At 40.2% G+C, this 288,358-nt stretch overlaps 3 protein-coding genes across 4 annotated transcripts; 2 read left to right on the top strand and 1 right to left on the bottom strand.

Moving 5' to 3' along the window:
- Positions 1-56,717: 56,717 nt before the first annotated feature.
- Positions 56,718-84,410, top strand: LOC126273112 (uncharacterized). Its single transcript, XM_049976562.1, has 3 exons — positions 56,718-57,028; positions 76,904-76,998; positions 77,097-84,410. Exon 3 carries the CDS (start codon positions 77,112-77,114, stop codon positions 78,507-78,509), a length of 1,398 nt encoding a protein of 465 aa, XP_049832519.1. The 5' UTR covers positions 56,718-57,028; positions 76,904-76,998; positions 77,097-77,111; the 3' UTR covers positions 78,510-84,410.
- A 28,058-nt stretch (positions 84,411-112,468) lies between these two features.
- Positions 112,469-172,986, bottom strand: LOC126273111 (NSFL1 cofactor p47). Of its 2 annotated transcripts, none has more exons than XM_049976560.1 (8): positions 172,799-172,986; positions 163,780-163,925; positions 163,437-163,598; positions 162,154-162,257; positions 145,438-145,585; positions 136,036-136,173; positions 115,404-115,628; positions 112,469-113,390 (listed from the first exon to the last, which is right to left on the bottom strand). In XM_049976560.1, exons 1-8 carry the CDS (start codon positions 172,898-172,900, stop codon positions 113,258-113,260), a joined length of 1,158 nt encoding a protein of 385 aa, XP_049832517.1. In that variant the 5' UTR covers positions 172,901-172,986; the 3' UTR covers positions 112,469-113,257. The 2 variants fall into 2 exon arrangements, with proteins under 2 accessions (XP_049832517.1, XP_049832518.1); XM_049976561.1 differs by having other exon boundaries at positions 115,404-115,607; positions 172,799-172,905.
- Positions 172,987-173,281: 295 nt separating this feature from the next.
- LOC126273110 (spliceosome-associated protein CWC27 homolog) lies at positions 173,282-287,999 on the top strand. The gene is made up of 9 exons (XM_049976559.1): positions 173,282-173,374; positions 216,398-216,607; positions 216,699-216,899; positions 238,627-238,766; positions 255,520-255,807; positions 256,174-256,329; positions 278,347-278,522; positions 285,300-285,447; positions 285,543-287,999. The coding sequence occupies exons 1-9, from the start codon at positions 173,333-173,335 to the stop codon at positions 285,703-285,705; spliced, it is 1,524 nt and encodes a 507-aa protein (XP_049832516.1). The 5' UTR covers positions 173,282-173,332; the 3' UTR covers positions 285,706-287,999.
- Positions 288,000-288,358: the final 359 nt, after the last annotated feature.

Genomic DNA, 288,358 nt, shown 5'->3' with positions numbered 1-288,358 from the left:
TCTCTTTAGAGGATTTGTTGCATCTTCTAAGTGTCCTGCCAATGAAACACAACCTTTGGTTCGCCTTCCCCACAATATTATCTATGTGGTCTTTCCAACTGAAGTTGTTCGTAATTTTAACACCCAGGTACTTAGTTGAATAGACAGCCTTGAGAATTGTACTATTTATCAAGTAAACGATTGCCAACGGATTTCTTTTGGAACTCACGTGGATCACCTCACACTTTTCGTTATTCAGCGTCAACTGCCACCTGACACACCATGCAGCAATCTTTTCTAAATCGCTTTGCAACTAGTACTGGTCTTCAGATGACCTTACTAGACGGTAAATTACAGCATCATCTGCGAACAACCTAAGAGAGCTGCTCAGATTGTCACCCAGGTCATTTATATAGATCAGGAACAGCAGAGGTCCCAGGACGCTTCCCTGGGGAATACCTGATATCACTTCAGTTTTACTCGATGATTTGCCGTCTATTACTACGAACTGGACCTTCCTGACAGGAAATCACGAATCCAGTCGCACAACTGAGACGATACCCCATAGGCCCGCAGCTTGATTATAAGTCGCTTGTGAGGAACGTTGTCAAAAACTTTCCGGAAATCTAGAAATACGGAATCAACTTGAGATCCCCTGTCTATAACGGCCATTACTTCGTGCGAATAAACAGCTAGCTGCGTTGCACAAGAATGATGTTTTCTGAAACCATGCTGATTACGTATCAACAGATCGTTCATTTCGAGGTGATTCATAATGTTTGAATACAGTATATGCTCCAAAACCCTACTGCAAACCGACATCAATGATATAGGTCTGTAGTTCGATGGATTACTCCTACTACCCTTCTTAAAAAATGGTGCGACCTGTGCAACTTTCCAATCTGTAGGAACAGATCTATCGGTGAGCGAGTGGTTGTATGTGATTGCTAAGTAGGGAGCTATTGTATAAGCGTAATCAGAAAGGAATCTAGTCGGTATACAATCTGGATCTGAAGACTTGCCCGTATCAAGCGATTTGAGTTACTTCGCAACCCCTAAGGTATCTACTTCTAAGAAACTCATGCTAGCAGCTGTTCGTGTTTCAAATTCTGGAATAGTTCATTCGTCTTCCCTGGTGAAGTAATTTCGGAAAACTGCTTTCAATAACTCCGCCTTAGCACCACAGACGTCAGTGTACCAACGGCACTTCATAGCGAAGGTACTGACTGTGTCTTACCGTTTGTGTACTTTACACACGACCAGAATTTCTTCGGATTTTCTACCAAATTTCGAGACAATGTTTTGTTGTGGAACCTATTAAAGGCATCTCGCATTGAAGTCCGTGCTAAATTTCGCGCGTCTATAAATTTTAGCCAATCTTCGGGCCGTGAAATGGCTGAACACAGTGATTACATGTTATGGCTACGTAATGCAAAGCTTGCAAAATGACGAATTATGTGCTGTCATACCGCACTGTTTGCACTCCTTGATGACAACTTGGCTTCCTTGTGCAATATATTACGACAGAGCTCTGCCTTCTGTAACACAGCATTCCTTGTCTACCCCGGATACTGGCTGTGACACACGGTATGAACTGGCATGAATCGGACCTGATTCTCTGCCATCCACGTCAAGCAATAACTTCAAAAATTTGTATGCCAACCGCAGAATGGAATTTGGCGTGCAATCGTTATTTGAGCGAAACAGCTTTCTTGGAGAGTAGTAAATTCAAGGACTTTCTCATAAAATTTTTACATCCAAAGTATCTTTACTTTGTCCACAAATTGATGTTGCCCTCTGGTTATTCATCACTGGACCTCAAACTGTCACCCAGCGTGAAAGAGGAACCTAGGTGCACTCTTCAAGGACTCTTCTACCTGAATAGCTGCTTCCTTAGTGTAGATCACCCCTGATACATGAAGGGGGAGCTTACATTTCTCCATCTCATCCTGCAAGTCTAGAGGTCTGCCGCGAAGACCGTCACAGAACAGACAGGGCCCCTGGTTGAGACGCTCCACTCAGCTCCAAACCAAAGGACGTCGATCAGTTCTGGGTAGGTTGCTGGAAACTGTGAGCTCTGCTTGCTGCTGGCAAGTTAGGGCAGCATTATTCACCACTTCCGCCAGCAGCCCTTGTAAACTGAGGGTTGCCTCAGAGCCCGAGTAACAGGAACCACTCATTGAAGAGGACTGCACTACACCAGCGATATCTGCAGACAGAGCCACCTCCAGATCTAGCAAGAGCCTTCCCCCCCCCCCCCCCCCCCCACACACACACACGACATACCGAGTGCACATTGAAGTGCTTTCCTGCCCTCGACATTGTTTACCTAATGGGCACAAAACATGCCTAACATTGGAGCTCCAAATAATTAATAAACCCCTCCCTCCCATGAGCCAGCTCAAATTCTGTTGAAGGAGCGGCCACTTACTTACTCGCAGGATAAATGGACAAACGACCAACAACATCTTCAGCTGACCGCAGAATATGGCCAGTTTCTCTTGTGTCTGCACTCAGCATGCACACTCCCTAACCCTCCTCCTAATCAAATCTAATGAAAACAATAGTTACAGAAAGAGAAAAATTGTCAGTATTATCGTCATAGAGACTCTTGGTCATTCTGTTTAGACTTGTGAAGCCACATGATCTCGATCATTGGCTTTGATCTAGGTCATTGCCATTTGAAGATGTCAAGGTACACCCCCTTCTTGATGATGCAATGTATTATTTTAGTGAATGTCAAAGATATTTACGCAATATAGCACACAGATTTACGTAAGCATATACACAGACACACACACTCACACACACAGACACACACACACACACACACACACACACACACACACACACACACACACACACACAAAGTGGTTCAAATGGCTCTGGGCACTATGGGACTTAACATCTGAGGTCATCAGTCCCCTAGAACTTAGAACTACTTAAACCTAACTAACCTAAGGACATCACACATACCCATGCCCGAGGCAGGATTCGAACGTGCGACCGTATCAGTCGTGTGGTCCCAGACTGAAGCCACATGGCCACCGCGGCCGGCCACACACACACACACACAAACACACACACACACACACACACACCACAAGGTTACACATTGTAGCCCAGCAGTAAATTTCATTACTTTCATGCTTTACTCAATTTCATACTTAAACAATGTACTGTTTTAGCAGTAAATTTCATTTCTCTCTCTCTCTCTCTCTTTCTCTCTCTGTTTCCATACTCCACTAATTTTATGTCAAACACTTTGGTATCTCATTATCAGTATAGTACAGAGGTAATGGGAAATAAATGAGAACTAAAACAAAGGAGCCGGCCGGAGTTGCAGTGCGGTTCTAGGCGCTACAGTCTAGAACCGCGTGGCCGCTACGGTCGCAGGTTCGAATCCTGCCTTGGACATGGATGTGTGTGATGTCCTTAGGTTAGTTAGGTTTAAGTATTTCTAAGTTCTAGGGGACTGGTGACCACAGCAGTTAGGTCCCATAGTGCTCAGGGCCATGTGAACCATTTTTTAAAACAAAGGAAACAGTCCAGATAAAACATTTATTATAAAAAATATTACATTCAAAAGAAAGCTAGAAGCACCTGTGTCTTTAGTGTAATAATCAACCACTTTGTTACATTGAATCACTCTCACTTGTGTGTACTAAATATATTCATACTAATCATACGCTTCAAAAGCAAAATATCGTTCAGTGTACTCCCTCTGAAGTACATTTTCACATTCACTTCTGACAAAACGTTTGGATTAGAACCAAATCCAATGACTTTGTGTGTTAGACCTAAACACATCTGTGAACTAAACACAGATCTGCGACAATCTTCCTTTAGAGAGCGACCATTAATATATTTCATATTTCTATTGACATTTCTATATCCACAGTTCTCTACTACGTACAAACACTAGATTGTATCATTATTTTCGAACTCAGCTCTCTCTCTATAACACTAGATCGTATCATTATTTTCTAACTCAGCTCTCTCCGTATCAACATGTTCCGGCAAGGAGAGATAGTCAGTGAGTCAATAGTTCCGCAATCTCCAAGCGCGTTTTATATCACTGACTCAACAAAAATTCATGTGCGATTTTCTCAGAACAAGTTGGGCTTGCAAAAATGCATAATTAACAATCTGAGACTTGCTTATTCTGACATGCAAGTCATATTACACCAAATGCAATGGTCTCCTTTGCTTGTTATTGAGCAGTTACATATTTTCTGTTACACTTTCAATAACAACGTTCATCATAAACTTCAAACACACACACACACACACACACACACACACACACAGTCCAGCGATTGGCTAGTGTTGCAGCGGCTGTTCTACTCGCTCAAACGGAAATAAAAAAATATGAGATTGAAATCATACAAACCTATCAAGGTAGCACTCTATTTATCAGATCTAAGGGCAAGAAAGATGCAAAGGAAATACAGACACACTTCACTCAGCTAATTGGTCCTAAGAGGGTAAAGGTCAGAATATCGAAAATGCAGACAGACAACAGCCAACCAGATTGTTACAATGAAACCGAATCGCTTCAGTCTATTAAATATATTCATACTTTCCACACACTTCAAAAACAACAAAATGTTCAGAACCTGTAAATAATTCTTCCATTGCCAGAACACATTTCCAGTTGCGAACATCGTCATAATCATCCTCTTCTTCCTTTTCTTCTTCTTATTCTTCATCACTGTAATCATCATCATCATCCTCATCTTAATTATCCTTATCTTGTTCTTCTTCACCTTCTGATTTCATAAACACATTTACTTGAACGTCTTCGTCTTGGTCTGACTTCTTTTTTCGAAATTTTAGTGCTGATCAGTGAGGAGCAGATCTATTGGAAGCTGATGTACATGCTTCTCGAAGTGCATCTTCTTCTCCTCTGACATAACCCAGCGAGAGTTTGTGTATCCATATTAGACACAGCTGATTACAGTCTGAAATTGAGGATGAACAGATTCTCCTTTGGTGGCGGTAAGATACTATGTAAATATTGTACTGAACATATTGATTCACAGTGACGTTGCGGATGACTGAAAATTAATTCATGTTAAAATATTCACTCAATTACTTTATATGAAATATTATTACTAGCAGAATCAGTTTTAATTTTTCAACAGACTCTATTTAACATCCTGAGTTTCCCTCTGTGAAGAACCAGCGATTACTTCTTTTGCTGTTCCACTATAGGTACCTTACGGCGTTGTGTCGGTGTTTTCCTTCTTTTTGTAATTTACCATGTTGCCTACAAGGAAAATCGGTTAGTTATGCTACAACAATTCGCAACGAACTGTAACAAAAGACCTACACATCATCATTTTATACCCAGCGAAATATGAGGTGGCACACTCAAACCCTCCATCAACTCTTAGCAAATGAAATCGGCACTCAGTTTACCAGAACACGGTTTTCCAGTCATCTAGGGTTCAACCGATATGGTCACGAGCCCAAGAGAGGCGCTGCAGGCGATCTCGACCTGTTAGCTAAGGCACTCGCGTCGGTGATCTACTGCCATAGCCCATTAACGCCAAATTTCTCCGCACTGTCCTAAGTGATACAATCGTCGTACGTTCCACATGGATCGCTGCGGTTATTTCACCCAGTGTAGCCAGTGTTGATTGTCTGTTAGCACTCTACCAAACGCCGCTGCTCTCAGTCGTTAAGTGAAGGCCGTCGGCCATTGCGTTGTCGGTGATGAGCGGTGACACCTGATTTTGGTATTCTAGGCACACTCTTGACATTGAGGATCGCGGAATATTGAAATTTTCTAACGATTTCCTAAATGGAACCAGCATTCTATGTTCAGAGTCTGTTAATTCCCGTCGTGCGGCCATAAACACGTCGCAAACTTTTCAGGTGAATTATATAAATACACATGACAGCTCCGCCAATGCACTGCCCTTTTATACGTTGTGTATGGGACACTACCGCAATCTGTGTAGGTGCATATCGCTATCCCATGACTTCTGTCACTTCCTTTAAGTAAAATATGGAGTCCTGTTATGTGTATCATAAAGGAGCAACAGTCTTCGACTTGGCTGGCATATTTTGCCAACTTTCATGACCAGGGAGCGGTACCTTCACCTGTGTTAGGGAGAATCATCGACGATTTCTGACACATGTGCTGTTGGCCTACTGCAGTGTATAAAAGAATGATGGTTCACAGAATGAATGAGTTCCGGCGAAATTAGCAGTATTCTCACCTGAAGATGGCATCCAGATGGACTGCTGAAATATTATACCTAGATGACTGTACTATTCAGCTGCAGAACCAACAAGTCTATCAGTCACTTGCGTTATACATGATGAATTCGTCACACGATAATATACACCATTACACAAAACCCATAATTATTACATATTGAGGCCCCTGTAGCAAACGAAAATATCTGTAACAGGCTTCTGAAGATGAGTTTCTAATAACCCAAAACCAATAATGGTTTGATTTCAATAAACTTTCTTAAACCTTCTCTGTGTCCTAGCTCAGTGGTCAGCATGTGTGGCTGCTATGCCAAGGACCCATGTTCGATTTCTGATACTGCCAGGGAGTTTTCTTTGGTGGGTGCACTCAGCCTCGTGAGGCCAATTGAGGAGAAATAGGGGCTCCAAGGTCACGAAAGCTAGCAATGGCCAGGACAGCAGTTTGCAACCCCACTCCCCTCCATACCACATCTGATGATGTCACTGACGGAGGATGGCATGTCAGCCAGTCTCACCTGATAGACCAATCAGGGCCAGAGCATGGTGCTTTGTTTTTCTTAAACCACACTTTTGGCTCACTGTTGTTTTAAATTACAAATCTTATAACAATACTTCTTAAATTTCACGAGACTCTACAGCTCCTCAACTGATTAGTGGAAAAGGCATGTTGGGAAATTGTCCAGGACATGAAATAACCTTCTCAGTGCGTAGTTCTTGGAGGTTTGAAGTCTCTGTATGTCTTAACAGCATTTATCCATATGACGTTGGCGTAGTCCATTATAAGTCTGATGAATGTTCTACAGCTGGTGAGGCTACAGTTGACAGAGTCCAGACTCTTGCCGAAAAATGATACAACAGAACAAGAAGACAAGCAGTCGAATACACTGATATGAAGAGATTTCAAAAGTAGTCCTTAATGCACTTGTAGTACTGGTAGTAAAAATAACAAGTGGGATGCTCATATGACTCTGTTTTAGTGAATGTAAGATGTTCGCCAGGACAAAAACATTAGAAGCACCATAGTCATTAAGCAAAAAATACAGTAACCTCAAACGTTTCGCTATTCATACAACTATCTATAATGAAGTGCTGTCTGACAAAAGCCTGTACAAATATTTAGTCAAAGCTTGATAAGATTTAAAACAGATGCACAGATGGAATGCTTGCTTTAAAGTTTTAGAAACATAAAATTATTCACTTAAGAAAACTACAATATCAGTGTGTAACAAGCAGAGTCACTCAATAATACCAATATGTAACACTTTTTGTGGCTATGATGTGAAATGATCATATAGGCTCAAATGCACATAAAGTAGGTGGCAGACTTCATTTCACTGAAAAGATACTGGGAAAATTTAGTCAGTCAATAAAGGCAACTGCTTGCAAAACTCTGTGACATGTTACAGAGTTTTGTTCAAGTCTGCAGGAGTCATACCAATTAGGTCTAACAGAGGATACTGAATGGATACAAAAGAGAGCAGCAGGAGTAGTGACTTTTTTTGGATCCTGCCATGGAAATGCTGAAAACCTGAAGCGATGGAATACGTGAAGGTAGACACCATTGGCTTGCATAAGTTTACTAAAAGTGTAAAGGAGCAATATTAAGTGAGTAATCTAGGATTATTTATTTATTTATCTGAAGACAATTTTCTTAGTAAAGGTGTAGTCAGGACATATGCAATTTCAATTATGTTTCTAAATATGACCTAACACAGACATCTTAATTCACACAAAATTTAATTTAATCGTCCATAGATGGATTTCCAGCACCAATACAAGATTTCCTTGAGAAAAGCTGGTTAAGATAAAAATGTGGTTAATCACATTTTAATGTATACACAAATTCACACACTCATCTTCGTATTTTCAGCTGTACACTTTCACCATTTCACTTCTGCAAAGTACACCATGCACTCACTAATCTTCACCACCTCTCACCCTGACAGCCTCACTTTATTGCACTATATCAGATCCAGACACCTGGAACAAACAAAAAAAGAGCAAACAGCAGCAGGGTCATTCTTATATAATGAAAGAGTACATATACTGTATATTTATGGTTCCTGCTGGTTTATGAATACACAAGTGACTTCATAATTTTGTTGTTTGAAGGAAACCCTCTCTACTGTTCAGATTCTAGGTGTTCTTTTAAGCTATATGAAGAGTCTAAATAACCTCTTCATTTATTTCTGAGTACAAATGTCTTTTCAGTGCACTTTATTATGAAAGGTTACTTTCTGCATAAAATGTGCCCAACAGTTATGGAATATTCGTCAGTTAATTTGAGTTGCTTTTTATGTAGATAATAACCATCACTGTTTCTCATATTGTAATAGTATATGTCTTTATTTAACTGACCAGTACTACTTGCTTTGAAGTGCATAATTATTGAAAATATATGTAGCGAAGTGATAGTTGTGATATCAATTTCTCTGGATTTAATTCTGCATGATTGTCTTGGAGTCAAACATGTGGTACATTTAACAGCCTTCCTCTGAAGCTTCAGTAACCTATGTATATGCATATGAGCTACATTTGCCCAAATTATAATGCAAAATGATAAGTGAAGAGCAGACAAGTCCATAATGCATTTTAACAGTGTATCAGTATTTATTGGTCTAAACATCATCCTCATTAAGAATATGCTAGTCCTTGTTTTTTAGCATACTTTGCTGTTATTAGATTAGATTAGATTAATACTTGTTCCATAGATCATGAATACGACACTTCGTAATGATGTGGAACGTGTCAGGTTAATAAAAGATGTCTGTACAAGAAATTACATTACACAAAATATTGCATGACACTAATGATTAAGTTTTTTTTTTACTTAGTTTATATCTAAAAATTCAGCCAATGAGTAGAAGGAGTTGTCATCTAGAAATTCTTTTAATTTATTTTTAAATGTTAGTTGGCTATCTGTCAGGCTTTTGATGCTGTTTGGTAGGTGCCCAAAGACTTTTGTGGCAGCATAATTTACCCCTTTCTGTGCCAAAGTCAGATTTAACCCTGCATAGTGAAGATCATCCTTTCTCCTGGTGTTATAGGTATGCACACTGCTATTACTTTTGAATTGGGTTGGATTATTATCAACAAATTTCATAAGGGAATATATATACTGTGAGGTTACTGTGAGGATCCCTAGATCCTTAAATAGATGTCTGCAGGATGACCGTGGGTGGGCTCCAGCAATTATTCTGATTACACGTTTTTGTGCAATGAATACTTTTCTACTCAACGATGAATTACCCCAGAATATGATGCCATACGAAAGCAATGAATGAAAGTAGGCATAGTAAGCTAATTTACTGAGATTCTTATCACCAAAATTTGCAATAACCCTAATAGCATACGTAGCTGAGCTCAGACGTTTCAGCAGACCATCAATGTGTTGCTTCCAGTTTAACCTCTCATCAATGGACACACCTAAAAATTTTGAAAATTCTACCTTAGCTACAGACTTCTGTTCAAATTCTATATTTATTACTGGAGTTGTGCCATTTACTGTATGGAACTGTATATACTGTGTTTTATCAAAATTTAAAGAGAGTCCGTTTGCTGAGAACCACTTAATAATTTTGTGAAAAACATCATTTACAATTACATCACTTAGTTCTTGGTTTTTGGATGTTATTACTATACTTGTATCATCAGCAAAAAGAACTAACTTTGCATCTTCATTAATATGGAATGGTAAGTCATTAATGTATATCAAGAACAGTAAAGGACCTAAGACCGAACCCTGTGGGAGTCCGTACTTTATAGCATCCCTTTTTGACGAATCAGCTGTTGTATTAACATTACATAAACCACTTATTTCAACTTTCTGCATTTTTCCAGTTAAGTATGAATTAAACCATTTGTGCACTGCCCCCCTCAAACCATAATGATTTAGCTTATCTAAAAGAATTCCATGATTTACACAATCAAAGGCCTTTGAGAGATCACAAAAAATACCAATTGGTGATGTCCGGTTATTCAGAGCATTTAATATTTGATCAGTGAAAGCATATATAGCATTTTCTGTTGAAAAGCCTTTCTGAAAACCAAACTGACATTTTGTTAGTACTTTATTTTTACAAATATGGGAGGCTACTCTTGAATACATTACTTTCTCAAAAATTTTTGATAGAGCTGTCAGAAGAGAGATTGGGCGGTAGTTGTTGACATCCGACGTATCCCCCTGTTTATGCAATGGTTTTACAATGGCATATTTCAGTCTATCAGGGAAAACACCCTGCTCCAAAGAGCTATTACATACGTGGCTGAGAATCCTACTTATCTGTGGGGAACAAGCTTTAAGTACTTTGCTGGAAATGCCATCAATTCCGTAAGAGCTTTTACTTTTCAGTGAGTTTATTATTTTACTGATTTCAGAGGGAGAGGTTGGTGGAATTACAGTTGTTTCAAACTGCGCAGGTATGGCCTCTTCTATTAATAGCCTTGCCTCTTCTAGTGAAGATCTAGATCCTATTTTCTCCACAACATTTAAAAAATGATTATTCAAAATATTTTCAATTTCTGATTGTTTGTTAGTGCACTTGTCATTCAGTTTTATTGCACTAAAGTCTTCCTGTGCTCTTGGTTGCCCTGTTTCCCTTTCAATAATATTCCAAATTGCTTTAATTTTATTACCAGAGTTACTGATCTCAGACATGATACACATGCTTCTGGACTTTTTAATAACTTTTCTTAGTACCGCACAATAGTTTTTATAATATTGAACAATTTCGGGGTCAGTACTCCCTCTTGCTGTTAGATACAGTTCTCTTTTACGGTTGCAAGATATTCTTATTCCTTTAGTTAGCCAAGGTTTTTTATATGTTTTCTTGGAATTATGTTTAACTATTTTCTTGGGAAAACAATTTTCAAATACCCTTAAAAATGTATTGTGAAATAAGTTATATTTCAAGTTTGCATCGGGTTCCTTATACACTTCATCCCAGTCTAGCTGCTGTAGGCTTTCCCTAAAGTTTGCAATATTTATATTGTTAATTGAACGCACTGCTTTGAAAGTCTGATTTATTATACTGCATGGAGCTATGTCATGTACTGTAACAAGCTGTGCACTATGATCTGAAAGACCATTCTCAACAGGATAAGCATTTATGTCCTTAAACTTATCTTGGTCTATAAAAAAGTTATCTATCAATGTACTGCTGTTCTTTGTTATCCGAGTAGGAAAATCAATGACGGAGCTCAAATTGAAAGAACTGAGTAATACTAAAAGGTCATTCTTCCCATTACACTCTTTCAGGGAATCAACATTGAAATCCCCACAAATGATAATTTGCTTCCCCCTGTCTGACAGATAGCACAACAAAGCATCCAAGTTTTCTAGAAATAGCTGGAAATTCCCTGAGGGGACCTATACACTGTTACAATTATGAAAGTGCCATCATTTAGTTTAAGTTCAGTGGCACATGCTTCCATATGTTGCTCTACACAAAATTTTTTAGTTTCTAAATTTTTTGCACTGTGGAAGCTTTTGACATATATGGCAACTCCTCCTCTCATCATATTATCTCTCCTTACATGTGCAGCTAATTTGTACCCATTGATGCTAACCTTTTGCATATCAGTGACAATGTGATGCTCAGACAGGCATAGTATATCTATTACATTCTTGGTTTCTATATCTTCTAAACAAAGCAGAAGCTCATCAATTTTATTCTTCAATCCCCCAATATTTTGATGAAATATACTAACAGTATTTTTCACTTTACTTTTGTGAGTATATTGAACTTTTTTAACATCTTTAGTACTTTTATTCTTCAATCTCCCAATATTTTGATGAAATATACTAACATTATTTTTCACTTTACTTTTGTGAGTATCTTGAACTTTTTTAACATCTTTAGTACTTGCCTGGCTGAGTTTCCCACTGGACACTGATCTTACACTAAAAAAGAGTTTCCACCATGAGATGTAGTTCCTCCCCCCTTTAAATTTCCTGCTATCAGCCCAGCCAGTTTACCCTTCCCTTTCCTGTTGAGGTGTAGGCCATGTCTAGTATAGTCCCACCTACAGAGTGAATCAACAGGAACCACACCAATGTGTGACCCTGCACCAGATCCAAGTAGCCGTTCCAACTCCAAATTAACTCTCCTGACAGAAGAGGTCAAATGAGGTCGGTCGTGGCGCTCCAGAACCGACACAAACCCAACACCGGTATGATTCGATGCCGATGCAATCTTTGCCAGGTCACACTTTATGCTGTACCCCGGATCTCTGTCAATACTGTTGCTCGGCCCACCCACAATAACCACGGTGTCTTCCTTAGTAAAACCTTTACATAGTGAACCTAAATCCTCTGTAACCTGCCCAAGTTCAGCACTAGGTTTGAAAAAACTTGTGACCTGGTAATCCAACCCTAATTCATCCTGCAGAAGTTGGCCCACACCCCTAGCATGCGAACTACCTAGCAACAAGACTTTCTTTCTCTTTGCAGACTTCCCTACATTCTTAATCAATTTGCTGCTGAAAGCTTGTTGAGCCCTGTCTACATCTACTTCTGTGAGAGGCTCATCAGTTTCTGACTGAGGCAACAGGTCAAACCTATTTTGTACATTAATAACAAAGCTGTCAGAAGAATTTCTTGGCCTGTTCCTCATGCCTACTGCCACTTCCCACCCCTGTTTACCCTTCTCCCCCCTTAACCTGCCCAGTTCTCGCCTAGCCTCATCTAACTCAGCCTGAAGGGCAGCAATTTTCCCCTCCTGTTCCACAATCTTCCTATCTCTACTGCATAGCCTACAGAACCACTGATGAGTCTCGCTCATTTTCCCAAATCCCACACCACTACAGTCGCCCCAATGAAAAAAGTTACTACATCCATCACACCAGACCCCGGAGCTAACGATCCTACGGCACGTCAGGCACTTTACACTCATGGTACAAATCGATTTTAGTGACAGAAAGACAATTAAGTTACCGGAAAACAATGAAAATACGTGTAAGAAAAATTAGGCCTACTCGCGACTATGTAAACAGTGGTTCAGAAGTTTTTTACTGGAAATTACTTAAGAGATGACGATACTCTACAGATATAAAGGGGCAGCAAACGTATTTAGCACACTAAACTATCAGTAAATGCACTTAAGATTGCGGTATGAAGTTTAATCTGAAAACTCAAAAGTTCGGCCTGGCCGCGATATATAAACAAAACGAACTTTACGTGATTACTGTGAAAATACGCGAGTAAGACAAAAACCTTTAATGGTACGCTTGCAGAGCACTATAATTAACGTAATAAATTAGTTTAAAGTGTTAAAAAACAGTTTATTACTACTTAAATTACTTATCTTGTACAAGAGCTGTGACTCAGACGTCCGTGTAGCAGGCGCAGGGCTACCAACCTCTTCCTATGTCTAGTGTTTATCAACATGACATACAAGAATTTGTGATCCCCTACTTCCTTGAAAACCAGATCACCTAGTTTAAGTCAGATTTTTTTAGCCTTCGTAGTTTTATTTGCTTGCAGTTATATATATATAATTTTATTTGTGTTTACAAACCAGTTATTTTAAATAAAATATTTGTAAGCCTCTATTAAATTTGCAGTGGCTCTTGATTTCAGTTCTTCTATTGATTCACTTATTATTATGAGTGAAATGTCATCTGTGCACATTACTATATTGTCGCCTACTATTGATAGCAAATCGTTTACAAACAGAACGAAAAGAAGGGGTCCAAGAACTGATCCCTGACGTACACCAAATTTTACTAGTAACTAGTTGGAAATTTGAGGGTGTATTTGTAGTTGCATCACTTGCTTTATCCTTTACTTGTACAGTCATCTCTCTGTTTTCCATAAAGCATTTTATGACATCATCCATTGTACCTAAACGTTGACACCATAACAATTTAGTTTGTGTATTAGTCTATTGTGACAAACACAGTCAGGTACCTGAGTACATTATTCTTCTCTACCAGATGTAAAATACTTTCTTTCAAGAGAGTTTCCACAATTTCAGTTATGACAGATGTGATAGCAATCGGTATATAGTGTACAGGATTTTTCTTATTATCGCTCTTATAAATGAGCACAGTCTTAATCTTTTCCATGTACTCAAAAAATTACCCATTTCCTTAGTTGAGTTTATCAACTCAATTACACACTCATTAACCACCAAGCATGGTACTTTACTATACAAGTAGTTATTCCATCTAGATCTTCTGTGTATTTGTGTCTTACAGTATGTATCATTTTTATAATCTCTGGTTCATTTTCTGGCAGCAAAATAATTTCTGTGACTTGGAGATGTAACTCAGATTTCTCGATTTTAGGAGCTACTAGCGTCCGTTTTGTTGGGCTGTGGTGGTCTAGTGTATAGGGTACTGGATTGTGGCCTTAAGGCACTAGATGCTAGGGCAAGAGGACCCATGTTCAATCCCAGATTCATTCCATTTCCTTCAGAATGGCCACAGGTCAACTCAGTTGACTGTCGAAATATGTACTGGTGATCTTTCCCAGGGGTAAAAGTCGTTGGGATGATGGGCCCACCACCTCCACCTCCTAGTGTTATGATGAAGCAAGGTTGCACTCTGCCTGCATCCATGACAGTAGTGTGGTCTTGAGCTTGTACCATAGCCTTTGCCTTTACCTTTTTGATAAATTTTGTAAGTTTTACCACTACTTAAACATAGTGTTGATTATAAATATTGCTGACAGCATTTGAATCTCTAAATTACTTTATAGCTTTTTTCCAGACATGTATCACTGCTATCTTTCTTGTCAGAGGGTTTTCTATACCCATTTATGTGGAACCATGCTGTCTTAGAAATGTGTTTTGGAAGCTGAAATATCAGTTTGGCAAAAACTGTAATCAGTCTCCTCTTATTAAACCACTGTAGGCTTCCGTCTTGTCTACATAAATGTCAGTTTTCCCATAGTTTTCTCTATCAGGCTATTTTCAATTCATTTTAGTCCATACCTTGATTTTCTAATGTCTGTTGCGACACAATAATATGTATGCTCACAGAACAGCTGGGTGAACTTATTTGTCAATCATGAGAACTGCTACAATTAAGATGAACACCTCTGCATACTCTCATAACACTATGATCTTCAGTTTCCTCTGCCATTGTGGACAATGATGCATCTGTTATTTCTTGATCAATCAGGTATTTCATGTCTCAAAATACTGCATGGTGCTCTCATATACATCTTCCACCTGCTTCATGATTTTCTGTCCTTTACTTTGTTTGGTGCTTTGCACAACTTAGTTCAGAGCAAATTCAATTTCTCTTGATGTTTTCCACAATATCGCCCTTTGACAATAAAATATATTAAGTGAGCATCAGTATATTTAATGCTTCGCAGTGTTCTTAAATATATTGAGCAAACTGTCAGTACTGAACTCAGAGGTCAATATTATTGAATAATACTCAATATTACATTATAATTATTATGTGTGTGAGGGTTCCTTTAATATTTCCCATATTTAGATTTCTAGATACAATAGACAAGCAAAATTTATGTAGTTGTCTAATGTTGAGCAGACATACTCCTACCTCTCTCGTACATTATTTGATGAGTGTATTTCCCTCCAATCTTCTCCCTTTAGTAAATATATAGCCTACTTAGATTTTCTGGCTTCAGCTGTCTAAATACTATCAGTATTTTTCTGGCTGCAAACAGTGATTCCTGTTATCTCACCTGCTTGCCTGCAATGACATGAGACTGCACTATTTGTTACTTACACTGTTTACATACTCTGAGGAATATAGTAATTACATGATACATCAATGCTTCTGAGGTCTGACAACAAATTTCTGGGCTATGTGCACTTAAACTGAGATTGCAAGCACTGATCAGATCAGAGAAACCTCTTATATGACAAATATCTTTCAATGTATCGGTATTTAGTATTTATTCCCTACTATAACTGTTACTATAACTGTTTAAGGCAATTCATTTAGGTCCTTATCTAGGAACACCCCTAGTTACTTTAGAAAACTGTCTATTTATGAGCTAAGCGATAGTTAGATACCTAACATAAAGCAATATCAAATCATTGTTAAATCCTCCAGGCAGATGCCTCCAGGCAGATGAAGTGGTTTCTCGGTGCTGCACATTTTCACAATTTTGAATAAGGTAAACTGATGCTGCACCGTTCACTTTCAGCATGCAGGTGTAGAAGTAGTTAAAAAATAAACCAGTGAAAAAAATCCATGCAATTTGCTCGTTTATTTATCTGTAAAAGCCGACTTGGGAATTCCCCTTTGCATTGATTTCAAATTTTGTTCATATTTTACTGTAAGTATCGCTTTTGCATGATCTTTCATTGATTCTATCAGCAGTCGTTTGTACTGTGATATATTATGAAATTTTGAGCATTTGTGAGAACCACAATAAACTCGTTTATAATCGTCAATTGCAGGCTTAAAGCTACTTGTGCTCTTTTAAAACAGTAGGCCTATCCTCTTTAAAAATTCTCTAATTTCATTGTATAATTACGTGAGAAACAGCTTATTTTTAGATTTTTTTTGGACATATAAAAACTATATTTTTGTAAATGTTTGTAATTTTCGTAAGTTATGAGAGTTACCATTCTAGTAATCATTTTTTTTCTTATTTCCATTATCATTTCCATTTTGACCATTATTTCCACTTTTTATGGAGAATGCTATCCTCATGTATCAACTCAAGCGAGTTTACAACTGCCAAAAACCTTTCCAGATCATCCTCTGTAGTGTTGACCAACTGTTCACGTACTGGAATTGACAATTTTGGCTTTAGTATGTGCAATACCTCTCTTGTTATCTGGTTTTGATGATGTAACTTTTAATATATTTACACATACTGCCTTGCTTGGGATTATACATCGTCGGATTATACACTTTCCGACATAGCCTTTCCTGGGTGCAAGTACTCCTGTGCAAAGCTAGGAATACTTTATAAATTCGTCAAACATCTTACAGCTATCAGCTGTTTCCATAGACCATAAGGCTGCTTCACCAGTAATATTCGACGTGACAAATTGTATTTTTTGTCGCTCTGTCTACACTTTCGACAGAACGTGTGTAAAATTTTTTATAAATATCACGGAATGTACTACTTTCTTTTCCATACAAAAGATCTGAAACTGGCTAACTGAAAATAGTAAAATAGCGCACACTGCTCCCCTTACCTCTGATACAGTTTGCAGTAAACCCAGAACTATTCGTGTGTGGCTTTAATCTTGTGATTTACACTCGTAATACACAGCATATGCGAGCGAGGTTATATTCCAGCAACAAGTTGTACATAACATGAAAGGAAACACCATCTTGCATTAATACACACATAAATACAATAAAATTACAAAAAACACAATAAAATTACAATAATCTATACTATGATTGTATTATTCAATAGACCCCATGCTGGGCGCCAAATGTACCACTACTTTCGTTCTGCGTAATTGCTGTGCTGTATAATTAATTTAGTTATTTCGTATGTGTCAGTGCAGATTGCTACGTGTGGTTTGAAATCGGTGGTCAGACCTCGGTCGCAGCCTACAGCAATGATAATATAACGTAGCGGTTTAAACTCTGAGTATTGTTTTTGGAACACAACATTTATTCCGAGGGCGAGTAAATGAATCTTAAATACACGTAGCGTGGCGTAATCTCAATACGCAAGCAAAAAGTTGTTTGTTATTAATGGAATTGTTACGCTCTCTTTCAACAACTGACAATGTAACATAACATGGAACTAACCCACGATTATATAGACCATGAACTGGTTTCTTTTCCCAGCAAATTAAACTAATGTTACACAGAAAGAAAGAGTGGTACAAACACTTACATAGTATTGAAATAATTGATAATGATTTCTGTAATTTTATTTCTTTAATAATTGGGTTATCTTCTAATCCTTTGCATTAACTGGAAGTATTTTAAACCATGTTTTAGACGATGTTAAATCTCTGAATAAGTTTAGTAATCAAAAATATTAACTAACTTTAATACTGAAAACTGGCTGTAAAAATTCGTAAAAGCGCTTAGGACTATTTTCCTTTGCGAGTGAAGCTTTCAAACACTGAAATACTCTTTAGAATACGTAATGGAAGACGCAGCGCCACCGAATTATTCGAATCATGGTGGGCAATCAACAGCAGTATTATTATCTTTAAACAAATTTCACGTGGAGGGAGAAGTATTTTTGAAAGGAGACATAAGATACTTTCAATTAACAATATACTTAACTTTAAAGCTTATACAATTGTACAGACAGCGAGTTATACATACATCGACCCACAGACGAGAGAGAACAAACAGACGAAAAACAGAGGACAAACAGGGGCGAGCAACAACAATCTTCTGTGTATATGTTACTGTAAATGTAAGATGATTAGTAAATCCTAGAATTAACTGGTGAAACCTCAGATGGTGTGGTAAAAGTCCGAGATTTCGAACTTTTACCACGACATGTTGGTAAATCTTAGGATGTACCCATACCAACTGATAAAACCGTATTCATTTTAAAAAAAAAGACGCTTAGCAATTTATTGAAATAGTTTGTATTTATTGTTAATTTATGTATTTTAAACATTCTTGCATTCCAATGTCATTATAATGAGCAATAATCCATATTAGTGAAAAATGTTTCCTTGTGAGTCTTAATTTTTGTTACAACAAGGCCGACAATTGTGGCATTTCGAATTACACAATATGGAAAAAATTTAAACAAGCATTTCTTAGCTGAACTCTTTTTTAAGCAATTGCACCTTTTGAGCCCTTGTCCTTCAACAAAAGATTGTTGGGCAACCGCTTCCTAAATACTAATTTCTTCTCTTGCTACTTCTTTGACATTGATAAAATTTTTCTTGCACAATGTAAATTGGTTCCTAGTGTACAATCACTTCAGTTTACCAGCTTTGGTACCAAATTGATAAAATTCGTCACCCTGAATATTTATCATTACTGCTATTATACATTTTGCATCAATTTTTGCCCTGTCTACAACTGGTACTTTAATTCTCACATTCTGCCCAACTGAAGTTTTTTGTAATTTTGTTATATGAGGCTGCTTTCATTTTCTTTGTCTGCAATTGAAGACCTTCTTTGGCAGCTTCCCGGATCTGTTTCACTTCATTAACACTGTTGGAAGTTGTCAAAGTCTCGTCACAGCCATCAGCTGGTACCATTGTCTCGCTGTTACCTGCCATTAAATCTTGTGTCTCTGGTGCTTCTTCAGCTGCTACAGTGGCACTTTCTACCTCCGTTCCTTATGTCCCAGTACTTGATTCACTGGCATCAATTCCTTGTCCGTCAATTTCAACTTCCTTTGAGTCAGTGGAAGTGGCTTTTAACATTGTTTGCGAGTCTTCTTCGGTGTTTATATTTTTTATTAAATCACTTGGAACAACTGAGGTTGCAATGCCCATTTTCATTGGAATCCCAAACATGGCTGTCATGATACCTTCATGAGAAACCCAACTTTTCATTGCTTGCTCAAATGCTAGTCCTTCAGACCATTCTGAAGTTTCATTTGTTTGCATCGAAGTTGGCAACATATTTTTGATATCTTGATTTGCTCTTTCGACTCATCCCTGAGAGTGACTGTGCTTCAGCTTCCCGTGGACTATCTTTATATCACTCCACAACCCACATAAACTTTAAATGACTTAGTTACAAGGCAACCTCCCACCATCAGAATGAAGAATACTTGGGGCACCAAAGGTGGTAAAATAGCCAAAAGATGATATGTTACTTCATCAGCCCTTTCCTAAGTTGGTGTGGAGAAGATGAAATTTGTCTTATGATCTTGGTATACAAGTATGAACTTCGACTTGCTGTCTGGGTTTGCCTGCTTGTCGATGGAGTCAGTTTGGCATCGTGAGCTCATTTCACTGTGTATGATAGGTTTCACTACAACACCCCTCTTCATTTTTTTTTGCTTATCCTGACATGGTTCACATAATCTCAGATAAGTAACGATTGATTCAAAAGTCACGTTCTTGTACTTACGATTAAATTCCACGATCATCCGTGTTCGGCCGCCACGGCCTATAGCAGTGTGGGTCTCATGTAGTACGTTAAACAGTTAATCAAAATGTACGTAATAACGACGAATTTCTTCTTTTCCAACAGACACTGGTACTATGAGTTCCTCTTCAACTCCAATGCTGAGAAAGTCACGTCGCTTCAAACGCCTGTAGTGTTCAAAATGTTCAAATGTGTGTGAAATCTTATGGGACTTAACTGCTAAGGTCATCAGTCCCTAAGCGTACACACTGCCTAAGCTAAATTATCCTAAGGACAAACACACAAACCGATGCCCGAGGGAGGACTCGAACCTCCGCCGGGACCAGCTGGCCTGTAGTGAACAGACTTTTTATTGGAAACAATTTTTGCATTTTTCACTTTACTTAACAGAATATTATATTGCTCACAAGTTACATAAAAATTGTTGTCCTTCTTCTTATTTACTGATATACTTAAAAATTCGTAAAATTTGTTACACATAACATCACACATTCTCATGCAAAGCTGCAGAAGAAACACCACTAAAACGAGTCACAAAGATGACTGTACGCACGATGCTCGACACTGAAATTACGCAGTGGTGAGCGGACTGAGAACTCATAATTGCCAACAAAGAAACTTATCTGAACACAAAATTGGCAACAATGAAACTTGTCTGTACCTGCACGACAGAGGCGGGAGTCTTCGATCCATCTTTCACCAGTTTTCATTGGTAAAGCCTAAGATTTACCAATGTATCTTGGTATATGTTCGAAATCTGTGCATATAATGAGAAATTTCGGACTTTTACCACACCGCGACGGAAGATCTTAGGTTTCACCGGTTAATTCTGGAATTTACCAATTATCTTACTCTTACAGTAACATATGTATTACACTTGCTTTCATGGAATGTATTGAAATATCATATTCCTTATCTCTGCGGCAAATATTTAATTATTTGTACAAAATATTACCAGACTCGACAAAATGACACAATATTACAGGCACTATTTTCTCGGTTTACATGATATTCATATCAGTTGAATAAATATTACCAAATAGCAATAAAAGTTTGACAAACAACATTTAAAAACAAATTAAACGAATTTCTAAAAGACAACTTCTTCTACTCAATAGATGAAATTTTAGATATAAATCAATAATCTTGGAACTAAAAAGAGAAATGGAAAGCACTTGAATTACGGCATGTAAAGGAACGCATTGTTAAGCTGACATTACGAAGAATCATGTTCATCAGCTGTGGAACAAGTATTAAGCTAATTTAGAGAAGTCAAACGCAATAAAAAGTTTCAATAAAGCTCACAGTTTGCACCATTGTCGCCAGAACTGATAATAATGATCCCCTGGTTCTGAGTTGAGTGGAAGGACTGAACCAAAGACTTCAAAGATCTGAGGTGAACTAGGCAGCGACTTCCTGGACTTGCTGTCCAGGTAGCTGACAGTTTGTGAGGTGCATACAATTTTTATGTGAAATTTAAAATTTCCCCCACGATTAAATGTTCGTAGAGGTTTCGGGATTGCAGCCGGTCGTGGTAAACTTCATTCCACTATATTTCAAGTGGACACCTGTCAGTCATCTTCAGGTGAGCCATCGAAGACTGACGAAGACGTTCTCTGCTCCGCCTTACCTAGCGCGCTCATAGTATTGCCACGTATGCGTCAGAGTCAAGGTGACAGAAGGACCACACCACCCAGCGGGAGCACCCTCGCTGGTGGAACTTGTGACGACTGCGATTTTACCCTGTCACTAAGTATCGCCAAAATACCCGAAAAGTACCGTGTTAACTAATGCAGTCAAAATCATGTCGCATCTAAATAGCCGTTTCTCCAAATTTACTTCCCAACACAATATCTGACCGTGTATTTATCCCAGTTTAGCATAGAATAGCCATATTAAAGAAGATTTAATGACATTGAAAATAAAACAAAAACAATTTGCTTCTAACATCAATAAACAAAAGAATACCAAAGTTGAGTGATGAACCCACAATTTTACACGACTCTCATTCAAAGTAATCACAACCCGTGTGGTTTGACAGCTACCCACCTTTGAATTACCCACTATCACTATAGAATGTTGGCACCAATAGCAAGCGACCTTCACTGTCATTGGTCGACGGTTTAAGAAATCAATGGCGGGCGCCCTTGTCCAAGTAACAAAACATTACTACACTCCTGGAAATGGAAAAAAGAACACATTGACACGGGTGTGTCAGACCCACCATACTTGCTCTGGACACTGCGAGAGGGCTGTACAAGCAATGATCACACGCACGGCACAGCGGACACACCAGGAACCGCCGTGTTGGCCGTCGAATGGCGCTAGCTGCGCAGCATTTGTGCACCGCCGCCGTCAGTGTCAGCCAGTTTGCCGTGGTATACGGAGCTCCATCGCAGTCTTTAACACTTGTAGCATGCCGCGACAGCGTGGACGTGAACCGTATGTGCAGTTGACGGACTTTGAGCGAGGGCGTATAGTAGGCATGTGTGAGGTCTCCACAGTACATCGATGTTGTCGCCAGGGGTCGGCGGAAGGTGCACGTGCCCGTCGACCTGGGACCGGACCGCAGCGACGCACGGATGCACGCCAAGACCGTAGGATCCTACGCAGTGCCGTAGGGGACCGCACCGCCACTTCCCAGCAAATTAGGGACACTGTTGCTCCTGGGGTACCGGCGAGGACCATTCGCAACCGTGTCCATGAAGCAGTGCTACGGTCCCGCACACCGTTAGACCGTCTTCCGCTCACGCCCTAACACTGTGCAGCCCGCCTCCAGTGGTGTAGCGACAGGGGTGAATGGAGGAACGATTGGAGACGTGTCGTCTTCAGCGATGAGAGTCGCTTCTGCCTTGGTGCCAATGATGGTCGTATGCGTGTTTGGCGCCGTGCAGGTGAGCGCCACAATCAGGACTGCATACAACCGAGGCACACAGGGCCAACACCCGGCATCATGGTGTGGGGAGCGATCTCCTACACTGGCCGTACACCTCTGGTGATCGTCGAGGGGACACTGAATAGTGCACGGTACATCCAAACCGTCATTGAACCCATCGTTCTACCATTCCTAGACCGGCAAGGGAACTTGCTGTTCCAACAGGACAATGCACGTTCGCATGACTCCCGTGCCAACCAAGTGCTCTAGAAGGTGTAAGTCAACTACCCTGGCCAGCAAGATCTCCAGATCTGTCCCCCCATTGAGCATGTTTGGGACTGGATGAAGCGTCGTCTTACGTGGTCTGCACGTCCAGCACGAACGCTGGTCCAACTGAGGCGCCAGGTGGAAATGGCATGGCAAGCCGTTCCACAGGACTACATCCAGCATCTCTATGATCGTCTCCATTGGAGAATAGCAGCCTGCATTGCTGCGAAAGGTGGATATACACTGTACTAGTGCCGACATTGTGCATGCTCTGTTGCCTGTGTCTATGTGCCTGTGGTTCTGTCAGTGTGGTCATGTGATGTATCTGACCCCAGGAATGTGTCAATAAAGTTTCCCCTTCCTGGGACAATGAATTCACGGTGTTCTTATTTCAATTTCCAGGAGTGTAGTTCGGAACCCCACTCATGACGGAAATGTGTTAGGTCTAATGGCAACAAATAAAACTGACCTCTTTGAGGATATCTACATCGAAACTGGTATCAGTGACTATGACATGGTTGTGGCAACAATGATTATCAAAGTACAAGGGACAACTAAAACAAGTAGAAAGAGATACGTGTTCAATAATCCAGATAAAGAAGCAGTTGTGTTGGATATCAATGAGGAACTTTCAACTTTCAGTACTGGATAGCAGCAAGCAGATGAAATATGGGTTAAGTTTAAAACAGTAGTTTGTAACGTCTCTGTTCCCTTCTATCGACAATGTTAGAAATATATGACCGTGTAAGCATGTGCCTAAACAATTGGAATAAAATTTTGAAAAGGCTATCGTTCCGAAGATTAAATATAAAGTCGATAAATGAGGGGGAGGTTAACAACAAGATGCCTTCTAGGACAACTTATTCCGCCTACTTAATTACTGCAAAATTTCGTATGGTTGTTCGAAAGGTTTGTGCTACCCTTCACGTATTGTGCCAACGAGAAGGGGAACCACGTGGATCTGAACAGAATAATAAGAGTTACTGAAATAATTATAGCTAAAAGATATACGGTTGCCAGCCCAATTGGGCAAAGTTTCTGTTCGGTAGGTGAATTAATGACCCGAACAGTCAATGTCAAGAATTACTAGAACACGCACGGCAACAGATTGCTGCACACACGTTAGCAAAAACAATTGAAACATTTACGTAATAAATCGAGAAAGAAAATAGTTTGCACTCGAAATATCATTAACTAATAGAGCTGAAATTTTGAAAACATACAAGATAACACTTAGATTAATGGTTACTTACTGTTGTAAGTGACAATGGCGCTACATCACAATAACATCTGCTATCTTCATATGAATTTTGGAAAATGGCAAAAAATAATTATTAGGAACTCTATTGACATCTGAGCAGGGAAGTAGAAACTGATAATTACTGTATCAAAAGGTAATTATTATACTTTAGCACGACTTCAAGTCAAATTGTGAACCAGAACTTTACTAAAAACAAATTACAATATTCACTGATATTTGCACTCACTCATTAATTCTAGTTAATGCTTTTCTTCATAGTGCCAGGAATCATTTTAATTTGATTAGTTGATTTACAATTTGCAACAATTAGATCGCCTCAGATTAAAGTCCAAATTTTAAGTTAGTGAGACTGAAATTACTAAATGCTTTAAGTTCAAGTCTTTAATCTTACTGAATCATTTAGTTCATAAGCAAAATTAAATTTACATAAATATAAAAGCAGGTATATATACAATAATAAGTGGTCAAAGAGCACATCGGAATGAAAGTGTTACAAGTTGACCATGCATTGACAGATATGTGCCTAGTGGAACAGTTCATAAACTGAGTACCCTCGTGGCAAAGAAACTTCCAAAGAAACAGAGTTTACTGTGTAATAGGTGTAAAACAAAGCGTGGGGCTATAGATAGAGAGATGCTGAAGAAACGCATTTAGCTGTCAAGAGAACGATGTTTGAAGCCTTCAAGCAGAATACAGTCAAATGATCTTTCACAAAACCCAAAGAAACTCTGGTCATATTTAAAGGCTCTCAGTGGCACCAGAGTTAGCATCGAATCACTTGTGAACGAGACAGAAACTGAAATTGAGCGTAGCAGAGCAGGAGATGAAATGCTTAACTCCATTTCCAGATGTTCCTTTACAAAAAGAAACACCGAAAATTCCTCCAATTTAATCCTCGAACCACTGAAAAGATGTCTGAAATAAGTATTAGTGTCAGTGTGCAACATAGAAAATTATTACAGGATAATATTTATTGTAGTAAAATACGCAGACGTGGAGCCAGTGGATGAAAGGAGGCTGCAGAATTGTGTCTTAGCGATGACTTACAGCACAGCTGTCACTACGAGCCAGGGTGAGAATGGCCTTCCGCGTCATGTTGTACGAACGTATATTCATACCCCCTACAAATCTATATTATCTAACTGGTTTCAAACTTGGTATACTACTTTTTGTTATTCAGTAAAAAATCTCATCAAAATTTCAGCTTTTTATGTCTTATAGATTCAGAGGTTGAAAAAATTACTTAGAAGTCATAAAACCGACACCCAGTCTGAAAAACTTCGTTACGAATAATAACAGTTGGTCTTTTGTTATCATTTGAATTCATTACCAGAATTTTCAGGACATAAAATAAGTTAATGGATTTTTTCTTTTCAAAAACTTTAATTACTTTGCATTTCGGAGTATAAAATTCACGTAAAATTAATATTTGGTTATTATGTTGTTGTGTGAATAAAAGGTAATGAATGAGAGTGTGTATGTGGGACACACGTTAAAATTCAATATTATTTTCTGTAAGACTTGTAGAAATTGGACTGTGGGAAAGATGTATTGTACCCACGTTGCTGGTGACATATGTCAAGGTGTGCTTGCTTTTGTAAAAGAGCAGCCAAAATATCGGCTGGAACTGTAAACAGTTTCTAAATTAATTTCAAAGTTATTTTTCATTTCGATATTTTTATTAAACATTACATTAACATTTCCGTTTTGGAATGACGTAAATAACTTTCTGAAGACTGCCTTAGGCAAGTTTTGCCGTGGAAATGATCTAGAAGCGTCATTCTGATCGGTCTGTCAGACTGGTCAGCCAATCAGAATTAAGAGGTTCCTGCATACTGAAAGTAGTGGGGCAAAGCGGTCACCACTCAACATTCCATTGTTGCTAAATTTATTCAATATGGCGGCGATGACATCATCCAAGATGGCGGCATGTAGGCTTGGCAACAGCATATGACGTCATCCAAGATGGCGGATTTTGGCTGGATGTTTGAATTTTGGTGGGAAGATAGGGCAATGGGGCTACCTCCACTAACCTACCGCTCTAGAAAAAGTTGGTGGGAAATTCAAATTCCAACAGGATAATGTGTCACACCACGAAAATGGCGGGAAAATAGACCAATTTGGCTACATCTCCCAACCCCCTAAAAACGGCGGCAAGTTCAAATTGCAGCACGATAGTGTTAGGAAAATCGGATTTGTCTTTATAATTATTTAAACAATATCATGCAGGTGTGTTCATCACGAGGTCCGGACTCCAACTGGCTTAGTTCATATTCTAGTCAGCAGAGGGTGCCACCCTTATGTCAGATCATCACGCAACTACCGTTATTCATCTGGATTCCAACTGACCTGGTTCATATCGCTGAGACCAGAGAATGCCACCTCCACATCAGTACATGACGCATGTACAGTTATTCAAGATAGCTGCATCCGATATATCCACCATTAGCTCCAGAGCTCAAGTGGCTTAATGACACAAGATCGTCTGCTCTCTCTCATGTGCACATGTTATAACCGGACACTTGCCGTGCCACCGGCCTGTGGGTGCCCAACCGCTTACATCACACACTCTCGGCTGCCACATCCATACACGCGCTGGACTTAGTCTTCTGTAAATATGCTAAAACCCACATGCTGCATCTAACTTATCAATTACCTAAGTGCTTAATTGCACTTCAATTTTAATCATATTAAATAATTCAATTCACAATTTCATATACATATGAAAAGGTGTTCACTATACTTTCAACTACCTTGTTTCAACTACTTTTCAAAGACCAAAGCGCCACCTCTTCCTAGGAATTGTCGCCGAGTTTGAATTCTGGCAGTAAAGAAAGGTTACTTGCTCTTTCGCTACCAATCTAAGAAAATTGCGGGAAAGAAAGGACACTTGTACTAACCTCATCCACCTCACCACCACTTTCACCTAGGATACGGCGCCAAGTGTGAAATCTGCCAGTAAACGAAGCACACTTGCTTTTTCACTACCAACACAGGAAAATTGCTGCAAAAGAAACTCACCACCAGCACTAACCTAAGTCGCCAGACCGCCACCTCTTCCTAGGGGCGGGTGGTAAAAGGACTCAGCCTGCACTAGGCTGATGGAGAAAGGAAGGAGTTTACTTTATTTATTTGAGAGCAATTTATTTAGGGATGGAGTATATGTATCGCAGAACATACGCTCTGGCATGCCCCACAGCATATAGGCATGCAAATTACTCATGTACAAAGCTCTACACACTCCTGATAATTGTAAACCGTCAAAAATAAAACATTGCACAACCTATAGACATGTAAAGCACTCATAAAAAATGCAGAGCATTCACGTCCAGATAGCCAAACAACTCCTAAATTGTCAAAATAATAATCCATGTAAAAGACTCTGCTTGCTAATCGTCAACTGTCAAAATCATACATCAGTCTTTATTTAAACAATTAGAGGCAGCACCGTCACCAAGTGTATTCGTCACTGAGTCCAGTGCCCAAATGACTTAGTTCATATCGATGCCACTAGCGGACGCTGTAGTGACGTCATATAGATAAGAAAAGGGGTTCGCTATGCTTTCAACCACCTAGTTTCAACAACTTTTCAGGTACCAGACCGCCAACTCTTCCTAGGAACCGGCGACGAGTTTGAATTCTGGCACTAAAGAAGGGTCACTTGCGCTTTTGCTACCAACCTAGCAAAATTGTTGCAAATGAAGCTCACCACCACTAACCTATGCCTTCAGGACGCAACCTCTTCCTAGGGGCTGCTGGTAAAAGGACTGAGCCCGCACTATGCTGATGGAGAGAGGAAAGAATGTACGTTATTTATTTTGGAGCATTTTATTTAGGGATGGAGTATATGTTTTACAGAACACACAGACTGACATGCCCCACTGCATACAGACCTTGAAAGATCCTTCTGTTTAGTTATGCATTATGCATCGTTACCTTTTTGTACCTCTCTTCCTCTGTTTTCTTCTATCTATGCTAGAGTGTGCCACATGTGTGTGCGGCCAAGTCGCCTCATTGACACGTGCTTACCCGCTTGATACATTGCTCAGAAGGATTGAATTTAAGTGGACGGCCCAACGTTTAGTTAAATGATCTGATGATTATTATGTTAATACTGTGCAACAGATAACGCGGGGAATGCTCAAACAACCAAGTGGGCAAAGTCAGTAAAGGCCACACTCTGCATGACCTATAAGGACACCACTTTGTTGGTAACATTGCTCTCTACACAGTACTGGGGTTTGTAATGATCATTAAATTCATGACATTGCTCTCAACACAGGACTGGGGTTTGTAATGACCACTAAATCCATGACATCAAGTTTATAGGACATTTACTGTCTACATTCCCAGAAACTTTACCAACTTAATATGACATTTATTATCTATATTCCCCAAAACTTTACAAATTTAATAATTGCAGCAAACAAAGTCAAGTCAAATAACTTCTAATTTTGTCTCGCACTAAAGGTGCTCACACTAACAGGTATCTCGTTTCTACTTTAGCCCGGGGAAAGAGGATGGGACTATGTTGCTGCCCTTATGGTCTGTCTGCTGGGACAGTGATCGAAATTCGCACCCAACGTTACTACTTGGACCGAATAACAAAAATTCTCTTTGGCGGAAAAATGAGGGAACAAAGCAGACAGAAACATCTCCCATATTCACAAAAAAAGACAAATTCTTAAAAAATAAAACATCCTGTGAAATATGGCACACGCAAATAATCAATTAACAGCACACGTAAGAATCCTCACGTTAACTAATTTCGAAGAACGAACTGGTAGCTCGCTAGTAGTGCAATTCAACACCACGTGGGTGGTTGATACCAACAGCTAATTTCTTTGTACTCACCCCTCTGTTCGTTCTTGCTTTCCATCCTATACAATCATTCACAAGTTCAACCTATTCTGTATCAAAGTAGTTAGGACGCGTTGCTTGCAAATGGGGGTTAAAAAGAAATTGTGAACAAAATTTATGAGATGGTTTAGTAAAATTTTACGTCACACTCTTAGAACCTTAAGTATGTCCCGCACATATCTCCTACCAGGTTTCACACGGAATCGTCATCCAGATTACTCACCAGCCGTTAGACCACGTGTTAACTAGGCGGGGTGAGGCCCCAGGTTACTTTAATATTGCAATAACGCTGCTTCTACGAGTGAAACTATACAATTGTTTAGAGCTATTGCTGCTCTCGTGTGCTGAAGGCACCAAGTCATTGCAGCACTATAAATGAATAACGCGAGCCCCCATACTCGCCTCTGAAAAAGAAACCCTAACTGAAAACTTTAATTGTAAATGCAAAATTTCTAAAAAAATGAATGAATGGCCGTAACGACACGCTAACTATTTCAATCCTGAAAAAGAGTAACAGTGTAAAACATAATACCTCATCCCACGATGAAATTGGCGGCAAAGACTGAGATCGCCCACGATTCCATCCGCTCAGTTCGGCCGCTACCCCAAGAGTGACTATCATGACGCCTCTCAACGGCCGTTCCCCTACATGGAAGGGAGGGGGACCTGTTACCAACCCCGGACTTCCCCCGAGCAAACAGGTGCATCATCTCTGTCTTTACTCCAGGCTTAGGTTGGCACTAACCGACCTACAGGGTGACCACATCTCTGCCTTGGCACTACCAGCAGACGGACTCTTAATACAAACCCCAAACTTAACAACCCAAGGCAACGTATGGGGGAGATAGGGAAAGAAAGTGTATTTGTGTAATTATGAATTGAATTAAATAAACAGGTAGTCCACTTCTTCACTCGAGATATCACACTATTTAAACTAAAAAAATGTTGAAAGTACTTTTAACCACTAGAGTTATTGGTTAAACCTATATTTGGAACAAAAACATTTGCTTATATTCATCTACTAACAACAGAGTCACATCAAAAAATTTACAAAAAAAAAAATCATCCAGACTCCAATGTCAGTTGCATCTGTCTTGTAGCAATTATAAAAACAATGTACATAAGAACAGTTAACTCGTTGCATTGAGTTTACTTAAACAGTAGAAATAAGTCCTGTGGTACAATAAAATATCACCAAAGATGAACATAACTACTGTGGACAATATCTCCGTGTTGGTTACTATAATTCGTCCAATACAACCTAACTACTACCTAATATTATCAAGAATTTTTTTAAAATTATTTATCTTTCATAATCACTAGCACTGTTAAGTCTTGTACAACAGATATCAGCAATTAAAAAAAACACATAACATAATGTTCAAGTAAAAATAATCACAAATGACCTGATTAATCGTTCACAAATGTTCACAAGGGACCACTTTGCACTACTGTACGCGCAACATAACATCATCATGCCACAAAATACAACATTGCTATGCCATACTCATAACTTTACGACCGATCATTCTACTTCATTCTTTCCTTCAGTTTCAGCCACACTATAACTGGTCACAAGAAAACTCTCGTATCCATTCAGTGTTACTTGCACAGTGCAAATTGACTCCTCATGACATCTGACGAAAATAAATCTTAAGGCAATCACTCTTTTAGTTACAACACATCTAATGACAATTACTTCTTTCAAAAAATAGACAAAACACATCATCTGGCTGGCACCTGACACCACTCGTCCTTCCTTGCTCCAACATGTGCGCATCTTACAACAGTTACGAACAGAGAGAATTGGTACAACATCTAGGCAACAGTTCCTTATTTTTCTCTTTTTTTTCTTTTCTCACAAGATTCTCTGGTTAGTTTACGAATGAAGAGGCCTGGCTTACACAGTCATTCTAATACTTTTGAGCATTTTGCATCAGGTCGTACATATATCCCTAATATATTCTCTTAAGAGTGTATAATATATTCTACATTAAGTGACTGCCATAATTGTTCCAGGTGAACATTTAAAAGCAACTACTTTCAATATGGTTAGTAAAAATTGAAACTTAGACTAATTACAAATCATAAATTCAGCGACTCCATGTCTGCTTTTACATTATGGAGTCATATTTACAACTGTCACACTAAAACTAACAGGCCATTCCACCTAAAACATTTAAACAGCCTCCAGATCCTGACAATCATACATAGGAGGTACATGACCCTTTTTGGTGTATTTTCTATCTAATTTCCTATCGATTAAGAACAAATGGGATACACCTACAACAAATTACAAGAGCATATTTACTTTTAATTTCATTAACACATTATTCTTATAGTTGCAGAGAGATGATGCACAACACGTTGGAAAAGGAAAAACCATGTTGTTGACATTCTCCCACGGGCTATATCATGCATTAGGTTCAGGTAAAGGGAAAATTTGAAGTTGGTTCTTTATCGAAAACAAACCCCCTTTAACTAACCGTCAACACCTCTCTTCTTTACAGTCTATTAGACATTCTCACTCGACCTGAACTAATCGCTCCATACTGGGTTATAAGTTCCACTAAGGACTCCCCTTAATGACACATCAAATTGCACACAATCAGACTAATCTGTAAAATTTAATCTTGACAATGATTAACTTCATTAGAACAATTCATTACCATAATTTTACAACTTTACTCACACACTGAGACTACTTCCTGTGAATATTCTTCTCGGTATACTGATTACCAGTCAGATCCTTTACATAACTTTATCTTCTGGTCACTTCACTAGCAGTTATTATCCTGTCACCTCAGAGCTATCTTCAACTTGCCATCGCCTCCACCACCTGTTAATAAAAATCTAAGAGAACCTGACAACAAAGAGTGCACACATAAATTTGCACACCACACACAAATAAAGAAGACATTAGCATATCTGACATAAATCTCACTTACAGGGCATTAGAAATTAATTTTATACGTTACCAGTTCAGGTTACCTGATCACTTTGGCATGACGCTAGGATCTTACCATTACTTTTATGGTGTTTTATCATCCGTTCAGTGTTACTTCTCTCTTTTCATGAGTGCACACATAAATTCGCACACCACACGCAAATAAAGAACACATTAGCATATCTGACATAAATCTCACTTACAGGGCATTAGAAATTAATTTTATACGTTACCAGTTCAGCTTACCTGATCACTTTGGCATGACGCTAGGATCTTACCATTACTTTTACGGTGTTTTATCGTCCGTTCAGTGTTACTTCTCTCTTGTGATTCCTCTCTTGTCCAAGTCTTTACAGCACCTGACACACACTCTTACTTTCTCTGGAGTATATTACCAAGCATACTCTATCCCTGGCTCTCCCTAACAATCTCATCTCTTCTCCACTAATTGCTCTGGAATCCTTGACCCATTAATGCGCGTCCTATCGGAGCAATCTACCTCTCTGCTTGCTCAGCAGTAACCAAGGGCAAAAAATAAATAAATAAATAAATAAAATAAAAAATAAAAATAAAATAAAAAATAAAAATAAAATAAAAAATAAAAATGAAATAAAAACCATTTGCCGCACACTTTCGGCGCTACTAACACAAATCCTCGCCAATAGAGTCTCCTTTATTCACATATTCCAGATATCCTCAAAGTGTGTCCATCTTCCATATCAACAGTACTCAAAATTTAACCACAAACTCTCAATTTCTCTTTCTACACCCACTGAACACTCAAAATTAACCGTTCGATGACCCTTCACATCAACCAAGTGACTAGAAATTGCCCAATAAAGAAATATGTTCTTTTATTCTCGGAATATCTTTGTGTTAGAAATATGATGCAGACATCGTGATTTTCGCCCACGAATGGTTTCGATTTCGACGGCGTTCTCGTGAGCCACTCTCCTCACACGGAAAGGCACCACATACATATTAAAAACTTGCTGGCAAGAAACCTGCGTTTCTTAGATAAACGATGACTTTTAATTAACACTTTGCCTCCAGTTTTCACTATTAGACGGCGTATCTTTCCCTTTTGTCTCTTATGTCGACTTAGAGCCAATTTCTGCATCGCTCTAATTGCTAAGTTGACAATTTCACTATGTCTTTGCTTCCCTCTCGGAGGAAAATCCACCACCTCTCTAATTCTGTCTGGTGGTGTTCGATTCTGCAGCACCATGGTGGGACATAGGCCAGTACTTCCATGTGGCAACTCGTTAATGACGTTCTGGAAGTCACCCAAAAACGCACCCCATGTTCTGTGATGTCGATTGCAGTAAATTCGACAGAGTTTACCCAGTTCCTTAATAACCCTCTCGGTTGGGTCCTATTAAGTCTCCTCTTTAGTGTGGAATGCCATAGTTTTGACCTGTATTGTGGTCCATTATCCGCAATTACTTTCTCTATGTGTCCCACTTCTTTCAGGAATTGTTTAACAAAAGCGGCGGCTACTGTCCTCGCCGTAGCACAAAGGCCACGTACTTGGACACTAGTCCTACCGCCACAAATATGTATTGATATCAGTTTATTGTTCACGGCAAAGGCCCGAACAGATCCGTGGCCGCAAATCCCCTTAACCTGACCGGTATAATCGGAAAGAATGGGGCCTTAAAAACGAGACGGTAGAGGACTTCGCTTTGTGACACACTGCACACGCACATAGTACCTTTTCTACTCTCCGCTCCATACTAATAAAGTATACCGACTCCCCCGATTTCCTACTGCACCTTCGAGTCCCGAAGAGACCACAGCTCAGGTGGTAGTACCAAATAGATTTGTCTACGATTTCATCAGGTATACATAGCAACCAGTTTCCTTCGTACGGACATTTTCTATAGAACAGGATACCATCCTTCATCATATAGAATTTTTGGAGCCTCCTCTCCCCTTGGTCATTTATCCTTTCTTTAATTATTCGCCAATTGGGATCTTTGTCCTGTTCGCCTCCTATCTTAATCAGGGCATTCCCTATTAACGTTTCGAAGGCCACGCCGCGCATTTACAGCAGTTCATAAATATTGTCATTGGATTCAGCAACACCACTCTATGTGACACCAACGGGCCTCTGGATAGTGCGTCTGCCACCACATTTTGTGGTCCAGGCACATAGATAATCTGAAATTTAAATTCCTGAAGGAACATGGCCCACCTCATTAATCTCTTGTGGGTCAACTTAGCTGGCATAAGAAATTGCAACGCCTTGTGGTCCGTATATATTTTTGTGACAGATAGTACCGGAATTTATCGAAGCCCGATTCGATTGTCAATGCTTCTACTTCAGTGACAGCATAATTTTGTTCGGCTTTATTAAGCACCCTACTTGCGAAGGCGATCGGTCGAAATATTATTTCACCATTTTCTTCCCATTCTTGGAACAACGCCACTACCAGACCGCTCCATGAAGTGTCTGAAGACATGCAAATTGGCTTACTAAGAAGGGGGTGCACAAGTAGTCCCAGTCCCACAAACTCTTCTTTCCGGCCAGGGTACACAACTGTGGGATGGCAATCTCCTTAATCTTAATGAACTTCTTGTAAAAGTTAATCAGCCCCAAATAGGCTCGCAGCCGTCTCTTCATCTTTGGCACAAGATATTCTCTAATTGCACTTAATTTCTCAGGATCAGGGTGTATAACTTCCGGTGTCATTATATGCCCAAGAAATTTTACTTTTCCCCTGCCGAGTTCGGACTTTTGGAGATTGATTGTAACACCGTGTCTACGAAACTCTCATAGTACCTGATCCAGGACTTTGTTATTATCTTGCCACGTCCTTTCGGCAATGACTCGGGAATGACAGTGCTTAATGCCCGAATAAAAGGGGCTGAAGACACATTAAGGCCCACACCAAAGGAATGCCGTATATTTTCGGCAAGATTCATCGATCTCCACCTGCCAGTAGCTGGCCCTCATATCGAGTGAACCGAGAACAGTCACTCCATGGAACTTTTGCAGTAGTTCATCAAGTGTCTCGGGCCGATCACTTTCCGTGTCGATAATAGTATTCAGTTGCCTCGAATCGACGACAAGTCTCACTGATCCGTTTTTCTTGGGAACACATATCATGTGGGTTATTATAAGAACTTACACCACGTTCAATTACTCCTTGTTCTAACATGGAATCGATCTCTGCAGATACTTTCTCTCGATTGGCAAGTGGTACTATCCATGGTCGTACGAAAAACGGTTTCTGTGGTTTTATCTGGAACTTGTAAGTGAAGTCTTTTGATAGTGCCAGTATGCCCTGAAAACACTCTCCTGTTACTCTGCAAAATCGCCTTCAACTCTTCACGTACACTACATGCTTCGATAGGTTCTATTTTCTTTTCGATAACTTCGTCACTGACTGTTTTCACTCGCCGCCAACTCGCACTGTAATTCAACCTGCCTCTGACAGCCATTTTCTCGTTTATATTCAGATTCCACAGATAATTTAAAGGAGGCCACCACGCCTTGCTTAACATTCCGATTCGTCAAAGCTCAAATGTACTTCCTCCTCATCAATTACTACTGTAGCGAAACCATTGCGTATATTTAGTGTATCTCGATACTTCCTCAAGAAATCCAAGCCTAAAATGGCTTCGACTGTCAATTTTGACACAATCAAGAAAGCTATGCTCATCATCTGCCCTTGACATTTGAAATCGATATGGCTCTGACGCCTGACCTCAACACACTTTTCTTGCACTGCTCCGCGGACTATAGTTCTCCGTAATGGCAAAGTCAGCCATCTGATCTCTCCCCCACAACAACTGTAAACGTCCTCCCTCAAAACTGACACTTAACTGCCTGAGTCCAAGACACACGGGATGATAATGTTATTTACAAGTACACTTACAATAGGTAATTTAAACACTTCCATTTCTTCGTTCTCTTCCAATAATACCTCTCCCATTTCGCCAAAATCTACATATAAAACTATGCTACCATTTACAGGATCACTACACTCAGGATTCGGACATGTCAGTCATCTTGCTTCTCGTGGAGCATCGTTACTCTGCGCATTATGACATGGGTCAGCTGATCGTACTTCTACACCAGCCGGCGGTGAGAGATGATTATATCTCGCTCCGTTCCTACAGGAATTCCTCCTGTACTGATAGTGTCCACGATTACCTCGCGTTGCAAAGCCTCTACTACGCCCGTTTTTAAGTTGTAAGACATTTCCAGGGGCAGACGTGGACTCTGACCACAATCTATTGGTTATGACCTGTAGATTAAAACTGAAGAAACTGCAAAAATGTGGGAAATTAAGGAGATGGGACCTGGATAAACTGAAAGAACCAGAGGTTGTACAGAGTTTCAGGGAGAGCATAAGGGAACAATTGACAGGAATAGGGGAAAGAAATACAGTAGAAGAAGAATGGGTAGCTCTGAGGGATGTAGTAGTGAAGGCAGCAGAGGATAAAGTAGGTACAAAGACGAGGGCTGCTAGAAATCCTTGGGTAACAGAAGAAATATTGAGTTTAATTGATAAAAGGAGAAAATATAAAAATGCAGTAAATGATGCAGGCAAGAAGGAATACAAACGTCTCAAAAATGAGATCGACAGGAAGTGCAAAATGGCTAAGCAGGGATGGCTAGAGAACAAATGTAAGGATGTAGAAGCTTATCTCACTAGGGGTAAGATAGATACTGCCTACAGGAAAATTAAAGAGACCTTTGGAGAGAAGAGAACCAAGTGTATGAATATCAAGAGCTCAGATGGCAGCCCAGTTCTAAGCAAAGAAGGGAAGGCAGAAAGGTGGAAGGAGTATATAGAAGGTTTATACAAGGGCGATGTACTTGAGGACAATATTATGGAAATGGAAGAGGATGTAGGTGAAGACGAAATAGGAGATACGATACTGCGTGAAGAGTTTGACAGAGCACTGAAAGACCTGAGTCGAAACAAGGCCCCCGGAGTAGACAACATTCCATTAGAACTACTGACATCCTTGGGAGAGCCAGTCATGACAAAACTCTACCAGCTGGTGAGCAAGATGTACGAGACAGGCGAAATACCCTCAGACTTCAAGAAGAATATAATAATTCCAATCCCAAAGAAAGCAGGTGCTGACAGATGTGAAAATTACCGAACTATCAGTTTAATAAGCCACGGCTGCAAAATACTAACGCGAATTCTTTACAGACGAATGGAAAAACTGGTTGATGCAGACCTCGGGGAGGATCAGTTTGGATTCCGTCGAAATGTTGGAACACGTGAGGCAATACTGACCTTACGACTTATCTTAGAAGAAAGATTAAGAAAAGGCAAACCTACGTTTCTAGCATTTGTAGACTTAGAGAAAGCTTTTGACAATGTTGACTGGAATACTCTTTTTCAAATTCTAAAGGTGGCAGGGGTAAAATACAGGGAGCGAAAGGCTATTTATAATTTGTACAGAAACCAGATGGCAGTCATAAGAGTCGAGGGGCATGAAAGGGAAGCAGTGGTTGGGAAAGGAGTGAGACAGGGTTGTAGCCTCTCCCCGATGTTATTCAATCTGTATATTGAGCAAGCAGTAAAGGAAACAAAAGAAAAATTTGGAGTAGGTATTAAAATTCAGGGAGACGAAGTAAAAACTTTGAGGTTCGCCGATGACATTGTAATTCTGTCAGAGACGGCAAAGGACTTGGAAGAGCAGTTGAACGGAATGGACAGTGTCTTGAAAGGAGGATATAAGATGAACATCAACAAAAGCAAAACGAGGATAATGGAATGTAGTCTAATTAAGTCGGGTGATGCTGAGGGAATTAGATTAGGAAATGAGACACTTAAAGTAGTAAAAGAGTTTTGCTATTTGGGGAGTAAAATAACTGATGATGGTCGAAGTAGAGAGGATATAAAATGTAGACTGGCAATGGCAAGGAAAGCGTTTCTGAAGAAGAGAAATTTGTTAACATCGAATATAGATTTATGTATCAGGAAGTCGTTTCTGAAAGTATTTGTTTGGAGTGTAGCCATGTATGGAAGTGAAACATGGACGATAACTAGTTTGGACAAGAAGAGAATAGAAGCTTTCGAAATGTGGTGCTACAGAAGAATACTGAAGATAAGGTGGATAGATCACGTAACTAATGAGGAGGTATTGAATAGGATTGGGGAGAAGAGAAGTTTGTGGCACAACTTGACTAGAAGAAGGGATCGGTTGGTAGGACATGTTTTGAGGCATCAAGGGATCACAAATTTAGCATTGGAGGGCAGCGTGGAGGGTAAAAATCGTAGAGGGAGACCGAGAGATGAGTACACTAAGCAGATTCAGAAGGATGTAGGTTGCAGTAGGTACTGGGAGATGAAGCAGCTTGCACAGGATAGAGTAGCATGGAGAGCTGCATCAAACCAGTCTCAGGACTGAAGACAACAACAACAACATCCTAACCAATTCTGCATCTGAAGCTGGCGCACCCAAATACTGATTATCCTTAATCATCTCGCGAAAGTAACGAACTTGATTCTTTTCCGGACTGTTTTGACAGTTTTCTTTCATCAGAATAATTAATTTTATCCGATCTTGGATACCTTTCGACCAAAACTCGTTCAGTAAAGCCCATGTGAAATCTTTGTACGTGACACAGTCGCGGTTTGCAATCTGCATCCGCGCACTCGCCTCATCTCTCAAGTGGTTATACACAAAGTGTATTGATTGTAACATTGTAATATTTTCAACGTGTCTCCCCACGAAGCTGGCAATGTATTTTCAAATTGGCGTAACCGGACACAGGAGTACTGGTGGTTATTGGAGTCAGGAAAGACCGAGTAATTTAAGACAGGCACGAAATGCCGCCTACAATCTTCCTCGTTCATGTCTATCGATTCGGCACGTACTTCTAGGGCTGAGGCCACAGGAAATCTAGTAATTATAATCGCTCTTCCAAGTCCCTAATTTCTTCTGATTTAGTAGGCGTCTTTTATTGGCGGTGCTTACTGCACTGTCGTTCCGCAAAGTGGCCGCACTGTTCCTTTGCACCTTATCCTGTTTCATTAGTTCGGCTAAACTATCCCGATTTCTACGATTAATGTCTCCCTGAGTCTGCTCAAATCGGAGTAGTGATTGGACCTCTTGGCTGTCACTAATCGCTATTGGCTGTGTTCCATCGGATTCTGTGTCTACTCGCAATGTGATTTCCTCAACAGCTCTGGCTAAGTCATCAACCCTAACTACGACTTTGTCAGTCTGATTCTCTTGTTGCGCCACCTGCTGACAGACTTTTTCCAGTAGCTCCGTCTGTTCACTACAGATTTCGTTTACTACGTACTTTATTTCATTTCTATCACTGACTCCATTCTCCTTATTCGAGAGGTCATGTTCAAGTGCAGCTACTCGAACCTCCATGAGTTCACTAAAGCCGGGTTCACACACGCAACAAAAGTATCGCCACTGCTAATGGGGAACTGCAGTTGCTTTGTAGTTGCATGTGTGAATTTTAGTTTTCGGTGGCGCCATTTAAGAAGTGCAACTTTTGTCGCGCCACAAAAAGTTGAACTTCGTTCTACTTTGTTGCGCCATTTTGCCTTCTCCACAATCGAATAACGTCATTCGATTGCTACCTCGCGGCTGGATTCAAACCTTTCTAGTGCGTATTCGTTCGCAGATAGTGCTTTTGTTTGTGCGTTTGCTATTAATAGTCGAAATAAAAAAAAGTACTGAAATCACTTAAGAGTGGTGCGTCTACAGACCAGCCTTGCTTGGTTTGAAGCTGCAGACTGGTTCTTAAAACATGTAGTCGAGACAAGAGAGACAAGAAACACTTTGGTAAGTAATATTTTACATTTATTATGTTTCCAAAACATCTTATTTAGTAATGTGTACAGCCGTTTAATCAGACAGATAGGTGACGCCATTTTGCAAACTGCGCAATTACGAAGAATTTGTGGCGTCCTGTGTGAACGGTGGCTCACAGCGCCACTCCAGAATGACTTGGCTTGTGGGCGATACTTTCGTTGTGTGTGTGAACCCGGCTTAGGGTCAGATACAGTTTTCTGAATTTCGCGCACCTCACTTTGCGTAGCGTCAGTTGTCACAAGACTTTCCGCGATTATGGCAACAATCCGGCAGCCAACTCCTGCGAATCGTGCACCGACTGCTTTCTCTTGATCCTCGAACTGCTTGTGAATCAATTGTTCTTGCTCATCCAAGTAGTTCTTAATTTTGGCCTGCACTGCATTAAACGCGGTACTTTGCTTATCAAAACGAGTATTAAACGCGGTATTTTGCTAATAAAAACGAGTTTTAAACGCGGTATTTTGCTCATCAAAACGTTTATTAAGTTTATCATTCCCTTCAGTTAGTTTATTCAGAGCTGAACTAAGCCAATCTGGAGTTTTACTGTTCTGTGGTAGTGGACGTGAGGGCTGCAGTCGCGCAGTGGTCATTCACTTCCGCTTGCCTTTGTGCCGTTCCACACAACGGAACGTCTGCCCCGGCTGTGGGGGCGCGTTCATTGACCGGTGGTGTGGGCGCGCTACCTTCCGCCGATCCCTCGTGAACATGACCCTCAGAAGACAATTCAAGGTCACGAACGCTTCCTGCCTGCCCCGACATTTCGCTTATTTCAACCGAATTCTCTTCCGCCGTATTTGTACAGTTTTTTGCTCGCGACCTAGTTATTATGCTAATTCCACTCAAAGAACTTTAGACCCCTGTTAACTCACTCCGCAAAATACAATGTACTCAACTATTGCTATCAAATTATTTCCTACCAAAATTAATACCACGTTATTAACCGAATACAAAAAATAAAAGGCTATCCCCAAAATGTTTCACAAAAACACAACTCTGGACATGGATAGACAACAACAACGCCGAAGATCATGGACACAAATAAATGCGCAAATAAATCCATGAACAGAGCAAAAATTAGTAGAGTAATGTTTCTGTCAGCTTCTCTAAAAGATGCCTAGAATTCGTTAAATAATCCTGGCGCAGGGTTCGCCAGATGAAAGGTTCCTTCTGATTAGTTAAGCGTCGTTACCTTTTTGTATCTCTCTTAACCTGTTTCCTTCTATCTATGCTAGAGCGTTTGTGTGAGCAGGTCGCCTCATTGACACGTGCTTACCCGCTTGACACACTGCTCGGAAGGATTGAATTATAAGGGCCCCTCCCAATGTTTAGTTAAATGAACTGATGATTATTATGTTAATATTGCGCAACAGATAACGCGGGGGAGGGCTCAAACAACCATGTGGGCAAGTCAGTAAAGGCCTCGCTCTATCATGACCTATAAGGACACCACTTTGTTGGTAACAACGCTCTCACACAGGACTGGGGTTTGTAATGATCATTAAATTCATGACATTGCTCTCAACACAGGACTGGGGTTTGTAATGACCACTAAATCCATGACATCAAGTTTATAGGACATTTACTGTCTACATTCCCAGAAACTTTACCAACTTAATATGACATTTATTATGTATATTTCCCAAAACTTTACAAATTTAATAATTGCAGCAAACAAAGTCGAGTCAAATAACTTGTAATTTTGTCTCGCACTGAAGGTGCTTACACTAACAGGCATCTCGTTTCTACTTTAGCCCGGGGAAAGAGGATGGGACTACGTTGCTGCCCTTATGGTCCGTCTGCTGGGACAGTGACCGAAATTCGCACCCAAGGTTACTACTAGAACCGAATAACCAAAATTCTCTTTGTTGAAAAACGGGGGAACAAAGCAGACATAAAAATCTCCCATATTCACAAAAGAAAGCAAATTCTTAAAAATAAAACATCCTGTGAAATATGGCATACGGAAATAATCAATTAACAGCACACGTAAGCATCCTCACATTCATTAATTTCCAAGAACGAACTGGTATCTCGCTGGTAGTGCAATTCAGCACCACATGGGTGACCGATGCAAACAGCTAATTTCTTTGTACTCACCCCTCTGTTCGTTCTTGCATTCCGTACTATACAATCATTCACAAGCTCAACCTATTCTTTATCAAAGTAGTTGGCTCTGAGCACTATGGGACTTAATAGCTGTGGTCATCAGTCTCCTAGAACTTAGAACTACTTAAACCTAACTAACCTAAGGACATCACACATATCCATGCTCGAGGCAGGATTCGATCCTGCGACCGTAGCAGTCGCACGGTTCCGGACTGCGCGCCTAGAACCGCGAGACCACCGCGGCAGGCTCAATGTAGTTAGGACGTGCTGCTTGCAAATGGGCGTTAAAACCGTGAACAAAATTAATGAGATAGCCTAGTATAATTTTACGTCACACTCTTAGAACCTTAAGTATGTCCCGCACATATCTCCTACCAGGTTTCACACGGAATCGTCATCCAGATTACTCATCAGCCGTTACAACCACGTTTTAACAAGGTGGGGTGAGACCCCAGGATACTTCAACATTGCAAAAAACGCTGCTTCTAAAAGTGAAACTATACGATTTTTTAGAGCTATTGCTGCTCTCGTGTGCTGAAGGCACCAAGTCATTGCAGCACTATAAATGGATAACGCGAGCCCCCATGCTCGCCTCTGGAAAAGAAACCCTAACTGAAAAATTTAATGGTAAAGGCAAAATTTCTCAAAAAATGAATGAATGGCCGTAACGACACGCTAACTATTTCAATCTTGAAAAAGAGGGGATTAGTAGCAGTGCAAAACATAATACCTCATCCCAGGGTGAAATTGGCGGCAAAGACGGAGATCGCCCACGATTCCATCCGCTCAGTTCTGCCGCTACCCCAAGAGTGACTATCATGGCGGCTCTCAACGGCCGTTCCCTTACATGGAGGGGAGGGGGACCTGTTACCAACCCCTGACTACCCCCTGGCAAAGAGGTGCATCATCTCTCTGTCTTTACTCCAGACTTAGGTTGGCACTAACCGACCTACAGGGCACTACCAGCAGACGAACTCATAATACAAACCCCAAACTTAATCAACCCAAGGCAATGTAGTGGCATTGGGGAAAGGAAGTGTATTTGTGTAATTATGAATTGAATTAAATAAACTGGTAGTCCACTTCTTCACTCGAGATATCACACTATTTAAACTTAAAAAAATGTTGAAAATAAATTCAATATAATGCAACAAAAAAATAGTTGTAATAAGATGGAACAAACTGTTCCCTCTGAACCTGCAAACCACTCCTACATAACTCGTTTATAAGGCTCCACACACACGCTTACTAATTCTAAACCGTCAAAAACAACGCACTGCACAGCCTACAGACATGCAGACCACTTCTAAATAATGCAATACATTTATGTCGAGACAGCCAAACAGCTTATAAATTGTCTAAATAATAATCCATCTAAAAGACTCTCCTTGCTAACCGTCAACTGTCGAAATCATACAGCAGTCTTTATTTAAACAATTAGGGGCAACACCACGACCAAGTGTATTCGCCACTGAGTCCATAGCCCAACTGACTTAGTTCATATCGATGCCACTAGAGGACGCTGTAGTGACGCAAGCACTGTAATCTAAGATGGCGCCACCTAGTGGGTTCACCACGAGCTCCAGACCCCAAATGGCTTAATACATTTAGTGGCCGTCAGAGAACGCCACCGTGACACCAGCTGATGACGCAAGAACAGTTATCCATGATGGCGGCAAACAGCGTGTTCTCCACGAGGCTAGTCCTCAGTACCACTAGCAGAGGGCGCTGTCATCCGTTTCCTGATTTAAACCAAGATGGTGAGGGAACACGACTCAACCTGCTCTGTGCTGCTCGGGAGAGCAACGAATGACTGCACTCTATTTATTTTCAAACATTTTATTTCGTCTTGGGTTATATATACCACACTACCACAAAACGCCCACCCAGATGTGCCTGGGGCTATGTTGCACAGCCCACAGACGAGCAAACAACTCCTAATTTCAGTACACAACAGCAAACTACTCCTAAATAATGCAGTACACATATCTCCAAACACACTCAATACCTGTAAACTGTCCAAATAACGCAAATAACAACGCTCGCAAAATAATGCAACAGATGCGCGTAAGTACTCTCCACCACACCCTGTCCCCCGTGAAACCACATGCCCGTTAGCTGTCAAACCGCGCACAGGTCCCTGCTCGGCTTCCGCAAACATGAGGTGGCGACAGCTGCATTCATACGTCATGCCCGTGAAATTCCTATCTAAAAACGTGTTCACATAGACGCCTACGATGACGCGTGCGAAGCTGGTTCGCGCGCGCCCAACTCTCGCAAAGTGAGGCAGCCGCAGCACAGGTCCCGCGGCGTCATCGAACACCGGTGAAAGTTGCATACCTCTATACGGTCACCGTTATACATATGTCATAGAATTCCAAAGCGCGTTCACACCAGTCACATATTCGAGGCATCTCCAGACCCAACTTGTCTTTACGATTGAAGGCAGAATAGCACAGAACGTGTTGACACACGTGTTCAACCGCACGTACCTGCCACAGCGTGACCGACGCAACACCGCCAAGTGCACGCGCATAATTACAAACTCACCTACCAACGTTCCCAGTCTTATTCTTGCGTCACATCGATTTGTAAAAAAATAAGAGCCAAGTCGACCTCTCGGGAATTGTATAGTGTACCAGAAATAGTTAACGGTCGCTTTCTTGATGCCTCAGCTTGTATGCACGGAAATTCTTACCCTAACAAAACCTGTTTACGAAAATAACGCCGAATTCAGTCTCCCTAGCGCTTCTAACGTCTTACCCTTCCCTATTTCAACATACGCAAACGTTCCCTCCGCTATGTAGAGACTCCTATATCACAGCACAAACGATGTCGATGAATCGAGCACTCTGATTGTCTCGTACCGAATTTACACGCCGATATCGAAGCACCACCTACATACTCTTTTTCCGACTTCCAGCGGTTATTTTACACAGATCGCTAAATTGCATTGACAGTTAAACCCGCAAAATTGTCTCCACTTTATCAAATACATACCAGACTGAGAAGAATAATCGAAGCCCCGAATATATTTACCAATGTAACTTCAATTAAATGTCACCATTCCTGCTACAGTCTGACACTAATCATTGTACGCGTAATCTCCCTTCTTGACGACTGTGCATCGGTATCTTTGGCGCTTATAATTTGCCACCTAGAAATTCTCTCTCATTCCCTACTCTTTATCCTTGTGCTCAATCTAACGTCCCTCACGACAGGACACACAGTCATCCTCTCTAGTCATGCGATATTAATTTTACAATGCAATAAATACACATTTTAAACAAGGTAAGCCACACTAACCTTACAAAACAATATATACACATTTTACAGAAACAGTGTAGTTATCTTTTCTACCTGTATAGCACCCGAAAAAAATTATATATTTCGTGAATACGTGTTTGCCTACGATACGAAATAATACTGACCCAAAATCAACGATTCGTGTACATGTGTCTTACGTTCTTCTTGCGAGTCCTACCACCATGTCATAGATGTAATCGACCAGATGCTAAAGCAAAAAGCTCTATCCCAGCAGCTACTACATGTTACTCTCACAAGCGCTCGTCGTTCTAAGGTGTGCACTAGTATCCATGTTAAAAGTTATATACTTGCTTTGTAAATCTAGGTACGAGATTACCTCTGAATGAGGTTGTGTTTTCCAAGCAAATACCGAGACTGTAATCGAAGGAATGTGTATTATCAGACCAACACGTAGCCCACGATGCAACCTTGTAATAAAATCGGTTAATTTTGAAAGTCATTTGGCTAAGGAACGCGGTATGTGACCTGTATTTGCATCTCCCTCACGCCGTTAGATATTTATCCAGTATGTGTAACGTATTCTATCTCAATAAAATGTCAGAAATTATATATCCATTGATTGAGAACGATCACAGCCACAAGTTAATCATATCTCGAAATGAGTCACCTTTCTCAAATCTATCTGCTACAGTAAAAATCCAACATGGTCTTAGTTAGCCCATACACATCTTGCAACTGCTTCCATTTCTGCAGCTTTGCATGTGATGCATGTGATCATTCCATTGTAAGTTGGAACTGAGCAGAAGTCGGACAGAGCCATATCCACCACCTTCTGCAACCCGTCTAGAAACAAAGCGAACTGAGTTAGTGCGACAGGACCGTGTTTTCGCCATTCGGCGGAAATGCGCGCATAGTGGCACATTAACAGGTTACATGCAAGTATGAAATAACTAAGTTGGAGTCCAGACCTCATGGTGAACACACCCACATGATATTTTTAAAATAATAATAAAGACAAGTCCGGTTTTCCCGCCATTATCGTGCTGGAATTTGAACTTGCCGCGTTTTTCTATGGGTTGGGGGTTAGGTTAGTGGAGGTAGCCCAATTGGTCTATTTTCCCGCCATTTTCGTGGTGTGATGCATTATCCTGCTGGAATTTGAATTTCCCGCCAATTTTTTTTCTGGAGGGCTATGTTAGTGGAGGTAACCCAGTTGTCCATATCTTCCTGTCAGAATTCGAACTTCCCACCAAAATTCGCCATCTTGGATGACGTCATGCGCCATTGCCAAGTCTACATGCCGCCATCTTGGATGATGTCATCGTCGCGATCTTGAATAAATTTGGCAACAATGGAATGTGGGGTTGTGACCGCTTTGTCCCACTACTACTGAAAGGAGATACGCAGAGAGTGGGGTAGCATCGTGGGAATCGCTCGCTAGCCATCGGACGTGAGAGTTATGTTACATGTCACGGTGAAAATTATGTGTAAAATGAAAAATGTTGAGTTTGTTGCGTCATAGCGTGGGAGATTTCAGTTATGAACAATTTGAGTAAAGTTTAAGGTGTTTAAGTCTATTGGTTGAAGATTTATGATCGTGTGAGATTTCGGCCTCTACTGAAAATTCCGCGTGGCTTATTTCGCATTTCATTATGGAATATTTCACGAGCATTTCTTTTATAAAAGCCCAATGATAAGACCGAATGTGAAACTCACTTATAATAGTGGATCAGTGATATATCACTAAATATGGACTTGGTAGCCATTTCCCTGTGTTTTCTAAGCAATAAACATACTTGTCTTTAAATTTTCGGGCGCTTTTTTCAGTCAAAAATACACCATATTACCGCTAGAAATCTTGGTAAATATGAACTTGCAGGAACTGGTTTTCACTACTACAGTTACGCTGCCTCAGCAGGGTAGATATTAGGTGGCATTTTTCTTCAGCACTGCTTTTCCGCTGCCTGGTGAGTATCTACAGGGTGCATTCCGAAAGTAATGCAATTATTTTTTTTAAAGTAATTTATTGAACAGATTTGCACAAACACTTAAAATTCTTCAAAGTACTGTCCTTGGGCCTCTACACATTTTTTCCAGCGACTCTGCCATGACCGGTACGCGCCCTGGAAGACGTCTTCTGGGACCTCTCGCAAGGTCTTCGTCACGGCGGATTGGATCTCGCCTATGGACGAAAAACGGGTTCCTTTCAGGGCTGACTTAATCCTAGGAAACAAAAAGAAGTCAGCTGGGGCGAGGTCAGGACTATAGGGGGGGGGGGGCAGCGTTGGCACCTGGTGTTTGGCCAGGAACTCGCGGACTCGTAGCGCGTTGTGGCAAGGCGCGTTGTCGTGATGGAGTTGCCAGGTAGCGGAGATGTCCTTTCTCGTCCTGACGACCCTTTTGCGGAGTCTTTCCAGCACATCCACGTAGTAGGCAGCGTTAACTGTCTGTCCTTGAGGAACAAACTCTTTATGGACCACTCCTTTGCTGTCGAAAAAGACAATGAGCATTGTTTTCACTTTTGATTTGCTCATTCTTGCCTTTTTGGGCTTGGGGGACTGATCAGTGTGCCACTCAGAGCTTTGGCGTTTTGTTTCTGGGTCGTATTCAAAAACCCAGGTTTCATCACCAGTGATGACGTTGTCCAAATAATCAGGTTCAATTTCAACACGTTGCAAAAGTTCACTTGAAATTTCCGCTCGGTTGGTCTTTTCGTCGTCTGACAACACCTTGGGCACGAGCTTGGCGCACACTTTCCTCATCGCTAAATCTTCAGTAACAATGCGAAAAACAATAGTAGACGACAAGTTCAGTTCATTGGCAACCATCCTGATACTCAATCGACGGTCAGAGTCCAACAGTTGTCGCACACGAGCCACTTTGTTGTCGGTTTTGCTGGTTGACGGCCGCCCAGAGCGTTGTTCGTCGTGAACCTCTTCCCGGCCTTCCTTAAAGGCCTTTAACCACCTTGAAACTTGTGAGTAGGACAGAGCAGAGTCCCCGTAACCTCACGAATCATTTTGTTAGTCTCCTCAAAAGATTTGTTCAGTTTAGCACAAAACTTAATCGTGTAACGTTGCTCGATCCCTTTTTTCCGTGACACGGTCGGCGCGCAGAGGTTTACAATAACAGACGTCCTGCCACTTCCACAGCTCGGAGAGCACTAAAACCGGTTTCGCGGCAAAGCTTAGCGTCCCCCCCACCTACTCCATGTGGCCCGCTCCCACTCCGACTACTAGGAGCGGCGCGGGAAATTCAATTGCATTACTTTCGGAACGTACCCTGTACGATTGCAGAGTGAAGGGACGTCGAGCGGAAGCCGTACTGAGGTAGGTGGACACGAGACGTACGAGGAACGAACCGACCCCGCCTTGCCGCAAGTGGTGTTCAGAAACAGTGAAATCGTTAAACCTGAACAAAGCTCCAGGGCCCGATAGTATCCCTATCAGACAGTATACTGAATTTGCTGCTGTATTAACCGCTTTTCTAACTATAATCTACTCTTGATCTACATCTATACCGATACTATGCAATCTACCTTACAGCGCGTGGCGGCGGGTACCCCATACGACTACTAGTCATTTCCTTTCCTGTTCCACTCGCAAACAGAACGAGGGAAAAACGACTGTCTGTATGCCTCCGTATGAGCCCTGATTTCTTGTATCTTATCTTCGTGGTCCTGACGTGCAGTATATGTTGGATGCAACAGGATCATTCTGCAGTCAGCTTCAAATGCCGGTTCTCTACATTTTCTCAATAGTGTTTCTCGAAAAGGAGTCGCCTTCCCTCCAGAGATTTCTATTTGAGTTCCCGAAGCATCTCTGTAACACTTACGTGTTGTTCGAACCTACCGGTGACAAATCTAGCGGCCCATCTCTGAATTGCTTCGATGTATTCTTTCAATCTAACCCAGTAAGGATCCCAGACTCTCTATCAGTCCTCAAGAATAGGTCGCACCAGCGAACTATAAGTGGTCTGCTAGACAGGTGTACCACACTCTCCTAAAATTCTCACAATAAACCGAATTCGACCATTCGCCTTCCCTATCACAGTTCTTACTTGCTCGTTCAACCTCATATCCCTTTTCTACGTTACACCCAGATATTTAAACTACTTGACTGTGTCAAGCAGGACCCTAGTAACACTGTATCTGGACATTACAGGTTTGATCTTCCTACTCATCCGCATTAACTTACATTTTCCACGTTTAGGGCTAGCTACCATTCATCACACCAATTAGAAATTTTGTCTAAGTCGTTTTGTATCTTCCTATCTTCGACACCTTACTCTACATCACAGTGTCATCAGCAAACAACTGCAGACTGTTGCCGGCCGAAGTGGCCGTGCGGTTCTAGGCGCTGCAGTGTGTAACCGCGAGACCGCTACGGTTGCAGGTTCGAATCCTGTCTCGGGCATGTATGTGTGTGATGTTCTTAGGTTAGTTAGGTTTAACTTGTTCTAAGTTCTAGGGGACTAATGACCTCAGAAGTTGAGTCCCTAGTACCCAGCCTGTCTGCCAAATCATTTATGTATTAAAGATTAGTAACGGTTCTGTCACACTTCCTTGGGGCACTCTTGACGATACCTTTGTCTGTGATGAACACTTGCTGTAGAGGACAACATACTGGCTTCTATTACATAACAAGTCTTCAAGCCACTCACATATCTGTGAACCTATTCCATATCCTTGTACCTTCTTTCACAACCCACGCTGGGGCACTAAGTCAAACACGTTCCGGAAATCTAGAATTATGTTGCCCTTCGTCCACAGCTCACAATACATGATGTCAGAAAAGAGCAAGCTGAGTCTTGCACGAGCGATGTCTTATAAACCCATGCTGACTCGTGGACATAAGTTCTTGGTCTCAGGAAAATTTATTATATTCGAACTGAGAATATTTTCAAGGATTCTGCAGCAAACCGATGTTAGGGATATTGGTCTCTAATTTTGCAGGTCCATTCTTTAACTTTTCTTATTTACAGGAGCACTTTTTTGCAGTCGCTTGGGACTTTGCGCTAGACTAGAGATTCATGATAAATGCAAGCTTACTAAGGGGCAAATGCCATAGAGTACTCTCTGGAAAACAGAATTTGCATTCCATCCGGACTTGGTGATTTATTTGCTTTCAAACTTTTCAGCTGTTTCTGTATGCCAGGAATGTTTATGATTATGTATTCCATACAGGAGTCTGTTCAATGGTCAAATGACGGTATGTTTCTACGATTCTGCTGCATGAATAATTTCTCGAATGTGAAATTTAAAACTTCAGCTTTCGTTTTGCTATCTTCAACTACCACAACAGACAGGTCAACAGTGGCTGAATGGGAGTTTTAGACCCGCTTGCCGATTTTATATAGTACCAGAATTTTCTCTGGTTCTCTGCCAGGTCTTTTGGTAAGGTACAACAGTGATAGTAATTGTATACATCAGTCACAGATCTTTTCACAGACGCACGGATTTCTACTAACCTTTGCTTGTTGTCCTTCGCGTGTTCTTTTTTGAACCGAGAGTGCAACAGCCTCTGCTTCCTCAGCACTTTCCACATCTCGTTATTAAGCCATGGTGGATCTTTTCCGTCCTTAATCCACTTCGTGAGCACATAATTCCCCAGGCTACGATGTACAGTCTGCTTAACTTTGCCCATAATTCCTCAATGTTCATCTTACTGGAATTAAGTGACGTCAGATCACTGTGTAAGGGAGACACTAACAATTATTTATCTGCTCTTCCTAGCAGAAACACTCTCCTATCCATCTTGGCTGATTTATAGACTTTCTTAACCATAGTTGCTATAATGACGTCATGATCACTAATCACTGTATCTATACTGACGTTGTTGATAAGGTCATGCCAGTTTTCAGCTACAAGGTCTAAGATATTTTCATTGTTTGAGGGCAGCTGAACTAACTGCTCAAGACAGTTTTCAGGAAATGTGTGCAACGGTATTTCACATGACTGTCTGTCTATACCCCCTGCAGTGAATCCATAGACGTCCCAGGTTACACTCATCTCCAACTAAAGTCCTTCTCATGTTGGAAGGTGCTCCCAATTTTCAGCCGTTCTGTGCGTCCCCCTCCACTAGCCACTGGTAGCCAATAATATCCATTCGCTTTCTGAGCGGGTAGCAGGTGTAACAACTAGACAGCGAGAACCTCGCTCCCACATGCTGCACTGTTGCCGTACTTCGCGACAGCCGCATTATTCATTCAGGTGACAGGGTTTCTTTGTGTTCTTTTTTTCCTTGTAGCTGCATAGGTGTGACTGTGTTTCTGCAAATGTTTAGGTGCGATTAAAAAAAGGAGCCAGGTGACGGCAATAAAGGTGAAATGCTTCACAAACAGGAGGGAGATTATTTATAACTTTTTCAAACGTGAATATGAAAGCTGGTGTCCTGATGTTGATATTTGAAGACACAAGAAGGGACTCCAGAACGATGTTGTGTCGGCAAGAGAACGGTAAAGAGAATTGTAAACGAAAGTGTCAGAGCTGCAGAAACCGTAGAAAAAGTTGGTTTCGTGTCGCTGGGAAAGTATCGAAATCGCAAGGGTCCTGTAACACAAATGGATGGTTCTAAGAACAACGTTTTAAAGTGCTCCATGTGAATGATGAATGCCCACCATCACAATAACGTGTTACAGTTATGCACGAGAAAAATAGCTTCAATGATAAGCACTTCGTCAATGTAAAGAATTTAAAAAGACGTTGGTTCCTGATATGTTACGAAGAGAGCTTTTAGTTCAAAGAAGAGACATAGGTGCAGCACGAACTACATCCCATATAAAGATTCACAATACAAGAGAAGGAATTAGTTCGACAGAACCTTGATGAAACATGGGTCAATTACAATCATTCCAAGAAGGTCTGCTGGCAAATGAGCGATGGTACTAGCGGTTTTAAAGTTTTCATAGGAATAAGTTCTCGTATAATTACTCTGCACGCTCACTCTTCATCTGGTTTTGTTTCTGAGAGTGAACTTATACGTATTTGCAGTTAAGAAAAACAGCAGCGACTACCATTCGGGAATGAATGCTGTCAGTTTCATTACGTGATCACAATTCTTGTCACACCTTGCTTCGAAGTCGGCCTTTGCCAGTTAGAATTCAACTGTTACAGAGAAATCACCAAGTATAAACACCAGAAAAGCGGATATTTTTACCTGGCTTAAAAATAAAAATATTCAGCACAGTACAAACCAGACTCGTGTAGATCTCCTGCAGCTCGTTGATTTATACAAGTCATGTGACAGAACGTACAAACTTGACTTCCTTGCACGTGTATGAGTTCACACTGTTTTACGTTTACCCACGTGTCACTGTCACGTAGCCCTATGGAATTAATTTGGGCAAAGGATAGCCTATGTGGGAGAAAAAAAAACATTCATGATAACGTTCACTGAATCGCTTGTGCATGAGGTAATAGACAACATCCTACCTGGAGTGTGGGCACAGTCTGTGCGGCATGCTAAAAGATTCAGAAAGAATATTTTGACAGGGAAGTGGTGATGGGTATAAGCCTTATCGTCGTAAATTTACAATCAGGTTGTTCGGAAACAGATTCAAATAGAAGTGACAGTGGTATTGCGATGTAGACTTTGAAACAAAGTAATAATATTTCTTAGTTTTAAAGACTCGTGGTTTTTTTAAAAAAAAATGTGTTTGTCAACATATCAGTTGCATACATTATAATGAGAACTTCCTAGCCTTTTTGATTAGGACTTTGTATCCTTTGAATTATGCAAGCTTCTCCCACCATGTTGGATGCTCTAATAACACGCAAGGATGCTGCTGAATGAATTCGTCAAAAGTCCGATATTTCCACATGTAAACCCCTACCATTTTCAAGGCACGAATTGGATAAGGCCCTAAAATGACAGTAACTGTTACTTGTCGAGATATCGGTCGTTTTCGATGTTATCAGTCATCATTTCCTGGAGCTATTCGCAGATAATGGTTAATTGTTAGCTTGTTCAATGGATTATAAATGCAGTCTCTCGCTGTAATGTCGAACGAGTTAATTTACACTCATAATGCCCGTTCACCACGAAAAGTATGTCAACTTACTGATCATTTTTACGATAATTTTTTCATTAGTTTTTTCTACCACTAATTCTATTTTTTAACCCCGGTGGTGACACTTAACTACAGTCAAACACATCAACACACACACTTTATACACATTTCTAAAAATTCTATTAAGTAGAAGCAGTTGTCAAGCAAATATAATGATTCCGGTTTGTGCTTGAAGTTAATTTTGTTGTGTATTAAATTTTTACTTATAATACAGTTCAAATCGCAATAAATGATAATTATTGCAAGCAATTTCAATGATCTTGTCGTTGGACAATTGTCATGTTGAGAAAAATTTTACTTCATGTCTTCACAAAGCTGTGTCAGCTGTTCTCGCCTCCCGTGTCACACGAAGTAAATTTATGGCGGTGGGCTCAACGTCTGCAGGACATGAATTAATGTTTCTCTCGTGACGACTGATCAAAATTGGTTTCAACATTTACTATTTTCCCTCATAGGTTTGAACGTGTAATATGATATACCGTAGGCATGTGAGCCTGATTGTTGTTCGCAGTAACGCAGTTCGGCAATGTGGACTTTGTTTGCGTGCTCTCTGCTGCTGAGCATGTGCAGTTCTCATACGCCTCCATGCGCGAAAGCGCCCTCTTAGATGACGTGAGCTATAGTAATGCATTATCCCGGTATTTACGCGCTACTGACCATAGACATTCTTTGAATGACTCTACAACTGTCATAGCAGAATCGAGTCGCTGGCAGAAACAATTAGTATGGTTTCACCTAGACCTGCTATATGTGACCAGACAAATTCACTACCACACTGAGCTTCGACCTCCATAGAGACAATACTTTGGTCAAGTGCAATGAACACTCCCCCTCCTGTGACCTCTAATGTGTCTTTCCGATATACATTCCATGACTCGCTAAGTATCTCAGAGCTTTCCACTTTGGGTTTGAGCCAGCTCTCAGTCTCGGGAATAATCTGACTGTGATAACTTTCCTGGAGGACAGTAAATACAGGAACTCTGTTATGGTTACTTTGACAACTTAGTGATAAAATTTTGACAGTCAAAATTTCTTTACTCTGAATGTAGTCTGACTTCCCCTGCTGTGTTCATCAGAGTACCACAAGCTACCATCTAGCCTAAAAAATCCTAATGTGCAATCCACAAGTACTCTGCAACCCGAGTATCTGCTATCTTTGTGTAGTGCACACCTGACTGTCAAAAGGAGTCCAACAAATCCCCACCTGATAACACAGGTCTAGAAATGTGCAGCCAAGACCATCACAGTTCGACAAATTCTTTGGCTGAGAGCCTCCACTCAGCTCCATACCAAAGGATCCAAATCAGGTCTCGGAACAATGCTGTAAATTGTAAGCTCTGCTTGCACTACATGTGTGAGGCCAGCAGCCTTCACCACTTCCTCTAGCTACCTCTATTAACTCAGGATGGGTTCATAAGCCAAGCGACATGTGTCAAAGGTGCCAATGTGAGCCATAACTTGCATGTGTCTGCACACTCAATAGCAGCAGGCAAGGCCGCCTCCACATCTTCGACAAGGCTCCGTGATGGACATACTGAGTGCACAGGGGCTTTAGTTCCAGTCCTGAACGCTATCAGCCTAAGGGACTCCATAATGCACCTAATGTTGGAGCTCTTGTTAACTGGTAAACACCTCCTCTCATGTGCCTGCTTATACCATGCTGAAAGAGCGGCCACCTGTCCACTCACAGGATGAATGGGCGATGCCAGCTAACCAGTCTCCATATTAGCCCTAGTACCTAACTGGTACAACGAGAGGTACTCTCAGCCATGCACTTCACTGTGGTTTCCAGAATGTAGATATAGATACACTACCCTCCCTGAAACTTTACTTGTAAAGTCACTTCATTGAAAAACATTTCTGAACTATTTTCGACTAGCCACTTTCTGTGTACATACACTCCCATTCCTTACACTAAGCTGTACATAAATGAGTTAATTTTTTATGGTTCTCTAGATTGCAAATACCTATTTCATTCTCCCTGTAGCCTTGCTCCTGCATAATAAAAAATACATGGTGTCTCAGAGGTCAATAAAATTTCTACCTCATTTAATTTACTTGACATAAGCTGCACGTTTTGGTACAAACATTTTGTGGTGGAATAATCTGCAGCAAAATGTTTATTTTCCCCACCTGTAAGTACAAAACTTACTGATTCCTGTTGTGTGTGGGCCATGGACTTCTTCCGCTTCTTCTCTACTGCTGCCAATGATGATGACGGCTCTGCTATTGCTGACTGTCGTGCAGATAGTCAAGGCTCTGTTGCTGCAACGGCCGTTTGCAGTGTCGATTCATCTACTAGTGGTGACAACACTTTACTAACAGTGGTGGAGCTCTGCTGCTGGCAGATGCATTGTTGCTAAAAGTTCTGTCTCTGTAGTAGATTCTCTTGCTTGTGAAGGTAAGTCCTCCGCTGTTTCAGATATATGCTGCGTTGCTATTACAGTTGATTCTTTTATTTTCGCACCTCTGGCACTGTCCATACTACTAGTAATATATCTTTGTACAGTATGGACTTCTCTCTTATAATTTCTATGTGGTCCATGCTTTGTGAAATAAGCCCTCACAATAATTTGTTGCTTCAACAAACGTGGCATGCTGGTGTCTCCCGCAAATCTTCTTACGCGTTCTTTTTCTTGCTACTATTTTTTGATTCCGACAGATTCTGATCTGTTTCCCAACAGATAGCGTCTGTGAGAGATGCTAGCAATAGCACTTGCTTGCACTGCAACCTCCAACGTATCGCACGTGTAGGGGCCAAGAAGAAAAGATTAAACTCTTTATAGTGCACACAGTGCAGACTAGGCATTTAAACCGTTATGCTTACCGTGCATAACATACAAATGGAACTGAAAGAAAACACATTGTCGTACAAAGACGTATCATCTGCCATGCACTCACAGTGGTTTATAGATGTGTGGATATAGATGGAAACGTAATATAAAATCGCATAACAGAATATTTAAGGCTAAGTTCCGCAATTGTAATCGAACAATGGAAGAACTATTTCCTACGATAATAGGAGAAATTTAGGTCGCTCGGAGAAATATGTTTTTTATGTTGGCACTATAGTGTGCCTGAGAACTTGTGAAGTGCGCATAGATGTTGCGACTTGCGAGTGTGAGTCTATGACAATTCGGTGTTTGTTCCTTGGCTGTGAGAGTGGGGATGAGATGGTGTGTGTGTTTTGTTGTACGGATAATCTACAGCGATGTGCGTAAACAAATATCACTGAAACGATGTATTTCATCGGTAAAGATTTTACTGCACTGAGAATATATAATATTGGTGTCGACAGACCGGGAATAAGTGTTGAAGTATTCCCAAGTGGTTTGCGGCACTTTTGAGAACGCTCAGATTGGTTGCGCCCTTTTCAAATGTGAGTAATAGCGTGAAGTTTTTCGTGACTTGTTCTCTGATATAGCCCTCCAATTTATAAAATAATGATTAAATAGGTGTGCATAACCTGACAGTTCTCATATTGTTAATTAGCTATGTACTTCATAACGTACTGGGTTCCGTTTTTTGTTCGTAATATAAAAATGAATACTTTCATATGCAGCAAGTTTTGTAGCCTACGGAGATCAAAGATGTGTCAGTCGTTTAGTGTTTTGATATTTCTGATATGAGTCTCACTCCAGCTCGTGTATGTTCACATGCAGATGCGCTCGCACATTTCAGAAATCTATTTTACAGCCAAAAAAGACCTCGATAGGTTTTCAGAATGATGTCTCATTTGAATTTTGCTTTGCCTTTAAACTGCCATGACATACTATCACTTGACCTTTCAGTGCCATTTAGTTAAATATTTTATCCGCAATTTAAGAGTTGTCTGGCCAAATAAAGTAGGCTTTCATTCATAGAAAGTTGGTAGATTGTTACTATTACCATGCCCTGCGAAACCTGCTTTGTTTTGAGTTGGAGAACGTGGTGATAACCATTTTAGAGACAAGGCATATGACTGTCTTGATATCCTCCTCAGTCTACAATGTTGTTAGTACTACTGTTAGTAGCTATTCTAAAAATACATGCTATAGAGTAAGTACGAGGAGACAATATGGTCATGTATTTAGATCACAATAAATGAAAAGCACCAGTTTGCTTTTGTTCTACAATATTACTTTTATTGTTAACCAGTTTTTGGCTTACAAGACCATCTTCAGAGTTCATGCTAATGCCACTCTTTAACTCTGAAATGTGAGTGGGTTTGTATTGACAGATAAGGAAAAACAGAAACTAATATATTAATGTTCTGTTGTCCAGTTTAAACTACTAAACAATCATCTTGTTAAGCAATTAAAATGTGTTATCAAAATTGAATCTTGCAATCAAGTCAGATAAAACTGTCATTAAATGTTAAGACTGTGTACTTCATAAGTTAGTCCCTGTCAACCATTAGGAAACTAGTTTGCATAAGTACCTATTCTTCTCCCCCCTCAGCGCACTATTACAGTTGTAAGATACAACAGCATAATCAAAAATATCCAGCAGTCTCATTGTAACATCTGTTATGAAGAAACAAGTATGACATCAGTATTTTGTATTTCCAGACAGGTGAGACAGTTAGAAGTGTAATTTTTGACTCGTGTTTCTCATCTTCCGTGGAAGTGACTTATTGAAACATTTTCTTTTTCCACAAACCCCTACTTTAAGACTCATTTCTTCGTGAATTAGTAAAATTCCATATTAGGGTCTTTCTCATTTTTGCTTCAACCCAAAGATTCTGCAGAGTTTCCAAGATTTTCACAGTTTCCCCATCACTAAAATTCCTGTCTCCTCTGCTGCTGGTGCTATGGTGATTCTGCATATTATGACCCTTAGTCTCATTTGGCCATAAGACTAATTGCAGTTGACATACTTTAGGTTGTATCTTCCTTACTGCCAGTGTATGCATAATTCCTGTCATCTCCAGGTATTTATAGTCTTGCACATGTGAAATGATACACTAGCTGATAGTCAGTAGTTCTCCTAATGATATTGGTATTGACAGCTGCTGAAATTAGAAACAGAACAGTCTAATTGATCCAACTTGAGAAATAAGATGATTTTCTCTACTCATCATTAGTTATCCAGTGTTAATTTTAGACAAAGCTATGTCGCAAGCTTGGTATATATTTTATTTCACTGGTAATATCCTGTTTTAATGTATTACTGCTCCATCATTTGTTAACATTGGGTACCACTGTTATTGGATTCTTTGTAGTAGTACTCAGTAATCCCTGTTGCCCACTATAGCCATCCTATGTCAAGTATGCTGTCAGAGGGGCAAAGGGCGTGGCAGAAGGAAACCAAACAGCACTCTGACAGGCATTTCCTAGATACCAACATCTCTTTTTTTTTTTTTTTTTTACCTACACAAGGGATACACTAACACCGTTAAATTTTACTTACCTTCCTTAACTGGAGTTTTCAAGGCACTGTTCTAATTTTTATTCATAATTTTTATCCCACTGATCAATTTGAGTTAGAATTGGAACATTGCTCAGTTCGCCAGGAGTCCAATAGAACAGCATTTCTCAGGGCTGCATGCTGAGTGTTAAACTTGTCCCTGTCAGCATGAGTAGGCTTCTGATCTCCATCAGAACACTTGTCGAGCCTGTGCTGTATGTCGATGACTTTTGCATTTGGTACAGCTCTCAGTATGTAGCCTTCACGTACCACCTCAAAGATGCCACCTGAAGAGCCTCTGTTTGGTTCCCTTCCCCTTGATTTCCAGTTTTCTCACACGAAAATGTAAGTCATGCATTTCTGTCTATCACAGTTCAACCTAAACCAGAATATTACTTGGGTACTCATCATTTGGACAGAGTTATGCACTCTCGATTATTGGGACTCCTCTTTGATAAACCACTGACATGGTCATATTTTTCTACTAAAGATTGGCCGAATGTGACAGCCGTTTTTTTTTAAAACATACTTTTAAAAAATGTCTGAGAAGCACCTTCAGCTTTGAAACTGTTGGACTTAGTACATCCTCATGGAGTAAGACTGGCCATTGCTACTTGCTAGATAGTCTGCATGCTAGAGCTCGGATCTTTTGGGTACACTTGGAGGTGCCTTGGTAGCAGAGCCTGTGGGCAAATCAAACAATTCCTGAGGTATCCCTAGATCCTTCGAACAAAATACTGCTTACCGTTGTTGGAAAAAAACACAGATCATACCCATTTACATGAAGGGTAGTAGAAATGATCCACAAACTAATCGTCCAGTATCCTTGATGACAGTTTGTTGTAGAACCTTAGAATATATCATGAGCTGAAACATAATGAGGTATTTCGAATGGAGCAACCTCCTTCATACCAACCAGAATGGTTTCTGAAAACATCGATTATGTGAAACTCGCACTTTCTTCACATGACATACTGGAAGCTTCAGATCGAGGCAGTCAGGTATATACAGTATATCTTAATTTCCCTCAGGTGTGATTACGCCTTGAGATCTTCTACTGGGACCTCCACCTAACACTCTTAGAATGTGCTACCCATGTATTCGCATACACTCCTTGGTTTGTATCTAGCCTGTGCATTAGGATTGATCTGTTTCAAGAACCTGAAGTTTGTTGCATCCATGATCTCTGGCCTCTGTTTAACAGGAGTGTCAGGATGCTACATTCACTTACACTGTTGGCTCTAAAATCATGGATAGGCATAATATAGGATGTGCTTTAACATCTCCCACCAATCAGAGGCAACATTCATTGCTGCCAACATGTAGTCCTTTAACAGCAGAATTTATAGTCTTTAACAGAGCCCAAAATTTTATTACACAGACCTCCTTCGAAGACATTTTAATTTGTAATGACACAATTAATAGTCTCCAGGCTGTTATTAATTAGTTTTTCTCTTAGTCAACCTGGAATATCTGCTACTCATAATGATATTACCTACTGACTGTTTAGCTACAGAACAGATTATTTACCTAATGTTCACATTGATGATTCCAGGTGCAGGTTTATGAGTACATAAGACTTGTACTCACTTGGAGATGGAACAACATCTGTTGGGCTTCAAGCCCCTATAATAAACTCCGCGCTATCAGTAAGACTACAATTGCATGGTACTCCTCCTCCTGTTCCTTCTGGAAGGGATCCACCATCCTATATCACCTCTGCATCAGTCATACCAGATTAATCCATAGTTTTGTTAGTGATGGGAAAACTGAATGAAAATAATCACCTTAGTTGGCTGTATTCTTAGATACGGGGATTGTTATTCTTTCTTTCATCCATCCATTCATTCAATTTTTTTATAGTGAAACCAGTTTGTGGGAGCAACCAAATGAAAACAATCAACACATCCTGTTGTAGTTTTACATATTGACTGAATTATTCATTCTTTCTGTTAGAGTTGAATCAGTCTGTAGATTTTTCAGTCACCTTTACCATGTATTCGCTCTTTCAACTTCAGTCACTCTTTAATGTGATTGGATGGTTAAAATATCTACTCACTACTCACGATACATAGGCAACCTTGTGACCTAGTCCAATACACCATATTTGTCCCTCTTGGAGGCCCACAGCTCTTGTATGGGTATGTGTGTGGCATGCATGGAGCTCTGAGCTATTGCCACATTTATTCTCTTCAGGGCTGCATTCCCTTCCCTGTATCTGCTCCTCCCTATCCTAACTCCTGCCCCCCCCCCCCCCCCCCCGCCTTTTTACCACGGTGTTTCCCTTGGCGATGATCTGGCTGTTCCTTTGGTTCAGCTGTTCTCTTTCCCTCTTCTGTCTCGTGGTTTGCATTCTCCCTTTTTTTCAGCATTTCTGGTCCCTCTGGTTTGACCTCCCTTTCTAAATTGTTTCCAAAGTGTGAGCCATTTGGGGAAGAACTCCCTCCCTAGCATCTCCAGCATGGGTTCCTCCTCCGACCCCCTCCTTCCCCTCTTCCTTCCCTGCTGTAAACCCCCCTGTTCCCCCCCCCCCCCCCCATCCCCCACAGTAGCCAATCAGTGTGGTGGGGCTGTTATGTACCCATCTGGTTTAGCCCCTGACAACACAGGCATGACACTTCTGGCACCTGAGCTGTCGCCGTCTCGTGTGAACCTGGGTGTGGTTGGAAATCTGTTAGGGCATCAGAACACCCTGCAACTACCACTATGCCAAGCGGCCCTTGCTGCGCCTTGGTAATACCATAGGGAGGGCTCCCGATTGGAATGGACAGGACCAGGTGCTCTGCACATAGTGTGCTAAGCTCAATGCTTCTGGCTGCTCTTCTGTGGCCATCTCTCTTTAAAAAGGAACGGTTCTGTCTGCTCCTACTCTTGCTTCCTTGGTCTTCTCCCCCAAACCACTCTGTTTTTGAACACACAGAAGATAGATTTGGTGGAGTAGACTCACTCAGGGCTATGCGGTCTGATTCCCTATTGATTAAAACCTACTCTGCCAGTCAGTTGGCCTCTCTTTTTTCTTGTGAGTGCTTAGGAGGCATCATGGTGGGCATCATTCCTCACTAGGACATTATCTTCCATAGGGGTCTCCTTCAATCTGATGAGGAGCTAAGGACTAATCTGGCATAGTGTGACTTTTATTTCACCCGGTGAGTCCAAAGAAGTCCTAAGGACAATTGTGTGGATACCAGTGCTTTCATTCTGGCTTTTGAGGGGGTACTGTCCCAGAAAAAGTCAAGGTTATGGTTTACTGTAGCAGCATGAAGCCCTATATCCCACCTCCCCTGTGCTGTTTCTAGTGTCTCCGTTTTGGTCACATCTCTTCACAATGTGATGCATATCCTACTTGCAGTGACTGTGGCCACCTTCTCCATGGTGCAGTCCTTGCACCTTGCTGACCAATTGCGTGAATTGTTCCAGCTCTCACTCTCCTCACTCACCAGAATTCCCCAGTCTGTAAAAAGGAAATCTTGACCCTCCATCCTACTTTGAGGCATGACAGAATTAGACCACCTCCACCCAGTACCTCTATTGTCAACCTTTGCTTATATTGTGCCCTTTCCTCCTTCTCTTCCCCCTCCTACTCCTCTTTCTTACTCCTCCTTACCTACATCCAGTCCCCCTTTCCGTCTCATGGGCGCTTCCCATTTCCTCCCTCATGGAACTGCTCCTTCTCCTTGACCAGAGAAGATGCCCTCTTCTCTGGCACCCACTGAGGATAAGGCTCGCCCAAGAAACCTCCCTCCGCATTGTCTCCAGGACAAGAAGCCTGTTATTTTGAGTTGGACACGGGGCCCACACTCTGTGGGTCTCAAGGCTGCTTGTCCTCTCTTGGATCGGGATATTCCTGTGATGTACCCCCTTCCCGATCACATCTCCTCTCATCCATCGAAGGAGAAGGTTCCCCCCCCCCCTTCCAACATTCAGGGGGTATTGCTGCCCCCCTCCCTCAAATGAGATAGTTCTTCCCCTCTCCCCCTCCCACTCCCCTGACTGGCCAGCCTCCTGCTCTTCTTGCCCTGCTTAAATTCCCTCCATTCTTCCTTCTCCTTGGACATTTTAATGCTCACTGCCTCCTCAACATAGGAGCTCCCACACACTTTCATTGCAGCGCACATAACTTCATCAGCCATTGATCCCTCCATTTGTGGCTCTGGATTCCTCTCTTCTGTTCAGTGAGAAGTTCATAACAATTTGTGCGACACCGATCAAATCATAATTTTTATTCAGCATCACACATCTGGACACCTTTCCAGGTGGGTCTTTACCAAGGTGGATTTTCCTTGGCTGCTATCCTAAGCACTCCACCACACAATGGTACTGATGAGTCTGTACAGAGTTTGATAGATGCTGCCATCCATTTGGCAACTGCTACAGTGATTCCCTCTTCCTAGGGATCTCCCCCATGGAAGACTGTCTCTTGGAGGAACCCCGAAATTGCTGCAGCTATCGTGCCCTCCAGCACTTTAAGTGGCATTCGTGTCTTGACCATCTCCTGGCCTTCAAAAGGCTTGATCCCTGGGCGTGTTATCTAATTAAATGCCAGAAACAGATTTCTTGGGAACCATATATCACTGCCGTAGGACCAAATACTCCCTTCTCGAAGATGTGGGCAAAGATGGAGCACAGACTTAAATGAGTGTTTTGCTCAGCATTTTGCCCAGGCCTTGGTGTCTGTCCACTATCCACCTGTGTTCTCTCTTCTTAGAGACATTCTGGAATGACCCTTTTATCTTTCCCTGCCGCCTGGAGTCTTATAACACTCCACTTAGCAAGTGGGAATTCACTAGTGACCTTACCCTCTGCCTTGACGTGGCTCCTGAGCCAGACTAGGTGCATATCGAAATACTTTAATACTTATTGGTGGGGCCAGGCAATGACATAGGCTTGTCCTTTCCAACTCTCTCTGCAGTGAAAGGGAATTACTTTCCCATTGGCGAGACAGTGTTGTTCCAGTTTTAAAATTGGATGAACCGCCTCTTCAGGTGGACTGTTATCGCCTGAACTTTTTAGCCAGTGCCCTCTGTAACTTACTTGAACGTATGGTGCATCGTAGGCTGTATTGCTCCCTTAAATCCTGGGACCTTTTGGCTTCAATGCAAGGTTCTTTTTGCTGAAGGCACTATACTGGAGAAATTTAATCTACTGGAGTCTGCTATTAGAACGGCTTTTGCCCGTCGCTAACACCTTGTTACAGTCTTCTTTGATTTGCATAAACCTTATGATACTACGTGGTGCCACCACATCCTGCCACGTCACATGAGGGGGGCCAGTTTGGCCCACTCCTTATTTTTATCCAGAACTTTCTTTCATGTCACACTATCCAGGTATAGGTTGGTGTCTCCCGTATAGCACCTCACATATGTAGAAGGATGGAGTACTGCGAGGCTCTCTTTTGGATGTCCCTCTCTTGTTAGTGGTCTGGTAGTGGCTGTGAGACCTACAGCATACCCTTTTGTATGTTGATGAAGTCTGCATTTATTTCTGTTTATCTGCAATGGGCATTGCTGAATGCGGGCTGCAGGGAGCACTACAGAGTGCAGTCTGGGCTATCACTCTTGGCTTCCAATTTTCAGATACCAAGACCTGCATTACATTTATGTTGTTGCTGTACTGTATATCCCCATCCGGATCTGTACCTTGAGGGCCAGCTCCTCAATGTGGTGGACTCTTCATCAATTTTTGCAACTGGTCTTTGATGCTCAGCTGATGTGGCTCCTCCATCTTCATCAACTAAAGCAGGCATGTTGGTAGCGTGTCAATGATCCCTGATACCTCAGCAGTACCAACTGGGTCACAGACCACCCCACTCTGCAATGGCTCTACAAAGAATTGGTCTAATCCAGTCTAAATTATGGGAGTCTCACGTATGGCTCAGTGGCACCTTCGACATTACAGATGCTGGATCCTATATACATCACTGTGGGGTATGGCTGGCATCAGGCACATTTCACACTAGCCCTGTAATCAGCCTCCCAGTGGAGGCACGGGTCCAACCGTTGCACATTCTGTGTCAACAACAGTTGATCACTTATGCATTAATCATCTGCTGCTCCCAATGGCACCCAAAATACTCTCTCATCTTTCCAGCTACAGAGATCCACCTCTCACAATGGTGACCCAGGTGTGGTGTTATGATTGCTATCTGCAACCGGTCCTTTTCTTCAGAACTTCAGCTTCCCCCTCTACCACTTCTTCTTTGGGCCTACTCACATGCACCTCCATGGTGCATCCCTCGTCCACAGCACTGTCTAGACCAATATTAAAAAAAGGTGGTAGGAGTAATCCACTAATTTACAGGCCCAAATCGTTAACGTCGATATGCAGCGGGATTTTAGAACATACATTGTGTTCGAACATTATGAATGACCTTGAAGAAAAAGGTCTATTGACACTGGGGTTAGAAAACATGGTTCCTGTGAAACACAACTAGCTCTTTATTCACATGAAGTGCTGAGTGCTATTGACAAGGGATTTCAGATCAATTCCGTATTTCTAGATTTCCAGAAGGCTTTTGACACTGTACCACTGAAGCGGCTCGTAGTGAAATTGCTTGATTATGGAATATTGTCTCAGTTATGTGACTGGATTTGTGATTTCCTGTCAGAGAGGGCACAGTTCATAGTAATTGACGGAAAGACATCGAGTAAAACAGATGTGATTTCTGGCATTCCCCAAGGTAGTGTTGTAGGCCCTTTGCTGTTCCTTGTCTATAGAAATGATTGGGGAAACAATTGAAGCAGCCATCTTCAGTTGTTTGCAGATGATGCTGTCGTTTATCGACTAATAAAGTCATCAGAAGATCAAAACAATTTAGAAGAAATATCGGAATGGAGCGAGAAGTGGCAGTTGATCCTAAATAATGAAAAGTGTAAGGTCATCCACACGAGTGCTAAAAGGAACTCTTTAAACTTCGGTTACACGATAAATCAGTCTAATCTAAAAGCCGTAAATTCAACTAAATACCTAGGTATTACAATTATGAACAACTTAAATTGGAAGGAACACACAGAAAATGTTGTGGGGAAGGCATTTTATTGGCAGGACACTTAGAAAATGTAACAGACCTACTAGAGAGACTGCCTACACTAAACTTGTCTGTCCTCTTTTGGAATACTTGTGCATGGTGTGGAATCCTTGCGAGATAGGGCTGACGGAGTACATCATGAAAGTTCAAAGAAAGGCAGCATGTTTTGTATCACGAAATATAGGAGAGTGTGTCACAGAATTGATACTGGATTTGGGCTGGAAATCATTAAAAGAAAGGCATTTTTCGTTGCGACGGAATCTTGTCACGAAATTCCAATCAACAACTTTCTCCTCCGATTGCAAAAATATTTTGGTGACACCGACCTACATAGGGAGGAACGATCACCACGATAAAATAAGGGAAATCAGAGCTCGTACGGAAAGATATAGGTGTTCATTCTTTCCGCACGCTGTACAAGATTGGAATAATAGAGAATTATGAAGGTGGTCCGATGAACCTTCTGCCAGGCACTTGAATGTGATTTGCAGAGTATCCGTGTAGATGTAGACCTATTAAAAGACCCAAAAGACTTGGCTCCGCCAGTGGCCCTCCACTGCCAGTTCTCCATTCTTGGTGTGTTTCGGCATTGGGAAGTAGTCTGTAATGATGTGTTGAGGGTTGTCGGTCATATTGGCTTTGCTTGCGTCCATGTGGGATGTAGTGAATTCCATTCCATGCTGGATGGCTACAGAGTTTTCAGTGCGGACTTGATCTCTAGCTTTCGTGCTCTTGAACATATCCGTACATACAGTGGTGAGTCCTTCCTTATTTGCAGCGCCTCCTTGAGCAGTTTACAAGCTCTTGACCAGTGTTACTTTTGCAATCCCTTGGTCCTGACTGTCCAGGATCCCCATTTTGCTCTTGAACAGTTTGGATGCTAAGTGGTCTTTGCCTGGACCTCGGGTCACATTGAGATCCTGGGAAATGAATTCTCTGACAGATTGACCAAAATTACTACTAGCAATCCGCCTTTTGAGATTGATATTCTGACACTAGACCTTCAATTGGTATTGTGTATCAGTTTCAAAGGATTTGAAATACAGAATGGCATAGTCTGACTTTGCCGAACAAACTAAGGATGATAAAGGAGATCAAAAATTTGTGGAGGCCCACCGTGCAGGCCTCTTGCAAGGACTCCATCATCCTTTACCAGCTCTGCATCAGCCTTACTTGGCTGACTCGTTATCATCTACATCGTGACGATCCACCCCATTGTTATTGTGCAGCCATCTGATGGTTGAGTCTTAATGTCCCTGACTTGCTACTGATGATGTTAGCATACAATTTCTCAGAGGCTGTCCTGGTTTTAAGGTTTATTTGTAAAGATGGTTTTTATCACACTCTCCAAAGGAGGGCAATTTAGCCTTTTTGATCCATTACGGGTTGGTGGGACGCCCTGTTGCTTCCTCTGCCGTGATTGGGCAGCGGCCAGCTGGGCTTGGAGATCTGCTCCAACCCTCATTGTACCCATTCTTTTGCTCTTCTTCACCCTTCTTGAGTGTTTGACCCTATTTGGTGTTCTACCTGTATTTTCTTGTGCTTCTCTCAACCTGCCCATGTTGCTAGTCGTTTCTGTGTATTGTTGGGCGAGGAGCCTCTGATAAGTGGTGGGGGCAGCAGGAGCATGTCCCTCATTGCAGTGTATGCCTTCAAGGACCTCCACCAGCTGCTGCTCCTTGCATAGTGCACCCCATCTGCCTTTCTTCCTCGCCCCTCTTTTCTCTTTCCTTGGTACTTTATCTAGGCATTACTGACCTTTGATAGACTTTGAGGTGTTCTTTCCTTGGGTTTCACTCACAACTATTTTCTTTGGTGCACATTTTTGTTGCCTTGCCTGTTACAGGTAGGAGGGATTGATGACCTCATAGTTTGGTCCCTTTAATACTTAAACCAATGAACCAACCATTATATTTATGTTCTCCTGCCACCCCTTGGTGAGTAATGCTCTATCTATCCATTTTCCAATTACATTATATTTTCAAAAATGGATTGTTTTCTTTGATATAAACAACTTTTTAGTGATTTAGTTGGCTGAGCTATACATTCATTCTTCTGAGTGAAACCAGTCTGCAATATTTTGCTTAGTTGAACTGAGGAATTCGTATACAACTGGAGCACCCCATATCTCCAGAGGGTTAATTTAATTATGTACTGAACCTAGACTAAATTTTCTTTTCATCATTTAAAACTTACTCATATATTGCTGTGGATTAAGTTGTTACAGATGCAATTAACATGTAACTAATTAAGCTGGTGTATTGTTGGGGATAGAAAGTTGAGCATAAAGGTGAAGGAGAAAGGAACATTGCAAAATTTTAAGCACTGTTTGAATTCTGTTTTACTGAGAAGGTCTGATGATGTCCATCAATTAAAAATCATTTTAATCTAGCCCGTAAACACTAATTGAGACATTTATTTGTACAGAAAGTAATTTATTGAGGAGAAATTGTTACTTGCTATTTGCATAAACAATAAACATAATAGAGATAAATCGTGTGCACACAAATCTGGTTACATTTTACAGCCTTTAAAAAGTAGCAGGTATAAAATTTCATGGGCATGAAGAAATAGTATTCACATTCCTATATAGATACTTCAGTTTCACATTCAAGCCTGTCTCTGGTCATCACTGTAAACTGTCTGATACAATGGTTGCAGCCTTCGGGACTGATTGGCGCCACATGCTACATCACCTGTGTTGCCATCCAGCGCAGCAGGAGCAGCGGGTGTTTCCTACCTCTTGTTTGCTTGCTTCCTGGTTGACAAGAAGACAGCAAGGCTGTCTTGTAAAGTCAGTTGAAGTAAATCAGCAAATTTATTTGCTAAGCAAAATTGTCATGTTCTGCATTTATATCCGTCATTCAGTAGACAAGTTTTTCAGACAGTTGTTAGCTAGGATATTGGCAAGTCAGGGCCCCGTTCATATTGGATCAGCCCACGTTTGCAGAGGCCAAGGCGCAGAACAGGGCAAAGAATAATCTGTGAGTAGGACCAAACGGACGTAGCACTTCAGCTCATGCTAGTATGACAAAGAAAACACACACAAAAACCAAAACGCAAACACTAGTTAGTTGAAAATGAGACAACTAATGAAGAAACACCAACACAACAGCCAACTGAAAAGATACAGCAATATCTAACAGTTATAGATACTGACCAAAATGGAGAGCAACAACCATATGTTACAGACACCATTAAAGAGGACAATCAACACACATTTGACATAGTTATTCAAGGTAATGAAGAACAGGGCTACACTATCCAAATGAAACTGAAGAAAAAAAACCATTTAACAGACATTGAGTCTGACAACAAAGAGACAATTACAAAAAAATATACTGATTGTGAGCATGCAGTTTGCATTTCAAATCTAGAAAAAAGTTAAACAACAAACACATTGTACACTAAATTAATATAAGTAAATCTGGCACAAGAAATAAAGGACATAAAATTCAGTCGAAGTTGTAGTGTAATTCTCATGAGTAAAAACACAAATATTGAGGAACTAATTGTCAAAAAACTAAAGGCAAATTGCTGACCAGAAATGAAAGTTGAAGCATTGAGACCTTATTACAATCCTAGACAACAACAGCAAAAAAATTTTGGGAATTTTGTTCCAAGTTTGAATGTAGTCATAACAGAGGTTGATTTTAATGTTACGTTGAAGCTCTGACGAAACTATACTTAGTTTTGTCAGGGTAGTTAGAATGAAATCCAAAGAAACAGGAAAGGAAATTGCAAAATGTGTGCGATTAGGTGTGATCAACATACTGTAGATTATCTTATAAAACATCAGTTGAAGATGTTTTGCAAGGCACATACACTAGAAACTTCAAAGCTTCCTCCTCCACAACCAGTACAGTGTGTAAAATGTTATAGCTTCGAACATTCTACTAACAACTGCACAAAGCCACCAAAATGCGGGAAATGTGCAGGTCAACATTTTACAAGTAGCTGCACAGCTAAAAACATAAAACGAAAATGTCAGACATGTGGAAGAGACCACCTAGCTAGTAACCAATGTTAGATGTCTCAAGAGACCAAAAGAGGCCGCATCGATTGACACAACTGCCAAAGTACACTGCAACAATACACCAGTTACAAAGGAAGCTGACATTGACGAAAAATATTTTCAAGTAGATAATCTGCTTAGAGGAGTTACTACAGCTCCGATCAGTATACTACCTGAAAGGAAGAATAAAATAGAAACAGCCATTGGAGATGTAGCAAAGAAATTCTTCAATAAGAAAATTGCTATCACACAGAGTGTGAACTCCTTGCATATCCAAATAAACAATATTCAGGACCGATTACATACAATACAAGAACCACTACAGTTGGCACCAAAGCAATGGCCACAATTGAAAAAGAATAGTCCACAGAGAAATATACAAGTAAAAGAAACATCTTATCCAAAAGTTGACAGTACTTAAAACAAATACCTTAAAGAATAGAAATCAGCTCTAATTTTGCAGATAGCATATAAAAATGGATCCTCGAGAAAATAATGTAATTTCTAGAGAAACTGATATTGACTTTGTCAATGCAAATGGTATACAATCGAAAATTAATTTAATACAACATCTAATAGTCATAAAACGTTAGTGTGATTGGTATTGCAGAGACAAAGGCATCTGAGTATCCAATAATATCAAGGATTTTACCATGCCATAGATATGATACTAATACCAGTGGAAGGAATGTTAGTGGAGGTGTAGCAGTATTACATAACAAAAACTTTCCAGCGCAGTTAGGATTGATTTGCCAGAAAATTTGCAAAATGTACAAGCTGTGATGTTAAAGATACAAACAAGAACTAAGAAATTTACCTTTTTAACAATAATATATATCCCCCCCAAAGGACAGATTACCAATAGAAATTTTTGAATATATGAAGAGTCTGGGCCCTTTCATTATTATGGGTGATCTAAATGCAAGATCTAATGCTTTTGGAAATTCCGGAACAAATACAAATGGCAGAATAGTAGAGTCTATCCTTACAAAATTTAATATTCAACAAGTTGACAACGAAGAGCCTACTTTTATAAACCACAGAGGTACATCAATACCTGATCATACTTTATACAGTAACAATATACATTGATATTTTACTGCTCACTGGATAGGCAAAAGTATTGCTAGTGATCATCTACCACTGTTAGTAAGAACTACAGTGTACCATTCTATCAAAAGCCAACAAAGTACAAAAGTAATATATGATTTAAAAAACATGGATCAAGAAAAATATCAAACATTGCTTGATGCAAAGATACCAGAAGTGACTGATATAACAAGAACTGAAGAATTAAACCAATATAACGATGCCACTGTAGCAGCTCTAAAACAAGAGGAATATGAAAGTGCTCCAGTAAAAAGAATAAAAGAAATTCTAGAAAGGATACCTGAAAATATTTTGGCAAATATAAAACAAAAACGTAGGATATATAGACAGTTAAAAAGATCTCGGTTTGAGGAATTGAGAGTAGAATGGAACAGGTTGAATATGCTTGTTAAAAGACAATTAGCAGATTTTCGCTCACAAACATGTGTATTGTTAGATCACAAACACTCAAACAAGTTCTGGAAGACTTTTAAACATATTGTAGGAGATAAAATAAACATTGATCTTCCACTACAATATAATAGGAATATAACAGATATTTTTTTTAAAAAAGCATAAATTTTTAGAGAAGTTTTAATAGAAACTCATAAAATACTAAAGGGGCCACTTTTTAATAACTCTCACAAACTTAAAGTTGAAGAAGAAATGTCAATGATTTTAACATCACCAGAGGTTTTAAATAAAGAACAATTAGCACTGATTCAAGAAATTACTGAAGAGGAAATAGATAAAGCAATAAATAATGGCAGAAACACTTCACCTGGAATGGATGGAATTAGTGCACTACATCTTAGAGTAGCACCAAGGTAGAAAATAATTAGAACATTACACTGCCTGTACAACAATGTTTTAAAATTAAAACAAATGCCGAAAAAATGGGAAACTGTGAAAGTAACTATGATACCAAAACCATTAAATAATCCAACATCCTATCGCCATGTAACACTATTATTAACTATTGGGAAATCTTTTGAGTCCATATTAAACAGACAATTACATAATTTGCAGAAGACCAAAGACATATACCTGACATACAAGCAGGTTTTAGACAACAACATTGAACTATAGATCCGATTATTAGAATATGTACTAGCATTACCAAGGCCTTAAATATGACAGTTTGTGCATCAGCCCTATATTTGGATATAGAAAGAGCTTTTGATAGGGTATGGCGACCAGGATTATATTACAAGCTTATAAACTTGGGTATCCCAATTCAATTTATCTTACTTCTTAGTTCTATCATTGACAATAGACCTACATATGTATCAGTCAATAACAAACTCTCTAGTCCATTCATTCCAGAACCCGGGGTGCCACGTGGTACTATTCTTTCACCTTTGCTATATAGCTTATATACAGCTGATATTCTACAGCCTACCCATTAGAATGAAGGCTTAGCACTTTATGCAGATGATACAGTTTTTTGTTGTCATGAGAGAACATTCGAAGAATTGAATAATACAAACACACAATACCTCATAAAATTAGAAAAATGGATCAGCACCTGGCAAGGCAAGGAGAAGAATTGGTCTCCTAAAGTTAATTAGAGGACATATAAGAGGAGTGCCCAATAGTACCTTAATTTGCACTTGTAAAACGTTTATAAGACCAGTCCTGGAATATGGGGCACCAGTATGGATTGCAAGTAAACAGCAAACAGAAAGTTTTAAGCACAGAAAGAAGAATCAAGTCTCTATATTACAGATCAAGACATATATAATTTAGTAAATATATTACTGCCCGCCCGGTTGGCCGTGTGGTCTAATGCACGGCTTTCCAGGCGGCAAGGAGCGCCTGGTCCCCGGCACAAGTCCGCCCGGCAGATTTGTGTCGAGGTCTGGTGAACCGGCCAGCCTGTTGATGGTTTTTAGGTGGTTTTCCATCTGCCTCGGCGAATGCAGGCTGGTTCCCCTTATTCCGCCTCAGTTACACTATGTCGGCGATTGCTGCGCAACCAAGTTCTCCACGTACGTGTACACTACCATTACTCTACCATGCAAACATAGGGGTTACACTCATCTGGTGTGAGACATTCCCTGGGGGGCCAACCGGGGGCCGAACCGCACAATAACCCTGGGTTCGGTGTGGGGCGGCGGAGGGGTGAAGTGGACTGCGGTAGTCGTTGTGGGGTTGTGGACCACTGCGGCTGCGGCAGGGTCGGAGCCTCTCCATCGTTACTAGGTCCCCAGTTAAAATACAAATACAAATATATTACCGCAGCAGTGTCGACTTACTGAGCTTGTTATAGGAATGAGTAGACTTCACTCTGGTATGTTAACAACTAAAACGTTAAAAGAAGAATTTATGAATTTTAATTTTCCACGCTACCAGTATAAATTTCCATCACACGCTGTAGCATAATGTGTTAGGAAGGACTAATGAAGAATTTGGTAGTCCAATTCCACTTGGACCTTCTAATAATATTAACCATTTAGTTAATGATAGCTGAAGTGTAATGTCAGTTCTATAATAAAAAGTAAATAAATTGAGATACTTGAGAATAAATGTGATATAAAATAAAACATTATATAAGGTATATTATCCCAGGTGGGGTTTTCAAGGAGTTTTCCCTACCCATAAGGCGAATGCTGGGATATAACATCATTTCCCCCAGGAACAAGAAGAAAAAGAGGAAGAAGCAGATTAAGTAGGAAAAAGGAAGAAAGTAATAATGAATAGGAATAGAAGACATATAATGAATTATTGAAGAATTATTGTTACTGAATTGGATAATCAATATTTCAAGTAAAACAGGAAACATCTTTTTTTTTCAAATAATATAAATAAATGGAGTCCCAACAGTATTAAAGCACCTATGGCTGAAAAGAGCTAAGCTCTAGATACAACCCAACCTTGTAAGAGGGGATGAAAGATGAAAAAAACAAAAATGTTTTATGCATCTCATTCTGCATTGCAGGCACACAAATTTCCAGGGGAGGAGTGGCTGGAGGGGGGATTACAAATCATAACCTTCCATTCATATGACGTGGCTGTCAGCATATCTGTTGGTAGTCACTGCTTGTATAGTATCCAGTAATGGTCTACTGAGTCTCTTCATGTGAAACACACACAATTATGTTTCCCCAGCAAACTATTATTTTTAGAAATATAAATTTTATTCTCCTCTCATTGAAATAAGATATATTATTTGTTTCGAAAAGATGTTGGCAACACTAGTGATTTTTCATGTATAATTGAAAAGGCTGAAACAGTATGTAAATTAAATTACTCAAACCCAGAGAATGAGTGAAAACATTTGTATTACAGATGTTAACTGTCAGAGTTTGTCAGTTGTCTCAAGTTAAGTGAAAGCTCTCAAACCTGGAGATTGAGTGAAAATATCCATACATCTGGTGTGGCCACAGGAACTAATTTCATTTGACTGGCCGATTGGTTGCTGAAACCAATTTATGGCCCATCACTTAAGTTTCATCTTATATAATGAGCTACCCCCTTTTTGGTTGTGGAGCCTTACAGACAGTTGCTAACATTCTAGTGGAATGCCTTTAACTTCTGGTTCACCATGACAAGTGTGCTCTTCCATATCCTTTGCCTCTTACATAGCAGACAATGTGTGGACTGTTAGACTGGTTCTTATTTCTTCCAAGGAAGTGGTTGAAAGAGGTTTCTGTTCTCAGGCTTGACATTTCAAAAAGCTTTTGGGATGGGGCTGGGGTGGTTAGCATTTGGGTGTCTCCTGTCACATGCTGAGCCTGTTTGTCCCAATTTACTCAAACTTAATTGCTTTTTAAATAAAATTTGTCCTTTTTCTTGCACACCCTGTTTACTTTTTTGGGAGTAGCACTTCAGTAAAGGCAAAGACCTTAAGGGGATTCCTTGTCTTTGATAGTAGCTGCTGATGAAAGAACAGTTTTCTATGCATCCTCCGAGAGAGTGGGTTCTGTTCCCATCTTTGACTCTGTGACTGTAATGGGGATTTGGGGGATGAGGTGACCCTTGTGTGAGGGCTGCCCCCCATCATGTGCCAGACTCTGGGGGCACTTGACTGTGTCCACCCACCTACTGCTGTGATTATTTCTCTCACTTTATTTTACTGCTGTTGGTCCAAATGATTTTCATAATGTTTTTAGTCTCTTCTGGTTAGAAGGCATTATTTATCCCACTACTGTATTAGCCACACTCAGATGTGGGAAGAGGTTCCTCTCACCTTAGTTTAACCCAACCCACTTACTTTTACCTCTCTTTAAATTATTTTACATTTCTGGTATCAGTACTGCTTTCAATGCATTGATCTTACCACTACTACATACTATTGCAATTAAGTCAAATTTCTGGTGGTCACTAACTCCAGAGGATTATGTCTTAGATCAGGAGTCTCCAAACTACGGCTCGCGGGCCGAAACCGGCCCGCGTTAGCTGGCCGGTCATCCCCGGTATCCGGCCCGCCAAATATTTGAGGTGGTACTTATACTGGCAACAATTGTGTTTTTGAGGTCTTTTGAACCAATACACTGCGGCATTGTCGGAGCTCTATCTTTACAAAGCAGAAGGTCATGGTTCAACTTATGGCTATCCACAATAAACAGACAGACCATGTGATATTGGGAAAAAAAAGAATGGATAACAGACTAGTTTGGCGAAAACATTTGAAGAAAAAAAATTCTTTGCATTTTATTCTACTCACAAGTCCAGTGCAAGTCTTTCAAATGGATGCCACTTAGCGACTAGCCCTAGCAATATCAGTCATTATGGAAGATGCTTCTTAAGCGAGGTTTCAGTTTCTTTTGATTACGTTGTAAAATACATACAGAATGTGCAGTGACATACTTTTTTGTCGGTGAAATTCGCCAGAATAAAATACGCCAGAATTTCGGTCAGGTATGTCCACCAATCAAAAGTATGTAATTAAATAAAAATCGTAATTCGTTTCAGTGCTAGGTATTCCAACAACCTTAGATTTTTGCGATTTCATCTTTCTTTTAGCCTTACATTACGGTGATAGGGTGCTTTAATCCCACTAGGTAGATCTTGGCCCTTATGACTTCGTGGAGGAATCCATATGGCCCGCAGACTAAAAAGTTTGGAGACCCCTGTCTTAGATGAAGGATTGACGATCTCACTGTTTAGTGCCTTGACCCATACTTCCTTCCAACCAATAAATATTGAAGAGCTTTTTGTAGGTGATTGTCTGCAGCTGTTCAATTATTTGGAAAAAAAGCATAATTTTTGCCATCAGCTGTACAATGTTATGCTTATTCTCCACAAGTTTCAGTTGTTATGATCATTTTCAAGGAATCAACAATACATTTGTCACATACGAGCCAAACAAATGTCGAACATATATAGCCTAATTGTCATAATAGTATGCCTTAACACACTCCATACAAACACGCTGTGCCTTGGTACAATGACAGTAGTGCACATTTGACTATTTTGAAAGTTATATGTATTTTACATTTGTATGGCACATATGCGATGGAAATGTATGATTCATCCATTAATGTGCAAGGTTTTTCTGCTGGGAAGGTTATTGTAACAATCGAAACCAGTAGAGAATAAATATAAAATTGCTTTTTTCCAAAATATAGAAGACTATAAAAGTGTCAGTTAAAGAGGATGTAGCTTATAATAGGTGCAAATTTATGTATGTAGCTCATGCTGGGCACTGATTACATACTTTGTAAAATAAAAATCTAAAACACTGAACAATCCTCCTTATTTTCTTAATTTAATATGTTGTACTTTACTTTCAGGGCACTCAGCTTTTAAGTAACTATTTTACCAACAACGCAAGGCTGTGTTGCTGATTTTGTAGTATGGAGCTGCAGAAACTGTGCATAATTGTGATGTAAGGCAAATTACTACTAATTGTGTCTTCAGTATGTTCTTTTTTAATTCTGGCAGGCCTTATTGATTCAGAATTTGGCTGTATCCTTTCTATTTTAGAGCTATGAAAATAGTATGAGACATAATACCATCGCGTCATGCACAGAGAATCCAGAGGAGCCCTCCATTCTCACAACAGTAAACATCAAGATGAAGAAATACTATCAGTTAGTTTTGGTGATTGTGTCTGTGGTAAGTTTTATAACACTTCTCTTCTACCGCCACGAGTACAACAGGCTACGTTATGTTATGGAAGTGCTGAGCTTTTTTGGAAAACCAGGACAAGTGGCTGAGTGCCTTCCTCCTAACATCTCTCAAAATTTAAAGAAATCTGTCAGTTTCATTGATCCACTGCCATCTTGGCAACGACTGACGGACACACATTTTGTTTACTCAGCCTTCTGGGAAAAGAATGATATCCATAGTCATGTGAAAGTTTTCTCTGTTGAAGCAGGGAAAACTATTCCACAGTACAGTTGTGAAGTTTGGTTTGAAGACAATAACACCCCAGTAACTGGAAGATTCAGTTACACAATAATTCAGTCAAAAGAGAGTGCACTTACCCACGAACAAACTGTGATTGCAGATAATGTTATAGCTTATAACTTGTACTGCAAACCAAAGCAAATTCCTGGTATTCCGTTTGGGGTTACATTTTTCAAGACTGATAGTTTGTTGCCGTCCCATGTTTTCATTCCTGTTGGTTATCCTGTTGACAGACCAATATTAGAAAATAGCACAGCAGTTTGCATTGTACCCGGATTTAAACCAGTACTGCAAAAATCTGCAATCATTGAATTTCTTAGCTACCATCATCTTATTGGAGTAAATGAATTTATAGTATATGACAAAGGCTTACCAAACCGAATTGCTCATGTGCTGCTGGATCCAGCAATTAAAGAAAATTTTGGTATTGCATTGTCTTTGCTTCCCTGGAATTTCCCATTTCCACATTTGGAAGCAGAGCCAGTTATGAGACTTGTTGTCGAGAGGGACTGCATACAAAGAACTGCTGGAAAAGTTCGGAATGTGGCTGTTTTAGGTTGGGGTGAGTATGTAGTGCCTAGGTATCACCACACTCTTGCAGGTATGTTAGATGATTTTGACACAAAGAAAAAAACAACCACCAGTTTTGAAATACCAACAATAGTTTTTTGTACTGATCTCTTAGAACATGACACAGACGAATCTTTACCATTGGTTCTTAGAAAGACGAGGTATTACAAAGGAGACGACATGGACCCCCCTCTGCATCTGTATCGTCCTCAGACGGCAGTGTCCAGGTTTACCGTACCCAGTACACAACGTGTTTCACAAGGAATAGCTGCTGTACATCGCTACATAGAATGCATGCTTGGTACTGGTGAACAGCCAGTTGAAACTCTTCCGTATGAGAGAGCTATTCTTAGATTTGCAGGGGATTTGAAACGATCTAAATTGTTAAGAGCCTGGTCTTCAGGTAGACTATTCTAATTTTTAATTTTGTTTGTATGTGCTCATTCACATGACTGACAGGGGTGGTGTTCACATTCCAGCTGGGCTTTAGAAACATGCCTTCAGGTAATGTGCTTCCAATAAAGACTTATGATTTTATTAATTGGGAAAATAAAGCACTTGATGTGGTAAGAGATATAAAACTATATCTTACGCTATAACTTAGTCTGCTGTTGGAGTAATTTTAAACAGTAGCAGGCGCAAGATAGAATTGCAGATAGCTGTGTTTTGTGACTCTTAATTTTGTGCAGTGATGCTTTTGTATTATTTTATTGTAATAAAATTATGATTGTTAATTGGAAACTGTGTTGTACATAGAACTTTGGAAATGTATATTTTGAATATTTGTAATAGAGGGCTATTGGACCAGCCCCTCAGCTAGCTTGAATCATGTAGTTTTCTAACTTCCCTTTATTGTAGACTTTTTTATACCTTTTTATCTAGTCGAAGTAATTCTGAAATTTTTGATCTCTCTGAGCTTCTCTGATAAATCAGGTTGTGTAGTAGTACAGTATTGTAGCTCACAAATAAGATGTTACAGTTGTTCATATAAAATTTCGCATAAATTGTTAAAATACCAAGTATGACATACAGAGCCTGAGTTACAGTATGGTGGCATAGTTTTCTTTGTCGATCTGTTGTGGCATAATCACATTTAACAATATTGGTTTGTAACGTAAACGTACTTGCACAATTGAGACTACTTGTAGCACACAGCTATGTAAGATTTATATGCTGTCACTGCAGCAGCTTAAACTGAGCATTCATTATGTATGTACATTTGTATAAAATACTGTACAATAAATATTTGTGAAGAGATGTTTGATTCTTATAATCTACAAGGCCTGGATAGCTGCCAAAAGAAGGAAAGAAGGTTACTGGCATGTGCATTGTAAAAAGATGCATGTGAAGTAAAGAAAATATGTATTTTTGTTTTCTTTTAGTTGCTGCAACACGACTGAAGGTTACAGTTTTCTAACTTTGTGCTGTACTGTGAGTAAATGGTGATACCTTCGCAGTGATTAGAGCAGTGGGACAGTGATTGGGTCCAATTACTCAAGGATGAACTAAGTGATCATAGGGGCTTCCAGTTAGTTTTGTATTAGCAAATATTTATCTGATATATGTATATATAAAACTGCTGAGTTATTACAGGGTTGGTGGGCATTTTGTGCACAGTAGTGACAAAGTTTGATGAGCTTGCATGTGGAGAACACAGGCTTAGATTATCATCTCTGCAAATGAGATGGTTGCAAATTTTATGTAAATAGTTAATAACAGTGCCATGAATTCTTTCTTTGTGGTGGTAAGAATTTTCCTGGTTTCTGAGCTCTTAATTTTGAAGAGTATATGGAGTCATTAACATTTGTTAACCATTCTGGCCTCTGTATGTGAACCTCAGTGATGGTACTTGACAGATGATCTTCCTTTGCTATCCTGTCCTTCACTTTCTGTAGTATTATACCTAATTTTAAGACACATTCATAGTAATATCCCTCCCGTTTTAAGGTAACAACATCCAGATGATCCGTTCACAGAATGACAAGTTTAATTTTTCTTTCACTTCTTTTTGATCTTGTGTTTGTTGGAGAAAATGTCAGTCCCCGTGATTCTTTTTTCCTACTCATTTCTCATACACAGCTAAAATGATTATATTCACAAGTTGCACTGCCTCCTGCTTTGCTATTGCCTTACTAACGCTGCCCACATGTTTCCACTCAGCTTGCAGTGCAGAACAAACCTGTCATATTTGCAAGCACTGTGCTTTACACAAAGGCAAATTTCACACGGTTTGAGATATTTATTAGCCAGTTGTTAACAAATCAAAATGTGGACAGTGATATTTCATATAATTTCAAACGAAATTTCATTTAACGAGAATGCATTTCTCATATTATGTGCTGTATTATTTCGACAAAGGCTGCAGTAGATGTATTAAGAGACGAATTATTGCGCCCATCTATCATTAGGAGGAATTTGTATGTTTTCTGTTCTTTGAACAGATAAGATTCCGCGAGCTGACAGTAAATTCTTCCAACCAGCGTATCTTCTCATTTACATGTAACACTCGATGATACCTTTGTCTGTAATACCATAGAAAACTGAAGTTAGGATATTATTTCATTTTAGTAGTTAATTGGACCTAATCAGGCATTTGCTGAAAATCCTTCCCAATATGTTCATCATCTGGATAGGTAATATACAAGGAATACTTCTCCAAAATAAATGCTACGAATTATTTAAACCCCGGCATTCTAAGACAACTAATATTTAAAGAAGTTAATGTCCAAAATATGTGGTACTTCATTGTGTACATATTTCATGTAGTTCCATTAAATTTGATCTGTTTTTGTTTTTTTAGTCAATACTCTTATTTTTAAGAGAAGCTTATAAGTTTATACTGTCATAACCTTGTGGTTGACACACACAACTTTAGTAGGCCTCATATGAAAGATCTCCTTCGGGCCTCATAATTCTGGTGGGGAAAAAATCACGTGTAGAAAAAATCTTTGTGTAAATCAGAAACCAGTAACTGCTACCACAAATAATATTCTCTGAGACTATACCTTCATTCTACTTAGTTGCAGGCTCCTTGATAGTCTTTCCTGGGCCAACTGGTCCTCCTGTCTCTGCTCAGCTATGTTCTAGATAAGAGATCTCATCTCTATATTCCAAATCTTCTCCAAGTTCAAATTTCTCACAAGTAAACCTCATTTTGATGGGTTAGAGATCCTGCCAATGAAACTTCATGTAGGGTTCGTTGCCACACACTCAAACTAAATGAAGACCTCATAGTTATCTCTATGGAGCTTTTGAAGTTTTAATCCGTTCAGTTTCTTTGACTTCATGAGGATCAGAATCCACTAGGACACTCGTTGCCCTAAGTTGTCCCATATTCAGAGTATCTACCTGGCTGGATGCTCAGACACTGGGTTATTTGCCAAAAGCCAGTATTTAAGATGCTGACAAGCTATTTTAATAATGTAATTTTTATTTGTTGCAGTGTTTGAAAGTTTATTCATATATATCGTAGGTAAAAGGACAAACACTTTCTTGATGTTCTGCAAATATTATTTATTTAATTATGAGCCACAGCATATTATAGAATGTTTGTTCACTGTATTAAAAGGAAATTTCTCTTGACAGTAACAACAATCCTCCATTTTGTCTCTGTTTTTACAGTTTTCCATTTTCATGTAATATAGCAGGTGCCCTATTCATAAGAGGCCCTGGGAAAAGTGTTATAAAATCTTAATAGAAAAAGGAAAAACCAAGAAATGAAGGTACAGTACAAGAGGTGCTACAAGTTATCTCCCTCCCCCCTCCTCCCCCAACTGTATACACAGTTCAGCACAGTACTGCATGTTCTTGTATGTTGCTACGAGAGTTCTGAGCGTGACTACTTCAATTTCACGGTGTCTGTTCTCACAAGACTCACTGATGGTGCATGATTTGTTCATGTACACATTAACTTTAAGGCTATACAACAGAAAAAAAGTTGGAGGGGGTGGTAAAGTCAGGTGATCTTGGGGATCGTAATCCTTCAGAAATCATGTCAGTGAGAAATGATTCCACCACAGCCTTACTTGTTTTTACATGTGACATATTGCCCCATCTTACTGGTACCAACCAAATGTCAGTTCCTTATCGTGCAACTGTTTCACAATTTCATGAAACAGTACATGGTACATTTCACTGGTGACAGTGGCATGAAAAAATAATTGGCCCAAGATAACACAGCTGTGATACTGCACACCCACCTTCTGTGAATGAAGGGGTTCCTAATAACTGTATGCTGGTTGTCACTACTCCATAAATATGTTTTTTGAGTGTTCATGTATCGTGACAAGTGTACCACGCTTCATCACTGTATCGTGTGTACTGCAGTATTCCTGGCCTTTCAGCATTAAATCACTGAGACTAATTACAGTGTGTTAGGCTTCTATTGTGGTCAGTCTGTATCAGTTTGTGGACAACTGTGAACTTGTTGGGATACAGGCCTGCTTTCTTAGCAGCTTAGTGACATGCACTAAGTGGTATTTCAGATTCCTGCGATAAAGACAAAGAGAATTTGTTGGACAACACCAACAGTTATGTCTTTGTGTCACCCACACTTTTCTCTGATAACTGCTGGCACCACCTCACCTCCCCCAGCCTGCAGTACAGATCTATCCTTTCTTTCAGGAGTGCTAGTTCTGCAAGGTTCGCAGGAGAGCTTCTGTAAAGTTTGGAAGGTAGGAGACGAGATACTGGCAGAAGTAAAGCTGTGAGGACCGGGCGTGAGTTGTGCTTCGGTAGCTCAGATGGTAGAGCACTTGCCCGCAAAAGGCAAAGGTCCCGAGTTCGAGTCTCGGTCGGGCACACAGTTTTAATCTGCCAGGAAGTTTCAGATCGAACAATGTTTCCTTTTTATCCAGCTTCATCACCAAGCCTTTGATACACTGTTTAGATGGTTTATGTGGACCACGGAAACATTCTAAACATAGTTGCTGACTTGTCTTAAAGAAACCACTTACCCAATACTACTTCACAAGTAACATGTACTCTTCCACAGAATATTGGTATCGTCAGAATCTACAGTCAGAAGAAGCAAGTCACACCGATCACCATGAACAGGAAGCCAAGGTAAACTGAAACATGAGATCCACACACTGCTCGCGCAACCTTGTTGTTGCCACATTTCACAGATACTGCTGTGTCAACAAATTAGGTGTAAAATCCTCTGTGAAATCCAATATTCTGGCAACAACAGTCACAAACATTCAACTTGAACTGTGTACACATGTGCATGTAGGTCACTTCCAGGACCTCTTGTAATGTACCTTCTCTTCTCATTCATAAAGGTATGTTGTGTGCAAGTTTGGTTACATACACTCTTTCATCAAGCTTTTTAACACTTTCCCTATTGCCCCTTAAGAGTGGGACCCCTGTATATGCAGATATATTTGTATTTTCAGAATGATCAGTTAGTGTTCAAATTTTGTAAACTGAAAAGCTACATAGCTACCCATTCTTAAAAGAGCAGAGAATGTGGGAAATATTGCAGAGCTAGGAAAAGCTGCCATTTTAAGGATGCCATTGTGTTGCTCACACTTCCTTTCCATAACCATTATGATTAAAATGTAGACCTGTTCATAAATATGTACCTCTGATTCTGCCATATGTGGTTAGTGATGACTGTGTGTATCTCATTTTCATGGCTGTAACTATTGCATTGTTTTCTCACTCTTGAAAGCAAAAATAGTTCAGAGTTTACCATATATACTCTTTACCTTACGGAACAGGTTGATTCTTTGGAAAATCATGAAATACATTAGTTGAGAGCTAATGGTCCATATTTTCTGCTGAGATGGGTGAGAGTGGCATCTGACAGTGTTAGGATCATGTACAAAAAAGGAATTGCTGCACAATAAGTGTTGTTTTTCAGCAGCACTGTAAGACAGGTGAGGAGCATGCACTGACAAATGCCAATTTTAGTGAACGACTGAAACAATAAAAATATGCTTGAAAAGTAGTAAAGTTGTTCATTAAAGTCTGAAATGTTCAGATAATTTGATACTGTGAAGGGCCACTCTCTATGGATCTGTTTCAGGTTTTCACAGAACAAATATAGTTGCAGTTTATTTGTGCTACTATTCTGTACGATACGTGATTTTTGAGGAGAAAAAGTGTATGTTGAGTATTGGTGACAGTGAAGATGGGGGGGGGGGGGGGGGGGGGGAAGGAAGATGTGCAGAATTGAGTGGAAGAACTGTAACTTATTGATTGGGGGTTTATTATGTATGGGGAGTAGAAAGGATATGCAGAAGCAAGGCAAATAACACTGCTACACATGTTGGAAAGAACTGCACCTTGCCAGCATAGCAGTTGTGTGGGCTTGTTATTGAAAGGAAAGGATACGATAATATTGAAATTGAGTCGATCTCCCTTTATACTCAGAGTTGTCATTATCAGCCTTCTATGTTCACTGTGAATTTTGGATTTTTGGGTATTAAGTAAATAGAACTGCTCATAAGTGCCTATGTAGTTGCTGATGGAAATCTTTTCATATTGATCTACAGTGGGACTATTGTTTTAGTTTGGTGAAGATTAAGTAACAAATTTAGTATAAAATAGTGTCAAATATTAACATTCTTTTGCTGTGGGATGGTACTAATGTACTGAAGCTGTCATCGTAAATGTCATTTTAATGAAGCAAAACTATAATTATAGCCAATGAGAAATGTACTAGCAGAAAACTGCTCCCGTCCCAGTTCAGAGACCTTCTAGATGTTGGGCAACCATAATCATATGAATGCCTTATTTTCTATAAATATAATATTACTGACAGAGAATTTTTGGACAATCAACATGTTTACTGTGTAGAATTTGGCTAACCAGGCCTTGAATCATGACTGCACGGCTCTATGCACATTTGTAGCTGAAGTGAGAAGTATAAAGTTGCAGTAGAACCTTTCTACAATTTTTGATACTGAAATGCTTTGTTAGTAATTGTCTTGTATATGCATAAAGACAGAAAAAACTCATTCTTGTCATATTTTTTGCATTTTATGTATTTTGTTGTTGTGTAATGTACAGTTTTGCTATTAAAGTTATTAAAAAACTTCACATATTCAAAACATTGTTATATCCTATTTTTATTATAGAGCAGTTATATCTTATAATTTTATAAAATGAACAGTATTATGAAAAGGGTAGACAGTCGCTATAAATATGATGCTTTGAGTTGCAGACAGGCACAGTGAAAAGACTGTTACATACTGAGCTTTCAGCCAAACCCTTCTTCAGGAAATAAAACATTCACACAGGCAAGTACATATCACACATACATGGCCGCTCTCTCTGGCTGCTGTGGCATGGAATAAGTTTGTGTGTTTCTTTTTTTTTTTTTTTTTTTTTTTTGAAAAATCAAGTAAAGGTTCATTACAACTGTAGTATAGAGCTGCTTGTCTTTCTGAGTAGTAATTGTTATTCACTTTAATATATTTTTTGCATTATGAAGATATATTAAAGTGTACGGTAAAAATTGCCCATTGCAGATTACTTAATATTTCGACATGTATTTGGGTTAACCACGGTGCAATTCTCAGCTACTCTTCCATAAATATTTTCTATGAATTCGTTGTTCATTGTTTGCCTCACCTTTGTTAAACAAAACAAGTCCAAATAAACTACACGTTTCCAATACAACACAGACAGTGAAAACATAGAGGAGATAGAATTGACTGAGACATTTCTAAGTGGAAGAAATTTAGGGAATTCATAACAGAAGGAAGCCAGAGCAACTTGTTTGCATAGCATAGGTAAGAAATAATTCTTCTGTGTTTTAATTTTAAAAAGTTATTCCAGGCAAGCACACATGACACTCAAGAATAAACAGAACAGATGAAAAGTCAGTGTCATGCAATTCTCCATCATTATTATGTAAATTAATCTTTGCAAACTTATTTCTATCTCATGTTGATAACCTTTCACACTTAAGTAGAACACAATAACTGATGTTTATTTTGTATGATTTTAAAACTGATATTTAGCCACCAGATAATATAGTGGAAAACTATATAGTAGTGTGACAATTGAGTGTCCATTCAGTGAAAGACTGAATCAGTCAGTAAGAACTACATATTCTACATGTCCCCAGCTCTTCACATACAAAAGAAAGAAGTAATCTTACAATAATTATGATTTTTTTTGCCTTCTCTCGTGCATTTGTTGACTGAACTGACCATGTATATTGCTGGTTCTGTGTGTCCAATGGGCACAAAATTCCAGTGGGCAACCATGTCACTATCACCAACTGAGCAGGTAAACTGACCTTCTGGGTGCATGCAGGTAATTTATTCGTTTCTCCTGTGACTCCGAAGCAGTGTTAGGTATGCTACCCATACCCCCCCAGTAACTATGCTGCCTCTGGAGATTGCACCACAAATAATGCTGCTGACTCGCACATTACTTTGGGTGCAGACTACATACAGAAAGGGGTTCCAAATCATCAGCACAAATGATGATGATACTTGCCAAAATAATGTACCCTTTGGACACAAAAACAGGTAGTGCACTAGTGGACTGTTCTATCTTACAGGTATTATTCACTTTCATTATGGACTAGGAAGTAATTTGCTATTTTGGAACTGTAAAATTCATCGTTGATAAGCATGGCAGACTCAAGGTCTATTCACAGGATCAGGGAAAGTGTGTGTGTGTGTGTGGGGGGGGGGGGGGGGGGGTCGAAAAGCTAATTGATCTAAGTGCCAGAATCAATGTTTTCCAAAGAGTAAAAAGACTATGTAGCAGTATGAATTTGTTTAAATTCTGTATGTATCCTTTCGTTAACTGTTGACAATGATGGACATTTTCAAATACTTGGTAACAGATTACAGAACCAGTTGCAATTAACATCATGGTTTAAGGTATCTACACATGTATTAATTAATTGAAAACAAATTATAGCACCAGTTGCAACACACTGGACAAAAAGTTTTTGGATTAAGTAACAATTTTGGCATCTCCAGATCAGTCTGATTTTTACAATTTGTTAAGGTCAAGAAAGATCTATGTCCATGTTGATTTGTCAAATGTAATTAAAGTCCAGTACTTCAATAATTTATTAGGCATTTAGAATGCTGTTATAATTTTTCCCCCATACTCAAAAATTCATGGCTTGCACAAGAGTCCTTTTTGTGTTGCACTCATGGAAGCTACAGAAGGAAAGCACAAAAATTCTGCTTATTTCTTGTGTCAGATTAAATAGCTGTTCCACTGAATGAGATCACTGTAGTTTTTCTTGTAATAAATGACTTCTGGATTTTATTTTGATCTGTAGCCATGAAGCCTTAGGGTATTATCAAAATAAAAGAAACTGCTGCCCACCAGGGGGCTCGAGGTTCTTTCGTGAGTTCGTGCACGGGGCCCCAAGCTATTGCAGCTCATTCTTCGCTCCCTAGCTGCTTTTCCTTCTCCCTGCCCCCCCCCCCCTTTCCCTACCCCCAATCCATCCCCATTTCCTGTATTGGTTGCAATTTTTTTCCTTTTTCCGGTTATTTCACCCTTTTGGTGTTTCGGTCCCCACTTGAGGTTTGACCTCCACTTCAAAATTTCCTGTTTTTGGTGTGAGCCATATAGGAAAGAACTCTCTCCTCTCCCTTCCCCACTGTAGCCCAATTCCACCCTGCTAGATCACCAGCATGTGTAGCCAGTCTGTGTGGTGGGGCTGTTACGTACTCGTATGGCTGAGCCCCCTGACAACACATGGACCACGGTACTGATACCTGAGCTGTTCCCTCCTCGTATATGCCAAGGAGTGGTTGCTTGTCTTCTTGGAGCATTTGAATTGCCGGCAACGGCCACCGTGCCACACGGCCCATGGGGAGAGCCCCTGATCAGAGTGGGTGATATCAGGGCGGATGCTTGACACATGAAGCATATCAAGCTACAAAAATCTGCCATTCTCACAAGACTGTCTCTTAGAATGGTGAAGGATCCTTAAATGCTGTCTCTTATGACCCGGCAGCTTTCCATTCCCTGGCTACCCCATGGGAGGAGGGCCAGGTTCACCGTCTTGGTCTGAAACCTTTTCCCCATTACATCGTCTGTACTAGGATGGATGGGGACACATTTACCACCACAAAGCCATTGTTTTTCATGTAAACTATAGAGGACAATTGTGGTGAACTGGAGCCTATTAGTAAGATGCAGTCAGGCTCCCTGTTGATCAAAGCTTCTTCTGCCACCCAGTCCACAGCTCTTCGTGCCTGTGGTCATCCAGGGAGTCATTTTTCATAGGGACCTCACCCTGCAAACTGATGAGGAACTCTGGGCTAATCTGGAGCGGCGTGGCATTTATTTTGTTCGACATGTGCAGAAGGGTCGCAAAGACAACCACACCAATACTGGCGCCTTCATACTGGCTTTCGAGGGGGACACCCCCTCAGAGAAGGTCAAGGTTATGTGCTACAGATGTGATGTGAAGCCGTACATCCCTCCACCTATGTGGTGCTTGCGTTTTCGGCATATGTCTTCCCGCTCTATGGAGGACCCTTTGTGTGGCGACGGTGGCCACCCGATCCATGAGGGAATCCCTTGTGTTCCGCCGCCAGTGTGTGCGAATTGTGCTGACCGCCACTCCCCTTGCTCACTGAATTTGCCCAGCTTACAAAAGAGAAAAGAAGGTACAAGAATATAAGTCCCTGGATCACCTGTCTTACACTGAGGCTCACCAAAAGTATGAGACTCCATCTGGTGTCATTATCTTCAACTTTTACCTCTGTTACTTCCTTTCCTCCTCCTCCTCCTCATCCTTACCCGAGCCCCACCCCACTACCCCCTCCACCTCCCGTCAGGGAGTCGCCTCCCACCTTGGGTGAAGAAGTGCCCCCTTTTTCGGCATCTGCCGGTGATCAGGCTCCCTCTTGGGAACCCTCTGCTTGGCCTCTCTCAGGCCAGAAGACTGTTACCACCACTGGGCCATGAGGTGCTCCATCTGTGGGCCCCTAGGTCACCCGCTCTCTTTCGGTTCCCGATCTTGCAGACGCCTGTACTCCCCGTGTCCTGTCCTCCACGTAAGAAAGAGAAGAAGAAGAAACATAAATCCCAAGAGAAGGTGTCTCCGGTGCCCCCACAGGTGCCATCTCCCCCTAGCAACCTTAGCCTGACATCTTATCTATGGATGTCACTCCATCCTTGTTGGTGACAACTACTTTCCAAGTGACCTGACCTCCTCCTCGGCTCCTTCATGCTTACCTTGGACTCATGCCACACGATCATCCAATGGAACTGCAACGGCTACTATCATCACCTACCGGAAATTCAACGTCTTGTCTGCTCTTATTCTGCATTCTGTCTTGTTCTCTAAGAAACTCATTTCCGTGACGACCACTCTCCCACTTTACGTGGTTATCGGACGTTCTGTCGGAACTGTGGTGGCCCTGGTATATCATCTGGTGGGGCCTGCACTTTGGTTCGTTCCGATGCCCTCAGTGACTTGATCCCCCTATGTATCACCTTGGAAGTGAGAGTGAATACAGTGCAAACGACTCCGGCAATCACCATTTGCAATGTCTACCTCCCTCCAGGTAGGCCACTTGCTTATGTTACATTATCTACCTTACTTCGGCAACTCCTGCCCCCGTTTCTCCTCCTTGGAGACTTCAATGCCCATCATCCACTGTGGGGGAGTGTTACATCAACGGCCCAAGGTATCCTAATAGACCAACTTATCACGGACTTCGATTTGTATCCTCAATGATGGTTTCCCTATCCACTTCAGTGCCGCTCATGGCACCTCTGCTATCAGTTTCGCGATCTCCTCCCTTGCCCTTGTGGCTTCCCTACATTGCTCATCCCATGATGACCTTTGTGGCAGTGACCACTTCCCAGTGACATCATCATTCCCCTGCTGCTGCTAGGCAGACAGGCCCACACGTTCGGCATTACACAGGGCCAATTGGCCTTTACACATGTCTGCTACTGTCTGCTTTGACACCTCCCTCTCGAATTCCATTGATGTAGTCATGCAAGGCATCTCTGTCACTCTTCCTCATGCTGCTGGCACTGCTGTCCCCCTACCCACAGCGCCCCATCATCGGCCGGTACCAGGTGGATCAAGGACATCACAGTCACTGTCCAGGAGCGCCGATGGGCACTGCAGATCCATTGGTCTTCACAGAACACCTTGTGACACATTTTGTGATGGCATCGTTGTCCGCTCCCTATCCTCATGCCTTTCTTCAGCAGATACGCAGAGTTGAACACAGGGATAGACTCCATTCACTATCAGATGATTAAACACTTGGACATTCCCCAGAGACAACAGCTCCTCTTCAATCACATCTGGCTCACAGGTGCTTTTCCATCCCAATGTCTCTCGACAGCTACTGCCCCATTAGCCTTACAAATGCGCTTAGTAAACTGCTTGAAAGGATGGTCAACTCCAGATAATGTTGGGTACTCGATTTGTATCCACGAGTTTTTATTGTATCGTCTCTTCCGGGTTCGATTGACACTTCACTCAGCACCGTCAGATTCAGGAGAACGGTATCTCACAGGGTTCTGTGCTAAGTGGCATGCTCTTCCTCATTGCCACAAATGGGCTTGTGACCTCTGTTAGGCCTCTTGATTACCCCGGCATTGTACGTTGTCAGATTTTTGCACCTGGTGCAGCTCCCACTCGATGGCGTCTGCTGAGTGCCAGCTCCAAGGCACCATCCGACAGGCCTCTACGTTGGCCGCGGCCCGTGGCTTCTAGTTTTCCTCCTCCAAAACGTGGGTTATGCATTTTTGGCGTCGACCAACAGTATACCCTAATCCAGAAATTTATTTAGGCGACCAGCTCCTTGATGTGTTAACATAGTCCCGTTTCTTGGGCCTTATTTTTGATAACAAGCTGACACAGCTGCCCCACATTCGTCACCTAAAGACTACATGGATGCGGAAGCTTAATGCTCTCCACCTCCTGGCCTACACATCTTGGGGTGCAGCCCGTTCCACTCTTCTCCATCTTTACTGTGCTCTGGTTTTGTCCAGACTCAATTATGGCAGTCAGGTTTATGGCTCAGCAGCTCCTTCCACTTTGAAACTCCTCGACCCTGTCCATCATTGTCGGGTGCATTTGGCTATTGATGCCTTTCACACTAGTCCTGTTGATAATCTCCTCACAGAAGCAGGGATTTCCCACTCTATGCATCCGATGGAGCCAACTCCTTGTTTCTTACACAGTCGCCATTCGTCAATTCCCTGACCATCCTGTATACCTTGTGTTCTTCGCCAATGAGGTATGTCTCCCTCCTAACACCTGCCCACGGGTGGGACTGCCGGTTGGCATGCGTCTCACTATGACTGCGCCCTGTGTCTTTCTTCCCATACCCACCCTTGGATGGTGCCTAGACCACGTATTAGGACCATTCTCTTCCTGGGTTCTAAGGTCTCTGTTGCTCCGAAGGTTTACCAGTGTTTTGTATGTGCAATACTTGCAGAGTTCCAGGGTGCCACCATCCTTTACACTGATGGTTCTAAGACTACTGATAAGGTGGGATACACTTTCATATCTCTTGCCAGCCTAGAGCAGCATTTGTTGCCGGGATCATCTAGTGTATTTACAGCAGAGCTTCTATCAATTTACAGGGCCCTCCTTTTTGTTTCTCAAGCCTCTCCTCCATAGTGTTTTAATTTGTTCAGACTCCATGAGCAGCCTACAGGCTATCGATCGATGCTACTCTCATCACCCCTTGATCTCTGCCATCCATGAGCTTCTCTGGGTCCTGAGTCGTGTGGGAACCCCAGGGAGTGAATTGGCTGACCGTTTGGCTAGGGAAGCAGATTCGTACCCCCCTTTTCCTTTCACAATTCCAGCTGGGGATATGCGGATCTATGTCAAATCTCTTTGGCCAACAGTGGAATGCCATCTGGAGTGCTACTGCTCATAGTATTAAACTCCGCACAATCAAGGAGTCTACTGCAGTTTGGGGCACTTCTTTCCGCCCCTCTCGGAAGGAGTCCACTGTTTTATGTTGGCCTTACCTGGCTCACACATTGTAGTTGTGGCACCAGACTGATGATATCTCACATATTGGTGGCCTGTCCCCCTTCTTTTGACCCTTCGTGCTAAGTATAGTCTTCCTGCTTCCTTAAATTTAATATTAGCAGATGATCCATGGATGGTAGACATGGTCCTTGGTTTCCTCCGTCTTGGAGCAGGGCCGGGTTGGTTGTGATTGGGACTCCTTTTGCAGTCTTCACGGTCTGTGACTCCATGACCACCCGCATTTTAGATTTGGTCTCGCCTTTTATGCTTATACTGTGTATGTTTAATGTTCATTCTTTTATAATTTGACTCCTCTGACTGAATCCATTCACTTTTAGCAACTCTCTTTCTTATGTAACCCTCTTTGGAATCACAGGACCGAATGACCTCGCCATTTGGTCCCATATTCTCTCAATTAACCAGTCAATCAAACTGTTGCCAAGTCTAAACCTTGTAGTGCTGACATGGCCTAACAGTAGCAATGACATTTTTGAAGTCTTCCACTGCTGAAAGTTTTCAGTGTCATTATTGAGAATTCTCAGTGAGAGCAAAATCATGATCTGAAACTGAGAAACTGTTGTGTGTTCAAACATAAGAAACTTCCATTCTCTGTTGTCAAAGGTAGGTACTACTGATGACAAGACTAACATATAAAAATAAGACTGTCATGCCTTTCAGCTGACATGCTTAGTTTTCCTCCATACACAGAAATTATGTTTGTAAGTGGTGAGGACGAATGGAAAAACTAGTAGAAGCAGACCTCAGGGAAGATCAGTTTGGATTCCGTAGACATACTGGAACACATGAGGCAATACTGACCTTACGACTTATCTTAGAAGAAAGATTAAGAAAAGGCAAACCTACGTTTCTAGCATTTGTAGAGTTAGAGAAAGCTTTTGACAATGTTGACTGGAATACTCTCTTTCAAATTCTAAAGGTGGCCGGGGTAAAATACACTAAGTGAAAGGCTATTTACAATTTGTACAGAAACCAGATGGCAGTTATAACAGTCGAGGGACATGAAAGGGAAGCAGTGGTTGGGAAGGGAGTAAGACAGGGTTGTAGTCTCTCCCCGATGTTATTCAATCTGTATATTGAGCTAGCAGTAAAGGAAACAAACGAAAAGTTCGGAGTAAGTATTAAAATCCATGGAGAAGACATAAAAAATTTGAGGTTTGCCGATGACATTGTAATCTGTCAGAGACAGCAAAGGGCTGGGAAGAGCAGTTGAACAGAATGGATAGTGTCTTGAAAGGAGGATATAAGATGAACATCAACAAAAGCAAAACGAGGATAATGGAATGTAGTCGAATTAAGTCGGGGGATGCTGAGGGAATTAGATTAGGAAATGAGACACTTAAAGTAGTAAAGGAGTTTTGCTATTTGGGGAGCAAAATAACTGATGATGGTCAAAGTAGAGAGGATATAAAAGGTAGACTGGCAATGGCAAGGAAAGCGTTTCTGAAGAAAAGAAATTTGTTAACATCGAGCATAGATTTAAGTGTCATGAAGTCATTTCTGAAAGTATTTGTATGGAGTGTAGCCATTTATGGAAGTGAAACATGGACAATAAATAGTTTCGACAAGAAGAGAATAGAAGCTTTCGAAATGTGGTGCTACAGAAGGATGCTGAAGATTAGATGGGTGGATCACATAACTAATGAGGAAATATTGAATAGGATTGGGGAGAAGAGAAGTAGGGATCAGTTGGTAGGGCATGTTCTGAGGCATCAAGGGATAACCAATTTAGTATTGGAGGGCAGCGTGGAGGGTAAAAATCGTAGAGGGAGACCAAGAGATGAATACACTAAGCAGATTCAGAAGGATGTAGGTTGCAGTAGGTACTGGGAGATGAAGAGGCTTGCACAGGATAGAGTGGCATGGAGAGCTGCATCAAACCAGTCTCAGGACTGAAGACCACAACAACAAGTGGTGAGGAGGCAGGCACTCAGTACACCTCAAATGCAGGAATCTGTGTAGTTTTCCTGCTTTCTTATTGCGGGTTTTTGAATACTACAGGACTTCCCCCCACACTCATTAACTCTTGTCCCAGCTTATTTTTCAGTTTCTTCTTCCTGTTTCATGATAAACTGAAATACTGGACTCCTGTTGCCTCCGAGCCCAGGTGCCGTGCCGCTAACGAAGCGATTGCCTTTGGTGACATCTTTTGCAATAACGGCTGCGTGAATCGGCGGTATCTTCAGTAGTCATATAAACAAGACTGAAAGCATTGCTGAGTGTGTGGATAATGTGCAGAATGTGCCTCCACCTGTACAGTGACACTGTAGGTCAACAGAGGTAAGGATTTGTTTTGGATACTGTGGATGAGAGAGAAAGGAGCGGGAGGGGGGGGGGGGCGGGGGAGAGAGTTTGGAAGGAAGGGTAATTGATTGCTGGTAGGGAGAGCTAGCAGGCATGTAGGATAGGAATGTGGCTCTGTTGCATGTAGGGGGAGTTGCGTATGGCTTGCAATGACCTGGAGTGGACTGAGAGATATTGAGGAAAGGAGGGTGTGATTGTACAAAAAGTGAAGAAGGGGAGGGGTGCGGCTTGATGACAGTGTTGGAGATGGCCCATTGAAGTCAAGTATCTCTTGCTCAGCAGTATGCACTGTCACTGTTCTTCATCAATTTGGGGATGATCATTCATTCAGGTTGTGACATAACAAATCAGAACAAAAGTAGCACTGTAGTTTGAAACTAACCATTTGCAAATTTGCTGGGGGAGCCAGTTCTTAGCTGTTACATAATAGGATACATTTGGATCAAACAAATGGAGTGTTGTGCTATTGGTGTGTGTGTGTGTGTGTGTGTGTGTGTGTGTGTGTGTGTGTGTGTGTGTGTGTGTGTGTGTGTGTGTGTGTGTGTGTGTGCGCGCGCCCGTCCGTGCCTATTTACAGTGGTCAAGTTTAGTAGTCATGACAGTATAGAATGGTGAAAAAACAAAATTCAGTCAATACTCTTCCCAGTAGTTGTGCGTCATACTACATATAGTTTACCAGAAGTAGGATTGAAACAGATGATACTATGTAGTGCCCGTAAAATTTTACAGATTCTTAGGTGTTTTTTCTGCCTTCTCTTTTTTTCTTTCCTACAAACAAGAATTTCCCATGAAACTTTTAAGTGCTGAATTCTTTTTAAATTGCTAAGTGCAGGAAATGTAAAAAAACAATCCAGATAGGGGCCTACATCCCCACTCTCTTTACATATTTATGACATTGTTTAATATGTCAAAATATTTCCAGACTGTTCAGAAAGTATCGTGAATTTCTTTTTGATGCTGAAAGTTGTGTAAGGATTAATTAGTGAGTTAATAAAATTTGTGTAGAAGGTCGGAAACTTAATTATTTGAAATACTCTTAAGGTAAGTATAAAAACAGTGTAAAAGAAGTATAAACAGTATTTGATTTTTGCAGCAACAGTATTAACAATGGGGACGAGGACAGCAGAAGAAAACTATTGCATTAGACATGATACTTACCATTAGAATCACAAGCATTTAATAATTCTTAGTAATGCTGGAGTTCAGTCAATTCAGTCTGGTCGTTAAATTGACACACTCCTCTTTCGCCCCACGCTTGTGACAAAACTGTCGCATCCTTTTTATTTGAAACATGATGGCTACTGGTGCAAGTTTACAAACCTAACTGTGTGGTTCAGTGGCCAGTATGCACGTTACCATCTATTATTTCCTCATATCTTGAAGGAGCTTGATGACTTGTGGGTTAGACCACACATATGCTGATCTCAAAAATGTATTGAAACATTTCCATTCCTTTACAGCTGAAATTAAATATTTAATCTGTATTCCAGTGATTATTTTGTCTCATTGTATCCAAAATTAGATAACTTCCAAAATTATATCCATGATGTTTATTGCGGTAAGTTATGGCACAAAACAAATTCTTTTCTAGCTGCCTGGAACATGATTTCACACAACCTAATTGCTGTCTGCTCTAAAGGCTTTTGTTACTTAGTAACTGATGCATTTACTCATCAGTGATCATATCATGAAGATTTTTCACTGCATGTCTGTGTTGGGTTACTTTTTACAACAAATACACATTATGCTTAGCACAACTTTGACAGGGGAAGCACTAGCAGTTGTGTAGAGGCTGTATAAATATTTAAGAATATGAGTCTGCATTTGCTTGGAAAGCAGTGCCAAGTAGGAATGAGAATGTCTTGGGGCACAATGGGGACAATACATAGGGGGTTGTGGCACATTCTTATTTTAAAGTTGATTAAGTAGGCTTTTGCAGCACAGTCTATGTTTATCTTCAAGCATCTGATCTGACAGTTGAGAGTCCTGCCCCCATCTCAAGCCCATTGTATTTATTCAATAACACCTCTTAGTGCTATTTGGTACAGGTCCAACACACACGAGCAATAATGTAGGATGGACTGCACAAGTGTTGTGAACAATTTCCTTTGGATATTGATCGCATTCTAGTAGTACCCTAACGATTTACCAAAGTCTGCCACGTGCTTTACCTGCATGGTCAGACTATTTTATCCATAGAAATTGTTACAGCAAGGTTTTCATATGAGTTGACAGGTTATAATTGTGACTCATCGATGCAATAATCATATAGTACTATGCTCAGTTTTATATCTCTGAACATTTAAGGGGACCTGTATGTGAAATGACTGAAATTTTCGAAAACATTTTTGTCACCAGCTGAAAGACAATTTTATCCCATTCCAAAGAATGTACTACTTTTCAGTTGTTGTTTTAGTCTTAAATGCTGTTTGAACAAATGTCTGCAAACTAGCCACACTTATGTGACAGACAAGGAATAGCACCATTAACATTTCTTGCCTGCCACAGTCATCGAAACAATAACAGGGACCTTGCAGATACAAAATCACTTAGCAAATGTCTACATGGCCATACACAAAACCCTAATGAGTTACAACAGCTGCGTGTGGCAACGAGCACCAAAAACAGTGTTTGTTGGATGGACAGTACTCAAAATGTGTGTGATGGATGCTGTCATCTGTTTCAATGATTTTGTAATCAGCAGGACAAAAGTATTGGACAAATTAGGCATCCAGACAGGAAATGATATGATAGCTGCTCTGACTGCTAGACATTCAGCTACTAGTTGAAGCTGAAAGGGCTGTGGAAGCCACCACCAAAGAGTCCAGAGTAAGGAAGAGGCTCCTGAAGAAGTCTACAGACGATAAAGAAGCAGCTGAAATGTTATGAAAGAGGCAGACGATGAGTCACAAACACTGAATATTCTTTTCTCATTTTCTTGAAACTACATTTTCAGAACACATAACTTCACAATGGTTTTATCCATGTTAACTAAATTTCTCTCAAGTGAAGAATGGGATAGTATCTTTGTATTATGCGTAATATATCGCAGAAATGATCTATGTTTGTCATTCTGTATATAATTTTAGCAGTATTTTTTTAGACAAAATAGTAATGTGGTATAATAAGGGTTTTTCCTATTTCCTCAGATATACTTCAAACTACAAAATGAGAGGCATAGTGTGTTCCTATGATTGTTGACAGCAGCCTGCTACAGTTAAAATGCTATTAGACTGATGATGGACCAGAAAACGGTACCAGAATGGGAATGTGTATTATAAAATCATCTATTAGGCAAAATCCTGCAATTTTTAAACTATACCAGATATTTCAATAAATTTCCTTTTACAGCTTGAGTTAGTGTCACTCATTGTTGGTAAAACCACCACTGTGCACTGAGAACAGGGTCACATCCAGGTCCCCTTACAGCAAGTTGCTGTCCCTCGCATCAGTTTGAAATCTTATCAAGATCTACCTGAACCTGTGTGGAGTATTTTTCAAACAACCAGGTCAGAGATCATCAATATATGAGGACAGTCGAGAAGTTTCTAGCTCATGATAGTTACGTAATGCCTCGCATGAACATCACCACCTACTTTTATTCAACTGTTTTTGGGCATGCAAGTCAAATTTCATGTCACGAGCTTCATTAGTTTTGCCATTAGGGTGCATTGTATACTGCAGGGTAAGCAAAATGGCAAATATTGAGAGAATCAAGAACCATGCTGTGACTGAATATTTGAAGGGAATCGTGCCCGAGGTCATGCGGAATGCACTTAAGGACAGTGCTCCGTCTTATTCAACAGTGAACGACTAGGTATCCGACTTCAAACATGAAAGATGCACCAAGGAGCGGACGGCCTGTTATCATTGCTACAGTTTACGATACGATTTTACAGGATCGTTGAACAATGCTGCAGCACATTGAAACCACATTTAGAATCTTCCATGAGCATGCTCATGACATTGTTGTGGATATTTTGGGAATCCGGAAAGTTTCATATCGGTGAATCCTGAAAGAACTGTTTGCAGATCAGAGCTGGGAGCAAGTGCAGTGTTGTGAAGAAATTGTCCGCCCATTTGAAGCAGATGAAGGTGGCTTTCTTGCAAGATATGTGACAATGGACAAAACGTAGGTTCACCACTTTGATCCTGAGACAAAACGAGTCCCAGCAATGGAAACATCCTTCATACCCTACCTCGAAAAAATTTTGTGTGGAAAAAAATCAGTCGATAAGATGATGGCATCAGTCTTCTGAGTGGGGTAATTGTGGTGGATTACTTGCAAATGGCATAACTGTCAATGCTTCATACTATTGCACTCTCCTGCATTGTTTGAGAGAAAGAAAAAAAAACACAGAAAATTGGCACGCAGAGTTCTTATGCATCAGGACAACCCACCGGCACAAAAAGTCCTCGCAGCACTGGAAACGTGAGTGACTGCAGGTTTGGGTTGTTAGGTCATCCACCATACTTTCTTTTCCCAAATAAAAAAAAAAAAACAATTTGACAGTGATGATGCAGTGAAAGCTTGGTTGGACTCAAAATCGAAGATATTTTATTTGAATGGTTTGCAGAAATTATCTGAGTGTGCCTGCAAGTGTATTACTGTACAAGGAAATTATATTGAAAAATAAATCTGTGTTATGAAATTTGTCATTCTTTGTTAGGCTAGAAACTTATCGACCCCCCTCGTACAACTTGAATAGAAAGAGTCCCTACACATTTTCATTGGACACACCTGAAATTAATTACAGTATACATCCAATGGTGACACGTCCACTTGATTTGTCACCTGCAGCAAGAAATCCTAAATCCAGCCACAAATTTCACTTTACACTCTAAACAATAAGTTGACAATAAGTGTTGTGATGTGTTAAATGCTTTTTGAAAGTCAAGAAATACTGCAACTTCCTGACTGCTTTGACCCACAGGTCTCAGGATTTTGTGTCATAAAAGTGCACATTCAGTTTTGCATAACCAGTATTTTGGAATCCATCCTGATTGGCATGGAGAAGGGTATTATGGTAGGACTGAAACATCGCACACACAAGGAAAATTTACTTGAGATATATCATTTGGCTTCAGTAGGAAATTGCTGCAATAAAAACACCACTTCAGTGAATACTGAGGGCAATGAAAAATAAACCATGGACTTGAGAATAGTTTGCAGATGTCACAGAAAATACCCTGTAGTGCCGTATTTGTTCTCCATAGCAGAAGCAGCATGATTCGCTACTTGAAGGATCATGAAATAGTTCAATGCAGTCACACATCAGGCAGTAGCTCTTTGTAGGTTACTAGTATTATGTGACTAATAACAGCAGCATGTTACTCACATTCAAGAAGTAATTGTTTATTTTATATGAAAAATCTACAGTACAAGCATTTGTTAAAAGGCTTTATCTCTCAAACAAGATCCAAAGTCAAAATATCGAGGGGTCCAAAAACATTTTACATTTGGCGTACGTGAGAATAAAGAAGAGGTAAGTTAACAAAGACAAAAATCATTCGGTAATTCAGTGGAAGAACTAATACAAATTTTCCAGTGGGAAACAAGAACATGCATTTGTTCCTCAATGCCATACAAACTGGGTAAGATCTATGTTGTTCATTAACCATATGTTCTGGCAAATCAGCTGAAATTTCTGCTGTTTAAAGCTGCAAATCAATTTGCATAACTTCCTTGTTGACGTGTGAGAACATTTGAGACTTTGATAGTTGCAGTATTCTAGTCAATTTAGGGCTCAACCCAATAGCTGCACTCCTTGGGAGTAGGTATTACACTAACAGTATGCTGATTTGCATACCTAGTCAAGCATAAGAGGACAGCACAATTAACCACTTCACACAATGCTATACAAGAGTCTAGAGTCCTTGGTTGTTTCTTTTGAGCATGACAAATTCCCAACCTGCTGTGAAGAGTGAGTTGAAGGAAAAATATGGTTGTTTTCACGTAGAATGTTGTACTACCATCTGCTTTGGAGATGCAATGGCAATTACTATCAGTTCATGATAATAGGAAAGAACAGTTAATCTTCAAACTTGTCACGAATTTGGCTGTTACGCAGATGAGGTAAAATGAATCATGTAGCAGTAATGTTAGTACCAGAGTAGATGACTGGATTATTCAAATTTATAAATAATATAAATATTCTGGAGACAGTACTGTTCTGATAACTGAAGTCTAGATGTCTTCACTAGCTTCATTGCTCTGTAGACTATGATCAAAAACACAGAGAGAACTCAGTTAAGAAGTAGTCTCGTATCTGTACACGGCATAATGTGCAAGTTAAATAAAGAGAGGGAAGTAGTAAGATGACTACTACAGAATTATTTCAGTCGTGAATACCAATTTCCTGAACACTGCATTTAGCTTAAAAATAAATAACTGGTAACGGAACCTGACGCATCACGTGCATGTGATGTGGAGTGGGGGATGAAATTGCACCACATTTTATCTTCAAATGCAACATACTGGGAGCCAAAAGACAAAATATTTGGGTCATTAACTCTTGAAGCCTCCCCCCATGAACCATGGCCCTTGCCATTGGTGGGGAGGCTTACGTGCCTCAGCGATACAGATAGCCGTACCGTAGGTGCAACCACAACGGAGGGGTATCTGTTGAGAGGCCAGACAAACGTGTGGTTCCTGAAGAGGGGCAGCAGCCTTTTCAGTACTTGCAGGGGCAACAGTCTGGATGATTGACTGATCTGGCCTTGTAACAATAACCAAAACGGCCTTGCTGTGCTGGTACTGCGAACTGCAAGGGGAAACTACGGCCATAATTTTTCTCGAGGGCATGCAGCTTTACTCTATGGTTAAATTATGATGGAGTCCTCTTGGGTAAAATATTCCGGAGGTAAAATAGTCCCCCATTTGGATCTCAAAATGGGGACTACTCAAGAGGATGTCGTTATCAGGAGAAAAAAAACTGGCGTTCTACGAATCGGATTGTGGAATGTCAGATCCCTTAATCGGGCAGGTAGGTTAGAATATTTAAAAAGGGAAATGGATAGGTTAAAGTTAGATATAGTGGGAATTAGTGAAGTTCGGTGGCAGGAGGAACAAGACTTGTGGTCAGGTGACTACAGGGTTATAAACACAAAATCAAATAGGGGTAATGCAGGAGTAGGTTTAATAATGAATAGGAAAATAGGAATGCGGGTAAGCTACTACAAGCAGCATAGTGAACGCATTATTGTGGCCAAGATAGACACGAAGCCACACCTACTACAGTAGTACAAGTTTATATGCCAACTAGCTCTGCAGATGACGAAGAAATTGAAGAAATGTATGATCAAATAAAAGAAATTATTCAGATAGTGAAGGGTGACGAAAATTTAATAGTCATGGGTGACTGGAATTCGGTAGTAGGAAAAGGAAGAGAAGGAAACATAGGTGAATATGGACTGGGGAAAAGAAATGAAAGAGGAAGCCACCTGGTAGAATTGTGTACAGAGCACAACTTAATCATAGCTAACACTTGGTTCAAGAATCATAAAAGAAGGCTGTATACATGGAAGAAGCCTGGAGATACTGACAGGTTTCAGATGGATTATATAATGGTAAGACAGAGATTTAGGAACCAGGATTTAAATTGTACGACATTTCCAGGGGCAGATGTGGACTCTGACCACAATCTATTGGTTATGATCTGTAGATTAAAACTAAAGAAACTGCAAAAAGGTGTGAATTTAAGGAGATGGGACCTGGATAAACTAAAAGAACCAGAGGTTGTACAGAGTTTCAGGGAGAACATAAGGGAGCAACTGACAGGAATGGGGGAAAGAAATACGGTGGAAGAAGAATGGGTAGCTTTGAGGGATGAAGTAGTGAAGGCAGCAGAGGATTGAGTAGGTAAAAAGACGAGGGCTAGTAGAAATCCTTGGGTAACAGAAGAAATATTGAATTTAATTGATGAAAGGAGAAAATATAAAAATGCAGTAAATGATGCAGGCAAAAAGGAATACAAACGTCTCAAAAATGAGATCGACAGGAAGTGCAAAATGGCTAAGCAGGGATGGCTAGAGGACAAAAATGTAAGGATGTAGAGGCTTATCTCAATAGGGGTAAAGTAGATACTTCCTACAGTAAAATTAAAGAGACCTTTGGAGATAAGAGAACCACTTGTATGAACATCAAGAGCTGAGATGGAAACCCAGTTCTAAGCAAAGAAGGGAAAGCAGAAAGGTGGAAGGAGTATATAGAGGGTCTATAGAAGGGCGATGTACTTGAGGACAATATTATGGAACTGGAAGAGGATGTAGATGAAGATGAAATGGGAGATACGATATTGCGTGAAGAGTTGGACAGAGCACTGAAAGACCTGATTCGAAACAAGGTCCCGGGAGTAGACAACATTCCATTGGAACTACTGACGACCTTGGGAGAGCCAGTCCTGACAAAACTCTACCATCTGGTGAGCAAGATGTATTAGACAGGCGAAATACCCTCAGACTTCAAGAAGAATATAATAATTCCAATCCCAAAAAAAAAACCGGTGTTGGCAGATGTGAAAATTACCGAACTATCAGTTTAGTAAGTCACAGCTGCAAAATACTAACCGGAATTCTTTACAGGGAATGGAAAAACTAGTAGAAGCCGACCTCAGGGAAGATCAGTTTGGATTCCGTAAAAATGTTGGAACACGTGAGGCAATACTGTCCCTATGACTTACCTTAGAAGCTAGATTAAGGAAGGGCAAACCTACGTTTCTAGCATTTGTATACTTAGAAAAAGCTTTTGACAATGTTGATTGGAATACTCTCTTTCAAATTCAGAAGGTAGCAGGGATAAAATACGGGGAGCGAAAGGCTATTTACAATTTGTACAGAAACCAGATGGCAGTTACAAGAGTCGAGGGACATGAAACGGAAGCAGTGGTTGGGAAGGGAGTGAAACAGAGTTGTAGTCTCTCCTCAATGTTATTCAATCTGTATATTGAGCAAACAGTGAAGGAAACAAAAGAAAAATTCGGAGTAGGTATTAAAATCCATGGAGAAGAAATAAAAACTTTGAGGTTCGCCGATGACATTGTAATCTGTCAGAGACAGCAAAGGGCTCGGAAGAGCAGTTGAACGGAATGGATAGTGTCTTGAAAGGAGGATATAAGATGAACATCAACAAATGCAAAACGAGGATAATAGAATGTAGTCGAATTACATCAGGTGATGCTGAGGGATTTAGATTAGGAAATGAGACACTTAAAGTAGTAAAGGAGTTTTGCTATTTGAGGAGAAAAATAACCGATGATGGTCGAAGTAGAGACAATATAAAATGTAGACTGGCAATGGCAAGGAAAGCGTTTCTGAAGAAGATACATTTGTTAACATCGAGTATAGATTTAAGTGTCATGAAGTCATTTCTGAAAGTATTTGTATGGAGTGTAGCCATGTATGGAAGTGAAACATGGACGATAAATAGTTTGGACAAGAAGAGAATAGAAGCTTTTGAAATGTGGTGCTACAGAAGAATGCTGAAGATTAGATGGGTGGATCACATAACTAATGAGAAAGTATTGAACACGACTGGGGAGAAGAGAAGTTTGTGGCACAACTTGACGAGAAGAAGGGATCGGTTGGTAGGACATGTTCTGAGGCATCAAGGGATCACCAATTTAGTACTGGAGGGCAGCGTGGAGGGTAAAAATCGTAGAGGGAGACCAAGAGATGACTGCACTAAGCAGATTCAGAAGGATGTAGGTTGCAGTAGGTACTGGGAGAAGAAGAAGCTTGCACAGGATAGAGTAGCATGGAGAGCTGCATCAAACCAGTCTCAGGACGGAAGACCACAACAACAACAACAACTCTTGAAAAGTGTATGTCTAAAAATGACCGAGTAAAGTGTCTTCTACTACTATTCAAAGGTACTAACTGGCTGTACTAGAAGGACAGGGAGAGTAACTGCATAATAAACTCTGTTTTGGTATGGGCGAAAGGGGGATAAGACTACTGTTTTGCTTTCATGGTTGAATCGAATCAAATGGCTGTTACACACAGTATTGTTTGGTTGCTATTGTTGTAAGAGGTCAACACAACCCAAGAGACCCAAAGACTAGACAAAATGCAGTCTGTTCTATTGATAATTCTTTAGTTCATTTGCCATGGAGGAAAAAGCGATAGGCTCAGGAGGAGATGCAGATCACTCTGTGATTTTTATTAGCACATCTTTGGAAACAATTAACCTCCTTACTCTTTAACAGGCTTAATGCACGCAACAACTGTTAACAACTTGTTCTCCTTGATCACTGCTATCTTCAGTGGTTTCCTTCTAAAAGTAATAAGACATTTTTTGTGGTGGTCAAATGATAACAATTAAATATGTCACAGCACACGGCTCAGAGTTCTTGATAAACGGAGCCAATAGAAAATTCTGAGGTTGAAACATTAAATTTAACCACAACTGCCTGGAAGTCCTGAATTAGCTACTGGGGTTGAATCTGCCTGATAGTGAGTATCCGTCAGTAACTTTGGGCAACATTATAATTATTAAATTACATGTAGGGACAATATCTGAAAGGCTACAGTGGTAGACTTTGTGACATTTCTGTCGAAACCATTTCCCTGTCCAATAATTTTTACAAAATCTTGTATGCAGTGTGTCCACAGCTTATACATTGATTAAAAAAAACATAGTTTTGTACACCTTGAGATGCACTACGAAAGTATTTACTTCCTGGGGCATCTCAGACAGGTTAGCTGTTCACTGGTTGGTCAACCTGCCTCAGTCCTGTGAGCTGTCTAGCCTGGCCAGCCTACAGGTCTCAACCTGCTACACCAGGCCACAATGTGCTCTCTGTATTACATCTGTCTTTGCATTGCAGCACTCACCTTGTGCACATCTTAAAAGGCATTAAATTTAATATATCTTATTCATGTGTGAAGTACAAACTAATACTCCACCAAAGAAGAGACTGAATTAAAAATACACTTATTATAATCCTGGCTAATATAAGACCTCATTTATGTAAAATATCAATGAAAATAATAATTTTTTGAAAATGTAATATGATTGCATAGATAAAAAAATCTACTCACCCAGCAGCGGCAGGAGAACACACACAAAAAGTTATTTGAATTTGCAAGCTTTCACAGCCAAAGGCTGCTCCTCCTGGCAGAAGGGTGAAGGAAAAGGACTGGTGAGATTTGGAAAAGTCGCCCAGAACACAAGATCAGGGGAAACTTACTGGATGGGATGAGAAGGAAAGACTGACTGTTGGGTACTGAGATTTGACAATCTGAGAGCGTAAAGGTAGAAGGTGAGTATTACACAAGATAGGGCTGATGTTGGTGGTGGCAGAGGGTGTATAGGGCAAGTCTTGCAGTGGGAATGGTCAAGGGGGTGGGAACCATAAGATAGGAAGATAAGTGGGGAGGGTCTGACGACAATATTGCAGAGATTGGGAGGGTGACGAAAAGCAGTTCTAGGTGTGGTGGGCGAAATGTCAGACACAATGGATCTCATTTCAGGGCATCATTTTAGAAGACATAGCCTTATTGAAGTACCTGATTAAAGCATTCCTGACCAGGATAATACTGAGTGACAAGTAGTGGTGTTTTTTGAGGAATCAGTGGTGCTAGGACTGGATGTGATGGCCCAGGAAATCTGCTTTTTAACTAGGCTGGTGGGGGTAATTACATACGGTGAAGGCTGAGGTGAGAATAATGGTGTTGTAAAGAGTCTGTATCTGAACAAATACGTTTGCCTCGAATGCCAAGGCTGTATAGGAGGAAACATGTGACATGGAAAGGACGGTAACTCAAAATGTTAGAACTGTAATTTTTTTAGTAGGTTCAATGTGAACAGAAGGGGTACCTGACCTTTAGTGAGGATGAGATCATCAAAGAAAGTGGCATGGGATGCAGACTAGAGCTGTGTGAAATTTAATACGGAGAATTTATTTAGAGATCCAAGAATTTTAACAGGTCAGCTCCCCATGTGTCCATATGACTGTATCTAAATGGAACTAGAGGCTGAAGGTTGATGGATCCCAGGAAAGCCACATCCAAGCAACACATGAGGTTGGCATAGGAAAGAGCCATCCTGGTTCCAATGGATCCGCCCCTGATCAGTTTGTATGTCTGCCCCTCAGAGGTAAAGGAGTTGTTGGTAAGTGAAAGCTGATTAACGTGAGCAGGGAGAATGTCATGGGTTTTGAATCAGATGGGTACTGACTAAGGAAATGTTCAGCAGCAGACAAACCATTTAATAGGGGATGTTGCTACAGAGGGAGGTGGCATCAGTGGTGACAAGCAGGGTGTATGGTGGAAGTGGGACAGATACAGATTTCAGACAATCTAGGAAATCGTTGGTGTAAAATGTTTGTATACAGTTCTTGTGCTTCTTGTAAGTGCTCTGCATCAGATCTGCTCTACAGTACAAAATCCATTATTTAGTCATCCTGTACTTTCCCAAGAGGAGAAAATGTCCAGTTTTTAGAAAATAATTGTTTATAGGCCAAATAGCGTTAATGTTCTGAGCACTTACTGTGTGCCTTTCTTCTGAAACAAGAAGCCTATGCAACTGGAATTGCTATTCTTGTTTTTTAAATTTAATCACAATCTTCGAACTTTTTCATACTCTTTTAACAATTTTATTCTGCTAGCAAACAAAATCTATTTATATCCTACCAAGCACAGCCACTTTTCTACATGATATGCCTAGGTATGAATGTGGGCTTTCACTCCAATGTATTAAAAAGGTAGTACCAGGTTTTAATCAATTTTCTCTGTATTTCTAATCCCTCTATACAACATACAAACACTGTAGTTTCTGAAAGGAGTCAGCTTGATCCACCTATTCAAACATCCTACATTTCCTCTCTAACTGGAAGACAGAAGCACGTCTTAAACTTGAGGTTTAATCAGTAACAAACAGCATTTTGTGACCGATCAGCAGTAATATTGTACTGTTCCGTTTATTCAAGCATTTCTCTTTTAACACACTGTTCTGAGTTAACCTCCTCACAAGAAATTTCCAATGTATATACAACTTGTCTTTATTTCCCATGCCTTTGTCATGTACTGAGCGTCATCATCAAATAATGGCTTTTAGTGTTTATGACTGTAAACCTGCCACAGAAGTACAGGCTCCCTTTCCAAAGATACCGCTCAAGTTTAAGTATAAATTCAGTCCTCAACTCCTCAGCAAATTCAGATATATTTATGGGAACAACTGATGAATGGAGAAAAAATGCCTACCCTCTAGTCCTTGGTACTGACATCAAGGAGCTGTTCAGCTAGCCGACTGAACTTTGATCAGCAAATTAAATAAGTGTGGAGCTGCAAATAAGCATTTGCTATGACGGCATTTCTTTTCCTACTGAAGCTGTAAGGTTCCTAAAACCTATTTTTTCCTACATTCCAGGCTCAAAAGATTCCAGTTAAGAGTATGGCAGGTAATTATTCATTGTACAGAGGATTCTATTGTTGCATTTGTCCATATAGTCACAAGCATGTAAGCAGACAATAGTAGATACAAGGGAGTTGCTTAATATGACTGAGGAAGGAGCCAGCATTTTTCAAAATACCAGCTTTTCTCTTAATTTTATGTCCACTTACAGTATATAATAAAATATATTTGAAAAGGTTAACTATCATGAACTGTTCAAAGAAGTTGCAAAATTGCTTCCAGGAATCTATCACTCTCTCAGTACATATCTACATGAAAATGTCAGTTTACAGAGCTAGTAAAATGTAACTGCCCTGGAGAATTTTTTGTAAGGCTGATGTGGATTTGACCCTTGTTACTGAACAAGGCAATTGCCCATCAGAGAAAGTGCTGGAAACCTTGATTCTGACACAGACTCTATGTCACAAGAAATTTGCATAAGCTGTTCAGGTAGGCAAGTTTATTTTTCGAAACAAATGGGTGGGCCATGTAGCCCATATACCAGACGGAAGACAGGTGAAGATGGAACTAGCGGGGAAACCAAAAACCAAATGCCCCATTGGACAACCAGGACAGTGCTGGATGGATGACCTAGCGAAGGACCTAGCAGCTCTGGGAATTGAAGACACCTGGTGGGACTGGGCACAAAACAGGAAGGAATGGAGGCAATTTGTGGAAGCAGTGCGTGGTCTGCAGGCCCTATGATCGCTGAATATCTATCTATCTGTTCAGGTAGGCAGTTTGTTGTCTAAACTCAAGTACATACTGCTGTGTCTTTGCTGTGTTGATTAAATTTCAAGGACTGAAGTTCAAAAGAGAAGTATGCAGCCCCTCCTATCACATCAAACATTCAGTGATACCGACCGTTTTCCAGACTACTATTACAAAACATGAATAATGGATTTAATATCATAGCTGCTGCTGCAAAAAGTTTAAAAATTTATATGACCCATGAAATTTTTCACCACTTCTTTGCAGGATCTTGACATACTAGTCAATTGCACCTTCATCCTGTGCATTAGGTGCCATTGGCTAGCAATATTGACATAGCATATATACAGCACACTGATATCTAAATTGTCAATATCATCATATAAAATAAGTAACCCAAATTCAGTACAGGTGAACCAGGATTTCAGCCTTCTTGGTTGTTTGTACTGATTGAGCCATAAGGTGCAAAGTCATCCTTTAAGATGGCCTGAATAAAAATAGTACTATTGTACTTGCTTCTTAATGGGCTATAATTTTTGCTGGGATTTAAAAAAATTAACAAAAGAAAATACACAAAGTCAATCTTGATATTTATTTCCTACAATTATGCGGAACTCAAATGAATTCATTTTTGGAACACCTATGCACAGTGTGCTGCAGTTTCTTAAAAGTAAGTAGAAACTAGTGATAGGCTTATAGTGGAGTGTGTGTAGCAACCAGCACTGTGCCCTCATCCTTACAGACCACCTTAAATTTACATGTACCTTAATCTGCTTTTCAGTTAACACACTGGTAAGTTATTAATTCAACACAAGCAACTGTGTGTTCCTCAGTAGAGGGGCATTATCAATAAGTGTTTTATCAAACGTCACCATTCCATTTTGTGCTAGAGATTTTATCATGTTAAGAGGGCAAGAACCACACTTCAGCAGTGGTATTGGCTCTTCCTTGCCATCTCTGTTTACGTGGAAACCACTGAACATGTTCAGACTTACATGCTTCCAGTTCCTGTGGTGAGATGGCAGTGTCCAAAAAGATGCAACCATATCACAATTCAACACACACATGCAGTATCTATTCTTCAGTCCTACGTAAATCCAGGGATAGTTGTTGTGGGAGAGAAAACAACAGTGAACTATTGCAGAAACTACAATGAGATTCAGAATTTCTGTGGTAATTTCTGTCTGCCAGTTCCACAAGAATCATTTAGGGATAAATGGGGGTGAATAAAATAAAAAATGAGATCGACAGGAAGTGCAAAATGGCTAAGCAGGGATGGCTAGAGGACAAATGTAAGGATGTAGAGGCTTATCTCAATAGGGGTAAGATAGATACTGCCTACAGGAAAATTAAAGAGACCTTTGGAGATAAGAGAACCACTTGTATGAACATCAAGAGCTCAGATGGAAACCCAGTTCTAAGCAAAGAAGGGAAAGCAGAAAGGTGGAAGGAGTATATAGAGGGTCTATAGAAGGGCGATGTACTTGAGGACAATATTATGGAACTGGAAGAGGATGTAGATGAAGATGAAATGGGAGATACGATATTGCGTGAAGAGTTTGACAGAGCACTGAAAGACATGAGTCGAAACAAGGTCCCGGGAGTAGACAACATTCCATTGGAACTACTGACGACCTTGGGAGAGCCAGTCCTGACAAAACTCTACCATCTGGTGAGCAAGATGTATGAAACACGTGAAATACCCTCAGACATCAAGAAGAATATAATAATTCCAATCCCAAAGAAAGCAGGTGTTGACAGATGTGAAAATTACCAAACAATCAGTTTAATAAGCCACAGCTGCAAAATACTAACACGAATTCTTTACAGACGAATGGAAAAACTAGTAGAAGCCGACCTCGGGGAAGATCAGTTTGGATTCCTTAGAAATGTTGGAACACGTGAGGCAATACTGACCTTACGACTTATCGTAGAAGAAAGATTAAGGAAAGGCAAACCTACATATCAAGCATTTGTAGACTTAGAGAAAGCTTTTGACAATGTTGGCTGGAATACTCTCTTTAAAATTCTGAAGGTGGCAGGGGTAAAATACAGGGAGCGAAAGGCTATTTACAATTTGTACAGAAACCAGATGGCAGTTATAACAGTTGAGGGACATGAAAGGGAAGCAGTGGTTGGGAAGGGAGTAAGACAGGGTTGTAGCCTTTCACCGATGTTATTCAATCTGTATATTGAGCACGCAGTAAAGGAAACAAAAGAAAAATTCGGAGTAGGTATTAAAATCCATGGAGAAGAAATAAAAACTTTGAGGTTTGCTGATGACATTGTAATTCTGCCAGACAGCAAAGGACTTGGAAGAGCAGTTGAATGGAATGGACAGTGTCTTGAGAGGAGTATATAAGATGAAAATCAACAAAAGCAAAATGAGGATAATGGAATGTAGTAGAATTAAGTCGGGTGATGCTGAGGGAATTAGATTAGGAAATGAGACACATAAAGTAGTAAAGGAGTTTTGCTATTTGGGGATCAAAATAACTGATGATGGTCGAAGTAGAGACGATATAAAATGTAGACTGGCAATGGCAAGGAAAGCGTTTCTGAAGAAGAGAAATTTGTTAACATCAAGTGTAGATTTAAGTGTCAGGAAGTCGTTTCTGAAAGTATTTGTATGGAGTGTAGCCATGAATGGAAGTGAAACATGGACGATAAATAGTTTGGACAAGAAGAGAATAGAAGCCTTCGAAATGTGATGCTACAGAAGAATGCTGAAGATTAGATGGGTAGATTACATAACTAATGAGGAAGTATTGAATAGGACTGGGGAGAAGAGACGTTTGTGGCACAACTTGACCAGAAGAAGGAATCGGTTGGTAGGACATGTTCTGAGGCATCAAGGGATCACCAATTTAGTATTGGAGGGCAGCGTGGAGGGTAAAAATCGTAGAGGGAGACCAAGAGATGACTACACCAAGCAGATTCAGAAGGATGTATGTTGCACAGGATAGAGTAGCATGGAGAGCTGCATCAAACCAGTCTCAGGACTGAAGACCACAACAACATGTACACTGCTAACCACCACTGGCACCACAGATGTGGGTGTTTTTCACTACTAAATTTTCAGGATGAATATGTAGAACTTATACTGAATGCCACACTGTGCAATGTTTGATGTATGATATTGCACCATGTCATGACCAAATCTATTACTAAATGTTGTAACATTGCACAAACAGTACACGAGTGTTATTGCTGTCCTCAGTCCAAAGACTCATTTGACACATCTCCACAAGCTAGTCCATTCTGTGCAAGCCTCATTATCTCTGCACAGCTACTGCAACCTACATCCTTACTGTAGTCAAGATCTCCCTCTGCAATCTACACCCCTTCCCCCTTAGTTCATCTAGTTCTTTTCCTTACCAAACTGACATTGCCTCACAGTGAATCCTATCGACAGTCCTCCTTTTAGTCAATTTGTGCCATAAATTTCTTTTTCCAATTGGATTTCCTACCATCTCATTACTTATGCAATCTACTCATTGACATTGACATTCATGATTCACTTTCATATGAGGCTATACTCCAAATACCTTTACAAGAGAACTCCATTTGCATTCTGTTAACGATTTTCCCTCTTTCAGTAATTCTTCTCTTACTATTTATTCTCACTACTTTTGTCATTGTCACTTATTTTGTTGTCCAAACAGAAAACCTAAGGTACCTTCAGTGTCTCACTCCATAAAGTAGTTCCCCCAGCATCACCTTATTAATTTGAATACATTCCATTACCCTTGTTTTGCTTTTGTGGATTTTCATCTTGTACCCAGTGAAATTTTTGATACTTTTATTTTACACAGAAAATAACAAAATGTGTAGAAGTAAGTTGTTAAAACCAGGGTATGACAACTACAACAGTTATGAGTAAATGTAAGGATATTACTAATCTATGGGACACAAAGAAACCAAACTACAAAACTTTACTTAAAAGTGATTTGATCCAAGTTGTCATGAATATCTGAACCTGTACAGAATAAATTACTGTGACATAAAAGCAGTTTATTTATAAGCAACAAGAAGACACATTACCTTCTCTCTTGCTTACAACACAGATAAACGAAAAGGTCACAGAAGTTTATTAATAAACATACAAATATTTTTTGATGAGCCGACTGTAATTATTTGATTTAACATTCTTTTACTATATCATACAGAAGCAGATAAATTGTCTTGAAATCTTTTTTTTTTTTAGGTATGATTGTCTTATAGACAGGTCTGTAATAACCTAATTACTTAACATAAGTTTGGTGTAAGTTTATCACTGAATCCAGTTTCCAGCAGTCTACAGTTTAATGGGACATGCTGCTTTATCAATGAAACTGAAGAGCATCATCCACCAAAATTACTTTTCACATCAGACAAATCTCTCCAGTGAGAAATGTAAAAGAGCAAGAACAAAAACTATTAACTATTTAGAATTACATATTCTAAGTAATGCAGTAAGACATTTTTCACACCAGTTAATTGTTCTGTAATCTGATTCAACTAGTTTTTTAAGAAATTTGTATTTATCTTTTTTCAACTGAGTTTTCAAATGTTGGGCTGAGGATTCTCCAGTTAATTTCCTTATTTTATGAGTATTGTCATAGCATTTTATTAATTTTTATATACTTTTGTGACATAAAATGAATCACAGGCAGCTTCACACAAAATTATGTTACATCAGTTTGGTAACACAAAAATAGCAGAAACAGAACACACTGCAATCATACAAGAGTCACTTTTCTCTGCTATCACATTTGAAACAGTTGCTTTCTTGTCATCAGCTTATGTTAACCTTTGGAGTATGGCTGCATTCAGTATTCCTGCTTGCTTGAGTGTGACTGCATTGTCATCCAACTGCTTACTAGGAAACGTTGTTAGGAGAGAAAAGACTTGATGCTCATATTGAGGACGAGCTCTAGATACACAGGTTAAGGGAAACAACTATTAGCATACAAAGTAAAAACAGTCGACTTCCACTAACTGAAAGTTGAAGGGCTATCATAAAAAGATCAATGATTTGAATGAAGTTTGGTCATGGAGGAATGAGAAAAAGTATATTTACCATTCATATTAACATTTCTTTTCATTTTGCAAATGGAAGGCAAATAAAATTTCAAAAGTAAACAATTATATATGCATGAACTCATCAAACGTCACTCCAAAGTCAGGAAAAAAGCTGCAGGTATTATGGGACACCTTGACAAATTCACGTTTTTTTGAAACAGTTCAAAATCAGCACCAGGGTAACATTCTTCCATACTTTATCATTGCCAGAACAGGCATCTGACCACCTTCAATGCTATCCAACACAATCACTTCTTTATATCTGAAGTGTAACATTATTCAGACGTGATGGGTTACTCTGAACTGCATAACTGTGCAGAAAAAGCAAGATTTTTCACATCTTTGCCCAGACTTAGGAGCCCCTTCTTGAACAATTCTATAGTCATCCAAATCTTTTTGTGGAGCAGTAAAACACAAAATATATTCTATAACAATGAAAATAATGAATTACTGACAATATAATGGAAATGGATAGATAAAAATCTTCTCACTAAGTGGCAACATGAGGGGGAGAGGGCGGGACAGGACACGTGATCATCAATAATAAATCTTGATAAGTGTGAGCAGGACTCTCACAACAAGGGTTCCATAAAAAATTAGTTACTTATCAGGTAGTCACAAGTCCTGGGAATCGAAAATCTCAATAATTTTGGCTTGTTATCATTACCAATAGCGGAGAAATATCTGTCCCAGGAATTAAAACACTTTCGAGAATGACAAAAAAAATATTTTGTGTGTGATATAATTACAAATTAACAACTTCTGGATTTTTTTCCTTTACTTGTACTGAGAAGCCTTGCTTTTTAACAAACTTCACAATTTTAGGGCAACTGGAACTACCCTGTAGGTTTTTGTGAATGTGTATGTGTATGTGTATGTGTATGTGTTTGTGTGTGTGTGTGTGTGTGTGTGTGTGTCCGTGTGTCCGTGTCCATCATAGGAAGTTTAAAAATTATTGGGCATACATACATTTAATAGCCACAATTAATGAGTCACAGCTAGCTAGTTCTGTCATATAACTATCAGAGATTAATGTGAAGTATGAAGACAAAGTGTCACAGAGGCTCACTTGTAAGTAAAGAGAATGTGTTTTTTAATTTATCTGTTGGATGAAAAGCTACTATTTATCCATGAAAGAGACATAGTACAACAACTGACTGGTTCTACTGCAATGCTGGGTAAGTGTGGGGGATCTATACCACGCTGAAATGAAATGATAAATTGTCCATTAACAACGGATGGTGTGAAAGATTAAAAACTTCTTGCTGTGGTGAGAGAGAATAACAGAAATGCTGAAAAATGTAAACTGGCACACATCTCTAACAAAGGCACTGAAAAATTTCAAGATCTGGCTTTCATGGATGAAACTAATAATATTATTATTTCTCTCCTACAGAGAATGTGAAGATAGATTAATAAAAGCTTGTGCAATGATAGTAACAAATTATTTTCCCTTACCTCATCAGTGAATATACAGAAAAAATCTTAACATAAAGTACAAAAATCTATCAACAGATGTGGGTGTGTATATCACCTGATAAAATGTTGTGTTAGAGTGTGACTTTGTACTGAGCACTGTAATATTTAGAATTTTGTCCAAATATATCTGTTCTTTAACTGCTATTTTTCTGCTAAAGTAAGCCTGTTGTCTTTGATAAAGCTGAGGTCCAGGGGATTTGCAGCAAGCACTCGAAGTTACAAAAATCTACTTCGTCTATTTATACTGCTCTTTTCTTATATCAGATTATCCTGTAAAATAAACTTGGAAAAGTTGAAAGTTGGTTGGCACAGTACAAATTATATTCCACAAAGCAGCCCACTGAAATAAGAAATCAAATAACAGAGGATAATTGGTAAAGGATACGTGATGATATACCTCCGCACATCACCAATTGTGTGAGAGTGGTTGAACTGCCCAACAAGTCGTGATCCATCTGCTAGCCTTATCTGAACTGTAGTAGTCGGCAGAGACTGATCTACAGCAATAACCGCTTTTGCCTGTTCTTCATTTGCTTCCCGGTCCTTCTCATCCATTGGTTTTGTTATTCCAATAGTTGCAGGAGATGGACTGCAATCACCGGCAGTATTGCTGATGTAGCACCAGGGAGAGGCAAGCATGGGGCAGGCACCACACACAATTAACACAAACCGGGGAAACAACATTTAAAACTCAAATACAGCAGTAAATGCCCACAAGGATAAAACTATTAGCGTTTCATAGCACCCAACATTAGTACATTATTAAAAAAACAACAAGGAATTAATTATTTGCTAATATATTTATAAATTAACAGTCATAATACACTAGATTTTAAATGAAGTGAACAAAGAAACACCCAAAAACGGTGTATGTCATTCTATTATGCCACCTATAAATTAATCTATAATTAGCAAAACTCAAGAACTTACTTCTAGAGGGAATATTTCCATCTAGCATATTGGAACCATGGCAGGTGAACTGTTGTTGTTTCAAACGTATCTTCAGACTGAATGATAGTGTGCAGAAGAAAAGATAAATACTGTAAATTACAATAAACTGCTGAATTTGGTTCCTAATTATATGATAGTACTTTCTTCCCAAACATCTTTATTTTAATACACAGGGTGGGTACAATTAAACTAACTGTGTTCCAACTGCTGCAGTGTGGGCATACACATCGCAGGGCACTGAAATATCATAGGTATGATCATTAATCAGTGCGCTCGCAGTGTGTGCTGAAAAAATAATAATTCAATTTTCTGCCACAAGGTGAAAATATGGTGTTGTAATCAGTCAGAATGTGGAATGTTTCCTGTTTTGACTTAAGTATCCTGTTTGTCACTTGGTGAGGTGTAAAGGGTTAAGATGGTTGAAGTTTTCCACACAAAATGCAATGGCTATTGAAGGCTGTGCACTCCTGGTAAAGCAGTTTTATCAGAATGGCAGCAATAGCAGTTCTGCATTGCAGTAATATTGCTGACACAAACAGCTGTAAAGAGGCCCATGTCAGTCAACAGGCTACAGACTATGATCAGTGATCAAGAAATTTGAAGAAACAGACGAATAAGATGGTGCGGTAGGGAAAGAGAGGTATCCATTCCCATGGCAGTTGTAGCTATAGCTGACCATGCAGCACATGCCTAAAATTCTGCAGCCAGTGCTCGAGTTATGTCATAGGAATTGTCTCTCCTCTGGTAAACCGTGCAAAAGATTTTTCGCCACATTTTACACTGCTATCCCCAAAAGATTCAGAATGTGAAGCAAATAAAAACCCCCAAATAGGTAATGTGAATTAAGAGAACTGTCCCATACTGGGTTCTACTCTGCCACATGTTGTGCAGGAACATCAACTGCACTCTGCTTCCATGACTGTGTGGTGTGGTGTGGTGTGGTGTGGTTTCACAAGCTACTTTATGATCGGTCCAGTTTGCTTCAAGGAGATGACACCTTGTGAGGCTCTAGGTGTACAGTAACATCTGCATATTATAAGGACGTCCTCGTGCAACATGTCATTCCAGCTTTGCAAGAATTCAACTGTGTCAACACCATTATTTTTAAACAATATGGGCCACGTTCACGTATCAGTTGCAAGGTCAAGGACCAGCTTTGAAAAACATCCAGTAATGACCACATCACCTCTACGTAATTTCAAGATGTGCGGCCTTCCACATCCTACAATCTAAATCCATGTGACTTCCAATTGTGGGGCTATCTGAAAGATCATGTCTATCAGGCATGTATCCAGACTTTTCTTGATCTGAAGTGGAGCTTACAATGACATGTCACTCTGATTACACCAGATATGCTGCGAGTAACTGACGACCATGCCGTGTTACAGATACAGCATGTTGCTGAGTCGAGAGACCATACTGAACACTGTGACCTTATTCTAATACACATGCCAGACCCACCCTTATCATGTGTTTGTTTGTTCCTCCCCTTTTCCTGCATCCACACCACATTCTGACTGCTTACAGTGCCATATTTTCACCTGGTGGCAGAAAGTGGAACTATTACTTTTTCAACATACTCCACAAGGGCACCGATTAAGAAACATAACTACGATATTTCACCATTCTACGATGTATTTAGTCCACACTGCTTCAGTTTAATTACAACCATCATGTACAAAAACGTTGATGAAACACCTTCAATTAAACTGACACTTGGTCAAACAAATCAAAAATTCCTAATATCTGACCACAAAAAGTGCAAACAATTAGCAAAAGAGAATATATGTAGACAAATAATCCATTCTTCCTTGAATTGTACATCTACACAGTGTCATTTTACTGAGCATCTTAGAATGGTGAATGTAAGATTACAGTGACTGTACTGCTGTGTACCCTAAGGAATGTTAACTATACTGAATTATTGAAAAACTGAACTGGGGTTCTTCACATCAACTTTACCACAAATGGGTCACTGTATTAATGACATGAACACTTTGCAAGAAATGTACAACCTCTGTTACTTTTACATTAGTACTATGAAAATATTCCATAAAGTTTCGGAATTGCGGCCAGATGACATCAATTTCTTGGCACAATATTTCCTCTGACAACCATCTACCCATTTTCAGGTGAGTTTTTTTTAATTTTTTTTTTTTTTATACCAGAGATTGCTAGTTCACATTGCTAACTTCATAACAATGACTGGCATAGCGATACATGCACAAAGGCAGCTGCTACATGAGCAACTTCTGTTGAGTTTTGCACCCTCCTGGAAGACTGGTCCATCTATGGCTCACAGACACAACCATAATTGTGATACTACATGCACTCTGTTGGAATGTGGGCTCAGAGTTAAAATTCAGATGACAAATTAATAAAATTAACTGTTTTTAGACATGTTCTTAGTCATTAAATGTTTTCTTTCTGAAGATATTAAAGAAATCACCACGTCGCACACCTTATACAGTTGGTAACTGCCATTATAATTAATCAGATCTTCCACCAAACGTATTTCCACTGATTCCTTAATAACTGAATCCCAGAAAGATTTCATTGAGTCCAAGATTTATGTGGAAGAATAATCCAGGAATGTCCCATGGAGATACAAAGTTCGGCTATGGCTGACTTACTGAATTATGAAAGGCGAGATGCACGGCGATCATTTTCAATGCACCTTCCATGCACTGTGTGCATTGTCTGACCAATGTAGGTTTTGCCACACTGACAAAGTATTTTGTTCAGCCACCCACAATCCCGGGTCATTCTTTACCGAACCGCAAAGAGCCCAAGTCTTTGTAGGTGAGTGGAAGATTACTTTGACATTACGTTTACTTAAGATTCTGGCTAATTTTGATGAAATATTGCCTGCATATGAGAGGAATGCCCTGGGCTGGACCCTTTTATTTGCACATGTGGACTGCTCCCAACCTGTCATCCATCTCCTGGAAATGAATTAACAGTGTGACCTGGGCCAAGTCAGACTGGACCTATAAGAAGTCTGGTTTGTTACAATTGAAAAGACTGAAAAAAGTAAGTTACCAGATCACAGAAGATACACTTACCGTTTTTCTTCACAAAATCCAGCTAATTACAGTGAACACACTTTTTTTGAAACGCAAGACGACAAAAAACATCCAGAAAAAAACAAGGTGGTGCCAAACTGATGATAAAAGCCTTTGTTCAACATACAGCAAATAATGCACTTTCGGATAGCAAAATGCTAGCATTAGTAATTATAAAATGTAAGTGAACATATATCTACAAAAACAATTGCATAAGGCAATTGTTGTTGTTGTGGACTTCAGTCCTAAGGTTAGTTTGATGCAGCTCTCCATGCTTCTCTATACTGTGCAAGCCTCTTCATCTCCAAATAACTACTACAATCTAGATCCATCTGAATCTGCTTACTGTATTAATCAGTTGATCTCCTGCTATGACTTTTAGCCCCCCCCCCCCCCCCCCCCCATTCCCCTCCAGTACTAAACCATGATGTCTATGAATGTGATCTATCAACTTATCCCTTCTCCTAGTCAGGCTGTGCCACAAATTTCTTTTCTGCCCAATTCTATTCAGAATCTCATTCGTTACATGATCTACCCATCTAATACTCAGCAATCTTCTGTAACGTCACATTTCAAAAGCTTCTATTCTCTTTTTGTCTAAAAATTTCAAAAGCTTTTATTCTCTTTTTGTCTAAAATGTTTACCATCCGTGTTTCACCTCCATACATGGCTACACTCCATACCAAAACTTTCATAAAGTACTTCCTGACACTCAAATCTATATTTGTTATTAACAAACTTCTCTTCTTCGAAACGCTTTTCTTGCCATTGTTAATTTATATTTTATATCCTCTCTGCTTCAGCCATCATTCATTATTTTGCTGCTGATACAGCAAAACTCATCTACTACTTTAAGTGTCTTGTTCCCAATCTAATTCCCTCAGCATCACCTGGTTTAATTAGACTACATTCCATTATTCTTGTTTTGCTTTTGTTGATGTTTATCTTATATCCTCCTTTTAAGACACTGTCCTTTCTGTTCAACTGCTCTTTCAAGTCCTTTGCCGTCTCTCACAGAATCACAATGTCACTGCCAAGCCTCCAAGTTTTTATTTCTTCTCCTTCAACCTTAATTCCCAGATCAAATTTTTCTTTTGTTTCCTTTACTGCTTGCTCAATATACATATTGAATAACATCGGTGAGAGGCTACAACCCTGTCTTACTCCCTTCCCAACCACTGCTTCCCTTTCATGTTCCTTGACTCTTATAACTGCTGTCTGATCTCTGTACAAGTTGTAAATAGCCTTTCGTTCCCTGTATTTTACATGTTATGTTCAGAATTTCAAAGAGAGTATTCCAGTCAATATTGTCAAAAGCTTTCTCTAAGTGTACAAATGCTCTAAATGTAGGTTTGTCTTTCCTTAATCTGTCTTCTGAGGGAAGTCACAGGGACAGTACTGTCTCGAGTGTTCCTACATTTCTGAGGAATCCAAACAGATCTTCCCTAATGGCTTTCTACCAGGTTCTCCATTCTTCTGTAAATAATTTTGTCAGCGTTTTGCAACTATGACCTATTAAACTCATAGTTTGGTAACATTCACACCTATCAGCGACTGATTTCTTTGGAATTGGAATCATTATGTTCTTCTAAACTCTGAGAGTGTGTCACCTGTCGCATACATCTTGCACACCAGATGAAGAGTTTTGCCATGGCTGGCTCTCCCAAAGCTGTAAGTAGTTCTGATGGAATGTCACCTACTCCTGGAGCCTTGTTTCAACTTAGGTCTTTCAGTGTTCTGTCAAATTCTTCTCGCAGCATCATGTTCCCATCTCATCTTAATGTATGTCCTCTTCTGTTTCTATAATGTTGCCTTCAAGTTCACCTCCCTTGTATAGACCTTCTATATACTCCTTCCATCTTTCAGATTTCCCTTCTTTGCTAAGGACTGGTATTCCATAAGAGCTTTTGATGTTCATATAGCTTTTTACTTTTCTTCAAAGGTCCCTTTAATTTTGCTGTAGGTGGTATCTGTCTTTCCCTTAGGGATATATGCTTACAAATCCTCGCATTTGCCCTGTAATCATTCTTGCTTACTGTATTTACTCGAATCTAAGCCGCACCTGAAACATGAGACTCGACATCAAGGAAAAAAAAAAATTTCCCGATTCTACACCGCACCTGAAATTTGAGACTCGAAATTCAAGGGGGGAGAAAAGTTTTAGGCCGCACCTCCAAATCGAAACAAAGTTGGTTCATTGTAATAGGAGACAACTTAGGTCTAATGAATGACGATACAGCTACAGCAGTTTGGTTAGAGACGTAAGCTTAGCTGTTAAGCTTTACCAGGTAGCCATTGCTATGTGTCAGGCGCTCCGTCTTATTTATACGGGTACACTTCCTTTTTCACGTGCTTCGTCTGGTTTGAATTGATTGCTTATTTTTCTTTGATCTTATAAGTGCCGTTCTGTTTGTTATAGGTGTTTACGTCACTCTAAGATGAAGATGCATTACTTTACTGTGCCATGCATTGCTTGTCGCATTCTGATAATGAGTGTTTACAGCCTGTCGCCGCTCGCGGCATGGCTTGCTTTTGTGCGTGCTATGGCCGCTTATGGTGTGGGGGGATGGGGGGTGGGGAATAACAGATAGATAGATAGATAGATAGATAGAGAGAGAGAGAGAGAGAGAGAGAGAGAGGAATCGTCTCATTAGCGAAACAATGGCAAGATACTGCTATTTGTTGTTACACTGCTGCTTTCTTTGATAATGATCAACAAGAACCAAATAATAGACTGCATATGACGAGAGTTTAGCGAAAAATTTTCTCCGTTTGAAAACCTTTGCAGACGCCTCTTTAGTACATTACATTCTGCACAGAAATTAGAGTCATTGTAGATTTAAAAATCTAGTCAATTGCCGTGCTTCATTTCTGACTGTATCACTATTACGCATAAGAATAATACGAATATAGACACGATATGTATATTCTTCCGCATTTGCTGTTGTCTCACTCTAGTTTTGTAGTTTATTAGACAGACAGAATTTAAATGAGATAGCAGCAAACACGAAAGAATATGTGGCAAAATGTTTATTTTCGTATTATTCATATGGTGACGAGAGTACTGCATGTGATTCACAATTCATAAAAGTTCCTATTAGCAACCATCTCTTCTCACAGGTAGGAAAAAGTTCAGAACATAGAGTTGCCCATATTGACAAACATCCCTAACAGTGTTGCCAGTTGGATTTTCGTAGTATATTGAAACGCTGCAACATTCGAAGATGAACAATAGGGAATTTGTATTTACTTTGATGGATAATGTATGAAAATGCAGTGGTCGAAACTCGAGGCACAGGGAACAAAAGCTCGTCTTCCAGTTTTTTTTTTTAATTTATTTACTGAAGCAGAGATTTTGGTGCCAGTATTTATCTTTGTGCCTGCAAAGCATGCCTGTGTAGCGCTACATATATTCGACAGCAGAAGACAGTTGTGGCGGCACCTACCAACATTTTTCAGAGCCTCCGCTTACTTTGCACTCGATTCTAAGCCACAGGTGGTTTTATGGATTACAAAAACCGGAAAAAAAGTGCCGCTTAGATTTGAGCAAATACGGTAGCCATTTTCTCCTTCCTGTCAATCTCACTTTTAGACATTTGTATTCTCTTTCACCTGCTTCATTTTTATATTTTCTACTTTCATCAATTAAATCCAATACATCCTGTATTATCCAAGGATTTCTACTTGGTTTTGTCTTTTTACCTACTTAATCCTCTGGTGCCTTCGCTAATTCATCTCACAAAGCTGCCCATTCATCTTCTACTGTATCCCTTCCCCTGTTCTTGTCATTGCACCCTCTGAAATTCCTAATATCATCTGGATCTTTCAATTTAACCATTGCTTTAATTTCCTAACCTTTTACAATTTCTTCTATTTCAATTTACAGTTCATAACCAATACTTTGTGGTCAGAGTTCACTTATGCTCCTGGAAAAATCTTACAATTTAAAATCTGGTTCCGAAATCTCTGTCTTCCTGTTATATAATCAATATACAAACCATCGGGTGTCTCCAGCTCTCTTCCAAGTGTACGATCTTCTTTTATGATTCATAAATCATGTGCTGGCAATAATTAAATTGATCTCTGTGCAAAATTCTACCAGGTGGATTCCTCTTTCGTTACTTCCTCCAGTCCATATTCGCCTTCTATTTTTTGTTCTCTTCCTCTTCCTATTATCGAATTCCAGGTGCCCATTTCTATTAGATTTTTGTCTCCCTTAACTATCTGAATGATTTCTTTTATCTCATCATACACTTATTCAATCTCTTTATCATCAGCAGAGACAGTTGGCATATAAATTTGCATTACTGTGGGGGGTGTGGGCTTTGTGTCTATCTTGGCTACAATAATGTGTTCACTATGCTGTTCATGGTAGCTTACCTACATTCCTAATTTTTTTATTCATTATTACAATTAAACCTACTCCTGCAATACACCCATTTGATTTTGCATTTATAGCTCTGTATTCATCTGACCACTTGCCACCAAACTTCACTAATTCCCACAATATCTAACTACAACCTACCCATTTCCCTTAAATTTTCTAACCTAACTGCCCGGTCAAGGGATCTAACATTACACATTCCGATCCACAGCACACCAGTTTTGTTTCTCCTGATGACGACATCCTCCTGAATACTCCTCCCTGGAGACCTGAATGGGGGAATATTTTACCTCGGGAATATTTTATCCAAGAGAATGCTGTCGACATTTAACCATACAGTAGATCTGCATGCTTTTGGGAAAAATTACTACTGTAGTTTCCCCTTGAAGTACCAGCACAGCAATGCCATTTCGGTTGACGTCACAAGGCCAGATCAGTCAATCATCCAGACTGTTGTCCTGCAATTACTGAAAAGGCTGCTGCTCCTCTTCTGAAACCATGTATTTGCGTGGCCTCTCAACAGATACCCCTCCATTGTGGTTACACCTACAATAGTTTTCTGTATCATTGAGGCACACAAGCCTCCCCACCAATGGCAAGATATAAATATAAAAGGCAATGATATATTATCATATGACTGTCATACACCGCAAATTTATTCAAATAGGTATTATTGTGTATATCATGTTTTTGGAAAACGCATCACAACAAGGTGAAAGTTATGCAGGGACAGTTTGGATTGTTGGGTTAGTGGCAGCAAACCAACACAGGTATCAACAAAAACCTACAAGCAACTGTCTTGCAGATTAGTTTAAGTCATAACATTTCTCCAGAACAATACAAAGCATGACTGTAACAAAACTGAAAGTAATTACACTGTTCTTAATCTGTGATTGTGTGGTGATTTTAAAGTCACTGGCAACACTCAGAGCCTCATTGAAACTTATCCTCTTCCCCGTCCTGAGGAGTTATTTACCAAGCTCGCTGGGGGCAAGTTCTTTTCCAAACTTGACTTATCGGAGGCGCACCATCAGTTGCCATTGAATGCTTCTTCCAAGGAATTTCTCGTCATCAACACTCCTTGTGGGTTGTATCAGTACCAGCGGTTACCATTTGGCGTCGCTAGCGCACTGGCCATTTTTCAGCGGTTTTTGGAACAGCTCACGGCTTCCGTTCCCGGCTGCATAAACTATCTGGATGACATTGTTGTCACGGGGGGCTCCACTGAGGAGCACTTTCGCAATTTGCGTTCACTGTTTCGGGTTTTGTATTCGGCTGGATTGAGGTGCAATCTGGACAAGTCACAGCTCTTCCAACCCTCCATTGTGTATCTTGGCTTCCTCTTGTCCCGTGAGGGTATACATCCTCTACGTCAGCACGTTGTGGCCATTAATGCTCTACCCCGGCCGTCAACGGTCAAAGAACTTCAGGTGTTTCTAGGCAAGATTGCTTATTATCACAAATTCATTCCATCCGCGACGGCGGTAGCTCATCCTCTGCATCAGCTGTTACGCAAAAACGTCCATTTCTGTTGGTCTGACGAGTGTGAGGCGGCTTTTGTCCACCTGAAGGCTCATTTGCAGTCGTCGCCCTGTCTTGCCACATTCCGTCCAGGTCAGCACTTGGTTCTGGCGACTGACGCATCACAGTATGGCCTAGGGGCTGTACTCGCCCCTCGCTATGAGGATGGGTCGGAACGACCCATCGCCTATGCTTCCAAGACCCTCAACGATGCACAACGGCGTTACTCTCAAATCAAAAAGGAGGCGGTCGCTATCATTTATGCTCCAAAAAAGTTCAGCATTTTTTGGTATGGTTCTAAGTTTCACCTCATCACCGACCACAAGCCGCTGGTCTCTCTGTTCAGCCCACCGGCGTCACTTCCGGATATGGCAGCTCACCGCCTGCAACGTTGGGCCTTATACTTGTCTCATTTTCACTATGAGATTCACTATCGCCCCACGGCCCAGCACGCCAACGCTGACGCATTGTCGCGATTGACGATGGGGCCCCGACCCGGTTTTCGATCGTGATGAACTACTCTGTTTCCACATTGATGAGGAAGAATGTCGTGCGGTCGAGGGTTTTCCACTTACAGGTTCGCGGGTCGCGTCAGCTACTGCGCGGGACCCGGTCCTGTGTCAGGTGATCGGTTTTGTTCAACGGGGTTGACCGGACAGGACCAAGGGCCGGGCATCGGATCCCCTTCGCAACTACCATGCCTTGTGCCTTCGTCTGTCTGTTTGTGATGGTGTTGTTCTTCTGGCCACGGATGGCGCCTCTCCACGGGTCGTGATGCCAGCCTCTCTTCACAAAGATGTTCTCAAACTGTTGCATGAAGGCCATTGGGGTATTTCTCGGACTGTAAGATTTTTCCAGGAGCATAAGTGAACTCTGACCACAAAGTATTGGTTATGAACTGTAAATTGAAATAGAAGAAATTGTAAAAGGTTAGGAAATTAAAGCAATGGTTAAATTGAAAGATCCAGATGATATTAGGAATTTCAGAGGGTGCAATGACAAGAACAGGGGAAGGGATACAGTAGAAGATGAATGGGCAGCTTTGTGAGATGAATTAGCGAAGGCACCAGAGGATTAAGTAGGTAAAAGTAAATAATTAAGTAGGATTAAGTAATTAATCCTTAATCCTCTTCCTATTATCGAATTCCAGGTGCCCATTTCTATTAGATTTTTGTCTCCCTTAACTATATGAATGATTTCTTTTATCTCATCATACACTTATTCAATCTCTTTATCATCAGCAGAGACAGTTGGCATATAAATTTGCATTACTGTGGGGGGTGTGGGCTTTGTGTCTATCTTGGCTACAATAATGTGTTCACTATGCTGTTCATGGTAGCTTACCTACATTCCTAATTTTTTTATTCATTATTACTATTAAACCTACTCCTTCAATACCCCCATTTGATTTTGCATTTATAGCTCTGTATTCATCTGACCACTTGCCTCCAAACTTCACTAATTCCCACAATATCTAACTACAAGCTACCCATTTCCCATACAGATACATGATTACTTCAAAGACACCACAGTTTACAAAATGTACACAACTAAAAAGAAAAAAAAATTGAGAAATTGGTCTGATTTATGATTTTATAACGGCACACAATGTATAAACAAACATGTGATCTTTACCAAAACTAGTGCACATTCTAGAACATTTCCAGCTTCAGGTTTGATAATGGATTGTTACTGAACTTCCACACAATTTTCACTTGTGCTAGTTATGATTACATGATTAGGAAAGATATTCAGTCATGAGCAAATGAACTTAAGATATATACTGTACTGGAAAAACAACTGTTGGCATGACAAATGGAAAAGTTTAGTGCAACACATGTCTTGGAATGTATTAGAGCTTGTGCAAGCTATGACATGACAGTAAAGCAGAGGACGGGCACCCAGAATGATGTCAGCGCATTTGATTGTGGGTAGACTACATATGCGGCACTCAAATCTATGGCCTTGCAAGCACTAGGCTTTTCACATTCCACAAGGTTAAGGGTGTACCGTATTTACTCGAACCTAAGACACACTTTTTTTCCAATGTTTGTAATCTAAAAAACCGCCTGCGGCTTAGAATCGAGTGCAAAGTAGGCGGAAGTTCTGAAGAATGTTTGTAGGTGCTGCCACAACTAACTTCTGCCATTGAGTATATGTAGTCCTACACAGCCATGCTTTGCAGAAATAAAGATAAATACTGACATCAAAACCTCTGCCTCAGTAAATAAATTAAAATAAAAGGTAGAAGACGAGCTTTTTTTCTCCATCCTGAGATTCAACCACTGCATTTTCATACATTATCCAATGAAGGAAATAGAAATTCTGCATTGTTCATCTACTAATGTAGCAGCCTTTCCAACATTCGTGGCAACAAAAATAAATTTCTTTACACAAAAATACCAACAATGCACAAGGCTGGGCTCATTAAAATTTCACGTAGCGGCACCTATTGCTTCGTGGAATTTTCTGAAGTGCTTGTTGGTGTTAGTGAACCACAATGAAGCATTTTCATTATAGTGCCAAATTCAAGAGGGGAATTATTTCTTTTGTGGAACAAAGTTCTAATCATGCTGCAGGTCTGCAATATGGGATTGATGAGAGCAACGTCAGGCGATGGTGACTGCAGAGACAAATTATTTGAATGTTCAAGTAGCAGGAAAGCATTTAGTGGGCCAAAGTGTGGCCGATATCATGTATGAGAAGTGATTTTAAATGAATTTGTTAAGAAACAGTGTCAGAAATTCCTGCCTCTGAAAGCCGAAGTTTTAAAAATTAAGACACATGAAACTGCTAGAGGGCAAACAATCGAAAATTTTAAGGCTAGTCGCAACTGGATTGATCTGTATATGAAGCACTGGGGTTTTTCACTTAGGAGGCAAACTTCAGTTGCAAGAAGCTGCCGAAAAATTAGAAGAAAATCTTGTGGAATTTCAGCGCTTCATAATTAGGCGGCGCACAGAAAAGCAATACCTTCTTGGTTAGATAGGAAATGCTAACCAAACTCCCGTATATTTTGACACGCCGTCAAACTATACGGTTGACGCCATAGGAAAGAAGGGGGTGAAAAACAGTGGATGTCCGTCGTGCTTGCTTACAACAGCAGATGGACATAAATTACCCTCATTCATAGGTTTCAAGCAAAAGACTTTACCGAAATTGCAAGTGTTACCAAAAACTGTAATTGTACGAGCAAATGAAACTTGGTGGTTTTCGGAGGACATGTTGCTGGAATGAATTAGGCGTGTGTGGAATCGTCGTCCTGGCGCAATGCTTCGTTCACACAGTCTGATAGATGTGTATGCAGGTCATAAAACACCTGCAGTAATATAAAAATTAGAGGAAAGCAAAACGGACTTGGCAGTAATTGCAGGCGGGATGAGGCCAATTCTGCAACCACTTGACGTCTGAATAAACCATTTAAGGACAAGCTTAAACGCATGTACACAGACTGGCGTTCGAAAAGTGACAGACAACTGACACCAACAGGACGTGTAAAATGCGCAAGTTTGTCACAAGTATGCCAATGGATTTATGATGCATGGAAGTGTGTTCCAAATCAGACTGTGCAACAAGGAATTAAATAATGTTCGCTATCCAATGCACTGTGTGGTACGGAGGACGATGCTCTGTATGAACAAATGAGCAAAAAAGAATCGAGTGATAGTAATTCAGAATCATGACTGACATTTTAAACATTTTGAGTAAGATGTATACAAAACATAATAAAATTTTGTCTTAAATTTCAGCGTTTAATTTCTAAGTTATTTTCATTCTTATTTTATGTGTGTTGCTACTCTGCATTGAACAGGATAGAAAAGTGTGGAGAGCTGCATCAAACCAATCTACGGACTGAAGACAACAACAAAACACTCTGCATTTGAAGTCATCATTAAAAATCTACTACGAAAATCCGACTGGCAAGACTGTTTGGCATGTATGTCAATATGGCCAACTCTACATTCTGAATTTTTTCCTACCTGTGACAAGAGATGGTTGCTAATAGGAACTTTTATGAATCATGAATCACATGCAGTATTCTCTTCAGCATAAGAATAATACAAATGTAAACATTATGCCATGTATTCTTTCGTGTTTGCTGCTATCTCATTTAAATCTTGTCTGCCTAATAAACTATGAAACTGGAGTGAGACAACAGCAAACGTGGAAGAATACATATATCATGTCATGCTTATATTCCTGTTATTCTTATGCTGAATAGTGATACAGTCAGAAATGAAGCACGGCAACTGACTAGATTTTTAAATCTAAGATGACTCCAATTTCTGGGCAGCATGTAATGTACTAAAGAGGCATCTGCAAAGATTTTCAAACAGAGAAAAATTTTCGCTAAACTCTCGTTCAGAACAGCTTCTATCATACGCAGTCTATTATTTCGTGGTTGTTGATCATTATCGAAGAAAGCAGCAGTGTAAGTAACAACAAATAGCACTCTCTTCCCATTGCTTCGCTAATGAGACAATTCCTCTCTTTTTTTATTGTAAGCGGTGGTAGCACGCACAAAAGCAAGAAATGCTGTGAGTGGTGACAGGTCGCAAACAATCATCATCAGAAGCGACAAAAAATACATGACACAGTACAATAATGCATTTTCAACTTAGAGTGATGTAAACACCTATAACAAAGAGAAAGGCTCTTACCAGATCAAAGCAAAATAAGCAATTGATTCAAACCAGACGAAGCATGTGAAAAAGGAAGGGTACCCGTATAAATACAGATGGAGTGCCTGACGCATAGCAATGGCTACCTGGTAAAGCTTAACTGCTAAGCTTACGACTGGAACCAAACTTGTGTAGTGGTACCTTCATCCATTCGACCTAAATTGTGTCTCATCTTACAATGGACCACGTTTGTTTCGATTTGGAGGTGCTGTCTAAAACTTTTCTCTCCCCTTGATTTTGAGTCTCATTTTTCAGGTGCAGCTTATATTCGAGTAAATGCGGTACCATCGGTATCTTGATTCAGTGGAAACCACCACTACCAGAGTCAACTGTGGGAAACATACTGATGACAGGTGTCACAATAAATTATTACAGACAACAGTGGTAGACAGATGGGCCACAATGCAGAAAACAGACATGCCGACTTCCAAAAGTGAAAAATCAGGAGAATTTTAGCAGTGTACTATTGTGAATTACAACACATCACTGACGATTAAAGTTGTAATAATTCAATACCTGTAACAACTCAATTACATTTGCTTTATTATTTACATGTAAATACTAAATAATGGACATACCTGAGCTTTCGGACTGTATAATTTATCATTCAATACACGGAACACCATGAATGATAAGTTCTGCAGTTTTCTTGGGATTCACACACATTCAATTGAAGCACTCTCGAGAGAAATATAGTTCAAAATTACGATCCAAGGAAACAAATTAATGTCTATTAGATTTTTGTTTTGACATTAGAACAGTTTTGCATGAATAAATCACTGTTAAATGATCACCTGTTTTCATTTCATAATGTAACCCATATTTGCATGGCATCTTTTATCCATAAGACATCTTTACGAAATTTAAATCAATTTTATACAGGATGTACATGTTAGGGTTAGCAAATAATTTGAATAGGTGGGTCGACAGAAGCGTCTGATCTCATGCATCGGCTTTGCCCCTTGACGTACGGGTGTTGTCGTGTGTGACGTCATGACGGCGCGGAGTTTGGCTTGTGAGTGTGGCGTGTTTGTACATGTCGTCGTGTTGTGGTTTGTTGTGCTCTCTGGTGGCATGTTCAGGGTTTTCGTTTGTGTGGTGTAATGGGCTCAGTTTGCGTTTGCTCATTATCCAGAATTGCTAGTGTCGGCTGTGTTTGTAGTGGAATTCATTTCAGTGAGTTAACGATTTTGTGTGAAGGTTAATTTAGTGTTTTTCGCAGTAGATCGTGTGGTAATTTTAGTAAAATTAATCGCTTGTTTTTTGTTTAGGAAAGGATATGACGGATAAAATTCACATTGTGCAGGTCAAGGGAAGTGTTCGATCCCAATGTGTGGCTGTGTATGTTGATATCGGTATCGGGAGATGTTTTTGAGCTATACAGGTCAAGGGAAGTGTCCCATTTCAGATGATAATTGTATTTAGTGGCATTTGGGGAGTTTTTGATGTTGTTTTTTTTCGTCATTTTGTGTGGTTTTGTATGGGGGTGGGCGTCTACATTTCTTTATATTTAGTTTGCCCCCACCCAATCCAGTGCTTGTCCCGTTAGTGCCATTTGACTTTTTGTGGAAAGTGAGTGAGTGTGTGTGTGTGTGTGTGTGTTTTTCGATGTATTTTGTCCTCATAATGTGTACGTACCAACTTTATATGCGCCATATTGAAATCGTGGTTTATGGTCGTTTGCGCCATATTTGTGACGTCATAGGTCAAAGCAGACGGGCGGGATCGGACGCTTCCGTATTTCCGAATAGTTTTATCAGTCTGCATTTGTCTGATTACGGTAGTTACTTATTCAGCACACCCGTATCTGACTTAGCCTTCTTCAACAACTCTGAACTCAATTTCTGCTCAAAGCACTTGCCTTTTTCAACTTATTTTAAAATGAAAAATTTCTCCAAAGATGTTTCTGAAAGCATGGACCTGAACTGAGTTTTGGTCTTTGTTACTGAGCTAAAAATTCTCTCACATTCCACATTACTATGTAGAATTGACAAAATAGCCAGCATCACCTTTGCAAGTTTATCATATTGAAGAATCTCATTAGCTAATTACAGCTAACCTACCAAGGCCCACTGAATATCAATTCTCTCTGCTGCCACGTTGGTTTCTTCCAGCTGAAAGTTACAGAACTGAGAGTGGAGAATATCGACTTCTCTATCTAAGTGTTCACTTTCGCTAATCAGAATATTAGGAAATCTGTTTATGAAAAATCTAAGGCTGGAAAATGATGCTTTGCCAATTGTAAAAAGATTTACAACTTCTGCATGCATTAAAACTTCATCTTTGAATGGAAATTTGTGTATCATGTAATCACATGATGACAAGAAACATTTTCTTCCAGACTTAAAGAACAGAGACTTTTCCTCAGGCTTCAAAAGTGGTCACCAAAGCAAATGTAGAATTCCCTATCATCAGATCACAATCATTCTTTTGAATTGCTGGAGTGTGATAATCTACATCAATAAGAAAGCTAGAGGTCTCACAAATCTTGCCATCACATTCTTCAATAGTTCTTCCAAAACTGACCTCAATAAGTGGATATGTGGAGCACTTGACTGAAGAGCTAAATTTGGGCTCTCAAAGAGGGGCATAAAACTTGAAAGGAAAAAGCATAAAGATCTATGTAAATTTGATGACAGAAACATGAACTCACGTGATAAAGCATGGTCCCCAGTGTCAATGGTTTTCTTTGAAACTGATGATTGGGTTTTTCTTTCAAATGAGGAGTGTGGTGAAGTCTTATCAAAGTGCTTGGACTTGTGATATGAAGAAGACACATCTACATTTTGAGTATGTTTTGGAATTTTATCATTCTTCGAAGTTTCCACTTCAGAATCCTTACTTACAATTTCACTCTTGAACAAACTAACCAAAATCCTATCTAAACATCTTTTCAATTATAACCATCATGTAGGCACATGTTTCAGAATTTTCCTCATTTCTGTGTCATGTAAAGTTTTAAACTTTCTAAATTTTTTCTTTCCTCTTAGCACTCCTTTCCAAATAATAAAATATTTCAATAATATTTTCGTCAACGTTAAAGGCAAACATGCCGCCCCCTTCTCCACAGTAAGATTCATTAGATGACAAGAACAGCCTACAATGATGAAGTTAGCAATTTCTTGCTTCAAACATCCTGCCGCACCCTTTTTTTAGCCCTACCATTAAGGAGCATTATTGGCACCAAAAGCCAGACAGTTATTTAATGAAATACGGAATTCCCATAAAGTAGAAAATCAGCAATATTAGCTCCAGTGGCATTCCCTTTTAAATTAGGCACAGAGAGTAGGCAATTTTGAATTTCACGGAGTTCAGGGCTGCAGAATGATACAATAATAGGATATAACTTAAAGTCCGTTTTATTACTACCATTGATAGTAATAGCGAACGGATTCGATAGAAAGTGCGTAATAATTTTCGCTTTTTCTTCCATGCACATTTCCATAAGGATAGCGGTTGTTTTTTGTTCTGGTGCACCAATATTGTTTTGTAATTTCAGTATCGGTAAACATTTTGCGAAACAAAGGCTCAGTGTGGTTGGCACTGTTTATAGTCAAGTTATGCTCTACAATAAATGAGGTAAATAAAACCTCGGATTCGTCACTAAATCTACATTTTGGGGTTAAGTTTCTGGTTCCGTTCTACACAATGGACACTCTCCTTGTGTTTTTTAGTTTGCACATGTTTAACAATGTCGCATTTCCCACCATGAGCCACTGAAGAGTCACATCTACATACTCTAGAAAATGCATAAGTTTGTCCTTCCTCAGTTCACTTAAACATGGAAACTCTTCCTTATACACGTTTCTGAACACTGCATTGTATTTCTTCGTGATTCTGCATGAAAAATAATCAACATCTCCAAGATATGCAGCCAACAACTGCTACAGAGCACACAAATTTATGTTCTAGACAATGCTCTTGTAGCAATGATGCCAACCCTGGCGCACCGTTTCCCCCTATATTGCACTTCAAATTCCCCTAAATAATTTATCACACCATCAGGTAAGTGAGCGGGGGAACGAAATTGTCGAGCAGAGGGGCGGGGAGGGGATGGTAGCAACTCTAAATACTTTTCCCCCTGAAACATGTATCCCAGTAACTTCTTCCTAGGCAGCTTAATTCCCCCCAAATTTAGGGGGAAATCCAACTTGGCAACACTGCCTCGTAGACACAACAACGCTAATCACTTCGCTTGAAATGACTATCAACTACTCCTTGTCTACGATAACTTTACAATTGCACTGGTGCTACCAGAAGCGGAGGAAATTGGCACTAGTTGAAAGATTTTCATTTGTCTCCGAATGCTGCAACAAGTTCCTTACTTCCTTATAGATACGAAGCGTGAGCTACGCCTACTGCTGCTCCCGACAGCCGCCGCACAATTCTTACAAGTTAACATAGACAAGTATCAGCCATACCTTGTCATCCACCAATATATCGAAGGCGAAGGATTTTCAAATAGTAAGGAAAGTATTGAAGCTGCTCTGAAAATCGGGAGATCAGTCTTCACGGCAGGGAGATCAGGAGAAATAAGGAAAAATTGGTAGTCTCCCACTAAAATCAGGGGAGTTAGCATGTCTGAAAAAATCACTTGTCAGTGCAATGCTGACCACCACCACCACCACCACCACCACCACCACCACCACCACCACCACCAACAACAACAACAACAACAACAAATGATTAGCAACCATTCCATCCAGGGCCACTGACCCACACATGTATCCCTGCTCACTGCGTAACACAGAAATAACATAATAAAACTGCCACTGGACACTCAAAGCATGGGAAGAGTCTTGTCAAATGACAAGTTGCTGCACACAATGGTAAGTACAGTAGGCAGAACAATACATATTACTATCCAATAGGAACCATGCAATAAGATCCTGATATGTCTGCCACTGTCTCTCAACAGCAAACAATGCATCAAACTACTATCAGATCATGTAAAACCATTTGTTTGTCTATTGCAATCTACAAGTGACTTGTGCCCTCAACAGTACAATGTACCACTCCTAAACTGTGTCAGAATAGTTTCAGTAAGAATCCACGGATAATTGGGTGCTTGCATACGCTTTTATATCGCCTGCCATTAATTCTATTGAGCACATCTATTACACCATTAAGTGAGATATGTGTATCCAGCTCAAATCAATCCCTGTGAGTTAAGGGCAATAATCAAGGGGTCACAGACCTGGATGACACTCTAATTTTACAGCGTCTTGTGGAGCCAATGCCATGATTTATCACCACTGTCATCAGTAAAAAAGGGAGTTGTAATGGCTACTAGCTATGCATTTCTAATTCGACTGCTCATACGAGTAGTTCAGAACTCTAAGTAAAGGATTTGAAAAGGATAGTTGTTAAGCTGAGATGCTGAGTCGCAGACAGGCACAACAAAGAAAGACTGTCAGAAAGTAAGCTTATGGTAAATGATGCATTCACACAGACGATCACAGTCACCGGCTGCTGAGGCCAGTCTGGCCTCGTTGGTCGAAAGCTTACTTTCTGACAGTCCTTTTGTTGTAGCTATCTGTGACTCAGCATCTCTGCTATATGGTGAGTAGCAACTATCCTTTTCATAATACTGTCATAGACCAGCCTGGATTTTCCATTGTTTAAGTAAACAATTTGATGTGATATAAAAATTCAAACAATGTATGATCTGTTACGACAAGAGGTATTCAATGCTAACACATTTCCTGGTTGTCCTTTTACAAGATGGACATGCTTTTTAAAGTTGTGTTTATGTATCAATTACATGCAGATGACTTTTAACAATGTGAATAATACATACCCATTTTACTGTTTGTATTCCCAATAAAAAGGAAAATATTGCCATCTCAAGCTTAATGATCAGAAATTTATGCTCCTCTTAATTCTTGACTTGCTTTCAAATAACACAGAACACTGTTACACTCTGCAATCATGCTGGCCTGAATATCCTACAGATAACAACTTTTAACACTCAAGGCAATACAGTTCTTCACAATTTCACAATGGCTTGAATGAAAACTATTTTACAGCAGTGGATCACCTCATTAATGGCAGTGACATATTCTTTTCAGCTCTGCTTGCCACTGTTGTCTAATAGTTACTTCAAAGAAGCATAATATGAAGTGAAAAGAATGTTTGGAAACAAACAAACTAATGCACAGGTCATTCAACTGCAATGCCCATATAACTGAAACAAGGGAGACTAGGAAATATCAAAAATAAGGAAAGGAAATATTTGTATGCAGCCAATATTCTCAACCCCCCCCCCCCCCCCCCACACACACACACAAAAGCACGCGCAAGAGAAAGACCTTATAAGAATGTGGGATTATCTCTACAACAAACCAATTTAAATTAAAGACCTTCCAACCAAGCAAATGATAGTAGCAATAGGTAATGTGCACATCTACACACCTGCCTAACAAATGGCCCTTTCCTGAGAAAGCCCGGACTTTTGGCTTTGAAGTAACAAAATCTTCATGGTGATGGTCCTCCATGTTTAAGTGGACTTCAGAGCCATTAGCTTCACGTAGCAACTCTTGAGGAATCTCTCTGGAAAAAAAAAGAATCACATATATAATAATGAACTCCTGGATAGGATATAACCAATGACAATGTATAGGCCAAGACTCTAATTTAAATCGTAGGGTAGGGCAGCGGACAGGTACAAAAAGATGATTGCCTGCTAGTCTCAGACTTTTTCTTCTTTAGCAAACACATTTGATACAGCATGACACCAGCATAAGTAGTAATTGGCAAAAAATGTACAAAATGTGGCAAAAAGCAAGGTGAGCAAAAATCTTAAGTGCTAATATCAACATCTTTTGTAATGAACTGTTTTTAGATGGAGAAAGCAAGCAAAATGGTATATGTGTTTCATTAGGATTATTGATGTTATTTTATTTCAATAAACCGATACACATTTGGTGACGAATATGTGCATTTCCTTGGAGTCACAGGACAAATTTAAATTACCTTCACTAATTTCAGAAATAACCTCAGTAAAAAGTAGGCCTCTTTGAAGAAGTGTATAAGGCACGCAAGAACTGTATAAACCGGCACCATAGGTGACTGCCAATAAAATGTTTCTACTATGTTTGTTACTGTTGGTTGTTACCTACTGTGTCATACTTATTATTTTAGAAGTAATGTGCTGAAATCCATCCCTCATGAGCTCTGGCCTGCTGAGGAGCACCAGTCCTGAGCTTATAGATAAACCACAAGAACTGCTGCATCAGGCCACACAACAGATCTGGCCTGGGGGCAGATCGGTGAGACTATATCTAACGGGCAGGGCCTGCACATTAGTGGGAACCAATGGGCTTCAGATCAACAGGCCCGATCCATCAGAGGTACCCGCAGAAACAGCCTGCAGTTTTGGCCCGTCACGGAAATCCACTCGGGCAGCCAGTTATTCACGAGTCACAGACACAGATGAAATGATACCACACTGATCAATCCATGCAAAAGTTAGCTGCCTCTTGTCGACAGCAGCTAGGCTAGTGGAAAGAAGTGGTGACAGCACTGACTGAAAGTTAATGATGAAACTTTCCAGACTTTTAAATCACATCTCCAAGATACAGACCAGAGATCTGTGTATAATTTAGATAATGCTAAATCTAAGTACAATCTTTTCAGTAATGAAGTGACACTGATTTTTAAAAGTAACTTCCCAAAAAGAATATGTAAGATCCAAACTGAAAAACTCACCAAAAAGCTCTGGATAACAACCTTAATTAAAATTTCATGCAAAAGGAAATGAGAGTTGTAAATCATCAAGAAATTCAGACAACCTCAATCAGTTAAATAACTATAAAAAACATTGTAAAATACTAAGTCAAGTTATTAAGAAGACAAGAAGTTTGTATCTTAGCTACAAAATCAACACATCAAGTAGCAAAATTAAAACTGTATGGGAAGTGATTAGGAGTGAGACTAGAGCAAATTGCCCCAGTAGGACCTAACACATTGTTCTCAACAATGAAAACAGAAAAGTACAAAAAAACAAAGAGATGTGGCACTAATTTTTAATGAGTACTTCTCAAGTGCTGCTGAGAAAACAGGAGTCAATGGCTCCTTAGAAAAGGCCATAAAACACAATAAGGCAATGTACAAAATTCTTTAGAGCACACTGTACATGACGTAAGAAAAACAATAATGTCTTTAAGAAGTAAAACTTCAACTGGTGTCAACAATGTTTCCAACAATCTGCTAAAAGCCAGCTGTAATCAGTTCAGTCAAGTCCCAGCTCATATATTCAATACAAGCATACTAACTGATATCAGGTACCTTCCCTGATAATACGAAATATGCTACTGTGAAGCCCCTCTACAGAAAATGCAATGCCTCAGATGTTACAAACTATCATCCTATCTCTCTTTTGACTGCATTTTCTACAAATCTCGAAAAATTAATATATGCCAAGTTAATCAATCATTTAAAAAGTTTGCAATAATTACTAAAAACCAGTCTGATTCAGAGAAAACATCTCCAAAACCACAGTTATTTTTTCATTTACCAATAATGTTTTGGAATACTTTGAAAATAAGATATTGGCTGGCAATATTCTTCTCGGGTATGCAGCCGGATCATGATGTCTTCATGACACAATATTTCCGCGGTCCAACTGGCCGCCATCTTCAGGTGAGAGTGCTGGTGCACGATCTCGCCGGAACTGACTTCCCAGCGCAAGCGCCGGCCCCTATATAGGCCACAGAAGACCCACAACGCGTGTGCGAGAAGGTGCCGTAACCGCCCTCTAGCGCAGTAGACATACCCCGCCACCAGTGATGGAAAGAGGCAAAATCGAGATATCGCTGTCAAAAATTAAAAAATAAAAATAAATAAAAAAATTTTTTTCCGACGATAGAACCACAGACCGTTGTTTTTTAATGTCAGATAACACTGGGTCCCAAGTCTTACTTAAAAGAAAACCCTTGTCTCTATTAATAAGATTGTCAGATAACCGAATCTCTATGGATTCTTTTAAAATACAGTCCCAATAGCGAGATGCAGGGGCAACCATTTGTGTCTCGTCATATAGTATTCTGTGTCCCTCGGTGAGACAGTGTTCCGCCACTGCAGACTTCTCAGGTTGAAGCAGTCTTGTGTGCCGCTGATGCTCAACACACCGCTCCTGAATGGTCCGGATTGTCTGACCAATATAAGTCTTTCCGCAGTGGCAAGGGATCTTGTAAACACCGGGCTTCCTCAAACCCAAGTCATCCTTAACAGAGCCAAGGAGCGCTCTAATCTTGGCTGGTGGACGAAAAATACTTTTGATGTGATATCTTTTCAGAATCCTTCCTATCTTCGAGGAAATGCTCCTAGCAAAAGGCAGAAAAGCTACCGATTTTCAGGTATCTTCTGGTGGTTCAGGCGAAGGTCCAAACTGGAAGGCACGACGGATCTGTTTATCTGTAAAGCCATTCTGCTTGAACACAATCTTAAGATGGTCCAATTCTTGTGTCAAGCTTTCTCCGTCTGAATTGGCATAAGCTCTTCTCGCCAACGTCCGCAGGACCCCCGTACGCTGGAACGATGGATGACAGCTAGAAGCATGTAAGTAACGGTCCATGTGTGTAGGCTTTCGATAAACGCTGTGTCCCAGTGTCCCATCATCCTTTCTGTACACCAGAACATCCAGAAACGGAAGCTTTCCATCATTTTCCACCTCCATTGTAAATTTGATGCTAGGATGCAGGGAATTGAAATGATCTAGGAGGCGGTCCAGAGCTTCTCTCCCATGAGGCCACTCCATAAACGTATCATCAACGTACCTCCAAAAACAGGATGGTTTTAAGGACGCTGTCTTCAGCGCCATGTCCTCAAAATCTTCCATAAAAAATATTGGCGACTATTTGGACAAAGGGCTCCCCATAGCCACTCCATCAGTCTGTTCAAAATATTTGTCATTGAATAAAAAGTACGTCGACGTTAACACGTGGCGACAACGCATGCTTGTTTCCTCATCCAGTTTCTCACCAATTAATTGCAAGGATTCTTCCAGAGGAACCCGGGTAAAAAGCGACACGACATCAAAGCTCACAAGCAAATCCCAGGGACTAAGAGACAAGGACTTCAATCTCTGAGAAAACACCACAGAATTGGAAATGTGATGTTCGCATTTACCGACGTGAGGGCCAAGAACAGATGCTAAATACTTGGCTAGATTGTAGGTAGGAGCGCCCAAATTACTCACGATCGGACGAAGCGGGAGCCCTTTCTTATGAATCTTGGGTAGACCGTATAATCTCGGTGGCACGGCAGCACCAGGACGAAGTTTTTTGAGAACGTCGTCAGGTAAAGAACTCTTCTTCAACAGTGAAAGCGTCTTCCGTTTTATCCGTTCAGTTGGGTCGTCCTGCAATGTTCTGTATGCTGAGTCTTCAAGTAAGAGATCCATCTTTCCCAGATAGTCATCACGTGACAGAAGAACAGTTGCATTGCCTTTGTCCACTGGTAGAACTATCAGATCTTCGTCTTCTCTAATGGACCGGACGGCTGCCCTTTTGAGAGAGGAGATGTTACTCCGTGGAGGCGGCGCCTGCCGCAATGTATGTGAGACCTCGTGCCTAATCTCTTCAGCTTGATCCTGCGAAAAGCTGGACACTGCTTGTTCGACTGCGCAGATGGATTCGGTGATATCTCGATTTTGCCTCTTTCCATCACTGGTGGCGGGGTATGTCTACTGCGCTAGAGGGCGGTTACGGCACCTTCTCGCGCACGCGTTGTGGGTCTTCTGTGGCCTATATAGGGGCCGCCGCTTGCGCTGGGAAGTCACTTCCGGCGAGATCGTGCACCAGCACTCTCACCTGAAGATGGCGGCCAGTTGGACCGCGGAAATATTGTGTCATGAAGACGTCATGATCCGGCTACATACCCGAGAAGAATATTGCCAATTATTACGCCGGGAAAGCCTTCGTAGTCACATCAGAAATCTCTACGGGGAGGAGATGGCGGAACTTGTGAAGAAGTTTGATAAACTTCGTAAGAAAAAAGGCAAGTTGCTGAGTGCCCTCGCCTTTTTGCTGAGATGCCGTGATGGAAGAGTAATACCTAAGTTTGCTAGATTTGTGCATTTTGTTGATACGAAAAAGGCTAACAACATCAAGAAGCGTGCCAGTTTCGCCTCGGTCAAGGAGCGCATTCGCTTCACTCTAAGACAACTGGATTTCATATCCAAGGATTTACTTTTCTTGCACTTGGAGTTATCGTCGCTGCTGTCGGATGCATCTTGGGAATGGGTGGATAGTTCTTCTTGGGCACTATCAGATTGGACGCATAGGAGCGCCGTCAAGAAACAGTCTTCGAAGTTTCAACGGCTTTGTTCTCAACCCATGATATCTGATGACGACACCCGTTGACGGACAGTGATTAACCTCACGAGTAAAGAATTGGACGACGCCACGCTGTCAGTGTTGGAGAAAGGCCTGAATTTTTGCCCCTACACCGAGGAATGTGCCTATCACCGAGTTCATCTGCGCAGTCGAACAAGCAGTGTCCAGCTTTTCGCAGGATCAAGCTGAAGAGATTAGGCAAGAGGTCTCACATACATTGCGGCGGGCGCCGCCTCCACGGAGTAACATCTCCTCTCTCGAAAGGGCAGCGGTCCGGTCTATTAGAGAAGACGAAGATCTGATAGTTCTACCAGCGGACAAAGGCAACGCAACTGTTCTTCTGTCACGTGATGACTATCTGGGAAAGATGGATCTCTTACTTGAAGACTCAGCATACAGAACATTGCAGGACGACCCAACTGAACGGATAAAACGGAAGACGCTTTCACTGTTGAAGAAGAGTTCTTTACCTGACGACGTTCTCAAAAAACTTCGTCCTGGTGCTGCCGTGCCACCGAGATTATACGGTCTACCCAAGATTCATAAGAAAGGGGTCCCGCTTCGTCCGATCGTGAGTAATTTGGGCGCTCCTACCTACAATCTAGCCAAGTATTTAGCATCTGTTCTTGGCCTTCACGTCGGTAAATGCGAACATCACATTTTCAATTCTATGGTGTTTATTCAGAGATTGAAGTCCTTGTCTCTTAGTCCCTGGGATTTGCTTGTGAGCTTTGATGTCGTGTCGCTTTTTACCCGGGTTCCTCTGGAAGAATCCTTGCAATTAATTGGTGAGAAACTGGATGAGGAAACAAGCAGGCTTTGTCGCCACGTGTTAACGTCGACGTACTTTTTATTCAATGACAAATATTTTGAACAGACTGATGGAGTGGCTATGGGGAGCCCTTTGTCCCCAATAGTCGCCAATCTTTTTATGGAAGATTTTGAGGACATGGCACTGAAGACAGCGTCCTTAAAACCAACCTGTTTTTGGAGGTACGTTGATGATACGTTTATGGAGTGGCCTCATGGGAGAGAAGCTCTGGACCGCCTCCTAGATCATTTCAATTCCCTGCATCCTAGCATCAAATTTACAATGGAGGTGGAAAATGATGGAAAGCTTCCGTTTCTGGATGTTCTGGTGTACAGAAAGGATGATGGGACACTGGGACACAGCGTTTATCGAAAGCCTACGCACACGGACCGTTACTTACATGCTTCTAGCTGTCATCCATCGTTCCAGCATACGGGGGTCCTGCGGACGTTGGCGAGAAGAGCTTATGCCATTTCAGATGGAGAAAGCTTGACACAAGAATTGGACCATCTTAAGATTGTGTTCAAGCAGAATGGCTTTACAGATAAACAGATCCGTCGTGCCTTCCAGTTTGGACCTTCGCCTGAACCACCAGAAGATACCTGCAAATCGATAGCTTTTCTGCCTTTTGCTGGGAGCATTTCCTCAAAGATAGGAAGGATTCTGAAAAGATATCACATCAAAAGTATTTTTCGTCCACCAGCCAAGATTAGAGTGCTCCTTGGCTCTGTTAAGGATGACTTGGGTTTGAGGAAGCCCGGTGTTTACAAGATCCCTTGCCACTGCGGAAAGACATATTGGTCAGACAATCCGGACCATTCAGGAGCGGTGTGTTGAGCATCAGCGGCACACAAGACTGCTTCAACCTGAGAAGTCTGCAGTGGCGGAACACTGTCTCACCGAGGGACACAGAATACTATATGACAAGACACAAATGGTTGCCCCTGCATCTCGCTATTGGGACTGTATTTTAAAAGAATCCATAGAGATTCGGTTATCTGACAATCTTATTAATAGAGACAAGGGTTTTCTTTTAAGTAAGACTTGGGACCCAGTGTTATCTGACATTAAAAAACAACGGTCTGTGGTTCTATCGTCGGAATAATTTTTTTTTTATTTATTTTTATTTTTTAATTTTTGACAGCGATATCTCGATTTTGCCTCTTTCCATCACTGGCGGCGGGGTATGTCTACTGCGCTAGAGGGCGGTCACGGCACCTTCTCGCGCACGCGTTGTGGGTCTTCTGCGGCCTATATAGGGGCCGCCGCTTGTGCTGTGAAGTCAGTTCCGGCGAGATCGTGCACCAGCACTCTCACCTGAAGATGGCGGCCAGTTGGACCGCGGAAATATTGTGTCATGAAGACGTCATGATCCGGCTGCATACCCGAGAAGAATATTACCAATTATTATGCCGGGAAAGCCTTCGTAGTCACAAGATATTGGCTGTTGGCATAATTTGTGACCTGTCTAAAGCATTTCACTGTGTCAATCACAGAATACTTATAGTGAAAGCATGCCACTATGGAAGCCGAGAACAAATCAGCAACTGGTTCAAACCATATCTACAGAGCAGACAACAGAAAATAGTGATAGATGACAACAAAATGCAGGTAGGAGGGGTAGAGTCTGACTGCAGAACAGTACATACGAATTTCCATAATGTTCTGTTCTAGGTTCCCTGCTATTTTCTCATATGTATTAACAACGTAACTCTGTCCTCAAACAAAGCAAACAACTTTACAATGTTGACAAATGACCAAGTATTATGACAGACAATAAAATATCCACTGACCTAGAGTTAAACGCCAACACAGATGTTCTAAAATGGTTCATCAAAACCAATTACATTAATTTCCATTCTGATCACGAAAGCTCACAGGAGATTAACATTTCACATGAGAGCCAACATATACAGAAATTACATTGTTCAAAAGTCTTAGGCATCCATATCATTAAGAGGCTCAACTGGCGATGCCGTATCACCAAACCCTGAAAAGGCTTAGCTCAACATCTACCATCTGAATAACTGCCAAAAATGGAGCCACCAATTTCTCAAAATCTGCCTACTTCGGCTACTTCCATAAAGTATCTGCAAGTCAGAAAAAGGTTGTCCATTGTGTGGAGGTAATCCGAGAAACTCATGTCATAATCTTTTCAAACAAATTAGGATACTAAATGCTACATCACAATCACTATTTTCAATCATGACATTCATGTTTCGCAATCCTTCTCAATATGAAATGATCAACACAAGAAGGAAACATGACATACATTATGAATTGAAAAATTGGTCTCTGGTGCAAAAAGGTGTAAAATACACAGCACAAAAACCTTCAATGAACTTCTACATAATATTAAATACACAGTAGTAACATATTACTTAAAAAGTAAACTACAGGAGTTCTTGCTTGAAAAAAGTTTATATTCTCTAGAGCAGTTCTTTAGCAGAGATAGGTAAGATTTTTTCCCAAGTATTTGTTTATTCCTGCTTTAGTCTATCTTGCTGCTATAATTACATTAATTTGTGTTCTGTAAGTCAACAAGATCATCTTTTTTACTTTATAAATAACAGTTTAGATAATATCTGAAAATTTTATCTTTATCTGTGTTTGTGAGTATAATTAGAACATACTGAGTGCACTGTTCAGAATTATTTTCTAATTTGTATTTTTAATCTTTGGTTGTGGTCTTTAAAGATACAAACATAATAATGAATTAAATATTTTGACTTGTTCCACATCCATGAGTTACCATGCAGAAAGGGATCTATGAAATATGTATCACACTAAATAAATAAATAAATACATGATTACGCTGCAAATCACACTTTAGTACACCAAAAAATGAATACCACAATATTTTTGCTGTAGCTGGGGTTTTTCACATCTTTTCATGGCCATTCCTTCTTATTTAACTGGGAAGTAACAAAATATTTTGGTATTCAGATGAGAAAGTTATTGACTGAAATTTCATAAACAAATTTCACCACAATAAAAATTTCCTTTGTTTTTGGGACAGTCATCCCAACTCGCTTGTCATATTCATGAGACACTCATCACTGATTTGTGATAACACAAAGTGAGCCAGTCTTCTTGTACTTGTTCGATTTCTTTTAATTCTATAGGGGAAGAAACCCACACCACGCAACTATATTCAAGAAGAGGACAGACAACTACAGAAGATACAGTTTCCTGTATCTGGTGTAAGACAATTTCATCTATACTGTATGCATGCACACATTTACTATGTCTGGTGAGGTTGTGTTTTCTTGCACTAATCTAAATTAAATGTAAAACCAGGTATTAATAAAGATGGTTTAAAGTTTTTTAATACCAAAATTTTAGTTTGATAAAAAAGACTCAAGTGACAACTAAACAGAGCAGTTAAATTTTGCTTTCATTATTTTCAGCATTTGAATTTGTTAGTTAAAATTTTATGTATCAATTATACATTTTGCAATTTTTTTCCTATGACAAGGGAAGAAGGATGTGGTTTCAACACTTACACCACTTGAATGAAGATATTAAGTTCTTAATTTGGTAGGTTTTGAGTGGTGAATAATTAATTAATGACACATTCCATTGGTATATCAGCTGATTAAACTGTTATACAATCACGAAGGAAATGGACAGATTTTAAACCAAAAACTTCTGCTGATAACTTACCCTCTGCGCACAGATTCCAAGAACTCACGATTTTCAGGATTTGTATATTCTCTCAATGGGCCATCATCAATGCTGAAGCCTTCACGCCAGAGCTTTAATGTGATTTCAGTATGACGATTCTGAGATGAACGGGATGCTCCACCAACAACTGTTTAATCAAAGAAAAAAAAATCACTTTCAAGCAGGCTATTTGATAAAATTGCACATTTAAGTAACAGGTAGTACATAAGTAGATGTACAAGTTGTATATCACAACAAAAAAGCAGTACACAGGCATGCTGCAAGCGAAACAATTCAATGTGAAAGGCTACAGTTAACTATTTCATGACAAAAAATTAAATTTAGTTGTCTTTAATAAACAGAGAGCTAAGAAATAAGTCATCTGTGAATAAAAATTCATAAAAAACAATCCTTTTCGCATAAAAATTGTTACCATTATCATTTTATTTCTCAATATGCCTTACAGAATTCTGTTCAGTGACGTGAAGCTGTTTCCTGGTCATACTAGTTCACCTATGTTCCACTACCAAATATAATAAGCTGTAGGAAAAATGTTTCAGCTCTGAACAATTTACATAAAGACTGCCTCTTCTTTCCTTTGTTCATCGATCTTTGTACAACAATCGTACTTACCCAATTATAAGATGAGTTTTTTCTCAAATTCATCATTCGAAAAATACAGGGTTGTGTTATTATCACAGATTATACAAACTGCTGCTGAGGTTAACATTTCTACATTGCTTAGTAGAGTATATAGGGGTCGTCTTACATTTATAGAGGTCGTCTGACATTTAGAGATGAAGCCTTGCAACCGATGTCAATGCAGATTTATTCTGAAGAATTCGGAAGGAGAGGCCTCTGCGAACAATACTCACATTCCAGGAGGCTCGAGATTTCCTGATAGGCCTGAGCACATGATACGGTATCGACGCTGCTCAATCAATCACGTGACATTAGCTCATGTGGCGCTACATACTGCAAGAAGTACAAGAGAAACTACGAACTAGCCACTAGAACAGTCTATTGCTTTGATTAAAATTTGATAATTTTGTGAAACACAAGAGGAAGTAGCATTAAATTCAAATTACAAACTTTCGTTTTATTCGAACAGGTTTGCAATAAACGTTCCCATACATGTACAGATCTTGTATAAAAACATTAACACTGCTTTTTAAGTAAAGTTAACATTCAGAAATGGAAATGTTTCCTTCCAAAACACATTAGTTGATTAAGAGCCCAGATCAAAATTTTATTTGGTTATGAGAGACTAATGATTTACCAAATGGATTGCAAATGAGAAATTCGGTTGCTGATCATGTGTTAGAATACTAGATAGAAACGTTAGCAGCTTTTACTCAGCTATAGAACATGACTGTGATATTCAGATAAAACAAGGACAAAAATTAATCCAGAATGAAATGTCTAACAAAGAAAACCATTCATTAAACTCACTGTAATTGTTGTGAGAATAAATTATAGTGGCAAGACCCATTGTGGAGATAGTGCCGACAGACACCTGTAACTCAAAGGACAAACATTAAGTTTGAGAATCAGACTGAATAGTGATTGCAATCGCAAATTTATATATGAGTTGCTGTTGTCACATAAGAGTTGCACCCTAGAAAATATTCCAGTCCGTATTCCACAGTTGCTCGAAAACCACCCTATGGAAGGGTTGGACTGAGAACAGTAATACTAACTTGGCTGTGAACTAGAGTATGGGGAGGGGAATGGCGAGCGGGCAGCAAATTACTTCCTGTTGCCAACCATGGGAATCTATACCTAGTATTTTTGCTTTTTAGGAACATCTACCACATTTAAACTGCAGTTTACCTGCATCAATCTGTAGTCAGAATTAAATTAACTTTAAAAATGGACAAATACTCAGGAATAGTATTCATTTCTGTAGGAGATGGTAAAAGTGCAGATAGGGGCTAGTAGCATACATGTGTGTTTTGTGCTACAATGTCGACACTCATCTTGATGTATGGCAAATGAAAGAAGGTGTATCAGTAGCTAGATGTACATAACCAATGAGAGAGTTGCAGGCAGACAATATGTTTGGAAGCAAGTGACACTATAACATTCCCACGTCACCACACAAACCTAATCCTGTATTTGGATAAAAACAGATGTGTTTTCATGTCCCCTGGTAACCACAACCTCAGAAATCGCAACATAATAGCAAGAAACAGCTGAATATTGTGACAACAAAGATATAAATTTCACTGCTGTGCTATTAGCAGGATGATGATGACGATCATGAAAAATAATGATATAGGGTGACCACCTAATCTTAATTTTCAAATTCAAGATTTTTTTCCAGATTACAAATAATCATTTTCCATGTTGTCACATAACTTATTTTTACCTAAATGAGGTTAGCAAACACACTGTGCTGGAAATAACAGTTAACATATTTTTAAAATATATGTAATACAAGCTGGACCATGTCATGTTATGATGTACAACACACACCCTACAGTGTAAATGACTAAGTCAAGTTTGAACAGTTGCAGGATACTGCACATTATAATGTGATACAATCATATTTGAATTGCATTCCTTTATACAACACTGTTTGTTCATTTAAGCTAAACTTCTTATGATTATCTGATGGTTTAAACAGTCAGTGTGCGGCAGAAGCAATAAAGGGCAGACACACTAAAATACAGGGCCGCTTCTCATGAACTAATGGCTGTAGAGTGTTGCATTTCATACAGAAAGAATACTTGAAGTTTCATTTAGGACTGTATCTTTGAAATTTTTCAAGGCCACAATGACCTAAAATTGGTTTCTTTATCAAATAAAACATAATTGCATGATTAAGTAACCAATACTTTGCAACAAATCATGTTACACATACTGTTTGTCTCAATTCATCTACAGGCCTACACTGGAATATGAAGTGGCAGATCAGTGCTAGGGCTACTTTTGAGGAAACATTGTGGTGAGCCATCTATTATTATGTGAGATATAGCACTTTGAATTTTCATCGAGAAAGCAGAATTCTCACCTCTCCCAGTCTGTAAAGATGAGTGTACAAGTGATGTCTGATGCATACAACACACATCCTGCATATTCCCAGTTCTCTGCTTAGCTACCCTGCACATTTGAATTTGACCGGCCCTACTGTAACATACTTACTAAGGTATAACTAACTAACTAACTAACTAACGCACACACACACACACACACACACACACACACACACACACACACACACAGAGAGAGAGAGAGAGAGAGAGAGAGAGAGAGAGAGAGAGAGAGAGAGACTGACAATTTATTTCCTAAATAATATTTGAAAATGACAATACACTGTACTTTCAGGAGACGAATAGCTATTTTTTTCTGTTTCAGTTTTTCATTTATATTTTTCCCAACAATGGTTTTAAAACATTTGTGTAGACAAACAAGTTTAGTCCTGTAAAACTCTAGCACCACATCAATGAATTTTAATGCCTCAGTGAGCATAATAGCACATAAGCCTAATGGAGAATGTTGGAAGTTTAGGGTTCTGGAATTCAGAGGAAATGGGAAGGGGGGGATCATTTCAGGAACAACGGGTGTATAGGTTCAGCCTCACCGGGTGCCTGGCAGTAACACATGCGTTACCGGTACATGATCAATAGCACATTTTATACAGAAACATTATTTTGTTCGAATTAGGATGCTTCATTTTTCTGTTCTTACAGTTTGAAAATGACACTGAAATATACGCAGATGATCTGCAAACCACACAGTTATAACATTCTTTTTTTGACAAATTAACCACGGTCTTCCAAAATTCAACCATAGGAGTTTCACTTCTTTTGAACAGTCTCATTTCTCTTAAAATATGAGCACTGCTACAAATATTGAAAAATTCCTGTTTAAAATGATCTGCTTTTATGCCACATAACCTTTCACCAGAGACAAGAATTTCAAGACATAATGTCAACCTTTTATTAGCCATTTCTTTATTTAATGCTACTGAAGGGTCCAAACATGAAATGGCATAAGTAATTTTATATTTCAATGGTGACCTTCCCCCCCCATGAACCATGGACCTTGCCGTTGGTGGGGAGGCTTGCGTGCCTCAGCGATACAGATGGCCGTACCGTAGGTGCAACCACAACGGAGGGGTATCTGTTGAGAGGCCAGACAAACGTGTGGTTCCTGAAGAGGGGCAGCAGCCTTTTCAGTAGTTGCAGGGGCAACAGTCTGGATGATGGACTGATCTGGCCTTGCAACATTAACCAAAACGGCCTTGCTGTGCTGGTACTGCGAACGGCTGAAAGCAAGGGGAAACTACAGCCGTAATTTTTCCCGAGGACATGCAGCTTTACTGTATGATTAAATGATGATGGCATCCTCTTGGGTAAAATATTCCGGAGGTAAAATAGTCCCCCATTCGGATCTCCGGGCGGGGACTACTCAGGAGGATGTCGTTATCAGGAGAAAGAAAACTGGCGTTCTACGGATCGGAGCGTGGAATGTCAGATCCCTTAATCGGGCAGGTAGGTTAGAAAATTTAAAAAGGGAAATGGATAGGTTAAAGTTAGATATAGTGGGAATTAGTGAAGTTCGGTGGCAGGAGGAACAAGACTTATGGTCAGGTGATTACAGGGTTATAAACACAAAATCAAATAGGGGTAATGCAGGAGTAGGTTTAATAATGAATAGGAAAATAGGAATGCGGGTAAGCTACTACAAACAGCATAGTGAACGCATTATTGTGGCCAAGATAGATACGAAGCCCACACCTACTACAGTAGTACAAGTTTATATGCCAACTAGCTCTGCAGATGACGAAGAAATTGAAGAAATGTACGATGAAATAAAAGAAATTATTCAGATAGTGAAGGGAGACGAAAATTTAATAGTAATGGGTGACTGGAATTCGAGTGTAGGAAAAGGGAGAGAAGGAAACATAGTAGGTGAATATGGATTGGGGCTAAGGAATGAAAGAGGAAGCCGCCTAGTAGAATTTTGTACAGAGCACAACTTAGTCATAGGTAACACTTGGTTTAAGAATCATGAAAGAAGGTTGTATACGTGGAAGAACCCTGGAGATACTAAAAGGTATCAGATAGATTATATAATGGTAAGACAGAGATTTAGGAACCAGGTTTTAAGTTGTAAGACATTTCCAGGGGCAGATGTGGACTCTGACCACAATCTATTGGTTATGACCTGTAGATTAAAACTGAAGAAACTGCAAAAATGTGAGAAATTAAGGAGATGGGACCTGGATAAACTGAAAGAACCAGAGGTTGTACATAGTTTCAGGGAGAGCATAAGGGAACAATTGACAGGAATAGGGGAAAGAAATACACTAGAAGAAGAATGGGTAGCTCTGAGGGATGAAGTAGTGAAGGCAGCAGAGGATCAAGTAGGTAAAAAGACGAGGGCTGCTAGAAATCCTTGGGTAACAGAAGAAATATTGAATTTAATTGATGAAAGGAGAAAATATAAAAATGCAGTAAATGAAGCAGGCAAAAAGGAATACAAACGTCTCAAAAATGAGATCGAGAGGAAGTGCAAAATGGCTAAACAGGGATGGCTAGAGGATAAATGTAAGGATGTAGAGGCTTATCTCACTAGGGGTAAGATAGATACTGCCTACAGGAAAATTAAAGAGACCTTTGGAGAGAAGAGAACCACGTGTATGAATATCAAGAGCTCAGATGGCAACCCAGTTCTAAGCAAAGAAGGGAAGGCAGAAAGGTGGAAGGAGTATATAGAAGGTTTATACAAGGGTGATGTACTTGAGGACAATATTATGGAAATGGAAGAGGATGTAGATGAAGACGAAATGGGAGATAAGATACTGCGTGAAGAGTTTGACAGAGCACTGAAAGACCTGAGTCGGAACAAGGCCCCCGGAGTAGACAACATTCCATTAGAACTACTGATGGCCTTGGGAGAGCCAGTCATAACAAAACTCTACCAGCTGGTGAGCAAGATGTATGAGACAGGCCAAATACCCTCAGACTTCAAGAAGAATATAATAATTCCAATCCCAAAGAAAGCAGGTGCTGACAGACGTGAAAATTACCGAACTATCAGTTTAATAAGTCACAGCTGCAAAATACTAACGCGAATTCTTTACAGACGAATGGAAAAACTGATAGATGCGGACCTCGGGGAGGATCAGTTTGGATTCCGTCGAAATGTTGGAACACGTGAGGCAATACTGACCTTACGACTTATCTTAGAAGAAAGATTAAGAAAAGGCAAACCTACGTTTCTAGCATTTGTAGACTTAGAGAAAGCTTTTGACAATGTTGACTGGAATACTCTTTTTCAAATTCTAAAGGTGGCAGGGGTAAAATACAGGGAGCGAAAGGCTATTTACAATTTGTACAGAAACCAGATGGCAGTCATAAGAGTCGAGGGGCATGAAAGGGAAGCAGTGGTTGGGAAAGGAGTGAGACAGGGTTGTAGCCTCTCCCCGATGTTATTCAATCTGTATATCGAGCAAGCAGTAAAGGAAACAAAAGAAAAATTTGGAGTAGGTATTAAAATTCATGGAGACGAAGTAAAAACTTTGAGGTTCGCCGATGACATTGTAATTCTGTCAGAGACGGCAAAGGACTTGGAAGAGCAGTTGAACGGAATGAACAGCGTCTTGAAAGGAGGATATAAGATGAACATCAACAAAAGCAAAACGAGGATAATGGAATGTAGTCCAATTAAATCGGGTGATGCTGAGGGAATTAGATTAGGAAATGAGACACTTAAAGTAGTAAAGGAGTTTTGCTACTTAGGAAGTAAAATAACTGATGATGGTCGAAGTAGAGAGGATATAAAATGTAGACTGGCATTGGCAAGGAAAGCGTTTCTGAAGAAGAGAAATTTGTTAACATCGAATATAGATTTAAGTGTCAGGAAGTCATTTCTGAAAATATTTGTTTGGAGTGTAGCCATGTATGGAAGTGAAACATGGACGATAACTAGTTTGGACAAGAAGAGAATAGAAGCTTTCGAAATGTGGTGCTACAGAAGAATACTGAAGATAAGGTGGATAGATCACGTAACTAATGAGGAGGTATTGAATAGGATTGGGGAGAAGAGATGTTTGTGGCACAACTTGACTAGAAGAAGGGATCGGTTGGTAGGACATGTTTTGAGGCATCAAGGGATCACAAATTTAGCGTTGGAGGGCAGTGTGGAGGGTAAAAATCGTAGAGGGAGACCGAGAGATGAGTACACTAAGCAGATTCAGAAGGATGTAGGTTGCAGTAGGTACTGGGAGATGAAGAAGCTTGCACAGGATAGAGTAGCATGGAGAGCTGCATCAAACCAGTCTCAGGACTGAAGACCACAACAACAACAACAACAACAACAACAACATGGTGACCTTTCAAGTAACTTTTGTACCATGGGAATAATATGTCAGTCGGGTTCTTAGCTTTCTTTAAGGCATCTCATGTAGTAAAATCCAATAAAAAGCACTGCACATTGTCTTCTTATCCTTCACGTCAATTTTCATGAGGGATTTTTTGTTTACGGAAATGTCTGAACTGACAACTCGCTGCATTAAAGAGGTAGTAAGAGTGAAAAAATCATTGTATATCAATTTGGAAATCACGTAAAAAAAATCTTCGAATGCATGCACAATCACAGCAAAAAAATAATCCTCTTTTGAACCTAAGAGTTTGTCTTTAACAGCTTCTGATAGGGTTTTAAAACTAAGTGAATTAGAGTTTTATTTTGAGCCAATTGAGAAACATAATTTCTTAGATGTGGAAGAATTTTTAGAGCTCATTTGAGCCACATTTGCATATTCTATTCATGCCACAGAATTCTTAAGGAAAATTTGAGGAGGCTGTATATTCTGTATATTGATCTCTCTGTGTAGGCAAATCATAAATCAAATAATACAAGAATCTCAAAAGTTGTGCAATTCCCGTACCAGTTTTGAAAGCTCCATGAACTAAATGCAGGTTGAAACTACCTAACTGCAAGAGTTCCATGTTTACAGAAAATTCTTTTAGCTCATTACTGAAGTCCTTAGAAACTAAAATTCACATTTGGTCCATCCATCAACAACTGAAAAAGTTTGCAGGATTCTGTAAATCATAAGATTCTTTCAAGTCATCTAGTAAGTCACTGGTGCTTGTGTGTTGAATAAAAGCAGAGTCAAAATATTGGTTTGAAACCTGTAACTTATTTAGATCCCAAAATCTAACATGAATGTCCACTTGTATTTTTCAAGAAACAGTATTTAAACTCTCATGAAATTCAAGAAGAACTTTGCCATATTGTTTAATCATGTCAATAAATTTGCCATAAACAATACCGCATCCAATATTTGTTCTATGCAAATGCGTTTTCACCACAATTTGATTGTATGGAAACATTTGCGGAAATGATGGTATGCAAACAGTCACAACTTGGCGATTGACAAAGGATTATAAATTGAATGTAAGCACAACAAAATTTCAGCTTTTATGATGACATTTTCAGTTTTTTTAAACAAATTAACTTAATTAAAAAAAATACTCCAAAGTCAATTTGCATGGTTGCAGAGAAGATAAAATAAATTAAAAAAAAAGATGAGCGAAATAGATCACAGCACTGTAAGGGAAATCTCACTTTGTAATGACTCATTTTTATAAAGGTTGACACGCTCGGGCATAAAAGTTTTTGAGAATAATTTTAAATGCAAGGATAATTCTAATCAACATCTTCCTCCCCTACATTTGCTCAAAGTCTCCAGGAATACACTTCGATTGTTCATCATGGTTAACAACCAAATATTATACAACATAGGCTTATCTTCTTCACTACTTTGGGATTGAATTTTCATTGCGTCAGGTTCTTGGTGTTGCATAAATATATTTATCGGAAAAGATTTCCGTTTGATTGTGGAAAGTCTGCATTTTGGCCTTTAAGCAGGGCTGTCCAAAGCACTTTTCCCCATTGTCGAAATATTTAACATTGTGTTGCTTCAAGAGGATAATGCATTCATTTATAATTTGGTGTCGTGCATAACCTAGGGATAAACTGACTTGTGCATACTCTGGAATCAAGTTATACTCTGTTTAGGCATGACTGAATAACACTCCGCTCTGATACGTTATGAACATGTTCAACTGCGCAGGCGATTCACACTATCTGTTTCCATTACTGATGGAAATGTGTAGATGGCACTAGTCTCAGAAAAATTTAACAATGAGATCATTTAAGCAGCTGCCAGACAGCTACTTTCAAGAACTAAAAATAAACAGGTGTTACTGCGCATGCGCAGCTACGATGACGTAGAGACTTGTGTTTGATCTTTGTAAAGCTTAAACACTTCTCATCCCATTTCTGATTAGGTTCCCACGCATAGTGGTGGATAAACATCTGATATGCTTACCTTACTATTAACAATAAACTGTAAATGTGAAATAACTGAACATGGGAACTGCAATAGCTTTGAAACAATTGAAAAATGCGCCACAAACAAAATACGAGTCATGTGAAGTGTACTCCCACTCTAACTGAGACAGCTATGAGCATATGCGAATCTGTCACGTTGGCAGCGGCAGAAAAAATTTTCTGGGTACATTCGGGCTGCTAGTTATCACTACTTATACACCACACAGCCATACTCTAAGTAGCCAGAAGCAGAATGTGCTGCTTATACACAATTTCAGCTCTCTGCATGAGCGACATGTTGTCTGAGAGCCTATACATTTTTTTTAATATTGTTGTTGAAGGACTTATTCAGAACTGAAGAAAACCAACCTTCCCGCTGAATTCTTATATTTTCGAGGTTATGCTCACATCATTTTTTGGTTGGCAATCAGCATGTTAAAAAATCACTACCAAGGCTACACGAAATTGAATTTACAATTAACACTGCCTATGTAAAGTCATCCACAGGAACTATCTATCATTATTTCTAACAGAACACCAATGCCAACTCGTATGAAGCTTTAAGTTTGAGTTATCAAAATGCTCACAAGGGTGTGTTTCCTGGAAGACATTCAAACAAAAGAAAACTTACCAGCGATGAACAGATCTCACACTGATGCAGCGTATAAGATAGGTTTGTATGGGTCACTTACTGAAATATGCAAATTTAAGGCAGATAAATACAGCCTTTCATTCAAGGAACGATTTCACATGAACAGACATTCCAATAACATCGTGTCTCTTGAACAGAGAACCACACTGGGAAAGAAATTACGTCGAGTTGTATGGATGAAGACATTGAGATAAAGACGGAAATACTCAGATAATATTGAAATATGTAGCCTAATATTTGAAGGCTTCGTAAAGGACCATAACTTGATTTAAAAATGTTTTTTTATACAAAAATGAAGTGATGGATATATTTTTTTTTTTTTTAATTCAGGTTTCTCGCAGAAATTCAGCCTTTTCCAGGTTTTTCCCTTTTTTTCTCCCTCCAAAATTCAAGGCTTTTTCCTGGTCTCCAAGGTTTCAAGGCTTGGTGGCTATCCTGTGATATCACAGACAACAGGGCTAGTAAGCAAAAAAGGTAGAACAGAAAACTGCCTGAAAATTAATGTAAACCATTTCGTTTATTTCTCCTAGTATTATCAAAATGCAGACAATCAATAAATGGAATAAGTTTAGAATATGTACAATGTTAACTTTTTGGTAAACATTTCATGTGCGTAAAACAGTTTGTAATTTTGATTAGTCAAAATTCGTTAAAAATAAATTTTTCTCAAGGAGCCTCTTTAAAAAAGGAGGGGTCGTCTTATACTCATGGTTCTCTTACACTCGGGTAAATATGACCACGACGACGACGACGATGATGATGATTGATTGATGATAATAATACATTTTAATATATTTCACATTTGTTAGCACATAAGAAAGAGTGTTGGAATTTTTTTATCATTGTTGGGTTGTTACTATGAGCGAAATACTTACAAAGCAGACCTATTAAAATTCTTTTAAGTTCGCCCTTTAATTTGATGGAGTGAATGAATGAGTAAACCACTTTGCTCACATTCCTCCTCCCAAGGTTTTCTGTTAATATTCTCTTCACTGATTTTCTATCAATTTTGTTTTAAGTTTCAAGGGCACAGAATGAATAACTAGTACTTATCTCCGAGAACTGACGTTTCAGTACTGCTGATAGACACTTTAAAGTAGTAAATCTACACCTAGCTTTGAGGACTGTTAGCTGCTTCTTTAGGAAGGAGATCACAGATTTGGAAAAGTGGGGCAAATCACTCAGATCCCAAGGCTGAGATGGACCCACCAGTTACGAGGCCGATGTGAGACAAAAATGAAATGGGAGGTGTCAGAGTGTATGAGGTCCAAAATGGTACATTGGTAAACACTTCAGCCCGGAGGTGATAGAAAGATAGCCTCGTGAGAAGTAAAGATGAATTGAGAGGAAGAGAAATGAGAATTGGAATGAACAGTACCATTAAGAACTAAAAGGAAAGAAAAAAATGAGACGGCGAAAAACGAAAGAAAGAAAGAGAGAGAGAGAGAGAGAGAGAGAGAGAGAGAGAGAGAGAGAGAGAGAGAGAGAGGATGAACATAATAAAAGGAAAGAAAGGAAGGGAAGGAAAAGCACAGAAAAATAGGAAGCAAAAGGGAAAAATAGAAAAGAGAGGGAATTAAGAACTTGAGTACATAAGGAAATACTGCCAATGAAAACGTACATTAGAACATAAATAACCAAGTAAGGGCAGGGGTTTGTTAATGGACGAGAATGGTGGGACGTGAACACACATTGGAGAACAATTTCCTAACTGCAGAGTTCAGGGAAACTGGTCCTGGATGAGAGGATTCAAACTGCAAATACTCAGGCCTCTTGAGACTTGCTGTAGAGCAAGCTCATTAGTGATTGTCATTCCGATATGAAAAACTATGGAATGAAAATGTTAGTTGCTAAACGACATGTGTGGTATTATGAGTTGTTCTGCCTTTGACATGATGTAGGATTTGCCCATGATGTGGCAACAGTTAGTAGTAGTGGAAGGGACAGCACGCACAACTGCAAGGATATGGTTTGAAAACAACGGTTTGGGGGTTAGGAGGGTGATGGTGAGTGACAATGTGTAGTGTGGTAAGGATGTTGGAGAGAATAACCTAATTTCAAAGCTTGACTTGAAAAAGTCATAGGTTTAGCAGAGGAACCTATTGAGGCACTGGAAACTTATCTGGTACTGGGTGACAATGAATGTACTTTTGAGTTTTCTGCAAACGGGAGCTGCAATTGTTGTAGGGTAAGAGGAAGATAATGACAGGAGATTTGTTTGTGGACAACATATATGCTGTAATTGTGAGAGTTGTTCTTCACTGGTGTCAAGACCACAACTACGTTATCAATAAATTTTTACTGAGCCAGGGGAGACTGCTTCTGTGTGTTGAGGGATGCAGCCTATGAATAGGATGGCACAGGATGGCTCCATCCTGGTTTCCATAGAGACGTCCCTAACTTGGATGGAGGTCTGATCCTCAAAAGTGAAGTAGTCGTGGGTAATAATGAAACTGGCTAGTGTACCAGGGCCGAGAGGCATTCGGTATAGGCTTTGAAGCCTGCTACAATGAGTCAGCCTGTACATTTGATTTGTGTACTTTTGGAAATAGATAGATGGTAAGAGTGTGTGGGACAGGAGAGGTAAGGAATTCCATGTTAGCAGTTATGAGTCCTTGTGAGGAGCCGCAGGTTTTTACAGCGTCTGCAGCTCAGTGTGGATGAAAGAAACAGGGATCTTTAGAAACAGTTTTGTGCCACAAATTGTCCAAGAGCTGATTAAGGCCCCTTGCAACATACTCCCCATAGTCAGCTATTACTGTGGTGGAGTCTTTGCACACAGGGAGGATTTTGATGAAGTGATCTACCTTCAGGTCAGCTTGATGATGGTTGAATTTCAGTAAAGTTCTTCAGTTAGGATTGAGAAGTGATGTCGAAAATGTGAAGTGTCTGCAGAAAATGGTTTGGAGAAGAAGAGGAGAATCTCTTTGGGAGTTTGGTTGGAGATGTCCCAAATTCTGGTTAAAATAACTTTGTGGTTGAGGTTGCAGTGAGTCGAGTGGCAGTAGCCAGCAGTCAGCCAATCTTAGTTCTTTTTCAAGCAGCATTTGCTCATAGTGTGCCTGCTTTGTAGGTTCATGCAGAGCCTTGCCAAGTATGGCTGGGCTGAAGTACAAAATACACATACACATCCACACAAGCACAACTCATACACATAACCACTGTGTGTGGCCAGTGAGGCAGTCCAGGCTCAGTGACCAGAGATGATGGTCAAGTGTGTATGAGAGTTTTGCTTGTGTTAATATGTGTGTGTATGTTTATTTTCTTTCCTACTTTAGAAGAGGGCCTTATCACCCAAAAGCTCAAATATATAACTGCCTTTTGTTGCGCCTATCTACAACTTAATGTCTCCTCTATATAGTAAGTAGAAATCTCGCCTTTTCATGGTATTGATACAGTAATTTTAATCAGCATATAGAAAGCATTCAACGATAGCTGTTTTGGTAGTAGACTGGGACTGTGAAGATATATTACTAATTAAGGTTACAGGTGAATGAGAGGAATCCTTGACTAGGGCAGTGTAACTGAATTTGAGTGGGGGGAAGGAAAACTCAGAGATTTAAATGAGAGGTTTAGAACTAAATGGGGGTTGCGTTTATGAGGTGTTGGAGTTCAATTATAGTTATGATTGGGCTAGGGTGGGTGATGTGCTGGAATTAGGAGGGAAGTAAGGTGGCCAGGCTAGGCTTGATAGCTAGGAGTGGGGTTCATTTGGTGACTATGTCATGGATGGTGTTTGCTGAAGAGTATAGTCACAAAAAATAAAAGTATATTACCTGGTGCAGAAACAAAAACACAGATATAAACAAGTCAACAATTCTGCAATTTTAAGTTTTTTGTCTCCAAATCTTCCCACAGAGAAACAATATTAATCACTCCATTCATCACTTCTATAATTTTTCCCCACTGATTAGTCTCTAAATTATGAACAGAGCACAAATCAATTCACTAACAGTCTTTGAAAGTTTTAGAGACTTTTTGTGTAGTTCTTTGGTTTTCCCAAAACAGAAACTGATCATTATCCATAAATGTATTCAGTTGAGGTTGTGGTAAAATGTGTAGCATGTAGATTTTGTTGAGATGCCATTACTTCATTTCGTTCTGGCACTTTGGGACTCGATTGAACAGAAAGAGGAGGAAGTGGGGAGGAAGGGAGGATTGTAATTGATGCTTCAGAAGACACATGGATTAGCACTCAGTAATGTAATAATTGATTTCTGGGTTAAAAACTACGTCATTGATAAAATGGTAAGTAAAGTAATAGATCACCACGTGAACACACATTACTCAATTTCACATCTTAAGTAATAATTATTGACAATAGTTCATCAAGATGACAAACTAGAAAGAACTGACAGCTAATTCAGTACTGTTCTAAAAGTCTAAACGTCCCAATTGCTGTCACAGCATGAAGAATTTATTTCCATACGAACCTCCTGTTTGTGTGGGCCATGAATTTGTGTTACTGGAGAGGCTAATGCAAAGAGTGTACAGTACGGCCGGGCACCAAACAAACGCTAAAAGGTACCAGAGTATGTTGCAGAGATTTACTATCTAATTCTGAAACTATGGCCAGGAGTTAAAGCATAACTAGAGTGAGACACTTCTCACTTTTACTGAAAAAGCTCCATCATGACTGCCATACTGTAAACGTTATGAGCTTTACGTTCACTTGATTGTTACAGACGTAAAAAGAGTTTTGCTTAAAAAGCCATAGTGCAAGCGAATGTTTTGATCTGGAAGTTACAATACTGCAGCCCTGTTAAAAAATAGTGAATTGCATCTATCATGAGTTTAGCAAGTTTAGTGATGGTCATTCCGATATGAGAAGCTATGCAATGAAAATGTCAGTTGTTAAACAAAATGTGTGGTATTATGAGTTGTTCTGCCTTTGACATGATGTAGGATTTGCCCATGATGTGACAACAGTTTGTGGTAGTGGGAGGGAAGGGGTGCTTGTAACAATCTTCTTAACAACATGCTTACTTCGACACTCGGTAAATCAATTCTCACCAAGACTACAGAAAAATCCAAAAAATGTTTATATTCTTGACATTGAGAGACTCAAACAAGGGGTGACAACCTACTACATGTTATCTTGACTAACCATAATGTGAAAACTGATACCTGCCTTTGTTTATACGTAACTGCAGTACATTATTTTACAAAATCATACAATGAAATCTGAAGGGAATATTCACTGAATACCGTATTTACTCGAATCTAAGCCCCACTCAAATCTAAGCCGCACCTGAAATTTGAGACTCGAAATTTAAGGGGAGAGAAAAGTTTTAGGCCGCACCTCAAGTCGAAACAAAGTTGGTCCATTGTAATATGAGACACAATTTAGGTCGAATGAATGACGATACAGCTACAGAAGTTTGGTTCGAGACGTAAGCTTAGCAGTTAAGCTTTACCAGGCAGCCATTGCTATGTGTCAGGCGCACCGCCTGTATTTATACGGGTACCTTTCCTTTTTCACACGCTTTGTCTGGTTTGAATCGATTGCTTATTTTGCTTTGATCTGAGCAAGTGCCGTTCTCTTTGTTATAGGTGTTTACGTCACTCTAAGCTGAAGATGCATTACTGTACTGTGCCATGCATTGTTTGTCGCATTCTGATAATGAGTGTTTACAGCCTGTTGGCACACGCGGCAAGGCTTGCTTTTGTGCGTGCTACCGCTGGTTTAAAGAGAGAGAGAGAGAGAGAGAGAGAGAGAGAGAGAGAGAGAGAGAGAGAAATCGTCTCATTAGCGAAACAATGGCAAGATACTGCTATTTGTTGTTACACTGCTGCTTTCTTTGATAATGATCAACAAGAACCAAATAATAGACTGCATATAATAGAAGATGTTCTGAACGAGAGTTTAGCGAAAAATTTTCTCCGTTTGAAGATCTTTGCAGATGCCTCTTTAGTACATTACATTCTGCACAAAAAGTAGAGTCATCATAGATTTAAAAATCTAGTCAACTGCCATGCTTCATTTCTGACTGTATCACTATTACGCATAAGAATAATACGAATATAGACATGATATGTATATTCTTCCGCATTTGCTGTTGTCTCACTCTAGTTTCGTAGTTTATTAGACAGACAGAATTTAAATGAGATAGCAGCAAACATGAAAGAATATGTGGCAAAATGTTAATATTCGTATTATTCTTATGGTGAAGAGAATACTGCCTGTGATTCACAATTCATAAAAGTTCCTATTAGCAACCATCTCTTCTCACATACAGGAATAAATTCAGAACATAGAGTTTGCCATATTGACAAACATCCTTGACAGTGTTGCCAGTCGGATTTTGGTAGAACATTGAAACGCTGCAACATTCGAAGATGAACAATAGGGAATTTGTATTTACTTCGATGGATAATGAATGAAAATGCAGTGATCAAAACTCGGGGCGGAGGAAAAAAAGCTCGTCTTCCACTTTCTTTTTTTAAAATTTATTTACTGAAGCAGAAGTTTTGGCACCAGTATCTATCTTTGTGCCTGCAAAGCATGCCTGTGTAGCGCTACATACATTCGACGGCAGAAGTTAGTTGTGACGGCACCTACCAACATTTTTCAGAACTTCCGCTTACTTTGCACTTGATTCTAAGCCGCAGGTGGTTTTTTGGATTACAAAAACTGAAAAGAAAAAAAAGTGTGGTTTGGATTCGAGTAAATACGGTATGCCTGCAAATGCTAAACATATACTACCTAATACCTTGAGTGTCACTGCTGGTCTGTCCTAATCTATATCCAGTTCCTGAAAACTTTTGTTTCTGCCCAGGTGTAGGATGTCTCGGGTCCACAACTTCTGCTCCATGCCTGAAAAACAGAAAAATGTAAACAAAACCAATCCTCGAACTCAGCTCAAATTTGTATAGAACAAACTTCATACACAATGGGAATCTCCTTGAATGGCAGTCTTCAGATGGAAAAATCACTCTCTGTACATCTGTGTAAGTTTATGTTGTACAGCAGTAGTCAAGAAATGCTAGTACCATTAAACACAAACAGAAGAGGAATACCAAGAAAAAAAGAGTTATTATTACTGTAAAAGACATGACAAAGCAGAGCAATCCATATATATATTTTTAAAAAATGGGTCTATCATTATTTCTGACCTTAGCAAAACAAACTTGTTCATATAAGCTGCTGAGGTCTAAAATATGCACATTTAAATATCTACCTGAGGATAGATCACTCTTAACTGAATAGAGGCTGCACTGAGCAGCAGACAGACAGTTATGGAGTAAAGGCTGACAGCAATTTAGCTTTTGAGCAAAGATCTTCACCAGAGACCAAAGAAACACACACAGATCATATGCACACAGCCACTCATTCTCTGGAGACTCAATTGGACCACAATGTAAGTAGAGAGTGAGCTGCTGAGTGCACAAAGAATCAAGTGACTGCACTCTTTGTGGGTTTCTTACAATTAGGCTCTTATGATTATGTAACACCACAGAACAACAAATGCAAATCATTAGGTAAACCACTGCTGCTTAAAATCAGCCTTTAGGTGATGACTGCATTAATCTTTCCCTCAAACACTGACAACAAAACTTGGACGCCACGAGGGGGGGGGGGGGGGGGGGGGGGTAGTACCAGGGTTAAACTCTGAAATGTGAATTCTACCCAATGGAGTCATTGTATAAGGAGCTGTTCTTAGCCTCTCCATAGGACTTCAATAACCTCAATAGCTACAGAGAGTTTCCATTGCTTTCTTTACATAGCAATCCCAAGAAGAGGCTGTCAATATTATAGATTTCACTTATTTTGGTGTGAAAGTGTAATGTTCTGCCTTAGCTTCTTTGTTTAGGGTGCTGGATGTGATGTCTCAGATGTTGTACAAACTGCTTGTAAGTAGTATATAAATTCTATATTGAACCTCCCATGATAACAGGAAAAACAAATGGAATCTCTCTCTAAAGTTACTTAATTCATCACATGTAAATGTGTACAATTTTGTTATCAATAGAGAAATATATTTAAGGTACATACTCTTGAACTGATTTAAACATTTCTGCCACAATATCTTTTTTCTTCTTTCCAGGACCAACAATTTGTTGCCCACTATGTTCAGATCCACCTGCATAGAATGCCTGCCCTTCTTCCTCATCAGAACTGGTGTCATTCTTATGCAAACTTGCCACTGTTGCAAACCTAGAAGATTGAAATAATATGTTTCAGAAACTCTGAGCTTCTTTGTCATATATTAGTTACAAAAGTGAACAATAATACACAACATTTAAAAATTTTTACTGCTGAAGCATTAAAACAGTTAATTTTAAAGCTAATACAACTAATTTTCAGTTTCATAGTCTTAGAGCAAAGAAAACTTTACCGAGAATTTGTTTTGACACGAGATGCTGATTTGCTTTCAGATGGTGCAGAGGCTGCCAAAGGGGGTGGTGGTGGAGCCACTTCTACAGGGTCATCATCAATAGGATTATCATCTGCATCATTTTCATAAAAGCTTGCTAATGCAACCTAAAACAGAAGAATTGAAAATCAGCAATTTCATCCAGAATTAATTTTCCATCACTGTTCCATCTTTTGATTATAACTTTTAGATAGGCAAAGTTATATGTAACACAAAATATCTTATTCCAAAGACATGGAGCAGAGTGAGTAGAAACACCAACTACTGATCAGTTTTTTTAGCTTCAAACACACCATGGACAGATACAGAACTAACATTTCAATTACAGAAATATATTAGGAAGTCTAAAATGACCTGCAGTAACATTTCAGCTTCACAAAAATGCTCACAGCACAGCAGCACTAAAGTAAAATTCCTCCTGTTCTGAATGTGAAATTTGGATAAAATCTTCTGACTGCAAGCCACACCAAGTGTGCTTGCTGACCTTTCCAATCTACAGTAATAATACCATACCATGTCTGACGTCAGTGATGAGGATATGGCTGGCAAGTATACAGTAATGAAAAACAGACTGGCAATGACTAAGGAGCACTCAGCCATGACCTTGCAGGTGTATAGCCACTTGACACAGCCGGGAGCCCAAGATGATCTGATTCAGCATACATTAATACTGAAACTAAACTAATAGTTAATATGGTATTTCGGAAATGTCACTCAAAATAAAACACTTTTAAGTAATATCTTCATTAGCACCCCCCCCCCCCTGCCCTCCCAAAATGTGAGCAATGACATACATTCAGAAATGTATGGCAACAGTAGAGAAGGAATAAAATCTGGAGAAGGAGTTGACTGTGACTGTGCTATGGTGTTTCTGGAATTCAGATTGATATTTAAATAGTAGCTGAAAGTATTATATGCTGTGCACCAACAATGTGCTGCACAGCATTAGATTCTAAAGATAATGGTCTATTTAGCCTGTATGCACCTGGTGATTGATGGATTATCATTCTTGGGTATTGGTCAAATTAACCTTTGCTTCTACTGAGGAGGAGTGTGTACCACAAACATGAAAGAGATTCTCACTATTGCTTTTCATACTGTGTGTACATAGACATGTTTTAAGAAAACCTATCACAAAAGAGCTATCTTGTTGCTGATAATTTGTAACAAATTGAGAACTGACCACACTCATAAGAAGTTATTTACTCACCTGCAGACACTTAAAAGACAGTATCAGATATGCCTTTATTATGGTGAAACTGCATGATTTTTTCCACTAACTGACAGCACAAAATATTCCAAGAATAGTTGTATTCAAGTGATAGAAAAAATATTAGCAAATATACTGTTGTTTTTAAGTGCGTATTACTTTCACTAAACATACTATACTGTATCATATCACAAATTATCAATGTTACATAAGAAAAAGACAAGAAATAACAAAGTAAATTTAAAATTTCCTCATTACTCTTATTACTGCCAATAATTAGAGATTCATCTGCCCAGAAGGCAACATGTGACATCCAAAGCTTACCAAGTAGTCCATCAACTTGGAATATTGAACACTAATATCATAACTGAAGCTATACCCACACACCTCCATATATGAATAAATTATATTATTACTGAACTTTCATCGTGTGTCAAAGTAAATATGTATTTATACACAAATGAATAGCTTGAGATGTAAATACAAACATAGTTTACATTCATGAATTGTTGCAATGGTGCTTGGTGGAACTATGTCACATTTATCAATAATAGCACAAGATATGGATGTTCCATATTATTTACCACCAGTTATCAACTTACATAAAAGGGAGCCAAGACAATTTGGGTTTCATGTCCCACAGAATGAATTCGTTCGAGACAGAGCACAGGTGTGTATTGAGGAAGGAAATGAGTCAGTCTCTTTCACAAAAATCTGGGGAGGGGGTAGGGGGAGGTAAAGTGCTCCTTGTTGAATCATGCAGGGATGTGGTGGGTAGAGGGTAGGGCAGCTAGGTGCAGCCTGGAGGTTAGATGGAGAGCGAGGGGGTGAGGGGAGGCAGAAAAGGAGAGAAGTATAAAGACTACAGGTGCACTGGCAGAACACAAGAGCGTGTAGAGCTGGAGTGGGAATAGGGAAGGTGTAGGTGGGTGAAGGACAGTGATTAAGGAAGATTGAGGCCACGAAGGTTAAAGGAACATAGTATATATTGCAGGGAGTTTCCACCTGCGCAACTCAGCAAAGCTGGTGTGGGTAGGAAGGATCCAGATGGCACACACTGTGAAGCTGTCACTGAAATGAAGAATGTTGTGTTGGGAGGGCATGCTTTGCAACTGGGTGGTCCCACTATTTCTTGTCCACCAGTGGTTGCAACTTAGCTTGTAGATTACATGACTGGTTTCACAGGTAGCGCAGCCTTTGATGGGATAGGTAAGGCTTGTGACTGGACTGGAGCAGGAGATGGTGGTGGTGGGAAGATGTATGGCATAGTTTTACATCTAGATTTATTAGACAGATATGAGCCATGAGAGAAGGGGTTGAGTAGGTATGAATGAGGATACTGTGTAGGTTTGGTGGGGGGCAGAGTACCACTGTTGGAGGCTCCAAGCACTATGGGACTTAACATCTGAGGCCATCAGTCCCCTATACTTAGAACTACTTAAACCTAATTAACCTAAGGACAACACACACAACCATGCCCGAGGCAGGATTCGAACCTGCAACCGTAGCAGCAGTGGGTTCCAGCCTGAAGCGCCTAGAACTGCTCGGCCACAGCGGCCAGCATTATCGGAGGGATGGGAAGGATAGTGAGTACAACATTCTTCATTTCAGGGCACAAAGAGAGGTGGTTGAAACACTGGTGGTGATGTGATTCACTTGCTTCAGTCCACACTGGAACTGAGTCATGAGAGTAATGGTCCTGTATGGCAGGATGGTGGGACTTTGGGAAGTGGTGGGTGACTGGAGAGATAAGGCATGCGAGGGTAATTACAGTCTGTGAAGGCCCCAGTGAGGCCCTTGCTGTAGTCTGAGAGGGACTGCTCCTTACTATGCATGTGACAGCCAAGGGCTGCTAGGCTGTATGGAAGGGACTTCTTGGTGTGGAATGGGTGGCAGCTGTCAAAATATGGCAGTATGGCTGGTGATTGTTAGGTTTGATATGGATGGAGGTACCAATGTAGGCATCTTTGAGGTGGAGGTCAAAATCAAGGAATGTGTCTTGTGTTGACTAGGGGTCAGGTGAAGCCAATGGGGGAGAAGGTTTTGAGGTTTTGGAGGAATGTGAACAAGGTGTCCTCACCCTCGATCCAGGCCAGACAATGTTATCAATGAATCTGAACCAGGTGAGGGGTTTGGGTTGGGTTGGGTTGTTTGGGGAAGGACAGAGAAGGAAGTCGGCTGTGCCCTCTGAAATGAACCATCCTGGCATTTGCCTGGAGCGATTTAGGGGAAACAAAGAAAAACCTAAATCAGGATGGCCGAACGCGGGATTGAACCGTCGTCCTCCCGAATGCGAGTCCAATGTGCTAGCCACTGCACCACCTCGCTCAATTGAGGGGTTTGGGATTCTGGGTGGCTAGGAAGGACTGCTTTAGTTGGCTAATGAATCAGTTGGCATAGGACACTGCTGAGCAGCAGAGTGTGTGCACTTCTGTGAACTTTGGAATGTAGGAGGTGAGGTACTAGTGAAAATGTAGCTACGACAAGGAGGCATAAGTCATGCTTATACCGTTCAGTCAATGGAACAGTTGCTCACAAAATATAAACGCCCCAAGCCTGAGTAGCAGTCCTGCACATAGTTTTAATTTGCCAGGAAGTTTCGAAACCATATTTCACTACGTAACTCGCAGCATCTGAGTAAGACTGGGTGGATTGTCTGAATATTGTGCATAAAATGAAATCAACAACTCAGCTGTACACCCAAAACACACATCATTAAACACTGATGTGTGCTACTGTTGGCAAATTAGCACAATGAATTATGAGGAGTGAACTTGGTGATCACATGTCAGTGTTTGGCAGCCAATCATGATTTCCTATGGTTCATAAATAAAGATAGCTGGTATTTTGTTCTATCAAGTTAATAATTAACCCATCATTACACTACACATTAATCTACTAAAGTTATCTTACTTTCATGTTGAGAATATTTGTATTCACCAACTCACAATCAAATAGTCACATTCCAGCCTAATCTACATCCTGAACTTCATTACAGGTCAGTTTGTTAGCATATCTAGTTTTCTCAATGTTCTCCACATAGGAAACAATTATCAATATGCTTTCTCCACTGAAAGAAATCCTTAGATTCAGCAGTTCTCACTGGCTACCATATGTTGTTGTGGTCTTCAGTACAGAGACTGGTATGATGCAGCCTTCCATGCTACTCTATCCTGTGCAAGCTCCTTCATCTCCCAGTACCTACTGCAACCTACATCCTTCTGAATCTGTTTAGTGTATTTATCTCTTGGTCTCCCTCTATGATTTTTACCCTCCACAATGCTCTCCAATACTAAATTGGTGATCCCTTGATGCCTCAGACTATGTCCTACCAATCGATCCCATCTTCTAGTCAAGTTGTGACACAAATTGATCTTCTCCCCAAATCTATTCAGTGCCTCCTCCTTGGTTATGTGATCTATCCATCTAATCTTCGGCATTCTTCTGTAGCACCACATTTCAAAAGCCTCTTTCTCTTCTTGTCCAAACTATTTATCATCCATGTTTCACTTCCATACATGGCTACACTCCATACAAATAGTTTCCGAAAGGACTTCCTGACACTTAAATCTATACTCGATGTTAACAAATTTCTCTTCTTCGGAAATGCTTTCCTTGCCATTGCCAGTCTACATTTTATATCGTCTCTACTTCAACCATCATCAGTTATTTTGCTCCCCAAATAGCAGAACTCCTTTACTACTTTAAGTGTCTCATTTCCTAATCTAATTCCCTCAGCATCACCCGACTTAATTCGATTACATTACATTATCCTCGTTTTGCTTTTGTTGATGTTCATCTTATATACTCCTCTCAAGACACTGTCCATTCCATTTAACTGCTCTTCCAAGTCCTTTGCTGTCTCTGGCAGAATTACAATGTCATCAGCAAACCTCAAAGTTTTTATTTCTTCTCCATGGATTTTAATACCTACTCCGAATTTTTCTTTTGTTTCCTTTACTGCTTGCTCAATATACAGATTGAATAACATCGGTGACAGGCTACAACCCTGTCTTACTCCCTTCCCAACCACTGCTTCCCTTTCATGTCCCTCGACTGTTATAACTGCAATCTGGTTTCTGTACAAATTATAAATAGCCTTTCGCTCCCTGTATTTTACCCCTGCCACCTTTAGAATTTGAAAGAGAGTATTCCAGTCAACATTGTCAAAAGCTTTCTCTAAGTCTACAAATGCTAGAAATGTAGGTTTGCCTTTCCTTAAACTATTTTCTAAGATAAGTCATAGGGTCATTATTGCCTTGTGTGTTCCAACATGCCCACAAAATCCAAACCAATCTTCCCTGAGGTCACATTCTACCAGTTTTTCCATTTGTCTGTAAAGAATTCGTGTTAGTATTTTGCAGCTGTGGCTTATTAAACTGATTGTTTGGCAATTTTCACATCTGTCAACACCCGCTTTCTTTGGGATTGGAATTATTATATTCTTCTTGAAGTCTGAGGGTATTTCGCCTGTCTAATACATCTTGCTCACCAGATGGTAGAGTTTTGTCAGGACTGGCTCTCCCAAGGCCGTCAGTAGTTCTAATGGAATGTTGTGTACTTCCGGGGCCTTGTTTCGACTCAGGTCTTTCAGTGCCCTGTCAAACTCTTCACACAGTATTGTATCTCCCATTTCATCTTCATATACATCCTCTTTCATTTCCATAATATTGTCCTCAAGTACATCGTCCTTGTATAGACCCTCTATATACTCCTTCCACCTTCCTGCTTTCCCTTCTTTGGTTAGAACTGGGTTTTCACCTGAGCTCTTGATATTCATGCAAGTGGTTCTCTTTTCCCCAAAGTGCTCTAATTTAGGCAGTACCTATCTTACCCCTAGTGAGATAAGCCTCTACATCCTTACATTTGTCCTCTAGCCACCCCTGCTTAGCCATTTTGGACCTCCTGTTGATTTCATTTTTGAGACGTTTGTATTCCTTTTTGCCTGCTTCATTCACTGCATTTTTCACTTCCATCAATTAAATTAAATACCTCTTTCTATTAGCCGTCGTCTTTTTACCTACTTCATCCTCTGCTGCCTTCACTATTTCATCTCTCAAAGTTACTCATTCTTCTTCTACTGTATTTCTAACCCCCGTTCTTGTCAACCGTTCCCTAATGCTCTCCCTGAAACAGTCTACAACCTCTGTTTCTGCCAGTTTATCCAGGTTCCATCTCCTTAAATTACCACATTTTTGCCATTTCTTGAGTTTTAACCTACAGTTCATAACCAATAGATTGTGGTCAGAGTCCACATCTGCATCTGGAAATGTTTTACAATTTAAAACCTGGTTCCTAAATCTCTGTCTTACCATTATATAATCTATCTGGTACCTTACATTATCTTCAGGCTTCTTCCATGTATACAATCTTCTTTCATAATTTTTGAACAAAGTGTTAGCTATGATTAAGTTATGCTCTGTACAAAATTATACCAGGCGGCTTCCTCTTTCAAACCTTACCACTATTCCATATTCACCTACTATGTTTCCTTCTCTTCCTTCTATCGAATTCCAGTCACCAATGACTATTAAATTTTCATCTCCCTTCACTATCTGAATAGTTTCTTTTATCTCATCATACATTTCATCAATCTCTTCATCATCTGCGGAACTAGTTGGCACATAAAGTTGCACTACTGTTGTAGGCAAGGGCTTCGCATCTATCTTGGCCACAATAATGTGTTCACTATGTTGTTTATAGTTGCTTACCCGCATTCCTATTTTTTTTATTCATTATTAAACCTACTCCTGCATTACCTCTATTTGATTTTGTATTTGTATCCCTGCATTCACCTGACCAGAAGTCTCGTTCCTCCTGCCACCGAACTTCACTAATACCCACTATATCTAACTTTAACATATCCATTACCCTTTTTAAATGTTCTAACCTACCTACCTAATTAAGGGAACTGACATTCCACACTCCAACCCGTGGAACAACAATTTTCTTTCTCCTGATAACTTCCTCCTGAGTAGTCCTCACCTGGAGGTCAGAATGGGGGACTATTTTATCCAAGACGACGCCATCATCATTTAACAATACAGTAAAGCTGCATGCCCCGGGAAAAATTCCGGCTGTAGTTTCCCCTTTCTTTCAGTCGTTCACACTAGCAGCACAGCAATGCCGTTTTGGTTACTGTTACAAGGCTAGATCAGTCAATCATAGAGACTGTTGCCCCTGAAACTACTGAAAAGGCTTCCGCCCCTGTTCAGGAACCACAGTACAGCTATCTGTATCGCTGAGGCACGCAAGCCTCCCCACCAATGGCAACGTCCATGGTTCAGGGGGGGAGGGGGGAGCGCTACCATATACTATAACCCTATTGGCTATGGCCTATCACGGGGGGGGGGGGGAGCCGAAAGCAGCATACAGTCCTCTCTTATGATGATGATCCAAGACTGCAACTAGTTTGAAAATTAAGAACAGTTTCAGTAGTAGCAATAGTGGTTACAATTATTTCATTAATACTAGTACAATATCAAACACCCACTGAGCACAAAACTGACTAACAATGCATTCTTTTCATTTACATTATGCTAGTTGATAGATTCATCATAATGGAGGTTAGAAATAAATTACCATGTTATGAGGGACGTATCTGTTATTAAAAGTTCTTCAGATATAAATGAAGTCTCCTTGCTAACTTTGAAAAATTCCAAAATTAATCTATCCCAATTTTAAAAGAATCATGTAGTCAACTCATGAATGACTTCATGGCAGGTACACAGCTTATGAGGTAGATGTAATGCATTCCTACAGACACCCATCATCTTTTAAGATGGTTCTTTTTCACTATGCAGCACCTCACTGCAGACAGTTCTATGAGATCTTAAGAAATGTTATTTGAAAATAAGTGTGAAAGCCATTAAGAGACGACAAAGTTCTTTTATAATAAAATGAAACTAATATGGGGACTAGTATTAAAGAAATACGAAAAATCTTCAATGATCACTTCTCCTTAATTGAAAGGAAACTGAACTAGCCCTATATTATTCTCATGACCAATAAGTCATTTGTTGTGGTTGGGATCTATAAAGAAATTACAGAAAATGAGATTTTGGAGGAAAATTACACAAGTGTTGATGTTACTGGTATAGAAAGAATCGTGTGGCTATAATAATATAACGTTTATCTGATTAGCCTTACATTACAAATTTCCTGTTATGTTAGTGACAAACCTTTTCAGGTAGCTCGAGTATTTCTTAAAACAGGGTTATCAGATAACATACCTCTTCACTAAAAGAGGAATTAAATTATGAACAAAACAATAAGACGAATTCCAGTTCCGAACGAAATTTTCGGATGTAGAGCTGCCATTGGCTCTCTTAATCAACGGTTGGGCATAATTAATGCATTGCCAGCCACCAACAACAGCAACAGGCACAGCAGTGGTAAGGGTTTGTGGATGTTCTCTCGATATAACTACTCTATGAACTGATGTATCTTTTAGAATGGAAATCTGCACCAACAACGAAAAAATAACATGAAAAACATTCAATGAATATGGCTAAAACTGAAAAAGGGAGTATACACCAAGGCATCCGAAACGTATTCAAGTATTGGCAACCGTAATACTCTCAAGAAAGGTCAATGAAATGTAAAAACGATCGCTCCGTGATAAATTACCGAGATAAAATCCATCAACGGCGTTTGTAGAGCGAGTTTAGAGGTCAGATTGGTTTTCAAAATATTATAGATGGTCTATTCAACATTTTTCTAAATGCCTTAACAATATTTCACCTTCTGAGAAGATTTAAAATACGGTACCTCCAGTTTCCACGCCGACGATTCCAGGTAAAATCTTGCTCTCTCCGAATCTACTCCGGTTACATCGGAAAACTGTGAGATTAATTCATCGTGATCTGCCATTTTCTCTGTTTTTGCAAAATAATCAAACAGTGATTACAAAACGTATCACATTTACTACGAACCGCATACACACAACTTATTTCACTGTCATTCTGCGCCGGAAGTCTCAAACAACATCAGTTGTGAAGATATTAACCACTGTAATTCGTAAAATATCACATCTTTCGCATTCCCAAATGGAGCAATTACTGCTTACTATTTAATGTTGTTTTCAGACTTTTAACGGAGTTAAGCGATTATATAGTTGACAAAATATTTATGCCTCAGTGTTCATCCCTGGCAGCAAAAAAATTTGAAATGTGTGGCTGTTGCCGTGACAGCCGTGAACTCAAAGTTTTCAACACACATAGTAAACAAAAGGCTGCAGTCGCTGGTGCTCATGTTTGTTTACAGTTTGTTGAAATCGTCAATGACCGAAAGCATAAATAAACAATGAGCAACATTTACATACAAGAACCACCGACGATAGGAAAGGTAAATCTAAGACCCTGATTAATAGTGTGCTCCATATGTAACCATTTGGCAGTATAAATTGTTGTAAATTCATCCAGGTATCATCCAACAATAAGATTAGCTTTATTATGATAAATCAATGAACACAAATAGCTCTGCTGCACATACACACAAAATAAATAAGTAAGCTTTTATGAAGGTAGGACAGTTAGTTGATTGTGGCTTTGATGAGTGAACCATTCCAGCATTTGCCGGAAATTATTTAAGCCGTAACTAATATGGTCATTCACTGGAACGCAATTACTATGGAGGGGTCTCACATAATTTTGCGGAATATATATAGTTTCTTCACTTCTCACTGTTCATTACACTTCTTAGAGGCGGACTTTCTAGAAATTTGATTTTTTTAAACAATGCACTATCTTAAACACTTCGACAATTAAAAGAAAGCGAAATTTGGAATATATTTTTATTTTATGAGTTACGAAAATAACAGCAAATAGTTAGCTCTCTACACGAACACTGATTATCATCAGAGAGGTTATATTACAAATTGGCAATATAACTAGGTAGAAAAATCCAACATGACTTGCGATAAATTGTGTGCGAAGTCAACTTTAAGTCTACGACTCATCTTTGCAATCCAGGGAGAATATTTCAGTCCATAAGTCTATGAATGAAACAAACCGCAAAGTATGGCCTGAAAGTTCAGCGTTTGACTGATGCCCGTACAAATTACTTGTCAAAGGCATACGTTTACTCTGGAAAAGGCAGTGACGGTCACACTCTTCCCAGTCATGAAAAAGGTCACAGTCTTCCCACACAGGCTGTTCTTCAGTTGGTGAAACCCATTGAAAACACAAGGAGAAATGTTACAAGTGACAACTGGTACTCATCAGTAGAACTAGTCAATGAACTTTCAAAAAAAAGGTCTCACATGTGTTGGTACACTGAAAAAGAACAAAAAAGAGACCCCACAGAACTTCTTACCTAATAAGAAATGTGGTGTGAAGACATCTGTTGACAGTTTCACGTAAGACATGACTGGTTTCCCTTGTGCCCAAGAAGTCCAAAGCTGCAATACTGATCTCTTCTATCCACCATTCAGTAAACAGTGATCCTGAATCAGAAAAACCTGAAATCATCCTGTTTTATAACACAAGAAAAAGTGGTGTGCGAGGTCAGCTTTCAATTTACAACTTATCTTTGCAATGTAGAGTGAATATTTCAGTCCATAAGTCTATGAATGGGGAAACTTTGGCACATTTTACTTCTAAAATTACAAGTAAAAAATAAATATGTGTTCCCATGTGCTACTGAATCATACTTTAGTCAATTTCCACCTGCAGACACTCCATGCCGACCTTCCTGAAACACTCTTAGCAAGTCAGAACACCACACTGTTGACACAGATATCTTGTTTTCCTCTTCAGATGAGGAGGGCAAAAGGCACACATTTTTTGATTTTTGAATTCTTCTTTCGGTGCCCGAGGCTCATCTTGTAAGTGAAGTATTCTTCCGATGGTGTCACTCAACTCTCATGGCAAGCTCCCAATAGAAATTCTACGCTTCATATTAGGTTCAACTAGGTCTCTTGCTAGAGTCTTCATGAAGCTCAATCTCGTCATTACTTCTGCCTTTGGATAAGTTTGATGTACCACATAACAATTTACACCTCAAGCAACATCCACTAGTATGAAGAAAATGACCAAAAGCCATCTTGTTGCCCGGTGACTTGACAAATTAGCTGCACACCTTTGGTCAAGACAGTCCACACCACCTTTTGTTGTGTTATATAACAGGATGATCTCAGGTTTTTCTGATTCAGGATCACTATTTACTGAATGGTGCATAGAAGAGATCAGTTTCACAGCTTTGGCCGTCTTGGGCACAAAGGAAACCAGAGTCACGTCTTATGTGAAACTGTAAACAGATGTCTTCACACCATGTTTCTTATTAGGTAAGAAGTTCTGTGGGATCCTTTTTTTGTTCTTTTTCAGTGTACCAATGTACATGAAACATTTTTTTGAAAGTTCATTGACTAGTTCTACTGATGAGTACCAGTTGTCATAGAATAAATGTATGCATTGTACAAGTAATTTGTACAAACGTCAGTCAATCACTGAACTTTCAGGTCATACTTTACCGGTTTGTTGTGCATGTACATTCTAAACGTACACCTTTCACGAAAAGGAACAAGCATTTCATCGACACACACTGTTGCACCTACGGAGTAGCAAAGTTGACTGTTTTCAATGAAATGCAGAAAGATTTGTGAAACTGCTGCTGATTTGTCTATTTCTTTCTTTCCTTCCAATTTTCTGGATTGTCAAATTGTAATGCAGACAATAAAAACAGAAATATTTCTTTGCTACCAGTGTATCTGAAAATATCTCCGCCTGTTCCATCAGTTGCAAACAAGCTGTAAACAGACTCGTTCCCCAACTTGAAAATGGCTGAATACACTAACAGACCAATTAGAGCCTTCAGTTCAATGACGTTGACATCTTTTAGATAGGGTAAGCGATTGTTAGCATACTGTGCTCTAAGCTTAGATATTTTCAGATTTGTCCATCATATGGTTTTGTCTAGAATGTCGTGTAAAGAACAGTTTCCATTTCTTCAAGACTTTTCGCCGTCTGTCGCTGTCCAGGAAGATGCAAGACAATGTTGTGTTGCATTGTTCTTACATTAGCTGGTGGCTGCTTTTTTCCTCCATCGAAAACATCTGTTCCTACCGAAGAAGTAAGCTCCCTTGTACATCAGCTGTCACATCTTCATCACTTTCTGTTTCCTGCTCTGAATTAGTGTCGTGATCACTAAATATCTCAAATCAGAGTCATTATCGCTGTCATCAAAGTCTTCATCCGAAGATTCAACAGGGTGATCTTGAACGTCCCCATCTGTCTCATATAACACACGTTGCATAGAAGGTCCAGCTTTCCCCGCAATGGAGGAACACTAGCAAGCAATAAAAACACAGCACACAAACACTATGATACATCTGTGAGACCTCTCAAGGCTAATAATTACGAAACAAAGAGCAGCAACAATGCAAGGTGCTGGTATGTGTAGCTTGTCAGCCAATAGGAAGGTACGTGGAAGAGTCCATTTGGCTTTGTAGGGGTGTGAGAAATATCCCGACACAAAAATTTGTAACAGTCTGAGAGGCGGTCGATAGTAGTTAAGGGTTAAGAAGACCTAATCTGTGATGGCCGGACAGAGGGAACACCATCCTCCCGAATATGAGCTCATTGTCTTAACAATTGCACTCTCGTATTTGGTTGGACCCAATTGTACAACTTTCTTTGATTTACCTACAATTTGTTGCAGATAACTTATAAGAAAAAAAACATGGTTTTGCACTCCGTCACACTAAGGACATCCACTGGTAACTCCTAGACCACAAACATGCCGCCATGCTCTTTCACTCTCTCTCTCTCTCTCTCTCTCTCTCTCTCACTCTCTCACTCACTCACACACACACACACACACACACACACGAGACCACTGTCTCTGGCTGCTGAGGCCAGAGATTGTGAGCAGCAGCGCATGATGGGAGAAGCAACTGGGTGGTGGAGGTAAGGAGGAGGCTGGGCCAGAGAGGGGGAGGAATAGCAGGGTAGGGGTAGGAGACAGGAAAATGCTGCTTGTGGGAGCATACAGGGACGAGGTGGAGAGAGGGTAGGGCACCTAGGTGCAGTCAGGATGTTAGAATGAGCTTGGAGGGAGGGGGGTGGGGGTAGTGGAAAAAGATAAAAGTAAAAAGACTGTGGGTGCGTTGATGGAGCAGAGGGGTGTGTAATACTGAAATGGGAACAGGGAAGGTGCTAGACAGGTAAGGACAATGGCTAACGAAGGTTGAGGACAGGAGGGTTACAGGAACATAGGATATATTGCAGGTAGAGTTCCCACATGCACAATTCAGAAAACCTGGTGTTAGTGGGAAGGATCTAGATGGCACAGGCTGTGAAGCAGTCACTGAAATCAAGAATGTTGCATTGTGTGGCATGCTCAGCAAATGGGAGGTCAATCTGTTTCTTGGTCACAGTTTGTTGGTAGCCATTTATGCGGACTGACAGTTGTTAGGTGATAGGTGATGCTTGTGACCGAACTGGAGTAGGTGGTGGTGAGGGTGGTGGTGGTGGTGGTGGTGGTGGTGGTGGTGTATGGGACAGGTCTTGCATCTAGGTCTATCACAGGGATATGAGCCATGAGGCAAGTGGTTGTGAACAAGGGGTGTTGGGATGGATGAAGATATTATGTAGGTTTGGTAGGTGGCAGAATACCGCTGTGGGAAGAGGAGGAAGGATAGTGGGTAGGACATTCTTCATTTCAGGGGACAATGAGAGGTAGTCAAAACCCTGGTGGAGAATTTGATTCAGTTGCTCCACGTTCTGAGTGGTACTGAGTCACAAGGGGAATGCTCCCCTGTAGTTGGATGGTGGGACTTTGGGAGGTTGTGGGTGATTAGAGAGGTAAGACAAGAGAGATCTGTTTGTACGAGGTTGGAAGGGTGATTACTGTCTGTAAGGGCCTCAGTGAGACCCATGGTATATTTCGAGAGGGACCACTTGTTGCTATAGATTAGATGGCCACAGGTGGCTGGGCTGTATGGAAGGGACTTCTTGGTATGGGATGGGTGGCAGCTGTCAGAGTGGAGGTCTTACTGCTGGTTGGAGGTTTGAGATGGATGGAGGTACTGATGTAGGCATCTTTGATGTGGAGGTCAACATCGAGGAAGGTGGCTTGTTGGGTTGAGTAGGACCAGGTGAAGCAAATGACGGAGAAGGTGTCGAGGTTCTGAAGGAATGTGGATAGGGTGTTCTCACTCTTGATTCAGATCACAGTTGAGATGCAGGATGATTAGGAAGGATTCCTCTTGAAGGCCCATGAATAAGTTGGCATAGGATTGTACTATGTGGTTGCCCACTGCCGTACCCTGAATCTGTTTATGGCTGCACCCCAGATTTGGTTGTAGGCGATGCCTCCAAAGGAGAAGTATTTGTGGTTGTGGATATAGTTGGTCATGGCAATTCGGAAGGAGGGCGTAGGTTTAAAATCCATTGGGCATCACAAAAGGTAGCATTCAGTAGCAGTATGGTTGTGGGAGTTAGGGATGTTAGTGTTAAGGGAAGTGGCATCAATAGCGACAAGCAGGGTGCCATGTGGTAAAGGGACAGGAACTGTGGAGAGTCAATGAAGGAAATGTTTCATATCTTTTATATAGGACGATAGGCTGCAGGTAATAGGCTAAAGGTGTTGGTCTGTGAGAGCAGAGATTCTCTCAGTGGGGGCATAGCAACTGGCCACATTGGGGCATCCTGGGTGGTTGGGTTTACGGACTTTAGGAAGTATGGAGGTGGTAGGAATGCAGGCAGTGGTAGAGTTGAGGAGAGAGACAGACTCTGGGAAAAGGTTCTGGGATGGGCGTAAGGATTTGAAGAGAGACTAGAAATCCCACTGGATTTCTGGAATGGGGTCACTGTGGCAGGGTTTGTAGGTAGATTAACCTGACAGCTGGTGTAGTCATTCTGCCAGGTAACCCTTGTGTTTCAAAACAATAGTGGTGGAGCCTTTGACAGCAGGTAGGATTATAAGGTCAGGATGAGTTTTTAGGAGGTGGATTGCGGTTCTTTCTGTGAATGTAAGGTTAGTTTGCATGTTGAGGGGCCTCGACTACTTCTCATTGTGGTCTGAAATGAGGAATGTTCTACCCACTATCCTTCCCACTGCTCCTAAGTGGTATTCTGCCACCCACTGAAACTCCAAAATATCCTCGTCTATACCAACATAACCCCTGCTCCCAACAACTTGCCTCATTGCTCATATCCCTGTAATAGACCTAGATGCAAGATCTGACCAATACATCATCCCACCACCACCACCACCTCCTACTCCAGTCCGGTCACAAGCATCACCTATCCCATCAAAGGCAGGGCTACCTGTGAAACAAGTCATGATCTACAAGCTAAGCTGCAACCACTATGTTGTATTTTATGTGGGCATAACAACTAACAAGCTGTCAGCCCACATGAATGGCCACCAACAAACTGTGACCAAGAAACAACTTGGCCCCCCAATTGCTGAGTATGCCACACAATGCAACATTCTTGATTTCAGTGGCTGCTTCACAGCCTGTGCCATCTAGATCCTTTCCACTAACACCAGGTTTTCTGAATTGTGCACGTGGGAACCCTCCCTGCAGTATATCCACTGTTCCTGTAACCCTTCTGTCCTCAATGTTTATTAGTCATTGTCCTTACCTGCCTAGCCCCTTCCCTGTTCCCATTCCAGTATTACAAACTCCTCTGTTCCACCAATGCACCCACAGTGTTTTTACTTTTATCTTTTCCCGCTACTCCCCACCCTCCAAGGTCATTCTAACCTCCTGACTGCACCTAGGTGCCCTACCCTCTCTCCACCTCATCCCTGTACGCTCCCACAAGGAGCACTTATCCGTTCTCCATCCCAACCCTGCTATCCTTCCCCTCTCCACCCTAGCCTTCTCCTTACCCCCACCAACCTGTTGCTTCTCACATCATGCACTGCTGCTAGCAGTCTGGCCTTAGCAGCCAGAGACAGTGGTCATGTGTATGTGAGTTGCATTTTTGTGTGCACTTGTTGCTGAAAACTTATTTTCTGATAGTCTTTTGGCCATGTCAATCTGCGACTCAGTGTCTCCACGGTATGGTGAGTAACAAATACACTTTTCGTAATATTGTCATAATCTTTAGTTGTGTACTGTGCATTACTTACAAAGAATTGTTTACATACTTTTTAAACAGATGTATTTAGAAATCTTTTTTATCTCCTTGAACAATTTTATTCCATGATAGAGAATTTTTTGAGTTTTTGTTCGTTCTTCTTAGGTAAATGTAACTCCAAACCTCAATCAACTGGTAGGTGTGCTCATTTGGCGCATATAGAAAGAAACTTCCACATGGGAAAAATATATTAAAAACATATTAAAAACAAAGATTCCAAGACTTACCAAGCGGGAAAGCGCCGGCAGACAGGCACATTAACAAAACACACAAACACACACACAGAATTGCTAGCTTTCGCAACCGATGGTTGCTTCTTCAGGAAGGAGAGGGAAAGACGAAAGGATGTGGGTTTTAAGGGAGAGGGTAAGGAGTCATTCCAATCCTGGGAGCGGAAAGACTTCCCTTAGGGGAAAAAAAGGACAGGTGTACACTCGCACACACATACACACACATATCCATCCGCACATACACAGACATATTTAAAGGCAAAGAGTAAGGGCAGAGATGTCAGTCGAGGCGGAAGTACAGAGGCAAAGAAGTTGTTGAAAGACAGGTGAGGTATGAGTGGCGGCAACTTGAAATTAGCGGAGGTTGAGGCCTGGCGGATATCGAGAAGAGAGGATATACTGAAGGGCGAGTTCCCATCTCCGGAGTTCGGATAGGTTGGTGTTGGTGGGAAGTATCCAGATAACTCGGATGGTGTAACACTGTGCCAAGCTGTGCTGGCCGTGCATCAAGGCATGTTTAGCCACAGGGTGATCCTCATTACCAACAAACACTGTCTGCCTGTGTCCATTCGTGCGAATGGACAGTTTGTTGCTGGTCTTTCCCACATAGAAAGCGTCACAGTGCAGGCAGGTCAGTGTCTTTCAACAACTTCTTTGCCTCTGTACTTCCGCCTCGACTGACATCTCTGCCCTTACTCTCTGCCTTTAAATATGTCTGCTTGTGTCTGTGTATGTGCGGATGGATATGTGTGTGTATGTGTGTGCGAGTGTACACCTGTCCTTTTTTTCCCCTAAGGGAAGTCTTTCCACTCCCGGGATTGGAATGACTCCTTACCCTCTCCCTTAAAACCCACATCCTTTCGTCTTTCCCTCTCCTTCCTGAAGAAGCAACCATCGGTTGCGAAAGCTAGCAATTCTGTGTGTGTGTTTGTGTGTTTTGTTGATGTGCCTGTCTGCCGGCGCTTTCCTGCTTGGTAAGTCTTGGAACGCAAAAAAAATCTCCTAGCGAAGAACTGAGTCTACATAGGAATAATGTTTTACTACAAGACATTGGCTGTTACAAACTGGTGACAGAATCTTAAGAGCATAACATGCTAATGACAGAAGGTAGGAGACGGCATGAGCCATGCTTGGGTAGCTCAGATGGTAGAGCACTTGCCCGCGAAAGGCAAAGGTCCTGAATTCAAGTCTCGGTCCAGCAAACAGTTTTAATCTGCCAGGAAGTTTCATGCTAATGACACTCTTTTTGCCAGTGTCTTTGTGCGTTCGTGTTCCAAGTTAACCAACAATCAATGTTTATCCCTAAAAACTTTGTTGTTACCACAATCAGCAGGTTTATCATCTGTGCCTAATGTGACACAGTTGTTTTCCGTCTTTATGATGAAGTGCATTCTGTTTTTGTTCCTTATTTTCAGAGTTAATTTGTTACTCACTGCCCTTGAGTGTTCCATTTTCTTTCTGTAATGGAAATTATGCTATTTTATCAGTGACTATGAGTTGCTGTCATCATCAAAGAGAACTTTTACCCCATATCTTTACTCCCTGGAAAGTCACTGATGTATGTTAAATACAGTACTCTATCTTGAGGGACACTTATGTTTATATGTTTATTGCCAGGCAATTGTTTTTCTAAAAAATTATCTGCCTACAAATGAACAGCGGAAGATCCATCCTGTTCTAACAACCCTACCACAACAAAGTTCAAACTTTAATAATGATTGTGGTGTTGCTCACGCTGCTAAATACTGCATTTTCGGGCAACAACAGTCATATTATGTGGCAGGTGTCATTAGAGCACAGTTAATAAAGTCATTTCATGTAATAATGAAAAAACTAGCCACTCATCTTTTTGTGTTTCCCACATTGGTCTCGTCGTAAAATCAAGGCTCAATCGTTGAAAATCTAGGTGGTTATGATTCCAAGCTCAGATGCAAAAAGGACTAGGTTTTATCGTGCTATATTCAAAAGTTTTGTAGATGCGCTTCACAAACCATTCTTAGGGATTAAACCTTTCAAAGTTAGCACGATAGTGATGTAAAAAAAAATAATCAGCACTCCGAATTTAAGTTACACTTCCTTTTAATTGCTTTTATTGCAATATCACGTAACACACAAAACATCACTTCACAATACAAAACATACTTGAAAACATCTTCCTCACATTTTATAAGCCAACTACAATATGCATCTTTCCAACATGACGTCCAACACTTGACTTTCTTAACGTCCGACTCTCTGACAAGTTAACAACTAACTAATAATCGCTTACGCACCCAAAAATCAGAGTTACAAGTACGTCAAAGATCATAGTGACAAAAGAAAGAATACACCTAAGAATAATATCATTGTAATATAAATATATCGATGTATCACAAATGAAATCAAATCTGAATGTTGTCTCAGAAATATTTTAACTACTTTACAGAAATACAGTAGAATACTACTGGTATCGAGAGGTTCAGGTGAGGTGTCATAATGGTTGCGTAATGCAAGTACCATTACACTGTGTCAATGAAGAATGTGCCTTAATAGCATCAGAACCCCTTCTTCCACCCTCCTTCCCTGTTTTTTGGAAATCTCTGTGTCAGGATTTTAAAGGGCACTTTTATTTTGCAGGGGGGAGCACACTGTAAAAAGTCTTGCTGTATAAAAGACCTCTTCTAGGCTCTTCTGTGTATTAGGATCATCAGTGATATACTGCCACCTTCCAATAAATTATCATCTTGTTCTTTTCTTATCTCATGGAACCCAGCAAGGAATTTTCTGGTCTATCTACTTTCAATTAAATTTTCATTACAGTTACAATTACTTCTTTTGGCCTAGTCAGTTCACTGATGTATCTCGTTGTCTTTTTTTCTGTCCTAATAATTATATGCATCTCTTGACTGCTCACTGAACAACCATCAGTTTTTGAATGATTTTTGCATCAGAAGTACATATCTCACTGCTGTAAGTCAGAGCTGATGATACCATTGATTGTAAACTCTCAGTTGCAGAAACACCATTATCTTCTTGAAAACTCTAGACAATTTCTGCTTTATTTAATACCTTTTACTATCCGTCCAAGCTTCTTTAACATCCTCAACTATGAAAATTCGTCAATTGATTCTATGATTTCATTGTTATCAGTGATATTATGACAAATTAAAACAGTGGGAGTCAGAAGTCAAATTGGAATCATTACCTTCAGCATACAATGCAAAGACAAATGATCGCCAAGTATCTGCACTCATGCTCATAAATTAAGGATAATTGCAGAATGTGGTGCCACACAACGTGGCACTGCACAAAACTCTCACTAATAGCATAGGCTCATAGGGAGCACACACGACACAGATCTGTAAGTCCATGGTATTGGTGATAAGTTGAGAAAACCGGCCTGAAACACGTTCTACAAAACGCTTCTATTCCCTGCGCATGTACCCCGACATCAATACAGCATATGATCTCCATGCACACATACACAGCCCGCACAATGGGTTGGCATACTCTGGATCAGGTGGTCAAGCAGCTACTGGGGTATAGCCTCCCATTCTTGGACCAGTGCCTGTCTGAGCTCCTGAAGTGTCGTAGGGATTTGAAGACGTGCAGCGATACGTCAACCGAGAGCATCCCAGATGTGCTCAATGGGGTTTAGGGCTGGAGAACAGGCAGGCCACTCCATGCCCTGATATCTTCTGTTTCAAGGTACTCCTCCATGATGGCAGCTCGTTGGGGCCATGCGTTATCATCCATCAGGAGGAAGGTGGGACTCACTGCACCCCTGAAAGGCGGACATACTGGTGCAAAATGATGTCCCGATACATCTGGCCTGTTAAAGTTCCTCTGTCAAAGACATGCAGGGGTGTACATGCACCAATCACAATCCCACCCCACACCATCAAACCATGACCTCCATACAGGTCCCTTTCAAGGACGTCAAGGGATTGGTATCTGGTTCCTGGTTCACGCCAGATGGAGAATCACTGTTCAGACTGTACCTGGACTCATTCGTGAACATAATCTGGGACAACAGTTCCAATGACCGTGTACTGTGTTCTTGACACCGGGCATTACTGGCTTTTCTGTGACCAGGGGTCAGTGGAATGCACCTTGCAGGTCTCCGGGTGAATAAACCATGTCTGTTCAGTTGTCTGTAGACTGTGTGTCTGGAGACAACTGTTCCAGTGGCTGCGGTAGGGTCCCGAGCAAAGCTACCTGCTACTGCAGGGCACTGATGGTGAGATATCAGTCTTCTTGTGCTGCTGTACACTGTGGACGTCCCGTACTGTACCACCTGGACACATTTCCTGTCTGCTGGAATTGTTGCCGTAATCTTGAGATCACACTTTGTGGCACACAGATGGCCCATGCTACGACCTGCTGTGTTTGACCAGCCTCCAGTCACTCCATTCTACCCCCCATAACATTATCAATATGTGTTCTTTGAGCAATTTTCAACACACAGTCACCATTAGTACGTCTGAAAACGTCTTCACACTTACTTGCTGCACCGTACTCTGACACACACCAATATGCCTCTACATATGTGGACTGTTGCCAGCGCCACCGTGCAACAACTGCAGGTCAAATGCACCATATGGTCGCACCCCGATGTGATTTAAACCTGTAAACCACCCACATGAGTGTTGTTTCACCATGTATCAGCATTATCCTTAATTTATGAGGATGAGTGTAGTTGCAAAGCGAACTGCTCAACTTATGAAACACATTGCTCAACATAAAGTGGTTGACATCAACAGCTTTTTCATGGTCCATGTTTCATCGATATCCCACAACTATCTCCCATACCTAACCCCAGCTTTTTTGCATTGTGAGGGTGTGAAATCGTCCTGAAAAACATGTTCTACAATCCCAGAACCCTCCGTCTTCAATCTCCCTCCAATTTTCGCATTTCATTCCTGTACACACTCTTGTTTTCCTGCTTCTTTCCTCCTTCCATAACATAAGCTAGTCTTATACTCCCTCGTCCTTTCTTTTTTATATGCTGGATCATCCAAATTCCTTTTTTATCATTTTCTTAGCATTACTCCTAGTAGCTCCCTCACTGCTCCTTCCTTCCTTATGTATATGCCATTCTCTTCTCCTGCACGTATATCCATTTTGCACACTGGCAGTATCTTTATCTTTCCCATCACTCCATCCAGTCAGATCCAGTCAGGCTCCGGCACTGGGAAATTATGGTAGTTGTCACTACATATAGACTAAATCTTGTCCTAATCATACTTGTTCAGTTGTGACTAGGTTCTACTTCTATGGACACTAATGCTGTTTTGAAGAATCACCATAGTATAATGGTTAGCATCTTTGATTAGTAGTTTACTGGTTCCATGATCTCAGCCATGGCTAATATTTGAAATAATAAAGCTGAGTCTCAGTCAAATACTTCTATTTCACTCCCACTCTGCCAATGACCTTGTCAAAACATGAGGGCAACAAGCTTCAGGACATATTTTGTCCTTTGGATAGAAAACAACTTCTGAGTAATGGAGGACTTGGTAATGATCAGTGTGATGAGGGTGCATAAGGCAAAAAATACGTGCAGTTAAAGGATAGAAAGTTTATTCACAGAAATGTCATCTTTTAAAATATTCTGTGATAATGTCTTCTTTAAAAAAAGTTATGAGTAAACTAGCTCATCATTTTTATGACAAAGTGTGAATTCTTCATTGGGGGATACCACAGGGAAGTTAAGGAAAGAGTACCACAAACTTCAACATGAAATGTTAGAAGTTAAAGGCTGTGAAAAAAAAAGAAGAAAAAGCTGAAAGGAGAGATGCGCCAACCTTCTCATCGCAGAGTAGCAACTGCAAATTACATTCCCAATTATTTGCTGGATTTATTACAGTCTCTGTCTTTCTCTACAGTTTTTATCCTCTAGTTCCATTAAAGTTATCTTTTGATGTCTTAACAGATATCCTATCATCCTGTTCCTTTTTCTTGTCAATGTCTCCCATATGTTCCTTTTCTCGCCGATTCTGCAGAGGACCTCCTTATTCCTTACTTTATCAGTCCACCAAATTTCCAACATTCTTCTGTAGCACCACATCCCAAAGGCTTTGACTCTCTTCTGTTCCAGTTTTCCCACAGTCCATGTCTTACTATCATACACTGATGTGCTCCAAACAGACTTTTAAGAAATTTCTTCCTCAAATTAAGACCTATGTTTGATACTAGCAGACTTCTCTTGGCCAGGGCTGCCCTTTTTGCCAGTGCTAGTATGCTCCATCTGTCATGAGATACCTTGGTGCCTAGATAGCAGAATTCCTTAACTTCATTTGCTGTGTGATCCCCAGTTCTGACATTAAGTTTCTTGCTGTTCTCTTTCCTGCTACATCTCATTGCTTTCATCTTTATTTGATTTACTCTCAGACCATATTCTGTACTCATTCCATTCGATATATCCTGAGTTGTTCTTAACTTTCACTGAGGATAGCAATGTCATCAGCGAATCTTATCATTGATATCCTGTCACCTTGGATTTTAACCCCACTCTTGAATCCTTCTTTTCTTTACCTCATTGCGTCTTCGATGTACAGATTCAATTGAAAATTGAAAAGACTAAATCCCTGCCTTACACCCGTTTTAATCCAAGCACTTCATTCTTGCTGTTTCAGTCTTAATTGTTTGCTCTTGATTCTTTTACATATAGTATATTCCCCATCATTCCTCATAGCTTACCCTATTTTTTCTCAGAATTTTGAACACCTTGCACCGTTTTGCTTTGTGAAATGCTTTTTCTAGGTTGGCAAATCCAATGAGTGTGTGTCAATTTATATTCAGTCTTGCTTCCATTATAAACCATAACATCAGAACTGCCTCTCTGGTGCCTTTACTTTTCCTAAAGCCAGACTGATCGTCATCTAACAGATCATCAGTTTTCTTTTTCATTCTTCTGTTTATTATTCTTGTCGGAAACTTGGGTGCATGCATTGTTTAGGTGATTGTGCAATAATTGTCGCACTTATCAGTTCTTGCTACCTTCAGAATTGTGTGGATGAAGTTTGTCTGAAAGTCTGGTGGTGTTTTGCCAGCCTCAAGCATTCTACACACCACTGTGAATAATCGCTTCGTTGACACTTTCCCCGATGATTTTAGAAATTCTGATGGAATGTTACCTACCCCTTCTGCCTTATTTCATCTTAAGTCTTCCAGGACTCTTTTTAAATTCCGATTGTAATTCTGGACTCTTGTCTCTTCCCTGTTGACTTTTATTTCTTCTTCTATCATGTCATCATACAAGTCTTCCCCCTTGTAGGGGCCCTCATTGTACTCTTTCCACCTATCTGCTCTCTCCTCTGCATTTAACAGTGGAATTCCCATTGCACGCTTAATGTTACCACCTTTACTTTTAACTTCACCAAAGGTTGTTTTGACTTTTGTATATGCTGAGTCCACATCCTTCTGACAGTCATTTCTTTTGTGATTTCTTCACAGTTTTAATGCAGCCATTTTGCCTTAGCTTCCCTCCAATTCCTGTTTATTTCGTTCCTAAGTGATTTGTATTTCTGTATTCCTGAATTTCCTTGAACATTTTTGTACTTCATCTGTTATCCATGGTTTCTTTGCAGCTTCCTTCCTTTTAGGTACAGTTTTCTCTCCGACTGAGCAGCCTACTGAGATCTTCATTATCACTATATCTATAACCTCAGATAATTTCAAGAGGGTGTCTTCATTCCTTAGTACTTCCATATCCCAGTTCTTTGTGCGTTGATTCTTTCGGACTAGTCTCTTAAACTTCGCCCTATTGTCCATTATTACTAAATTCTGATCTGAGTCTATATCCGCTTCTGGGGACACCGTACAGTCCAATATCCGATTTCGGGATCTGTCCCTGACCATGATGTAATGTAGCTGCAATCTTCCTGTATCTCCAGGCCTTTACCAAGTATTCTTGGACAGAGTATTCACTATTACTAACTGATATTTATTATAAAACCCAATTAACCTTTCTCCTCTCTTATTTCTACTACCAAGCTCGTATTCTCCTGTAACTCTTTCTTCTACTCCCTCCCCTACAATCATATTCCATTCCTCCATTACTATTAGATTTTCATTTACCTGTACATAATGAATTATCCGTTCAGTATCTTCATATACTTTCTCTATCTCTCCATCCTTTGCTGTTGATGTTGCCATATTTATCAAGTATTAATGAAGTCAAATGAAGGAGGATAGGGACTTGATAGTCAGGCATTTATTGTATACTATCAGTACTCTCATTGAACTGCATAACAGGCTTCACCATTGTTGTGAATACATAAGGAGGTAATAGTCCAAGGCAATAACAGCCACCATTTTACAGTGATACATGTCCAGTTCACAAGTGGATGATTAAGAACTAGAGAGAATACGACGGTGGTTTGATAAGTCTAGTAAATTTCCATGAAAGAAAGGAACAATTTTGTTGCATCTTGATGGTTCATAAGCTTGAGTATTACAAGTATCGTATAAATAATTTCAATAATGTACAGCATAAAGTTCATTGTTGATGGATGTCTGAATTGGTCAGTGTGTTGACTGCAGTTGAGAAAACTGAGTTTCATGCTGTTATCAAACATTTTCATTTGAAGCATTAGACAGCCACACAAATCAAAAGAGAATTGGATGAAGTTCATGCATTCTCTGCACCATCATTGAAGACCATTTACTTCTAGATTAATGAATTTAAATGCGGTCAGAGAAGCACCATAGACGAAGCATTCTCTGGCCATCCAATCGAGGTTACCACAAAGGAAACCATTGACAAAATACATGACAGTGTAATGCTAGACTGCCAAATAAAAATTCATGAGATTTTTGACACTATAGGCATCTCAACTGAGTGAGCGTGTAATATGCTACCTGCAAAGTTGGCTATGAATAAACTGTGTTGGAAGTGGGTGCAATGATTGCTCACAGTTGACCAAAAGCACATCCAGCACAAAATTTCCACACAATTTCTGGCGATGTTTAATCCAAATCTACAGGACTTTTTGTACCGATTTGTGACTGTTGATGAAACCTGGATCCATTGTTACACACCAGGGTTAAAAATGCAGTCAAAATAATGGACAAAAGCAGGTTAAAGTACACTGAAGAAGGCAAAGGCCATTTTGTCAGCTGGTAAGGTGATGGCCACAGTTCTTTTGAATTCCCAAGGAATAATCCTCATAGATTACTTGAAAAAAGGCGGAACCATAACTGGATGTATAATACTTCATGGTTGGATCGTATGAAATTTGTGTTGGCAACATTGATTGAAAAAAGACCAAGGTCAGCATGCAAAAAGTGCTCTTTCACCAGGATAACACAACACCCCACACATCAGTGAGAACAGTGACAAAAGTGCATGAATTGGGCTTTAAATTGGCTCCTCGTTCATCCTATTCACCAGACTTAGCCCCAACTGACATCCTCCTGTTCCCTAACTTGAAACTTTGGCTTACTGGGAAGAAATGAGGAAATGATAGTTGCAGTTGGGATCTTTTTCAATGGGATGAAAAAGCTGGAGAACTGTTGGACCAAATGTGTATCCCTCAAGGGAGACTGTGTGGAGAAGTAATGCGACCGGATTTATCAAACCACCCTCATGTGTGAGGAAAGCGGTAAAATATTTTAACTTCTGTTGACCACATATGGCTCACTACAAATCATTCTGATTCAGTTTTCCCATGGTTTCAACAAAACATTTAACAATGCCAAGATGATTTCTTTGAAAAGGGTGGGGTCAATTTTCTTTCCCACCAATTTTAGTTAAAACTTGTGTGTCAGCTCTATGAACTGCTGACCACTGAGCTGCTCAGTCAGTCCTAAGATTTTTATCTGTCAGTTATGACTCCTTCTACATCTTGCAGAGGTTGTTAATGTGAAAAATACTGAGTTTTTCCATGATCTGGAGTTCACATTAAACTGTGGGCCTCACTGTAACTGGATGGGTAAGCAGTTTAAACGTCGAAGGAAAGTAAGGGCATATCACTTTGAATTAAGGGTGACACTTCGGCTGAAATTGAGGATTTCTCAGGAGAATTGAAATATATAAAAAACAAAGATGCTGTAATTTACCAAAAGAAAGTGTTGGTATGTTGATAGGAGACAACAAAAAACACACAAACACACACACTAATTTCAAGCTTTCTCAACCTACAGTTGATTCATCAGGAAAGAGGGAAGGAAATGGAGAGGCGAAAGGATGTGGGTTTTAAAGGGGAGGGTAAGGAGTCATTCCAATCCCGGGAGCAGAAAGACTTACCTTAGGGGGAAAAGGGACAGGTATACACTCGCGCACACACACGCACACACACACACACACACACACACACACACACACACACACACATATCCATCGGCACATATACAGAAACAAGCAGACATATGTAAAGTTTGGGCAGAGATGTCCGTCGAGGCGGAAGTACAGAGGCAAAGATGTTGTTGAGTGACAAGTGACATACAAGGGGCGGCAACTTGAAATTAGCGGAAGTTGAGGCCTGGTGGGTAATGGGAAGAGAGGATATATTGAAGGGAATGTTCCCATCTCCGGAGTTCTGATAGGTTGGTGTCTGTGGGAAGTATCCAGATAACCCGAACTGTGTAACACTGTGCCAAGATGTGCTGGCCATGCACCAAGGCATGTTTAGCCACAGGGTGATCCTCATTACCAACAAACACTGTCTGCCTGTGTCCATTCATGCGAATGGACAGTTTGTTGCTGGTCATTCCCAATCAGAAGGCTTCACAGTGTAGGTATGTCAGTTGGTAAATCATGTGGGTGCTTTTGATCGTGTACAACTTCCGGGTTACAGGACTGGAGTAGGTGGTGGTGGGTGGGTGCATGGGACAGGTCTTACACCGAGGGCGGTTACAAGGGTAGGAACCAGAGGATAGGGAAGGTGGTTTAGGGATTCCATAGGGATGGCCCAAGAGGTTACAAAGGTTAGGTGGCCGGCAGAAAGACATTCTTGGTGGAGTGGGGAGGAATGAATGGATGCAGGTGATCAGACATGATGCTTACATATGTGTCACCTGTCAGAGTCGTATCTAGATGTATCAGGGGTCCAATATCACTCCAGCTGCACACACCCTACACCATTACAGAAGCTCCACCAGCTTAAGCAGTCCCCTGCTGACATGCAGGGTCCATGGATTCATGAGGTTGTCTCCATGCCTGTACACGTCCATCCGCTCGATACAGTTTGAAATTAGACGTGTCCAACCAGGCAACATGTTTCCAGTCACCATCAGTCAATGTCATTGTTAACGGGTCCAGGCTGTGTCCCATCGCAATCTTGATAACCTGCCATTATAGGAGCAGTAGCCAATTTAACAACCGCACCAGACACTTGTCTTATATAGGTGTTGCTGACCACAGCACCATATTCTGCCTGTTTATATGTCTCTGTATTTGAATACGCGTGCCTATATCAGTTTATATGGCACTTCAGTGTAATATCATTACACTATTAAAGGAACAAGAGTAAAATTTTAAGAGACTGTGGTACCTGGAGTATTTTTTCATGGGCGTAAATATGGAGTACTTACAAAAACAACTTAAGATAAGATACAAAATACAGAAAAGAAAGATATGAGAAGAACAAAAAGTTGCTTAAGAGCCAAAAAGAAAGGAAGAAGGATTAGAGTTTAATGCATAATTGATAACAAGTTCATTAGATATAACACCTAAGCTTTCATTGGAAGGGGGTGGGAATGGAATTGATTTTGTCCTTTTCAAAGATATTGTCTTTTTATTTGTCTTAATTGATGTAGGAAATCATGAAAAATGCAAATGTGCAAAACTGGAGTGAGGTTTGAACAGAACTCTTCCCAAATTCAAGCCGACATCAGTGAATGGCTGAAGGTACTTCTGATTGTACCATTTATTTGTTCTTGTTTGTGTTCTATTCACTTATGGAGCACCAGAAGAATGATTGCATAAACGCCTCAGGGTGTGCTGTAATAAGTCTAATCTTGTCTTCACTAGCCACATGGGAACAGTGCATAAAGGATTGTAGTATTAGCATGTAAGGTCAGTAGTAGAGAAGGGGGATGGCAAATCTAGTTTATAGGTAGAATTGTAGAAAATGTTGCTTATCAATAAAAGAGAGTATTTGAGATCCACACCTGATACGATTAAAGGAAGACCTCAAAGCAATTGAGAGAACTACTGCTGGAGTGAAAAATTCAGAATTTTACATTTTTCAATATTTGACCAAAATTTTCATTTTGAAATCTATCAAGCTCTGATTGCATATTTCTGCAGCATTTTTCAGATAATACTTTCTTATTAATAACTGCATCATCTGTGAAAAGTTGGACTGTGCTATCCATATTGTCTACCTGGCCATTAGTAAACAACATAACAGCAAGGATCCCATCACACTTCCTTGTGGCAAGTCTGAAGTTACTGTAATATCTGTCGATGACTCTCCATCCAGAATCTAGATCCATACTCCGCAAGCCGCCTTAATAGTGTGTCACAAGGGGAACTTTGAGTACCACTGTCACTGAGATATATGTAGGAGGAAGCAATGTACTGGCTGGCTTTTCTATCAACATGTGCCCTTGGAATTTTGACAGTAAATCACACCTTGTGTGTGTGTGTGTGTGTGTGTGTGTGTGTGTGTGTGTGTGTGTGTGTGTATTTTTTTATTTTATGTTGTATACACTGGTCAGCCAGAACATTATGACCACAGACCTACTACCAACAGAAAGCTATCCAAGCAATAGCACTTCACTGGCAAGGAATGACTATTAATCAGAAACACGTACGGTGCATGTAGTATCAGTGAGCGTGCTGTCCGTGAGTAGAATGCAGAAGAAATTCACCTCTCTTGCAATGTCTGCCACTGAAGTTGGCTGAGCAGCTTTGTGATGCTTTCCCACTTTGAGTCTGTAATGAAACACATTGTTTTTCTTTGGATCTTCTCAATTTCCTCTGTCAATTCTGTGTGGTATGAATCCAAAATGAGGAGCAATATTGAAGTACTGGTTGAACAAGAGTTTTGGAAGCAACCTCTTTTGTGGGTGGACTGCATTTCCTGAGGGTTCTTCCAGCAAATATCATCTCCTTTATCTACATTTAGTTGTATGTTGTGGTCATTCCACTTTAAATTTCTCTGTATGCATACTCTAGATATCTTATCAACATAACTGCTTTCAGAGATTGCTCTGCAATTATGTAATCATACATAATGGGTTCTTTTGCCTACTTACAAGTATTGTCTGTAAAATAAGGTTTCCAAGGACCTGCAGTCATGAGGAATGCTGTTACGCAGGATCCAGCAACACTGACATGTAACTTGGTTCTCCCTCTCCCACCTCCCATCCTGGCGAACTGTCTGCAGTGTTCAGTCTTGGCTTAGCAGCCATTAGAGATGGAGCACCCTTTCGCATTTCACATCAGGTGTGAATTATTCTCTGTATTTATTTATTTATTTTTACAAAAAAGACTATGCTGGTGGACATTCATTCCCAATTGTGCGAAGTCTACAGAGTAATGTGTATGAGCATAAAACATGTACAAGTACAAATGGTGCAGACAATTCAAAGATGGATGTGCAAGTGTCCATGACGAACAGCATTCTGGACGGCCATTGGTTTTGGATAAAATGATTGCGAAAGCAGAAGAAGCAGTGCTTAAAGATACAACAGTGATTGACAAAATTTTGACCGACCATTTAGGGTGTGCCAGGGTTCGTGCAAGGTGGGTCCCGAGGCTGCTTATGGGACACCACTAATGAAAACATGTGGAAGTGGCCCGCAAATTTCTTCAGGCCTACAAAACTAATGGTGAAGCATTTTTGGACTCTTTTGTCACTGGGTACGAGACCTGAGTCCACTACACAACGCCGGAAATGAAACAACAATCTCTCCAGTGGAAACATCCAGTGTTGGCAAAGTCACAAAAGTTTAAACAAACACCGCTGTCAATGTGATGGCAAGCATGTTTTGGGACATGAATAGGTTACTGTTGTTTGAATTCCTGCCTTCTGTGACAGCAATCATTGTGGCCCACCACTGTGAAACGTTGATAAACCTTCGCCGCATGATCCATAACAAGAGCAGAGACCTGCTCACGAAGGGAGTACATTTCCATCAGGGCAACACTCGTCTGCACATCGCCTACATCACAACCAACCTCATCAACAAATTTGGATGGGAGACTGTCACACACACACCCTACAGCCCAGGCATAGCCCCAAGTGACTTGAATCTCATCTGTGAACTGATGAAACACCTGGATGGGACATATCTCAAAACCGGACAGGAGCTAAAGGAAGAAGTTTCAAGCTACCTTTGTGGCATGGTGGAAGAGTTCTACAATGTGGGCATACAGAAGATGGTACACAACATGCAAAAATGCATTGATCTCAATGGTGATTATGTCAAAAAATAGGTACAAGTCTAAGCTTTTCTCACGTGTTATTCAGTGCCAATAAAATGTTTTTCATTGTGAAAAATAAATGGGATCTTTATTTTACGGACAATCCTCATATGTTACATTTGTTTGAGGGGTAATTGTCAGTTCCTGCACCAAGCATCACACCTCTGCAGGTCTACCTGCATTTTGCTACAATTTTGTAGCTTTGCAACTCCTCTGTATATAACAGGATCACCTGTGAAAATCCTTATGGAACTGCCTGCTTTATCCACTGGGTTGCTTAAATATCTTGTGAAAAGTGATGACCCTGTTACACTCCCTTGAAGTATACACACAACTACTTTTATGTCTCTCGGTTGAGAATCACATACTTGTTCCATTTGCTAGAAACTCTTTGGCTCTGTCACACAACTGGTCTGATATTCTCTATGGTCACATTTTGTTCATTAGGTAGCAGTGTATAACTGTATCAGATACCATCCAGAAGTCAAGGAACATGGCACCTACCTGCATGTCTGTACCTAGTGCTTTCTGAATCTCATAAATGAACAGAATGAGCTTTTTTGGAACTCAATTTTGTGCAGCAATTTAACAACCATTCTTAGAAACTAGAATGACCTGCAATTTTTTTCCAATTATTAGGAACCATTGCCTCCTTCAGTGACATGCAGTACACTGCTTCTGCAAGAGGAGCAAGTTCTTTCATATATGCTAATAATAATCATATTGATGTCTCTATTGAGCAATTTCAGTTGCTTTTCTATTCCCCGGTCACTTATTTCAGTACCTGTTATTTTTGTTATTTTGACATACATGGAGAATTTAAAGGAGAAACTACAGTGCAGTCTTCCCCATTGCAGCCAGTGAACCCCTATATAAGTGCTGGCTAATTTGTGGATTTCCCCAGTTTTTACACCGTATTTTACTATGGACTCCTTGGTTTGTCTTTTCCCTGTTCCAGCTTTGAAAGCATTCAAAAATTGCCGCAGAATGTCTGACACTCACCGAAATCTTCCAAACAGGCCGGATTCTATTGGCAGTTCAATAGTACGTTCTTCCCCTGCACTGTCTGTACTGGTATGAGCAGGATTCTCCATCAGTGACACTGAGGTGCCCTTCCTGGACTGGTTTGGCTGTCCTTGTGTACATACCTTTAGGGATGAGTCATTGCTTCTCATGGCAGTTAGTAATCCAAAGTTCTCCTTGACCACCTGTTTCTTATGATTGTTGCCAACATGTAAATATTTTTTGTTAGCCTAAGTTGATTTTTGTAATCGATAAAAGCTTCACAGTTTACTTGAGCATCTAGATTGATGACTGGAACTGGTCTTGTTGACTACAGCAAGATAATTGTGTCTCCAATGGCAAGCAGCTACCCAGAGCAGTCATTGTTAGTGTGTGCTTGTTGAGTTAGATTCATCAGTCTGGAGATCTTATCTTCCACATTCTATGACTGCTTGTGATCTTCACAAGTAGTCACATACGAGAATAGCATGATGGCTACATTCTGATAGAACGACAAAGTCAAAGGGCTAGTGGTGTTACAAATTGCTCTGGAAGATTGATGTGTATCCGTGTGTATGCCTTAGCAACAAATGAAAATCGCAAATGAAAAAATTATAAAATGAAGTATTGTTTATGAAAACACAACTATTATGTGGATTTACCGATTTGCATGTAGAGAACCAAGCCAAGGGACAAAGTGTGTCTTCAGAATGAGACGGTGACCACAGTAACTTTGCAGGAGGAAGTATCTGTGGGGTCGTGATGTATATTCCTTCTTGAATCGCCAGCCTAAGTTGTAGTAGTGTATCATCCAAAGAATAAATGCCCAAAGAGAACCATGGATACAATCCCTATAAGACAAATGAATTAATCTTTCATTCTGAACTGTCAGTTCTCATTCTCAATTCTGAGTTTGTAAGTAGTGTTTCTGACTTGACTATGAAGACTAAAGGTATTTTCTTGTGTGATGAACTCTATAAATGGTTTAAAATAATATGTGGAAGATATCTATGAAAAGTATCGGTGCAGTTATTGAAGAAAAGTAGAAATTGTTCTATATCATTGCCTTCCAGCATAATTTGTGCAAGCAGGTGAAGAAGTCTGAGATTGCCATGTCCACCATTAAAGTAAGAAACTGAAGAAAAGCATAATAATATTTAGTCCTTACCTCTTGAAGTACATCTCAACTTTGAAATACAACGGGAACACTACATGCTGTGTTTCGTCATTGTTAGTTATTCTTGCAATACACATTCCTGTCAGCTGGACAAATTTCCCATTTACGACTTTCAGCACAATTACTTCCATATCACAGAATATAGTTTTCTTTAGCTGGCTGTGATAAGCATTCAACAGTACAGGAAAGGAAGCCACGCTGTCAGCTAGCACCCAGACTGGTTGACCATCGATGATGACGTCAAAGAGATGTCCTGACATATTGGTGATTGTCATCCATGAAAGATTTTTATCTATGGTGGCCTCATCTCTGTTGCTGATTACCTTACTTAGTGTTCATGAATTCAGTGGCTTGGCAAGTGGCTGGTACTCTGTATACCATGGGGGAATGCCTACATCATGTTGGGAAACAACGTCTGCCAGGGTACAGTGACTAGCATCAATAGAACTATTATAACAGTTGACATCTGGAATCAAAAGCTCATCTTTCTGTGGTAGCATCAGTATGTCCAGGACATCCACAGTGGAATCACTGGTGTGTTGACTACAGTCCTCCAAATGTCTGTTCTTCTTGTGGGGCACTATATTTGGAGAAGTTGGTTGCACTCTGTTGGTCAGGTGCTATATTGTCATTTGATAGCTGTGGCATAAGTCCAAGTTGGCTGAGTCTGTTCCTCCTTACGCGTTCAAATAGTGATGGAGACTGGTGCTGAAGATTGACACACCTCTTCTTCAACATTTTCTACTGCCTTTCAACGTATGGGGTCTCGCATATTTCATCAAGTGAGAACTTTTGTCACAAGTGAGAGCTTTTGTCACACTCAAATTCACAATGTGGCATAGGGCCAAAACCACTCTGTATGCAAGACTGTTTCATTGGCCTATGGTGTTGGGGTGTGTTCTTCTGCTAAACAGACTTGCTGCTGGTTGCTGCCAAACATTTTCTTCAGTCGGCTTGGAATTTATCCTAGAAAGTGAGCATCTCTTCGTTGTTCTCAAACCACTACTGGGTGTAGCTGGCCAACAAAAAGTACAAATTTTCCAAATACATAATGGCATCGCACCTATTGTATATGACGGCTTGGGCAGAATCTTGTCAGCCATTTTGTCAGGTCCTGACCAAACCAGCATCTCCAGAAAACACTGATGGATGCCTGACGTCCAGTGATGCTTCATCCTGTTTTGGATTCCATTGGTCTTCTGAAGATATATACAGCGTGAGAACAATATTCTGTTATATATTCTAGTTCCAGCCCTTGTAGGTGACGGCTTTTGTATTGCCTAAATAGAGCCACGGTGATATATATGTTTTAATGGCATCGCACCTATTGTATCTGACAGCTTGGGCAGAATCTTGCCAGCCATTTTGTCAGGTCCTGACCAGACCAGCATCTCCAGAAAACACTGATGGATGCCTGACGTCCAGTGATGCTTCATCCTGTTTTGGATTCCATTGGTCTTCTGAAGATATATACAGCGTGAGAACAATATTCTGCTATATATTCTAGTTCCAGCCCTTGTAGGTGACGGCTTTTGTATTGCCTAAATAGAGCCACGGTGATATATATGTTTTGAAGTACCTGGAGTTTCCACCAAACATGGTCCTGTTGCAACTAGAATCAAGTACAAACCCGAAAACCAGAATCAAGTACAAAACCAAGAGCAGGGTCATCAGTGATATACAACACTTAGCACTGAAAGGACATTCATTACAAACACTAACATACAGCCAGAAAAGAACTGAACTCCCGAAGAGAGAGTGCTGCTATTTATACAAACATTGAGTATTCCAGAATATTTTAACATTACAAATATAACATATTTCAAGACCTTTCCAAGTTAAATACCAAATAACAAGCAACTGCTGGTGGATTTGGATTGATGAACTGCAGCACACCAGCAAGTTACTGTAACCTCTACACCAAACTGGGTGCTGTACAGATTGTGACAATATTCTTATTTACAGTTGTATTCAGTGATGCTGTAACAGCTTTATGATCACTGATTCCCTGTTCTGTGTTAAATGAGCCAGAAAGATCAGGCCTGTTGGTGACCAGGAGAACAATTTTACGTGATTCCTTGTCCCTACTATCTGCCATAATAACTAGAGTCTCCAGTTTACAGCTGGTAAGTAGAAATCTCCACCTAATACTGGAACATGCAGTGACCTGTGTACCAAGAATCTCTCAGTCCAAACACAAATTTGTTTGATGCCACATCTGATCTTACCTTAGTTAATAAGCATTGATGTGATACTGTGTCAAATGCTTTTTGGATGTCAAGAAATACTGCATCTACCTGACTGTCTTGATCCGTGGCTTTCTGGATGTCATGTGAAAAAGCCATGAGTTGGCATTTGCATGATCGATGTTTTTAGAATCCATGCTGGCCTCTATGATGGATGTAATCCTGTTCAAGTTACCTCATTATGTTTCAACTCAGAATATGTTTTAAGAATCTACAACAAATAATTGTCAAATATATTAACATAGTAGTTTTGTGGATCACCTTTGTGGTGTGACCGGTGCCTTCTTCCAACTTAAGGGCCCACTTATTTAGCCCAAGGGAACTATGGTATATTAATATTAAACGAGGGATTCCATTAGGCCATGGAACATTTTTCATTTTAAGCGATTTTAGTTGTTTCTCAACATCAATGGCACTAAAATCTATATCACTCATCTATGAAGTGGTATGAGAGTTAAACTGGGGCAGTGATTCTGGATTTTCCTGTGTAAAGAAACATTTAAAAACGGTGTGTAGTATTTCTACTTTTGTTTTGCTATCCGCAGTTTCAGTTCTTACGTCATCCATTAGTATTTGGACAGTAACTTTATAGCCTCTTACAGAATCCTGTGTCTTAAACACAGTGCTACCTTTCTCAGATCTTCACAAGAGCAGACCACATAAGAAAAAAACTCGTGTGGCAGGAGCTGAAAGGAACACCAATTCAGTAGTGAAAAAGTACATATCACAAGCTACCACAGTTTATGTATAAAGAGATACAGAAAATGGACACATCAATTCCCAGTTGGCATTAGTTTAAGCCAGCAAACAGAGGAAAGTGGCAGATAATCTGTGAAAACAGAACAAGTTTTGAGTCTGATCCTGAAACAAAGTAGTTGTAGTGGAAAAGATGATGATGATAAAGATGATGATGATGATGATGATGATGATGATGATGATGAATATGGGGGAGATACAAAGAAGCAAATTGAGAATGGATGAAGAACAGTTTGTGAAAATAGAACAGGCTCTATGAAACAAAGACGAAGATGATGATGATGATGATGATGATGGAGGTGCAAAGAAACAAATTTAGAATGGATAAACAACTTTGTAAAAGTGAAAGATTGGTGGCCTTAGAAAAAAATTACTGTTGTTTGTAAAAAGGATGAAGGTAAATTTGAAAAACCAAAAGTAAAGGTGTTAAGTGAAAATGCATTGATGTAAAATCTGTTTTAACTCCACAAGAAATGGCACTTAGTTGGCAGAATTAGGTCAAAGCTCAAGATAATGAAGAAAAACTGTTCCAAAATATGGTAGAGGAAGAGAAATGGGTTGATGCAAAAATGAACCAATAACAGGATCAGAATTTGACTAAGCACTAAATGATTTTAACTCAAACTTGTTAGCTTGAGTTGACATGTTATCTTTGTGCTTACAAAAAGTAGTAGAAGGTGTAACAACAAAAAGGTTATTTGGGACATGAAAATGTATAAAACAGAAGACTCACCATCAGATTTCCAAAAACAAATCGACACTGCCTAATAAAAAAACTGGAGCACCCGGAAGACATTGTCGAACCTCAATGTAACTTTGTTTATGTACATGCCATCAACAGGAACATAAAAGATTATAGTTGCAATTCTCTGAGAGTGGTAGACCAGCTGCCACAGTACATTAATGTTGTTTTTGTTTAGTTCTGTTACCTGGCCTGGTAGTGTACATGAGAGGCATGAAAAATGCATATGTTGAGTAATCAATATGGACGACACGAAAATGTTGCACATTCATGTGAAACAGTATTATTAGTACCTGAAGAGCTTGGGAAGAAGTCTCATTGTGGGTTTCCATTTGGATGGCTGGTTGAATCCTTCAAGATCCAGATTTAGGGACATTTGACTGTGACACTGGGCCAGTGCTGGACTACAAGGGAACATGAGGGCAGGCATACTCGTTGTCAAGGTTCCGGTTGACCACATGTGACCTTCATGAGGGAGGATTGCCATCTTGTGCACCAAGCACTTAGTAACCCGTTTAATATCTGTACCTGCCATCTGAGAATAACTAATAGACTCCTTGCAATAGTCAGTGTCATCCAACACCATTGGTCAGAGACTAACAGCATCCGGACAAGGAAATTACTGTCCGTGTTTAGGCTGTTGTTAATACTACAATACATACAACTACATTTGGAGTGCTGTGATAACCGAGAAGCAAGAACTGCCAATAATGGCATCACATTGTGTTCAATGATGAATCATAGTTCCTCACTTCCTTGGAAGACCATTGTTGGATATTATATCAGTGATCTGGGGAGAGGTTCCATTCTTCCTATATCTGTGTCAGGCACCATACTGTTATACCTGGTGTCCTCATGTGAGGAGGCTTCAGGCGTGTCTTCGGGTCACAGCTGGCAGTGACTGAGGGAACGCTGACAGTATGGCAACACATTGTATGCAATAGTACACACAAAAAAAAAAAAAAAAAAAAATTACCTCATCCCGGTTCCTGGAACTCCTGAAGATAGATGTTTACTTTGGATATTGTATCACAGAGACAGTCCATTTACCATTCAGAGATGTTACTAAACCCGCCCAAAGATGTAAACAACCGTGCATGAGCAGTGCCTATTAGATGGAGGGGGTCTGACAGCCGATCAGTTCCAGTCATTCCACCAGGAAGGAGGTACACGGCTCATAATGTCTGTAGTTCAACCATGTGTAGATGGTCAATACCACGGTTTGATCGCATCCGCATTGTTACTTTGGGCTCTCAACAAGGAAAGTGTCCAGGCATCTCGGAGTTAACCAAAGCGATGTTGTTCAGACATGGAGGAGATACAGAGAGACAGGAACTGTCGATGACATGCCTCATTCAGGCCGCCAAAGGGCTACTACTGCAGTGGATGACCGCTACCTACGGATTATGGCTCGGAGGAATCCTGGCAGCATCGTTCCATGTTGAATAATGATTTTCGTGCAACCACAGGACGTCATGTTACGATTCAAACTGTGTGCAATAGGCTGCATGATGGGAAACTTCACTCCCAATGTCCATGGCGAGGTCCATCTTTGCAACCACGACACCATGCAGTGTGGTACAGATGGGCCCAACAACATGCCAAATCGACCGCTCAGCATTGGCATCACATTCTCTTCACCAATGAGTATCGCATATGACTTCAACCAGACAGTTGCCGGACACGTGTTTGGAGGTGACTCGGTCAGGCTGAACGCCTTAAGGTCATTCCCCGTGAAGTGTCCTAGGGCTCCCAGCTCAACCATCTTCAGTTTTGATGAAATTTGTACAGGATGTACCTGAGGGCCCTACATGAACTTATACAAAGTTTCAGGCTCACCTTTAACTTGGTTGAGGTACTAGAGCCATTTTCGTGAAGACCATTTCTACAGAGAACGAAAAGTCGTGAAGAAATTGTCAAGTTTGATATTCCACTGTTCCTAATGTAAAAGAGCTATACTCTTGCCTCTGGGTATAGCGGTACAACTTCGTGTGCTCTACACACAAATGTTGCAAGTAGAGTTCAGAAAGCAATGCATTTGGCATAATCTCAGATCAAAGTGGGCAAAAAATCATTTCGTGAGAAATTTGCCCCATACTTTAATGAGGCATAAGTAGTGGAGAAAGTGTGCTATGGACCTGGTCTTTTGCCAAACTTCTGTCTGTCTGGGTGTTCAGTATATCACAAATTTTGGCCTGGCTTGTGTGTTTAATTACTCTGCTACCATCCTGTATATTTGCTAAAATACATGAATGTATCAAAATATGCCCATGTTCAAAGTCATGTATCTCAAAATGGACACCTACCAAATTAAATTCATTAACACCATTCAACAGAGCACATTTCATTCTGTTAGAAAAACTTATTTTCATTTTGGTGTCTCTTTGGGTAAGGTGCAAATATGTCGCCTAAAATTTGGAATTTTGTTTATTATGTCTTCATTGTTTAAATATTCATTTTGCTTTTTATTCGGTGATTTTAAACCTGTTTGTGACAGGTTCATTGCTAAATTTATCCATTTAACTGTACTGGAGACTGCTACATAATTTTTGGGGAGCTTAATGCTTATTAATTTTATTTCTTTTCTTTATTTAGGACTCACAATTTGATTTTAGTGTCTGAAGCATATCAATTTGTTGCTAAAATGGGAGAACAAAGATCAAGTTAATGTATGCAGTTTTGGAAATACTGATTCCCCAAGCCATTTAACGACATACAGTGCCTTAAAAGGACTGAAAGCTGTAAAGCAACTTTCCTTAGCATAACAAGAATTACTTACTAGACGGAGTCATTTACACTCGACTGAAAACACTCAACTATGCTTCCATCATGAAGCTTTACTCCTAAAAAGATTTGAATTTTTTCAAGGATTATGCTGCAACCCATTCGGCAAGAAAAACAACACTGCACGAAAAAGCTTGCACTCAGTCAACATAGAAACAGCTGACCTACTAAAAAGGTTAACCATGTCTGATATTAAACCAGGCCAAAAAATGTGCCCTTCCTGTAGAAAAGAATTTGATACACTGAAATATTCACAAATGGACGTTACATATCAGTCAGATGAAGATGATGAGACTAATGTTGGTCACAATTTGAATACAAGCTTAACATCTGTTGGAATATTACCATTAAAATTTCAATGAATTGGTGCAAGGGATACAAAAGGATATGCAAAGCACAAAATACATCAAGTTGAAGGTGCAATTATTAAGAAAATTGCAGAAGTGAGAGGACTTGATCCCAATAAATTGGAGCAAGCAAGCAATTCTTGATTAGTTCAGATTATATTGAGCTGATCCAAGAATTGAAAGAAAAGTTACATATATCAAATACTAACGAGAAAATTCAAATTTTGACCATAGTTTCCCAAAGCTGGTCTATCAAAAAGATAATGGAAGAATTTTGTGTTTCAGAAAGAATGGTAAGGAAGGCTAGAAAGTTAAAATCTGAACAGGGAATATTGGCACAGCCCAAAGGTAAATGTGGGAAAAAGCTTTCTGAGTATGTGAAGGCATGAGTCATAGAACATTTTTATGATGAAGAGTTTAGTAGGATTTGTCCAGGAAAAAAAGGACTCTATTACTGTTCAAGTTGACTGAGAAAAGGTTCAAAAACAGAAATACTTATTATTGAGGAACTTAAAAGAAATGTTTGTTGCATACCGCAATAAAAATGGACCAGAAATTGGATTTTCCAAATTTTGTGAATTAAGGTCAAAGTGGTGTGTGATTGTAGGCACAGCTGGTTCTCATTCAGTTTGTGTCTGCACAGTACATCAAAATGTGAAACCAATGTTGGCACATAGTCCAATAAAAGAAGATTACAAAATTTTACTGAGCAAAATTGTCTGTAATTTGGAAATATAGGATTGCATGCTTCATCGCTGTGAAGTATGTCCAGGAACAGAAGCTCTAAATGAATATTTGGAAAGCGCTTTTGCAGATATTGATACTGAGGATACAATTCAGTTCAAACAATGGACTCACACTGATAGAGATACACTGGAAACCAGAGGAATGACAGTTGAAGAATTCATTGAACTATTAGTTACAAAACTGCTGGCCCTTTCTACTCACCATTACATTGCTTAGCATCAGAGCAAGCACTTGCAGTTCAGTAAAGAAGGTTTCAAACTAGGAGAATTGATTATATTAATGGATTTCGCAGAAAATTACTCCTTTATTGGCCAAGACGCAGTGTAGGGATTCCATTGGGAAAATAGCCATGCTACGATATATCCATTTGTCATTTCCTATGAACGTATTGAAGACCTAAAGACTGTCAGCTACTGCATATTCAGTGATTGCCTCCGACATGACACAGTTGCAGTGCATGTGTTTTTAACATACTTGATCAAATCCCTTAAGTGCATTTTTAAAGAAATTAAGCATACGTTATTTTAGCGATGGTTCTGCAGCACAGTACAAAAATTTTAAGAGCTTCCTAAATCTTTGCCATCATCAAAAAGATTTTGGCATTACTGCAAAATGGAATTTTTTCGGAACAAGCCATGAGAAATCACCATGTGAAGGAATCGGGGGCACAGTTAAGTGTTTAGCATTTGTATTAAAAAGAAATTATTGAAGATGCAAAAACTGATCAAGAGAATCGTTTTGAGGATGGATGTACAGTGTCTGGTACAAGAGACCATCACCATTTTGTGCCTATTGGTGAAAAGTGACTTAAGATTCACAGAGTATCAAATGATACATTTTCCTTTATAGCAAATGTTAACCAACATGTTAAAGCTGCTACTAAACATGTTGCCATTAATGAACTACACCCTGGCCAGTATGTGGCTTGCATTTATGAGGGAAAATGGTGGATAGGAAATGTCTGTGATGTTTCATGTGAAGAAAAAGATGCCTTGATTAATTTCATGCATCCTCATGGCACTCCTCAGTCATTTCATTGGCCTACTAGAAGAGACATATGCTGGCTCCCAGAGCAACAGTCATACCAGTCCCAGCTGCTTCAATGATGGGGCGGAAATACAGTTTGCCGGAAGCAATAGTTTTGGACATCAGCAAAAAATTTAAAACATTTACCAATTGAAGAATTCTGTCTTACTGTTTGGGAACCACAGAGAGACCCAAAAAAGGCTTGGGAACCTGCTAGATACATTCACACTTGGGAACCTGCTAGATGTTCGCATACCAGCTTGGGAACCTGCTAGACACCCACTTTCAGTCTTGGGAACCTGAATTAAAGAAACCCATCCTTGGCTGACCTTGTATGGCTATCAGGTGTGGCCCCTTGGCGATGGGGTTACCAGTCTTGAGATTGGTAGTGGCATAGCCACACTGGACCAATGCAAGGATTTTCCGAATTACCAAAAAAGTCAGTTGTTTAGGCAAATTTTTTGCACCTTACACAAAGAGACACCAAAATGAAAATAAGTGCTTCTAATAGAATTAAATGTGCTCTGTTAAATAGAATGGTGTTAATGAGTGTAATGTGGTAGGTGTCCATTTTGAGATACACGACTTTGAGCACGGGTATATTTTGATACAGTCATGTTTTATAGTAAATTTACAGGATGGTAGCACAGTAATTAAACACACAAGCCAGGCCAAAATTTGTGATATACTGAACACCCAGGCACACAGTAGTTTGGCAAAAGACCAGTTCCATAGCGCACTTTCTCCACTATTTATTCCTCGTTAAACTATGGGGCAAATTTCTCGCGACATGATTTGTTGCCCACTTTGAACTGATATTATGCCAGATGCATTGCTTTATGAACTCTACTTGCAACATTTGTGTGTAGACACACAAAGTTGTACCATTATACCCAGAAGCAAGAGTCTAGCTCTTTTACATTAGGAACAGAGGAATGCCAAACTTGACAATTTCTTCGCGACATTTTGGTCCCTGTAAAAGTAGTCTTAACGAAAATGGCTCTAGCACCTCAACCAAGTTATAGGTGAACCTGAAACTTTGTATAAGTTCATGTAGGGCCCCCAGGTACATTCTGTACAAATTTCATCGAAATTGAAGATGGTCGAGCTGGGATCATCTTCTAAAGTGGGACGCACTGTCCAGCAAGTGCAGCAAGGTGGAGGTTCCCCTAATGTTTTGGGGTGGCATTATGTTGGGCTGATGTACACTACTGGTGGTCATGGAGGTCACTATAACGGCTGTACAATACATGAATGCCATTCTCTGACTGATAGTGCAATCATATCGGCAGCATATTGGGGAGGCATTCGTCTTCATGGACGACAATTTGCACCCCCACTGTTCACATCATGTGAATGACTTCCTTCAGGATGACGACATCGCTTGACTAGAGTGGCCAGCATATTCACCAGACATGAACCCTATCGAACATGCCTGGGATGTATTGAAAATGGCTTTTTATGGACGATGTGGCCCACCAACCACTGTGAGGGTTCTACGTTGTATCGCCATTGAGGAGTGGGACAATCTGGACCAACTGTGCCTTGATGAACTTGTGGATAGTATACCACGACATATACAGGCATGCATCAATGCAAGAGGACATGCTACTGGGTACTAGAGATACCTGTGTGTACAGCAGTCTGGACCACCACCTCAGAAGGTGGTACATCATGCAATGTGTGGTTTTCACGTTCAATAAAAAGGGCAGAAATGATGTTTATGTTGATCTCCATTCCAATTTTCTGTACAGGTTCTGGAACTCTGGAATCAAGGTGATGCAATTTTTTTTTTTTTTTTTATATGTGTATCATGGTGCCATTTTTCAACAGGACAACGATTGTTTACATGTTGCATGTGACTCTGTGCACTTTCTGTGTGATATTAAGGTACTCCCATGCCCACCAAGATTCCCAGATCTGCCTTTGATGGCATCGGCTAGGGTGTCATCTTCAGCCCAGTGCCAGTATCTAGGATATTGGGGTCAGTTACAACAGCTGTAGGTTACCTTGCCTCAGGGGAGGATAGACTCATTTCACGATGCTCGTTACAATAAAATTGGTCCAGGCCAGAGGGGGTGCATGTCATACTGATAAGTGATCTCACTCTGCCAAATTCATTGTAAATGTGACTCGGTCACTGAAATAACATCACATACCCTCTCTACCCATGAACTTTAATTCCATTTCATCGTCTGCTTCTGCTTGCTTCACTTTTTTTTTGTCAGGGTGTGTACATAGTCAGGATTTTCCGGTCCACTAATTATGCTAAAATGTGTTTTATGCAATATTGTGTTCTATCCTGAGGTATCTGGAGCAGACAGTATGTGATAAGTTCCAAAAGCTCCTCATCTGCTATGATTCTGTATATCAGAAACAATATCCTTGTGCTGGTGCAAAAATAGGGTGAAGTGTCATTCTGTTTGCTAGCAGATCACAGTGGAAAAATGGAGAATCAAAATTGTAAGATAGTGCATTCAGAGAACACAGAGTTTCCAGTGCGTAACTCTCATTACAGTATCACTGGTAAAGACATATGTTTTCCATCAGTGGGGAACTGAGCTGCTTAAGGTGATTAATAACGAGATGTAATGCATGAAATCAACAATACAGCCAAGGCAGTGATCAGTGTATTAATACTAGTCTTTGTACGTCACTTCCCCTATCCTGCAGCTAGAGGGCTCATCTGTGTGTGGTTCTTGTAATCTACCAATTTCAGTACACTTCAGTCTAGTTCATAAGCTAGCAAAAGGTCATCCGTACAATTAGTCAGGGTTCTGTGCATGAATTTAGTTAACAATTTAATGAATGTTGCATGAACCTAAGTTGCTTAGGTCAAGGTTTTAAGGCATATTGTGGCAATCACTTTCTCTCTCACCCCCCTCATCTCTCTCTCTCTTTCTCTCTCCTCCCCCCTTCCCGCCTCTCTCTTAAAGTGATCAGGCTTACACATGTACAGTATTTGCAAAACTGAAAAACAGGTACCATACATGTGTAAGATATTTTCTATCATTTAATGAAGACTTATTTTATATTACAACTAACATGTTTCATTGAGTCACATATGTTATTGTTTATAAAACAGTGGTTTTTCAATATAAGCCCTTTGACTACAATGCATTTATCTCAGCAGGACTCCAAATTTGTTTACAACTTGCAAACTATTCATTCTCAACACAAGTAACATTTTCATTTTTTTAACCCTTACATTTGACGAAATACCTATCCTTCCAAAGAAATTTTTGAGTTTAGGAATTTTAAAAACGTATGAGCCAAATCTAGAAAGGATAGTGGCTGAGAAACTATTTTGAAGCCTGATAAGTGCACTTTTTGTGCTGACAGTGACTGATTAGTAAGCATGGTCCTTGATATGACGCATGCACAGTTTTTTGTACCAATCTTTTATACTCATGTATGTTTTGTGTCCAACCATGGTGTCAGGCTAGTGACTTTGTTTAATAATCAGCATTGGCAGCCAAAGACTTTCAGCATAAGAAGTTACCCTCATTCTACCAACGACCTTTTCCAAGAGGGTGGAGGAGCATACACAGGTTCAGGGCACTCTCTTACCCTTGGGATGGGAAACTGCCTCTGAAAGCAGAAGAAGCAGCAATGATCAACAGCATGAGGACACATAAGGCAATGAAAACCACTGCATTAAAGACACACACAGTGTATCCACAGGACATGTGACCTGTAATTGAAAAAGTGTCATGATTATCCCTCCATTGGCAAAAGATTCCAGAATAGTCCCCTACCCAGGGGGGGGGGACTGCCAAGGGGAAGGTGACCATGAGAAAAAGATTGAATAACCAACAAAAGGATAACGTTCTACGAGTCAGGGCATGGAATGTCAGAAGCTTGAACAAGGTAGGGAAGCTAGAAAATCAGAAAAGGGAAATGCAAATGCTCAATCTAGATATAGTAGGGGCCAGTGAAGTGAAATAGAAAGAAGACAAGGATTTCTGGCCAGATGAGTACAGTGTAATATCAACAGCAGCAGGGTTTAGAATTTATTATGAATAGGAAGGTAGGGCAGAGAGAGTTCTACTGTGAACAGTTCCGTGGTAGGATTGTTCTTATCAGAATCAACAGCAAGCCGCCACTGACAGCGATAGTTCAGGTATACATGCCGATATAGCAAGCTGTAGATGAAGAGATAGAGAAAATATATGAGGATACTGAAAGGGTGATACAGTATGTAAAGGGAGATGAAAATCTAAAAGTCATGGGTGACTGGAATGCAGTTGTAGGGGAAGGAGTAGAAGAGAAAGTTACAGGAGAATATGGGCATGGGACAAGAAATGAGAAAGGAGAAAGAGTAATTGAGTTCTGTAACAAATTTTAGCTAGAATCACAAGAGGAAGAGGTATACTTGGAAAAGGCCACGTGATATGGGAAGATTTCAGTTAGATTACATCATGGCTAGACAGAGATTCCGAAATCAGATACTGTATTGTAAGGCATACACAGGAGCAGACATAGATTCAGATCACAATTTATTAGTTACGAAGAGTAGACTGAAGTTTACACAGGAGCAGACATAGATTCAGATCACAATTTATTAGTTACGAAGAGTAGACTGAAGTTTAAGAGATTAGTCAAGACGAATCAATATGCAAAGAAATAGGATGTGGAACTATTAAGGAATGATGCTTGAAGTTCTCTAAGGCTATAGAAACAGCAATAAGGAACAACTTACTAGGCAGTACAGTTGAAGAGGAATGGACATCTCTGAAAATGGTAAAAGGGCAATCACAGAAGTTGGAAAGAAGAATGTAGGTACAAAGAAGGTAACTGCAAGGAGACCACGGGTAACAAAAGAAATACTTCAGCTGATCGGTGAAAGGAGAAAGTACAAAAATGTTCAGGATAATTCACGAATACAGAAATACAAATTTCCGAGGATGAAGCAAATAGGAAGCTAAGATGAAATGGCTGCATGAAAAATGTAAAGAAATTGAAAAAGAATAGATTGTTGGAAGGAATGACTCAGCATATAGGAATGTCAAAACAACCTTTGGTGAAATTAAAAGCAAGGGTGGTAACATTAAGAGTCCAACGGGAATTTCATCGTAAAATGCAGAGGAGAGAGCAGATAGGTGGAAGGAGTCATTGTAGGCCTCTATGAGGGGGAAGATTTGTCTGACGTGATAGAAGAAGAAACGGGAGTTGATTTAAGATAGGGAATCCAGTATTAGAATCAAAATTTGAGAGAGCTTTGGAGGACTTAAGATCAAATAAGGCAAAAGCTATAGATAACATTCAAGCAGGATTTCTGAAATCAATAGAGGAAGTGGCAAGAATATGACTATTCACATTGGAGTGTAGAGTGTATGAGTCAGGTGACATATCATCTGGCTTTCAGAAAAATATCATCCACACAATTCTGAAGACTGCAAGAGCTGACAAATGTGAGAATTACTCCATAATCAGCTTAACAGCTCATGCATCCAAGTTGCTGTCAAGAATAATATACAGAAGAATGGAAAATGAAATTGAGAATGTGTCAGATGACAATCAGTTTGGCTTTAGGAAAGGTAAAGGCACCAGACAGGCAATTCTGACATTGCGGTTGATAGTGGAAGCAAAACTAAAGAAAATTCAAGCCACGTCCATGGGATTTGTTGTCCTGGAAAAGCGTTTGATAATGAAGAATCCTGCTACCTAGGCAGCAAAATAACCAGTGACGAATGGAGCAAGGAGGACATCAAAGCAGACTAGCACAGGCAAAAAGGGCATTCCTGGCCAAGGTAAGTCTACTAGTATCAAACATAGACCTTACTTTGAGGAAGAAATTCTTGAGAATGTATGTTTGGAGCCCAGCATTGTATGGTAGTGAAACATGGACTGTTGGAAAACTGGAACAGAAGAGAATCAAAGCATTTGAGATGTGCTGCTACAGACAAATGTTGAAAATTAGGTGGACTGGTAAGGTAAGGAATGAGGAGGTCCTCCACAGAATCGGAGAGGAAAGGAATATGTGGAAAACAGTGACAAGGATAAGGGACGGGATGATAGGACATCTGTTAAGGCATCAGGGAATGACTTCCATGGGACTAGAGGGAGCTGAATGCGGCAAAAACTGAAGAGGAAGACAGAAATTGGAATACATCCAGCAAGTAATTGAGGACTTAGGTTGTAAGTGCTACACTGAGATGAAGAAGTCGGTGCAGTAGAGGAATTCATGGGGGACCACATCAAACCAGTCAGAAGGCTGATGACTCAAAAAGAAAAAAAAGTTCTTTTGTTTGGTCAAATAACTTAGTTGTAACTCCTCTAATCTCCATTACCGTAAGCTCTGTGCATTGCAGCTGCTAGCATTGGTCTGTGTGACAGATTGTTGACTATTGCTACGCACAAGGTAACAATGTTGGTAGACTGCTTTATGAGGAGCAAATATGGGTGGGCAGTTCATGAAACCATACTGCAAAGAGGGTAGTGACTCAAAGTCTGGTACTCTCTCAACTGACTATATTACAGGTTGCTCAAAGACTGACTGACTGCTAAGTGACAGGAGTGATATGATTTCCTAGTTGTTTGTGATCAGTATGCAAACTCCTTGCATTGATCTGTGGCTCTGAGAGTGACACTAATGCCTAGAATGAGACCTCTATGGGAGGGAAAGGTTGTGCTGTTCACGTATGTCAGAAGCATGTTTGGTGGAGGGCCTATTCTGAGGAGCGAGTTCCTGTAAGCTCCTGGTGAAATAATTTTGTGAATGATAGACAGCGAGACACCTCACCTCTGTCCCTTCGGCTTTTTCCCTGGCCTAATACATGTGGCATATGTTTTACAGCCAGTTGGTTTTCTTCAGAAGGCTATTTTGGAATTTACTAATAAACTGTCAAAGGATGAGTTCAAATTCAAAGTAATTATGAACTATATTAGGCTGTTGGGCACATTTCATATTTTTGAGCATATTTGACTAGTTCCATGTCAGCTAGTAAAAAGATGTTGAATGAAGTTACAATTTATTATCTTTTGTAATGGTTTAAATCAGAAATGTCACTTATTTTTGTTGGAACAATATGAGACTGACTTACAGTGATGTTGCATGTGAAGCTAGACCAGTAATGACAGTGAAACATCAAACCTAATGTTGTAGTTAACCCCATTGTGAAGTGAAGACTTTAATGTGCTTGGCACTAAGGGATTGTCAGTTTTTCAGGTCCAATGAACCATGGACCTTGCCGTTAGTGGGGAGGCTTGCGTGCCTCAGCGATACAGATAGCCGTACAGTAGGTGCAACCACAATGGAGGGGTATCTGTTGAGAGGCCAGACAAATGCGTGGTTCCTGAAGAGGGCCAGCAGCCTTTTCAGTAGTTGCAGGGGCAACAGTCTGGATGATTGACTGATCTGGCCTTGTAACACTAACCAAAACGGCCTTGCTGGCCAGGAGGGGACTACTCAAGAGGATGTCGTTATCAGGAGAAAGAAAACTGGCATTCTATGGATCGGAGCGTGGAATGTCAGATCCCTTAATTGGGCAGGTAGGTTAGAAAATTTAAAAAGGGAAATGGATAGGTTAAAGTTATATATAGTGGGAATTAATGAAGTTTGGTGGCAGGAGGAACAAGACTTTTGGTCAGGCGAATACAGGGTTATAAATACAAAGTCAAATAGGGGTAATGCAGGAGTAGGTTTAATAATGAATAAAAAAAATAGGAATGTGGGTAAGCTACTACAAACAGCCTATTGAATGCATTATTGTGGCCAAGATAGACACGAAGCACACTCCTACTACAGTAGTACAAGTTTATATGTCAACTAGCTCTGCAGATGACGAAGAAATTGAAGAAATGTATGATGAAAGAAAAGAAATTTTTCAGATAGTGGAGGGAGATGAAAATTTAATAGTCATGGGTGACTGGAATTCGGTAGTAGGAAAAGGTAGAGAAGGGAAGGTAGTAGGTGAATATGGATTGGGGCTAAGAAATGAAAGAGGAAGCCGCCTGGTAGAATTTTGCACAGAGCACAGCTAAATCATAGCTAACACTTGGTTCAAGAATCATAAAAGAAGGTTGTATACATGGAAGAAGCCTGGTGATACTGACAGATTTCAGATAGATTATATAATGGTAAGACAGAGATTTGGGAACCAGGTTTTAAATTGTAAGACATTTCCAGGGGCAGATGTGGACTCTGACCACAATCTATTGGTCATGAACTGTAGATTAAAACTGAAGAAACTGCAAAAAGGTGGGAATTTAAGGAGATGGGACCTGGATAAACTGACTAAACCAGAGGTTGTACAGAGTTTCAGGGAACAAATGGCAGGAATGGAGGAAAGAAATACAGTAGAAGAAGAATGGGTAGCTTTGAGGGATGAAGTGGTGAAGGCAGCAGAGGATCAAGTAGGTAAAAAGACGAGAGCTAGTAGAAATCCTTGGGTAACAGAAGAAATATTGAATTTAATTGATGAAAGGAGAAAATATAAAAATGCAGTAAATGATGCAGGCAAAAAGGAATACAAACGTGTCAAAAATGAGATCGACAGGAAGTGCAAAATGGCTAAGCAGGGATGGCTAGAGGACAAAAATGTAAGGATGTAGAGGCTTATCTCAGTAGGGGTAAAGTGGATACTTCCTACAGGAAAATTAAAGAGACCTTTGGAGATAAGAGAACCACTTGTATGAACATCAAGAGCTGAGATGGAAACCCAGTTCTAAGCAAAGAAGGGAAAGCAGAAAGGTGGAAGGAGTATATAGAGGGTCTATACAATGGCAATGTACTTGAGGACAATATTATGGAACTGGAAGAGGATGTAGATGAAGATGAAATGGGAGATACGATATTGCGTGAAGAGTTTGACAGAGCACTGAAAGACATGAGTCGAAACAAGGTCCCGGGAGTAGACAACATTCCATTGGAACTACTGACGGCCTTGGGAGAGCCAGTCCTGACAAAACTCTACCATCTGGTGAGCAAGATGTATTAGACAGGCGAAATACCCTCAGACTTCAAGAAGAATATAATAATTCCAATCCCAAAAAAAACAGGTGTTGACAGATGTGAAAATTACCGAACTATCAGTTTAGTAAGTCACAGCTTTAAAATGCTAACGGGAATTCTTTACAGGGAATGGAAAAACTAGTAGAAACCGACCTCAGGGAAGATCAGTTTGGATTCCGTAGAAATGTTGGAACACGTGAGGCAATACTGTCCCTATGACTTACCTTAGAAGCTAGATTAAGGAAGGGCAAACCTACGTTTCTAGCATTTGTATACTTAGAAAAAGCTTTTGACAATGTTGATTGGATTACTCTTTTTCAAATTCTGAAGGTAGCAGGGGTAAAATACGGGGAGCGAAAGGCTATTTACGATTTGTACAGAAACCAGATGGCAGTTACAAGAGTCGAGGGACATGAAAGGGAAGCAGTGGTGGGAAGGGAGTGAGACTGGGTTGTAGCCTCTCCCCGATGTTATTCAATCTGCATATTGAGCAAGCAGTGAAGTAAACAATAGAAAAATTCGGAGTAGGTATTAAAATCCATGGAGAAGAAATAAAAACTTTGAGGTTCGCCAATAACATTGTAATAGTGTCAGAGACAGTAAAGGACTTGGAAGAGCAGTTGAACGGAATGGATAGTGTCTTGAAGGGAGGGTATAAGATGAACGTCAACAAAAGCAAAACGAGGATAATGGAATGTAGTCGAATTAAGTCGGGTGATGTTGAGTGTATTAGATTAGGAAATGAGACACTTAAAGTAATAAAGGAGTTTTGCTGTTTGTGGAGCAAAATAACTGATGATGGTCGAAGTAGAGAGGATATAAAATGTAGACTGCCAATGGGAAGAAAAGTGTTTCTGAAGAAATTTGTTAATATCGAGTATAGGTTTAAGTGTCAGGAAGTTGTTTCTGAAAGTATCTGTATGGAGTGTAGCCATGTATGGAAGTGAAACATCGATGATAAATAGTTTGGACAAGAAGAGAATAGAAGCTTTCGAAATGTGGTGCTACAGCAGAATGCTGAAGAGTAGATGGGTAGATCACATAACTAATGAGCTGTTAAATAGGATTGGGAGAAGAGAAGTTTGTGGCACAACTTGACTAGAAGAAGGGATTGGATGGTAGGCCATATTCTGAGGCATCAAGGGATCACCAATTCAGTATTGGAGGGCAGGGTGGAGGGTAAAAATCGTAGAGGGAGACCACGAGATGATTACACCAAGCAGATTCAGAAGGATGTAGGTTGCAGTAGGTACTGGGAGATGAAGAAGCTTGCGCAGGATAGAGTAGCATGGAGAGCTGCATCAAACCAGTCTCTGGACTGAAGACCACAACAACAACAACAACAACAACAACAGACAGCGAGAATTCAGGCAATGTCTTCAGGCCATGGGGAAAAAATCCACTTATTCTTGTGCTGCCCACACTTTCGTGCATGAAGTTTGACTAAACAGATAGTAACATGGTCCTTAGAAACCCAGTGGTTTCTAAGACTCTTTAGTTAGTCAGTTAATAAAAGTTTAGTTCATCCCCTAGTGGATGGGAACGGTCTGTGAAGACAGTCCTTTTGTCACCTCCTGTTGGTATCTGACATTAGAACTTAGTTTCAGTTTTGATTGTGATAGCGCAGCTACATTTTTCTTCTTCTGAAAAAAGTAGGTTTGTCCAAAATTATTTATTTATTTATTTTCTCTAAACACTTAAGGCCAGTGCCAGAAAAAGACGTCTACAATTTCCATTCCCGTACTTGTTCAACCTGAGCTCAGTAACAGTGAGGCATTAAATCTGAACTTTCTTCTTTAGAACACATGTTCTCGTTGCTGCATGCCTAGTTTCTTTTAATATATGTTTTAGAAATATTTTGTATTTTATGAAACATAGATGACCACAACGTTTTTACATTTTTAGGTCCTGCTGAAGACAACAGTTGGTGACATCGATATAGAGTTATGGTCTAAGGAAACACCTAAAGCATGTCGAAATTTCATTCAACTGTGTTTGGAAGGATATTACAACAATACTATATTCCACCGAGTGGTGAAAGGTTTCATAGTTCAAGGTGGAGATCCAACAGGTACTGGTACTGGTGGTGAAAGTATATACGGTCAACCATTTAAGGTATGTAGTAATTTTCCTTTTCTTCTTTTTTGATTTTCTTGTAATTCTTGCTTGGCATTTATGTAATCTTACTGCAAACTATTTCCTCTAGGATGAATTTCATACTCGTTTAAGATTCAATCGCAGGGGTCTGGTAGCCATGGCAAATGCTGGTAAAGATGACAATGGTTCTCAATTTTTCTTCACCTTTGCTGCTGCCCCAGAGCTTCAGAATAAACATACCATTTTCGGAAAAGTAACTGGTGAAACAATCTACAACATGCTGAAACTGGAAGAAGCCCTAGTAGATGAGGTATTGTTTTCACAGTTAATGGTGTTATTTTGTACACAATTTTTAGAATTGAGATATATGTGGCTGTGTCCATATTTCTTTTGTTTTTGTGATGTCTTCGGTTTGATGAGTCCTGTGTCAGATTTTGTGATGCATCTTCTTATTAAAGATCTTTATCCAATACACAGTCATCCATGTACATTTTGCCTGTACTTGATGTTATAATTAGTTTTCTGTATTTGCAAGCAACATCTTTGAAGTACAATTTAAGAATTTAAATGTCAGTATTGGTGGTAATCAACTGTGCTATCCTACATCAACACTACTGGCTCACTATTTGATTTCTGACGTACAGGTAATTTTAATGTAATTGTGTACATAAAAAATCTACTCACCGAGTGGTGGCAGGAGAACACATATATAAAAGGTATTACAGTCTGCAAGCTTTCAGAGCCAATGGCTCCTTATACTGGCAAAAGTGTTAAAGAGGAAGGAAGAGGGATGAAGGTAAAAGGATTGGTGAGGATTAGGAAAAGGGGTAAAGTTCAGAAAAGTCACCCAGAGCCTCAGGTCAGGGAAGACTTATTGGACAGGATGAGAAGGAAAGACTGAGTTTCATCAGTTGTCGTAGTGAATCACAAATATTTTCATAGTCCTGCCATACTTGCCTTCCATAAACAGTGGCTGGCAATGTCATATAACAGGTAAGAACATATGAGTATGAGTGCTGAACATGTAATAGATGATTCTTTTCTGCTGGCTGCAGAAAGAATGGTTTTTTTGTGTGTCTCATTCACTTGAAAAACTTTATTAAGGTTAACAGTTATGCTAATGGGTTAGTTCCTTTCTACTGCCACAACTAAATCAGTTCAAAACAACTGTAGTCCATTATTCTCTGCGTGCCCTTCTGTGTTCCAGGCCAAGTGGATTGCGGCACAACTGGAACTTACTTTGTGTTTCCACTTTTATGTATTTTTACAAGGAGAAAAGGTAAACAAAAGCATTTTATCAAACTCTTTATCATTTAACACATCTGCATCTGTACTCTGCAAACCAAGGTGAAGTGCTTGGCAGAGGGTATCTGCCATTGTGCCAGTTATTAGCGTTTTTTCCATTCCTTACACATGTGGGGCACAGGAAGAAGGCTTGCTTAAATGCCTCTGTGCACGCTGTAATTAGTCTAATCCTGTCTTCACAATTTCTGCAGGAGCAACATGTGGGCAGAGCTGTATCACATTTGCGGATTCATCACATGAAGTTGGCTCCAGAAACTTTTTAAGTTGTTTGTCATATCACATTCTTCATCTGGCTTCAAGCATCTGTCAATTCAGTTCTTTCAGCATCTTTATGACATTCTCCTGTAGGTTAAACAAATGTGTGACCATTTGTGTTGCCCTTCTTTGTATTCGTTCAATATCCCTTGTTAGTCCTATTTGCTACAGATCTCATACAATTTGGGCAATATTCTGCTAAGGGTCACATGAGTGTTTTGTATGCAGTGTCTGTTGTAGACTGATTGTATTTCCATAGTACTCTACCACTGAACTGCAGTCTGCTACTTGCTTTACTTATGACCCAGACTATGTGATCACTCTTATTTCATATACCTAAAAAATTGTTAAGTATTTATGTGAGTTGACAGATTCCAAGTGTGCCTCACTGATACTGTACCATGGTTAAGGGATACTATGTTTTTTTCGTTTTTTGAAGCGCACATTATTACATTTCTGAACATTTAAAGTGAGTTACCAATCTTCGCACAACTTTGAAATTTCATCAAGATCTGACAGAATAACTGTGCAGCTTTCCTCGGACAGTACTTCAGTATAGATAACTACATCATCTGCAAAAATATCTGAGGTTATTGTTAATATTGTCTATGGGGTCATTAATACACAACATCAACAGCCAGTGTCCCAACACGTTTCCCTGGGATGTACCTCAAGTTATTTTTACATCTTGTCAGTTCTCTATCAGAGACAACATGCTGTGATCTCCCCGCTAAGAAATCCTCAAACCAGTCACAAATGCCACTTCAAACACCATACGAAAATACTTTCAATAATAAGGGTGTGTATCAAATGACTTTCATAAGTCAAGAACCACTACATCAATCTGACTGCCTTGATCCTTGGCTTTAATTATGTAATGTGAGAAAAGCACAAATTGGGTTTTGCACAGTTGATGTTTTCAGAATTCGTACTGATTAGCATGGAGCAGGGGATTCTGTTCAAGATATCTCATTACATTTTAGCTCATAATGTGTTCCAAGATTCAGCAACAAATGGATGTCGAGGATATTATGCGGTAGTTTCATGAATCACTTCTGCTGCCCTTCTTGTGGATGGATGTAACATGGGTTTCCTTTCGACCACAGAGGAAGTGTTTTATTCATGGGATTTTCAGTATACTTTATTATTCACGAACTGCCCCAGTAGAAGCATGCACGGTACAATCAATCAATGTTGCTTTTGATGGAAGGACTTCCTGTGTGTCCAAATTTGTTTCATCTTTCCAGAATGAAGTCTCTCTCTTTTGTCAGACCACAGTGTTCTAGTCTGTTTTCTGATTTCCCTCTGACCAACTTTCCAATCAAATATCTTTGGTCTGTATGTTTTTCTATCTATAATGTCTGCCTCTGTTATACTATCTATTTTAAGATCCTCCTTAATTGCAGTGATCCATTTAATTGGGTCAGTTTTTGCCTTACTTGTTTTCATATAATTCTACTATTTGTTTTGTCAATCTAGTGGGTGCCATTCTTTTAATGTGGCCGTAAAATTTAAGTCTTCGTTTTCTCATGTCACCGTGCAGTCTTTGTCTGCTTCTATTTTCTTATTACTTCTCACTACAAATTTCTTCATCAGTAATTCTGGGGCTTAATATTTTCCAAATAATCTTTCTTTATTTAGAATTTCTTCAATATCCGTCTTCTTATTTAAAATTAAAGTTTCTGTTCCATGAAGAAGACATCCAGGTTTGTCTAAGTTAACTGAATGCCTAAGTTTACTGAGTTTGGAAAGTGATTTTTTCTCATAAATATTTTGTGTTAATCTGAATGCAGTTGCCATTTTTTGACAGCGAATTTGTTGGCGGCTTTTTCCAGGCAGTTGTCCTGTCTGATTTCCCCCAAGTATTTAAATTGAGAAACCCTTTTTATTTTTCGATATTTTGCTTCGATATATGCTATGGTTAAAACAGGTGCTAAGTCAGTGGCAAATTCAGTGTACAATCTGATAGGGGTTCCATCAAGCCCTGGAGCTTTTTTCAGTTATAACTACTACTACTGTTTCTCAATGCCATTGACACTAATAGCTATTTCACTCACATTTACATTGGTACAAGAATTAATTTGGGCCATTACTCTAGGGTTCTCCTTTGTGAAGGAATGTTTGAAAACAAAGTTTAAATAACTTATGGGCAGCCAGATGAAGCTGTTGACAAGAACCAGAATTTCAAGAAGCATACCCTGTCATTGTCAAGGCAAAAGTGCAGTTTGTATACACCAGGAGAAACTCAGGGCTCATGTTTGAAAATGAAGTTAAGCATTTATGCTTTTGCTTTGCTACCCTGAGTTTCAGTTCCTGTCTTGTGAATGCACATCTGAATACTAACTTTGTTGCCACTTACAGCCTTTACACACCACCAGAATTTCATCGGGCTTTGTGAAAAATCTTTCGATAAAATTCCAGTATGGTAGTCACTGTAGGCTTCACACGTTGTCTTCTTGACAGCTAAACATGTTTAATTCAGCATCTATCTATTTATTTTATTTTTCACATGTATCTGAATGTGGTTGTTCATAGTGTAATACCTTTGATATTTTTCAGAACTTTTAGTTTTACTACTATGATTCAGAAGCTAATTAATACCTCAGTTTGTTAGCTAAGTAAGTCATAAAATTAGATTCATTTTTACTACAGCTGTAAATTCCTCATGCAGATATTGAACAGTAAATAGTGTAAGGAATGGAGCTAAACATAATGGATATTTAGTTTTTTTGCTTACATTTACTTTTCCATGCAACAGGCCAACCATTTTGTAAGGCATTATAGTACTGACCACCAAGGATTGAAAAAGTATAAAGAAAACACCAGTAACCCAGGAAAACATTATGATTAAAAAGAGTATGTTACAACAGTAGTTCAGCATAAAGTACGTTACAACAGGTTCGGCACACAGTTTTAATCTGCCATGAAATTTCATATCAGCGCACACTCCACTGTAGAGTGAAAATTTCATTCTAGAAACATCCCCCAGGCTGTGGCTAAGCCATGTCTCTGCAATATCCTTTTTTCCAGGAGTGCTAGTTCTGCAAGGTTCGCAGGAGAGCTTCTGTGAAGTTTGGAAGGTAGGAGTCTCGGTCCGGCACACAGTTTTAATCTGCCAGGAAGTTTCATATGTTACAACAGTAGCTCAGCAAAACAAGTGAAACTACATTCATTTGTATTATCTATGTATAGCAGACAACTGCTTGTTTGAGAGTACAGTGGCAGTTGATGCTATGTGAACCCTAAGCAGTGAGAAATTTTTCTACTGTAATTATTTAATAGTAAAAATTTTGCTCTTATAGATAAAAATTTTAAAAATTTGAATTTTTCTTTCCGTTCTTGTCTTTATATATCTTCATCTTTTTCCTTTTTCCAATTTGATTTTTATTTTATTACATTCTCTCTGTGCTGTTATAACTGATTAATGTTGAAATCACTGTTCGAGAGTATTGTGAGAATTGTAAAAGTTTTAGTGATTGCAGTGAGCTAGAGAATCAAGTCATTAATGACTCTCTCATATGTGCATGTCGAGTCTGTAGTGAAGGCAGAAAAATCGCTGACCAAAAGGCTAGAATTTGATTCTCTCAGGCACTATTTGAAGCTTTGAAATTTAAACTGGTGAGAGTTCTGATAAGGGTGGGGGTTGAAAGAGATGCTAAAAAATAGCAGAGAAAGTGGATAGTTATGCTGTATCAAGGTGAAAAGTGCTTATGACCTACTTCAGGAAAAGGAAAAATAACCTCATCCTGGTTCAGAAAATTAGGACGCAGCAGAGTGTGAGTATGAATGGCTCAGTAACTCAGGTAGATACCACTCAGTAAAAGAAAACCCTTACATGGTTTGTAGCAACTGTGGAAGAACTGTTGATTGACATCCACAAGAAATTTTGAGCTCCAAGGTCCAGGTCACTAGAATTGTGAAATCAGTTGCCAGCTTAATCAGGGACAGAATTGGTTTTTCCATCCAAGATGTTAGATGCTGTAAACACTTCAAGGATCCTGCAGCACTGCTTGAAACAAAAGTATATATAAGCGCCATTTACAGAAATACAACTTAGTCATTCAGAATACACATAATAACAGACTTTGCACTTTACTGGCGAGGGTCCTTTTGGTACAATTTAATAAAGACAGCCAGAGAATTCAGAATGAACTATTTCATAGTGAAACCAAAACTGGAGAGTATAATTTGAGCTGTGTAAGGGACCTCATTGTAGCAGCAGTACACCAAGAATCCTCATATTGAGTTTCTCATGTACAAGAATCTGACTTATAGTGCCTGGATTCAAGCATTTACTTAAACATTACAAAACAAATAGGCCTGAGGTTCAGGAGAGAAGGCAAGCCATTCTGCAGTGATAACTATAAAAAGACGAGCTTCATGTCTTCTCCATGTTTTACCAGTTAATCTGTTTGAAATGTAATTCCCTTATACTAGACAAGGTCCAACAGAAAGTGAGAAATTTGTGTTAATATTATATACAAGTGTGATTTGATAACTGATAAAAAAGCAAGAAAAAACTTTGTTTTGCAAACAGTTCACCTTACTCATCTACATCTGCATCTACATCATACTCCACAAGCCACCTAATGGTGTACGGCAAAGGGTACTTTCGGTACCACTATCTGATCCCTCCATCCCCATTCCACTTGTGAACAGTGCATGGGAAGAATGATTATCAGTAAGCCTCTGTATTGGCTCTAATTTCTCAAATTTTCTCCTTGTGGAGATGTGTGTGTGTGTGTGTGTGTGTGTGTGTGTGTGTGTGTGTGTGTGCAGGGGGGGGGGGGGGGGGGGGGGAGTAATATGTTGTCCGACTCCTTCTGAAAAGTGCTGTCCTGAAATTTCAATAGTAAATCTCTTCATGATGCACAACGCCCCTCTTGTAACATCTGCCAGTGTAGTTTGTTTAGCATCTCCGTAACACTCTCTCGCCAGATAAACAATCCCGTGATGAAACGCGCAGCTCTTCATTGGATCTTCTCTATCACCTCTAACTGATAGGGATCTCATAAGGATACATATTTGGTCTAGCCGGAAAAACAGATTTTGTCAAACTCTACAAAATACATGTTGACTACAACTGTAATTTCCTCATTTGATGAAAACTTCTTCCCGGTAAACAAAATTTCAAGTTAGTGTACAGGAAAAAGTCACTTGCAGCTAATTCCTTTGAATTTGGTGGATGAGGAAAGCTCAGTTCATACACTTTGCCATTGTTGTCACTGATGTGTGGCTTGGTGCATTATCCTGATGGAAGAATGTGCCAACCTTGGTCTTTTTTTCAGTAAAAGCAAGTTTCAAACAATCCAACAGTGATGCTTTAGCCTTTTTACTAGTAGTATATGAGGCTCATTCTTTGGGAATTCCAAAAAAACAGTGGCCATCAACTTACCAGCTGACAAAATGGTCTTTGCTTCTTCAGTGCACTTTCACCAATCTTTGGCCATTGTTTTGACTGCCATTTCGACTCTAGTGTGTAATGTTGGATCTAGGTTTCGTCAACAGCCACAAATTGGTGCAAAAATTATTGCAAATTGCAGTTAAACTGCACCAGGCATTGTGTTGAAATGTTGTGCTATATGTGCTTTGGTCGAGTGCGAGAAATCATGGTACCCACTTCACACACTGCAATTGACCATGCAGGATATTATGCACTCATTCATTTGAGATGCCTACAGTCTCAGCAATCTCACGAATTTTTATTTGGAGGTCTCACATTACTACTTCATTGATTTTTTGGGTGGTTTCCTTTGTGGTGATCTCTGTTGGATGGCTCAAGTGTACTTCTTGTTTGGTGCTTATCCACCCAAGTTTAAATTCATTAATCCAGAAGTAAAAGGTCATCAGTGATAGTGTAGAGTCTACATGAACTTCATCCATTTCTGTTTTGATTTGTCTTCAAATAAAAATGTTTAATAATAGCACAAAACTCACTTTTCTTCATTTTCAATTGCAGTTGGCACACTAACCAATTCAAATGGCTGTCAGCAATGTAGTGGACACTGTACATTGTTGAAATTATTTATGCGATCTTTGGATTAATCAAGCTTACCAGCAACAAAGGTGCAAAAAAGTTCTGTTCTTTCATAAAAATTTACCAGACTTATCAAATTACTTTCATATGTGTGGTATCTGATCTGTCAGACATGTCCAACAGAACAGACACCACACTCCAAAATCAGTTGAAATTAAATGGTTCTTCGTGCAGAAAGTTTAAAAAACCTGTAGTCAAAGGAATTCGATGCATTAAGTGCAACTTTTGGTTACATGAGAAGTGCGCAAATGTGTGTCTGAAATTTATAAATGACGATATTCAGTGGACATGCCTCGACTGTAATAGTGACAAAAATGCATGACTAATATCCGCACTAAGTTCTAAGGATGAAATTATTAGTCTTCTTCAAAGTGACATAGATGCTCTGAAAGCAGAGCTGACGTTACTAAAGCAAGAAAATATTGCATTGAAACGTGAGAAGTGTTGTGCATGTGAAAAAACTTCAGTATTAGATGGATCTACTTTGGCAAATACGTGGAGTGATACAACTGACAAACAACGAAAAAATTCAGCTGCCATTATGAAAGAAAAAGAAACTGAAAATACTGATGAACAGAAAGAACCATTATAATAAGGCATAAAGTGAATTCTTTATTATAGGTGACTCATTGTTGGAAAACATAGTCGTACCAAACTCCAAAATCGACGTTCAACCTGGAATCAGGATGCATCAATTGCATGCACACCTAAGCAATGCCTTAAACTCAAGAGAGAACGCAGCAGATACACATATCAGAAATCCAAAAGGTGTTTTTATCCAGGTGGGAACAAATTCGCTTCAAAACAACAGTGAGGAAGAAATTGTAAACGACACAAGAAACCTCATCCGACTGGCCAGAAGACTCTACCCGAATTCCAGAATAATAATAAGTGGCTTTGTGTACAGAAGATTGGTGAATGACAGCTATGTACAGAGAATAAACAGCAATATTAAAGTACAGTGCAATAAACTAGGAGTCGTTTTCATTGATCCCAACAAATTTCTAAGTGCAGTGTGTCTACATCTGAATAGGTTGGGCTGAAAAATATTCAGTAAGATGTTCATAGATACTTGCCAGATCATAAAAAATAAGGGAAACAAGTAGTGATGGGGTGAAAAAACTTGTGTAGCATTAAGAAAGACAGAACCAAACCATTGTTGTTGTGGTCTTCAGTCCTGAGACTGGTTTGATGCAGCTCTCCATGCTACTCTATCCTGTGCAAGCTTCTTCATCTCCCAGTACGTACTGCAACCTACATCCTTCTGAATCTGCTTAGTGTATTCATCTCTTGGTCTCCCTCTACGATTTTTACCCTCCACGCTGCCCTCCAATGCAAAATTGGTGATCCCTTGATGCCTCAGAACATGTCCTACCAACCGATCCCTTCTTCTGGTCAAGTTGTGCCACAAACTTCTCTTCTCCCCAATCCTATTCAATACTTCCTCATTAGTTATGTGATCCACCCATCTAATCTTCAGCATCCTTCTGTAGCACCACATTTTGAAAGCTTCTATTCTCTTCTTGTCCAAACTATTTATTGTCCATGTTTCACTTCCATACATGGCTACACTCCATACAAATACTTTCAGAAACGACATCCTGACACTTAAATCTATGCTCGATGTTAACAAATTTCTTTTCTTCAGAAACGCTTTCCTTGCCATTGCCAGTCTACCTTTTATATCCTCTCTACTTCGACCATCATCAGTTATTTGGCTCCCCAAATAGCAAAACTCCTTTACTACTTTAAGTGTCTCCTTTCCTAATCCAATTCCCTCAGCATCACTCGACTTAATTTGACTACATTCCATTATCCTCGTTTTTCTTTTGTTGATGTTCATCTTATACCCTCCTTTCAAGACACTGTCCATTCCGTTCAACTGCTCTTCCAAGTCCTTTACTGTCTCTGACAGAATTACGATTTCATTGGCAAACCTCAGAGTTTTTATTTCTTCTCCATGGATTTTAATACCTACTCCGAATTTTTCTTTTGTTTCCTTTACTGCTTGCTCAATATACAGATTGAATAACATTGGTGAGAGGCTACAACCCTGTCTTACTCCCTTCCCAACCACTGCTTCCCTTTCATGTCCCTCAACTGTTATAACTGCCATCTGGTTTCTGTACAAATTGTAAATAGCCTTTCGCTCTCTGTATTTTACCCCTGCCACCTTTAGAATTTGAAAGATGGTTGGTTTTTCGGGGAAGGAGACCAGACAGCGTGGTCATCGGTCTCATCGGATTAGGGAAGGATGGGGAAGGAATTCGGCCGTGCCCTCTCAGAGGAACCATCCCGGCATGTGCCTAGAGTGATTTAGGGAAATCACGGAAAGCCTGGAGTGATTTAGGGAAATCACGGAAAACCTAAATCAGGATGGTCGGACGCGGGATTGAACCGTCGTCCTCCCGAATGCGAGTCCAGTGTCTAACCACTGCGCAGAATTTGAAAGAGAGTATTCCAGTCAACGTTGTCAAAAGCTTTCTCTAAGTCTACAAATGCTAGAAACGTAGGTTTGCCCTTCCTTAATCTAGCTTCTAAGATAAGCTGTAGGGTCAGTATTGCCTCACGTGTTCCAACATTTCTACGGAATCCAAACTGATCTTCCCCGAGGTCGGATTCTACTAGTTTTTCCATTCGTCTGTAAAGAATTCGCATTAGTATTTTGCAGCTGTGACTTATTAAACTGATAGTTCGGTAATTTTCACATCTGTCAACACATGTTTTCTTTGGGATTGGAATTATTATATTCTTCTTGAAGTCTGAGGGAATTTCGCCTGTCTCATACATCTTGCTCACCAGATGGTAGAGTTTTGTCAGGACTGGCTCTCCCAAGGCCGTCAGTAGTTCCAATGGAATCTTGTCTACGCCTGGGGCCTTGTTTCGACTCAGGTCTTTCAGTGCTCTGTCAAACTCTTCACACAGTATCGTATCTCCCATTTCATCTTCACCTACATCCTCTTCCATTTCCATAATATTGTCCTCAAGTACATCCTCCTTGTATAGACCCTCTATATACTCCTTCCACCTTTCTGCTTTCCCCTCTTTGCTTAGAACTGGGTTTCCATCTGAGCTCCTGGTGTTCATGCAAGTGGGTCTCTTTTCTCCGAAGGTCTCTTTAATTTTCCTGTAGGTAGTATCTATCTTTCCCCTAGTGAGATAAGCCTCTACATCCTTACATTTGTCCTCTAGCCATCCCTGCTTAGCCATTTTGCACTTCCTGTCGATCTCATTTTTGAGACGTTTGTATTCCTTTTTGCCTGCTTCATTTACTGCATTTTTTTTATTTTCTTCTTTCATCAATTAAATTCAATATTTCTTCCGTTACCCAAGGATTTCTACTAGCTCTCGTCTTTTTACCTACTTGATCCTCTGCTGCCTTCACTACTTCATCCCTCAAAGCTACCCATTCTTTTTCTACTGTATTTCTTTCCCCCATTCCTGTCAATTGTTCCCTTATGCTCTCCCTGAAACTCTGTACAACCTCTGGTTCTTTCAGTTTATCCAGGTTCCATCTCCATAAATTCCCATCTTTTTGCAGTTTCTTCAGTTTTAATCTACAGGTCATAACCAACAGATTGTGGTCAGAGTCCACATCTGCCCCTGGAAATGTCTTACAATTTAAAACCTGTTTCCTAAATCTCTGTCTTACCATTATATAATCTATCTGAAACCTGTCAGTATCTACAGGCTTCTTCCATGTATACAGCCTTCTTTTATGATTCTTGAACCAAGTGTTAGCTATGATTAAGTTGTGCTCTGTGCAAAATTCTACCAGGCGGCTTCCTCTTTCATTTCTTAGCCCCAATCTGTATTCACCTACTACGTTTCCTTCTCTGCCTTTTCCTACTACCGAATTCCAGTCACACATGACTATTAAATTTTCATCACCCTTCACTATCTGAATAATTTCTTTTATTTCATCATACATTTCTTCAATTTCTTCGTCATCTGCAGAGCTAGTTGGCATATAAACTTGTACTACTGTAGTAGGAGTGTGCTTCGTGTCTATCTTGGCCACAATAATACGTTCACTATGCTGTTTGTAGTAGCTTCCCCGCATTGCTATTTTTCTAATCATTATTAAACCTACTCCTTCATTACCCCTATTTGATTTTGTGTTTATAACCCTGTAGTCACCTGACCAGAAGTCTTGTTCCTCCTGCCACCGAACTTCACTGATTCCCACTGATTTGGTTGGCAGGAGAGCAAACCCATATAATTAAAGGAGGCCGAAATGCACGTGTTTTAGCTCACGCAGGCTGGCGTGAGGTCTGGAACATGACAAGGGAATTAGAATTGATAAAAACGGACGTAGCTGGTGGAATACTTAACTTTAATCCATTAATGGAGAACGTCGCTCTTCATGGTACATGATTCACAATATCAATAGTACAGATACTGGCACCTTGCTAGGTCGTAGCAAATAACTTAGCTGAACCCTTTCGTCTCGGCAAATGAGAGCGTAGAAGTCAGTGAACCATCACTAGCAAAGTCGGCTGTACAACTGGGGCGAGTGCTAGGAAGTCTCTCTCGACCTGCCGTGTGGCGGCGCTCGGTCTGCAATCATTGATAGTGGCGACACGTGGGTCCGACGTATACTACCAGACCGCGGCCTATTTAAAGGCTACCACCTAGCAAGTGTGGTGTCTGGCGGTGACACCACATTCCTTCCCCGCAAATCGGTGTACGGTTGTGGCATAAGGCTTCCGCCCGCCATGGGGAGGACCGCATGTTGACGTATGCTACGAGGTGGGGAGCCTAACAACAGGCGAGGCTGTGCCACCCGCACCCTGCCATTCAGACCGTGGGGAGCTAGGAAACACCTGAAAACCTGCTCCAGGGTGCACGCCAACATGCGGTGTATGCGCCCGTAGAGACACAGGAGGGGCCGAAGGGTCGACCTCCATCAGGCCAGGGCACCCGACGGGCGAAGACGACATATAGTCCGGAGTGGGCAAGAGTTCCATTCCGGAGGACAACTGGTCACGGGAAGCAATCGGCGGCGCGTGACCCAGGGAGGCACCCGGCGGTGTCAGCGACGCGTCGTCTGCGGGAGAACAGGCGGCGGCAGTGGCGGCGGTGGCATCGCGTCGCCATGGGGCAAAATGGAAGGCAGCGTCGGTAACACCTGGAGCTGAGGCGAGCCAGTAGATTGGTCCCCAGGGTGCTGACCGGACGGAACCATCGCTGAAAGCAGACGGCGAGCGGCAGATCCCGTGCGACGACAGAGGCGCAGCTGATTGAGATGCCGACGCACCTCACCAGAGGCCCCCAAAACCAGATACATAGCGCGTCTGAGGCAGCGAAGAATGAGCCCTTCAAGCCAACGCCGTGAACCTCGATAGTGGCCGGGAGCAAAAGCAGGTGTCTGCCGCTGCACAGGAACCTGATGCGGCGGATGTAGCAAAGACATCAAGGTTCGAGGACGACGACCATGGAGCAACTCAGTCGGCAAGCGACCATCTCGGGGCTGAGAGCGATACGAGGACAAAAAGAGCAATAACGCATCCTCCCAAGAATGCGACTCTTTCAACTTCAACATCTGTGACTTGAAAGTCCTGACCAATCGTTCAATGGCACCGTTTGACTGTGGCGAAAATGGCACAGACGTCAGATGTTGAATACCATTGGCCCTGCAGAATGACTGAAATTCTGCTGACATGAATTGTGGGCCATTGTCGGAAACAATAGTCTGTGGAAGACCTTCAATGCAAAAGATAGCAGATAACGCTTGGATGGTGGCAGATGATGTTGTGGAAGACATCCGAACAACAAAAGGAAAATTACTGAATGAATCTACCACATCCAACCATCGAGCATTCCAGAATGAACCAGCAAAATCGATGTGCAAGCGTTGCCAAGGGGAAGTGGCTTTTGGCCATGCAAAGAATTTCCGCGGTGGTGCTGATTGTTGTTCGACACACACCATGCAAGAAGAGCACATATTCGTAGTTGCGGCATCGATTCCGAACCAAGTACAGTGCTGAGGAGCAAGTTGTTTCGTTCTTAGTATACCCCAATGTCCTTGGTGGAGAAGCTGTAAGACAGAGGACTGTAACGAATGTGATACCACGACCCTGGACTGATCATTATCAGATCGCAACAGCAAAACACCACGTCGTACAAAAAGTCTCTCCTTGTGAGCAAAAAATCGGCGAACCAACAGGTCTTCGATCATTGACTTTGACAAAGGCCATTGTGACTTTGACAAAGGCCATTGCGTAGCAACAAAATGCAGAATGGGAGCAAGGACAGGGTTAGCAGCTGTGGCTGTAGCTACACGACGAAAATCAATTGGAAACGATTCGACCACGTCATCGGTTTCCGCATCAATGAACATGCAAGCAATTTCGGAGGAATTGAATGCCTTATCCTCAGCAACAGGCAAGCGGGACAACGCATCGGCGTTTTCGTGCTTAGCAGTGGACCGATACAAGATATCGTAGCGGTACTGCAAGAGGAAAATAGACCAGCAAATGAATTTCTGCACTGTACGTGGAGGTACAGGCTTGGTCGGATGAAACAGCGATGTCAAAGGTTTGTGGTCTGTGATTATGGTAAAGTGACGACCATACAAGAAATCATGAAACTGTGTAACACCTAATACGAGAGCCAATGCTGTACGTGGAGGTACAGGCTTGGTCGGATGAAACAGCGATGTCAAAGGTTTGTGGTCTGTGATTATGGTAAAGTGACGACCATACAAGAAATCATGAAACTGTGTAACACCTAATACGAGAGCCAATGCTTCTTTCTTGATCTGTGAATAATTTCTTTGTGCAGACAAGAGCAATTTGGGCGCAAAGGCAATAGGGCGATCGTGCGATTCATCTTCGTGTGCAAGTACAGCACCGATCCCGAAATCTGATACATCCACCATCAACAAAAGGGGCTTCTGGGGATCGAATGGCGTAAGGCAAGTATTGGAAAGCAACTTCAACTGGCGAAAGGCGCGTTCGCATTCCGTCATCCAGACGAACGGAACACCCTTACGGTGTAAGCGATGAAGTGGAGCTGAAATGGAAGAGGTATGCGGCACATATTTATTATAGTAGTTGATTTTTCCCAGCACACTCTGTAGCTGCTTCAAATTCTGCGGTGAAGGCAAGTCTTGTATGGCACGGAGGTGCGGGGACTGGGATGTATGCCTTGACCATTGATTACATGTCCCAGGTATGGCAAGTCCCGAACAAAAAACACACATTTGTCCTTCCGCAAGCGATGACCATTTTGTCGTAAGACCTGAAATAATGTTCTGAGATTGGCCAAATGTTCTTCTTCTGTCTTTCCAGAGATCACAATATCGTCCAGATGATTTGCAGCAGTAGGGACCGACGCACAAACAGTTTGTAGATATTGCTGAAACAATGCAGGGGCGGATGCACACCCAAATGGCAGTTGTTTGAATTGATACAACCCAAGATGCGTGTTAAACACCAAAACGCGCTGGGATTCTTCGTCCACCGGTATTTGCAAGTACGCATCTGCTAGGTCCAACTTCGAAAAATATTTACCCGGGCACAGTTTGGCAAAAAGATCTTACGGGCGGGGTAAAGGAAAAGTTGCAATCACTAGTTGTGGATTCACTGTTGCCTTGAAGTCCACATAAAGTCTCAATTTTCCGGAAGGTTTTGGCAAAAGTACTAAGGGTAATGCCCAGAGAGAAGCCTGCACACGTTCAAGTACACCTTGTGATTCTAAATTGTGTAATGTTTTTGCGACCTCATCACGCATTGCATGGGGAACATTGCGCGCTCTGAAAAATTTCGGTTGCGCGTTTACTTTCAGTTACAAGTGTGCTTTATAGTTCTTAGCGCAACTGAGGCCTGGTGCAAAAATGTCTGCAAATTCTTCACATAGACGAGAAACACTGTCGGAAGGCACAGTCTGGTTCACTGATAGGACCTTATTTACTATAGACAAATTAAACAGCTGAAATAAATCGAAACCAAACAAGTTCACTGCAGAAGAAGAACGAAGGACGTAAAATGAAACAAGTTTTGTTTGTCCTTTGTATGTTGCAAGAAGGCTGCACTGTCCTAACAGGGATACGTTGCCCTGAATAGCTTGTTAACTGAACAGTTGCGGCACGCAACGGAGGTGTACCCAGCAATTTGTAAGTGTCTTGATTGATCAGTGAGACTGCAGCTCCGGTATCGAGCTGGAATGGTATCACTTTGCCGTTAATGTCCAAGTCTACAAAAAGTTTATTGTCCTGCTGACGACAAGAGCGACTGTCTTGTGCAATGTGAACTGACGCTGGTCACTTGCGACTTGACGGGAGTTCCGACGATGTCGACGCGCACTATTGTTGGGATGAACACAGTCACTGTTAGAGAGAGTGGCACTGCATGGAGTGAAATGAACTACATGAATTTCCATGGGCGAAGTTTCGCGAGCCTGAGTATCCTTGGTGCGATTCCGATTCCGGCTCGAAGCAAAGGGCCTGGAACAGGTTTGAGCTTCCGATCGAAGCTTTTTCTGGCAAACACTCTGAACATGTCCTTTTTTATTACAATAAAAGCAAACAGCTTGGTGTGATGGGCAGTTCTCACGCGAATGTTTAGTAGCACACCGCGGGCATGATTTGATCACTGCATTTGCTTGCCGGCGCGGTACACATGGCTGAGAGCCTGGCGGCAGTGCGCGGCTGGGTGTGAGGACTGTTTACTGTTCCGTGCAGCTCGCCCGGCAGGCCGGTTAACCTGACACACGGCTGGCGAAGTTTCAAATGAATCCTGAGCAAAGTCAAGTGTGTCCTGTCGATCCAATATGTCCATCACTTGTTGAAGGGAGGTATTTGCTAGTTTCAAAATCTGTGCCCTTATACGAACATCAGAAATGTTCTGTGCAATTGCATCACATACCATAGTATCTGAATAAGGGAGTCCACATTGACACTCAAAAGCACAATCCCTAGTAAGGCCTTGCAAGGTTGCAACCCACTTCCGATTAGTCTGACCGGCTGTACATTTTGTACGAAAGAAGGTATACCTTTTCGCAACTACATTGACTGATTCCTTGAAATATGCATCTAATGCAGACAAAATTTCCTCGTAGGACAGAGTTGCTATGTCGCGTCGGGGAAATAATTTTACTATCACACGGTACGTGTTCTCGCCGACAGAAGACAATAAATAAGGCTGCCACTCGTTACCTTGAATTCTGTAGGCGACAAGATGGAATCCAAATTGGTGTGACCACTCCGTCCAGTTTTCCAGTGCAGCATGGTCGAAAAGTGGGTGCAACAGCGTGTTGTGGCTGTGTTAGAGGTGAAGCGGATGCTGCCGCATCGTTTTGCATCGCACATTGACCCTGGACGAGCTGTCCAAGGGCATCCAGTAAGGCCTGCGTCTGCTGATTCTGTAAGCGATAAAATTCGGACAGTACATCTGGAGATTGTGGCGAAGCCATTACATAAGTAAATCAGGGCAATTTGGATAAGAACACCTTTACTCTCATCGCCAATGTTGTGGTTGGCAGGAGAGCCAACCCGTATAATTAAAGGAGGCCGAAATGCACGCGTTTTAGCTCACGCAGGCTGGCGTGAGGTCTGGAACATGACAAGGGAATTAGAATTGATAAAAACGGACATAGCTGGTGGAATACTTAACTTTAATCCATTAATGGAGAACGTCGCTCTTTATGGTACATGATTCACAATATCAATAGTACGGATACTGGCGCCTTGCTAGGTCGTAGCAAATAACTTAGCTGAAGGCTATACTAACTATCGTCTCGGCAAATGAGAGCGTAGAAGTCAGTGAACCATCGCTAGCAAAGTCGGCTGTACAACTGGGGCGAGTGCTAGGAAGTCTCTCTCGACCTGCCGTGTGGCGGCGCTCGGTCCGCAATCATTAATAGTGGCGACACGCGGGTCCGACGTACACTACCGGACCGTGGCCTATTTAAAGGCTACCACCTAGCAAGTGTGGTGTCTGGTGGTGACACCACAGCCACGATATCTAACTTTAACCTATCCATTTCCCTTTTTAAATTTTCTAACCTACCTGCCCAGTTAAGTGATCTGACATTCCACGCTCCGATCCGTAGAACGTCAGTTTTCTTTCTCCTGATAACGACATCCTCTTGAGTAGTCCCCGGCCGGAGATCCGAATGGGGGACTATTTTACCTCCGGAATATTTTACCCAAGAGGATGCCATCATCATTTAATCATACAGTAAAGCTGCATGCCCTCGGGAAAAATTACGGCTGTAGTTTCCCCTTGCTCTCAGCTGTTCGCAGTACCAGCACAGCAAGGCCGTTTTGGTTATTGTTACAAGGCCAGATCAGTCAATCATCCAGACTGTTGCCCCTGCAACTACTGAAAAGGCTGCTGCCCCTCTTCAGGAACCACACGTTTGTCTGGCCTCTCAACAGATACCCCTCTGTTGTAGTTGCACCTATGGTACAGCTATCTGTATCGCTGAGGCACGCAAGCCTCTCCACCAACGGCATGGTCCATGGTTCATGTGGGGGGGGGGGGGGGGGGAGCCAAACCATTATCTGGCAGGAAATGTGCTAAAGCATGTAAGTGGTAGTCAAAGTAGGTATGTTATCTACTGGAATATAAATGCCTCAAACACTGATGCTTCTAACAATAAAAGTTCCAAAATAGATGAATTGGAAATCATTCTGTCAGAATGTGCAAATATTAAAGTTGTTTGTTTAAATGAGCACTGGTTTACTGAGGACACAATTAAAATTCTAAACAAAACAGGGAACTTCAGATGAGCCAGTAGCTTTTGCAGAAGAAACAAGTCATGTGGACGCATATGTATACCTCTACATAGTTATATAAATAATGAGACCAGAAACTGTTTTAATTATTTAAATGAAGAATGTGTGTTCGAGAGCTGTTGTGTAGAAATAGTGGACTCACTAGCAAATGTTATAATAATCTCAGTATACAGAATTCCAGGGATGTCAACAACAAAACTATTCTTATCTAAGCTTCAAATTACACTAGAAGACCTTTGCAGAAAGAAAAAAAAATTGTAATAGCTCCTGTTTTTAATATTGATATCACATGTGATAGTACCCACACTTCAAGTTTCACTGACTTAGTAAAGAAATATGGTTTCAAATTCAATTTCTTTCTTTGAATCTACCAGAGACAATGGGCAATCAGCAACATGCATTGACAATGTTCTAACTAATTATGTATGTGAAGATGTGTATAAATTTTGTATAGATCTAGGTATTTCAGATCATTGTGCATTGTTCATTGAGCTGCCACAGACAGACAGGAACATTTCACGTATGAGAACCCATATGAGCAGGAACTTTAACAAAGAAAACTTTCTAACATTTAGTGAGAAGCTAAGAGATAAAACATGACCTTTTGATTATTGTAACTCAAGTGACGAAAACTTTGAGAAATTCCAAGGTAGTTTTCTTGGAGACTTTAATGAAACATTTCCACCTAGACTCTGCAGCTGTAAAATAATAAATACAGTAAAGTGGATTACCCAGGGCATAAAAATTTCCAATGTAAGGAAAAGGCAACTGCACTGAGAACTAAAATATAATAAGGATATTGATTTCATTAAATATGTTAGACTCTATAAAACCATACTTAAAAGAGTTGTCAAGGCAGCAGAACAACTGGCAAATAACAGGCTAATTTTAAATCATAAAAATAAGACAAAGGCTGTGTGGTCAGTCATTAAATCTGAGTTAGGTGTTAAAGCCTGTAACTAAGACATTCCAAAAGTTGACATTGAAGGAAATACTATTGTAAATCCAACTCAAATTCCAGAGTACTTTAATGAATTCTTTATAAATGTAGCAAAGTTTGATGTAGATGTAACAGATTATCACAACAAAGTAAATCCCTTTGACCTATGTGAAAACTCTGAAAACTTTACAAAATTCTCAAAAGTTTCTGTGGAGGATGTAGAAAATGCTATTCTAACATTAAGAAACAAAAAACTTGCAGGTTTGGATGGAATGCCCACCAAAGTTATTAAAGTGGTAGACAATAGAGTTGCAGACCCACTAGCTCAGATAATAAATCAATGTTTTGAAGAGGGTTGTTTCCCAGAGGTACCGAAATATGCTGAAGTCAAACCACTCTTCAAGAAGGGATCAAGAGAGATCATGGGAAATTATCGTCCTATCTCGATTCTCCCAGTCCTATCTAAAATATTTGAAAAACTTGCTGTTGCACAAATCCAGAACCTCATTGTAAAATATTCTGTTATTCTGAACAATCAATTTGGTTTTCAGCAGGGTAAAAACACCATCGATGCAGTAAACAGTTTCATTGAGAAAATAAGTACATTATTAGATAAGAGAAATAAGGTGGCAGGAATTTTCTGCGACCTCACAAAGACGTTTGATTCTGTAAACCATGCATTGCTTGTTGACAAACTTGAAAAGTATGGCATTAGCGGCAGTGCCCTACAATGGCTTAAATCCTACTTATCCAACAGAAAGCAAAGAGTTAGCATTTCTTCAAATGGCACATATTATTTTTCTGACCGGAAAAAAAAAATATCTCAGGATGCTCCACAAGGCTCCATATTAGGCCCAGTCCTATTTTTCTTTTATGTTAATGACTTACCATTAAATATCTTCTGTTCGCAGATGATACTTGCGTCTTAGTTGAAGATCAGGACTCGGAAAAAATTCCCAAATCTGTGATCAGTACCTAAGAAACATGGTTTCAGGTAAATGTGTTGAATCTAAACATATCTAAGACTCATGTGATGCAGTTCAGAAACAAACAGTCAAAATGTGACCAGATTAAGATTGTACACAACAACCAAGGTACAGAAGTTGACTCAGTCAAATTCTTAGGTTTAAATGTAGATAAAAATTTGAGCTGGCAGGCACACATTGAATACTGGACCAACAAACTGAGAAGCTTTGCATTTTCAATGCAAATATTGTCAACTGTAAATGACATGGACACATGAAAAGTAGCATATACAAGCTACTTCGAATCCATGATTAGGCATGGTATTGTTGTTTGGGGTAACTTGACAGACATAGTGCGGATACTAAAAATACAGAAATAAATCATACGAAATATGTGCACTGCAAATCACAAAGAACCATGTCGACCATTATTTAGAAAACTTAAAATATTAACTCTGCCATCCTTATACATATATGAGATTATTATATTTTTGTACACCAGACATGAATTATTTGAGGGAAACCATTTTGTCCATTCACATGATACGAGAAATAAAGAAAATGTTATGCTCCCCACCCACTGCCTCAGACTGTATGCCCAGGGACCTCAGTACATGTAATTGTATTTATAATTGTATTTGTAATAAATAAAAAGGGAACAAGTTGATGCAGATGAATTTGACACGTCTCCTGTACGCAAACCAAAAAAATTGCAAATGTACGCCATGAGATAAATAAAACATAATTCAACAATTCAATATAAGTAATCTTGACTACTATGATATCCTCAGAGCAGATGCACAATAGGGTCCAGACCTCCTGTGAGAATACAGGAAACACTGCGAGCAAATGAGGTAAATGGAGAGCAACACTATTTAGTAATGTGTGATAAGCTGAAAATGAAAATTTGCGTCAGACAGAAAGTGTGCTTGGATAGCCAAAGCAGTTACGGCGGCTGCTCATATTAAGTTGGAAATATGGGGTCAAGTCCTGATCTGGCACAAATTTTCGACTTCCACTATTGACTTACTCCAGTGCCCAGTTGCAGCTGACCTCGGTACACCCCTTGAAATAGCTAATCTTTGTATTAAGACCTTTAGTCACTGAAGGTGCTCATGTGGTCTTCTATAAATTCTTTCTCAAAAATCAGTAACATGGCTCTAGTTTAAAAGTATCTCAATAAGTCTCACTCGTAGTACATAATTAAGATGCTGCACAGGGTATTATGTCCACATATTGAAAGTAGGTCGTAGGTATGTTACAGCTGAGGCTGTACAATGAAAAAAGTTGTGGAAGTTGTTTGTAGAAAAAGGATTTATATATTTCCCTGCCTCATGTTTGGCTGTATGTGTGAGTTTACAGAATGACAGAAATGACACGTATGTTGATATAATATGCAAGTGAAATGTGAGAGACTGTCATTAATCACTTTTATCACACTTTCAAACAAAGCAAAATCCAAATTTGGAATAATGACATATTATGAAAGAATAGATTGCTGCTCGCCATATAGAGGAGACATTGAGTTGCAGACAGAAACAGCAAAAAGACTGCTATACATTTGAGCTTTCGACCAAAATGACTTCTTTTAAGGCTTTCGGCCAAAAGCTCAAAATTATATTAGTCTTTTTCTTCTGCATGCCTGCGACTCAATGTTTCATTTTATCACTGTCCACACTTTTCCCCAATCTACATAACTCACATTGTCTTTATTTGTGGATACTATAGCTCTCTGCCTACAGTGAAGATATCATTTTTATGAAAGTACAGTGCCTTGATTTGCTTCTATAGGATGAACGGCCATTGTATCCTCAGAAAATATTCAAGGCAGAAGTATTGAACAATCCTTTTCCTGATGTTGTTCCAAGGAGAGATCCAGCCAAGGAACAAGTGACTGAAGTAAAGAAGAAAGAGAAATCTTCAGGTGTCAAGTAAGTTTATATACTTCTCCCAGTATTTAGCTTCCCTATGGCTCTGAACGTATGTGCGTCTACATAACTGTTTCATAAATAGATAAAAAATTGAAGAGGCAATGCTTATTACATCTGTGGCTTTTGAAAAGGCAAATACACCCATGGGTCATATGGTGCCCCCCCCCCCCCCCCCTTCCCCCCTCCCACCAAGAAACTGCCATTCTAGGCTGAAGTTTCTGGCTCGTGAACTGGTGATTGCCAGAAGTCCTCTGTAACTAAATGTGCTGAGGATGCTTCAGTGATTGCAGCGTGGCCCATAAGTGGACCAGTGTATACAACAGGAAATGAGGATCTTGCATTAACAACCCAGGCTGTGAAGGTAGTACTAATCTCTGTGAGATGTACTGTAGCCTCAATGTGTGCTATATGTTGATGGGGGTGGATGGCTGTTAAAACAAAAAGACCATTACATTGCAACCTATGGAGCACATGCCATCTTCAGTTGTATGAGGCTTGTCGAGATAATGTGGAAATCAATCTGAATTTACTTTTATTTATAAAGCTATTCCTGTGAACAGTGTATTTTCCAACTTATCATTCAGAAACACTGCCGGTGAGGTGGGTTTACTCTCTAAGAGCAATAATAATCACTATTCACTAAAAGCCCTTGAACTCTCAGCAAAGAGCATCTATGCAACAAAAGGATACCATTGTGCAACAAGATAAGGAATGTGTTACAAGAATAGTTTGAAAAGTTCATTGAATTACCACCAGGTGCCAGCTCTAATGCAGTGAGGCCCACATGTAATAATAGATCAGTTCTTTAAGTAGAGATATGTGATGTGGATGTCTCTCTGTTGTTGTTCCCATGTAGTGATTTGTGAAGATGGAAAAAACTGAGAATCTAATAGTGATTAAGTACTTCATAAAAAAAAAAGTATGAAAGCAGAGGAAATTCAGGCCGATTTTCAGAACAAACTTGGAGGCTTGATCCTTCATATTCAGATGCCTTCATATTCGGATGTTTCTATGTGGACAAATGAGTTTTAATTTGGTGTGGACAGCTTAAATGATGATCTGCCTAGTGTTCAGTCCAGATGTGCCCCTACCCCGGAAATTACTGCTAAAGAGCATAAAATGGTCATGGAGGATCGCCACCTGAAAATACGAGAATTGCTGAACGTGTAGGGATGTCATCTGAATGAGCATATCATATTTTAGCAGTGGGATTGGATATGAGAAAATTATCTGCTAGATGGTTGCCACAACTTTTAACATACAGTTAGAAATGCGTCAGTACAGAAATATCCAGACAATATTTGACCTTTTTTTCAGGGCAACCAACAAGATTTTTTGATATGGTTTGTGACCACAGATGGAACTTGGCTCCAGTACTATACCCCAAAGACAAAACAACTGTCAAAATACTGAAACCATGTTGATTCACTAGCACCACCACCATCAGATGCAGCTCACACACAAGACTGTTGTCTCCATGGAAGGAGCAGTGTGGGTGGTGGGGTGAGGAGGATGCTGGGGTGGGGAGAGGAAGAATAGCAGTTTAGGAGTGGTGGGAGCATATGGGGATGAGGTGGGGAGAGAGTAGGGCAGCTAGGTGCGTCAGCAAGCTAGCCAGGGGGGGGAGCAGAAAAGGAGAGAAGTAAAAATGCAGTGGATGCATTTGTGGAATGGTAGGCTGTGTAGTGCTGGAGTGGGAACAGGGAAGGGGCTAGCGGAATGAAAGACAGTGACTAACAAAGGTCAAGGCCAGGTGGGTTACGAGCACGTAGGATATATTGCAGGGAGAACACCCACTTGCACAGTTCAGAAATCTGGTGTTGGCAGTGAGGATCCAGATGGCACAGGCTGTGAAGCAGACATCGAAATCAAGAACACTGTTTTGCGGAGTGTGTTCAGCAACAGGGTGCTCCAACTGTTTCTTGGCCACAGATTGTCAGTGGTATAAGCGGTTGTTTGTGTTGTGGCCCCGGATGATAATTAGACAAAATATTTGTCAGGATTTGTAAGCGGTGGGTCCTTGAGGCACGGCAGTACATGGACACTGAGAAGTAAGTTTAAACAGTTTTATTAACAAAGGCTGATTATAAAACATGCATGCTATGCGCACCCATCATCACTGTGTCTGACATCCTAATTTCGGTCATTTCGAAAAGCTCCACGGTGAGCTAAGAAAAGAGACATATTCGTGCCCGAGACCATGCTAATTAATTCGGCCCGCTGCAGAAGTTGGCTAGTGGTTTACTCACTGCGTCACACTGCGGCCAGACGCACATGTACTGACTAAGCAAATTGTCATCATTCCAGACAGGTCGGCTTGTGAGTGCGTGTTATGTACCGTATGGCTGCATGCAACCCGTAGACCCTTACATCACTCTACCCAGAGAAAAAGAGCAACCATAGGTGGCTCAAAATGACCTCATGTGCATTATGAATCTATTTTGCCACTTGTGGCTTCAGAAGGCATTGCAGCATGTATTTCATTTGCAGACACAGTAATGTTCAGTATAGAGAAGCATGCCTTCAGGATGACAATTTTGTACGTGACAAATGCTGTTGACAAAAACAAATTAATAAAAGCAATAAAAACACAATACAGACAATTAAGTATGCATTAACATTACTGGATGAATCGAAGGACTTAATTCTGTCTGCTGCTTCAATGAAGTTTAACTCATTATTGGAAGAAATCAAATTTTCATGGATGTCCTTAATTAAATAATTGTCTTCAGAAACACTTGATTAGGAATGCTTTCCGTATGTTAATATGTTTGAATCATTGTAATAAACAGATAACATTCTCGTTAATGGCAGATGTCCAGTTGCATTAAATGTAGTTGGCAATACACTAGGCATATCAGATAGTTCACATGATAAATCACAGTGTGGCATTCAGGATTAATCCACTATTATTCAGTGTGAGTGTAAAGGGTAGCGCAGGTGTATCATAATTTTTACATGTAAATGTGACATCAAGGGTGGAGTTAAATGAGAAAATTATATCTTCAGAACATCGCTTAAGAAATGGATGTTAAAGATGCGTTAAAATTGTAGGGCAATCATCTCTTGGGGAATCATTCATAAACAATTCTTTGTCACAGCTGTACACTCTACTATCTAAGAATACTGCCAATTCAGGGCAAATTAACTTATGACTATGTTTACACATATGCAAATCATTTTCATTTAGGGGCACAAAATGTCTTCAATCCTTGCTGTTCAGTAGATAATTATTCAGTACGTATTTTACATGGATACCTGCCTGTCTCCATTTCACAGGGTAAGTATAAATCTTATACGTTTCAAAATTATGTTTTGATCCAGCAATGAGTATAGAAATAATAACAGTTAATTCATGTTCAGTCATTAAAGAGTTGTGTTGGTTAACTTGTAGTAATCGTATAAATTGTAAGAGTTAACAGAATAAATCATCAAATAGGCTGCATCTAGCTTTCGCTCAGTTGGTAGTAGGATCTGTAAAAATTATTCTAGATGTAGTATTACACTGTTCAAACAATCATTTAACTACTTTCTAAGGCTGTTCTTAAGTTAAGGGCATCAGTTCTAGCATTTGATAAACAATCAGTAATCCTTAACAAAAGAGTGTTTAAATCAAAGTGTGCACTCACAGAGGTTAATCCTTTGAATAGTTGTTGGATATTTGCGTTCGTTTCAGTACGTATTATGTGGAAATGTGAGATAAATTGCTTTACAATCTGTTCAATGAAAACTGCGTGGTTAGTAATGGTTCTTTGCATATTCTTCAGTATAATTTCATTAGAGAAGTCAGTTGAATCTGTACTGAACTGTTGTTCAAGAGCTAATATTTTGCCTTTAACTTCCAGTAGTTCTCGACTAGTTAAAGTACCAATTACAGTACGAAGGATATTCCCTCCTAAATCAAACCAGGCACGTTTATGCCTAATTAAAGTTTTGTGTGGCAAAAGCTTTAAAAACAGTAAATCTCTTGTTCATAGTTAGCAAATGTAAACTTTACCTGCATTTTGGCTGTGATCCAGTTATTATACCAAGATGTACCCATTTCCAAAATTGTATCATTACCCTTAACAGAACAAATTAGATCAATTTGCTTCTTTACAGAATTGAACTGTTACAGGATTTCACTCAGATTGTACTTGAGGACAAGTTTTGCATCACATGTTGAAACTACCATATGTGATCGTGGTTCAAATAAAACACCTGTACTCTGTGGTATTATTACTAAGGCATTAGTAAAATACGCTATCACAGCAAACATTAGACTGAAAATGAACATAGTTAATTATTTCTTAACACTAGAGTTAACAATGAACATAAAATAAATGAGTTTCTTGTGGTAACTAAGGAATAAAAGGTTATTCACATGTGTAATAGCTTTAAGACTAAATTTTCGCAACACATTCACATAAGCACATGGCTGAAATAAACACACTCATTGCACTCTCACACACTACACACATTTACGCAGATTGTAGGGATGTCTGGAACAGGATTGCTCGGAATGTGACGATACCTCAGCCTCAAGACCTTGCGATTCTCGTTCCTGGGTTTGAGAACAGCAGGTCTGCCTCTCAGTCAGTCCTCGTATTGTGATACTACAGGAAATCTACCCAGAAATGGCTTTACACGATTGATATGAATGACAATCAAATAAAAGGGCAATTGGAGCTTAAGAGTGATTGGTGACAGCACCTCCAAGATTGGATACGGTCCTTCCCAAAACCTCTTAAACTTTTTGACTTGATTCTTCTTTAACACCACGTTGCTCAGATACACAAGATCTCCAACTCGATACTTTGGCTTCCCTCTGACAACCATGCCTCCATCCTTGCTACCCTTCCTGTTTTCCTTTCCCTGTTGCTTCATAACCTGGGTTGTGAGTAACTGAGTCCTCTTTCCCTTCTTCCCTTTCCTCCCCCTCTCTCCTCCCTGATGAAGGAACATTTGTTCCGAAAGCTAGGAACGTAAATTTTCGGTTCTGTTTTTTGTGTATCTATTGGCTGTACTGAGCTGAGGTAAGTACTGGTCAGCCCCTCTATCTCTTTGTTAGTATTTGTTTCACATCTTTATATGAGATTTTCCATTAATCATTTAGAAACATCTGTTATGTGTTATACCAAAAACCAAAGCACAAAGCTCCTTCTCAGTAGTAGTATAATTACATTCTGCTTTGTTTAATTGTCTGGAATGAGATTGGATGTTCATGACCATCAGCTTCTTGAGACAAGATAGGCTAACACTGGGGCTGTGGTTAGAGCAGTTTGAAGTTCTTCCATTACCTTTCTGCACTCTGTTGACCAATTAACTCTGGCTGCTTTCTTCAGTAGTTGTGTCATTGGATATGCTATATTCACATAGCTGGCTATAAATTGTCTGTAGAAATTTGAAAATCCCAAGAATGATTGTAGTTCTTTCAAATTCTGTGGTTCAGGAAAATTCTTTACATCTTCAATTAATTTTGGATCAGGTCGAACACCTTCACTGTTTATAACATGACCAAGATAGCGAACTTTATGTTGTGCAAAATGACATTTATTTATTGATAAAGACAGGTTTGCACTTCTTATACACTCAAAAACAGCTTGTAATCTCTCAGTATGCTGCTTCATGTTTTTACCAAAAATTATTACATCATTAATTGATGTAAAATTGTTCTTTTCTGCTTATAAAAATGTTTTGTGTGATCAAAGACACAATCTTACAGTACCTAGTTGTTTATGTTTACAGTAATTGCAAAATGTAAAATATTTTGTAAATCATACTTTAGTACGATAATATTAATTAAAGGTTAATTTTGTTCAAATATCTTGTTTTTGATATAAAATATTATGGTGTTCTTGTGCATGCCCCTCTGTGTGCAATATATCTTGAAGTTGGACCTGCGCACATTGATTGTTTCGCTTTGACTAACTTGCATCGCATTGTCTTGTTAGCAACAGCATTACCAGAGAAGGAATAATAGTTGAAACCTGCTGTGCATCTTCTTTTTTGCATTTTTTTTAAAAAAGCTTAGCTCAAAGAGGAACGTACCTATCCTCTACTACAATGTATAAGGATCACGAGATCAGCATTCTAAATGTCCCGATTTTTTGCATGGCAAATTGATTTTCACAGGCCCAACTTCGAGATTCATCACATGCATCTCATGCATCTACTTTGTTTTTTATTATTTGATCTTTGTTTCGACCCTTTCATGCATATTTTGAGCTTTTCTTGTTGCATACAATCCAATCTCAAGTAACTACAGTCTGTGAAAGCCTTGGTATAATTCAAGAGGGACTGCTCATTGCTACAGATGTGATGGCCATGGGTGCCTGGGCTGTGTGGAAGGAACTTCCTGGTATGGAGTGAGTGGCAACTGTTGAAGTGGAGGTATTGCTGCTGGTTAGTAGGTTTGAAATGGATGGAGATACTGATGTAGCCATCTCTTAAGGTGGAGGTCTATATCGAGGAAGGTGCCTTTTTGGGTTGAGGAGGACCACATGAAGTGAATGGGGAAGAAGGTGTTGAGGCTCCCGAGGAATGTAGACAAGATGTCCTTACCCTAGATCCAGACCTCAAAGATCTGAACCAGGCAAGGGGTTTGGGATTCGGAAGGATTCCATTAGATGGCCAATGAATAGGGGAGAGATTCTGGGATGGGCCTAAGGATTTGAGGAGAGATCGGAGATTCTGCTAGATTTCTGGAATGTGGTCCAACTACAAACCCTGCCACAGTAACCCCATTCCAGAAATCCGCAGGATCTCCCGTCTCTCCTCAAATCTTTAGGCCCATTCAGAACCTCTCCCCAAAGTCTGTCTTTCTGCTCACCCTTACCACTCCCTGCACTCCCTCCTTCTACATGCTTCCTAAAGTCCATAAACCCAACCAGCCAGGTCATTCCATTGTGGCTGGTTACTGTGCACCCACTGAGAGAATCTCTGCTCTTGTGGACCAACACCTTCAGCCTATTAATGGCAACCTTCCCTCCTATATAAAAAATATCAGACATTTCCTCCACCAAACCTCCACAGTTCCTGTTCCATTACCATACGGTGCCCTGCTCATTGCTATTGATGCCATCTCACTTCACACTAATGTTCTTAATGCCTATGGCCTTGCTGGTATTGAACACTACATTTGCCATTGCCTGACAGATTCCAAACCTACAACCTCCTTCCCAGTCACCATGAGCAACTATATCCTCATCCACAGTTACTTCTCCATTGAAGGCATCATCCAAAAACAAATCTGGGGTATGGCACTGGGTGCCCACATGGCACTATCCTATGCCAACCTATTTATGGACCATCTAGAGGAATCCTTCCCAGATATCCCCCAGACATCCAGAATCCCAAACCCCTCACCTTGTTCAGATTCTTCGTAATCTGGATTGATGGTGAAGAACACACCTTTTCCACATTCCTCCAGAACCTCAACACCTTCTCCCCCATCCACTTTACCTGATCCTCTTAACCCAACAAGGCACTTTCCCCGATGTCAATCTTCACCTCAAAGATGGCTACATCAGTACCTCCATACATATCAAACCTACCAATCGCCACCAATACATCCATTTTGACAGCTGCCACCCATTCCATACCAAGAAGTTGCTTCCATACAGCCTAGCCACCCATGATTGTCACATCTGCAGTGACAAGCAGACCCTCTCAATATACAGAACAAGTCTCACAGAGGCCTTCATAGCCTGAAAGTACCCTCCGAACCATGTACAGAAACAGATATCCCATGCTTTCTCTCTCCAGTCATCCACCTTCTTCCATAGTCCCATCGTCTGGCCTCAGAGGAGCCCTGTGACTCAGTACCACCCAGGACTGGAGCAATTGAATCACATTATCCTTCAGGATTTTGAGCACCTCTCGCTGTGCCCTGAAATGATTAATGTCCTATCCACTATCCTGTGCACTGCTCCCCCAGTGCTATTTTATTACAATGATCATTTCACACTATGTAAGTGGGTGCCAACAAAATATTTTCACATTCAGAGGAGACAGTTGGTGATTGAAATTTTGTGAAAAGATCCAGCAGAAATGAAAAATGTCTTTTGTGTTAATGATTGCCACTCCAACAAGCGTATCAAATCTATTATGCTTACCCCCTACTTCTCAATAATACAAATGAAACCACCCTTTCTTGAACATTTTTGATGTCCTCCATCAATCCTAATCAATGCAGATGCCACACTGCACAGCAGTACTCCAGAAGAGGATTGACAATGGTAGTGTAGGCAGTCTCTTTAGTAGACATGTTGCATGTTCTAAGTATTCTGCCAATAAAAGGTAGTCTTTGGTTTGCTTTCCAATGATTTCAGTTTAAGTTATTCATACTTGTAATCTTAAGTATTTAGTTATAGCAATGGAAACAAACTTTGACAATATAATGCAATTGGATAGATAAAAAATATACTCACCAAGCGGTGGCAGAACTCACACACAAAAGAAGGTTATAATTAGGCAAGCTTTCAGAGCCAGTAGCTTCTTCTTCATGCAGAATGGTTGAAGGGGAAGGAAGGAAGAAGGGTGAAGGTAAAGGACTGGAGAGGTTTGGAAAGAGGGTAAATTTCAGAACCGCTTGTCAGGCTAGGATTACCAAACAGGATGAGAAGGAAAGATAGTCTCATTCTGTCCAGTAAGTCTCCTGTGACCTGTAGTTCTGGGTGACTTTTCTGAAATTTACCCCATTTTCCTAGTCCTCTCCAGTCCTTTTCCATCACCCCTTTCCTTTCCCCTTCAACCCTTGTGCCTGAAGAAAGAGCCACTGGCTCCATAAGCTTGCCTAATTATAACCTTCTTTTATGTATGTGTTCTGCCGATGCTCGGTGAGTAGATCTTTTTATCTATCCAATTACATTATATGTATTTAGTTTAACTGACAACCTTTAGATTTGTGTGATTTATCATGTAATCAAAATGTAATGGATGTGATTTAGTTCTCTTATGGATGACCTCACACTTTTCATTATTTGGGGTCAATTTCCATTTTTTGCTTCATACATATACTTTATCTAAGTCATTCTGAAATTGATTCTGATCTTCTAATGACTTTATTAGACAGTAAATGCTATAACCATCTGCAAGCAATCTAAGGTGGTTGTTCATATTGTCTCCTAAATCATTTGTTTAGATTGTGAATTGCAGAGGGCCTATAACACTTCCTTGGGAAATGCTTGACATCACTTCCATTTCACTTGATTATTTTCTGTGAATTACTACAGTTGTGACCTTTCTGACAGGTACTTATTAATCCAGTTGAACAACTGAGACAATGTTTCACGGACACGCAACTTGATTAGAAGTCACGTGTGAGGAACGGTGTCAAAAGCTTTCTGGAAATCTAGAAATATGGAATCAATTTGAGGTCCCCTGTTGGTAGCACTCATTACTTCATGTGAATAAAGAACTAATTGTGTTATTTCCTTTCGTGAGTAACAGTGTGACCTGTGCAACTTCCAGGTCTGTAGATACGGATCTTTCATTGATCGAGCAGTTGCATATTATTGCTAAGTATGGAGCTATTTTATCAACACGCTTTGAGATGAACCTAATTTGTTTACATTCTGGACTAGAGGACCTACCTTCATTAAATGATTTAAGCTGCTTCACTACACCAAGGATATCTACGAGGGTCACTCCAAAAGAAATGCACACTATTTTTTTTAATCCATTTTTTTATTCTACATGTTTGAAAGTTTTACAGTGTGTAGATACATCCTTTAGGAACAATATTTTCATTTTTCAACATAATTTCCATCCCTCTCAACTGCTTTATGCCATCTTGGAACCAGCACCTGTATAACCGCATGGTAAAATTTTGGAGCCACTGTTTGGCACTGTGCACAATGGAGCCATCATCTTCAAACCTTGTTCCACGAATAGAGTCTTTCAGTTTCCCAAAGAGATGACAGTCACATGGAGCCAGGTCAAGACTGTAAGGCGGGTGTTTCAGTGTTGTTCATCCAAGTTTTGTGATCGCATCCAGGGTATTTTGACTGACATATGGCCGTGCATTGTTGTTCAACAGCATCCTGCTTTTGCCAATGTAGTCGAACACAACTCAGTTGAGCTTGAAGCTTCTTCAGTGTCATCACACATGCATCAGAATTTATGGTGGTTCCACTTGGCATGATGTCCACAAGCAAGAATCCTTCAGAATCGAAAAACACAATTGCCATAACTTTTCCAGCAGAAGGTGTGATTTTGAATTTTTTTTCCCTTCCCCCCCCCCCCCCCCCCCCCCTCCCCGCCCTTGGGTGAATTCACATGATGCCACTCCACTGATTGCCTCTTTGTCTCTGGTGAAAAACGATGGAGCCATGTTTCATCAACTGTCACAATTCTTCCAAGAAATTCATGTCCACCATTCTTGTACTGTTCCAAAAGTTCCCTGCATACTGGTTTTCTTGTTTCTTTGTGAGCCACTGTCAACATCCTGGGAACCCACCTGGCACAAACCTTTCTTAACGCCAACACTTTCAGTTTTCTGCAAACACTTCCTTCCCCTATCCCAACTTAGCTTGACAATTCGTTTACTGTGATGTGTCTGTCAGCAGTCACCAGTTCGTTAACTCTCTGCACATTGTCTGCAGTGTGTGCAGTACAAGGCCTGCCACTGCGAGGACAATCCTCAGTATTGCCTTGCCCGCTTTCATCACGTAACCTGCTTGCCCACCGACTAACTGTACTGTGATCGACAGCAGCCTCTTCATACACCTTTTTCGACCTCTTATGGATGTTTCCCACTGTCTCATTTTCATAGCACAGGAATCCTATGACAGCACATTGCTTCTGACGAACATCAAGTGTAGTAGCCATCTTGAAGACATGCTGTGACGGCGCCACTCACGGGAACAGGTTGAACTAAGTTTGAAAACAAGCAGAAAGGATGTATCTACACACTGTAAAACTTTCACACTTGCAGATTGAAAACTGTATTTTTACAAAAATAGTGTGCATTTCTTTTGGAATGACCCTCATACTTCTCAGTGACTCATGTTGGCAGCTGTTCTTGAATTGAATTCTGGAACATTTACTTCACCTTCTTTGGTGACGGAATTTTGGAAAACGATGTTTAGTTACTGTTTTAGTGGCACTATCATTTCTAAAATTACCATTGCTAGTGCGCTGAGCAGATGTTTATTGTCTTCCCACTGGTGTACTCCACAAATGACCCAATTCTCTTTGGATTTTCTGCTAGATTTTGAGACAGAGTTTTATTGTGGAAACTATTAAAAGCATCTCACATTGAAGTCCACATAAAATTCACGCTTCAGTAAAAGATTTCCAATCTTGATAATTGTGCACTCTTTTAAATTTGGCATGCTTTTTTCATTGCTTCTGCAACAGTGTTCTGACCTGTTCTGTGTATCCCGTGGATCAGTATAATCTCTTATTAATTTATTTGGTATGTACCTCTCAGTTGCCATTGATACTGTTTCTCCAAGTTGGTGTTACAGCATTCAGTTTTGCTACAGTAACCTGGTGGTCAATAATCCCTGTATCCATCATGGTACTGTATATATGCTCAGGATTATTTGTTACTAAGAGGTCATGTATGTTTTCTAAACCATTTACTGTTCAAGTGGGCTCATGAAATAGTTGTTCAAAGCAATTATTGGATGAATCATTGAGTGTGATTTCAGATAACATTTTATGCCTATCTCTGTGTGCAGTACTCAATAAATATTCAGTGCATAAAAAGCAGTGGTCATGGGGCTACCCTTATAAGTGTGAAGCTCTTGGAGACAGACAGAATATTATCAGTGACAAAGAGAAACATTGGCTTACTTAGAAACATTTGGAGCTGGTAGATGCTGCTGACAGCTGAGGCCAGTATCTATTGGACTGCTGTAATTTGCTGGGGGCACTCCATTAGTACCAGTAGTTCCTCTTGGAAGCAGATAAGACTGGAGACAGGAGACTCTCTAGAGCTCTTCTGCTGTGTAGTTATGGAAGTTTGGGACTCCTTCCACTGGTTTTTGTTGTCAATTGAAAGCTGGCTCCAGGGGGAAAACACTTTTGAAGTATCTTCTCATGTACAAGCACATATTGGCAGCATTCAGTAGGTCATTTTTGAATCTTGTCTGTCAGAAGTGAAAGGTGCTGAGGTTTTTGTAATAGTGTGACATACAGTAAGTCATAGAGCACTGCTGTGTGCAGCTCATCTGAGTGGTTGGCACACGGCTGCAGCATGCAAGAGAGAGTGTGAATACACTTTGCATAATTTTGCATAAGTTACCGATGGTGACCGATGATGCATTGACTAATGACAGGACCAACTGAGCAAAACATTATTCATTTGTACAAATGAAACATTTAGTTGTCATTTGCAAAAAAAAAAAAAAAAATGAAAAAAACTAATAATGAATAAAAAAATTATTTTTTGGGCTTTTAAATTAGTGTTCATATCAGCTCTTTTTTCAAACGTATCATCAGAAAGTTTATGAAAAGGAAAGTTGCCCTCACCTTATAACAGAGATGCTGAGTCGCAGATGGCACAAATCTATCCTGGATTTTCCATTGTTTGATTCATCAGAATGTTTAATTGATTTTCAAAGTTTTACCATTGTGACACATTAAAGAAAATATGTTCCACACATGCTAAGAGGATATTGATGAGCAATATCTCCAGAAACTGTCTTTATTTCAGGATAACAACATAAGACTTTTACATCGCAATCTTCTAATTACAAATAGAAAAATCATCAATTTTGCTGATTTAGTGGCAGATAACTTCATTTGTTGTGACTCCTTGTTAGCTTCATCTCCAAATCACATTTAGAATAAATTTTCTTTTTATGTCATAACATCGTTTGGAACTCAAGGCTCAATTTCTTCAACATTTATTTGGCTATAATATGACTGTAGTTTGTTCTAAGCGTTCTTTGAGGACCGAGTGAGGTGGCTCAGTGGTTAGCACACTGGACTCACATTCTGGAGGACAAGGTTCAATCCCACATCTGGCCACCCTGATTAAGGTTTTCCATGATTTCCCTAAATCACTTCAGGAATATGCTGGGATGGTTCCTTTGAAAGGGCACGGCCGACTTCCTTCCCCATCCTTCCCTAATCCGACGGGACCGATGACCTTGTAGTTTGCTCTCCTCCCCCAAATCAACCCAACCGTTCTTTCGGTCAGCAACAGCAGCACAGGTGTTTGTTTTTAAATTGTGGGTAAGGCATTGCAGCAATAATTGCAGTTGGTGTAGAAAGGTGAAATTAGTCTTCCAGTTGCCTTTTGGAACCTTCTTGATAAAAGAGTTACCACTGTGCTGTAATATTATGAACTCTTTTTATGTTCTCAAACCCAGCCTCTCTTCCAAATTTTTCGATCTGGGTATCTATATAACTGCACAGATACCTGAAAGATAAAAAAACTGTTCCATCTTAAAACAGAAAGCTTTTTCAGAGCTAGCTCTAAAACATTTTAGGATGGCTTTGAATGTCCAACAGCATTCCAAAAGCATTTCAGGAGACTTCAGATTTTAAGTCTTTTGATATTAGTCATTAGCAGCCACTGAGTTCTTATTTTATTCCACTCATTTTGTAGCACAGCAAACACTAATGAGACACCGATATCCAACAGTGTTTTCAGTCTTGATACAGTGAAGTTGTTGCAGATTAAGAGTTTCTGTTGGCTGCTTTCTCATCTGTGGCTACTTTACACAAAGCATTCCCAGATGTTAGCAGGGGAAGTGCAGGCAAGGGCAGGCTCAATTGAACTGGGCCTCTTCAGTAGTGTAACCGCTAAGGCTACCCACATACCAAGCATTTTTATCTTGCATTTGTTATTCTGTAAAGCAAGTAAAGCTGTGCTCAACCCGATGGTTGATCTGAACACTACAGTAATGTACTAGGCATAGTGGTGTGCCTTATACTTGCTCCCACCTCTGAATCAACTTATACAGCCAGTTCAGCTAGTTAGGGGGGAACTTACGAGTCAACATTTACTCCAAAACATAGCACAGCTTGATGTGGCATTTTGTTCATTGTTTGAGGTGAAAGAAGCCATAAGTAGTAGAAAAGATCATAGGACCAATGGGGGTTGAAACCCATGCCTTTAGCTTTGTAGTTTGGAACTTAACCCACTGAATACATTTCTGTATAGAATATTAATAAGTTATTTATCAAATATAAACTACACTGATCCAAGGGAAAAAAACACTAGAATTTTGTACATGAAGTAAACAAATAAATCACAATGGCGTTCTAAGTGATTCATTATGTAAATTATGAGTAGTAAATAGGTATGGAAAAAAAATCATTCTATTTCATGACCAAATTCAGTGTTTTTATTGCCAAATTTGCATTATTTTTGCCAGAATTTATTTATTTATCTATTTATTTATTTATTTTACCGAATTCCATGCTTCTTCCCAAAATCCCTGTTGTTTTTGCCAAACTCGGTGTTGTTTTTCTTTTTCCAAATTCGATGGTGTGTCAGGGTCTACATTTTTGTGCAAATTCAGTGTCTTTTCAAATTCGATATTTGCATGTTTTTTGCCAAATTCGGTGTTTTTTTCCCCAAATTTGGTATTTTTGCCAAATTAAGTGTTGTTTGGTGTTTTTGCCAAATTTTGTGTTTTTTAGCAAATTTGGTGATCTTTTGCAAAACTTGGTGATTTTTAATTAAAACTCATGGTGTTTTTTGCCAGATTCAGTAGTGTTTTTTTGCCAGATTTGGTGGTGTCTTTTGTCACATTCATTCCCCCCCCCCCCCCTCTCTGTTATTTTAAAGATCATACACAAATCCCCAATCTCGAGGAGGGTAGAAGCCAAAATGCAGATTTAACATTCAGTAATTATCTGCTACAATTATTAGTAAGTTGCCATGTTTATTTTTATAACATTTATATAAATTGAAAAATTACAAATTTTGCAAATGTAGCGAAAGTCGCCAATTTCACATTATTTTGCTAAAGGCTATTAATTTTGCACTACTTTTTTCATTATCATTTTTGCAAACTTTTCTTGCCCCTAAGAATGAATAACAAATAGTTACTTGAATTCACTGAGAAGAATTATCCCTTTCTCCTGGAATAGTTTATTTACAGTAAATTTGTTTCAATGATCTACTTTCTTGCATAGTTGTCGAGGTAGAAATAAATTCAAATAACGCTCATTTTTGCTTGCCACTATGCTTTGTGCTTCCTCCATCTTTCCAGTCACTACAGTTAACTTTATCAACTCTAATAGGTCCTAGTAGTTCATTTGCTCAATTTACTGGTGAGAGCCATCAGCATAACCGAAGTGAAGTTTTTTTTGTTAATTATAGACAAAATTGACAATTATAATCAGTTGTCACATTCATCAACTTAATATTATTTTTTCTCCCCCCCCCCTCCCCCTATCATTAACATATCTCATTGCAGCACAATTTCAGCTGCAGTTTGAATGCAAACCTTATTTCATTAGCTAATCATTCATGCAAATTTACATTTCCACAGCTAACTCTGAGGCCCTCAAGAACATTCAGTATTTGATTATTCCTTTAATTTTCGTTATAAATAATCATAGAGTCACTGTGGTGTATTTGGCGAATCTCAGTATATAGCATGCACATTAGAAAATTTACAGATAAATTTTTTTAAATTCTAAATGCATTCCTGTGCTTGCTGGACCCATTAGTACCACTGCATTGTGGTAGAGCTGTGTAGAGCCAATGTTTCTTTTAGAGTGTGTCCAGCCCACACGTGCTCAGTGACTGCACACGCCTGTTTGGGCGAGTGAGGAAACTACCGGTCACATGCTTCCACATATACTGCAACGTGACAGGTGGGGAATGAACTCTGCTCATGCTGGTTCGCCACGTGGATGCAGTATTCTAGTAAATAACTTCCACTGTGATCTGTTATTGCTAACTTTTTCCACTGACTCAGCATTTGTGTGTGTCTGGCAGCAAAATGCCCATTAATGAGGCATTCAGTTGGATCCCTGGTGCAGTGTTATGGCCCTATAAAACCACACCACAGCCCTAGCACTGCGAAGTATTAACTAAGGATAGCAAAAAATTTAATAACTCATACATCACAGATTGCTAATGGCCAAGGGTATCCTTAAATACATGCCTCACAAACCCTCCAATAGATATTCGCATCTACACGGGCTTTCACCTGCAGATTATAATTACACAAATATCTGCAACTTCACTGATATCTGCACTGGGGGTAATGTACAAAGGGGCTAAAGAATACACAAATTCTGTGCTGAAAATCGGCTATCAGAAGTTCTCAAGTTTTTTTAATGGCTTTTAGCACAAGATACAAATGAAGTGACATTATCAGTTTACCATTTTATTTGCTTTTGATCATATCGTAGTTTAAGGTGAGATTCAAAGCAATTTCTATTTTCACAAATATACCTCATTCTCCACATGTGATGTGACCAATACTCAACGTAGGGGGGGGGGACTTCAGTTGTGAGAGTAGAATAAATAATACACGCAAAAAGTGATGAATATTTTGCTTTTGAAAAAAGACACACATAAAAAATCTGCAATTACTTGAGTTAAAGATATAAACTATGCTTTAATATAAAGTTTTTTTATGAATGTTATTAGATAAATATGTTTGCTAATAATAGAAGCCCAGTCATAAAGCACCTTTTTTATGACACTTTTCTTCTGTCACATTAATTATCTATTCATGTACACAATTGTATCAGCATTCTTTCTCACGACCACCATCACTTGAGCAGGAAATTATTTATCAAATAAATTAAAAATCACTGTCATACTTAGATATATTATTATTGACAGGAATTTCAAACTTCTATCTTTTGGTGAAGAAGCAGAGGAAGATGAAGAGGAAAATGAGGTAGCCAATAAAATGTATGCTGGACGTAGCAAGTCAACACATGATGTTCTCAATGATCCAAAATTAAGTGCTGTGCCTGCAGTAGATATGAATCAGAAAACAAAAACGAATAAGAATGAAGTGGGAAGTGAAAATGATGAAGATAATACTAATGCTTCAGCAAGTGAAGAATCAGCTTTGAGTGGTGATGAAGATGTTTCGAAGAGAGGTTGGAGCTCGGATGAAGAAAAGCAAGTACTGTTTATTATTATTATTATTATTATTATACAGTTTTAAAAGTTGTGGTCTAGTGAAATAAAATGTGGCTCAAAAGACTGAAAATTCGTGACTCTAAACTTTCAGTACCTTATTGAGAAGATATATTTCAGCCTTATTAGTTCAATCTGTGATTATTGTGTAGATTATTATTAAACTTATGGACTACTTTATTCTCTCTCTCTCTCTCTCTCTCTCTCTCTCTCTCTCTCTCTCTGTGTGTGTGTGTGTGTGTGTGTGTGTGTGTGTGTGTGTGTGTGCATTTTGTCTGTTTTATTGAATCAAATACTGCCTACACTATTTTGTTAGGTTTATGTCCGAATAATGAATTTTTTTCTCAGGAAGGAAACAGCAAATATACGGAAAAAGTTAAAAACGGAATATTCTAAAACTGAACAATCTCACAAAAAAACTGTTCCTGATGCAAAGGAATCTGAAAGTGAAGGGGAAGATTATTATTTGGGTCAAGAACAAGATAAAGAGAGGAAAAGAAAAATGTAAGTATACTCTACAGTTCCACTTTTCTTTTAAAAGAAATTTATTGGCCTCCACTTTGTAATGGAAGATTCATGTAGCAACACACAGGCACTTTCTTTGCTCACTCAGGATTGCATTGCAAGAGTCCACTTGGCACCCACAGGTTGGACAAAGGTATGTCATCCTTGAAGGGGTCATTGTAAGCACGTGTCTACATGCTCACTTCACAGTTAAGTTGTTGAGCTGGGCTCCATCAAGAAACTTGCTACTGTCCTTGAACTTCCCCACCTGCCCCATCAACTAGCTTCTCCCATTTGCTACAGTTTGCATTAATCACACTATATCACAATTTGTGCAGTCTTTTAAAGTGCAATGTAGGTTTCGTGATGGCATCTTGGTAACTGCTCTATTTGACTGAGTACTGTGCATCAGTGAAGAGAGGAGTGATACATACAATTTAAGTGTCCTAGCCACCACATATGTGACGTTTCTTAAGAATGGCGGTGATACTCTGTAGCTTCACAGTATTTGGGACTGTCTTATTTGCCACCTGGTGCCTCATTATTATGCCTAGAATATTTTGTAAGCACTACAGATGAAAGGTGTTGAGTTTATTTTCTTGTTTAGCATATGATGTCCACATCTTATATCCATGCAAGAGGGTGCTCAGCACACATACTTGGTAAACAAGTATTTTTGTGCTCACTGCAAGGTGTTTGTTGTCCCTTACTCTCTTGCGAAACTTCCTAAAAGTGTCGGATGCTTTGCACATCTATCTCGTCATCCAGAGAGAGATCTTCTAACACTAATGACACAAGGTAGCAGAATTTGTCACCCATATCAAATAGAGAGCCATCCATTATTATGACAGACAAAACCATGTATCTTTGCGCCATTACCACAATCTTCTTTACACTCGCATACATAGAGAAAAGCTTACATGCAGTAGTAAATTATTTATCGATAAGGCTTTGAAGGTTGTCTTGAGTTTGCACTACAAATGCTGTATTGTCATAAAATAAAATGTTTTTTACAAGTTAGTCCTCACAGTAGCTCTTGGATGTAATTAGTGAGCTGATGTAAAGTTTCCAGTCAACTGTGATATGTAGGTAGATGCCCTGGTTTGTTTCACTGAAAGCAACTATGAGAAGTATCAGGAAGAATATATTAAACAAGTTTGGAGCCAATTTACAGCCCTCATGAACTTCTATTTACGCAACAAAAAGATCAGATCTGCTTGTACTAAATACCACAGCACAGTCCATATTGTCATGGAAAGCACTGATCATCTTAAGGAGTTTTTGAGGTCACTCTGTCTTCACTAGTGAAGTATACAGTACCTCCCTGTTGATTGGTCAGATGCTTTATGTAGGTCAGTCAAGGCAATGAACAAGGGGGTCTTCTGCTCTAACCATTTTTTTCTGGATTTGCCTAAGTGTGAAGATCGTATCAACAGTAGAGCACTGTGCTCAAAACACACCTTGAAACTTAGGGTGCACTCACTTGGGAGGCTTCTCAAGTCTGTCCAACACCACTCTGGAAAACACTTTTCAGATGATATGCAGCCAAGAAATTTCATTTTAGCAATTGCAATCATTGTGATTTAGAAGTTAAATGTTAAGAAAGAGATAATTTGCATGTAAAAACTAATCTCCTTGTCCTGCATGTAATTTCATTGAGCCACGGCATTCTGTACTTGTAAACATGAAGGGAAATAATCATGAATGTATAACAAGTTAACTAAAAATGAGCTATTTTAAACTGCATATTGACATCACACCATTAGCTAAGATTAACAATAATTTTGCCTGTGTAATATTAAGGACGCCATTTACTCTACTCGTACAAGTGCTGTAGTTCTATAAACAAGAAAGTCAGTAAAGACACAAAAAAAAACCATCCTGCTTTTCCAGTTACGTGGTTTAAATCTGTTTATCTGCCTTGTCACATCTGAAGCACATAAATATAAATATGTGGGAACTTGTCAAAAGGAAATAACTATCTATATGTGGTTTATGCACAGAGCTGTTATTTTACTGAGGACATTATTTCATATAGCTTGAGCAGAAATCCTTGTGGAAGAATTAATGCTTTTATTTTATTATTGAAGTTCTGAAAATTTCCTCTTTCATATCCAATATATGTGGAGTGCTTGTTTGTTTAAGTCCTTTGCATTGGAATAATGGATCATGCACCAAGGACCTCGCTGTTGGTGGGTTGGCCTGTGTGCCTCATCAATACAGGTAGTTGTACTGTAGGTGCAACCACAATGGAGGGTATCTGTTGAGAAGCCAGACTAACATGTATTTCCTGAAGAGGGACAGCAGCCTTTTCAGTAGTTGCAGGGACAACAGTCTGGATGATTGACTGATCTGGCATTGTATCATCAACGAAGTCAGCCTTGCTCAAGAACGCTAAAGGCTACATGGATAGGTAACGTAGCTGAAAGCAAGGGGAAACTACAGCCGTAATTTTTCCTGAGGGCGTGCAGCTCTGCTGTACAGTTAAATGATGATGGTGTCCTCTTGGGAAAAGTATTTCAGAGGTAAAATAGTCCCTCAGTTGGTTCTTTGCACAGGGACTACTCAGGAGGATGTTATCATCAAGAGAAACAAAACTGGCATTCTGTAGATCAGAGCATGAAATGAAATTTTAGACCCCTTAATTAGGCAGGTTGGTAAGAAAATTTTAAAAAGGGAAGGGATAGGCTGACATTTGATGTAGTGGGAATTAGCGAAGTTCAGTGGCAGGAGGAACAGGACTTCTGGTCAGGTGAATACAAGGTTATAAATAAAAAGTCACATAGGGGTAATGCAGTAGTGGGTCTAGTGATGAATAAGAAAATAGGAATGCGGGTGAGCTACTATGAACAGTGTAGTGAACACATTATCGTAGCCAAGATAGACATGTAGCCCACACGTACTGCAGTAGTACAAATTTGTATATGATGAAGATATTGAAGAAATGTAGGATGAGAGAGAAGAAATTAATTCGATAGTAGGAAAAGGAAGAGAAGAAAAAATAGTAGTTGAATGTGGACTGGGGGAATGAATGAAAGAGGAAGCTGCCCTGTAGAATTTTGCACAGAGCATAATTCAATCATTGGATTAAGACTCGTAAACACTGGAAGGTTTCAGATTGATTATATAATGGTAAGACAGAGATTTTGGAACCAGATTTTCAACTGCAAGATGTTTACAGGTGCATATGTGGACCATGACCACAATTTAATGGTTATGAACTGTAGATTAAAACTGAAGAAATTGCAAAAAGGTAGGACATTAAGGAGATGGGACCTGGATAAGTTGAAAGAACCAGATGTTGCTGAGAGTTTCAGAGGAAGCATTGGGCAATGGTTGACTAGAACAGGAGAAAAGAATACAGTAGAAGACAAATGAGCAGCTTTAAGAGATGAAGGCAGCAGAGGATCAAATAAGTAAAAGGATGAGACCTAGTAGAAATCCTTGGATAACAGTGAAGATATTGAATTTAATTAATGGAAGGAGAAAACATAAATGTGCAGCAAATGAAGCAGGTGGAAGTAAATACAAACATCTACAAAATTATATTGACAGGGAGTTGTTGTGGTCTTCAGTCCTGAAACTGGTTTGATACAGCTCTCCCTGCCACTCTATCCTGTGCAGGCTTCTTCATCTCCCAGTACTTACTGCAACCTACATCCTTCTGAATCTGCTTAGTGTGTTCATCTCTTATTCTCCCTCTACGAATTTTACCCTCCACGCTACCATCCAATGCTAAATTTGTGATCCCTTGATTCCTCAGAACATGTCTTACCAACAGATCCCTTCTTCTTGTCAAGTTGTGCCACAAACTCTTCTTCTCTCTCCAATACGTCCTCATTAGTTACATGATCTATGTTGTGACTCGCCGATCATTCAAACTGCCGCCGCACAATTACGCGCGTCGTCTACATGCGGCGCTGTCTGCCAGCCATGCAGCAGCCGCGCCACCTAAGCGGCCAGCCAGCCAGCGGCCGCTAGACTAGGACTCAGTGTTCATTCGAATGTTCACATGTATTGCTTTGTCAACTTGCTCAGTGACTTATTGTGTTGTATCGTTTCGAAATACATGTGTTCAACTAGACGTTATAACAATTGGGGACGAGGTAGTGGATTTTTTCTTTTCATCATTGTCCCACAGGTTTCCATGGCTACTGTCGAGCTACTATTGCAAGGTCTCATTGAACAGCAAACGCTCCTAACATCGGCGATTCGCGATTTCGTCGCGGCGTCAAATTCATTTCTTGTCGTTGGCTATTCCTTCATTTCTTCCTTACAACGAGTCGGCGGAAGACTGGTCTGATTATGAAAAACGTCTTCGACAGCACTTCTTGGCATTTCATGTCACGGACGAACAAACATGTAAGTCTCTGTTTCTTTCCTGGATTTCACCTCAAATGTATCGGTTCTTGTAGCAATTGGCTCCTTTGAAAGATCCTGCATCTTTGTCCTGTGCTGAAATGTGCTGACTTCTGTCTGTCTATTTTCAAAAGCAAACACATGTGGTAGCCTCTCATGTTGCCTTTTATCGTTGTCAAAAACAACTGCATCAATCCTATTGCGCTTTGGCTGCTGAACTTCATGGCCTCAGTCGAAAGTGTCAGTTTATTACTGATGTCCACAAAGAATCCTATGCTGGTTCCATGGTACGGGATGCTATTATCCGGTCGGCGCCCGACAACAAAGTTCAGCAACGTGCCCTTCAGTTGGGAAATCCGACTCTAGATGAAGTTCTCTCCATCGCGCAGTCTTTTGAAATTTCTCATGCCTCTGAGGCTCAAATAGAGGTGTGGGGTGATGTCGGGGAAATACAACCTCTGTGCGCTGTTGACGATGCGTGCGGCTCGTACCCACCCACCGACGTGGCCGCAGTACACTCCCAAGTGCAGCTTCGGCCTAACCGTAAACAACCCACTAAGAATCTACAGCAAAATCTCTGGCAACTTCCTTCATGTCAGCGATGTTTCACGAAACATTCACGCGAGGATTGTCCCCAACATTGGGCTGTGTGTCACAATTGCAAAAAGAAAGGTCATGTGTATTCCGTTTGAAAATCTGACCGCATACATGATGTTCATGAACATGATGCTGATTCTGATTCTGTGTTGTCTGTCAATTGCACTTTTTCCCTTTCAGGGAAGTTATTCCTCACTGTCCAAATCCTTGGTCGGGATGTTCGCATGCAGGTGTATACCGGTTCTGCTGCCACTATAATTAATTCTCAGACGTATCTTCAGTTGGGATCTCCACTGCTATCACCTGTCACTCGGCAGTTACGGACATACAATAAACAGAAGATTTCTCTACTGGGACAATTTAATACTGAGGTATCTTACAAATCCATTGTTTGCCCTGTTCCCATATTTGTGGTCGACCAGAGTAACGCAGATAACCTGTTTGGTTTCGATGCCTTTCGTGTTTTTGGGTTCTCCATAGATGTCTCTGTCAATATCGTCTCTGATGCTATTCCTTATGCTCAATTGGATTCCTTGTTGATGACATTTTCGTGCCTTTTTTCTCCTGGGTTAGGCCGTGCAAACGACTTTGAAGCTTATATCACGCTCAAACCCACACCTCGGCCTAAGTTTTTTTGGGCTCGGCCCATTCCTGTGGCCTTTCGTGATCGGGTAAACAGAGCTGGATCGTCTCACTACTTCAGGGGTCTTGCTTCCTGTCACTTCCAGTGAGTGGTCCTCTCCTGTTGTTGTCGTTGCTAAGCCAAATGGTGATATTCATCTCTGTGGCGATTTCAAAGCCACTGTAATTGCTCAATGCCTCATCGACACTTACCCTATGCCCCGATCTGAAGAACTGTTCACTGAACTTGCTGGAGGCCAGTATTTTTCTAAAATTGACTTGTCAGAAGCTTATCATCAACTTCCTCACGTTGCTGCTTCCTGGCAGTTTCTGGTCCTTAACACGCCTTTTGGCCTCTATCACTACCAATGCTTGCCATTCGGGGTTGCTAGTGCCCCTGCTCTCTTTCAGCTCTTGGAACAATTATTGCTCCCTGTCCCTGGGTGTATCAATTACATGGACAACTTTGTTGTCACTGGCTCCACCACTGAAGAACATCTTCAAAATCTCCACACACTTTTTCATGTCTTACAGACTGCCAGTCTTAAGTGTAACCTTAAGAAATCACAATTTTTTAGGCATCTATCACGTACTTGGGATTTCAACTCTCTCGGGATGGTATTTGTCTGCTTCAGCAAACTGTCGCTGCGATCGATGCCCTTCCTCGCCCTACATCTGTTAAGGAACTGCAGGCCTTCCTGGGGAAAATAGCATACTATCACAAGTTCTTACTGTCTGCTGCTTCGGTAGCTCAGCTGTTGCATTGCCTGTTGCATAAAAACGTACCTTTTCACTGGTCCGCGTCATGTGATGCGACTTTCCAGAAATTGAAGACTATGCTGAAACAGGCCCTGTGCGTGGCTACTTATCGACCTGGCCAACATCTTGTTCTTGCCACGGACGCCTCTCAATACGGGGTTGGTGCAGTCCTTGCGTACTGTTTTTCAGACGGCTCTGAACAACCCATTGCTTATGCCTCCAAAACGCTCACGGATGCCCAACAGAAGTATTCTCAAATTGAAAACGAAGCTTTGGCCATTATTTACACTCTTCATAAGTTTGGTGTTTTTCTCTATGGATCCAAATTTCATCTTGTTACGGATCACAAACTGCTTGCTTCCTTGTTTCATCCATCATCGTCCCTTCCCGACAAGGCTGCACCTGCCTCCAGCGTTGGGCTCTTTACTTGCCTCGTTTCAATTATGAGATTCATTTCCGGCCGACGGCTCAACGTACGAATGCTGATGCACTGTGTCACCTTCCCATGGGTCCTGATCTGGCATTCGATAAGGACGAACTTTTGTGTTTCCATCTGGATGTTGCCGAGCAGCGGGTTGTGGATGGATTCCCCAACACAGGGGACCGGCTGGCGGCGGCTACGAGTTCTGATCATACCCTCTCCCGGGTTTTACACTGTATTCAGAAGGGTTGGCCAGATCGTCTGTCCGCTAAGACTTCTGACCCGTTGCGGAACTACTACCCTTTGTGCTACCGCCTCACGGCTAAAGATGGTGTTATCCTCCTTTCCACCGACAATGCTTCACCGCGTGTTGTGGTACCTGCATCTTTGTGTGCTTCGGTCTTGCGCCTCCTTCACCAAGGGCACCGGGGTGTGTCTCGCACAAAATCTCTGGTGCGCCGTCATGTGTACTGGCCCGGCATCGACTCTGAAATAACACACATGGTCGCTGCCTGCGGCCCTTGTGCGTCATAGGCCGCTGCCCCGAAGTCATCTTTGTCACCGTGGCCTTCGCCTGAGACGCCCTGGGAGCACAGTCATGCTGACTTATGCGGGACCTTTTTTAGGTACTTATTGGCTCCTCGTAATTGACGCCTACTCTAATTTTCCTTTCATTGTCCGTTGCACGTTGCTTACCACCGCGGCAACCACAAGTGCTCTCGCCCGCATTTTTTCTTTTGAAGGGCTTCCCTCTACTCTTGTTACTGATAATGGTCCGCAATTTGCCTCTTCAGAATTTGCAGATTTTTGTGCTCGTCGCAGCGTTATGCATGTGACGGCCCTTCCATTCCATCCACAATCAAACGGTGAACGACTGGTCCGCACATTTAAGGCTCAGATGCGGAAGCTTCTGACGTCTTCTGCTGCTGATGATGAGCTTCTCCAGTTTCTGGCTTCTTACCGTTTCACCCCCATGGGCGACCACAGCCCAGCTGACCTCTTACATGGCCGACGGCCCCGCACTCTAATTCATCTTCTGCAGCCTTCCACCTCACGGCTGCAGGTGCCTTCACTTGGCCAGTTCACCACCGACGACGTCGTCTGGGTACTGGGATATGGCAGGTGGCCAAAATGTAGTCCAGGCCACATCTTACGACACCGTGGCCGACACTTGTATGAAATCCAGACGGACACGGGTGTTGCAGTGCGTCATTCGGACCAGCTTTGGCCTCATGTGCCAGCAACGCCTGTTCCAAATGCTGCTACACCACCTTCGGCTCTACCTGATGCTCGGCATCTTGGCATCTCTCAGTACTCACAACACAGCCCTCTCACCGTCATCTCAGTGCCAGTACAAGAACGGACGCCGCCAGGAGACGTGCTCATGCAGGAACCGGATGACCATCATCTGTCGGAGCCAATCTACTCGCCTCCTTCTCCTACGGATGCTGCCACATCGCCCATGTCTCCTATTATATCAACTGGACTTGCGGCAACAGGCAGATTGGTGCACGGGCCCCAGCTGATTCGACCCCTATGTCTCGTGTAATCTTGACCCGGTATCATCAAGGACACTTCCGTCCATACGGGAAGCCTCCTCCTCGAGCCTTTACGGCCAGTCAAACAACATCTATGGACGTTTGCTCTCTACAGGCCCCCTCCATCACGACCAGTGCAAAAATTTCAAAGGGGGGAAAAGTGTTGTGACTCGCCGATCATTCAAAGTGCCGCCGCGCAATTACGCGCGTCGTCTATATGCGGTGCTGTCTGGCAGCCGTGCAGCAGCCACGCCACCTAACTGGCCAGCCAGCCAGTGGCCACTAGACAAGGACTCAGTGCTCATTCGAATGTTACCGTGTTCACATGTATTGCTTTGTCATCATGCTCAGTACTTATTGTGTTGTATCATTTCGAAATAAATGTGTTCAACTTGATGTTATAACAATCTACCCATCTAATCTTCAGCATTCTTCTGTAGCACTACATTTTGAAAGCTTCTATTCTCTTCTTGTCCCAACTGTTTATCGACCCATGTTTCACTTCAATACATGGCTACACTCCATACAAATACTTTCAGAAATGACTTCCTGACACTTAAATCTATACTTGATGTTAACAAATTTCTCTTTTTTAGAAACACTTTCCTTCCCATTGCCAGTCTACAATTTATATCCTCCCTACTTCGACCATCATCAGTTATTTTGATCCCCAAATAGCAAAACTCCTTTTCTACTTTAAGTGTCTCATTTCCTGATCTAATTAACTCACCATCACCTGACTTAATTCGACTACATTCCATTATCCTCATTTTGCTTTTGTTGATGTTCATCTTATATCCTCCTTTCAAGACACTGTCCATTCCGTTCAACTGCTCTTCCAAGTCCTTTGCTGTCTCTGACAGAATTACAGTGTTATCGGCAAACCTCAAATTTTTTATGTCTTCTCCATCGATTTTAATATCTACTCCGAATTTTTCTTTTGTTTCCTTTACTGCTTGCTCAATATACAGATTGAATAACATCGGGGAGAGGCTACAACCCTGTCTCACACCCTTCCTAACCACTGCCTTCCTTTATGCCCCTCTGGTTACTGTACAAATTGTAAATAGCCTTTCGCTCCCTGTATTTTACCCCTGTCACCTTTAGAATTTGAAAGAGAGTATTCCAGTCAACATTGTCAAAAGCTTTCTCTGAGTCTAAAAATGCTAGAAATGTAGGTTTACCTTTCCTTAATCTTTCTTCTAAGATAAGTCGTAAGAGCAGTATTGCTTCACATGTTCCAACATTTCTACGGAATCCAAACTGATCTTCCCCGATGTCAGCTTCTACCAGTTTTTCCATTCGTCTATAAAGAATTCGTGTTAGTATTTTGCAGCTGTGACTTATTAAACTGATAGTTCGGTAATTTTCACATCTGTTAACACCTGCTTTCTTTGGGATTGGGATTATTATATTCTTCTTGAAGTCTGTGAGTATTTCGCCTGTTTCATACATCTTGCCTACCAGATGGTAGAGTTTTGTCAGGACTAGCTCTCCCAAGGCTGTCAGTAGTTCTAATGGAATGTTGTGTACTTCCGGGGCTGTGTTTCGACTCAGGTCTTTCAGTGCCCTGTCAAACTCTTCACACAGTATTGTATCTCCCATTTCATCTTCATCTACATCCTCTTCCATTTCCATAATATTGTCCTCGAGTACATCGCCCTTGTATAGACCCTCTATATACTCCTTCCACCTTTCTGATTTCCCTTCTTTGCTTAGAACTGGGTTTCCATCTGAGCTCTTGATGTTCATACAAGTGGTTGTCTTATCTCCAAAGGCCTCTTTAATTTTCCTGTAGGCAGTATCTATCTTACCCCTAGTGAGATAAGCCTCTACATCCTTACATTTGTCCTCTAGCCATCCCTGCTTAGCCATTTTGCACTTCCTGTCGATCTCATTTTTGAGACGTTTGTATTCCTTTTTGCCTGCTTCATTTATTGAATTTTTATAGTTTCTTCTTTCATCAATTAAATTCAATGTTTCTTCTGTTACCCAAGGGTTTCGACAAGCCCTTGTCTTTTTACCTACTTGATCCTCTGCTGCCTTCACTACTTCATCCCTCAGAGCTACCCATTCTTCTTCTACTGTATTTCTTTCCCCATTCCTGTCAATTGTTCTCTTATGATGCTCTCCCTGAAACTCTGTACAACCTCTGGTTTAGTCAGTTTATACAGGTCCCATCTCCTTAAATTCCCACCTTTTTGCAGTTTCTTCAGTTTTAATCTACAGTTCATAACCGTAGATTGTGGTCAGAGTTCACATCTGCCCCTGGAAATGTCTTACAATTTAAAACCTGGTTCCTAAATCTCTGTCTTGTTGTTGTTGTTGTTGTTGTTGTTGTCTTCAGTCCTGAGACTGGTTTGATGCATCTCTCCATGCTACTCTATCCTGTGCAAGCTTCTTCATCTCCCTGTATTTACTGCAACCTACATCCTTCTGAATTTGCTTAGAGTATTCATCTCTTGGTCTCCCTCTACGATTTTTACCCTCCACACTGCCCTCCAATACTAAATTGGTGATCCCTGGATGCCTCAACACATGTCCTGCCAACTGATCCCTTATTCTAGTCAAGTTGTGCCACAAACTTCTCTTCTCCCTAATCCTATTCAATACTTCCTCATTAGTTATGTGACCTACCCATCTCATCTTCAGTATTGTTCTGTAACACCATATTTCAAAAGCTTCTATTCTCTTCTTGTCCAGACTATTTATCGTCCATGTTTCACTTCCATACATGGCTACACTCCATACAAATACTTTCAGAAATGACTTCCTTACACTTAAATCTATACTTGATGTTAACAAATTTCTTTTCTTCAGAAACGCTTTCCTTGCGATTGTCAGTCTACATTTTATATCCTCTCTACTTCGACCATCACCTGTTATTTTGCTCCCAAATAGCAAAATTCCTTTACTACTTTAAGTGTCTCATTTCCTAATCTAATTCCCTCAGCCTCATCCGACTTAATTTGACTACATTCCATTATCCTCGTTTAGCTTTTGTTGATGTTCATCTTAAATCCTCCTTTCAAGACCCTATCCATTCTGTCCAACTGCTCTTCTAAGTCCTTTGCTGTCTCTGACAGAATTACAATGTTATTGGCGAACCTCAGGGAGGTACAGGGAGTGTAAAATGTTAAAGCAGGAACATCTAGAGGATAAATATAGGGATTTAGAAGCACATTTCACTAGGGAAAGTAGCTACAGTCTACAGGAAAATTAAAGATACTTTTGGAGAAAAGAGAAGCAACTGTATGAATGTCAAGAGCTCAGATGGAAAACCAGTCCTAAGCAAAGAAGGGAAATATGAATGGTAGAAGGAGTATACAGAGGGTCTATACAAGGAAGATGAATTTGAAGGCAATATTATAGAAGTGGATGAGAACATATATGAAGGTGTGATACTGGGAGAAGAATTTGTCAGAGTATTGTAGGACCTAAGCTGAAACAAGGCCTCTGGAGTAGATGAAATTCCATTGGAACTATTGATAGCCTTGGGACAGTGAACCATGGCAAAACTCTTCCATGTGGTGTGCAAGATGTCTGAAACAGGCAAAATACCTGTAGACTTCAAGAAGAATGTAATAATCCCAATTCCAAAGAAAGCAGTCGCTGACAGATGTGAAAATTGCTGAACTGTCAGTTTAATAAGTCATGGTTGCAAAATACTAACACAAATTCTTTACAGAAGAATGGAAAGACTGTTAGAAGGCAACCTCAGGGAAGATCAGTTTGAATTTTGGAGAAATGTAGGAACATATGGGGCAATACTGACCCTACAACTTGCCATAGAAGATAGGGTAAGAAAGGCAAAGCTACATTTCTAGAATTTGTGAACTTAGAAAAAGCTTTCAACAATGTTGACTGGAATACTCTCTTTGAAATTCTGAAGGTTGCAGGGATAAAATACAGGTAGTGAAAGGCTATTTACACCTTGTGTAAAAACCTGACAGCAATTATATGATCCAAGGGGCATGAAAGGGAGGCATTGGTTGAGAAGGGACAGAGACAGGGTTGTTGCCTATCCCTGATGTTATTCAGTCTGTACATTGAGCAATAGTAAAGAAAATCAGAGAAAAATTTGGAGTATAAATTAAAGTTCAGGGGGGAGAAATAAAAATCTTGAGGTTTGCCGATGACATTGCAATTTTACCAGAGACAACAAACGACTTGGAAGAGCAGTTGCAAACAGAATGGACAGTGTTTTGAAAGACAGATATGAGATGAACACCAATGAAACCAAGACAAAGATTATGGAATGTAGTCAGAATGAATGAAGTGATACTGAGGGAATTAGATTAAGAACTGAAACACTTAAAGTAGTAGATAAGTTTTGCTATTTGGGCAGCAAAATAATTGAAGCTGGCTGTAGTGGAGATGGTATAAAAGGTCGACTGACAGTGGAAAGAAAAGTATTTCTGAAGAAGGGAAATTTGTTAACAATGAATATAGATGTAAGTTTTAGAAAGTCTTTTCTGAAGGTATTTGTCTGGAGTGTAGCTATATACGGAAGTTGAACGTGGATAATAAGCACTTTAGACAAGAGGAGAACAGAAGCTTTTGAAATGTGGTGCTACTGAAGAATGCTAAAGATTATAGGGGGGGGGGGGGGGGGGGGTGTCATGTAACTAATGAAGAGGAGACAATAAATTTGTAGGCATAACTTGACTAAAAGAAGCAAACAATTTAGTATTGGAGGGAAGTGCAGGGGAGGGGGGATTAAAATTTTAGAAGTAGACCAAGAGGTGAATATGGTAAGCAGATTCAGAAGGATGTAGGTTGCTGTAGTTATTCAGAGATGAAGAGTTGCTTGGGATAGAGTATCATGGAGAGCTGCATCAAACTAGTTTTTGGACTGAAGACCACAACAACAACAGGATATCATAAATGTGCATTCTCGAGAAGGTGGCGAATCTTGAAAGTAAATCAGTTTCATATTGTGTTTTGTGTGTCATGTTTTATCTCAGACTAACTCTTATTACTAGTCATTAAAGACTAAATCTACTGGGAAGTGAATTTACACATCTCGTATTCTTAAGTAGCTTTACATGTGTTTTATTATTAACTTTGTGCAATCAGTTTTCTTAAAACTCTACGTTATTTGATATTTGGTGCTTTATTGTGGAAGAATCTCCTGTAAACAAAAGCATATGAAAGTGTGAAAAATGTGCGTAATATTTAGATGCGCTACATCTTAGAAAAAGATTTCCAGTTCCAAATTAATCAAAACTGTGTGAAACTTGAGATTCTCACATTGTATAAAATGTTGAAACACCTTAGGGAAATGCAACTGGGTGATGTCTTGGCGACTGTCAATATTCAAACAGGCACATGTCCTGTTGTTTTCAAGGCACTTGTGCAATGAGAGCACTTTGCAGGAATGTGGGATGTTTGCCAAACAATAAAAAACATACACACAATGCAAACAGTAGCACTCCCACACAAGCAAAGATGACTAGCTTATAGTAATTATAAATTACCAATTACCTCTGTTGTTTGACCAGGGAGAGAGTGAGATTCCACACAAAATTTAAATAAAATCCTCCATCCTTGCTTATAAGGACACTTGCTAATTAAAGCTCAACTGCTCATTTAATAACACTATCCCAATAACTTGAACTGTATTCCAGAATCTCTGTGTTGTTATATTCCATAGGATGACCATTTTAAAGGCAATGACATGCCACAACTGCAAGGGATATGGTCGACACTCACCATACACAATCCAGGACCATCCTTTATAGATCCTAAAAGAGCCCTCATTTGAGTTTATGGTCGAAAAACACTATTTGCATCATGTTTTCGCAGAATATGACCAGTCCTGTTGGGAATGCTACATGTGTAAGGAAAAAACGCCATAGGCTTTGGTGCCACCCCATTATTTTCATCACTCTGCAGATTCACAGTTGGTCAGTAACACAATGTGCATCTGATCTGTCTTTCAGCATAACTATTGTGGTGAAAGGTGCTTTGAAGTAGATTAACTGAGCTGACAAACTTTCAGGGTCTGTGATGATATGGATCCTATGAACCAAGTACCCCTACATGCCGACCTTGGTAGTGAGAACTGTCATTCTGGAGATAACAATCAGTGTGAGTTGGCTTCTTGTAAACGGCATGTTCAATATTCCATCACCTTTCCTCTTGACCAACACATCAAGGTAGGGAAAGCAACCATCCTTTTCCACTTCTATTGTGAAGTGAATATGTAGGTGGATTGAATTTGGGTGTTCCAAATAGTCTTTTAAATTATCCCTTCCCTGAAGCTAAACAATAAAAGTATTGTCTACATATCTAGAAAAACTTACTACCTTTCCACACTGTTGAGGCCACAATTTGCTCAGTGGGGGCCTCACATTAAGAACTCATTGGATTTATTATTATGATTAGAGGTTATTATGTTTGAATGGCTCTGATATTCTTGAAAATTTTGATGTGGTCCCTCTCTTCACTCACATTCCTTCCTCTGATTCATTATGGTTAACTTAGGTTATGTTTTGCATTGAATGAAAGAACATATTTCAACATGTGTTGGCTTCCACTTACTTTTTATTCAGTGAACAGTTCTAAGAACAGACAGATGGAGTTGTGATGGGGAGCCCTTTGTCACCTATGGTTTCCATTTTGTTTATGGAAAAGATGGCGAGGAATTTGCCCTGGTGTTGGTGGTATTGAACCCTGTGTGGCTTTTCTTTTTCCCTCAGATAAATAGACAATACTTTTGTTGTTTTGGCCCGCAAAAGTGGGAATTTAAACACCTTTTTAGAACATCTGAATTCAGTCTCCCAGCATATTTGCTTCAAGGTGTAGTTGGAAAAGGATCACTGCCTTCTGTTCCTTAATGTGCTGTGGGGAGGAAGGTTGATGGTACAATGGGACATGCCCTTTATAGGAAGCCACCACTCAATGATTTGTATCTTCAGCATGTTAGCTCTCACCATCCAACATGAAGGGGCACTTTGTACCTTGGCACACAAGAGCCCATGTCTTCTCAGACCCTGAAAGTTTATCAGCTGAGTTAGCTCATGTCAGAGTCACATTTCGTCAGAACAGTTACAGTGAAAGACAGATCAGATGTGTGCTGTGCTATCAACCAACTGTGAATTAGATGAGTGTTGGAAGTAACAAGGTGGCACCAAAATCTGTGGTCTTAGGCAGGAGTATTTCCAACAGGAGTGGTCATATTCTGTGGTAAAATGATGTGAAATGTATTTTTCAGCCACCATCTAAGATAAGGGCTTGTTTTAAGATCTGTAAAGGACAATCTTGGTTTGCACAATGTAGGTGCTTATCACATCCCTTGCAGTTGTGGTACATAATATATTGGTCAGACCATCACAACTGTGTTGGCATGGTGTATTGAGCGTAAGCATCACGCATGCTTACAACTGCTGAGCACATCTAGAACTGCAGAACATTGCCGTGGCACTGGCTATACCCTTTCAGGTATTGGGATAGTTTTATGAAGGAAACAGTTGAGATTATTAGCAAATGACATGAACAGAGATGGAAGTTTTTGCTTAAATTCTGCATGGAATTCTGCTCTGTTCTTGATCAAACAATAGAGGAAGAAAATTAATTCTATCTCACCCATTAGTAATTAATATTGACTGTTGATAACTTCCGACAATGGTCATATTTGGTTATGCAGTGGTGTTAGTGTTTACTGTGTGTGTGTGTGTGTGTGTGTGTGTGTGTGTGTGTGTGTGTGAGTGTGGGCATGCGCGTGCGCGTGGCTGGCATACCGACGTTTTACTTTTCCTGTCATACCAGTCTCTCATTTTTTTGTACCTTGAAAATGACGGGGCATGACTGTGTTGAATTATCTGCAGTTGTAAAAGACGTCACTTGGCTCCATTCTCATGAGTTGTGTGAACAATTCAAATGACATTTTCCACTCAATAAGTTCTTCCACTTATCAGAAATTAAGGACTTATAGACATGTAGCTACTATTATTCTTCACTCTAAAACCTGAGAGGAATTACTATTTGTTTAGAATTGCATAACACACTATTTTCTAAATTTGAAAGAGAAATATTTTTTCTATAAACCAGTTGTGATATTGATTGGCCACTGTCTTGATCACATAAAGTATGATCTCTTTAGCAGTGAGATGTTGGCCTCAAATGCAGAAATCACACAGGAATTAAGATGCCCAAGAGACAATTGATGAACCATTTTGGGAATAAAAAGAAGTTACAGGAAGACAAATAAATTGGGATACTAAAATGCAGGAGTAGTAGTATCAATGTTACTTTATATTAAATTGGTGGACTGGGCACAAAACTTGATATACTGTTGAGTTGGATGTCTTGCTATCAACGAGCTTTAATTTTATGAAAAATTGTTTAATATCATTGAAGATTCATTTATAAGTGTGGGGTATGTAAGATAGTCCACTGCGATTACGTGACAACTTTTGGTTATGCACAAAAATGTTTTAGACAAAACTTGCTATAGCTGAAGGAACACAGACAGTGCTAGTAGTCCCCTCATAGGTAGACAGATAGAGGTGATGCAGCAAGCAGCTTTGTTGCTTTAAATGAAAGTAAATTGTGTTGTGTCTGCAAAATAACAGTTCTTGATGCAACACTTTCATTAATGTCACTACTTCATAGATCCGATAAGAAACTACACAATAAGAATGCATTCAAGATTTGAATACTTCTATTGTCTTGACATAGATTGAATGGTAAAATACTTGGGATTTTATGCCACACTCAAAAGAAATATACCATATGTTCCAGGACAAAATATATTTGATATCAGGATCAAGTTTATCAACCCTGTAACCTGTACCTCCCGCTATGAACCATGGACCTTGCCATTGGTGGGGAGGCTTGCATGCCTCAGCGATACAGATAGCCGTACCGTAGGTGCAACCACAACGGAGGGGTATGTGTTGAGAGGCCAGACAAATGCGTGGTTCCTGAAGAGGGGCAGCAGCCTTTCCAGTAGTTGCAGGGGCAACAGTCTGGATGACTGACTGATCTGGCCTTGTAACACTAACCAAAACGGCCTTGCTGTGCTGGAAATGTGAATGGTTGAAAGCAAGGGGAAACTACAGCCGTAATTTTTCCCGAGGGCATGCAGCTTTACTGTATGGTTAATGATGATGGCGTCCTCTTGGGTAAAATATTCCGGAGGTAAAATAGTCCCCCATTCGAATCTCCGGGCGGGGACTACTCAAGAGGACGTCGTATCAGGAGAAAGAAAACTGGCATTCTACGGATTGGAGCGTGGAATGTCAGATCCTTCAATTGGGCAGGTAGGTTAGAAAATTAAAAAAGGGAAATGAATAGGTTAAAGTTAGATATAGAGGGAATTGGTGAAGTTCGGTGGCAGGAGGAACAAGACTTTAGGTCAGTTGAGTACAGGGTTATAAATACAAAATCAAATAGGGGTAATGCAGGAGTAGGTTTAATAATGAATAAAAAAATAGGAATGCGGGTAAGCTACTACAAACAGCATAGTGAACGCATTATTATGGCCATGATAGACACAAAGCCCACGCCTACTACAGTAGTACAAGTTTATATGCCAACTAGCTCTGCAGATGACGAAGAAATTGAAGAAATGTATGATGAAAGAAAAGAAATTTTTCAGATAGTGAAGGGAGACGAAAATTTAATAGTCATGGGTGACTGGAATTCGGTAGTAGGAAAAGGAAGAGAAGGAAACATAGTAGGTGAATATGGATTGGGGATAAGAAATGAAAGAGGAATAGTAGAATACGGCACAGAGCACAGCTTAATCATAGCTAACACTTGGTTCAAGAATCATGAAAGAAGGTTGTATACATGGAACAACCCTGGAGATACTAAAAGGTTTCAGATATATTATATAATGGTAAGACAGAGATTTAGGAACCAGGTTTTAAATTGTAAGACATTTCCATGGGCAGATGTGGACTCTGACCACAATCTATTGGTTATGAACTCTTGGTTAAAACTGAAGAAACTGCAAAAAGCTGGGGATTTAAGGAGATGGGACCTGGATAAACTGAAAGAGCCAGAGGTTGTACAGAGTTTCAGGGAGAGCGTAAGGGAACAAATGGCAGGAATGGGGGAAAGAAATACAGTAGAAGAAGAATGGGTAGCTTTGAGGGATGAAGTAATGAAGGCAGCAGAGAATCAAGTAGGTAAAAAGACAAGGGCTAGTAGAAATGCTTAGGTAACAGAAGAAATATTGAATTTAATTGATGAAAGGAGAAAATAAAAAAATGCAGTAAATGAAGCAGGCAAAAAGGAATACAAACGTCTCAAACATGAGATCGGTAGGAAGTGCAAAATGGCTAAGCAGGGATGGCTAGAGGATAAATGTAAGGATGTAGAGGCTTATCTCACTAAAGGTAAGATAGATACTGCCTAAAGGAAAATTAAAGAGACCTTTGGAGAAAAGAGAACCACTTGTATGAATATCAAGAGCTCAGGTGAAAACCCAGTTCTAAGCAAAGAAGGGAAAGCAGAAAGATGGAAGGAGTATATAGAGGGTCTATACAAGGGCGATGTACTTGAGGACAATATTATAGAAATGGAAGAGGATGTAGATGAAGCTGAAATGGGAGATACAATATTGTGTGAAGAGTTTGACAGGGCCCTGAAAGACCTGAGTCGAAACACAGCCCCGGAAGTACACAACATTCCATTACAACTTCTGACAGCCTTGGGAGAGCCAGTTCTGACAAAACTCTACCATCTGTTGAGCAAGATGTATGAAACAGGCGAAATACCCTCCGACTTCAAGAAGAATATGATAATTCCAATCCCAAAGAAAGCAGGTGTTGACAAATGTGAAAATTACCGAACTATCAGTTTAATAAGTCATGGCTGCAAAATACTAACGCGAATTCTTTACAGATGAATGGAAAAACTAGTAGAAGCCGGCCTAGGGGAAGATCAGTTTGGATTCCGTAGAAATATTGGAACACGTGAGACAATACTAACCCTATGACTTATCTTAGAAGCTAGATTAAGGAAAGGCAAACCTACCTTTCTAGCATTTGTAGACTTAGAGAAAGCTTTTGACAATGATGACTGGAATACTCTCTTTCAAATTCTGAAGGTGGCAGGAGGAAAATATAGGGAGCGAAAGCTATTTACAATTTGTATAGAAGCCAAATGGCAGTTATAAGAGTTGAGGGGGATGAAAGGGAAGCAGTGGTTAGGAAGGGAGTGAGACTGGGTTGTAGCCTCTCCCCGATGTTATTCAATCTGTATATTGAGCAAGCAGTGAAGGAAACAAAAGAAAAATTTGGAGTAGGTATTAAAATCCATGGAGAAGTAATAAAAACTTTGAGATTCGCCAATGACATTGTAATTCTGTCAGAGATAGCAAAGGACTTAGAAGAGCAGTTGAACGGAATGGATAGTGTCTTGAAAGGAGGATATAAGATGAACATCAACAAAAGCAAAATGAGGATAATGGAATGTAGTCGAATTAAGTCGGGTGATGCTGAGGGTATCAGATTAGGAAATGAGACACTTAAAGTAGAAAAGGAGTTTTGCTATTTGGGGAGCAAAATAACTGATGTTGGTCGAAGTAGGGAGGATATAAATTGTAGACTGGTAATGGGAAGGAAAGTGTTTCTGAAGAAGAGAAATTTGTTAACTTTGAGTATAGATTTAACTATCAGGAAGTCGTTCCTGAAAGTATTTGTATGGAGTGTTGCCATGTATGGAAGTGAAACATGGATGATAAATATTTTGGACAAGAAGAGAATAGAAGCTTTCTAAATATGGTGCTACACAAGAATACTGAAGATTAGATGGGTAGATACATAACTAATGAGGAGGTGTTGAATAGGATTGGGGAGAGGAGAAGTTTGTGGCACAACTTGACTAGAGGAAGGGATCGGTTGGTAGGACATGTTCTGTGGCATCAAGGGATCACCAATTTAGTATTGGAGGGCAGTGTGGAGGGTAAAAATGGTAGAGGGAGACCAAGAGATGAATACACCAAGCAGATTCAGAAGGATGTAGGTTGCAGTAGGTACTGGGAGAAGAAGAAGCTTGCACAGGATAGAGTAGCATGGAGAGCTGCATCAAACCAGTCTCAGGACTGAAGCACACAACAACAACAACAACAACAACAACCTGTACCTTCTGGTAAAGGTTACCCCACAATGTTCTTTGCTCATCTGTACTTTGTAGAGTAGCTGGCCCTGAAGGAGACGGCAGAATATTGTATATTAAGAAAAAATAATCAAGAACGTCAGTTTAGTATGTTTTAGTGTTTTCCGTCACATATACTTGAAGACTGAGGCGCAGTCTTATTTTCTTTACTTTCTCTCCATGTTTTGTCGAGTTGCCTTGCTAAGCAATGCAAGTGAAGTTAATATAATATTCTTTCAGCAAAATTGGCTGTCTGAATATGGTGCAAAATAGATAAAATATTGGAGAAGAGCCTTCAAAAGTCTTGTAATTACTACTCTCACTTCTAGTACCTCTTTACCTCTTACTTGTTGCCAATACTAAAAATATTAGTTCCAGATATGGGCCCGTGACACTAAAACAATAGTAATAATAAATTTATATGATTGTTTAGATTCAAGAACTGCAGATTTGTGTTATTTGCATGACAAGGATCAGTGTTCATTGCAAAAATGTCTATATTCAAGAACTGCAGATTATTGTTAGTTGTATGACAAGGAGCCATCTTCATTGTTAGCAGAACTCTGCTTGTAAGCCATACAGATGGCTATTGTTTCATCAAAATATGAATGTTGTCATGTAGAAGGGAGCTGTGTATAGGAGAGAAACAGCAGCTTTTTAGTATAACTGAGAAAGCAGCAGTTTATTTGACAGTTACATAGTATCTACAGAATATGATGCATGAATGAATGAATCAATGAGACAGATCTGCACAAAGTTTCAGAAATTTTCTGGTTGAGTTGCGAATGGAACTACTGTAGCTTTTTAAATTGTTTTTTTACTATTTTTAGTTTCTGTGTGTCTTAATACTTATTCCCTTAGTGGAGCAGGTTGTAACTGACAGAGCAATCTAATGCATCACTGTATGATTATCTGTTTTTGTTCCAAATGCTTTCTGCTGCTATTCTCGAAACTTTGCAGTATGCAGTGCTTTCATTCTTGTTACCAGAGAAGAGAATTTAATTTGTTTCAGTGTTTATGTTTGTTTCCCTTTTATTCAAAACAAATTTCAGAAAAGGAAACTGAAGACATCTAAACAAAACTTATGCAAAATCATCGAGATTACATGCCGTTTGTCTACCCTCCTCCTCACTGCTGGTGGTTCCGTCTCATCCTGGGATGTGAGTGACCTACCTTTCTTTTCTAACCTTGCTCTCTCTGTCCCTCTCTCTTCCCCCCAAGGAAGAAACTAATAGTTTTGAAAACTAGGATAATACCACCACTTTTTGTGTTTATATCGATAATACTAAACATTTCACTTCCTGAAGGTAAGTACTGGTCAGTAGTTCTGTCTCATATTCATCAAATTACATGCCCATATGTTCCATTATTGAGTTGCTCATGAAAAATTCAGAGGTACTTTGTCATAATTTTGTGTGTGTGTGTGTGTGTGTGTGTGTGTGTGTGTGTGTGTGTGTGTGTGTGCGTGTGTGTAATGAAAAATATATGTACATTATTGAAACAGTCATAAGACTCGTTTGTAAGTAGATTTTTTTTAATGTGCTAAACATTTCAGTTGGACTATGTGTAGACATTTTTTCTTTGCTTATAAATGTCTGTCTTGTGCAGAGAGCAGATTCGTAAGGAAATAAAAGATTTAAAACGTGAAATGATGAACGATAAACAGAATAAGGAAACTGAAATAAAGATGTTGGCTGCTGAAAAGAAGGAGAAGGAAATACTTAAAGAATATAATGAAACAGTAGCAAAATACAAACAGAAAAAGCAAGAAATGCCAAAGAAAGGTAAAAATATTTCCTGCAAATTTTAATGGTACTCTCTGTACTACTGTGAACAAAATAATTGTACATATTCTAGAGCTATTGTTTATCACAGAAATAGTTTCTTTCATGTAAACGCTCATAGCAAAATAATTTACTATTTCTGAAAAGTAAATTCAGAAGTGTTCTGGCTGCAGTAATAATGAGTTAAGAGAATACTGTGCTTAAAGTTATAGGCATACACCTACACTCTACAAACCACCAAGATGTGCATGGCAGAGGGTACATTCCATTGTATCAGTTATTAGTCTTCCTTCCTGTTACATTCATGTATGGAGTGTGGAAAGAATTATTGTTTGAATGCCTCCATTGTTGCTATAATTCTTCTAATGTTGTCCTCATCACCCCTATGTGATTGGTACATAGGGGGCTGTAGTATGTTTCTAGATTCATCATTTAGGACCAGTTCTTGAAACTTTTTTTGTAGTAGACTTCCTCAGAATAGCTCATGTCTGTTTTTGAGAGTCTGCCCGTTCAGTTTCCTCAGCATCTCTTTGACACTCTCCCATGGGTCAAACAAATCTATGACCATTCATACTGCCCTTCTCTGTATATTTTAAATATCCTCTGTTAGTCCTATTTGGTAAGGGGCCGACACACTTGAGCAGTATTCTAGAATGGGTTGCGTTGGTTATTTGTAAGCAATCTGCTTTGTAAACTAATTGAACTTCCCCAGTATTCTACCAATAACCCGAAGTCTACCACCTGCTTTACCAATGACTGAGCCTATGTGATCATTCCATTACGTATCCCTGCAGAGTATTACACCCAGGTCTTCATATGAGTTGGCTGATTCCAGCTGTGACTTATTGATGTTATAGTTGTAGGATACTACTATGTTTTTGCATTGTGACATGCACAGTTTTACATTTCTGAACATTTAAAGCAAGTTGCCAATCTTTACACCACTTTGAAATCTTACCAAGATCTGACTGAATATTTATGCCTCTTGCATCAGATAGCACTTTGTCATAGATAACTGCATCACCTGCAAAAAGTCTGAGTTTACTATAAATATTGTCTGTAAGGCTATTAATATACAATATTAACAGCAAAGGTCCGAACACACTTACCTGAAGTTAGTTCTACATCTGACAATGCCTCTCCATCGATCAACACATATAAGATTACACCCACTATCCTAGCTTTTAATTAAGAAAGAAAGATAGAAATATTAAGATTATGAACAAAGTAATGTTCTTACGTTGTGGGCCAAGGGATGCTTTGCTGAAGGGTGTTTACAGGCTGACCAGCATGGACTAATCTGCAAAGCATATCTTACTTGCTCGATGTATTCAGGTGTTCTGAGAGATAATGGGAAATCTGTTGACTTTCATTTAGAGCTATACCTTTTTCTCTTGAGGTTTTTCACCCATAAAAAATTGTGTTACAGAAAGCAGCATCCTCTTTGATCGAGTTGAAGTGCTAGTGAACACTGCAACGCAAGAATCACCACTTTTATAAAATGTTTCCATGACAGGTTCATATCGCTTTCATTACCACAGCTCCATGGCTACTGAAATGGCATCACATAAGCAACAATATGCCACAATGTAAAAATGAAAATGTTATGTAACATAATGAAAAGCCATCAGTTCTTTTTGCTGCATCACATACCAATATTAGTAATGGTCTGTCTTTTGCAATTGTATATGGATTGATAGAAATGTCTTTGTACCATACCCTTTGTCTCTTTACCTCATCATCATTGTCCCTACGAGATATACAATGGAGATAGCAGATGTGTTACATAGACTTCCTCAAATACTGGCCCCCTAAATTTGCACAGCAGGATTTAGGAATTTTTATGTCACTTTTTTCCAAAGATTCTCATTAAATATGTCTGGGTATTTGTGTTACATTTCTTCTGGGCTATACAGACATGTTAAAACCCTAGAAATGAGTTCTTTCAGTGTCTGCTGTCATGCTTGATTTTTAAGGGCTCTACAGACACTGGATCATCCTTGAATACAGTTTCCTACACAGGTGCATAAACTGTGACACAAGTGCTAGACATTTATCTCTGATTTTGTGATGGTATACAAGTGGTCTCTTACTCTTTGTAATGGCTGTTACCTTGAATTTATCCACACTGAAAGAGAGGTGCCATTCAGTACACCAAGTGATAGTACCATTTAGATTAGTTTGCATTTACTTACTATCATTTGACAACAATACTTCCCTATAAACAACAGCATCATTAGTAAACAATTTAAAAGTGCTGTTGACCATTTCTGAACTACTCAAAGAAAGTTTTTTTCTCAGGGGGCAGCAGGGAATAAAAATAAGTCATATGAAACTGAAGAAAACTTTACAAAAATATAACCAAAATAAAGGCAACTCATTCAAAAGTACACATCTCTGAAATAAACATCTGCTGCTGAGTTGCATTCAGTACTATGTTGTTTAACTCTGTGCATTGTGACATGCTCGCGTCCTCCTCAGCATGCCATCCACAAGGTGGATGATATGTTGCTTCTGAAGCCTGTCCCACTCTTTGATAGCGACTCTTCTGAGGTCCTCCAGTGTTTGGAAAGAGTTTCTATGTCATTGCACAGAAAATTTCAACTTCTTCCATGCATGGCCAATTGGGATCATCTCAACAGATGCTGCATACTAGTACTCTTGGTTGTTTCTTGCCTACTGGAGGAAGGTGTTCACAAGATGAGGATGGTGGGCTCATGTATAATCATCTTGAAAGATGAAAGCATCACTGAAATTTTGACTGGAGGGCTAGACAATAGGAGGGAAAACACTGTCCCCAGTACTACTCTGACTTAACAGGTCTCATTAGGCCTAACATTACCAAACAACAGCCTTGTCATCCTCAGCCAATAGGCATTGCTGGATGCAGATATTGTGAGGGCTTGAGGTCAGCACACAGCTCTCCTAGCCATTATCAGTTTTCATGACTGGAGCTGCTACTTCTCAATCAGACAGCTCCTTAGTTGGCCACACAAGTGCTGAGTGCACCCCACTTGCCAAAAGCACCCGGTAGACCCAGTTGGTCACCCATCCAAAATGCTAGCCAAGCCCGACAGTGCTTCCATGATGTGGCAGGAGCTGATAGTGCCACTGCTGCAAATCTGTTGGCGTCCTCAGACTGCATAATTTACAAATTACGCTTAATAGTGATGAGAAGCATTCAATATCCATCTATGATTTGGCCCAAAATATGGCATGCCTGAGTTGTGAACTGGTTCCCGGTTGCTTCCACATTCTTCTCAGATGATCATCAGCAAGAGACAAATCCTGTATTTGTCGTTGATGGCAACTCAAGACCAGTTGTTTCTTGTCCACATTTTTGTACATTACAGTGTTGGTTTTCTTTAATGTTCTTTGTAATGGACTCCTATAGGCGTCGTTCCGACCCATCCTCATACCGATGGGCGAGAACAGCCCCTAGGCCATACTGTGACGCGTCAGTCGCCAGAACCAAGTGCTGACCCGGACGGAATGTGGCTAGACAAGGCACCGACTGCAAATGAGCCTTCAGGCGGACAAAAGCCTGCTCACACCCGTTGGACCAACAGAAGGGGACGTTTTTGCATAACAGCTGATGCAGAGGATAAGCTACTGCCGCTGTGGATGGAATGAATTTGTGATAATAAGCAATCTTTCCTAGAAACGCCTGAAGTTCTTTGACCGTAGACGGGCGGGGTAGAGCATTAATGGCCGCAATGTGCTGACGGAGAGGACGTATACCCTCACGGGACAAGTGGAAACCAAGATACTCAATGGAGGGTTGGAAGAACTGTGACTTGTCCAGATTGCACCTCAACCCAGCCGAATGCAAAACCTGAAACAGTGAACGTAAATTACGAAGGTGCTCCTCAGTGGAGGCTCCCGTGACAACAATGTCATCCAGATAGTTTATGCAGCCGGGAACAGAAGCTGTGAGCTGTTCCAAAAACTGCTGAAAAATGGCCAGTGCGCTAGCGACGCCAAATGGTAATCGCTGGTACTGATACAACCCACAAGGAGTGTTGATAACGAGAAATTCCTTGGAAGTAGCGTCCAACGGCAACTGATGGTACGCCTCCGATAAGTCAAGTTTGGAAAAGAACTGTCCCCCAGCGTGCTTGGTATACAACTCCTCAGGACAGGGAAGAGGATAAGTGTCAATGAGGCTCTGAGCATTGACGGTGGCTTTAAAGTCACCACACAATCGCAGACTCCCGTTTGGTTTAGAAACCACCACGATCGGCGATGCCCTTTCGCTGGAGATAACAGGAAGGAGAATCCCTGAAGCTGTTAACCTATCTAGCTCAGCCTTGACAGGTGCACGCAACGCCACTGGAATAGGGCGTGCCCGGAAAAACTTAGGGCGAGCCGTAGGTTTAAGAGTAATGTGGGCTTCAAAATCCTTGGAACAACCCAGACCAGCAGAGAACACGGACGAAAATTCAGAACACAATCCATCCAGCTGTTGATATGAAATATCCTCAGATATGAGGTGCACATCATCATCAATGGAGAACCCGAACAACTGGAAAGCATCATAACCGAACAGGTTTTCAGTGCCCGCATGATCCACCACATAAAACGTGAGGGGCCGAACAACAGACTCGTAGGCAGTGGAAGCATCAAACTGGCCCATGATAGGAATTTTCTGTTTATTATAAGTCCTCAGATTTCGCGTAACTGGAGACAAAGGAGGGGAGCCCAACACCAAATACGTGCGAGAATTAATGAGAGTTACTGCAGAGCCAGTGTCCACTTGCATGCGGATGTCTTTATTCAGAACACGAACAGTAACAAACAACTTATTTGTTTCAGAAAGCACAAAGTGAACATCCATGTTCGACGCCTCGTCCTCGTCGACAGGAACTTTATGGGACTGACACACAGAAGCAATGTGGCCTTTTTTCCTACATGAATTACACGTGGCCCAACGTTTTGGACACACTGCCCTGTCGTGCTGTACGAAACAACGGGGGCAAGAAGGAAGTGTGGAATGAACCGGCTTCTGTGTTTGCTGGTTTCGCTGCGAGCGTTGCGGCCCAACACGACGTTGTTGACGCGAGTGAACCGCCGCCACATCGTCGTTCTCCTGTGAAACAGGCAAATTGCCCGTGTCGAGAGTTGACTGTACAGCGCCTACATCACACCACGCGTCGATTTGCGCGCCAGCAGCATGAGACACTTCAAAGGATTGAGCGATGCTTAGAACTTCCGACAATGACAGGTTTGGCAGTTGGAGGGCACGTTGCCGAACTTCTTTATCAGGATCAAGCCGTAGAATAGCATCCCGAACCATTGAGTCAGCATAAGACTCGTGATGTGTGTCCGTGACAAACTGACATTTCCTACTCCGACCGTGTAGTTCCGCCGCCCAAGCCCGGTAAAATTGATGGGGCTGTTTACGACACCGGTAGAACACCACGCGGGCGGCAACGACGTGGGTGTTTTTTCGATAATAGTCAGACAATAAGTCACATGTTTCTTGGAAGGACAGGGAGGCAGGTTCCCGCAGAGGGGCTAACTGAGATAGCAGCTGATAGACTCGAGGGGAAATCCAAGATAGAAATAACGACTTGCATATAGGAGCGTCGACAACGCCGAAAGCCAAGAAGTGTTGCCGCAAACGCTTCTCATAGTCCTCCCAGTCTTCAGCGGCCTCGTCGTAAGGAGGGAATGGAGGCGGAGAAGAGGAAGGCAGACGATGAGTAAGCGACATCGACAATGCCTGAATCGCTGCCATCAGCTGTGTTTGTTGAGCCTGAATAGTAGCCGTCAGCTGTGTTTGTTGTTCAATGAGCGCTTGCATAAGCTGTTCCATGTCTGCCCCGTCACGAACACGCAAATCCACAATGCAGTGAAAATATCCCGACCTCGTCGCCAAAAAGTGTTATAACCTTTAATCACAATAATTGCGTGGATATTCACACTCTCTCTTAGAGACAATAGCTGATCACATGATTACAACTCAGTCTCTTGTATTCGACTGCCGTGCCGTGACATGCAGCCGGCACCGTTCGTAGCTAGGTGGTGCTCCTGCGCTCAGCCGATTTGCGGAGTGCCTCTATCGCCGTTTGTGCGTACTGTCATGGCGGCATTGTTAAATGTCGTGGCACTATCACAACAGTATCGCCATGACTATAGCTTATCTGTCGATATGGATGTAAATTTAGTTTTTATTTAGTGTGACAGTATAGGTGGCTATTTTCGGATCTGTCTGCCTCCATTTTGATGTCCAGAACACTTTCACACGAACTATATTAGTTTACACTTTACCAGCATCCAGCATGCGCTTTACAACTGTTGCTTGTAACAAAGATCTTGACAGAAAGATATGGCATAACCTACTTTGTACAGAGATGTAATTTATTGTTCTTTACATGTGTTAAAGTCGATATAAGGGCTTTATGGAATAAAGCATTATTATTCAAAAAAGTGACTGGTTGCAGTTGTGTATAACTTATTTACATTCAATATACAGTCATAGTTCTAAAATATCCATAATGGATAAGCATAAACAGTAAATATGCATTTCCAATCATTGGTTCCCTATCTCAGTATAAACAGTGGTGGACTCACTATCACCTGTTTCAGTTTGACCCAGAAGGTTTGAGACACTGTGTATTGTTCACTCTGTCTGGGGTTGTCACATTACTGTTGTGTAGTATTTTCATAATGAACTACAAATGAATTGCAGTGTAGCTGTTTTCTAGTACTTATTATTTTTGTTATCTCTTTTATTGTACTGATAATTAATTGAAACTTTTTAAATGTACTTAGGCCAGTCAAGAGAGGAATTCACTCTTTCATTGCTGTCAAAATTTCAGAAGAAACTTGCAGATGCAAAGGACAAAGCTCAAAATAGTGCAGATCAAGGTGATGATAAAAAAGATGATGACTCAAATGCTGATAGTGAAAGTGAGGAATGGTAAGAATACATGACTGCTCTATGAATGATTTTTGTTTCCTTAACATTAGTTGTGGAAGTATCATTGTTGTGTGAGACTACTGTTATTGTTACAGGTTGACACACAAACTTCAGTTTGAGGAGAAACTGCCAGTTTTGGCCAAGGATGCCAGCACAAAAGATGATGACTGGTTTGAGATTTATGACCCCAGGAATCCAATAAACAAGAGAAGGCGAGAAACAAGTAAAAATGCCATGAAAAATAAAGAGAAACAATAATTGTAGAACAAGTGCAAAGAAGAACACTGAGTGTAACTATGAAGCATTTGGAACAAGTGGCCTACTCAACTGAATGATCTCACTAGCTAAAATGTGCAGAAAAACACTCGAAAGGGCTGTGAAGATGAGGTGAACACATAAGGACCAGAATTAGTACTGTGACTCATGTTGTATATTATTATCTTTAGTTGAAGGTTATTATAAAGAAATGTATACAGACAACAAATATTTACTGAGCAGATCAAATGCATTGAGCAAAACTGCTTTTACTACAATAATATTTTGAGTTTCACCTCAGGTGGTGCATAACTCCTTCTTCCATGCATACACAAGAACAGCCTTTGCAAAAATTGGTATTCTTAATCGGGATTCTTCATACATACCTAATTGATAAAGTTAACTATGAGGCAGTATAATAGGAAGCACTAATACATTCCTAGAAGAAAGAGAGAGACAAGAACTGTTTGCAGGGCATAAATATACAAATTGTTTCTGATTGAGGAAATGTCAGTGTCATCAGCTAGCACCACCTTATATACTCTGAATGATTCTAAGAGTAAATTTGTGGCACACCTACCATATTAAAATTAGAGCAGCTGATTACTTGTACTTTTAAATCCAACATGAATTCCTACAAATTTGCAGTTGGTTCTTGCTGTTTCATTTTGAGCATAATTACTTTATTGTTTCCCCATTTCATATACAACTACATATGTTCCCTCTGCAAAGCATTTTCTGCCTTCACAGCAATTGCTTCATTATCATAAGTGTGTTGTAGTGGCAATTACGTTGACTTCATTTTTGCATGTTCATTTATGACTTTATTAACCCTTTTTCTGTTGTGGACGTGTGTAAAAGTTCTGCTGAGCCATTCCCCAGGTGCTTTTGGACATCATAATGCATCCTGAGCCACTGACACATCACTGCTGCGGACGATTTACTTCAGTATCTCAGAGAATAAAGAAGTTTCCAGTATTTATCATGGAACATATATGCCTCATTGTGTGCTATAATTTGCAAGAAAACTCGTTTCAGTATCTTGAATTGTTTATGAGATATGATTATTATTATGGCCGCAATCCGTGATGTGCAAGGACATGTATAAGTGCATGGTGCACAGCCATCTTCTGGATATAAAATGCAATAACTCGAGAACAAAATGAAGTAACCTTCTGCTCTCAATTTCAAATAAAATTTTGATATCTTATCAACATTTCATTCATTGCAGTGTATGGGCTAAAACCCGACCATATCCAAAGTTTATGCAATGTGTTTTTACCCCTGCAAAATTTTCAAGTTTCCCACAATGTTTTACTTAATTTTATCAAGCACAGTAATTATGACACATCAAGCGAAGATATCAGACTGTAGGATGAGCAAAAATCAAATTCTTAAATACAGATGATAAGTATTTCATAGCAGCTGGCAAGGTCATGTGGACAGAACTGAGCATGTCACACCCAGCCATCCATCGAATATAAAGCCCAATAACTTAAAACGAAAATTAAATATCATTTTGCTCTCAATTTTGAATAAAATTTTGATATTGTATCTTACATTTCATTTGCTGCAGTGTATGAGCTAACATCAGCCATACGCAAAGTTTATGCAGTGTCTTTTTACCTATGCAAACTCCTTAAAAAAAATTCTGTTGTTTTACTTAATTTGATGCAGCACAGTAAGTATGATGGATAACAAAAAGAAATTAATTTCTTTATCGAGTGAAGATATCAGACTGTAGGATGTGCAAAAATCAATTTTTGTCACCCAATAGTTTTTGAAAAATTGGACGATAAGTATTTCATATCAGTTGGAATGCTGTCTTTTCAGCACAGGCGCCAGCATTTGGTGAGAGTACAGTCATAACAAAAGCTGCCCCAACCAGAATACAAAGACCACATCTGTAGCAGCTAAAAGGTTAACTATCCATTCATCAGACATCAGCAAAAACACCCTAAGTGCATTAGCATCATTAGAATAAATTAATAGGGTAAAAGTGGACCCTTATTCTACGACAGAGCATATCAGTGTTTAACTGTACAAAATTTGTATATTTACTGTATTACTGTCAATGAAGCACACTCATTTACATAGAGGGTGAGATGAAATTTTCAGGACAATTGTCAAATTATTGTATTATATCCTGATTAGCCAAAATAACACTGAACACAACAATATCACATTTAAATAGAAGGTTCTCTACAAGTTTTTTCTTACATCTAGACAGTGAAACACTGGGATGAGTTGGCCAATATTTTTAAAATCATCTAATTCCAGTTTCTAAGTTCAGTACTATATAGGATGACAATCAAGCCTACAGATGGTTAGCTTTTTGTGACAAAATATGCAAAAGATTACTCAAAGTTGCTCATGTTCACAGTGAATGCAAGCTGGTGATCCAATATTTTTACACCTCTTTCAGTGGCATTTACCTTCAGCTACAACGTATTGTAGGCTGTATGGCTGCCCTTGCCTTCTTAAAATCCTACAAAAAGCTAATCAAAATCCATACTGATTTTATCAGCTGAAAGTGCCCTGTGTCTCTTGTTAGATGAGAAAACATGCACTCATCCCTAGTCTGGAAAATATGGTGATATACACGCACATAGATGGAGCAGCATGTATACTATAATGCCCTCTCAGTTCTTACAAG

Source organism: Schistocerca gregaria, chromosome 5, assembly GCF_023897955.1.
Source record: "Schistocerca gregaria isolate iqSchGreg1 chromosome 5, iqSchGreg1.2, whole genome shotgun sequence".
Classification (NCBI taxonomy): Eukaryota; Metazoa; Arthropoda; class Insecta; order Orthoptera; family Acrididae; genus Schistocerca; species Schistocerca gregaria.
The sequence above is the reverse complement of the archived record's forward strand: the minus strand, read 5'-3'. Positions and strand labels throughout refer to the sequence as shown.

Bases quoted from the DNA above. Each gene is read 5' to 3' on its own strand.
- LOC126273112 (XM_049976562.1), top strand. From the start codon at position 77,112: ATGAGACATAATACCATCGCGTCATGCACAGAGAATCCAGAGGAGCCC.
- LOC126273111 (XM_049976560.1), bottom strand. From the start codon at position 172,900: ATGGCAGATCACGATGAATTAATCTCACAGTTTTCCGATGTAACCGGA. The intron at 163,926-172,798 runs GTACCGTATTTT...CTTCTGTTTTAG, and splicing joins CGTCGGCGTGGAAACTGGAG to GTTGCATTAGCAAGCTTTTA. The intron at 115,629-136,035 runs GTGTGTAGATGT...GTGCTACATCAG, and splicing joins AAGGGCCATTTGTTAGGCAG to CAATACTGCCGGTGATTGCA.
- LOC126273110 (XM_049976559.1), top strand. From the start codon at position 173,333: ATGAGCAACATTTACATACAAGAACCACCGACGATAGGAAAG. The intron at 238,767-255,519 runs GTAAGTTTATAT...TATTATTGACAG, and splicing joins GAGAAATCTTCAGGTGTCAA to GAATTTCAAACTTCTATCTT. The intron at 285,448-285,542 runs GTAAGAATACAT...TTATTGTTACAG, and splicing joins GATAGTGAAAGTGAGGAATG to GTTGACACACAAACTTCAGT.